This window comes from Anolis carolinensis, chromosome 3 (assembly GCF_035594765.1).
Source record: "Anolis carolinensis isolate JA03-04 chromosome 3, rAnoCar3.1.pri, whole genome shotgun sequence".
Classification (NCBI taxonomy): Eukaryota; Metazoa; Chordata; class Lepidosauria; order Squamata; family Dactyloidae; genus Anolis; species Anolis carolinensis.
In genome coordinates, this window is record NC_085843.1 from 32857467 (window position 1) to 33071530 (window position 214064).

General features: G+C 40.9%; 4 protein-coding genes across 7 annotated transcripts; 3 read left to right on the forward strand and 1 right to left on the reverse strand.

The window, feature by feature from the left end:
• The first annotated feature begins 40951 nt into the window (after positions 1-40951).
• Positions 40952-61597, forward strand: medag (mesenteric estrogen dependent adipogenesis). Its single transcript, XM_003219223.4, has 5 exons — positions 40952-41393; positions 55063-55172; positions 56608-56720; positions 57833-58118; positions 59252-61597. The coding sequence occupies exons 1-5, from the start codon at positions 41110-41112 to the stop codon at positions 59347-59349; spliced, it is 891 nt and encodes a 296-aa protein (XP_003219271.1). The 5' UTR covers positions 40952-41109; the 3' UTR covers positions 59350-61597.
• A 5136-nt stretch (positions 61598-66733) lies between these two features.
• Positions 66734-81642, forward strand: tex26 (testis expressed 26). Of its 3 annotated transcripts, none has more exons than XM_062974695.1 (7): positions 66734-66995; positions 70413-70497; positions 73090-73252; positions 75436-75592; positions 78115-78288; positions 79164-79325; positions 81439-81642. In XM_062974695.1, exons 1-7 carry the CDS (start codon positions 66869-66871, stop codon positions 81597-81599), a joined length of 1029 nt encoding a protein of 342 aa, XP_062830765.1. In that variant the 5' UTR covers positions 66734-66868; the 3' UTR covers positions 81600-81642. The 3 variants fall into 3 exon arrangements, with proteins under 3 accessions (XP_062830765.1, XP_062830766.1, XP_062830767.1); XM_062974696.1 differs by having other exon boundaries at positions 70416-70497; XM_062974697.1 differs by lacking the exons at positions 66734-66995; positions 70413-70497 and adding an exon at positions 70058-70175.
• Positions 81643-84607: 2965 nt separating this feature from the next.
• Positions 84608-167059, forward strand: LOC103278423 (WD repeat-containing protein on Y chromosome). Of its 2 annotated transcripts, XM_062974698.1 has the most exons (28): positions 84608-84778; positions 89936-90200; positions 114458-114511; positions 116573-116656; positions 117187-117252; positions 121508-121738; positions 122643-122722; positions 124596-124688; positions 126430-126475; positions 136023-136092; positions 138478-138721; positions 139948-140050; positions 140141-140292; positions 143049-143151; positions 144404-144510; positions 144633-144712; positions 144809-144863; positions 145289-145334; positions 146139-146198; positions 147524-147686; positions 149511-149600; positions 156346-156404; positions 158992-159133; positions 160587-160626; positions 161775-161863; positions 162876-163060; positions 165504-165604; positions 165680-167059. In XM_062974698.1, the coding sequence occupies exons 1-28, from the start codon at positions 84711-84713 to the stop codon at positions 165858-165860; spliced, it is 3057 nt and encodes a 1018-aa protein (XP_062830768.1). In that variant the 5' UTR covers positions 84608-84710; the 3' UTR covers positions 165861-167059. The 2 variants fall into 2 exon arrangements, with proteins under 2 accessions (XP_062830768.1, XP_062830769.1); XM_062974699.1 differs by lacking the exon at positions 116573-116656.
• Positions 167060-170164: 3105 nt separating this feature from the next.
• Positions 170165-196136, reverse strand: hsph1 (heat shock protein family H (Hsp110) member 1). The gene is made up of 18 exons (XM_003219164.4): positions 195913-196136; positions 189541-189598; positions 188677-188817; positions 186444-186566; positions 185585-185684; positions 184444-184577; positions 183598-183842; positions 181389-181617; positions 180316-180422; positions 178398-178531; positions 176791-176993; positions 173948-174076; positions 173586-173723; positions 172752-172877; positions 172039-172146; positions 171724-171843; positions 171239-171400; positions 170165-171021 (listed from the first exon to the last, which is right to left on the reverse strand). Exons 1-18 carry the CDS (start codon positions 196017-196019, stop codon positions 170824-170826), a joined length of 2562 nt encoding a protein of 853 aa, XP_003219212.3. The 5' UTR covers positions 196020-196136; the 3' UTR covers positions 170165-170823.
• Between the last annotated feature and the right edge of the window lie 17928 nt (positions 196137-214064).

Here is a 214064-nt window from a genome sequence, read left to right on the forward strand (position 1 = left end):
GGTTACAGCCTGTGCTGGATAGGGTCACACTCCCCCTGAAGGCGCAGGTGCGCAGTCTGGGGGTGATCCTGGACTCATCGTTGAGCCTGGAGCCCCAGGTCTCAGCGGTGGCTAGGGGAGCCTTCGCACAATTAAAACTTGTGCGCCAGCTGCGACCGTACCTTGGGAAGCCAGACTTGGCCACGGTGGTCCACGCCCTTGTTACATCCCGTTTAGACTACTGCAACGCACTCTACGTGGGGCTGCCTTTGAAGACTGTTCGGAAGCTTTAGTTAGTCCAACGGGAGGCTGCCAGGTTAATAACTGGAGCAGCGTACAGGGAGCGTACCACTCCTCTGCTACGTCAGCTCCACTGGCTGCCGATTAGCTACCGAGCACAATTCAAGGTGCTGGCTTTAGCCTATAAAGCTCTAAACGGTTCCGGCCCAGCTTATCTGTCCGAACGTGTCTCCCGCTATGACCCACCTCGAAGCTTAAGATCGTCGGATGAGGCCCTGCTCGCGGTCCCGTCAGCCTCACAGGTGCGGCTGGTGGGGACGAGAGACAGGGCCTTTTCAGTAGTGGCTCCCCGCCTATGGAACGCCCTCCCCATTGAAGTCAGGCAGGCTCCCTCCCTCCTATCCTTCCATGGGAAGGTTAAAACTTGGTTGTGGGGCCAGGCTTTCGAATAAGAATCAGCAGCATTAATTACTATTATGTATGCTGGAACTCAATTGACAGACCCAGTCCTTTTAAACTTGTACACACCTATATTTTATAAATGCATTTTATGAATGTTATATGTAAGTTAATTTTTTAACTGATTTATAGTGTATTGTACTGTTTTTATATGTCTGTTTTATTGTAAGCCGCCCTGAGTCCCCTGTTGGGTGAGAAGGGCGAGATATAAATATTGTAATAAATAAATAAATAAATAAATAAATAAATATGCTCTGTAATCTCCCTCCATTCATTACTATTTGGATTTCTTCCTGTTGTTGGTATTATTGTCAAAGTTTGTATTTTCTTTTCAAACTTGTTGCTTGGGTTCCATTTTCCAAAGGAAATCTTCTGTCCTCTAAAAGCATCTTTGATGCTCTTTGCTCTCTTAGATTTGATAGTATTCTTTCTGCTCTGTAAAATACCTTCTAGCTGAGCTTCCATTATTGTCGTTTTACACAAATATTCTGGAAATAAGTGTGCGTCTGAACAAATCTACTGTCTTTTGAGCAGGAGAATCAGGTGCATATTCAGGAGAATATTACTTAATCAGGAGAATATTACTTAATATTTCAGACTCAAGTATTTCTTTTACTTGAAGTAAAAAGTGCCATCTAGAGGGTATTATGTTACAGTCATTCATGGATAAGCTCTGATTGCTATGTGTATAGTTTGCGTGCAAGAGGCCATAGAGCACCAATTATACAGCAGCCTTGTTTACTTCAGTGAGACAGAACCTGATTAGATTGTTGGATATGCAGAGTTATATTTGCAAACTATTGAGGTTTCAAGCATGGAAAAATAAGATTTGAATTTGAATGTATTATTTACAGATCTGCCACACATTTATTTAAACAGTTTGCAAAATGAGTCTCAACTACACTATTTCAATACACACACGCATTTCCACTGCAAGATGTGTTTTTACATTTTGTCACAAGGCTGGAGATAAGACCCATCACTTAGTGAAGTTGCTGTTTTAGACCTTAACAGCCCAAATCCACCAGCCAACATTGCTACTAGGCGTAGCCTGAAGAATACTAGAATCTGTGAGCCAAAAAAGGAACTTTCCCAGTCTCCAATTAGATGAGGTGAGAACCCTTCAAATGTCCTTAACTATATTCCAATCACCTTTCACCATTGGCCAAGTTAGAATAGCTGATTTTTTTCGTGTCAGGAGCAACCTGAGTCGCTTCTGGTGTGAGAGAATTGGCCATCTGCAAGGACGTTGCCCAGGGGATGCCCAAATGTTTTTGATGTTTTGACCATCTTTGTGGGAGGCTTCTCTCATGTCCCTGCATGGAGCTGGAGCTGATAGAGGGAGCTCATCAGTGCTCTCCTCGGGTGGGATTCGAACCTGGCAGCCTTCAGGTCAGCAACCCAACTTTCAGGTTACAAGGCTTTAACCCATTACACCACCGGGGGCTCCAGAGAATAGCTGATTGGAACTGGAGTTCAACATCTGGAGTACTACAGGTTCCCTGTGTAGATCCTAAGCATTAGACTGAAGAGGTTTTCTAGGACAATCATATTCATAGAACTGGAAAATACTTTTTTTTCTCCAGAGTGTCCTATGCAACCAACGCAAAACCAGCACCTGTATATTTTTGTCATCTTTTTCTTAAAGATATGCAGTGAGTCATTAGTACATTTCCCAGATCTTAGAGCCTAGCCTCTGTTCTCAGGCTAATGGAGACAAACCTCAGGGAGAAGTGCGATCTTCAAAAATGTGCCTATACCCAGAGAGACACAGCATTACTCAGCCTTAAATTTGGTTGGTGTTTAATGACATCCCCAGGAGTTATAACATCAATTGGTCTATCTTCTGCAAACATCACATAGTGCTGTTGCAAGCGACAGGCCAGATGATGGAATAGTTCTAATGGTTAGCAATTGTCCTAGTACGGAGCCAGAAGTTAATGTGATGAGGTCCTAAGATTGTTAGGTTAGGACCTAACCTAACAATCTTGGGACCTCATCACATTAACTTCTGTCTCCGTACTAGGACAATTCCAGAATGGAGCCAGGACGAAGCCCACTGGAGCCCATCATATGACACAGCTACTTCCAGCAGAGCTCCATCCTGGAAGCATTGTAGGACAAAGCCCAGAGAACACAGGAGGCTTAGAATGGGACCAACGCGGGGGGAAGCCGGGTGGAGATGCTTTCCTTGTGTGATGGGGAAAGTGCCAATGCAGGGGATGTGGGGTATGGGATGACCGTTTTCCCCATTGCCTCATGGATTCAACATGCTGCCTGGTGAATACTGGTGCTGTTGCCCGCGTTTGAACCTCAATGTAATGAGGTCCATAGTCATGAGAATGGTCTTTGGTCCCTTGTTTGGAAGGTATTCTTTAGCTAAAATCTATGCAGGAACCCATTCTCCCCTCCTGTGTAGGAGATATCTATACCATTAAATCCCTACTTTGCTCACTCCTACTGCAGTAAAAGAAAAAAAAAGTTTTAAAAAGTCTCCAGGAGCATCCAAGTTTGAAAAACTGATATAATATAAAAACTGAAGAGTAGTTCCAGGCAATAGGTCAACATGCCTGTGAAAACCTCTGAATGTAGATGACAGATGAAGTATTTTGAAGGCCCCTTCCACACAGCTGAATAAAATCTCACATTTTCTGCTTTGAACTGGAATATATGGCAGTGTGGACTCAGATAAGCCAGTTCAAAGCAAATATTGTGGCATTATCTTCCTTGATATTGTGGGTTATATAGCTGTGTGGACAGGCCCTCAGAGTCAGCCGTTTGGGCTCATTTATGGCCAATTATTGTTAAACAACGCATGCTGGAGCTTTCTGACTTTCCTTGCATGCTTGCCATATCCTTGAAAATTAACGTATTGTAAGTTCTTGTCTATTGACAGAAAGAGTCCTTTATGTACATGTTACTGATTTGATTTTTAAAACCTTTCTCAGTGACTTGGTGGTGCTCTGCATGGAAAAGACAATCTATATTAATATAATCTGTACTTTAGCAAGAAAAGACTATAAGCTTTAACCTATTAGTGTATGGAAATGATACTTTTTTTTTTAATTGGAGCTCCTGGAATCTCCTGAGTCATTATGATCAATGATTGTGCTAGCTGGAGGATTTGGGGAGTTTAACCACTGGTGCAGTGAGTTAAACCACTGAGCTGCTAGAATCATAGAATCATAGAATAGTAGAGTTGGAAGAGACCTCATGGGCCATCCAGTCCAACCCCCTGCTAAGAAGCAGGAAATCGCATTCAAAGCACCCCCGACAGATGGCCATCCAGCCTCTGCTTAAAAGCCTCCAAAGAAGGAGCCTCCACCACGGCCCCGGGGAGAGAGTTCCACTGTCGAACAGCTCTCACAGTGAGGAAGTTCTTCCTGATGTTCAGGTGGAATCTCCTGTAGTTTGAAGCCATTGTTCCATGTCCTAGTCTGCAGGGCAGCAGAAAACAAGCTTGCTCCCTCCTCCCTATGACTTCCCTTCACGTATTTGTACATGGCTATCATGTCTCCTCTCAGCCTTCTCTTCTGCAGGCTAAACATGCCCAGCTCTTTAAGCCGCTCCCCATAGGGCTTGTTCTCCAGACCCTTAATCATTTTAGTCGCCCTCCTCTGGACGCTTTCCAGCTTGTCAACATCTCCCTTCAACTGTGGTGCCCAAAATTGGACACAGTATTCCAGGTGTGGTCTGACCAAGGCAGAATAGAGGGGGAGCATAACTTCCCTGGATCTAGACGCTATTCCCCTATTGATGCAGGCCAGAATCCCGTTGGCTTTTTTAGCAGCCACATCACATTGTTGGCTCATGTTTAACTTGTTGTCCACAAGGACTCCAAGGTCTTTTTCGCACACACTGCTGTCAAGCCAGGCGTCCCCCATTCTGTATCTTTGATTTCCATTTTTTCTGCCGAAGTGAAGTATCTTGCATTTGTCCCTGTTGAACTTCATTTTGTTAGTTTTGGCCCATCTCTCTAGTCTGTCAAGATCGTTTTGAATTCTGCTCCTGTCTTCTGGAGTGTTAGCTATCCCTCCCAGTTTGGTGTCGTCTGCAAACTTGATGATCGTGCCTTCTAACCCTTCGTCTAAGTCGTTAATAAAGATGTTGAACAGAACCGGGCCCAGGACGGAGCCCTGCGGCACTCCACTTGTCACTTCTTTCCATGATGAAGACGACGCATTGGTGAGCACCCTTTGGGTTCGTTCGCTTAGCCAATTACAGATCCACCTAACCGTAGTTTTGTCTAGCCCACATTTTACTAGTTTGTTTGCCAGAAGGTCGTGGGGGACTTTGTCGAAGGCCTTACTGAAATCCAGGTACGCTACATCCACAGCATTCCCTGTATCGACCCAACTTGTAACTCTATCGAAAAAAGAGATCAGATTAGTCTGGCATGACTTGTTTTTGGTAAATCCGTGTTGACTATTAGCAATGACCGCATTTGTTTCTAACTGTTCGCAGACCACTTCCTTAATGATCTTTTCCAGAATTTTGCCTGGTATTGATGTGAGGCTGACCGGACGGTAATTGTTTGGGTCGTTCTTTTTTCCCTTCTTGAAGATAGGGACCACATTCGCCCTCCTCCAATCTGCTGGGACTTCTCCCGTTCTCCAAGAACTCTCGAAGATAATTGCCAGTGGTTCTGAAATAACTTCCGCTAGTTCCTTCAGTATTCTTGGATGTAGCTGGTCTGGCCCTGGGGACTTGAATTCGTTTAGAGTGGCCAGATGTTCCTGGACAACTTGTTTCCCTATTTGGGGTTGGATTTCCCCCAATCCTTCGTCCATTCCATGTTGCTGAGGTTGAAGATGGCTTTCTTTTTGTGAGAAGACCGAGGCAAAGAAGGCATTAAGTAGTTCTGCCTTTTCCCTGTCCCCTGTCGCCATCACCCCATCTTCTCCTTGCAATGGCCCTATCGCCTCCTTTTTCTTCCTTTTTCTACCAACGTAAGCAAAAAAGCCTTTTTTGTTGTTTTTTATGTCCCTGGCAAGCTTGAGCTCATGTTGCGCTTTAGCCTTGCGAACCTGAACTTGCTGACCGAAAGGTCGGCAGTTAGAATCCAGGAAGTGGGGTGAGCTCCCACTGTTAGCCCCAGCTTCTGCCAACTTAACAGTTTGAAAACATGCAAATGTGAGTAGATCAATACGTACCGCTCTGGCGGGAAGGTAATGGCACTAGATGCAGTCATGCTGGCCGCATGTCTACGGACAATGCTGGCTCTTCGTCTTAGAAATGGAGATGAGCACCAACCCCCAGAGTTGGACATTTCTAGACTTAATGTCAAGGGAAAACCTCTACCTTTCACTAAAATAAAAGAAGTCTGCAACACAAATGCAGATTTTGTATCCCATCCTAAGCAAGTTGGGGTTTTTTTTTATTTTAAAAGGAGTTATGCATGCTGTTCAAAATAAAGTCTTTAAAACTATAGTAGGCAAAATGTGGCATTCCAGATGTTGGACTGCAACTCCCAACATCCCTATCCAAAATAGCCAACATGTTATCTTGAAGCTGGGATTTACTTATGACTAGTATTACTTATGGCACAGTGCCTTTAAGCGCTGAGCTGCTGAACTTGCGGACCAAAAGGTGCCAGGTTCAAATCCCGGGAGCGGAATGAGCGCCCGCTGTTAGCCCCAGCTCCTGCCAACCTAGCAGTTTGAAAACATGCAAATGTGAGTAGATCAATAGGTACAGCTCCGGCGGGAAGGTAACGGCGCTCCATGCAGTCATGATCTTGGAGGTGTCTATGGACAACGCCAGCTCTTCGTCTTAGAAATGGAGATGAGCACCAACCCCCAGAGTCAGTCACGACTGGACTTAACATCAGGGGAAAACCTTTACCTTTTCAGTACTACTTCAAATTGCCAGGCAGTACTATCCATAAGCACTTTCCAATCAAGGTGTTTCTGGGCAGTCTGTAATCATTTATCAACTGCCAACACCTTTTTGTTCTGTGTTATTAGCAAATTATGAAAGAGTGGTGGTAAAGTTGCGGAGTCTTTTTTATTTCTTTTTATTTTGTTGACTAACTTTCTATTTGCCTTTCTTGTTCTTATTTAATTGATCTGTGTGTATGTGTTTAGGTGGCAAAATCTCCACCTCTCCCAAGCTGCTCATTGTTGCTGTTGTTATTCTTAATACCTCGGGATTTGAAGGAAGGAAGAGAATATGAGTCACCATAGAAAAGTCTGGACTGAGGTGGGATTTTAGGAATTCTGAGATTTTCAGCCCAACATTTTCTCTCTCCCCCCCTCCCCCCCAATTTAAATAAAGTTCACCATTCAAGCAGGTATTTTTAAAAGCAGGTTTCCAGGAAGCCAGACAGCACGCCTTTGAATGAAAACTATTGCAGTTCAACAGGCATGCAGCTGACAGGGACACCCCCCACTTTCTTACACCCACAACACTTTTCTAATCACTGCCATAACCATGCAGTTTCCCCTACTATTGCTGAGTATAATGTCAAATATTACTGGATTGCCCATCAGTATGCAAGGGCATTTCTACTTCTTGAAGACAATGGTGTCCTCCTGTTTTGAGGATGAAGTTTGTTCTAGCTTTAAAAGAGACCACGCCTGATCATGTGGTTCCCAAACGAGGGAAATAGCAAACAACTGATTGCAGGGTGAATTTTGCTCTCCTTTTAAAGTTATTTCAGTCGGCCCTAGAGCAAGGACAAAGAATGTTTTCCCGGCTGTATGGCCATGTTCCAGAATATCTCTCCAGTGCAACTCTCTGGGCAATGTCTGATGTAAGCATACCATAGATTTTTTATTGAAGGACCTTAAAATGCATAGAGAGAACACCTTTCTAGCATTTCTATGTTCTCTAGTGATATGTGAAACTTCATGTAACTGTCCCACAGATGCAAGGGGCATACTATAACTAACAGTATACCATGTTTTCATATGTAGGTAAAGGTAAAGTTTTTCCCTTGACGTTAAATCTAATCATGGGGGTTGGTGCTTATCTCCATTTCTAAGCCGAAGAGCGGTATTGTCCGTAGACACCTCCAAGGTCATGTGGCTGACATAACTGCATGAAGTGCTGTTAACGTCCCGCCAAAGCAGTACCTATTGATCTACTCACATTTGCATGTATTTCGAACTGCTAGATTGGCAGAAGCTGGGGCTAACAGCAGGAGCTCACCCCGCTCCCAGGATTCGAACTGCCGACCTTTTGGTCAGCAAGTTCAGCGATTTAATCCACTGAGCCACCGGGGGCTCCCCATGTTTTCATAAACATCCCTAATCTCCTGCCTAATATCTTCTCTGATGACAGGGACAGTCCTGACAGATACAGCATTGCTAAACCTTAACAGACTCCATACTGAGCTCACTGAATGCTGGAGGCTGGATTGTATGTAAATTTGTCTGATCTAACAATACAATCTTCCTACTTCCCTGCAATTCCAAATTTCTATCTAAAAGTATCAAAATGTGGACAAATGTTACACAGACCAAATAGATAAACAGATCTTGTTTCAGCTGTTTTGGAGAATTGAGTCTTTTTCTTTTTCTTTGCCAAGTTAATTTCAACCAGAAGATGGCAGTATAATTACATATGGCACCACTTTCATGGCATTTCTCTCCTTGCGTCTCCCTTAACCTCCATTTAAAATGTAAAGCATATGGCTTTCAGCTTTGCTTTGTGTTATACACAAGGGAGACAAGGAGCTCAAAGAGCCAAAAAGCACTGGGATGGGAAGAAAACATGAACACACATCTTCAAACAAAATGCAAGTCAAATGTAAAATGCCAAATGGTTTCATGTGAATTACCGTTCTTGAAGCTCAATGTGGTATGGATTATTTTTCTGCAGAGTTGCCAAGTCTAAATGAACAAAAAAAATGTAAACGTTCTCTTTGAAGCACCTTCAAGCACTTTTCTCTAGAAGCTCCATTAGGCATTCAGGTCAAACAAGGAAGCATCAATGTATAGATTGTAATCCCCACAGGGGCATAAAAAGATGCTCTGAGTTTAAGAGTGAAATGTAAATTGCTCCTAGTTGTGAGAGCAATAGAAGATACATACACACATATACACACCAATGCTCATTTCTAACCCTGAGTTGACACATAATGCATTGTTGAAGACTTTCATGGTCTGAATCACTGGGCTGCTGTGAGTCTTTTGGGCTGTATGGCCATATTTTAAAAGCAGGTTTCTCTTCTGACATTTCACCCACATCTGTGGCAGGCATCCTCACAACCTCTGAGGATGCCTGCCATAAATGGATGTGGGTAAAGAAAACTGGAGGTAACAGTCCTGTGGATATGGGAGCTACATTGTATTGCATTTTGTTATGTTCTTACCCCCATAGTAAGCTAGGATGTTGAGGTTTTAGTTATTTTTTAAATTAGAAACACTTCTCTCCCCTATCCCATTCCATCCCAGAAGCATGAAAACATCATAGCATTTGCCTCATATTGAATGGGAGATACATGTTCCCCAACAATGACAAATAAGGGACAGGAACAAAGCTGTTGTTCATTTGGGCCAATACAAGGGGGCCAGGGCTGAGAGAAACTCATTGCTTCTGTTGCTAATTTCAGTGAGACGTACTCTCAGCCTTCCACTCCAGAGGTCTTCACCCCAATCCCTTTCCATGTCCAATGTTTGAGAACTGAAAAGGGCCAGGGAATATTAGCAGTCCATGCAATTATTATAAGAAAATCCAAAATCCTCCACTCTTTTTTTTCTCTAAAGTGAAAAGAGAGCTGTTCCTTGGGAGTTAGTCCCACTGATGTTAATATGGTGTAACGAGTAGGCACCAATAGGATTTTACTATGTGAAATAGACTTAGTGGAGAGGGGCATGTGAAAATGAGGCAGAGGTAAGACAGAGTTTAACATACAAATATTGTTTGTTGTTGTTTACCTTCAACTTGTTTCTGACCTATAGCAAACTTAAAGTGAACCTGTTCCATGGTTTTCTTCACAGGATTGGTTCAGAAGTCTGCCATTGCCTTCCTTTATTGCAGCACAATGCTAAATCCAAGATGTCTTTGATGATTGCAGGGGCAGGAAGAGAATACAGTCTCTTCAATGACCTACACACAAGCACAAGGTGTTCTTATGCTTAATTATGTCTCTATAGGTGAGGATTTTTCTTGCCTCTATGTTAAGTTTGGGGGCTCTACACAAAAGGGTGGACACTGTATGGGAGCAGATCTCAGCACTGCTACTTTCTGCTTTCACTGTAAGCAGCAAATGTGCATGGGTGAGCAACAACCACAACCCCTTACAGCACAAGCAGCCTGGCACAACATCTTCAGAAGCAGTGCCAAATCATCACAGTCAGGACAAAGGCAGAGAGAAAAAGATCAGAGCCATTAGAAAAGGAGGAGCATTCATAGGACAAGAACAAAACGTGATGGAAGCAACAGATCATATTTTCTTTCACTTACTCCAGACTAAAACTAGTAACTCTGGAAGAGATTGGGGTGGGGGAAGCATGAAGCCATGAGAGGGACAATTTCAGAACCAGCTGAGATCACCAAATGCCTTAAGGGGGAGCAAGGTGTATCTCACCACTTGGATAGAAGGTAATAAATCATTGTCTCATTATCCCTCCAGTTCCTTTATGCTGTGTTGCTGCATCTCACCAGTTAGCTGGTGGGTTAAATAAAGCCAAAACGTATCTTTCCTCCAAGTGGACAACCCTTTGGACAACATTTCTACAGCTGAGCCTGCAAGTTGTAGATGTCCTTCTCTTGCCTGTTCAATCAACAAAGTGCTGGGAAAAGCAAACATTTAAAATACAAAAATGTATGCCCTACAGCTGTGGTTCTCAACCTAAGGTCTCCAGATGTTTTTGGCCTCCAACTCCCAGAAATCCTAACAGCTGGTAAACTGGCTGGGATTTCTGGGAGTTGTAGGCCAAAAACATCTGGGGACCCCAGGTTGAGAACCACTGCCCTACAGCATTCCTAGAGATAATAGTTATACAGCAAATACAAAAAGAAGTCAGAATGGGTCGGCCAGCATTGGAATATGCCATTGCAAAACTTCTAAAATTAGTAATCCTTTCCCTAGACGTGACAGCATCTCTCTCCCTGAAGATGTTCTGTTACTACATGATTCACTGAGACCATTCATCATACACGACTCTTACCATCTTTAAAATGTAATTCCACACTCCAATGAGCGTGGGCAAATTTCTTCTGCACACTCCTGCTGCACCTTGTGATTGACTGGGATAATTTCATAATCTTTCAGAGATTTATTTATTTATTTATTTACATCACTTTTACCCCGCCTTTCTCTCCGAGGAGACTCAAAGCGGCTTACAGTAAATAGGCAAAAATTCAATGCCTAAAAACAATGTAAAAACAACACTTCATATAAAACAATCTACAAAACAACAGTTCATATAAAACAGGTACAATTACAAAATAAAATCACATTATATAAAATTTTAAGAATGTCCAAGATTAAAATCCATTCATCCAGAATCCTCAAGTCTTCGTACAGGTCATGTAAAGTCCATGTTCTTATTCATTAAAAGCTTGTGTGCACAGCCATGTCTTTAAGGCTTTCCTGAAGCCTAGGAGAGTTGGTATCTGCCGTATGTTGCTGGGGAGGGTGTTCCACAGCCGAGGAGCCACCACCGAGAAGGCCCTGTCCCTCGTTCCCACCAGCCTTACCTGCGAGGCTGGTGGGACCGAGAGCAGGGCCTCCCCCGATGATCTAAGAGTTCTAGAAGGCTCATAGGGGGAGATACGTTCGGACAGGTAAGATGGGCCAGAACCATTTAGGGCTTTGTAGGTCAAAACCAGCACTTTGAATTGGGCTCGGTAGCATATCGGCAGCCAGTGGAGCTGGCTCAGCATGGGAGTGGTACGCTCCCTGTAAGGCGCTCCTGTTATTAGTCTGGCCGCCTCCCGTTGTACTAGTTGGAGCTTCCGAGCCGTCTTCAAAGGCAGCCCCAGGTAGAGCGCGTTGCAGTAGTCCAAACGAGCTGTAACCAGAGCGTGGACCACCGTGGCCAAGTCAGACCTCCCAAGGAACGGGCGCAGCTGGCGCACAAGGCGGAGTTGTACGAAGGCTCTCCTGGCCACCGCCGAGACCTGGGGCTCCAGGCTCAGCGATGAGTCCAGGAGAACCCCCAGACTGCGAACCTGTGTCTTCAGGGGGAGTGCGACCCCATCCAACACAGGCTGTAACCCTATTCCCTGTTCAGCCCTGCGACTGACCAGGAGGACCTCTGTCTTGTCTGGATTAAGTTTCAATTTGTTCGCCCTCATCCAGTCCAACACAGCGGCCAGACACCGATTCAGGACCTGAACAGCCTCCTTAGTGACAGGTGGGAAAGAGTGACAGAGCTGGACATCATCTGCGTACAGATGACACCTCACCCCGAAACTCCGGATGATCTCTCCCAGTGGCTTCATGTATATGTTAAACAACATGGGGGACAGTATTGACCCCTGCGGGACCCCACAAGTCAATGGTTGTGGGGCCGAGCAGGTGTCCCCCAATGACACCATCTGGGAACGACCCTCCAGGAAGGACCGGAGCCACTGAAGAACAGTACCCCCGAGACCCATCCCGGCAAGGCGCCCCAGAAGGATACCGTGATCGACGGTATCGAAGGCCGCTGAGAGGTCCAGCAGAACCAGCAGGGACACACTCCCCCTGTCAAGTTCCCGGCGTAGATCATAGACTAAGGCGACCAAGGCTGTCTTGGTGCCATGCCCCGGCCTGAAGCCAGACTGTGCCGGATCCAGAAAATCAGTATCTACCAAGAATGCTTGGACTTGTGCAGCCACCACACGTTCCACGACCTTGCCCAAAAAGGGGAGATTGGAAATAATTCTCCAATTGAGTGGGGTCCAGTGATGGCTTCTTCAACAGCGGTTTGATCACAGCCAATTTAAGGCTCGCTGGAAATATGCCTTCCCGAAGGGAGGCATTCACCACCACCTTCACCCACTCGGCCAATCCCCCTCTGGCTTCTCTCACCAGCCAGGATGGGCAGAGGTCTAGGATGCATGTGGTCGCCCTCATCTCTCCAAGCACCTTGTCCACGTCCTCGGGCTGAACCAATTGAAACGAATCCATCAAAATAGGACAAGCAGGTGCACTTGTTACATCCTCGGAGACTGCCGTTAATATGGTGTCAAATCCAGAGCGGATCAAAGCGACTTTGTCCGCAAAGAACTGAGCAAATGCTTCACAGCGGGCTGCCGAGTTGTCAGGGATCCTGTCTTGAGGGACAGGATATAACAAACCTCTGACAACTCGGAACAGCTCCGCCGGACGGTTCTGTGCGGACGCAATATTAGCTGCAAAGAAAGAGTGCTTTGCAGCGTCTATTGCCGTGGCATAAGCCTTAAGATAAGAGCCCAGCCGTGTTCGGTTTGACTCGTTCAGTTTTGAACGCCACACGGGCTCTAGTCCCCTCTTCTTTCGCTTCATTGCTGCCAGCTCCTCAGTAAATCAAGGAGATGGTTTAACTCGGGTACTCGAGAGGGGACGTTCCGGAGCGATCGTGTCTACTGCCCTAGTCATCTCCCGATTCCAGAGAGCGACAAGGGCATCGACAGAATCACCAGCCGAGGGGGCGGGAAACTCCCCAAGAGCCATCAGGAAACCCTCCGGATCCATGAGCCTCCTGGGGCGGACCATTTTAATGAGTCCTCCACCCCTGCAGAGGTTAGAGGGCGCAGCAAGTCTAAACCTGATCAGGTGATGGTCGGTCCATGGCAACGGAGCGATGGTAAGCTCCTCCACACCTCCATTTTCCTCCCATCCCTGACAGAAAACCAAGTCAAGTGTGTGCCCAGCTCTGTGGGTGGGACCAGATACTCGTTGGGACAGCCCCATGGTTGCCATGGAGGCCATGAAGTCCTGAGCCATGCCTGAAAGGTTGGTCTCGGCATGGACATTGAAGTCCCCCAGAACAATGAGCTGTTGGGACTCCAATGCCAGGCCCGAGACCACCCCCGCTAGCTCAGGCAGCGAGACTGTAGTGCAGCGGGGTGGTCGGTACACTAGCAGAATCCCCAGTCTGTCCCGGTCACCTACCCTCAGGTGGACACATTCGAACAAGGTTGACTGTGGGATGGGGTACCTGGTCAGGGGGATGGACTCCTTATAGCTTACTGTGACACCACCTCCCCTCCCTCCAGATCTTGGTTGGTGCTGCACGGTGTAACCTGGTGGACAAAGCTGGGTGAGGTTAACACCCCCAGCCTCGTCCAGCCAGGTCTCCGTTATGCACGCCAGGTCTGCCTGTTCATCCAGGATAAGATCCTGGATGATAGCAGTTTTTCCATTGACAGACCTGGCGTTCAACAGCACCACCTTTAACCTGGAGAGACCGCCAGCCTGGGCACTCAAGTTTACCATATCAGGAGGCCGTTTTAAATCTGTAAGAACTCTTTTTCTTGCCCTAGGCCGAATTAATTTATGCCTCCCTTTCCCGTATCTCCCCCTCCCCTGAGTTACTTCTATGGGGACTCCTCGGCTGTTAGATGGCCACCCTCTCGCCACATGGTCCATCATTATGTTAATATCAGCTTTTAAATCAGGGCACGGATCTTGTATTTGCTGCGTCGTACCTCTCCCTCCTTTCAGGTTAATTAAAATTCTCTCCTTCCCCTTCTCCTTCACCTTGGGGGCAGCGCAGGTCTTATATGCCAGAAGGCTTTGTAACTTTCTCCCTTCTAGTCTCCCAAATGTTAAAGTACTATGTGCTAAGGTGGCGGGAGCTAAATTAAAATCATTGGGGTAACGGAGGCTCGACTGGAGGTTAAGAAGTATCAAGCTTACCGTTAAAACGATCGCAGCCTCTAGTACAGTGCCCGCATGCATCACTATAATCTGTACTTTGTACTATTTGTGTTGTTTTTAAGGTCACTTCTAGCACCAATTTCTCACCGAACCTTCCCGCCCCCTAAATGACCCCTCCCTGCTCCCCACTATTACCCTAATTGTGTACTAACCCAACAGCTGATGTTAATTATAATAGCAACTATACAGTTTATCTCTAAAGTGTATTAGTGCTTATTATTCCGAACAATAGATGCTGTAGTGTTCTTTACTCAATCCGGGAATAGTTCGTCGAGCCAGTTCGAATTAATAGGGGGTTTGTGATATAATATAAGAGGTAGCGCGTTAAAGTTCGGTTCCATAAAGTGCAACAGTCAGATCTTGTCTATTAAGTGCTTAGTAGAGATGGCTATGTTCTTGAGGTCTAGTGTTCTTAAGCTAGTGGGACGCTTTGGTCAAAGAGATGTGAGCATGGTCAATGTTTGAGGTTCAAAGGTTTGGATAAAAATCATGTCCACGTTTTCAAGGCTGCAGTTGTGGTCTTTCATCTGCACAGAATAATAGATTATGTAATTCGTCTACCACAGATCTGGAAAAGTTATTGATTTGAACTACAACTGCCAGAATCCTCATGCTGACTGGGGATGTTTTTGGAGTTTTTCCAAAGTGCAACAAAACGAGACGTGCCACAAAAATGGCAGTAGATATTCACCCTTTAATGAATGGAATCACACCTTTTTCTGTGGTATGATAAAGTATTACAGTAATTGCTTTATCATATCCAAGGAAGGCAAACACTTTGCCTTCCTTGGAACACTTTGCATTGAATTTTTAATAGAACTTCTTCAAACTTCCAGTTTACCTGTGCATTTTCATGTTTCTCAGTCAACCTGGTTTTGATTCTGATTCTGCCAACATTCAGTGGAATTTGGAATTGGAGTCACAGTGGCACAATAGGTTAAATCCTTGTGAACTGCTGACCTGAAGGTTGGGTTGCTGACCTGAAGATTGCCGGTCTGAACCCACGAGATGTGGTGAGCTTCCATATGTCAGCTCTAGCTTGCAGGGACATGAAAGAAGCTTCCCAATAACACATCTGGGCATACCCTGGGCAATATCTCCATAGACGGCCAATTCTCTCACACCAGAAGAGACTTGCAGTATGTTCTCAAGTCACTTCTGACATGATTTAAAAAATGGAATTTCTGGGAGGAGGCGGAGCCACAGACCCATGAGTGGACGCTGAAACCACAGCTCCCATGTGGGGAAAGGAAAAATAAAGAAATTTAACTATTAGAAATGGACTCGCAGTGAGTAAAGAATATTTTTGGATGTGGGATTTGTCAAGCTACCCATAAAAATCTTCAATGCCGAAAAAGAGCAGATAGGGAAGCCAGGATAAATTACTTTCGATTTTGACTCCGGACAGCGAGGCCTCCTTTAATGGCGATCAGATAAAGCTGAAATTAGCAAAGAGAAGAAAAAGATTTATGAAGCGAGGGGGCAGAAGCCGTCCCATTCAAAGAGAGAGGGGTGAGCAAAAGCAAATTAACTATTATTTACGGCCCCGTCCATCTGATAGAAGCCTGGAAAGGGTACAAGCCAAAGTTGCTGAGAATCAGGCTGACTCCCAAGAAACAAATAAAGACGAAATGGCGACAGCACAGAAAAGCTGGGAGGAAGGAGCCAGGAAAAGGAGAATGCCCAAGTACAAATGTAAACAATTAGATATTACAACAGATTAAGGGGCTCCAGGATCTGATTTTAAACAGCACCCAAGAAATTACATCTAAAATATCTGGGCTGGAAAATCAGATAAAAAATTTGCACTCAACATCACAGAAATTGGAAAAAAAACCCAAGATCTGGATTTGAAGATTACAGCTACTGAAGCACAGGTGGCAGTGAATTCAATAGAAATAAAGCAATGCCAGGAAAGCCTTCAAAGGATGATTTGAGGGTGATAAATTTAATGGACAGAGATAGGAAGATGAATATTCGAATTAGAAATTTTCCAGAGATAAACGGAGAAAACCCTGGGATATTAAAGAGAGAAATGATTAAATGGATAAAAGAAATCTCGCAAACAGACTGTGAGGAATCTTGGTTTGAGAGGATTCACAGGGTGGGATACAAGAAGAATACCCCTTTTCCTCGGGATATTTTGGTCAGATTTGGAAATTTCTACTATAAAGACAAGATTATGAAAGTATTAAGAGGACAGGTATCCCCATTAAAATACCAGGGGACACTAATACAGATTTTTCCAGACGTGTGTCCCGAAACCCTGGCATGGAGAAAATCTATTAAGAGAGTCACAACTATACTACAAAGTCAGAAGATTCCATACAGCTGGGGTTATCCGGTACACCTGAGGTTTCGCTGGAGAAGCAACAACTACAAAATTACATCTTTAGATCAAGGTCTAGCGTTACTTCAGGAATTAAACTTGACAACTGAGGCAACAGAACCAGTACCGATGGAGAAGGAAAAAGAAGAGGAAAGGGGGAAGAAAGATGCAGCAACAGGAGGAGGAGATTAATATGGACTAATATGGACTAAGACTGGACTAATATGGACTAAGACTGGATTAATATGGACTAAGACCGGACTAATATGGACTAAGACTGGACATATCGACTAAGACTGGACTAATATGGACTAAGACTGGATAAGACTAAGTGTCAAGGACAGAACGCCACAAGATTCAAAGTAACAGAGTTTATTAGATTACAGAACTGGATTAATATGAACTAAGATTGGATTAATATGGACTAAAATGGATTAATATGGATCAATAGAGACTAATATGGACTAAGACTGGATTAATATGGACTAAGACTAAGACTGGATTAATATGGACTAAGATTGGATTAATATGGACTAAAATGGATTAATATGGATCAATAGGGACTAATGTGGACTATGACTGGATTACGATAGGACAGTTACTGAATTATTATTGGACTATGACTGGACTAAGACTGGAAAGAAGGAAGGAAGGAAAAAGACTGCGACAAGGACTGATTAATTCTATGTTGGAGTAAATTCTAGTAGTTAAGGTATTATATAAATAATTACCCTGGGAGATATCAGAATGGGCACACTCGGTGGGAAGAAGGGTCCCCTCCCCCCACCCCACAAAGAGGTTTGGAATAAACCAGGTTCGAGACGAGGGGTCTCTGAACGTAGTGGGGGGGAAGAAATAGGGGGAATACACTTCACAAGGGAAAGGGGCGAAGGGAGGGAGAGGGGGGTTAAACAGGGGAGGACACGGACTAGAGACCAGCCAAGTAGGATGGAAAGTGGATTTGTAATCAAATGGAGGAATATGTAAGGGTTGTATCTCTGAATTGGAAAGGTTTAGGCTCAGTTTACAAAAGGAAGATCATTGTGGACATGATATATAAAGCTAAAGCACATTTTGCCTTTTTACAAGAAACACACCAAGCAAAATCAGGGGTAAATGAGCTTAAGATGCATGGATCTGTAACATATATAAAATCTTATGGAACATCTAAATCGAAGGGTGTGGCAATTATAATTCAAAATCAATGTGGTTTTAACATTAAGGAAACAAAGATAGACGAACTAGGAAGATACCTTATTATACAAGGGACAATGGGTGGTGAAGATTTTACTTTAGCCAATGTATACGCCCCAAACACCAATCAGGCAGAATTTTACGAAACAATATTTAAAGAGATAGAGGGAATACAAAAAGGATATTTGATTTTAGGAGGGGATTTTAATGGAATAATAGATGAGGAAATGGATAAATCTCATTTTACAATGAAAAGGAAAGGGAAAACACAAAAAAATACAATTTTAAGTAAAGTAATAAGGAATAAAAAGATGATTGATATTTGGAGAATGCTAAAGGGAAATGAGAAAAGATTTACATTTCATTCTATGGCTCATCAAAATTTCTCTAGGATAGATTATTTTTTTGTTTCACCAAACATATTAGCTAAGATAGTAGATGCTGGAATAGGAGTAATAAAATGTTCAGACCATGCATTAATAAGCTTGGATTTCCAAATAAAGAAGGATTACAAAACATATAAGAATTGGAAAGTAGGAAATGCAATATTAGAGAATAATAAGATGGTAGAGGAAATAGCTAAAGAACTAGGAGAAATTTGGGAAATTAATGATAACAACCAATGTTCTTACGCAATGGTGTGGGATACTATGAAAGCAGTAACAAGGGGCCTTTTTATAAAAGAAGCATGTAATTTGAAAAGAGAGCAAGAAGTAGAGAGAAAGAAATTAGAGTTAGAAATCCAGGAATTAGAAAAGAGATATGTAAAAGACAAAGATAAACAAAGTTATCTTAAAGCTTTGGCAAAAAGGAAGGAACTAGAAAAATATAATTTAGAAAAAGCACAGAGGGATTTAATATATACAAAAAGAGAATATTTTGAATATAGTAATCGGAATTCTAAAATGTTAGCTAGAGCAGCACAAAATAAGAGAAGTAAAAACTTAATTGGAACTATTAGAGATAAACGGGGCAGAGAAGCTATCTCAATGAAAGAAAAATGGCCGTTTTTCAAGAATTTTATCAAAAACTATATACAGCTGTTGATAATCCAAATAATAGGATAGAGGAGGTGATAGATAAATATTGGAAAATAGAACTACAAGAAATAGATAAAAAAAAAGCATGGAGCAATTAGTTTCAGAAAAGGAAATAGAAGAGGTTATAGATAAATTAAAAGGAGGGAAGACCCCAGGAATGGACGGGTTGGGACCGGAATATTATAAAAAATTTAAATTAATGTTGGTACCAAAATTAAAAGAATTATATAATAGGATAATGGCAGGAGAACAGATCCCACCGTCGTGGCAAGAATCAAGGATCATATTAATTCTAAAACCAAATAAAGATCCTACAGATCCTGGTTCATATAGACCTATCTCCCTTATAAATCAAGATGCTAAAATATTGACAGCAATAATGGCAAAGAGAATAAATAGCTTTATATGTAATTATATTCAAAAAGATCAATGTTGATTTATCCCTGGAAGAAATATGTCAAATTTAGTGGGAAGAGTACTAAATATAATTCATAAAATTAAGGGGAAAAAATCAAAGGCAGGGATATTGGCCCTAGATATATTCAAAGCATTTGACTGTGTCTCATGGACGACATTAAAAAAAATATCAGAAAAATTTGGATTAGGAGAGAGATTTAGAGGATTGATTGATAAATTATACTCAACTAATTATGCTGCAATTCAAGTAAACGATGGCCTAACAGAAAAAATAAGATTAACCCGAGGGACAAGACAGGGATGCCCCCTTTCACCTACCCTATTTGCAATAGTTATAGAAATATTAGCAAATATGATAAGAGAGGATACAAATATAAAGGGGATAGGGAGGGAAGGAAGATACAAAATATGTTTATTTGCAGATGATACGCCATTATCCCTTGAAAATCCAATAGAACAGTTAAAAAGAATAGAAACACACTTAACAGAGTTTGGGGAAGTCACAGGCCTTCAAGTTAATTGGAACAAATCAGAAATTTTATTATTTAATTACACTAAAGAAGAGGAAGAGAGAATAAGAGAAGGGGGTTTGTGTAGAATAAAAATAAAGAAGTCAATAAAATACTTAGGAATAAACATATCTAAAGAAATTGGCAATTTAGAAAGAGATAATATAATCAGATTAAGAAAAAATGTTAAAGACACTCTGGCTAAATTTACCAAGCTTAAATTATCTTGGTTTGGTAGAATTGCATTAATAAAAATGAAAATATTACCCAAAATAAATTTTTTGTTTAGAATGCTACCTATCAAAATTTCAACTGGTGAAATTACAAATTGGCAGAATATGATAAATACCTTTTGTAATGGGAATAAAAGGGCTAGAATCAATAAGGAAAAATGGTATAAAATACAAAAGAATGGAGGTCTGGGAATACCAAACTTAAAACTGTACTATTTGGCAAATCAATTAAGGTATATTATTGAAGAGATTATAGGACAAGAGGATTTAGAATGGTTAGAAGAAGAGAGTAAAGATATAGATATGAAATTAGAAAATATTTTCTTCATAGGGAAAACCAGGAATTCGGAGAAGAAATGGTATAATAAAATAGGGAACCCCTTTTTAAAAAATATATTAGAAATTTGGGCCAAGTATGAAGAAAAACTAATACCACCAATCTCCCCATTAACACCGGTGTTAATTACAAAAAATTTCCCAATGAATCTTAAAAGGGAGTTAGAAAGAACATTTAAAGAAAAAGGAATGATGAAATTAAAGGATTGGGAATCAAAAATGAAAAATCTAGGGGAAATAAGGAATCAACTATCAGGGAGTATTGGGTGGTATAAAGTTCTACAATTGGAAAGATGGGCAAGGGAAATAAGAAAGAAATATAAGGGAGATAGAGAACTTACAAAATTTGAGAAGATGATTAGTCAAAGGGGGGGAAGGGAAGGAAAAGAAAGAACCAAAGGTATAACAAGTGATATTTACAAATTGCTAATAGATAAAGAGCAGGAGCAGGATCACCTTAAAGAAATGTGGGAGTTAGATTGCAATAAGGAAATACACCCTCAAATTTGGAAAGAAATGTGGAATATGCGTATATTAAAAAACATGTCTATAAGAATAAAAGAGAATTATTATAAAGTGGTTTGGAGATGGTACCTCACACCAATTAGATTAAATCAAATTGATAAGAAATACTCTAAGCAGTGCTGGAGGGGCTGCCAGGAAAATGGTACATATATACATATGTGGTGGTCCTGTAAATATGTTCAAAAATTTTGGGAGAACGTTTTTAAAGAAATAAAGGGAATCACCAAAATAGAAATAATAGGAACGCCTGAAATAGCACTGTTGTCATTTATGGATAATATTCAAGTATCAAAAGAGTTAAAGGAACTAATCGCCAACTTGCTAACAGCAGCAAGATTGTTAATAGCCAAAAAATGGAAAGGTAGTGAGGAGTGTAAATTGGAAGAATGGTATAAGGAGGTTTGGGATATTGCGATAAATGATAAATTGACATGTAAGATTAAAATTAAAAGAGGGATATTAAAAAAGGATGATTTTGGGAAGATATGGGGAAAATTTATAGAGTTTGTATATGTAGAAGGTAAGGGGAAAAAACCTGTAAAAGAAACAATGGAATTTTGGAAATAAATATTGTAACTGGCTGGTCTGGGGTGAAGGGATAGCACTAGGTGAGGGGTAATAAAAGGTAAATAATATGAGTATGTAATATAGAGAGTGAAAATACTATATGAGCTTGATATATATAACTCTGTATTGCAAATTTGTTTAAGAATGTATAAGTTTCAAGTATAAATAAATTTAAAAAATGGAATTTCTTACTTAACGGACTGATTGTGAGCAACCAAGAATGTCCAAATAACTGTCTGGCTCAACTGACCACATTTTTTTTGAGGAACGTTGCCCATGAAATGATCTAAGTAGAGTACTCTGGAAATCCTGAAAGACAGTAAACGGGGAATAGCAGTCAAGATTTTCCTGGCAGAAAGTTTTCAGGTGAAAAGAGGATTAGTTTTGCATAAACCGGCTTTACTATACTTCACCCAGTTCTCTAAGTCAGATGGCAATAAAGCAACATTTTAAAGCATCGTGTTCTTACTCAAAACAGGTGTCCTGATTACTGTGAATGGGTCGTACATATTTCAGTATAAGCTGTCATGGACTACAGCCAATCTCTGTTGCATCTGAAGAAATGCATCTATGAGATCTAATGCTGACATAATTTGGGTAATTTTAAAAGTGGTGTTATTTGCCATCAGGTTGGCTTCAACTTATGGTGTCCCTTAGAATGAGAGGCTTCCAAGGCCCCCTGTTATTAATCTTGTGCCATAACACTCTTTGTTTTTTTCTTCCCGTCTTGTTACCATCATATTTAGGCTGAAATCCTACACATACTTGCTTACAAGTCTAACATTACTTTCCCGACCTTTGAGATATACTGTACAATTACCACATTTGGAGTATGAGTGCCTTTTTGTTCACAATTTGCTTTGCCTGCATGCATTTTTTTGAAAACACACATTGTAAAAGCAACAGATTTCTCCGACATTCTATTCTCATCCAAATCAAACAACAACTGTAGATTTGCCCTATATTTAACATGGTTTAGAATAGTTGGGAGAGCTTAACAATGTGGTTCCGAGTCTTCTAGGATCTCAAATTCTCAGCTTGTTCTCAGCTTGTTTGGTCAACTTTAGACTTGAGCCCAAAGTCAGAATAACACCATAATTAAGGGGAAAGCATAATGATCTTCATTGAAGAGACAAAAATTGGCCAATTGAGGCCCCTTCCACACAGCTGTATAAAATCCACATGGAACTGGATTATATGGCAGTGTGGACTCAGAAAACCCAGTTCAGATATTGTGGATTATCTGCCTTGATATTCTGAGCTATATGGCTGTATGAAAGGGCCCTCAATTTCCCTCAGAACAGAGTTGTCATTTCAGGATTGGATTGGAGCCTAAAGTTTCTATAGTCTGACATACAGGAACGTCCTCTGGTGTTGCAACTAAGTGCTTCACATTAAATACCTATTGCAACCATGCACAGATTGCCATTCAAATACATGTACAAATATACAGAGGGAGGGAGGACGAGAAATAACATATTTTTCTGTTTAGAAACTGATTTCTAAATTTTTTAGCTAAACAGACTGTTTCAGATAAAGGTCAAGTGAGAGGATTATTCCTTCTCATCTACTTATTCTTGTTGCACCTTAAAGTCATTTCTGACTCATGGTGACCCTAAAGGCAACTTTACTACTGGGGTTTCTTGGCAAGATTTGTTCAGGGAGAGGATTGTTCCTTCTTGCCTACTTAGGGATATGGGATAAGGCACATTTAATCTTGTGTACTTTCATCTACACAGAAGTCTTCCAAATTGTATCAGGCTATTATCTGAGTTGTAGATTTGCACACAGTCCTTTTCTCTTGCCTGGAGACAAAGCTGATTTAAAAATCTGTATTTTTGTCTCTCATCTGGAGATGACCCATAAAAACTGGTGATTTGGGGCCAGGCCCTGACATTTGGCAACCCTCACTCAGTGCCAGCAAGTGAGATTGAGTAGAAACAAATTGTTTGACAATGGCACAGGCTTTTTTGAAAGGTGGTGGCATTACTTTCATTAGAAGTTATTTAGCAAAGGTCGGGTAGTTAAATTATTTGAGATGTTCTTGCAGTTGATCTCCAACACTGGAAGTGAATTGCATTAAATAAGTAATTCTCAATCCTTGCTGTCAGGCTTACTTCAAAGGACCAGTCTGAACGCAGATCAAAGACAGCTGCTCTCAAACACAATCTTTATTGAAGAATACATGACTTTGGAAAAGTCGAGAATGACCTAATGTTTACATACATCTAATTTTATCACTTCTGGTGCAACGTAATATCACACGCAAATATCATCATCAAACCCCACCTTCTGGATCACATTTCCACCAAGGTTTCTATCCCCCCCACACTACAGCAATTATAATTGTTTATACTTTCACCCCTGAGTTCCCAGGCTCATTTTATCTTCTCCCGCCAGGTGCTCGCATGTTTATGTTATGAAGTCAGATTCAGGGCTTGGAAATTCAGCCCTGGGATCTGGCTGCATGACATGGCGCCCCCGTTTTCTTCGTCCTCCTCTTCGGTTCTTCTTTCACCATAGTCCTGAAACAAATCAAACAATAACTCTATGGGTCCATTTTGTCTAAAGTCCCCATATATTTTTTCAGCAAGCTGCGATGGAAGACTGGGTGTATTTTCCCTAAACTTTTTGGCAATGCCAATTGGAAAGTCACTTCATTGATAACACCCTGTATTCTGAATGGTCCAATATATTTGGGGCCCAGTTTTCTTGAAGGTAACCCCAATTTGATGTTTTGGGTACTTAACCACACTAGATCTCCTTTATCTAATTTATCGCCTTCCACCCTCTTTCTGTCTGCGAACGTTTTATACTTTTTGTGTGCTTCTTTTAACGAAGCAGTCACTTGATTCCAACATTCCATCATTTGCGTTTTCCATTTCCCTGCCTCTGTTCCTTCATTTTCTGTCCACCTCGGCAATTGGGGTAAAGGTTGTATTTCATACCCGTAAACTACTTCAAAGGGGGTTTTGTTTGTTGCTGAATGTATAGTTGAATTAAAGGCTAGTTCCGCAAACGCCAACCACCTAGACCAGTCATTTTGTCTCATGTTAGAGTACATTCGAAGGAACTGCCCAAGCGTTTGCTGAGTACGTTCTACCGCCCCGTTTGTCATGGGGTGAAAAGCAGAACTTAAACTCCTTTCTGCTCCTAGCATTTCCAAGAATTTTTCCCAAAATTTTGCTGTGAATTGTACTCCTCTGTCACTGACTACTCTACTTGGACATCCATGTAATTTGTAAATATGGTTTATGTACAATTCAGCTAGTTTCTCAGCCGATGGTAGCTTCGTCAGTGCTATAAAGTGGGCCTGTTTAGAAAACAGGTCTAATACTGTCCAAATATAACGATGTCCTTTGCTGACTGGCAGTTCTCCCACAAAGTCCATAGCTACACATTCCCAAGGCCTGGTAGGTTCCGCTACTGTCTGTAACAATCCCATAGGCTTCCCTCCTCCCGATTTATTCCTGGCACAATCATCACATTGGACAACATGATTCTTTATGTCCTTCCTCATTCCTGGCCACCAACAATGTTTTGCTATTGCCTTTGTTGTTTTGGTAATTCCTGTATGACCAGCGCTCTGGTTGTTGTGAAAACGATGCAGAATCTTAATCCTTAATATTGCTGGGATATACAGTTTCTTGTTTACAAACCAAAATCCCCCCTTCTGGTCCCCCTTTTCTGCGTTGGACGCGATCCATTGATCTCCTTTATAAGACTGTTTTAGTTCATTTCCCCAGTTATCTTTCCCGCCGAGTTCGACAAAAGCCGTGTCCTCCTTTTGGGTTTGTGCTCTTGTCCTGACCGCTAAGCCCCATTGTTTGTCAGAGAATATTGTCCCCTCCTTTGCTGTGGTTAGGCCTTCGTGTTGAGGCATGCGTGAAAGAGCATCTGCCAAGACATTCTGTTTCCCTTGAAAAAACTTTAATTGGAAATCGAATCTGCTGAAGTATTGCGCCCATCTGATTTGTTTGGGGGACAATTTTCTAGGAGACTTTAAATACTGGAGATTCTTATGGTCAGACCAAATTTCGAATGGGATTCCGCTTCCTTCGAGGAAGTGTCGCCAGCATTCTAAGGCTTTTAATATGGCTAATGCCTCTTTTTCCCATATTGGCCAACTTTTTTCAGTTTCGCTGAACTTCCGTGACAAATATCCACAGGGTTTTAAGTTCCCATTTTGATCCTTTTGCAATAGCACTGCCCCGTACGCACAGTCTGAGGCATCGCAATGGATTATGAAAGGGCTCCTGATATCAGGGTGTTTTAGGATGGGTCCTTCAGTGAAGCATTCTTTTAAGGTCTCGAATGCCTTTTGGCATTCTGGCGTCCAACTCAGTTTGGCGCCGGGAGCTTTCACTTTTGCTGTCTCCCCTTTCCCTTTTGTTTTTAAAAGTTCTGTAAGGGGTGCGGTTATTTGTGCAAAGCCTTTTATGAAGGGTCTGTAAAAATTTGCAAACCCCAGAAACGATTGTAATTGCCTCCTTGTTTGAGGCACTCCCCATTCTTTCACATCTGCTACTTTAGCTGGATCCATAGCTAACCCTTCTGGAGACATCCGATATCCCAGAAAGTCAATTTGAGTTTTATTAAATTCACATTTGGACAGTTTTGCGTACAGCTTTGCTTCTCTTAGTCTCTGCAAAACTTCCCGGACCAATTTTACGTGCTTTTCCTTATCTTCAGAAATGATCAAGATATCATCAAGGAATATGAACACCCCTCTGTACAATAACGGGTGTAGTATTTCATTTATAAGCTGCATAAAGCAGCCGCTTCCATTTTTTAACCCGAAAGGCAAAATTTCGTATTCAAAATGGCCGAATGCGCAGGAAAATGCGGTTTTCCAAGTATCCTCCGGTTTGATCCTTAATTTATGATACGCTTCAATTAAATCCAGTTTAGTAAATATGCTCCCTTTCTTCAATACGGTAATTAAATCCTTGACTAAGGGCATAGGGTATTTATTGTCCTTGGTAATTGCGTTTAAATTTCGATAATCAATGCACAATCTTAGGGAATTGTCTTTCTTTCTCCTAAATAACACTGGAGCCCCGAGAGGAGAATTAGATGGCTTAATGAAGCCTCGAGCCAGGTTTTTATCAATGTATTTTCTCAATTCCTCCTTCTCTTGCACAGACATGGGATACACTTTTGGTTTTGGTAAGTCTGCTCCTGGGGTTATTTCAATCCCTACTTCTATATTTCTTTTGGGAGGCAATTTACTGGCCTCTTTCTGATTGAAAACATCCGCAAAGTCTCTGTATTCAGGTGGCAATAGCTGTGGGTCTATTTCCCCTGCTTCGTCTTCCTCGTCCTCCTCTTCTGCAATTTTGCTTATCTCCCATTGCATCTGCTGTTCTTTAAATGCTAAGCTTTTTCCTCTCCAATCTACTTCAGGATTTGCTTGTTCGAGCCATGGTATCCCCAATATTACATGGTATGTGGCAATAGGGGCTATCACAAAGGATATTCTTCCTCCCCATTTGCCTATTTTGCATGGAACTCCCCGTAATTCCTTTGTAGATACTTCCCCAGCAGCGACTGATCCATCTAGCTGCGAAAATGCAATTGGGGAGTCAAGTGCCATCTGCTGGCATTTCAGCGCTCCTGCTAATTCTGGGGTTATAATGTTCCTAGAACACCCGCAGTCTACAAACGCCTTGCAGGTGGCCCGATTTTCTAGCCCCGAGAGGCAAATTGGTACTACTATCATGCGTTTGTCCCGACTCACCAATCTTTCCGAAGATTCTGGGGCCTGCACCTCCTCCTCCGCACGCCTCCCGGTTGCTGGCTTGGGCTTTGGGGCTTTTGGCGGCTCCCCCTTCCGGGCCCAGCATTCCGCTGCTCGGTGGCCCGTCTTCCCACATACAAAGCATCCCGGTTTAGGTTTGTTGTCGTCTCCTCTGGAGGGAATCCCAGGCCTCCCTCCGGGTCTTTCTTGCTTCCTCGTTTCTCCTCGACCTCTCGCCACCGGTCTTTGCTGGCCGCTGCTGCTCCTGAAGCGCTTTACTTGTGCCAGGGTAGATTCGACGCGCCCCGCTAGTTGAATCCATCCCTGTAGCGTCTCGGGGTCGTCTCTGTGCGCTGCCCAGCTGAAAATCTCGGGGCGTAGTCCCTCTTTAAATAGTTCCACTTTGGTTACTTCAGACCACTCCGGTACCCTTTCCGCGAGGTGGAGGAATTCCTCTGCGTACTCGGGCACCGTTTTGTCCCTCTGTTTTATTCCTTTCAGCTGGTCTCGAGCCCTCAATTGCTCTAGCCGGTCTCTGAACCGGTTCTCCAGTGCGGCGAGGAAGCGGGGCACTGACCTCAGGCATGGGTCGCGTCTGGCATGCAATTGCACATACCAGCTGGCTGCTCCTCGCTTTAGTGTGTTGCCGATGGCTCGAACCCTGCTTGCTTCGGAGGGAAATGTGTGTGCGTTGTCTTCCATGTATCCTCTAATGCTAATTAGAAAAAAGTTCAGTTCCTCTGATTCCCCTCCGTATTCCAGCTTGAGATCTTCCCTTCTAGGCATCCATTCTGCAGCCCTTTGATATTGTCTGGGCGGCATGGGGAAGGGTTGCATCAGGTTTCCTCGGGTGGATCCTTGGAACACGCCGCGCCCCACTCCGGTGGTCATTCTGCGCGGCTCCTGGAAGTCTGCCGCCGCTGTTGGCTCTTCCGCCCATCCGCATACTGGCCCAGCTGTAGCCCCCTCATCTCGCCTTTCCTCGTCGTACGGCACATCCTCCTCCTCTTCCTGGACCCCCCGCTCCTCTCCGCCTTCGTCTGCGAATCCACTGGACCCGATCCCTGGCCCCAGTGGCCTTTCCACCCCGACGCCCATTCGGGGGGTTGGGAGCTCTGTTGGAGACGGCGGCCTCAGGGTCCCCAGGGCTCGCTGACGCTCCACTTCTCGCGCCATGCTGTCCCGGAACTGCAGCTCCTGCCAGTATTCCTCATCTCCCTCGTCCCTTGCCGCCACGGGGCTCTGCGTTGACGCCCGCTGGCCCCTCTGGCTCCAATCTCCTTCTTTGCTTGGTTCTCTCTCGGCGCCATATCGGCTGGCCTCCTTCTGGAGATTCTCTTCCAATAATGGCACCAATCTCCCCACGGTTTCCGACAGCCTGGATAAATTAGTTTCCAGGATGGATAACCGCAGGGCCACGGTCTCCGGCATACTTCCTCCAGATCCCCAACTGGTTTCTGCAGCTGCAGAGACGCCTCTTCCGAGCCTGGGAATTCTCTGGGTCACGCCGTTCGGCTTGGGGTACCCCGTAGAGGAAGCTATGGCTTGCAGCGTCTCTTCTCTCTTCGGCTGGGCCCCTTGCAAAGGCCTCTCTGCCTCATTTGGGCTTTGATCTTCTTCCTCGCTCATTATCACTTCACTGCGAATTCCGCAGGAGGGTGAGAAATGGGATTCTCGACTTTAATGTCAGGCTTACTTCAAAGGACCAGTCTGAACGCAGATCAAAGACAGCTGCTCTCAAACACAATCTTTATTGAAGAATACATGACTTTGGAAAAGTCGAGAATGACCTAATGTTTACATACATCTAATTTTATCACTTCTGGTGCAACGTAATATCACACGCAAATATCATCATCAAACCCCACCTTCTGGATCACATTTCCACCAAGGTTTCTATCCCCCCCACACTACAGCAATTATAATTGTTTATACTTTCACCCCTGAGTTCCCAGGCTCATTTTATCTTCTCCCGCCAGGTGCTCGCATGTTTATGTTATGAAGTCAGATTCAGGGCTTGGAAATTCAGCCCTGGGATCTGGCTGCATGACACCTTGCTCTTCTAAATTCTCTCAGACATTTCAGCCAGCATGGCCAAAGGTCGTGAATATTGGGAGATGAAGTCCCTAACATCTGAAAGAACAGGAAGCAACCAGGCTTCGAAGCTACAAGGCCATTCAATGCTAATCAAAACCAGGCTTTGAAGCTACAAGGTCATTCAATGGGCCGGGCTGTGATGCAGGTGGTTAGTAGCCAGCTGCAATAAATCACTACTGACCATGAGATTATGAGTTTGAAGCCAGCCCGGGTCGGATTGAGTGCCCATCCATTAAAATAGCCCAGCTTGTTGTTGACCTAAGCAATCTGAAAGATAGTTGCATCTATCAAGTAGGAAATTTAGGTACCGCTTATGCGGGGAGGCTAATTTAACTAATTTACAACACCATAAAATCAACCAGCAGCATGCAGAAAGGAATGAGGAAATAATCCATCAAGGACTCGGTGTCACAGTGGATGATGAAACAGTAGCTCCCCCTGTGGCCAGAATCGAGCATATCCTCATGAAGCTGGAAGATGGAAAATGTTAAATTGCCTCTGTATGTTTGTCTCTGTCTGTATGTCTTATGGCATTGAATGTTTGCCATGTATATGTACATTGTGATCCGCCCTGAGTCCCCTTTGGGGTGAGAAGGGTGGAATATAGATACTGTAAATAAATAATAAATAATAATCAGGGTGGCCAATTGCAACATTCACACTTGCCTCAAACAGACAAGAGTTCTTTCTCCCGCACTGGACATTCCACAGATATATAAACCCCACTTGCCTAGTTTCCAACAGACGTCACAACCTCTGAGGATGCCTGCCATAGATGTGGGTGAAACGTCAGGAGAGAATGCTTCTGGAACATGGCCATACAGCCTGGAAAACTCACAGCAACCCATCTGAAAGAACATCGGGAAATACCAGCCTTTGAGGTCCCTTCCAACACTATTATGCTAGAAAGGTTTTATGACCATTGTTTTTAACTGGTGGCTTCACAAATGAAGGAAGTTTACAGGAACGTCAGTGTTCTAGCTGAACAATTTACACACATACATACACAACCATTTATGAGAAACTTTAAGTAAATCTGGATTTATCTGAGCATCTAAAGCTCTCATTCTGAGCATATTAGTCCTCAAATTACAGTATCTGTACTTCTGTATACCATTTGTTTATTCAATAATATTAATGTATACAGTATTTTATATTCAAGAATGCATATAAAGAAATAAAGCAACAACAAGACTAAAAGCAGCAGAATAAATAAATAAGATGTGCCAAATTGTAACTGTTATTTTTTAAAGTATCTCATCTAGATTCCTGCAGTGTTGCAAGCTCCGTTTATGAGTCACTCCAGAAGAAAATAAGCAAATCTCCATGGTGACTAATTCCTGTGGGACGCTGCAGGAGAGGGGGGTAGAGATGAGTAATAGCAGCATATTCTTCATGTCCAGCCACTTCTGACATCCTGTTTTGACAAAGCTGAATTTGAAGGGAATTCTTGGTCAATAGCTCCACTTTCCCCATCCTGTGGTTGAATATTCACTGTAAACAAACTGTCTTTCTGTACCAGAACACCATCGCCACTCCGCAACTGTCATAACCCACAAGGAAAGATCTGTACAATTTGCTTTTACTGAATCAAAGGTCATTAAATAGGTTAAACCAATAAAGGCTCCAGCAAGACCCACTCCCTGAAAAAAATTCCAGGGTGGAAAAATCTGTTTTTTTCCCTTTGAAACTTTCCTTGCAAAGAATTTCTACTGAAATAATTCTACAAACTAAAGCACTTGGGCATATGAATCAAGAAGATTTTACTGTGTCTAACTCTGTACTGGATTTTAGCCAAAGTGTTTATATAAGCAGATAACATTGCTTTAACGTCTGCTACAATTTACTAGCTTAATCTTTTCAGAGATCTTTCATTAACAGCAATAACTTTACAGTTGGGCAATGATCAAAATGCCATAGAACTGTGAAAAAACACATGTTCTTTTGGAACTTTAATCAGGAAGAGGAAATACCTTCTTCTCCTTCTCCTTCATCATCATCATCATCATCATCATCATCATCATCCAGAAATCAGTTCATATATTGTGACAATAAATCTGTGGTTAGCCCAGAATCCTAATAAGCAGTATGCTATCATAAAAGTAGCAATGGTTGCATTTTCTTTGAGGTTGCACAACTATAGTGTCCAGCACAGCAAGTTGCATACATACAGCCTACTGTCTCTTGTTTTTGACCTCAGTTCGTTGGGAACTATTCAGTCACTAAGGCAGTGGTTCTCAACCAGTGGATCGCAGGTGTTTTGGATTACAACTCCCAGAAATCGCAACCAGTTTACCAGCTGTTAGGATTTCTGGAAGTTGAAGGCCAAAACATCTGGGGACCCACAGTTTGAGAACCACTGCACTAACACCTTAGGGGGTCTCAGTAAAATTATCCTATATCAGTGGTTCCCAATCCTTTTTGACCAGGGCCCAATTGACAAGGGGCCACTTTGACCAGGAACCGCTCTCCAGCATTAGTACCAAAAGAGTTACAAATCAGTTTTTGGTCAACTTCAGATTCAGTTTGATCATTTGGATTGTTGATTCAGAAAACTGCATTGGATGGACCACATCAGCTCTAGTTTCTGATACAGAACATATGCTATCTAGCAGTTGTCATCTGCTCGCCCACAGAAAACCATATTTAATAATCTAGAAGTGATGTGATCTATCCAATGCAATTTTCTGAATCAGCATCCCAAACAACCCCAGGAACAAACCTCAAAACAAAGACACCAAGAATTTTTTGTTGTTTTTGGGCTGTGTTTTATTACACAGGTCAGCTCTACAGAAAGGAGCAGAAATAAAATAAAATAAAATAAAATAAAATAAAATAAAATAAAATAAAATAAAAAATAGAGGAAGGAGGTTTGCAGACTGGATTTTAATTATCGTGGCCCATGGGTTGGGAACCACTGTTCTAGATGCAGCTGTGACATCTAGCATAACTACTCAGCCAGCATGGTCAAAGGTCATAAACATTGGGAGATGAAGTTCCTAACATCTGGAGAAATACTGGACTAGATTAGTTTTAAGGCCACTTTCAATACTATACTATCATGCTAAATATATTTTTGATAGTTGTTTTTATTGGATCCTAGATTTGGAAGAGACCACAAGGGCTCTTTCCATGCAGGAAGACACAATCAAACCACTCCTGACAGATGGCCATCTAGCATCTGTTTAAAAGCTTCCAAGGAAGGAGCTTCCACCACACTCCAAGGCAAAGAGTTCCACTGCTGAACAGCTCTTACAGTCAAGAAGTTCTTCCTAATGTTCAGGTGGAATCTCCTTTCCTGCGATTTGAACCTATTGCTCCAAGTCCTAGTCTCCAGGGCACCAGAAAACAAGTCTACTCCCTCTTCCTTATGACACCCTTTCACATATTTATACATGGCGATCGTGTCTCCTCTCAACATTCTCTTCTGCAGGCTAAACAGACCCAACTCTTTCAGACACTCCTCATAATAACATCTGGAACACAGCTGAACAATACAAATACGATACTTTGCACATTTTGTGGAGTTTTTCATAGTTCAATAGTCTTACTGCCAATGTTAGGGTTATTTTATTTTCTTTTCTTTCTGGCTCTTTGTATTTAGACATCTAGGTCAGAATCTACAATCAGATATTTTCTCTTGCCAAAAAAGGCCTTTGCACTAAGAGGCCGGTTCTCTTGAACTACTGTGTAATACAGTTAGCCCTTCACAGCTGTGGTTTTAACTTTTACAAATTTGATTATTTACAGATTTGATTCTTATGTTCTCTGTAGGAACTCCTATGCCAGAAGCCGACCATAGAGCTAGGCTGGAGGAACTAGAGATTCCTAGAGAAATATTCTCTCATGCTTTTTTTGACTTTTGTGATAGTCCTGCCCCACCTAATCCCTGAGAATGTGGGGGCCCCAACTGTAGCCCAATTTGCTTTAATTAGTTGTGTTAAGCCAGTTTTCAACCCAATGTGGATAGACCTATTAAATCAATGGAACTTGTTAAAAGTATCACTTTCGTAGCTCACACTGATTTAATTTGATTTGATTTAACAAATGATCTTAGCCAAATGGTCTTTCTTTTCCAGGAATACAAGATATACTGGATCTCCCCCAGAAGGAGTAGAGAAAGGATACACTATTCCCGTAGCATCCAGGGATGCATCTACACTGTAGAATTAATGCAGTTTGACACTACTTTAATTGCCATGGCTCAATGCTATAGAATCGTGGAACTTCTAATTGGGTGAGGCATTGGCACTCTTTGGCAGGAAAGGCTAAAGACCTTGGAGAACCACAACTTCAGGATTCCACACAATGTTTGTTAGAGTGGTGTCAAACTATATTAATTCTACAGTACAGATGCACCCCAAAAACCTTACGTTTCTGCTATTAGAGAAAGAAGAAAGGAACTAAAAGTCCAAAGGATCTACCGCTCCCCTGGTCCTGGATGTGCAGCTCAAACTGGATATACATTTATTCCAGTCTTGGGCGGCCTGGTATACATTCCTTCCAGATGGGAGTTACTCAGAGGGCACTGTGCAGCTATTTTTCTTCTTAATGGGTTTTCCAAATTAAAAGAAAATACACAGTGGAAAAATAAGGGAGGCTTGTGAATGGCAGATGACGTCTGGAGCCCCTGTAAAACGGAGTGAATGAGGCTGGTGATTCAGGCCTCTTCTGGAACCACCCTCATTTCCTCCCCTTGGTTTTATTGGGAGATAATTTGTTTTTGCAAGAAGGAAAAGTGGCAGAGAAGCAGTAGAAGAGCAGAAACTGGCACGAGTCCACAAGAGCATTGGATGGTCTAGAATAGGCAAGGGCAAACTTTGGCCCTCCAGGTGCTTTGGGCTTCAACTCTCACAATTCCTAACAGCCGGTAGGCTGTTAGGAATTGTGGGAGTTGAAGTCCAAAACACCTGGAGGGTCTAAGTTTGCCCATGCCTGGTCTAGAAGGACTGGATGTGGAATTGTTATCTATATCTGGTTAACTGCGCAACAAAGAATTTTTAAAAAAATCTCCTTATGAACCATGGCTATCTTTTGCTGATACATTAGGTTACACTGTGACAAGCAAGATAGACCACACAATGATCCTTTGTTTGCCGTACACACATTGTCCTTGGCTGCCTTATCATTTAAACCCTTTCATTTCCTCGAACAGGGTTTCTCAAACTCTTTCCACTTGTGACCCCTTTCTGCCCAATAAATATTTATGTAACCCAGGTATATATATGTTTTTTTAAAGCCATAAAATCAAACATTTACTAATAATAAATGAGCATTCACAAGGCTTACTAAATAGGATGGTTTTCCTTTTTATGGAATAAGGTTGAAAACTTTTCTGCAGAGTCCACTGTAAACACTGCACATTGTTGCTAACAGATTTGTGTAAATAAGTGGCCTTCAGAAACTTTTTACTGTTGCCAAATGTTTCAATCGTGACCTCGACACTGAGCTAAGGAGACCCCATTTGGGGTCGGGATCCACAGCTTAAAAAGCAATGTTCTAGAAAATAAACCCTGTGCCTTGCAGCGTGACACCCGATGTGGAAAACAAAATCTACTGCTATGCAAATGGCGACCGAAATACTAAATTGTGGCATCACTAGAAGTGAAGATCACAAGGGTATTCTCCTTTATCATTTCACCTATAGAAGCTGGGCCAGCATTTGAATTTTAGGTTGCCAATAGTGATGGGAGAAGATGATCATCGGAAGGAGATAGGTATGTTACGTCACCTGGAACATCCTCCAAATTGGGGAACACCCATTGCTGTCTCCTTCGTGTGATTTATCATTTGACACCTAAAGGAACCATGTTTAAGGGCATTGCTGAACACCTGTCCAATGCTTGGGTGAAGTACAGATGCACAACTGCGTGCACAACTGGGATTTGTAATCCCCATTCTGTCCCCTCTTGTTTGTATCGAAAACAAATGGATACGCTAAGGATGATATATTTGCATCTCATTTGAAATTCTGGGCACCACAATTCAAGAAAGATATTGACAAGCTGGAATGTGTCCAGAGAAGGAAGACCCAAATGGTCAAAGGTCTGGAAGCCAAGCCCTACAAGCAGCAGCTGAGAGAGTTTGGCTAGGTTTAGCCTTGAGGAAAGAAGGCTGAGAGGGGATGTGAAGACAATGCTTTCAAATTTGAAAAGATGTCACATTGAGGAGGGGGCAAACTTAATTTCTGCCATTCTAGGTATTGGGACACGAAAGCAATGGATTCAAATTGCAAGAAAAGAGATCCCACCTAAACATTAGGAAGAACTTCCTGATGTAAGAGCTGTTTGAATATGCTGTCAAAGGGCCCTTCTGCACAGTCATATAACCCAGAATATCAAGGCAGATAATCCACAATGCCTGCTTTGAACTGGATTATCTGAGTCCACACTGCCATATAATGCAGTTCTATGTGGATTTTATACAGCTGTGTGGAGGGGGCCTAAGACTCCAATAGAGTCTCCTTCTCTGGAGGTTGTTAAGCAGAGGCTGGATGTCCATCTTTCAGGAGTGTTTTGATGGTGTGTTCCTGCATGGGGTTGGACTGGATGGCCCATGAGGTCTCTTCCAGTATGATTCTATGAGTATTTTGATTGTGTGTTCCTGCATGGCATGGGGTTGGACTGGATGGCCCTTGTACTTTCCTTCCAACTTTATGATTCTAACACCTGCGCAAATGATTAAATTAAGTAGTAGAGATAATAATAATAATAATAATAATAATACCGTTTCCCCGAAAATAAGACATCCCCGAAAAATAAGACCTAGTAGAAGTTTTGCTGAATTGCTAAATATAAGGCCTCCCCCGAAAGTAAGACCTAGAAAAGTTTTTGCTAGTTTTTGCCCAGCGCCTGCCAAACAGAACACCCGAGCATGCAGGACCAGTAAATGTACGTACCATAAAGTGTTGTACATGGAAATATTGGTAGTAATAAAAAAAATCTTGATAGGATTCACAGTTTGTCTGGTTATGCTGGTTTATGATGACAACTACCGTACAGTATATAATAAATGTTCATTTTTTTGTTCAACAATAAATGTGAATTCTTCTTCATGGAAAAATAAGACATCCCCTGAAAATAAGACCTAGCGCATCTTTGGGAGCAAAAATTAATATAAGACACTGTCTTATTTTCGGGGAAACACGGTAGTTTTCTTACCTGCCTCTTCTCATGGTTCGTGGTGGGTTACAACATAGCTAAAACACACAATCATTATATAAAATACACATATTAAAACGTATTTCTACAAAATACATATATTAAAATACACAGAACAAGATTAAAATATAGTGAGTTTAATACAGTAGAGTTTCACTTATCCAAGCCTCGCTTATCCAAGCTTCTGGATAATCCAAGCCATTTTTGTAGTCAATGTTTTCAATATATCGTGATATTTTGGTGCTAAATTTGTAAATACAGTAATTACAACATAACATTACTGCGTATTGAACTACTTTTTCTGTCAAATTTGTTGTATAACATGAAGTTTTGGTGCTTAGTTTGTAAAATCATAAGCTAATTTGATGTTTAATAGGCTTTCCCTTAATCCCTCCTTATTATCCAAGATATTCGCTTATCCAAGCTTCTGCCGGCCCATTTACCTTGGATAAGTGAGACTCTACTATATTCATGATTAAAACTGACTGGATAAATGGACCCTGCATGAAAATAATGCCTGTATTTTAGAGTTTCTCGGGTATGTTATGTATTCTGTCTTCAGAGTACGTTATCTCTAATGGAAGCTTTTAATTGTCTTCAGTGCATAACTCACAGCCTGCCTACACTCATTAGCACAACCCTGTGAATATTTCAGCTGAAATTGGAGAGTGGCCAAATAAATGAGAAAAGTTCTGCTGTAAAAGCATTCACAGCAATTAAAATCAGGGTTGGGGGCAAAGACATAAATGTCTGTATCTAGAACACTAAAAGGACTACTCTCGAATCTACATTAAAGAGAGGAATTCATTTATTGTTTCAAGCTGTTGCTAGTGAAGTCAAACCAAGGTCAAACTAAACTAAATGTTCTGTCTTCAGAAAATGTTGCAATAAAACTTCTATTAATTGCAAAAACAACTCTGCAACTTCAGATTTTTTTTCATGTGTGTTACAGATGTTTGCTCTGCATTCCTTGTGAAACTGTTGTTTCCATTTTTATCCCATTGTGTTCCCAAGGGCCTTTGGTTTTCTCTCCACCTTCTTCCAATAACCCTAAGAAGTAAAGTTAGACTTGGAAGTAGTGACTGGACAAAGTGTATTGATGATGTTTTAGAGTTAAATATGGATTGAAAGCAGAGTCTTCTTCAGCCGAGTCCAACATTATAATCATACTACAGAACACTTGTCTTTCATTGTGAAATATCCCAGAACACATTTGGGACAGGATGTTCCTGAACATTGTAATGCTGAAACAATATAATGAAATGGACTATTTATGAAAATATTCATCTCTCTAATATACTAGTGGTAGTGGGAAGCTCTGAACATGAAGCACTTGGAAGAAATCATTTTTTCCCAAAGGAGAAATGTTTTATCTAAAGGCACAGTGGCCCCAAAAAATCCCAATAGCACTATTTCAGTACAAACATTCAGTTGGTTCAGGGCTGCAATTTGAACCCTTCCAAATGGTTGAAAGACTTGAAAAAGACACACTTCTCCATCCACCACAATCTACACTTCTATATTATTCAGTTTGAACTTCATTGTAATGGTCAGTATAGACTTTGGGCCCTTCCAGACAAGTCCTATATCCCAGGATCGGATCCCAGGTTTTCTGCTTTAAACTGGATTATATGAGTTTCACTTCCAGATAATCTGGGATAAACAGAAAACCTGGGGCCATATCCTGAAATATAGGGCCTGTCTGGGAGGGCCCTCAGGCCCCTTCTACTCTGTCCTTATATCTCAGGATCTGATCTCAGATTATCTGCTTTGAACTGGATTATATGGCAGTGGAGACTCGTATAATCCAGTTAAAAGCAGATAACCAAGGATCAGATCCTGAGATATAAGGACTGTGTAGAAGAGGCCTCCTATAATGCAGATTGAACCACACTGAACTGGATTATATGGGGGCCCTTCCACGCTGCCATATAATCTAGATTATCAAAGCAAATAATCCACATTATCTGCTTTGAACTGGATTATATGAGTCCATACTGCCACACAACCCAGATCAAAGCAGATAATCTGGATTTTATATGGCAGTGTAGAAGGGGCCTGAGTCAATATTGCCATATAATCCAGATCAATGTAGTTAATCTGCATTCTGAAATCAGATTATATGGCAATGTAGATGGAGGCCAAAGGTTGCTCCAACCATTAATAGTTGTGTAGAAGAGAGAATTTAAACCAATATTGCTTGTCATGCAATCCGGTGATCAGAAATTACTAAAATTCTGTTTTACACAACCATTAAAGATAAAAGCTCCCTCCAGTTTCCACTCAGACCCCTTCTACACTGGCATAGAATCCAGATTATCAAATCAGATAATCCACATTATTTGCTTTGAACTGGATTATATGGCAGTATAGGCTCATATAATCCAGTTCAAATCAGATAACGTAAATTATCTGATTTGATAATCTGGATTATATGACAGCGTGGAAGGGGCTGGAGGCAACATGTTTATTTGCTCTTAGGGTGCGACTACACTGTAGAATTATTGCAGGTTTACACCACTATAACTTCCAGGGCTCAATGCTATTGTGTCTTGAGAATTGTAGTTTGATGAGTCCTCAGCACTCTTTGGCAGAGAAGGGTAAAAGTCTTATAAAACTTCAACTCACATGATTCCATAGCACTGGGAAGTTCAAGTGGTGTCAAAATACACCCCTGATATACTCACAGAAGGGGCCCCTGGTGGCACAGTGAGTTAAAGCGCTGAGCTGCTGAACTTGTAGACTGAAAGGTCCCACGTTAAAATCCCAGGAGCGGAATGAATGACCGCTGTTAGCCCCAGCTCCTGCCAACCTAGCAGTTCGAAAACATGCAAATGTGAGTACATCAATAGGTAACGCTCCGGCGGGAAGGTAACGGCGCTCCATGCAGTCATGCTGGCCACATGACCTTGGAGGTGTCTATGGACAACGCCGGCTCTTCGGCTTAGAAATGGAGATGGGCACCAACCCCCAGAGTCGGTCACAACTGGACTTAAAGTCAGGGGAAACCTTTACCTTTACCTATACTCACAGACTTTCATTGAGTGAGAGATGGCACCACTCAGCAAAAGCAGAGTCTGGCAGACCGTGCAAAAAGAATCTGCGAACCCCGCCTCCTCCAAGGCAAACTGAACCACCTAAACTGGGCTCTACAGGTCAATGGAGACTCCACCACGGACACCAGAAGAGCTGCAAGAACAAGACTCAAGAGAAAAGACAAAGATCCACCCACAGGAAAAGTATTCTTACCAGACATCAAGGGAACCACTGACTGCATAGGGAAGGTGATGAAGAAACAGAAGTTACAAACTATCTATTATCTATTATTTATTTATTTACTTCATTTCTATCCCACCCCAGAGGGGACTCAAGGTGGCTTACAACAAACCCAGTAAAAAAAATCCAACAAATGTTATATTCAGCAAAGGGAAAGAGGGATCCTCTCACCTTCTAGGTTAGGTTGGCTCCCTCTCTACCTTCCTTCAGGAAACAACTGAAGACTTGGATGTTTCGGCAGGCCTTTGGAGATACAGTCATTAATTAATCAGCCCCAGAGGGTTTTTAATAATCTATCCCATTTTTATTACAATTTTACCATTTATGTGTTTTAAATGCAATTTTTTTATCCTGTATTTTTGTTTTAAATGATATATTGTATTACTGTTTTATCTTTTTATAGTGTGATTTGTATTATGTTGCCTATGTTTTGTTCTATGTTGTTTGGGCCTCTGCCCCATGTAAGCCGCCCCGAGTCCCCACGGGGAGATGGTGGCGGGGTATAAATAATAATAATAATTATTATTATTATTATTATTATTATTATTATTATTATTATTATTATTATTCTGCAAGAGTCTACTGTATACCATGCAGCTGTGGACAAGTCTACATAGGGACCACCAAATGCAGCATTGCTCAAACACGAATCAAGGAACATGAAAGGCACTGCAGACTAACTCAACCAGAAAAGTCAGTCATAGCAGAGCACTTGATGAATCAACCTGGACTCAGCATATTATTTGAGTACACAAATGCTGGACCACTCTCACAACCACCATGTCAGACTATACAGAGAAGCCACTGAAATCCACAAGCATGCGGGCAATTTCAACAGAAAGGAGGAAACTATAAAAATGAACAAAATCCCACCATTCCTAACAGCCTCAGGTCCTTTCCTTTTCCCCCTCAGCCGCTTAAGCGGCTGAGGGGGAAAAGGAAAGGGCCTGAGGCTGTTAGGAATGTTGGGAGTTGAAGTCCAAAACACCTGGAGGGCCCAAGTTGGCCCAGGCCTGGTGTAGATGCACCAAAGGCAGAGGCGGACCTTTCCCGCTTTCCTCCTCCTCCTGAAGCCTTCCAGAGGCGGGGCTCCACTTTGGCCGCTTTTAGTCCCGACCGGAGCCTCCCGCAGCGCCTTCGGGGACCTGGCGTGGCTCCTTCTTCCTTCCTTCCTCCTCCTCCTCCTTTGTTCCTCGCACTCCTGGCCATGGCTGTTTGGAGCGGCTCCGACCCCAGCCCTGCCGGCTCGGTGCGGCCCAGCCTGGCCTCGGTCTCTTCGGGGGAGCTGCAGGGCTGCCTCCGGACCTGCAACTGCGAGCTGGCCCTGCTGCCCCTCCGGCAGCTCCTGGCCCTCCAGCCCCACTTTTTCCAGCTTCAGGGGGACAGCCTGGCGGTCTTGAACCCCGGGAACCGAGGCTTCACCGTCCTGAGCGATGGCTCCCTCCGTATCGATGGGAACCAGGAGTGCAGGCTCAGCGGCTACTTCAAGAGGTAAAGGGCTTTCTCTCCAAACAGTGTCCATTGTGGGCAAGCATACAGATACGGAGTTGTTAGTTATAGTCTATCAACAGGTGTAGGCTTGAGACATCCTGTGATGAGTAGGTTGCTGTAAGTTTTCCAGCCTGTATAGCCATGTTCCAGAAGCATTCTTTCCTGACGTTTCGCCTGCATCTATAGCAGGCATCCTCAGAGTTTGTGAGATCTGTTGGAAGCTCGTCAAGTGGGGATTATATATCTGTGGAATAATGTCCAGGGTGGGAGAAAGAACTCTTGCCTGTTTGAGGCATGTGTGAATGTTTCTATGTGTTGGCTTCGACGCGTTCTGAATTAAGGCCTGGTGGATGAATGGCATAAGCCCTTTGCATTGTTTTAAACTTTGTATATTGTATTTTATGACTGTTTTAACATTTTAGTTCATTGTATAACGGTGTAACGACATCAATTTATTATTTATTTATTTACAGCATTTATATTCCGCCCTTCTCACCCCGAAGGGGACTCAGGGCGGATCACATTGCACACATAAAGGCAAACATTCAATGCTATGACATAGAACAGAGAAAGAGACAAGACGCAGGCTGGCCTCGAACTCATGACCTCTTGGTCAGAGTGATTTGTTGATTTGTTGCAGCTGGCTTGCTTTCCAGCCTGCGCCACAGCCCGGTCCTACCCAATTGCCACTTGTAAGCTGCCCTGAGTCTCCTCGGGTGAGAAAGGCGGGATATAAATAATTGAAATAAATAAATAAATAAATAAATGTTTCCACTGGCCACCTTGATTAGCATTGAGTAGCCTTTCAGCTTCAAGGTCTGGCTGCTTACTGCCTGGGGAAATCCTGTGATGATTCTACCACCTGCTTCGCATGGGCAGACTTGTGCCAAACAGGGCAGGCATACTCAGCAGTTGAGTAAGACAAGGCCAGGGCTGATATTCTTATTAATTTTGGTTCTGCACCCAATGTGCACTACCAGTAAGTTTCCACAGGATGTTATTGCATGCATCTACTTTGTGCTTGGAGCCTCCAGTGGCTCAGTGTGTTAAAGCGCTGAGCTGCTGAACTTGCAGACCGAAAGGTCCCAGGTTCAAATCCAGGGAGCGGATTGAGCGCCCGCTGTTAGCTCCAGCTTCTGCCAACCTAGCAGTTCGAAAACATGCCAATGTGAGTAGATCAATAGTTACCTCTCCAGCGGGAAGGTAACGGCATTCCATGCAGTCATGCCGGCCACATGACCTTGGAGATGTCTATGGACAACGCCAGCTCTTTGGCTTAGAAATGGAAATGAGCACTAACCCCCAGAGTTGGACATGACTGGACTTAACATCAGGGGAAACCTTTACCTTTACTTACTTTGTGCTTGGTGTTCATAACTTCATATAGTGTTTCTTAAATGTTACTGTTCCATCTAAGGTGACACCTGAGATATTTAGGATGGAAACAGTGTTCAAGCTCATGGCCTTCCCAGGTAACACTTTCCTGTTGGCTTCACAGTTACATAGGTGGAAAGCATACACTTATGTCTTGACAGGGTTAATATAATAATAATAATAATAATAATAATAATAATAATAATAATAATAATAATAATAATAATGCCCAATGGCCAAACAATAAAGTGTCACCAGCCAGAGGCCTATAAATATCTGGGCATATTACAGCTGGACAACATCAAGCATGAACATGTGAAGATTGTGATCAGTAAAGAATACACACAAAGGGTCAGAAAAATTCTCAAAAGCAAGCTCAATGGAGGCAACACCATCAAGGCCATAAACACCTGGGCCATACCTGTCATAAGATATACTGCTGGCATTATAAATTGGACACAGGTGGAACTGGACAATTTGGACAGAAAAACAAGAAAACTCATGACCATTCATCATTCACTGCACCCTCGCAGTGATGTTGACCGGCTATATCTGCCTAGAAGATCAGGGGGCAGAGGACTCTTACAAGTAAAACAAGCAGTCAAAGAAGAAGAACATGCCCTGGCAGAATATGTCAAGCAAAGTGAAGAACCTGCTTTGATTGAAGTCAAAAATCAGAAACTCCTCAAAGCACAGCAGACAAAAAACCAGTACAAGAAAACCGCACTACAAACTAGAGCTGACAGCTGGCACAACAAAACACTGCATGGAAAGTTCCTTGACAAAATTGAAGGAAAAGCTGATAAAGAGAAGACCTGGCTCTGGCTCACGAATGGGACCCTGAAGAAGGAGACAGAAGGCCTGATCCTTGCAGCCCAGGAGCAAGCCATCAGAACAAATGCAATCAAGGCCAAGATCGAAAAATCAGCTGGTGACCCAAAGTGCAGACTGTGCAAGGAAACCGATGAAACCATTGATCATATCCTCAGCTGCTGTAAGAAAATTGCACAGACAGACTACAAACAGAGGCACAACTATGTGGCCCAAATGATTCATTGGAACCTATGCCTCAAGTATCACCTCCCTGCAGTTAAGAACTGGTGGGATCACAAACCTGCAAAGGTTGTGGAAAATGAACACGCAAAGATACTGTGGGACTTCCGAATCCAGACTGACAAAGTTCTGGAACACAACACACCAGACATCACAGTTGTGGAAAAGAACAAGGTTTGGATCATTGATGTTGCCATCCCAGGTGACAGTCGCATTGAAGAAAAACAACAGGAAAAACTCAGCCGCTATCAGGACCTCAAGATTGAACTTCAAAGACTCTGGCAGAAACCAGTGCAGGTGGTCCCGGTGGTGATGGGCACACTGGGTGCCGTGCCAAAAGATCTCAGCCGGCATTTGGAAACAATAGACATTGACAAAATTACGATCTGCCAACTGCAAAAGGCCACCTTACTGGGATCTGCACGCATCATCCGAAAATACATCACACAGTCCTAGACACTTGGGAAGTGTTCGACTTGTGATTTTGTGAAACGAAATCCAGCATATCTATCTTGTTTGCTGTGTCATACAACGTCATTGTGTCAATAATAATAATAATAATATAATAATAATAATAATAATAATAATAATAATAATAATAATAATAATAATAATATACTTAATTTTATTCTGCTGTATCTCCCCAAGGGGACACAGAGCGGATTACAGAAACATATATGGCAAACATTCAATGCCGTTACACAGTTGACAAAGAACAGTACATAAACAGAGGCAGGCTTCCCTCTTTTTTTTAGGCTTCAGATAATTACCTTTTTAGTAGCTGAAGAGATCTTTCAGCTAGTAGGCTGTTAGGAATTGTGGGAGTTGAAATCCAAAACACTTGGAGGGCCCAAGTTTGCCCATGTCTGCTATAGATCTTGTGAAACTACAACTCCTAGGGTTCTGTAGCATTAAACCATGCCAGTCAAAGCAGTGTCAAAATTGCATTCATTCTACAAGGTAGATACACCCTTGACTGTCATTTGGGAATTTTGCATATTCAGATCTTTCTATTTGAACCTGATGAATTTGTGCCTTCTATGAGCCTGGCAGATGCATCAGAGCCCCCAACACAATGTCTTTTTTAATGGGGTGCACCTATATTATGGAATTGATACAGTTTCACCCCACTTTAAATGCCATAGATCAATGCTATGGACTCCTAGAAGTTGGAGTTTTACAATGTTAACTTTAGGCTTATTTGCCAAAGAGTGCTGGTGCCTCTCCGAAAGATAAGGCCGAGGAATACATAGCACTTTGAGCATGGTAAATAAAGTGGTGCCAAACTGTGGTACAGTGTAGATACACCCTTAGGTGGAGATGGAGGTGGCCTTGGCAGAGAAATGATACAGATGTTCATTGGTAGCCTCAGATCTTGAAAAACATTACTTCCCCCCATCAAAACAAAAAACCCCTCTTAGAATCAGCCACTTGCATTGTGTGTTCAGACAGGTTGTGGAAAAACTTTTCTAAGTTACGGAACTCATTTGTCACTTGAACATCATCAGTCCTGATTTACTCCTGTACTGAAGATCCTAACGATGTGGTGTCTTGTGATGAAACTACAAAAAAAATCTCACATGTACCTTCAAGCCTTGATACATCAGACATAAACATTAATGAAGTACAGGCCACTTCATTGTGGTCAGCAAAATTGTAAGGTGTCACAATACCTTTTAGAGCAAGATTACATTTTTATTCCCAGTTACAGAAGAGCCTCCCAGCTAACACATCTGGGTGTTCCCTGCACAACATCTCTGTAGACAGCCCATTGTCGCACACCAGAAGCAACATGCAGAATAGTCTCAAGTCACTTCTTACATGATAAAAAAAATCTGAAAAAGTAATTAAACATTCAAGAAAGGGGAGAAGGCTTGAAGTCTGTGAGAATCGGTTTTATGAAAACCCATCATACACTATGTGAGGGCAGGTGCGAAATAGTGACTTAAGGAGCATCACCATTTTCCTCCTGCCAAAGTTTGGGAAAGTTTCCATCCAACTCCATGCTGAGTGAGGGATTCTGGAAACTGGAATCCCAAAAAGCAACTTTGTCTGTCTCTATGTGTACTGTTTTGCATGCATATAGATGGGGCAATACGCACTCTGAATTGCCAATCTACATTTCAATTAGTATAGCTTCTAATACAATTTTCATACTGTCCTGAAGAGCTCCACAAAAACCTGCTCATGAGCATTTAAATTATATTTATCTGTTAAGGCTGTCAAACTAAAGCTGAGAAATGCACAATTACCTCAAAAACAGATGTGGCAAAGAATTGCATTTCCCCTCTTGTACTAGCTCCAAGAGGGAAAATGCATGGGGATGTAAACAGCTTTATAATTCACCAGATTCTGGTCATTTGTAATCTAATCTCTTCTACTTTGGTCACTTCTGATCAGTGTGCTGAAACAACACTGATGCTGGGAAATTCCAGTTGTGGTTTATAAGGTCAAACTGATTCCAACAGTTATAAAGAATCTGCTTATGCTTGCTAAATAGTAACTTCCTTGTCACCAACAATGTATGTCTTGATGAGTAAATGTGTGTTGAAGGGAAGAACAAGGAATGGCAAATCTGGGCCATCTTATTGGTTGACTGCCTTTAAAAATGGACATCTGGACTTAATTAATCCTTGCTCCTATCTAGCAAGGATATTTGCATGTTCTGGAGTACTACCTCTGATAAAATTATCTGTTGGGAATGTACTGTACCATCAAATACCCGATGTTTAATGTGTTGCCAAAGGCTTTCATGGCCGGAAACATTGGGTTGCTGTGAGTTTTCTGGGCTGTATGGCCATGTTCCAGAAGCATTTTCTCCTGACATTTCACCTGCATCTATGGCAGGCATCCTCAGAGGTGTGAGGTATTTTGGAAGCTATGCAAGTGGGGTTTATATATCTGTGGGATGTTCAGGGTGGGAGAAAGAACTCTTGTCTGTTTGAGGCAGATTTTAATGTTTCAATTGGCCACCTTGATTAGCATTTCAAGGTCTAGTTGTTTACTGCCTGGGGGAATCCTTTGTTGGGAGGTGTTAACTGGCCCTGATTTGATTCATGTCTGAAATCCCTGTTTTCTGAAAATTGTTCTTTATTCACTGTCCTGATTTTGGAGTTTTTAAATACTGGTAGCCAGATTTTGTTCATTTTCATGGTTTCCTCCTTTCTGTTGAAATTGTCCACATGCTTGTGTATTTCAGTGGCTTCTCTGTGTAGTCTGATATGGTGGTTGTGAGAATGGTCCATCATTTCTGTGTTCTCAAATAATATGCTGAGTCCAGGTTGGTTCATCAAGTGCTCTGCTACAGCTGACTCCTCTGGTTGAGTTAGTCTGCAGTGCCTTTCATGTTCCTTGATTCGTGTTTGGGCAATGCTGCGTTTGGTGGTCCCTATGTAGACCTGTCCATAGCTGCATGATATACGGTGGACTCCTGTAGAGGTGAGAGGATCCTTCTTTTCCTTTTGCTGAATGTAGCATTTGTTGGCTTTTCTTAGTGAGTATGTAGATAGTTTGTAGGTTGTGTTTCTTCATCACCTTCCTTATGCAGTCAGTGGATTCCTTGATATATGGCAAGAACACTTTTCCTCTGGGTGGATCTTTGCCTTTACTCTCCTGGCTTGTTCTTGGCCTTGCAGCTCTTCTGATGTCTGTGGTGGAGTATCCATTGGCCTGTAGAGCCCAGTTTAGGTGGTTCCATTCACCTTGAAGGAGGTGAGGTTCGCAGATTCTTTGTGCACGGTCTGTCAGGGCTTTAATTGTGCTTATTTTTTTACTTGGGTGATGGAGTTTTTATGTAGGTATCAGTGTGTGTAGATTTTCTGTAAACTATGTGACCCAATTGTTGATTAGGTTTGTGGATGACTAGGACATCTAGAAATGGAAGTTTTCCTTCATTTTCTTTTTCCATGGTGAATTGGATGTTTGGGTGGATGCTGTTGAGGTGGTCCAGGAACTTGTTTAGTTTTCCTTCTCCAAATGGTGAAGGTGTCATCCACAAATCTGAATCATATGGTGGGCTTTTTTGGTGCTGATTCTAGGGCTTATTTTTCAAAGTGTTCCACGCAGAAATTTGCTATGACTGGGCTGAAAGGGCTCCCCATGGCTAGTCCATCTTTCTGTTCATAGAATTTATTGTTCCACTGGAAGCAGCTTATGGTGAGACAATGGTGAAACAGGACTGTGATGTCTTTTGGAAAATTCTGGTTGATTAGTGCAATGGTGTCTGCTATCGGGACCTTGGTAAATAGAGACACCACATTGAAGCTGATCAGTACGTCCTTGATGCTGAGCTTGAGATTGCTGATTTTTTCTATGTTTGTTTGGGCTTGGGGGCAAAGTCTGCTAAACCCAAGAAAGGCTCCTTGTTAAAGATTGACAGATTTATTTGTGGTTTGACTCAAGTGCAAAAGTTGGGAAACTATGAGGAAGAACAGTAGGCTTAAAAAGTTACCTTTTTGGGCTTGCCAAATGGACAGTGGGTTCTGGAGAAAAGACCAAAGCTCTAGAAATAAATCTTGAATAGCCTTGAAGTTGTGTGTTGTCTTTGCCTCGTAATTTTTGTAATGCTAACCCTGTGTCTGAAACTAGGGTAAATAAAATTAGAAGCACACAACATATGTAGAATAAATAATTGTTAAGTGAGACAATTCAAAAAACATAGGTGGGGAAAGCTTTGATTAAGGATGCAACTCCATTGTAAAATTAGTGTTTTTTGTTATTTTAACTGCCATAACACAATGCTGTGGAATCATGGGACTTGTAGTTTTACAAGTCCCATGATTCTGCCAAAGAGTGCTGGTGCCTACTTCCATGATACTATAGCATCGAGTCATGGCAGTCCAAGTGATGCCAAACTGCATTAATTCTGCAGTGTAGACACACCCTTGAATTCACGTGTCCATGCTAGCAGTAGAAACTGCCCCATATCTTCCTTTAATAAGTTCAAATAGAGATTTGAGCTACCTGTTCTGGAACGTCAGATTATAGGCATATATGTGTGTGTGCATTTATGTAGGAAATATGGTAAACTTGCATATTTGAGAAGAAGGGCACTTATAAAATAAAACATAGATTATAAATGCCTGCTTGGTTATTGGTGTTAATGATTTTTCAGTGCTGGAAATTTATACCATACTTCTTTCTCAGTGGCATTTTCAAAGGCAGGCAGCATTTAGGGTTTTTAGTGCCTTGCTTAAACAGCTGTGTGGTGTTTGTATGGGTTAACTTCATGTCTAGCGCATTACAAATTAATCACCTTCAATGGTAAATGGCATGACTCAGTGAGAGTGTTTATTTATGGTTCCTCCCATCCAACTTTCCCTGTGTCTGCTTGGCATCCCGCAGTGCCACCTTACTTATTCCATCTGCCATATCCGCTATGGGAGGAGAACAAATCCGACTTTTCTCCCTTGCTCCTGGCATGTATGCTAGACATCAGTGATTCTAGTTTTAAACTGTAATAGTAATACTAATGAGATCCTAAGTGCCCCATTCAGCTATTAGGCACAATATATTCTTCTAAATGCCGGAGGACACGCAAGATTAGAAGCTTATATATTGTGAAATTAGTCTTCCAGAAAAACAGCTTAGTCTTACAAATAACACGATATGTTTTGAGAAATCCTTGCACTAGGGTTTTGACTGATCTAATTATGTTAGCAAAATAATGTTAATTTTCAGCAGGCGTTGTTTTGACTCGGTTAGCATCTCATCACAGGCCTTTGTTCAAGATCATAATCCAACTAAAACAATAATAAGGTAGTGATTGTGAAACAAATTGAACATGACTCTTTGTAAACACTGTTTGGAGCTTTTATGCCAGGTCATTAAACAAAATAACTGCAGAACTCTGCCCTTGGCTGTTTGCTTATAATATTTTTCAGGAAGCTTCCAAATGACAAACACTATTTTCAACTGATGCTTTACATTTACAGTACATATAGGTCAGGACCAGGAAACATTACTTAAAGTGTTTGTTAGCACACCAGCAATTCTAAATCTGAATTGCTCCAGACGGACTATAGCCCCCATCATAGTCATATTGGTGAAGAAAGCTGGGCTACAATTTTTGGTTATCTGATGCAAATAAATTGATTTTTTTCTCTATGAAAGAATGTCATCTATTCAGTCTGACCTTTTTTGTTTGAACAGCAAATCCCTATGCAATGTGGTGTAATGACGCTTGTAATAACTAACTACACACCCCAAAGGAGATGTAAACATGCAGGCACTTGCACTGACCCACATCAACAGATCAGTTTTACCAGAAAGAGGGCTTTTCTAAAAGTAATAAGAGTTTTGATGACAATTAAGAATCAAAGCAACACAAAATACATTATACTGCATCCAGCATTTGTTGTTATTATGTGCCTTCAAGTCATTTCTGACTTAAGGCAAAGTTGTTACTGGATTTTCTTGGCAGAATTTGCTCAGAGAGGGGTATGCTCTGCCCTTACTTTGAGGCTGAGAAGTGTGACTTACCTAAGGTCAGCCAGTGGGTTTCAATCACTATATGATATTTGAGACTTGGTTTCCCAATGCCTTGGTATAACACTCAGAACTACTACACTACACCGGCACTCACAACCAACATGGTTCACAACATTATATTGCTCTACACTGTAGGTTTCATGCAGTTTGACACCTCTTTAATTGCTATGGCTCAATGCTATGGAATCCTGGGAGCTGTAGTTTGGTGAGGCACCAACATTCTTTGGCAGAGAAAGCTAAAGATCTTGTAAACTCCCATGACCCCACAGCATTGAGCCATGACCATTAAAGTCATGTCAAACTGCATTAATTCTGTAGTGTAGATACACCCTGAGAATTGGCTTGTAATGGCTGCTCAGGTACAAAACTGATAAAAGGAAACCTTCATTTCAAGCTGAGCTTGTTCTGTGATATGGATTGGCTACTATTCAGAAAACACAAGGTCAAAGATTCCCTCAACTGTACTGAAGTAATTGCTTAGTTCCTTGGATCCACAAGTCAGTAAGATTCGGGGATCACTTGCTTTGGGGTACACAACTGTCTGTCATGTAGTTACTTGAACTTCACTTCCCATCAGCCTCAGACATATTGACCCTCAGTGGTCAGGTCTCATTAGGATTGAAACCCTAACATGTCTGGAATGCACATGTTGCTTAAGCCACTGAATTTTTATCTCATGAGCCATTCAGATTCCTATTTTTTGGTTGTGTGATTTGAATCAGTTAAAATACAAAGACTTAAATGATATGTATGTTACCTCTTATCTGTAATCCAGTTTACGAGACTATGGGATAATAAAGTGTGCCTAAATTGCTATTTGGATGGAATTGAATGAATTTGCCCTAAACTGGCTTAAGTATTATGTTGAAATACCAAAGTAGTTGAACTTTAAACTCTAACTGAATTATTTTATTCATAGCCCTTTTGCATGATTCAAGCTTCTAAACGCACAGATTGGCCAATATATATAATACTAGCTGTGCCCGGCCACGCCTTGCTGTGGCGAAGTATGGTGGTATGGGAAATAAAGTATTGAGGAACTGGTGGTAGTTAAGGTCAAGGGTAAAGGTTTTCCCCAGACATTAAGTCCAGTCGTGTCTGACTCTGGAGGTTGGTGCTCATCTCCATTTCTAAGCCGAAGAGCCGGCGTTGTCCGTAGACTCCTCCAAAGTCATGTGGGATGACTACATGGAGCGGCGTTACCTTCCCGCCGGAGCAGTATCTATTGATGCACTCACATTTCCATGTTTTTGAACTTCTGGGTTGGCAGAAGCTGGGGCTAACAGTGGGGGCTCTCTCCGCTCCCCCAATTCAAACCTGTGGCCTTTTGGTCCAGAAGTTCAGCAGCTCAGCGCTTTAACACGCTGCGCCATCAGGGGATATTATTTCCTAAAGGTTGTGAATATACAATATTTCTGATTGGTTTTGTTTGTTTGTTGGAGGCAAGTATGAATGCTGCAATTAGGAAAAATGATTAGGATGTAATGGCCTTGCAGCTTTAAAGCCTGGCTGTTTCCTCCCTGAGTGAATTTTTTGTTGGGAGGTGTTAGCTGGCCCTGATTGTTTCCTGTCTGGAATTCCCTTGTTTTCAGAGTGGTGTTGTTTGTGATATTTTATGTGCTTCTACTGTCTGTGGCCCTGAGAAAACAGAGGATTTGCCAGACTTTGATGATGGGAATACTTTGTTGGGAGGTGTTAGCTGGCCCCGATTGTTTCCTGTGTGGAATTCCCCTGTTTATTTACTGTCCTGGTTTTAGAGATTATATTGTTCTGCATTATTCTATCCCAGTAATTATTTCATATTAAAGAAGAATCTCACTTATCCAACATTCGCTTATACAATGTTCTGGATTATCCAACGCAGTCTGCCTTTTCATAATCAATGTTTTTGTAGTCAGTGTTTTAAATTCATTGTGATATTTTAGTGGTAAATTTGTAAATACAGTACAGTAGAGTCTCACTTATCCAACATAAACGGGCCGGCAGAACATTGGATAAGCGAATATGTTGGATAATGAGGAATTAAGGATAACCCTATTAAACATCAAATTAAGTTATGATTTTACAAACTAAGCACCAAAACATCATGTTAGACAACAAATTTGTCAGAAAAAGTAGTTCAGTACACAGTAATGCTATATAGTAATTACTGTATTTATGAATTTAGCACCAAAATATCACGATATATTGAAAACATTGACTACAAAAATGCGTTGGATAATCCAGAACGTTGGATAAGTGAGACTCTACTGTAAATACTACATAGCATTACTGCACATGGAACTACTTTTTCTGTCAAATTTGTTGTATAATATGATGTTTTGGTGCTTAATTTGTATAACGATTACCTAATTTGATGTTTAATTGGCTTTTCCTGAATCCCTTCTTATTATCCAACATATTCACTTATCCTGCCGGCCTGTTTACGTTGGATAAGTGAGACTCTACTGTATATTTCTAATCTTATATTATCTGCTCAGAACTGGATTATATGAGGCTCCTTCTTCACAGCTGTATAAAATGCACACTGAAGTGGATTATATGGCAGCGTGGAGTCAAGATAATCCAGTGCAAAGCAGATAATATAAGATTATAAATGGGTTATATAGCTGTGTGGAAGGGCCTTGAGTCTACACTGCCATATAATCCAGTGCAAATTAGATAATCTGTGGAAGAAGTCTAAGTGAGGCCTAAATCTATCTGTCCTCTAACTGAAACCTGGCTGTCCCTTGGTTGTTAGGCAACCAAGTGGGCAGAGATTAGCCCTCTAAACTGGCAGCAATTGGATAAAAAAATTATTGCTCTCCCTCTAATTAGGACTTTATTTTTCTTTTCTTTTTGTTGTATCAACCTTGAGGCGTGGATGATGGGTTGTGTTGTCAAATTTTGAGGTTGGGGGGCCTGTACTTTTGTTGTTTTGTGAATTGCCGTGATGCCATCACTCTTTTATATATATAGATCTAAAGCTGATAAGCACAGACAGGGAGTCATTTTTGCATAATGGTTAGATGTTGGATGGACTGAACATTGCATTCCAATCAGTCAATGATTTTTATCCAATTTGGTGACTTTGGGACAGTTATTTTTTCATAGCCTAACCTATCTCAGAGTTACCGTAAAGGAAAAATTGGAAGAGCAGACCTACGTATGCTGCCTTGATCTACTTGAAGGAAAGCCATTTTGTTGTAAATGTAATAAAATATTAATATCAATGAATGGGTAACTCAACACTTAGTTCATCTACACTATAGAACAGGCATGGGCAAACTTCAGCTCTCCAGGTGTTTTGGACTTCACCTCCCACAATTCCTGGCCTCAGGCCAGGAATTGTGGGAGCTGAAGTCCAAAACACTTGGAGGGCTGAAGTTTGCCCATGCCTGCTATAGAAGTATTGCAATGTTGTATCACTTTGATGCTCATAGCTCATGCCATGGAATTGTGGTAGATGTAGTTTTACAAGGTCTTTAGCCTTGTAAAAATTCCAGGATTCCACAGAATTGAGCCATGGTAATGTGGTGTCAAATTGCGTTAATTGTGCAGTGTAGACGCAGAATTATCACCCTTAGTTAAAGGGCATTTTAGGTCTTCTCTGGTAAGAGCTATCAGTTGGAATCAGGCCAATGTGTTTTAGCCCTTTGGAAGATAAAAGATGCCTTATAGCCAGTAACTGGACTAAACTAGTTTGGTCTGAGTTATCATAATTAGTTTGGGTGCAAAAATGTGTAGGTATTTGGAACTTGGGAGGTTGTTTTTGGCTGTAAGTTTAATACTTGGAACTATGAGTGAAGCATGGTGCAGGATCAAATCTTAAGAAACCTGTAAGTCTTGTGCTTCTCCAACTGGCTTTTGCGTTGCCTGCTTTAACATCACTGGGTGAGTGCCAAAGTTCAAATTAAAATTTCTCTCCATAGAAGAGAAAGGTTAAAGCTATAATTTTAGGAAGGGAAAAGGTGACACATCTATAATCACATGTAGTAGTCATTCTGTTTATTGTGTTTTTCTTCATAACAAACTGCTGCACTGGAAAAGTAGCTTTAAAAACAGATGTGGCAATGCCTGTGTTTACTGTGTACTTCAGAAATAATATTTTTATTGGACTTTGAAGACCAAATGATCATCATTTTATATTCACTTTAAACAGTTTAGACATCTGCCAAATGAAATTAAGCTTATGAAAAACCTGAGATCAGTTAACATTCTTTTCATATTCCTTTTATGACAGCAGCAGTTCCCTTTGTCTTCTGCAGAGGGAATAGCAGAATACTTCAGTTTATGGGATCCTTTTTGGCTTAATACCATGAAGCAGGGAAGGGATAATTATCATCCTCCAGATGTTGAGCTAGAACCCTCAGCTTCCCATACCATTCACTAAGCTGACAACTATAGTCCAACATCTGGCAGATTGTATTACCCATTTGTGGTATTAGTCTTGTCATATGACAGATGTAGGATCTGATATTCTACTTAAAGTTTGGCCTGAATTTCCTATATTTGGGGAATTCAGTAATTCCTAAAATATAGGAAATTCAGGCCAAACTTAAATTTGCCGATTTCTTGTTTAGTTATTAGAATCCAAAAGTCACAACTTCTGCATTCAACATTGTTCTTTTCTGTCAGGTTGGAAACAATGTTGTCCTTTCCGTTTTTCTTTCAAAGCTCACTTTTAAACCCAATTCCAGGTTGAAACTGGATTTCTGATTTTTTGTTTTAATTACAATTAATGTCTAATGAGCAGTGTTCATCTCTTGGACAGGTATGTGGAACTTAACACCCATTACGACTATAAAAACTACAGAGAGGTTATATTGGGCCGGCCATTGGTATTATTTGTCAACGTGAAAACAAGATACAGTTCTTCAAAAGGTATGTATGAGTAAGCCTGTCCTTGAAATCTGTACATAGGATTGCTTACGTGGCAATAAAGATCTTTGTTATATTTCCTGGTTGATGGATACTGAAGGAGGCAGCAAACAAGCATCTAGTTCAGGCATAGTCAAACTTTGGCCCTCTGGGTGTTTTGGACGTCAACTCCTACAATCAGAATTGTGGGAGTTGAAGTCCAAAACACCCAGAGGGCTGAAGTTTTCCCATCCCTGATCTAGGTATTCTCCTATAGCTTAACCCACAGCAAAAAAAGATCTGGGGTCTCTCCAGGGGCCTTCCAGATGATGTCATTGCCTAGTTCAGGATTGAGGGACATATGAAGATGTGGCTCTTCAGGGTCTAATGAGAGGTATTTGCAGCCTCCAAGTACTTGGCCACCAATGCTATAGTGAGAACAGAAATAGGCATGGGTCCTCTAAATCAGTGGTCCCCAAACTAAGGTCTGCAGGCTAGATGCAGCCCTCTGAGGTCATTTACCTGCCAGCCCTAAATTTTAGGCTCAAGGTTGCCCTAAGTCTGAAATGACTTGAAGGTACACAGCAATCCTAATTAAGTTGACTATCTCGTCAGCGAAAAGTAGGCCCACACTTTTCATTGAAATACTGGCAAAATTGTTCTTCATTTGAAATATTGTTCTTTCATGGGATTATTTTTTTTTGCACTACAAGATACATTTATAACAATTCGTTCGTATTTTTAAAAAACTATAGTCTAACCTCCCAACAGTCTGGGGGACTGTAAACTGGCCCTCTGTTTTAAAAGTCTGAGGACACCTGCTCTAGTCTATAAGCATAGTTCTTCTGATAGGTCAATTCAACCTCTTGCATTTTTGTGGACAGTTTTGTTTTGGTCAGCTCTCATTATGCAGTACAGATGACTCTCTGTATACTTATTCTTGAAAGTATCCAGAGCTTGAAAGTACTCATGCCCCCCGAAATACAAGGGACACCATTTTACTACACCATTATACACAATGCGACTAGAACATCCATAAATTTTGATATTCACCAGGGGTCTTGGAACCAAATCCCAGTGTAGACTTAAGTGCCTATGGCACTGATACATCTTTCAAAATTATCAGTACTGACAGCACCAGTTATGGTTCTTATCCAGTGTTGTATGTGAAGGCTATTTCACATTTTCTGAAATTAATGAACAAGCCATGTATACCTGCGATATGTGAAAAAGATAAGACACCTGTGTTTTGACTCTATATGTGCTGGTGAGAATATTCTATGCAGAGAAATCCCAAACTTTAAGCAGTTGAATAATATCAGTCATAATTACATAATGCAAAGAACCCCATAGGAGATGAATTTATAGCACAACTACTGTATGCTTGAGAAAAACATCCGAAATGAGATGCCATTGTCCAAATCCATTGAAAAATAATGATGTTCAATCTTGTTATTAGAAAAGACCTACGCCTTGCTTGTGAATGTCCGGCATCCAAAGATGAGAAGACAGATTGAAAATGGAATGAACAACATCATATCATCTGTTATTGGAGAAAGCTATAAACTTCAGGTAGCTACTTAGATTCTTTGAAAATCCACTTTTTATTATTATTATGGCTCTGTGTTTTAATAGCTGAGCAGAGAGAAGAAATTAAAATGCTGCAATTAGAAAAAAATCATGAGTGGACTGGTAAAGCATATAGAACTGAAGATTTACAAACTAGTTAAAACCTGGAATCACTGACTGCTCAGAAACTACACTTCCCAGGAATCTCTAGGTCTTCTCCCAGCAGATGCTGACCATAGGAACACACTGGAGGACCTAGAGATCCTTAAAGGTCTCTAGGTCTTACTGCATAATTCTACGTTTAACTTCATCTGGAAGCTGACCATATAGCAGCACTGGAGGATCAAGATTCCCAGATATATTTTAATTAAATCCACAAAAGTCAACCCTGCAGATGTGGAGGGCCAGCTGTATTATGGAAACAAGTAACATTAGTAAGATAGTCATGTATGTGAAGGCAAATATGCTGATTCTGAATTGAATCCAGCATTGGTAGCATAAATAGTAAGGCAGAACAACATGTTGTTGCTTTGGGATGAAGATGAAACACTGCTGCAGAAATGACATGTAGCTAAACCTCTGGTTATTTATGGGTATTTCTGGGGGCAAATAATATTTTGTCACATTTTTGTAAGCATACCTGCAAATATAATGCATACAAGCGACTAATGTATTGGCCTCTCTCAGGATTACTTTAACGTTTTGTAACTTGCTAGACAAATTACAATTTTAGCTCACATATCACTGAGACTAATGTGAAAAGAGCAATGTATATTAAAACTAGTGGTTTCCTCCATGCCACACAGCAGAATATTTATTTTTATTTATTACAATATTTATATCCCGCCCTTCTCATCCAACAGGGGGCTCAGGGCAGCTTACAATAAAACGCATATATAAAAATTATACAGTGCAATATAAATCAGTTAAAAAATTATTAACTTACATCAGTATTCATAAAATACATTATAAATAGAATAGTAGCATTACAGGTGTTTTAAAACTATAGTTGAAATAGTCTTAGATACAAAACTATTTAATTAAATAGCTGGCAACACGGGAAATATTTCTTCTGGTACACAGTCTTAATGTATATGTATCTTATTTCTTTGTAGTTTGACTTCCGGGATGTTGTGAAGAAGTTTTTTCCTTCCGGAGCCCATCTTGTCAATGAAGAAAGCTTGAGCTTCTCTTATGAATTCAAATCTGATGCCTTGTTTGATTTCTTTTATTGGTTTGGAGTCAGCAAAAAGACTGTTTCAGTGAATGGGAAAGTTCTTAACTTGTCCAGTACTAATCCAGAGAAGAAAGACATTATAATGAAGTTTCTGGATAAAATGAGCGAACCAAACCTACGGTCAAACAGCTTTTCAGACAGAAAGTTCAGCATTATTTCCAGAAGTAAGTTATTAAGTATGACTTTATTTTCTGAAACTAGAATATTGTTCAGGCTCAGCAATTATGTTATACGTATTTTTTTTCTTTATGATCTTTTGTTTTCATAGAAGTGCTACCAAGTGGGATCCTGGGAAACTGTGAAAACATGTTATTTCAAAAGCAATTATTTTGCCAAGAGATAACGCTATTTCTTTTTTGTGCTTGTCTTGAATTTTGTGTATTTAAAAAGTGATTTAAACCTCCCCTTCATATTCAATCATTTACCCAAAGTTCAGTATTAGCCTTAATATTGTTAGTATTATAGCTGGCTATATGCTCCCCAGTCAATATTACTTATATTTTGTGTTTGCCATTTTTACCTCATCATATATCCTCTTGAACTCCTTAAGAGTAGCAGCTTTTCTTTTTCACGTGTTCAGGAAGCTACTTTGTCATCTCAAAATTTGGCCCTATTTTTCTGCCTCACCACTAAATCAACTCTGTTCATTTGAGTGTTTTTCGAAAACAGCTCTTCATATTCACAGCAGTTAAGGGCACAGGACCCTCAGTGAAGTGAAAAAACGCGAAAAACACCTCTTAAAGGGAATTCTATTACAGCACAACTCTGTGCTCAGCTTCCACCAGAAGCTGACTATACAGTAACTTTGGAGAACCTGGAGATTCCTATAGAGGTGTTCTCTCTAGAAATCTCTTGGTCCTCCAGCATTACTGGAGGAAGTTAACAATAAAGCAGGGCAAACTTTGGCCCTCCAGGTGTTTTGTACTTATAGGCTGTTAGGAATTGTGCGAGTTGAAATCCAAAGGCCAAAGTTTGCTCATGCCTGCAATGCAGTCACACCAGAGGACCTCGAGATTCCAAGAGAGCATTTTAAATCAAATCCGCAAAAGTCAAAAACACAAATGTGGAGGGATGACTGACTCTCTTGCATTTGCAGAAAAGCTGTTTGGAAAAACATTTTCAAGACTCCTATGTAACCATCAAATCGTATTTTTAATAAAAGCTGTGGTTTTTAGGAGTAAACAAATCATTATAGGATACATTTTATATTATTTTAGGCTTTTTAGTCAAAGATTACATGTCCAATTGTTTCTTTCCTAATATATATTGTAACATTGCTTTTTGTGCTGTCTTGCAGCTTCAGTGGATGACGTGTTTAATGGCAACCTGACACCGCAATCACCTTGGACAGAAACAGTTTGGACACTTTCAGGAGTTAAGAAATTAGAGGACTGACCACATGCTGTGATTGGATTTTCATAAATCAGAAGAGGATAGGTCAGAAAATGAGAAAATGTATCACAGAATGACCTTTACTGCAGAATGCAACTAATTTCTGAAAGAAAGAGTGTGTTCTGTATCCTTCCTCAAATTGCAGGATGTTCTGGTGTTCCAGTTGGTTTTTGTGATTAAGGAAAAGCATCTTCTCATTTCTGAAATGCCACCTGCAGAGTTGACTCTTTGCACAGCGCATTAGGAGTTGCTTGTTTGGAGCATAGATATTTCTTGGTATTGCTGTTAAACACTTAAGCATATAGCTAAACAGAAGAATTTAAAATCTAGATTAGTTATTTTAAATAACTACCACATGTTAAAAGATGAAGAGTACCATGACTAGCAAGCTGTTACATAACTGTTCTTGTCCTTATCACCTTTCAATTTCCAGCCTAAAGAGATTAAAAATGCTTCTAATGCTCAACAAGTAGATGAAGTAGTATTACAAACTGAAGTACAGGATTTTTAATGGCAAGTGGTGGCCTTGAAAAAGTAATATATGCACTACTTAACCTGAAGTGCATTTTTGTGTTATGCAGACAATACTCCATTTTTAGCTTTGCTTTGGCTTAGAAAGATTTTACTGTGTGCCTGTAGATAAAACTGAAACACTTGTCTACCATTCAGAAAGCTTTGAGAGTATAGTCTCTTCCTAGATCTCCCCAGACCATAATAATTCGTTCTTCCTGTAGGTCATCCTGCATCTTAAATTGTTCACTTGTTTATTCTGAAGCACTGTAAGATTAACTGAAAGCAGTTGGAAGAATTTAATGTTGCATTTTAATGAATTTTGTCTTGCATTCTGATGTCATTTAAGCCTTTGTATGTCACATCTTGAAAAATGTTTGCCCAGCACTTCAGTTTATATGAATGCTATATGAACATAGAGATAGTAAAAAGTGTTTAAAGCAACGATGTAATGGTAATACAAGTTACTTAAAAACATTAATAAACACTTAACAAACTGAGTTATAACAGCACACTGCATTATTGCAGAATTATAATGTGCATTGCCTGTGTTGTTGATGCAATGAAGTCATGGGATTATATCTCACAACTTCCATCCAGACCAGGACATGGTCTTTTTAGAGCTGATATTACAGCATACATTCTTCTCAATATATTCCCAAATTGCAGGAAATGGAACTCAATTCAACTGTTGTTCTGAGCTATTTGTTAAAGGCAGATGTGGTTTACAAGGTTCTTTCATATGGAATGCTTTTTCAGTCAAAATAGACATACGTTAATGGTACACAATGCTGTATAATGCAGAACAGAAAAATCCATACCATACATATATGGCAATTTCTTATTTTTACAATGATGTCAATGATGGTAAAACAGGATCTACTGTTTGGCAGTACAGCCATGAGGACAACACACTGTTGTATGGTTATTTAGGTGAGTGAATCCCTTTTTTTCAGTTGTAATATTTGGGACATTTTTACAATTGCCAACACATATGAATCTCCTGGAATTTAATTTTTCCCCCCATAAATAGCATGGGGCTAGAGTACTCTGATCATTTTCCTAAGTGTCCTTTTCCTAAGAGGGAATGTCTTATTTATTTCTTTGGATGAGGCATGCTTTGTGCACACTCTTCCTCTGAAAACAAAATGGGCAACCTGCATGAGGACTGGAAACTGGAAAAAATCTGTTCTCCTCAGACACTAAATGAATGTGTGAATATAACTCGGAGGACTAAAAATGTATACATCATAGGCATTCCATAGTAAAACAAGCTGTTTAAGATGTTGGGGAGATGTATTTGCATGTGGCAAACCTAATTGGGTATCATATATAATTTTCAATCTCTCTGTAGCAAATTGTTTATCTTTTCTGTGTGCTTTCATATTTGCACATCATTTTTTATATCATCAGTGTTCAATATGGAAATGCTGCCCTTAAATGTGGAATCATAAGAATTGGAAGAGACCACATGGGCCAACTAGTCCAACCCCCTGCCATGCCGGAAAAGCACAAAGTATTAAAACTGTGCTATATTGGACCTTTTTGGCAAAGCAGCACTTTGATGTTGCTTGGAGAAAGGAATTCTGCATAACTAGAATGAACAAGCCCTGTTAGATATTTACCTCCCAGGCTTTTGGCATGATCATACATGTTTTAAATACTAGTCAACCTCTTTTTATATATGATTCTGTTCAGTGCCTTTGTTTGTCATCACTGCACAATAAAGTGAGATTTTGAATAGATGTCTCAATTTTTCCATCCCAGAAATGTGTACATTCCACTTATAAGATAAGAAGGTTAATCTAATAACTGATTAAAGTCTTGGAAGAATAGATAATAAGGTTTGAGATGATACTTTGCATATTACAAAAGAACTTCCTGCAAATCAGAAGATTTTTTTTGATGAAAACAAAACTACTATTCCCAAATTACATTATTAAAATCTACATCTATGGTAACTTGTCAAGTCATGCATTTGGGGTAAATCCTGACCCATTTGTTTCCCGGCTTTCGGTGGGGACCCCAATCCGTTTTTAGGGAGCCTCACGAAATTGGGAGGGCAGATATATTTTTGCCCTCCGGATCTTAAAGATCAGCTTTCTTTTGGCCCATTATTTGGGGGGGGGGGCTTTCCACCCAGACCCCCCTTCCTAGTGCACACTTTAAGGAGACTTTTTAACCTGCTGTTCCTACTCTACAGGAGGCACTCGGCTGCAGGCCCTGATAGGCAGGGGCGTTTTTGCACACCACACACACACACTCCTTAGAAAAAAAGTGACCAAGGCCCTCTTCTTCTTGGCTCTTGGAGCTGCTGTCTGGCTGGGCGCCTTTATTTCCTTCTCATCCAAGGAAGGCGCCTCTAGCCCTCCTCTTCCTCCTTCATGCTTCTTACTCTAGAGGAGAGGGGCCTGGAGGCACCTTCCTTGCACAAGAGACAGAGAAGAAGGTGGCCAGCCAGTCAGCAGCAGCAGCAACAACAACCCAAGAAGGCAGCTCCTAGAGCCGAGGAGAAGGAGAGAGCCCTGGTCACCACACACTCTCCAAAGCATTTTAAGAAGGCTTCCCACTTCCAGATAAGGACGAGTGATGACCACTTGGAAGACGAGAGTAAAGAAGGGTTTACTTTTGGTTTGCTGGGGAATAAAAAAGATTAAACTGTGCTCACGAAAAGCAGGCAAGGAAACGGTACTCGCTCCTGCTTACTTTTGTGTCGAGCTTATTTTCGTTCTGGGAGAGGGGTTCCTGTTTTGTGCTCCCAAAAGGAACAAAAGAACGGGAGAAACAGGAACCACGCACACCTCTAGTAACTTGGCTATAAAATTCTTGTATGTATTTTTTTCCTAAAGTATTCACCCCATATTGAAAAAACTAAAGGTGGCACACAATAAAATAAAACGAAAAACATTCAAAACCTATTTTTCAGACTCTGTAATATATGTATATTAAAGATATAACACATTAAGGCATGTATATCATTGGTAAAATCATTAGATCTCAAAGGATATACTCAAAGACAGTGTTTTAACTTGACAGTGAGAGAAGTCTCCCAGCAGGATGGTAACACATCCGGGCGTCCCCTGGGCAACATCTCTGTAGATGGCTGATTCTCTCACACCCCAAAGCGACTTGCCTCAATTCATTTCTGACATGATAAAAAACTTGACATTGAATGAAGCCAGGTTTATACGAATCAAGAGAACATTCCACAACAAAAAATGCCCTTTCCCAATGCTCCCACAATGTATTGCCACCTAATGGTGGGACAAAAAGAAAAGCTCTTCGTATTCCTTCCCATTCTTGGGCAAGGATAAACAAGGGGTGCTTTTTCAAGTATCAATAGCTAAACTGTTTAGAGCATGTCATGTCCAGCACCTTACATTTAGGCTGGAAGTGTAGAAGAATTAGTGTAATTAATTTAAAACCAATGTTATATGGCAGACCAATCACTGGAAGGTCATATGATTCCCACATCTGCTTTAAGGAGGTGACTATGCAAGTTCATGCTGTGCTACTTAGATTCTCTCCAAAGATACTGAAAAAAATCAAGTGTACTGAGGCGTGTGTAGGATCTGCAAACAATCCTTATAGCTGTGGAAGAGAACACAAACAGTCTTTAGCACCATATTGTTCAGGTTAGCTATGAAGGGAAATGAAGGCTTGTGGTAGAACTGGTTGGCCACCAAACTTTTCTCCATAGCCAGTAAGTCTACATCACTCAAACTGAGGACAGATATGCCACACAATACATTATCTTACATTCAAGCAAGCCAAAGGAAAGCTTCCACCTTCAGCTGACTAGCATTTCTTCTGTTACCAAAAAAAAAAGAGATTAAAAGTGAATGAAAAACGATACAGGGGGATAAATAACAAGTTGCTGCCTTTGTTCTGTTGACAGGAAACCTAATATTGCATAAAATATAGACATTTTATGACTAATGATGAAAATGTTTTCTTTAGAACAAGGGAGTTCATACAACTATAGTTTTCAAGTTGCACTTTGGTGAAACGTAAGATACCGCCCAACTCTCCCAATTTAACAAGGACAGTTCCAATTACTTTTCTGTGGCCACATTTGTTCAGCTGCTTGTAAAATGCTCATTTCTCCCCCCTATCACATTCCTCTTTTGTCCTAAGTTTGCATCTATTGCTGCAGGGGGGACAGAATAGGAAGGAGCTGAATTTTATCCTTCCCAATAGGGAGAGATTGGGAGAGGGAGAGAGAGAAGGGGGGGGGGGAGAGAGCGGCAGGGAGAAACTCTATTTATATCCCGCTTTATCTCCCCATAGGGACTCTGGGCAAACTGCTGCTGCTTTTCCTAGTTTATGTGTTTTTCCTCATTAATAACTTCTGCCATTGTGACCACATCTTGATGTCACTTGGTCACAAGTGTCCTGAAATTTTGAGGAATATCTGCTTTTCAAAAAATATTTTCAGCAGGATTTCTGATTGTTGCATAATGCTTCACTGTTCAAATACCAAATGACCATGACATGAAATACTAAATTTAACTAGCAGACCCAGTTCTGTCTGCATGATGTGAAATATACAGCTTGCATCAATCAGTATTTGGCCAAAAAACAAAATACTAACCATGACAAGCCCTCTTAATGCTATCTCAAGACAAATGTGTTACTGATTAAATCCATTATGTAATTAAGTAGGGTGTACTTAAGATGGCAATCTGCCCTAAAAAACATGTTTTTACCACAGTGCAATGAAATAATGCAATAGTGACATGAATCATTTCATCAAAGAGATTACTCAGATATTACTCATGCTTTCTAACCAAATGCCCAGAAATATCCATCCCATGATTATATTCCATAACTCTAACTGGAACCATAACTCTAATGTTAACACCTCTGTGATTTGTATTTTATAACATATTTTTTATAACACACTTTCTAGAGAAGATAATGTTAAGATACTACAGAGTTGCTAGTCATGCAAGAATCTCAGGGACTGTAGCAACAAAAAAATTGTATTAGTGATTGAAGTGGGAATTTGTAGACAAGATGCCCATATTAGAAATATTTTTAATCACTCTCAAAATCAAGGTTCTCAAACACCAAATGAGCTTTCTACACTGTTAGGTTTATAACCTCCCACATTTCAGAGATGAAACCCAGGGCACATGTAACCAAGCAACATTGAAACAAGGACAAGACAGCAAAAATTATTAATTAGGAATAACAGACATACTTTATGAAGCTGTAGCAGTTGGTTTCTGCCCGAGTCTACAGGAAAATGCAAGATTCACCTCCTATTCCCCACCCATTACTGAATGAGTTCAAACTACTTTTACACTTCAAACTCAATTCGCAGCAATGAAAGCAATCTGATGAAGTCGAAGGTTATAACGCAGAACCTCAATTAGTGGCTGATATCAGATTTCCCCCAGTGGTGCAGTGGGTTAAACCAGGGATCCTCAAACGTTTATAGCAGGAGTCTGGTCCACAGTCCCTCAGAGTGTTTGGGGGGGGGGGGGGGGGCTATAGTTTGAAAAAAAATACGAACAAATTCCTATGCACACTGCGCATGTATTATTTGTAAAACAAAGAAAACCCAATGAAAGAACAATATAATATTTAAAAATAAGAACAATTTTAATCAACATAAACCTACCAGGATTTCAATGGGAAGTGTGGGCCTGCTTCTTACTGATGAGATAGTCAAGCTAATTACGACTGTTGTTGTTATTGTGTGCCTTCAAGTCATTTCAGACTTAAGGCGAGCCTAAGTCTAAAACTGAAGGTGGGGGCAGATAAATGACCTTGGAGGGCCACATCCAGCCCAAGGGTCTTAGTTTGGGGACTCCAACCCATGTGCCAGCAGGACTTGGCCGACAGGTTGGAGATTCAAATCCAGGGAGAGCAGGTGAGCTCCTTCTGTCAACTCCAGCTCCCCATGCGGGGACATGTGAGAAGCCTCCCATAAGGATTTTGGTAAAACATCAAACATTCAGACGTACCCTGGGCAATTTCCTTGCAGATGGCCAATTCTCTCACACCAGAAGCAACTTGCTGTTTCTCAAGTCGCTCCTGACACGAAAAAAATGGATAAGAAACCCCTTCCTGGGCACACAGAAGACTAGGTGACTTGGAAGGCGCTGAACAGACTGCGCTCTGGCACCACGAGATGCAAAGCCAAGCTTAGGAAATAGGGCCACAAAGTGGAGTCCACAACATGCGAGTGTGGAGAAGAGCAAACCACAGACCACCTGTTACAATGCAGTCTGAGCCCTGCCACATGCACAATGGAGGACCTTCTTATAGCAACACCAGAGGCCCTTCAAGTAGTCGGCTTCTGGTCAAAGGACATTTAGTATAAAGGTAAAGGTTTCCCCTGATGTTAAGTCCAGTCGTGACCAATTCTGGGGGTTGGTGCTCATCTCCATTTCTAAGCCGAAGAGCTGGCGTTGTCCATAGACACCTCCAAGGTCATGTGGCCAGCATGACTGCATGGAATGTCGTTACCTTCCCGCCGGAGCGGTACCTATTGATCTACTCACATTTGCATGTTTTCAAACTGCTAGGTTGGCAGGAGCTGGGGCTAACAGCGGGCGCTCATTCCGCTCCCGAGATTTGAACCTGGGACCTTTCGGTCTGCAAGTTCAGCAGCTCAGCGCTTTAACACACTGTGCCACCAGGGGTCTCGGCATTTAGCATAATGCCAAGTTTTTAACTTTGTAAATTTTCTATACATTATATCTGGAGTCTCAGTTCGCTTCTGACACGTTAAATAAATAAATTAACAAATGGCTTGCAGGCTAAGTTGGCCTTGTGCTACCTTGGCAACGCCATCTCTGGTTCCTCCCTCAGTCACAATACGAACAGGCCCGCAACCAGGGCAACCCAAAAGGCAGGTGAGGCCTGCGCGCAGGCGCAGTAGCGGCCCTCACTTCCCAGCAGCTCGGGTTGCTCCCTGAACTGGCAACACCCGAAAGCAGAGGGCCTGCAAGGAGGGAAGGAGGCCAAACGTGGGGAGCCATTAGGCTGGGAAGTCTTCATGGAGCCCCCCGAGAAAGAAGAGCGCCCGCTCCTGCCCCCCATCCACGGAGCAACGGCTGCGCCACCGCCTCCCGCCTCAGCTCCTCTCCGCAGACCCAAGTCCGCTCGAACAGCGCCCCCTGCTGGTGAGAATGGCTGTGGCGCGCACGCGCGGGAAGGAAGCACGCATGCGCCTTGGCGTTTTTTCCCTCCCTTGTTTAGCCAAAGGAGCAAGGAACAAACCATTCAAAAATGCGGGGGGTATGAATCATAGAGTAGTAGAGTTGGAAGAGACCACATGGGCCATCTAGTCCAAAAGCACAGGGTTTTCCAAACTTTGGTCCACCACATGTTTAACCTTTTTTTTGGCTAAGCTTCATGGGGGCTCCTGGGAGTTGAAGTCATTTAATGGAAGACCAAAGTCTGGGGAACCACTGATTTATTCTGTCTATACCAGGCGTGGGCCAACTTTGGCCCTCCAGGAGTTTAGACTTCAACCAGCTGTTAGGAATTGTGGGAGCTGGAGTCCAAAACACCTGGAGGGACGAAGTTTGCCCATGCCTGGGCTTGAGCCTTATCTGTCAGAGTGCGGGTGCTTCACCAAACTACAAATCCCAGGATCCCATAAGATTGAGCAAAGGGGGGGGGGGTTAAAATGGTGTTTAATTCTGCACTGTAGATGCACCCTGAGAAATATCTATAGCATATATGACTTCCATGTTGTCCTATCTCCATTTTCATACGAATATGCAAATAAAAGTGCTCTGATAAGAAAATTAAATCCCAAATCACTCTGCTTCCAATCATTCCAGACAAGGGATTCTCAACTTCTGTATCCTTTTCATGGTTCACCATAGCTATCTTTATTTGGTTATAATTTGCTAAGGCAAGGTATAAAAGAGGTGGCTGGTTTTGGAAGGAAATGCTGATTACACAAACCCAGAGCACTAGTGTGCATTAAGGGCTTCGTTTTGTGTGCTTTTGTGGGAGTTTGTTGTCTGGGTTGAAGCTAGGTTCGAACTGTGTTAAATGATAAGTGTAGATAGGGCCTTAAATCATAGAATAACCAAGAAGAGGAAGGATCTTGTGTCAGCCTAACCCTCTACCTGCCAAAACCCAAACCAGGGCTTCTATCCATGTTCAGAAAAGCTGCCAAAACCCAGATCTGGGATTCTACCCATATCCAGAAGAGCAATCCCAGTTAAAATGTTACCTGTGTGCCTGTTGCAGCAGTGATGGGAATGATACAGCCCTCCAGATCAGTGGTTCTCAACCTGTGGGCCCCCAGGTGTTTTGGCCTACAACTCCCAAAAATCCCAGTCAGTTTATCAGCTGTTAGGATTACTGGGAATTGAAGGCCAAAACATCTGGGGGCCCACAGGTTGAGAACCACTGCTCCAGTTGATTGAACTGTTAGCATTACTCACCACTGTAGGTGCTGGCTAGGGCTGGTAGGACTTGCAATTCAGCATGAAGTTGACAACCCCCTCCATGGTACAGGCTAGAAATAATTGCAAATGTCTTCGCACAAATTAGATACTAGGAATTACATTTTATCCACTTGTATGTTTTGTTTTTTAAACAAATATATTGCTAAAATAAATGCATATGTAAAATACTTAAAGGATTTTCTTTAAAACTAGCATACATACCTGACCTTGCCAGGGTGTTGGAGATGCCCCTGACATCACAGAGGGCCATTTCATATAGCAGCAGCCTGTCACACCCCAGGCCTGAAGCCACCTATAATCATAGCACCACACAAGAGTCCAGAGTAAAGACAAACGTCTTATTGCAAAACAACAAAAAAACAAACAAACAAAAAATATATAGTAAAAAGCAGGGATAAGGAAATAAGGTATAGAATCCAAAAAGTTGGCAATCAATTGTTTCTTGTAAATCCAAAAGCAAGATAGTAAAGATAGTCCCAAAATACAAAGCCAGCTTAAATTCATAAGCAAAACTTGAACAAGAATACAAACAAGAACATGAAGAACTTCCAGAATGCTTGAATCCCAAAATCAAGACTTGAAACAGAAATAGAGAACCTAGGCCTAGCTGTACTTGAAAGCCACATTGCCTGAACTGAAATCAGAGTGTTCGTTAGCTCCTAATAAACAGACATGAAAGTGTTACATCTGCCTGAAATTTCTGCTTCCCATGAAGCTGTGTTGATCTACGAAGCTGGCTATCTGCTCTAATCTGCAAACATGCCTCCTTGCTGAGGTCAGTATCACAAGGTGCTTTCGTGTGAGAGTTTCTCATCAATTTGTCTTCGCTAGACTCCTTATCAAGAAAGGAAGATTCCAACTCCTGTGCCTGGCTTTGAGGTTCAGAGGCAATTAGATTCTCAGGCCTTGAATCTGTGCCTGCATTTCTATCTGACATGGTTTCAGTTTCTTGGCCTGAATCTGAATGAATACCAGGAAAGCCCACAATCCAATCTGACTCTTAAGTCATCAGGGAACCCATCCAGCCCCTGGCTGTTGTGACTGCTGCTGAGCCTTTGTGGTATAAACAGACACACATACATACCTACATTGCTTTTTATATAAATAGATAGACGGATTCATTATATAAGCAGTTATGTAGTCAGTTATGCAGTTGTATTTCTTTTCTTCTCTTGGTACCATTCCATTATCCAGGCGGAGGCCACCAGGGGGTGCTAGAGAGAGGGATAGTCCATTTTATGGGGGGGAGGGGGGTTGAAGGAGGAAAACCATTTCCCCCATTTTTGCTGGTTATTTCCCCCTCCCCCTTCTCATATAAACCAGGGTAGTTTCCATGACAGCAACTTGGGTGGGAAGAATAACAGGAAAACAGGGAGAAATGGTTTTCCTCCTTCAACCCACCCTCCACCCCCATAAAGTGGACTATTCTCTTTCTCTAACGCCCTCTTTTGGCCTCCGCCTGGATAATGGAACAGTACCCTTCTGGTTCTTGCTTTGAATCATGGATAAGAATATCATTTGAAAATATTTCTAGAGAGTAACTATGTGAGTCCTCTGTATGAAACCAGCTGAGAGCCTTGTGGCATCTTACAGATGAACAAATGTATTGCGGTACCTTTTGAATTATGTTCATAGCTCACCTTTACACTTACATTAATTATTTGTAATTAGTTGTAATACCATGCCTAGAATTGCATTAATAAGGCCTTGCCACTTTGATTTTTAAAGGAAGTAAAATTCTTTGGGTTTTGTCTCTTTAACTAAACCAGAACAGATTCTGAATGTTGCTTTTATAAAAATTCTGTCAGTGCCAGTTGGCTGATCAGAGAAAGAAAAGAAAATGCAGGACAAGGAAATTCATGAACTGGCTAAAATGTAAGAATAGTTTCTATATTCATACCTGAGGACTAAGCTATATATGATGACGACCATGCAGCTAACAATATATACATGTATTATGACATTAGGCAAATGGTCCACAGTCCTGATCTGGATCTCATCAGACTTTCTTGGTGTCAAGATACTTGAGCAGTTTGGGACATGTAGGTTAATTGCAATTTTAAGACTAGGATGAGTTTAGCATTTATAGCACTTAACAAGTACTGTCTTTAGTAGGTAAAATAAACTGGGATCCTTATGAATCAACAATGAAACACGAGTTTGTCTTTAAACCAGCAACAGATGTGGATGGAGATTGGTAAGGTGACATTCATTTAACCAATTTCAAACTCTGTCATTTCATGGTTTTTGCTTTCAGATTCTTGTTGAATGTGCAGCTTACAAGCAGTATGCTCACCAACCCCAAATGCCTTATCAAGCACAACCAGTAAAAGCAATGGCAGCTTTTAAAAGGCTTTATTCCACTTAAAGGTCTGTTTAATGGAGAGCAATACTGTTTTCCATTGTTTTCTTATGCTTCCAAATCAGTCTCCTGTGAAATAGCCCTTTAAACAGCTGCTCTTTTATCAGAAGTGGGATTTAAAATATATTAAAATTCAGTTGTATCACAATGTATAGACCAGGGATGGGGAACATGTGGGTTTCCATATGTTTTTGGACTGCAACTTCCATCTTCGCTAGCCACCAAAGCAAGGGGCAAGAGGAGCCACAAGTTCCCTAATCTATGTATAGCACAAACTACATACAGTAGAGTCTCACTTATGCAAGCTAAACGGGCCGGCGGAAGCTTGGATAAGCGAATATCTTGGATAATAAGGAGGGATTAAGGAAAAGCCTATTAAACATCAAATTAGGTTATGATTTTACAAATTAAAGCACCAAAACTTTGTGTTATACAACACTCCTTAGGCATGAAGAAACCGAGGACCCTTCCACACAGTCATATAACCCAGAATATCAAGGCAGAAACCCCACAGTATCTTCTTTGAACTGGGTTATTTGAGTCGATACTGCCATATATTCCAGTTCAAAGCACATAATATGGGATTTTATTCAGCTGTGTGGAAGGGGTCCAAGTGATCCCTAACTCTACTAAGGCTCCTTCCACACAGCTGAATAAAATCTCACATAATCTTCTTTGAACTGGAATATATGGCAGTGTGGACTCAGATAACCCAGTTCAAAGAAGATATTGTGGGGTTTCTGCCTTGATATTCTGGGTTATAGGGCTGTGTGGAAGGGCCCTAAGCGCTCTTGATATGGACCAAGGGCAAATGCCTGTTTCCTGCCAAATTTCATCTTCGGCTGATACCTATTTCTTGGTTTGAAAATCCAACTGATTTCAACCTATTTTTCCAGTTGAAATTCGTATGATAGTTTGGATAGCCGTGTATTCCATTGTATATGTTACCAGGTGAGTGTACAGCGGAATCAGCAGAGTCCAGTTAACACCATGTGTAAAAGACTCAGACCAGGCAGAGGAATTAAAAGAACAAAAGGAAACTTTACTGCTGCTTGTTGAAGTCAAATAAACAGTTCAGCAATCGTACAATGTCCTTGTAGTTGCATAGGATCAATAACTAATCAATCAGCATTCAAAATATATCCAGCATAGCATATTTAAATCAGCTATTTGACTGTAGCTATTAGAGAGCCTGTCCTTTTCCTGTGCTCTCCCAGCAAGCTCATATCCCAACTGACGAATCCAACTGACAAATCCAGCCATCTGCCATCAAACCGATACATTGTTTTAGGCGTGGCTTTTCCTCTGCAAAGCTGAGCTCTTTTGCAGAGATTTCCTGCAAACATGTTTGTGCAAGGATTTCTTTACACACACACATAGCAATTTGGCGCAATAGTATAGAGGGTTGGTCTCTATTTGAAGTTGTCCTCCACTTAAAGGGTCACTCAGTCAAAAGCTAAAGAACCATCAAAAGCAGGAAGCTTGAAATTGCCAATCAGATTTCTCAAAAGAGGCACAGGGCATCCCAAAATGATTTCAGCCCTCTGATGGCTTTCTTAACTTCCTCTTGACTTAACTTTCCAAATAAATATTGAATAAAAAGCCCATTATATCCACACTCTTTCTATCAGTCTCTTCCTAATAGGCAGTGTGTGGCCTTTCAATGAAGTCTTTGTGTCGCTTCAATTTTGGGGGAACTTTACTGATGCAACAGTATACTTGATAAGTTGTGTATTGCCAGCTACTGGAACAAAAGTCTCTTTTTCCGACTCAAAGTTTCCAGAAGCAGAAATTTGTCTTTCAAATAGTTTGCAGTGCCCTCTTGCTCTCTGACATTTTGTAAAACCAGAAATGGGTTTGCAGCTCGCTCTTGTTTGTTTTGGGAGCAATTTTGGTAATGCATGTTTCCAGTAATGGTCTAAGAAACAGAACAATTGCCCCTCATTCTGCCAGAATTGCTCATTTGTTAGTTATAGCAGACTGAACAATTTGGGTAACAAATTCCCACCATATTTTTCCCTCCTACCATAATTTTCTTAAGTGTTTGCCCCAATTTATCCCCAAATGTACTCTAGGGCAGAATTTCTTAACCTTTGGTCCTCCGGGTGTTTTGGACTGAATTCCTAACAGTTGGGGCAATTAAGGCCCCTTCCACACTGCCATATAATCTAGTTCAAATAAGATAGTCTGGATTTTATATGGTAGTGTAGAAGGGGTCCTAGAAAACATTTGACAGCAGTTTTATTTACCCTTGGGAGGCCACACGCACTCCTGTGGATTGTAACTCACTTGTTCCTGGATTAGATTAATGAAAACATTGTCTTTGCATTAACTATACTTTAAAAATCAACATAAATTGAGAGGTATCTTCAGATTTAAATATCTTTAAAAGTAACATTAATTTTTAATCTATATTGCTCTTTGCAGTGCCAGAGCAGGGACAGGGCATGTGATTCCCTTTCAAGTGGATGAACCAACTGCAAGGAATATTTATACAGATGAATACTGCTGGAAGCCTTATTCCAAGGCAGAACCTATAAGGAGTGGCAGTGCGTCGGGAATAAGGAGAAACAACCCTCAGCCTGGCAACGTAATGAATGCAGTGTATTTTTATATTATATATTTTATTTTACAAGTGCTTCAGATTTAAATTTTATCTCGTATGTAATCACCTGTTACAGTTTAGTTCTCAAACTACTCCTCAAAGAAGATTCTAGGGGACATAAAAGTTAAAATGAATATTACAGATGTAACATCATGGTTTAAAAATATTTTCCATTTTAACTCACAATATACATATGAGACCCGATCTAGATTGGGTTTACTGTGCAAGATAAGGAAGATCTAAATTCCGTTCTCCGCTGATTTTTAATGTAGGCTACTCTGTATGGGAATGAAGATGTGAAAAAAATGCCTTGATATTACTAGAGTATTTTTTTCTGTTTTTTTTAAAAAGTTATTTGCAAGAGGCCCAATTAAAAAAACACTGAGAGGGGTAAGATTAAAACTTCACTTTCTCATATATGATGGGCCATATCTAGGTTGATGTCATGGACAGCTTGGCTGTTGAACTATACTTACGTAGGCAATCCCTCGTTGTCCGAGTATGATGGCCCTCCAAGTGTAGTGTCTTGGCGGTGGGTACGTAGGTGACTGTGGAGTCCTATTTCTGACCCACATGTTCTTCTATAGCAGTGGTTCTCAACCTGGGGGTCCCCAGATGTTTTTGGCCTACAACTCCCAGAAATCCCAGCCAGTTTACTAGCTGTTAAGATTACTGGGAATTGAAGGCCAAAATCATCTGGGGACCCCAGGCTGAGAACCACTATTCTACAGTGAGGGCATACGTTTCCAGGTGGAAGGTGGTCCCAGTCAGGCTTGGCTTGACACATCTTCCTGTTGGCACGTTTCTCCCTTTCACCCTCTATTTGTGCCTCTTCGAATTCCACTGCACTGCTGGTCACAGCTGACCTCCAGTTAGAGCTCTCAAGGTCCAGGGCTTCCTAGTTCTCAGTGTCCATGCCACAGTTTTTGAAGTTAGCTTTAAGTTGAACTAGAGCCCAGCCAGGAACAGCAACTTTCTCAGCCACACCCAGAAGTAACAACTACTACTGAGTCTGCTGGTCAAACCCAAGAGGCTTCTCTTGAGCTGACTGAGGAAGAATTAACTGTGCCTTCATTTGTGGAATGGAGGAGAGAAAAGGCTCAGCTGAAGGCATCAGCAAGAATTGCTGAGAAGAAAGCAGGCAATTGGGATCAGCTGTGAAAGCAGCATTTAAGGATTTGCAGTGTGTTAGCTGATTTCAACTTCTGTATCCATGCATGGACCTTGGAAACTTGTCTCTTATGTATCTTTGGAATTTGGACTGTGGCTCTTGACTTGTGAACACAACCTCATTGATTGGCATTCTGGTATTTGACGCTGGACTGGACACATGACTTGACCATGGATTGTAATACTCTTCTGTTAGTGTTTTGAGATTAAGGCTCATGACAGTTGACTCCTGCAGGCTTAGTTATTGTGTTCCTTCAAGTCATTTCTGACTTAAGATGACTGAAAGGTGGATCTGTCACATGAGTTTTCTTGGCAAGATTTGTTCAGAGGGATGCGCTTTTGCTTCTTCTGAGGCTCAGAGCGTGTAACTTGCCAAAGATCAGCAGTTTTTATGGCCTAGATGGGATTTGAACCCTAGTTTCCAGAATCATAATTTAACACTCAAATAACTATGGTGGCTCTCGCTGCATGCTTAGATGTGAGTAAGAATAGTAGTATCTTTCAGTCACACACTTCACTCCAGGTAAAGTAAACAAATGCTAAATCATAAGGAACTCAACTCTTATCTGGAGCTCTCTTGGGGCAAAGGGTTAAACCTCTCATCAGGCCATATGCCTATGTTATATTAAGAGGGAGGAGCAACTGTTCTCATAGATATACATAAAATTAGAGTAAAAACATTTCAGGTATGGAAATTACAATTTTTAAAGGAATCCTTTTAAATTTGAGATCCATAGATTTTGGTATCCACTGGGAGAGCCTGAAGTCCTGGAACCAAACCATAGCAAATGGGCCACGATATAATATACAAAGTGAGTGAAATGGAGAAATGCTTATGCTCATAGCCATCATTAAAACATTAGGAAAATCAACATCTTAAGCAAAAAAAAATATTAAAAGCATATTACAGTAGAAGATTATAATTTTTTTAACCAGTTGTTTTCACATTGAGCTTTCTTCCTGCTCCTTTCCAACCACTCGCTGTATTGTATTTTTAGCGGTTTCTGATATGGCAAATGCCTCGAGGGGAAATGCCATTGCCTACGGAAAGTTTTTCACCTTGGACAAAACCTATTAGCAAACAAGAGATTGAGGAAGTATTAAAAAGGCAATATAAAACATCTTATGCAAGAGATTATTTAGGGATACAACCAGGTAAGGCTTCTCATCTTGTTTTTGAAATACTGTAGTTAAGATGACATTGAGGTTACTTGTATAATACAGAATAGGAGAGGTAAGTATTCCTCGGGATTGTGACAGCCTTTTTTGCACATGGAAGAAACCATTTAATTTAAGTGCTACATGCCCTTTCCTACTCTCTCCTCTTACATATAAAATCATTATAAGCCATGTCTTAGATCTTTCATCTCATATATATATATATATATATATATATATATATATATATATATATATACACACACACACACACACACACACACACACACACATACATACATACATACACACACACACACACATACACACTTTTCAACAATAGATGAAATTGTTTACTTGAGTTGGTACTAAGCTACAGAATGTCACAATGTATTGCTGATAAGTAAAAGGAAAGCTGTTAATTTACTACTAATTTCTGGTGGATCACCAAAGGCTTCTGAAAATTTGGATGCTTTTGTTGCATTTTGGATCATTCTTGTAATAAATTCCCTATTCCAGTTAGCCCTACAGTTCCAGCCTCAAAGTAACCAATATATTGAACAAGTGAGCTGCGTTGATCAGTGAGTTTGATGTGTTAATGCGTGACTGAATTCCCTCCTCTATTTTTAAGTGAAAACATTCCAACAAGAGAGGTAGAAAATATAATCAGGAAAGAGTTACTACATAGCAAAATAAATATCTAGTCTTATGCTGGTTCCACACAAAATATATAACACCTCAGTTTCCAACAAAATAAAAATTCCTCCTGAACTCCCTCTGCATTTTCAGCTTCCAAAAAACTTCTTGAAATGTCCTCCATTTGCCTCTAGGCTTTATTACACGGACCTGTTATTTCTCTGCAGTGTGCTATCATTGATAAGCGGATACATGCCAGGATGAACACTTTCAATATCACACATCTCTCAAATCGCACACGTACACTGATTTGGTAGTTCATGGTGCCACAATCGTACTTCTGCATACCATTATAACATTGCCTTTCCACAATTCTGTTCTTCTGATTTTTTTGTGTGGAAAACAAAACAACACAAAAAGGTTAATATAACTGTAAGACATTAAATAAGAAAAAAAACAGCTTGAAATTAATGAGGGCGAGGGGGGAATAAGTTGGGAATCCCATTCTCAGACATCACGTTACTGCTATCATGCTGGGAAAGAAGCAGAATGGATCCATCACGCCAGGTGGGTAATGGGAATGTTTCAGGATTGGGACTAGTGATGGGTTTTGCTCATCCATAGTGAATGATGGAATAATCACATGAAGAGAGCAGACCAGTAGTGGGATCTGCATGCCATCCTATGAGAGGGATTATCACTAAAGGTGATGGTACAGGTCAATGCCAGTTATTCTTCAGCTGGCCCATCTAATTCTTACAGACAACATTTCATATTTATAATTGTTTCTCCATACACCGGCCTCACTTCTCATGCTGATACCAGTTTCAAGTGGTACATTTAAAATCAGAAGGATTTGAATCCTCCTTTGCAATGCCTTAACCTGGACCCAAATGCCCACTCAAACACACACAACTGCTTTTAATATAAAAAGGAGGCAAGGAGTCAAAGCATTGCAATTTTTGCTACTGCTTAGATTCAGATTTAGTTGTAACTGAAGCTGTCCTTATTCAGACCAATAAAGGTTCAGTAGTAGATTTGGCATGCACATCTATTAGCCAAATCTGAGAATACTTTCACTCACACATTCTCTCCCGCACTGATTTATACTCATTAGTTTTAAGTTCGATGTGGTCTAAAGAAAGCACCCAGCTTGTCATTTCAGCATTTCCTAGTTCGTTTTCTGAAACTGATCTCTATCTCATGGATTACATTTGACATAATCCTGCCAGTTCATTCACTGTTGGCTCATCTCATAAAGATACAATATGAAAGATATACAGTAGAGTCTCACTAATCCAAGCTAAACGGGCCGGCAGAAGCTTGGATAAGCGAATATCTTGGATTATAAGGACCGATCAAGGAAAAGCCTATTAAACATCAAATTAGGTTATGATTTTACAAATTAAGCACCAAAACTTCATGTTATACAACAAATTTGACAGAAAAAGTAGTTCAATACGCAGTAATGTTATGTTGTAATTACTGTATTTATGAATTTAGCACCAAAATATCACGATATATTGGAAACATTGACTACAAAAATGGCTTGGATTATCCAGAGGCTTGGATAAGCGAGGCTTGGATTAGTGAGACTCTACTGTAATACGATTCTTAAGTAATGTGCTCAAACTGCAGAAACTTGCACTATTTCCACACTCCCTTACAATTTATTGGTGAGAGGTCCACAGTAAGAATTGTAAAGAACTAACACTGAAGTTCTATGTATTGCCACTTAAAAGTAAATATCATTAAATTTCATGTAATTTATTCTCTGGTAAATGAGCATTGTAGTATAAAGAACTTGATACTATGGTATTTTATCTCCACATAATGCATTGGATTCTTCTATTTATTATGACATTTCCCTATAACTTTTCTAGGTGCCCCAAAAGATGATTTTATAGCTGCTCCAGATTGGAAAACCTTGGTCCCAAGGCCTCCAGATACTGAATTCAGGCGTAATTTCCAGCCACAACCCCATGATCCTGATTTAAAGAACTTTACTCGGAAATATGGTTGCAATGCAAAGCGCACCACTCCAGTAAAAGGCGCTGGTGAGAATATCTTGCTTCAAGACTTGGTCCCAGCTTTTGAAATTTGGTTCAGTGACCCCATTGTTGTGCAAACAATACATAATTAGTATTCTCAGGAGCACCACTGTTCACATGTTTGTTGGTCTCCTGTGTTAACATATTTGATTAGAAAATGTAAAGGGAGTTAGTTTTGATCAAGTGGGCAAAGTGTGAGAATTAGAATTAGCAGGATGGAATATGAATTTGATGCCATCTTCTGATATTAGTTATTCTATATATATTCTTCAGTTTGTTGTACTCAGGTCATCTCTCCAAGGGGTGAGATGTTCCAAGATTTTGAGAGTTGATTTTGAGAGTTGTATTGTCATAGGCTTTCACAGCCAGAATCACTGTAGTTTTTATGGTTTCCAGGCTGTTTGGCCATGTTCTAGAAGCATTTTCTCCTGATGTTTCACCTGCATCTGTGGCTGGCATCTTCAGAGGATTCTAGGCCACCGGAGGTCAGTCATCAGACATGCAGACCAAAAGGCTTATACAGTATGGCCCCCATAACTATGCAACTGGTATCTGTGGTTTCACTTATCTACATCCAAGAAAATATGTCCTCTCCAGGAATTTTCTAGTTCTTATGTAATTATAGGGTATGCTTCTGCTGAAAGTTACCAAAGAATCATGCTAGAAAACCTAAAAAAATTCCTAAGAATTTTCTAGGTGCTCCAGACTAACTCTGGTAACTTTCAGTGGATGTCATTTATTTCAGTAGGGTTTGCTATTGTTTAAAGTTTTCTCTTTTCACAGTTAATTCAGGAACATGTCTCTTGCAAATATGAAGGTCATATAGTATTTGTTTCAGTATTTTACATTTTCGCGTGTCTCTTACTGACTTGTTTCCACAGTTCCTTCAGTGTCATTTGCTCAGATCTGGAATTATGAACACAGTAAACAACTGTCCACCTACCAGAGAGACTTTGGACAAGATTATCTTGAAATGGTATCAGTGTTGAATTCTTTAGATCCTGAAGAAATTAGAGCCTATGTGAACAGATCTCCTTATCCAGGTAAAGCTTAAAGTATTCCATTGACTGGCCAAAGGCATTGGTGAAACTAAAAGTTGGTAGACTTCCTGCCTATCAGACCTTTTTAAATGTGAAGTAAGTGTTCTAATTTTTCCATGAGCAAAGTTTCCATTTGCTCAGCTGATGAAAGAGTAATTTTATGAGTGTGGAACGGGTGGCAATAGAAAACATGGACAATACACCAGCTTGTAAATGAGCTATAAATTAAGTGAGTATTGAGGGGCAACGTGAGTGAACAGGTGCTGCTTGACAAAAGAGTGAATGAATGGGCATCTGCCTATATATTTGTATATGTCTCTTCTCTTCCAGTCTCCCTTTCCAATCACTCCCTTTCATTCCTTCCTTCCCAGCCACAACCAGTTGGTACTCCTTGGATATGGGACACTCACAATCCACACTTGCTTCTTTTGGAGAGAGGAATCTCATCTCTCTACTTTTCTTTCACTAAAGATTTGTCTATTTCTATAAACCCTGTAGGTCATTTCCTTTTTGTGCCTGGATGTTACTGTTTTGATAAATAAGTGATGTCACTCTGGGAATTTAATTAGAATACAATATTGCATAATGTTTTAGTCAAATGATATCCTTGTTATTCCCATCTAGGTACCTGACTCGTTCCAGTTCTGGTTTGCAAGAGAACCATAGCAGTTTGTATTTTCAGTGGTTATGTATGGCATTACAAAGGTGTTCTTTTCATTCTCTCCACTTTTTAGTAGGAAATCCTAGGAGTTACAGATCATGTCTAGTACACTTTTTCTTTGTTTTGTGATAGTGGCCATTTTTACCCATGTGATTTTTGTGTGTGTCAGTAGTGACTTGAGAAACTGCAAGTTGCTTCTGGTGTGAGAGAATTGGCCGTCTGCAAGGACGTTGCCCAGGGGATGCCTGGATGTTTTGATGTTTTTACTATCCTTGTGGGAGGCTTCTCTCATGTCCCCACATGGAGCTGGAGCTGATAGAGGGAACTCATCCGCGCTCTCCCCAGGTGGGATTCGAACCTGGTAGCTTGCAGATCAGCAGCCCAACCTTCAAGTCACAAGGCTTTAACCCACTACTCCACCGGGGGCTCCCAGTGTTTTCTGTTAGTCATGGGAGTTCTGTGTGGGAAGTTTGGACAATTCTATCATTGCTGGAGTTCAGAATGCTCTTTGATTGTAGGTGAACTATAAATCTCAGCAACTACAATTACCAAATGACAAAATCAACCCACCCCCCCCCCACCAGTATTCAAATTTGGACATATTGGGTATTTGTGTCAAATTTGGTCCAGTGAATGAAAATACATCCTGCATAGCAGATATTTATATTACAATTCATAACATTAAGAGAATCACAGTTATGAAGTAGCAACAAAATAATTTTATGGTTGGGGGGTCACCACAATATGAGGAACTGTATTAAGGGGTTGCAGCATTAGGAAGGTTGAGAAACACTGTCTTAAAAAACACTCAAAGCACCTTTTGACTATTATTCTGGTTAAAAAAAAACCCAGAGTCTTGAATTTACATTACCTCCTACATTATATGGAAATCATGCAGCTGAATATTATTTTCGGTTCTACTCATCAGTAAACATTTGACAGCCTGATATAGTAGAACTCCTTTTTCTGGCTATATCCATCAATTCCTAATCCCATGGTTTGGGTGGCCCCTGGGCATGGTTTTCTTATTTCCCTTTCCTTAAAAACGTCATGCCTCCTTGCCTCTTTTTGGATGCTGCACATTCACTTGCTTTTCCTTCTGAGCTCAATACAATGATGATTTCCCATATCCAAGTAGACAAGTATAGAGAAAGGAGGCTAAACTCTTTCCTCCACTGCTCTACTTCTGATCAAAAGTGGTCTGGAATTGCTGTTTGCTGCATAAGGAGGGAAATTTTCTTTGTTGAGAATATCAGAAGAATGTCACCTATTGCTATATATTACGTTTTGAAATCACCCAGTGACCTGTGTTCTCTTTTTTAAAAGGCAAGGGTGCCTTGAGACCACATCTTTCACAATCAACTCATTCTCTGTTCAAATATGAAACAATTCTTAGATATTGTTTTGTCTGAATATTCAAGCTTAGTGAGATCCTTCTTTCCATTGTTTGTGCAGAAAAAGCAATTCTTCAGAACTTCCTTGACAAAGTCAACAAAACATTCCCAAGGCCTTCCTCCTCCTCCTCCTCAAAGAAGATGGAAGAAAATCCAGTCAAAGCATGTGATAATTGTCAGGAGAAAACCCAGCCATCCTCTGGGCAGCTAAACTACGGCTGAATGTCCTTCGGGTTTCTCTAACATTAAACCTTTTGAAGAGTTACATTCTGGGTTTTTTATTCTTTAAGATTTGGTTTGAAATTATAAAAGATTATAGCAGTTATTATCACCTCCTTGGTTATTATCACTAACCTTGGAAATATAGTCTGGATTCAGTAACAGTAGTTAAAATCACAGAAGAGATGGTGTGTTTCATCTATTACAAATCACCTCTCTTCACATAATTCCAGTTGTGCTGAGGATGGGAATATCCTGCACTGTTATCATGTTATAAAAGTGTTGCAACTTTAAATAAAACAGTAAAAAATATCATTTAGTTTGAAAGCAGAAAACATTCATTCTGTTTTTAATTTTGCGGTGTCATCCAAAATGAAATTAGGTTGCTGTGAGTTTTCTGGGCTGTATGGCCATGTTCCAGAAGCATCCTCTCCTGATTTTTCGCCCACATCTATGGCAGGCATTCTCTGAGGTTGTGAGGTCTGTTGGAAACTAGGCAATTGAGGTTTATATATTGATATATTGATATTGTTATTGTTATATATCAATATTAGTGTTGATATATAAACCTCACTAAATTATTTAGTTAATTGGTTAAAACTCTTTAACGCAAAATTCATACTTTCTTTAGTAATGCCGTAGTGTATCATTAAATATAATAATAATAATAATAATAATAACTACATCCCAAAATAAATAGATCTCTGTATTACAGATGTTTTCACTGTACGTTTTGAAGTTTCTCATACATATTGACTCAGGACTTAGCTGGAAAGGATTGTGTAATATTTAAGCAAAATGTTCAGAAGTAAGACTGGGCGATCTTGCTGAGTTGGCAATCCTGTGCATGGTAAATATGGACTGACATCTGAGTAAATATGCATAAGGTTATCCTTTTAGCAATCTAGCATCTACTTCATGTGAATATGACTCTGCAATATGAAAAATTACTATAAGATTTGGCATTAGAGGGCAATGACAATATAAATATCAACAGAAGAATCAAAATACATCTAAAGCAAAATAAATTCTTAGTATGACTGATTGCAAAGGCTGTAAGTGTGGGTAATACTGATTTATTTTCAGGAGCCGCAATGGATTAAACCATTCTCAACCTGTGGGTCCCCAGATGTTTTGACCTATAGAAATCCTAGCCAGTTTACTAGCTGTTAGGATTTCTGGGAGTTGAAGGCCAAAACATCTGGGGACCCAGAGGTTGAGAACCGCTGGGTTAAATCCTTTTGCCAGCTGAACTGCTGGCCTGAAGATCTGAAGGTCGGTGGTTGAATCCGTGAGACAGGGTGAGCTCCTGTCTGTCAGCCCCAGCTTCCATGTGGGGACACGATAAAAGCCTCCCACAGGATGGTAACACATCCGGGCATCCCCTCGGCAACGTCTCTGTAGACAGCCGATTCTCTCACACCTGCAGCGACTTGTAGTATATTCTCAATGTATTACTATTATTCTAAAGTCTTTATGTGTTGCTAAAATGTATAAATTTATATATAAGATAGAATTGATTAATAAAGGTTTACATAAAACAACAATCACCATCTGCTTTTTTTTCTGTTTGAAGACTCAATAGCCACAATACTTCCTTTCTAAGAAAAAGCTGGCCATCATACTGCAAACATAAATTGGCTAATGAAGAGCACCAAAGAATTTCAGAAGAATAGCAGAAAGTGAGGTGAAATCTTCTGAATGGGCACAGGCAGAAATAGGACAACTGACTTGTGATGGTTTTATATAATGGTTTTAATGTGCAGATAACTGATTTTAGTGTTTATGTATATTTATGGTTTATTTTATGTCCTGGCATTGAATGTTTGCCGTGTATATGTTGTACTCCGCCCTAAGTCCCCTTCAGGGTGATAAGGGCGCAATATAAATGTTTTAAATAAATAAAACACCACAGGGCTGTTAATTCTTCCCTATGCTTCCCAAAATTATACACACATACACACACATATATAGCTGGAGTTACATATAAAAATGTATCTGTTCCGACTTTCATACAAATTCAGCTTAAGAACAAAACTACAGATTTGTAACTTGGAGACTGCTTGCAAAGAAAAAATAGCCTCAAGGGCAAATTTAGAAGCTACAATGCTATTAAGTTCTCAAAAACCTCAAAGAAAACCATATTAAGAATTGCCAGAACACTTTGTCCTTCTAATTGACTAACCAGTGAAACACAGAGGAGATATATTTGGTTGTATACCTGACATTTGGCTGTATGGAGCATGGGCCGGACTGTAGCACAGCTGGTTAATCACCGGCAGCAATAGATTACTTCCGACCGGAACGTTAGCAGTTCGAAGCCCGAGTCGGATTGAGCATCTGACCATTAGCCTAGCTCAATGTCTGAGCTGTTCAAAAACAGCTGAGCTGTGAGTAGAGAAATTAGGCACCGCTTAAAGTGGGGAGGTATTTTACGACACCATAAAAATGCCAGCAATCAAAGAAAAAGGAGGGAATATTCTGCGATCAAAAAGGGCTTGTCATAGAGGATGAAGCGACAGCACCCCCCCCCCCCCTGTGGCCGGAATCGAGCATAACCTCCAGGCGCCAAAGTTGGAAAATGCCAAAATACCTCTATCTGCCTGTCCTGTATGTCTAAAACGGTATTGAATGTTTGCTGCGTATGTGTGCATTGTGATCAGCCCTGAGTCCCCTTCGAGGTGAGAAGGGAGGAATATAAATACTGTAAGTAAATAAATAAATAAATAAAATCTTCTAGGCATATGCTTCCTAATACCTAAGGCTGCTTGTGTCATTGAGATATATATGCAGCCCAAAATCCCTTGTTACTCTTAAATAGCAGCCTCGATTGCTTTCCCCAAAAAACCTTCCTCGCTTCTACAATGACATTGATCTTGTAGACACCTGGAGATGCTGCACCTGCTAGTTTGCTTTCTCTGTGTTTGCTCTGGGACTTGAGGGAGGTGCAAAGAATGCAATGATTGGAGCGACTGCACACTCCAAGCAGACCAACCTACCTAATATTTTTCTTTCCTTGGAGCCAAGTGGCCACAAGCTGCCACCGAAGGGACCAGGGAGTGCACAGCAGAACTGAGTAGCTAGAACTAGGGGGTCAAGGGTTTTTGTAGCATTATGCCGTTGAGGAGAAAAATACGACCAATTTCTGCTTCAGGGAAGTTAGAAACATCCACACTGAGCAGGTAAGCAGGGGAGAAATGGGACAAAAGCAGGGATTTCTCTCTTTTTGAAAACAAGCACAGATATATCGCTGGCTGTAAAATTAATAATGCAGGGAATGTAATTGCTGTGTGAAGCCAAGAGTGACTGCTGATCTTATTGTTTGAAAGCCATTTCCTGTTGTCAAGGAACCAGAGTGGCTATTTTTAATTCCAATGAATGGTTGTTTTCTATGCCGGGCAGTTCAGTTTCTTTGCCTAGCACTTTCCCACTACAGTCTTTTCAGCAAGTATACTTCATTTGTGTCCATTCTTTCTGTGAAAACCACATTTTTGTTTTGCTTTGTTTGCTCAACGTGCTTTGCTTGGTTGGGAACGTGGTGTGGATTATAATTAGCTTTATCCCCTGAGTATTGGCTGACAAGGGAGACAATCTTGAATTGGCTTCAGGGTGTGGGAAAGATAGGAAAAAGTTACAACTGTTTCAGGAAAAGTTAGGAGAAACTACTCAATCTGCTCCAGGTTTTACTCCAGATTTTAAAAGCGCTATCCAAGGTACTGAATCCTATCTTCGAAACAGGCATTTTGGATAGATCCTTTGAAACAGACATGTGCAAACTTGGGTCCTCAAACTTGGGAGTTTTGGAATTCAACTCCCTCAATTCCTAACAGCCTCAAGCCCTTTCCTTTCCCCTCTCAGTCGCTTAAGCGGGCTTGAAGCTGTTAGAAATTGTGGAGTTGAAGTCCGAAACACATGGAGGGCCAAAGTTTGCCCTTGCCTATTCTAGACCATCCAATGCTCTTGTGGACTCGTGCCAGTTTCCACTCTTCTACTGCACATGCCTGCTTTAAAGTTTGGACTGTGGATCCACTGTCCCAATGACACTGTCACTAATGCTGTATTGATCCAAATCACCACCTGACAAATTGCAGCCGTTCTTCCAAAAAAATTCCTTTCAACCTTGAAGTGTTTCTAAGGAAACTTAAGTGTTTTTCTAACATGTGTTGGGTTCTCACAGCAAAGGCAGCCTCATCACCCTTATTAAAATGAATTGAAAATTCCACACTATGATCAGGAAATCCTCTAAAGTTACCCATCATCTGAAAGGGTCTCCATGAAGAGGACTTCGTTGTCTCATTGTATGGAATTCAGTAATGGAGGAGCAAGGCTAGTGGATTATCTTGAATAGAGTTAATATCACCCTTGGCTTCCAACCCAGCAAATTAAGAGTTCAATGGGTTCTCTAACTCAGGATGCTCTCTTCTGTTAGAACAATTGAATTCCGGGATTATTTGCAAGAACGGCAAATTGTGGGATGTGCTCACATCTCCCTTTCAACAGACTTTATCACTCACCTTAAGCACTTTTCAGCAGTTTTCATCACCCAGGCTAAAGATTTTACAATTGCTTTACCATGTTTCACTGAGTTGCATTTTAAATCCCTTTTTTGGATTAAAAAAGGGGTGTGTGACTATTAGGTAAAGGTAAAGGTTTTCCCCTGACATTAAGCTTAGTCATGTCCTACTCTGAGTGTTGGTGCTCATCTCCATTTCTCTGAAGAGCCAGCGTTGTCCGTAGACACTTCCAAGGTCATGTGGCCGGCATGACTGCATGGAGCACTGGAGCAGTACCTATTGATCTACTCACATTTGCATGTTTTCAAACTGCTAGGCTGACAGAAGATGGGGCTAACAGCAGGAGCTCATCCTGCTCCCCGGATTTGAACCACCAACCTTTTGGTCAGGAAGTTCAGCAGTTCAGCAGTTTAACACTCTGCGTCACTGAGGGCTCCTATGTGTGACTATTATGCATTGAAAAATAATTTTAGCGATGGGACTTCACTTGACTAATAACAAAAAGAAACCCCATAGCTGGAAAGGGGTGGGCCTGTGGGCAAGTGAAACTTCTCTCGTCTGCACACTTGTTCCCTTTCCATGGTTGTATGGGAGCTCACAAAAGGACTTGTAAAACTACAACCACCCACGGCAGTTAAAGTGATGTCAAACTGCATTAACTGCAATGCAGACCTATCCTCAGTTTTCCTAGATTTCTTGTCAATGTTCTGCCCAAGACATACTCTGCCCAAAACTCTGTGGGAATTTATTTTGCCAGAAATGATTATTGCCATAGAAAACTGTATATTGGCTATGGATAATGGGAATTGTAATCCACATCGCTGGAGGATATTAGAGTGATGAACATTGATACATGAGTTTCTCTACTGTTCAGCATACCTAAATAATAATTTCCCCCATAGCAATATTACGGAGCATCATTTTACAGCACGAAGGCTTGAATTAGTCCAGAGTATTAACTGTAGCCCAGCAACATTTAGCTGTAAACACAAAATGAAAACAGCAACCAAAGCCTTTATGCATCATGTACTTACAAATCTGTTTTTGCTTTGTTCTGGCCTCCAGCCAGAAAACTGTCTTGTATTTCTAAGAAGAATACAGAAGATAATGAGTAAAACCATAGAGAGTATATGCTACTATAATTGAAGTAATCTTTAAGCCTGGATTATCAATGATTCATTACAATTGCTCCAAGCTTCCTCCTGGCTAGAGGTCCAGTAACAAAGAGGAAAGATGTAGTTTTCTTCTTTCCTACTCACTTCAGGATTCTCCCAATGCTTCTATTATAATTTTGTATGTTACTCGAATAATGCAGTAGAATTGCACCTGATCAGGGTATTAGCCTCATCAAAGCATTAGAGCAGTGGTTCTCAACCTGTGGGTCCCCAGTTGTTTTGGCCTACATCTCCCAGAAATCCCAGCCAGTTTACCAGCTGTTAGGATTTCTGAGAGTTGAAGGCCAAAACATCTGGGGACCCACAGATTGAGAACCATTGCATTAGAAGGATTTTCTTGACAGTAAGAGGGTCCAACACTGGAACCAATTGCCTAGAAAGCTAGTAAATCTTCTCTAAGATTCTAAAAGATTCTGGACAGCTACCTACTAAAGATGCTTTAGGGCCGGAGATCTACTCTATAATTCTATGGTTCCATGTCTCTAAAGGACTAATTATGGGTTCACACATTGAGATATTTTTTCTATTGCCTCTATTTTTTTTTGTAATGTCTATGTTTCTATTCATAAAGTAAGACATTTGTTGATCCGTGGTTTTAAGTAGTTTCCAACTTATGGCAACCTTAAAAGGAACCTATCAAAAGTTTTTTAGGGGATGAGAGCATTTGACTTTCCCAAGGTCACCTAATGGGTTTCCGTGACTGGAGAATAAAATATATACAGATAAGATTAAAGAGCGAGGAGATTTCCAATTTTTTTTTTGCTTTCAGTAGCTGTATACTTTATATTTTTTGGGATTTTCTGTTATGTTAGGGGAAACTATCCAAAGATACAGCGGAGCATCCAAAAAATACAAAACACAGGATACTTAAAGTTGAGCATTCTGCTCACAGCAAGCAGAGCGTGAAGTGCCATGTGGCTGTAAAGAATGTAGAGCTTAGGAAGAAAAGATGGAGTCCTGTCTTTAAAATTGCAAAAAAGTTTATTTACAAAATAATATCTACATTTTTTCATAATAAAGAACTGGGTCCTAGCTACTCTATAACTCCATCTCTTCTAGGGTTTCAAAGAGAGGGAAAAAACTCCAAAACACTACATCTCTCCTGATACACAAGCAGAGAAATCTCTCAAAACACACAGCATACACTCAGGTGTAAAAAGCTAAAGTTAGAAGTAAAGGCTTACAGTAGAATAGTATCTATTCTACACAACCAATCAGATTGAGAGTAGAAACAGAGAGAAGAAATAGATACATTCCAACTGTCATTCAGGAGACATGGGGAAAAGGATTTCTCTCAGCCTATTCTAAAGCTAAGTAACTACTCATTGAATTCCAACAATATGCTCATGTGTAAGTACAGACATTTTAGTCAAAAAAATCAACCCAAAAACATGGGTCGACTTATCTACTGGTCAATGCAAGTACTACTGTATTTTAGCTCCTAAAAATGGTATGCAATCCTATTTTAACTCCTAACAAAATGGTACACATTCCTATCACTGCAGAAAGGTAGCACCATTGGTGAGGAGTCTGAGGCAAAAACAGCAAAATTCTTTAACAAAGAAGAATTATAGTAAGACTTCCATATGTGCTATGATTAGGTGCACAGAATCCTGAAGAAAATGAAAAATCTGTTTTAGAAAAACTATTTTAATCAAGACAATACCTCTAGGCATCTTAGGTCCTCCAGCACAACTCTATGGTCAATGTTTACTAGAAGTTAGCCATAGAATTGGAGAACCTTGAGATTCCTAGAGAAAATATCTTGAGCAAACCTCTAAATAATCAAATCCACAAAAGGCAAACTTGCAAATATGGGGGACAAATGTTGTTCCTTGGAGTAGGAAAGGCAAGGAACTAGCCATTCAGCTACATTTATTATTTCACTGAAATATGTGAATGTTTCACTTTTTCTAAAGTACTGAAAATTATAATAAGCAGAGATACTGATGTGACTCTTCTTCATATCACAGTAAGAACTCTCAGTAGAGTCTAATAGAGAAAACGTCCACAGCAGAGCAATGTAGATCCCCTCCCAACACACTTTTTGTGATGCTCCCATGCAATTAGTTGAGGAGATGAGCACTCTTTAGCCTCTGTTTCTTTTTGGAGCCCCCAGTGGCGCAGCAGATTAAACTGTTGAGCTGCTGAACTTGCTGACTGAAAGGTCGGCAGTTTGAATCCAGGGAGTGTGATGAGCTCCCGCTGTTAGCCCCAACTTCTGCCAGTCTAGCAGTTCAAAAACATGTAAATGTGGGTAGACCAACAGGTCTGGCAGGAAGGTAACAGTGCTCCATGTAGTCATACTGGCCACATGATCTTGGAGGTGTCTACGGACAATGCTGGCTCTTCGGCTTAGAAATGGAGATAAGCACCAACCCCCAGAGTCGGACACGACTAGACTGAATGTCAGGGGAAAACCTTTATCTTTACCTCTTACTTTTTGGTTTGTAACACAGTGACTGAAAATTACACGGGCTACATTTCCGGGATGGCTTTATTGCTAAGTCTTGTCAATAACCTCTAACCCACTTGGTCAGTAAATTGGCATTGCTTCTCTTGATGCTGTTGCTCTCATCAGCAAGTAATAATTCATGAACAAGAGCAGTAATACCTTTATAGCTACCTTCTGGTCTTTCCGCTCTGATAGCCTTCTGAATGATCTGAGAGAGGCGGCAGCAACAACAGACCCTTTGTTTCGTCGGGCTCAGACTTCATTAGGAGCCCACAGGCTGCAAGCCACATCTCCAGTTTCAGAAGGTCAGAAGGAGGTTCCCCAGCTTCCAGAATGGCTGATGAAAGAGATGTTGAAAGGACAACAGAGGAGTCATTCCATCGGACTCATGGAAAACATATCGGAGAGTGGAAGTTTTCGTCATCGTGTTGATTCCTCCAGAAGTCAATGGAAAAGAAAGGTAGGGTGGGTTCTTGTGCTGGGTTCTGAGAGGCTTCAAAATATGAAACATGGTGAGAAACTGTGTGATAAAGCATGCTAGTATAATTTATAGAGACAGAGCTGGCCCTACCAATAGATGCAATGAGACAATTGCCTGAATTAACAGACAACATGGGAAGCAACTGAAAGACCTGAGCAGGGCTGTTGTGGATATGGTGACCTGGAGATCTTTCATTCATATTGTCACCATAAATGGAAGTCAAATTGAAGGCAGTTAATAACAACAGTGGGAGAAGGAGTACCATGAGGAAGATTCAACTGCAGGTGAACCAAACAATTTGCCCTGAACTTCATAAGGTGGCACATTCACATCAGCTATTGAAGAGACAGCTAATACTAAAGTAACACTGAAGTGACAGTCAGACAGCTTTTACACAGAGTCCAGAATGAGCATCAAATTGCCTTTTGATTTCAGGGAGAAAAATGCCTTGGAAACAACCTGGCATGAAGAATATCTGCTTGGAAGTTATTTTCTTTCCTAAACAATTAGATTAAAATAGATAGCCCTTGCTTTCAATATTCAAACATGGAATCATTTGATGTATTATAATTGCCATAGGGATGGTATCCAAAACAGTCTTGGGGCTATATGGATGGATGGATGGATGGATAGATAGATAGATAGATAGATAGATAGATAGATAGATAGATAGATAGATAGATAGTAGGCTTGATCGATCCATGAAAAATTTGATTCTAAACTCGTTTCAAAACTAGAGGGGGCAGTTTTTCGTTTTTGTTGCTAATAACGAATTTGGCCCCCAAAATTTTTCGAAATTAACGAAAATTCGTTATTTTCGAAATTAATTCGTTAATGGCGGACGCGCATGCGCGGTGGCCCAAAAACAGCCCGAAGGGGGGGGGACTTAGGGGGCTCTCCCGCCCTCATTTTTTGAGTGATCTTCTTCAAACTTGGTACAGTGGTAGAACACATTTAACACTGATAGCTCACCAAAATGTGGAACGTTTCCCTTATCCTCTGATTTTTGGCAAATTTTCATAGCTTTTATAATAAACCATTTTTTAATAATTGCAGAAATCTGTTCCTGGTTTGAAAGTCTTATTTCCTGTTAAATTGGGTTGTCTTTACTGTGAAAGTCATTGCTCTACTTTAGAAACTTTGTTTTTGTGGCTGAAACTTTGTTAAATTGGTGTAGTCCCTGCATATGTGTGTGTGTAAAGGTATCCCTTGACGTTAAGTTCAGTCATGTCTGACTCTGGGGGTTGTGCTCACCTCCATTTCTAAGCCCAAGAGCCAGTGTTGTCCATAGACACCTCCAAGGTCATGTGGTCGGCATGACTACATGGAGTGCCATTACCTTCCCGCCACAGCGGTACCTATTCATCTACTCACATTGGCATGTTTTCAAGCTGCTAGGTTGGCAGAAGCTGGAGCTAACAGCGGGCGCTCACTCTGCTCCCGGGATTTGAACCTGGGACCTTTCAGTCTGCAAGTTCAGCAGCTCAATGGTCTTTGCCTTGGCTGCCTTCCAGATCAGGCTTATAACCAGCCTATTATGGGCCACAAATTAAAGAAAATTCAATCCCATTTAAGCACAACATGAACAGTTTTGATGCCAAAACCATAAACTCTGTTTATTAAACTCTACGATCCAAACTTTAGAACAACTTGCAAACAATTGAAGGTTAGACCACAGTAATAATAACCAATTCTATTCCTTTCCAAAATTTAAACATAAAATAGTATCTTTCTTTCCAATAGCATATAAACTTTTCCTTTCTTTACAAAACAAAATTCTAGACAGTAGCCATTTAGAAGATATTTCTATATTTTCCCTGCAAAGGATAGGGCTGCATCCCTCTGGAGACACACATGATAACCCGGACATGATATAAGGCACTTATATACGTTAAATAAACATGATGTCATTGCATATATAAAAGAAGCATGATATTAGGCAATTATAGTTGCAAATAATATAATTAAACATGTAAAAATTATACATCCATACATAAAAGAAACATGTAAAGTAACTGCATATATAAAACACAATATAAAATATGATATAAGGCAATTACAGATGTCAAAGGAACGTGATATTACATATGTAAAAAACATGATTATATGTATAAAAAAGCATGATACAAGGTGTCAGGATCTAGGCTGCTGGGCACCAATAACCATACACTGAGGCCAGATTCTATCTAATATCTTTATTAAAGGAATATATAAAGTCAATAAAAACAAGTGTAGAATAAAGTTCAGAAGCAGACCTTTCAAATGAGGCCAAATATAGTCCAGCAGATTATTGTCCAATATGAAATATTAGAGTCCAAAGATTATAATCCAATAACCGCAACACACGCTTTGCCAAGCAAAGCGTTGGGAAAACAGAAAAAGTCTTGAATCCAATGAAGCTTGACACAAGGCTGAAAGTAACTTGGAACGTGGCTGGAGCTGTGGCTAAAGGCAAAGCAACTTGAAGCATGGAACAAGATCTGTGGTAAATCCGTGAGACGAGGACAAGGCTTGGAACTAGATTCAGGAGGCAAGGAACAGGATTCGAAGTCCACACACACATGACCTCTCTCCAGGAGCTGACGAATTGACTCCGCAAGGAATCCTTCGCGCAATTTCCCTATATTGGGTCTCGTTTCCCCAAACAACAATCACTTTCCCTAGAGAACAGGGAGCGAAGGAAACCAGCTTGCAGGTGCAAGACTCCCCGTATTTTCTCAGGGGAAATACTTCTAATCAGTGGCATATTTGGCAGCAAGGCGAGCACTACTTCTAAATTTTTCTCTCGATCCTCTATCAGTCGTGTAAGCCTGTTTTCTCCCATAAGGGGGAGAGTTCCCACCAAGGTCAGGTTTAATTGGTTCTTGGACTAGAACTTCAGGCAGCTGCCAAGGCTCTGACTCCGACCGGAAATCTGGGGAAAACTCCATATTTTCCTCCTCATCTGCCACAATACTGTCAGGAATAGGACTGCAGGGCCCATGAGTCATCACACTAGGCAACTGACACATCTAAAAGAAACACAATATAATTAACCTAGGTACAACAAATGTGAAAGAAGGCAACAATATACATAAAAAAACATTTCTGGACTCACAAATGTAGTCTAAGAGAATTGGGCTTCCATTCTCCAAACCTGAAACAAAGTGGGAGGAAATGTAAAGAGTGTTAATGATGCTCGAAATCAAATGTTGTTCTTTTACAAAGTCAAACTAAAACTAAGAATAAATGCTTCGGTCTTCTCCTGATCTTCTTATCTCCTCACCTTGCGTCCAGCCGAGTTACGTCCGCACTTGCGATACAGCGACCTCTTCCCTTGGCTCAGTGGGCAGTATTTTAAAGTATGGGCCTTTTCGCCCGTGGCACCGCAGAGCGGACAGGTGTATTTGCGCAAGATGGGGCACTCCACGGTGCCGTCCATCCCCTTCAGCCGGTGGGACGAATAGACCTGCTTGGATTCCCCGTTGTGTTTGCAGAAATTGCAAATCTCCTTGTTTTGGGAAGCCTGGCCATTGGCACTACCTTTGGAGCTCTTGCTGCTGGAACTGCTTCCATTAACCCATTGTGATGCTGTTTCAAAGTTGTCCTCGTTGAGGACTAGCTGCATGTCGTACTCCATTGTGTCCCAACTCTGAGATGGAAATGGGACCTTCTTGCGTTCCGCGATGATCTCCGTAAACACTTTCGCAAGGCTCAGATAGCCCTTCCATCTGTCAAACTCCCTGAACATGGAAGGGGCATAATGTGGCACGTGCATGGCTGATCTGGAGAGCATGGTGCCAATTCTACCCTGGTGTGGACACACACTGAATGCCACATATTGGAGGCGGAGTCTTTGTTTTATATATAAGGGGAGGGGTTCCAAACCTTTCACATTGGACCCTCCCATCTATTTTTACCCTCCTTTGCCCTAGATTTAACCCCCACATGTCTAGACAATCACAGCTTTTCAAGGAAGAGTTTGGTTTTTCCAATTTTTTAACTTCGGAGGTAATGCCACAGTTTCTCCCTTGAGGCAGTGGTTCTCGACTTGTGGGTCCCCAGATGTTTTGGCCTTCAACTCCCAGAAATCCTAACAGCTGGTAAAATGGCTGGGATTTCTGGGACTTGTAGGTAAAAACACCTGGAGATCCACAGGTTGAGAAACACTGCCTTAAGGGAACGTTAGCAGTTGTGGTTCTGTTTGTCCATCCAAGAATGAGTTGAATTTCTGCCTTGGATGAAATAGCAACATTGCACATCCAACGTTTGCCAAAGTCCTGAAGGACGGATCCAGTAATGATGAAGCCTGCAAGAGTGTTATATTGCTTTTGCATGGCAGAATAGCATTGGACTGGATGGTCTCTTCTACCTTTATGATTCTATGATGTTTGGCGCCATGACTCTATGATTCTATCATTTTAGGATTCTAGGACTTTTGGGATGATTCTGTTACTTGGTTCTTTGAGTCTATGACTTTAGGGACCATGTTTCTATTATTCAATGACTTATGTGACCATATTTCTATGACTTTTGTGACCATTCATGGGCCATCTGGCTAGTATTCCGGGACGGTAAATGATATATCGGTTACAGCATCAGATATTTCTGGATACAGTAGAGTCTCGCTTATCCAACATTAACGGGCCAGCAGAACGTTGGATAAGCAAATATGTTGGATGATAAGGAGACATTAAGGAAAAGCCTTTTGAACAGCAAATTAGGTTATTTTACAAATTAAGCCCCAAAAAATCTTGTTTAACAGCAAATTAGACAGAAAAGGTAGTTCAATACGCAGTAATATTACGTAGTAATTACGAATTTAGCAACAAAATATCACAATATATTGAAAACATTGACTACAAAAATAAGTTGGATAATCCAGAACATTGGATAAGCGAGTGTTGGATAAGTGAGACTCTACTGTATATTGTTTTTGCATGGCAGAATGGCGTTGGACTGGATGGTCTCTTCTAGCTTTATGATTATATGATGTTTGGTGCCATGTTTCTATGATTCTATCATTTTGTTGTCGAGCAATTTAGAACAGTATAGGATACCGCTAACTGTTTCTTTGAGTGGTGTTCTGTGGAAACACAACCCGCCCATCCTCCCCCGCTGATTTCATGAAAATAAAAGAAAAGAAAGAATAAGCCACATCCGGCAAGGCCCACACACTGAAATACTAGGCCGGCCATCGTTGGCCGGCAAGCTTCCCTGACTGGAAGAAATAGAGGCCGCCGCCCCAAAGAAGGGTTCTGTGCAAGATTGCACCAAGGGGTAAAGAACGACAGCCGCGAGAGAAGACAGAGGCGGTGCATCGTGGGAAACACGTCGACCACGTAGGCCGACAAGGCCCACACGTTGAAATACTAGGCGTGCCACCGTTGGCCGGCACGCTTCCCTGTGAGGAAGAAAGAGGGGCCGCCGCCCCAAAGGAGGCTTCTGTGCAAAATCGCATAAAGGGGTAAAGAACGACAGCCGGCGAGAGAAGAGAGAGGCGGTGCATCGTGGGAAACCCGACCACGTAGGCCGAGAGGCAGCAAAAAGAAAAGAAAAGAAAAGAAAAGAAAGAAAAAAGCCACAGGCAACAAGGCTGTCACGACCCAGGCTGCAGAGCACCAATAACCATACACAGAGGCCAGAATCTATCTAATATCTTTATTGTAGGATTATATAAAGTTAATAAAAACTAGTGTAGAAAATAGTCCAGAATTAGACCTTTCAGGAAAGGTCAGAATTAGTCCAAAAAAGCAATGTCCAATAAGAAATATTAAGGTCCAAAGTTGTAATCCAATAACCGAAACACTCACTTTGCCAAGCAAAGTGAGGGGAGATGACAAGGTCCTTTAGTCCATGAAACTTGAGCGAGGCTAGGAAATAACTTGATACTTGAAACAAGGCTTGAACGTGGAACAAGGTAACTAAGAACAAGAACAAGGTCCGTGGAATAACTTGATAAATCCGTGGAACAAGGCAAGGATTAATCCTGGGAAACAAGGCAAAGTCCGTAGATAAACAAAGGCTGGGAAGCAAGGCGAAGGCTGGATAGCAAGGCAAGGCTTGAGCAGGAGCGAGGCTTGAACCGGAGCGCGCTGTCCAGACACAACTCGCTCCGTAGGCTGACGAATTGACTCCGCGAAGTTACTACGCGGGTAAAACACCTAAATAGAGTCTAGCTTCCCGCCGAAGCAGTTCTCTGGGAATCAGAACCGAAAGCTAACTCTGAGACCAGATGTGAGACTCCCCAAAGATTCTCACGAGAAGCAGTCTTAATTGGCCACATTCTTAGCTGCAATCCTCGCACTCCTGCGCGAAGCTGAATCCAAACTTCTCTGTTGTTTACAAAACTCCCGGCGCAAGAATACGGGAGAAGTAGGCTCTGGGCTTGTTTGACATACTTCTGGGAGACAACTTTCTTGCAGGTGCAAGGTTCCCAGATCTGCCTGGGAAAGATCTGGCTGAGAGGAATCCAGTTCAGACTGGGAAGGTAAAAAACCCAAGTTTTCATCTTCATCAGGAATTACAATGTCCTGAGCAGGACTACAAGGCCCATGGGTCATCACACTATCCCCCTCCTCAAGGCCCCTCCCAAACTGGGGCCCTCTCCCCGAGGCGCGAGGTCGCGGTTTGGTGGGATAGGTCTGATGAAAGCGACGGGTTAGATCAGGGGCATGGACTGTGGAGGCGTCTTCCCAAGAGCGTTCCTCAGGGCCAAAACCCACCCAGTCAATGAGATATTGTAGGCGGCGGCGGTGAAAGCGAGAATCCAAAATGTCCTCAACCTCGAACTCCTCCTCCCCATTCATCAAAACAGGAGGGGGGGCCGGTTGGTCTGTATCAGGTCGCACACCATCCGCCGGAAGGAGCAGGGAACGGTGAAACACTGGGTGAATGCGCATTGAACGCGGAAGTTGGAGTTTGAAAGTCACGGGGTTTAATTGCGCCACCACTGGATAGGGACCAATGAAACGGGCATCTAACTTCCGGCAAGGGCGGTGGGAGGGCAGAAAGCGAGTGGACAGGAAAACCCGATCTCCTACCTTGATTTCAGGGCCCGGCTGGCGATGTTTGTCAGCGTGGCGTTTATAGTCCTCCTTGGCTTGGTCCAGTTGCTGGAGCAAAAGTTGTTGCACCGCTGTGAGTTCCTGCAGCCAATCCTCTGCTGCGGGAACCTCTGAAGTTTCAATGACAGGGGGAAAGAAACGTGGATGGAAGCCGTAGTTTGCAAAGAACGGCGTTTCTTTTGTAGAAGCTTGAACTCCATTGTTGTAGGCAAACTCAGACAGTGGTAACAGAGAAGCCCAATTGTCCTGTTGATAGTTTACATAACAGCGAAGATACTGCTCCAAAGTGGCATTGGTGCGCTCCGTTTGCCCATCTGTTTGGGGATGATGAGCTGAAGATAAGCGAGAGTTTATGCCCAATAGTTTTTGTAGTGCCTTCCAAAAACGAGAGGTGAATTGAGATCCACGGTCTGTGACTAAACTCTTGGGCAATCCATGTAGTCTGAAGACATGTTGAAGAAATAGATCCGCAGTTTCCTTGGCCGTGGGGAGGCCTTCGCAGGGAATGAAATGGGCTAACTTGGTGAATAGGTCCACCACCACTAAGATCGTGGTGAATCCACAGGAAGGTGGTAGGTCAGTGATGAAATCCGCGGAAATTATTTCCCATGGGCGAGATGGGGTAGGAAGGGGGTGTAAAAGCCCTGAGGGCTTCTCCCTTCGTATCTTGGAGCGCTGGCATACTGGGCAGGTGTTGACATATTTTTCCACATCCTTGCGGATCTTGGGCCACCAAAAATCCCTTAGGATCAAATGCATAGTTTTAAATAGTCCGAAGTGTCCTGCTGGTTTGCAGTCATGACACAGACGAAGCGCTTTTTCTCTGCCCGGTCCGGGTGGGATATAGACATGATTTCTATAGCAGAGCAGCCCATCTTTAAGCGAAAAGGGGAAATGCAGACCTTGGCGAAGTTGGTCCTGCGCCCAGGCATCTGCTTGCTGACTAGCCCTGATTTCTTGAGCACAGATGGGTCCTGGGGTAGGGGAAGTTGAACCAATGGGAATGGATTTGGTGTTCCCCACCGTGAGCGTGGCAAAGTTCTCAGGTTGTAGCAGTTGGGATTCAAAGGTCTCCTTGCGTCCTGCAGCGTATTCCGGTTTACGTGACAGGGCGTCTGCTTGCTTGGTTTGGGCTGGGGTCACATAATGGATCTGGAAGTTGAAACGTTCAAAGAATAAAGCCCAACGTTGCTGCCTCTGATTTAGTTTGCGGGCAGTTCTTAGATGTTCTAGATTACGATGATCAGTGTGGACTTCAATGGGAAATTTGGCCCCTTCTAGCCAATGTCTCCAAGTTTCAAAGGCTGCCTTTATGGCCAGTAGTTCTTTTTCCCAAATGGTGTAATTCCTCTCTGGTGTGGTTAGTTGACGAGAATAAAAGGCACAGGGGTGGAGGTGATCTCCCACCGGTTGTAAGAGTACAGCCCCAATTGCCACATCAGAGGCGTCCGCTTGCACTACAAAAGGGGTTCCAGGATTTGGGTGCTGTAGAATTGGCTGGGAGGTGAATAGTTTCTTTAGTTGCTGGAACCCTTTCTCTGCTTGATCAGTCCAGCGGAAAGGCTGCTTTCCACGGATGCAGCTAGTGATGGGGTCGGACCAGCGGGCAAAATCTGGAATGAACTTGCGGTAGTAGTTCGCGAACCCCAAGAAACGCTGCACCTCTTTCTTGTTAGTTGGCGCCCGCCATTCCAATACTGCTGAAACTTTGGCTGGGTCCATGGAAAGCCCTAGAGGCGAGATGCGGTAACCAAGGAAATCTACCTCTTGTAGATCAAAAGCGCATTTTTCCAGCTTGGCATAAAGTCCATGATCCCGCAATCGTTGTAACACCATTTTGACGTGGTTCTCATGTTCTGATTGTGATCTGGAAAACACCAAAAAATCGTCCAGGTAGATTATCAAGAACCTGTCTAGATAGTCCTGAAAAATGTCATTGACAAAATGCTGGAACGTTGCGGGGGCTCCGCATAAACCGAAATTCATAACTCGGGACTCAAATAATCCGAATTTGGTCTGGAAGGCGGTCTTCCACTCGTCCCCTTCCCTGATGCGAACTAAGTTGTAAGCCCCCCGAAGATCCAGCTTGGTGTAAACCTTGGCTCCTCGAAGCCGATCCAGTAGATCCGAGATTAAAGGCAGGGGATAGCTGTTCCGCTTGGTGATATTGTTCAATGCTCTGTAGTCCACCACCAAGCGTAGTTCCCCTGACTTCTTCTTCACAAACATCACTGGGGAGGCGGCTGGGGATTGAGAGGGTCTGATGAACCCCTTGCGAAGGTTTGTCTCTAGGAATTCCCTGAGAGCTTCTTGCTCTGGCTCAGTCAGGGAGTAGAGATGCCCTCGCGGGATCGGGGCCCCCTCCACCAAGTCAATGGCACAGTCATAAGGTCTATGTGGGGGTAATTTTTCGGCTTCTTTCTCATTGAATACATCCCAATACTCGGAGTACTTCTTTGGCAAGGTGATGATGGGCTCGGTGTCTGTGGCATGGCATACCTTGGCTACGAGGCAATGGTTTTGGCAGTACGGTGAAGCAAACTGCAGTTCTCTGTTGGACCAGGAGATGTTAGGGTCGTGGAGAGTCAGCCATGGAATTCCCAAAATCACAGGGAAATGGGGAACCTCGGTAACAAAGAAGGAAATCTCTTCCATATGTTCCCTTATCCACATCCTGGTGGGTTCCGACCACTGACTTACGGGGCCCGTCTTGAGGGGACGGCCGTCTATGGCTTGCACCACACGGGCATTCTTGAAATCATGATATTGTAATCCCAGAGAGTCGGCATACTCTCTATCGATGAAATTGTTGGTAGCTCCAGAGTCTATCATGGCGTGGATCATGACGGGTCCCCTTTTTGCTGACCATAATGTGACCACGAGAAGGAACAGGACCCCGGTTGGCGGCTCTTGGATGGATTTTTTGACCGGGTTGGCGAGCCCCTCTACACCCGGTCGTTGGCTTCCCCCGCCGGCTGTGTGCCAGTCGGCTCAGACGCCTTCGTCTCCGTGGAGGACGCCGCCGCAAGACGGGCGGCAGGCTTCCCTTTGGCTGGGCACTCTCTGGCGAAGTGGCCCCCGTTCCCGCAGTACCAGCAGAGGTTTAAGCGTTGACGACGGGCCTTCTCGGCGGCATCTAGTCTGGGACGCACATTGCCCAACTGCATCGGCACCTCCTCGCCTCCTCTGGGGTATGGGGTTGGCGGTGGGGGTCTCCACACCGGACGTGGCTGAACGCTGGCGGGAGCGGGGGGTTTTGCCCCGGCTCTACTGCCCTGGCCTCGAACCCACTGTTTCCTGTTGGCAATCATGACTTCAGCCCGTAAACATTGATCAATGAGTGCCTCGAGGGTCTGGGGAGGATCCACCTTGGAGATTTCTTCCAGCATTTCAATGTTGAGACCCTCCCGGAATTGTCCCCTGAGGGCTACATCGTTCCAGCCGGTGTTGTGGGCCAGCACTCGGAACTCGGCTATATACTGAGACATAGGTCTGTCTCCTTGGAAAAGGCGACGGAGTTTGTGACCGGCTGCCTCCAAATTGTCCTCGATTCCCCAAGTCTCCTTGAGGTGGTCCAAGAAGTGTTGCGCTGATCTTAGGTGTGGAGAGGCTTGGTCGAACAGTGCCGTCGCCCAGCTGGCCGCTGGCCCGTCTAGAAGACTGTAAACCCATGCCACTTTGATGTCTTCTTGGGGAAACTCGGCAGCACGGGCCTCCAGATAAGCTTGACATTGGCGACGGAAGACATGAACCTTAGAAGCTTCTCCAGTAAACTTGGTTGGCAACGCCATGGCCGGAAGACGAACTCCGCGTTCCTTCAAACCCCTTATTTCTCCATCCTGTGCATTGAGCTTATCACGGATTCGGTCCACCTCTTCCTTGTCGATGGTGTAGGTAATCGGCTGGCCGCTCGGCCCAGGTACGACTCCGGTAGACATTCTGGCCGAGGTTAATTGGTGCTTAGGGTGGCGGAGTCAAACTGTCACGACCCAGGCTGCAGAGCACCAATAACCATACACAGAGGCCAGAATCTATCTAATATCTTTATTGTAGGATTATATAAAGTTAATAAAAACTAGTGTAGAAAATAGTCCAGAATTAGACCTTTCAGGAAAGGTCAGAATTAGTCCAAAAAAGCAATGTCCAATAAGAAATATTAAGGTCCAAAGTTGTAATCCAATAACCGAAACACTCACTTTGCCAAGCAAAGTGAGGGGAGATGACAAGGTCCTTTAGTCCATGAAACTTGAGCGAGGCTAGGAAATAACTTGATACTTGAAACAAGGCTTGAACGTGGAACAAGGTAACTAAGAACAAGAACAAGGTCCGTGGAATAACTTGATAAATCCGTGGAACAAGGCAAGGATTAATCCTGGGAAACAAGGCAAAGTCCGTAGATAAACAAAGGCTGGGAAGCAAGGCGAAGGCTGGATAGCAAGGCAAGGCTTGAGCAGGAGCGAGGCTTGAACCGGAGCGCGCTGTCCAGACACAACTCGCTCCGTAGGCTGACGAATTGACTCCGCGAAGTTACTACGCGGGTAAAACACCTAAATAGAGTCTAGCTTCCCGCCGAAGCAGTTCTCTGGGAATCAGAACCGAAAGCTAACTCTGAGACCAGATGTGAGACTCCCCAAAGATTCTCACGAGAAGCAGTCTTAATTGGCCACATTCTTAGCTGCAATCCTCGCACTCCTGCGCGAAGCTGAATCCAAACTTCTCTGTTGTTTACAAAACTCCCGGCGCAAGAATACGGGAGAAGTAGGCTCTGGGCTTGTTTGACATACTTCTGGGAGACAACTTTCTTGCAGGTGCAAGGTTCCCAGATCTGCCTGGGAAAGATCTGGCTGAGAGGAATCCAGTTCAGACTGGGAAGGTAAAAAACCCAAGTTTTCATCTTCATCAGGAATTACAATGTCCTGAGCAGGACTACAAGGCCCATGGGTCATCACAAAGGCCCATACATTAAGCCGGGCCGGCCACTGTTTGCCGGCACGCATCCCTGAGAGAGAGAGAGAGAAAAAAAACCAGAGGACACCGCCCCAAAGGAGGCTTCTGTGCAAAATAGCATAAAGGGCTAAAGAACGACAGCCGGCGAGAGAAGAGAGAGGCGGTACATCGGGGAAACTCGGCCACGTAGGCCGAGAGGCAGCAAAGACCAAAGAAAAGACAGAAAAAGCCACCGCCAAAAAGGCCCACACTATAAAATACTAGGCCGGCCACCGTTGGCCGGCACGATTCCCAGACAGGAAGAAAGAGGGGACGCCGCCCCAAAGGAGGCTTCGGTGCATACTCGCATAAAGGGGTAAAGAACGACAGCTGAGAGAGAAGAGAGAGGCGGTGCATCGGGGGAAACTCGGCCACGTAGGCCGAGAGGCAGCAAAGACCAAAGAAAAGACAGAAAAAGCCACCGCCAAAAAGGCCCACACTATAAAATACTAGGCCGGCCACCGTTGGCCGGCACGATTCCCAGACAGGAAGAAAGAGGGGACGCCGCCCCAAAGGAGGCTTCGGTGCAAACTCGCATAAAGGGGTAAAGAACGACAGCCGAGAGAGAAGAGAGAGGCGGTGCATCGGGGGAAACTCGGCCACGTAGGCCGAGAGGCAGCAAAGACCAAAGAAAAGACAGAAAAAGCCACCGCCAAAAAGGCCCACACTATAAAATACTAGGCCGGCCACCGTTGGCCGGCACGATTCCCAGACAGGAAGAAAGAGGGGCCGCCGCCCCAAAGGAGGCTTCGGTGCAAACTCGCATAAAGGGGTAAAGAACGACAGCCGAGAGAGAAGAGAGAGGCGGTGCATCGGGGGAAACTCGGCCACGTAGGCCGAGAGGCAGCAAAAAGAAAAGGAAAGAAAAGAAAAGAAAGAAAAAAGCCACAGGCGACAAGGCCCATACATTAAGCCGGGCCGGCCACTGTTTGCCGGCACGCATCCCTGAGAGAGAGAGAGAGAAAAAAAACCAGAGGACACCGCCCCAAAGGAGGCTTCTGTGCAAAATAGCATAAAGGGCTAAAGAACGACAGCCGGCGAGAGAAGAGAGAGGCGGTACATCGGGGAAACTCGGCCACGTAGGCCGAGAGGCAGCAAAGACCAAAGAAAAGACAGAAAAAGCCACCGCCAAAAAGGCCCACACTATAAAATACTAGGCCGGCCACCGTTGGCCGGCACGATTCCCAGACAGGAAGAAAGAGGGGACGCCGCCCCAAAGGAGGCTTCGGTGCAAACTCGCATAAAGGGGTAAAGAACGACAGCCGAGAGAGAAGAGAGAGGCGGTGCATCGGGGGAAACTCGGCCACGTAGGCCGAGAGGCAGCAAAAAGAAAAGGAAAGAAAAGAAAAGAAAGAAAAAAGCCACAGGCGACAAGGCCCATACATTAAGCCGGGCCGGCCACTGTTTGCCGGCACGCATCCCTGAGAGAGAGAGAGAGAAAAAAAACCAGAGGACACCGCCCCAAAGGAGGCTTCTGTGCAAAATAGCATAAAGGGCTAAAGAACGACAGCCGGCGAGAGAAGAGAGAGGCGGTACATCGGGGAAACTCGGCCACGTAGGCCGAGAGGCAGCAAAGACCAAAGAAAAGACAGAAAAAGCCACCGCCAAAAAGGCCCACACTATAAAATACTAGGCCGGCCACCGTTGGCCGGCACGATTCCCAGACAGGAAGAAAGAGGGGACGCCGCCCCAAAGGAGGCTTCGGTGCAAACTCGCATAAAGGGGTAAAGAACGACAGCCGAGAGAGAAGAGAGAGGCGGTGCATCGGGGGAAACTCGGCCACGTAGGCCGAGAGGCAGCAAAGACCAAAGAAAAGACAGAAAAAGCCACCGCCAAAAAGGCCCACACTTTAAAATACTAGGCCGGCCACCGTTGGCCGGCACCCTTCCCAGAGAAAGAGAGAGAAGAACAAAAAAAAAGGAAATGTGGGCCCAAGCCCCTCAGACCCGGGGGGCCGGCCACCGTTGGCCGGCCCCACGCCCACACGCCGCAACCCACGGGGAAGGGCAGGCTTTCTTCACGTCTGCTTGCAAAATGTGGGCCCAAGCCCCTCAGACCCGGGGGGCCGGCCACCGTTGGCCGGCCCCACGCCCACACCGCTGAACCCACAGGGGGAAGGGCATGCTTTCTTCACGTCTGCTTGCAAAATGTGGGCCCAAGCCCCTCAGACCCGGGGGGCCGGCCACCGTTGGCCGGCCCCACGACCACACTGCTGAACCCAGAGGGGGAAGGGCATGCTTTCTTCACGTCTGCTTTCAAAATGTGGGCCCAAGCCCCTCAGACCCGGGGGGCCGGCCACCGTTGGCCGGCCCCACGCCCACACCGCTGAACCCAGAGGGGGAAGGGCATGCTTTCTTCACGTCTGCTTTCAAAATGTGGGCCCAAGCCCATCAGACCCGGGGGGCCGGCCACCGTTGGCCGGACCCACGCCCACACACCACAACCCATGACACAAAGATACACTCCATAACAGCAAACCGTCTAGCCTCTGGAAAAATCTAGCCATTTCTGTAGTCAATGATTCCATTATATTGTGATATTTTGCAGCTAAATTCATAAAGTAAGCAATAGCAACATATCATTTCAGCATATAGAACGACTTCTTATGTCTCCTTGGTTGTATAACATGCATTTATGGTGCTTTATTTGGAAAATAATAACCTGATATGATGTGTTATATGCTTTTCTTCAACAAGTCCAATCCAAGAAATTTGCTTATTTCAGCACTGGTTGGCCCGTTCGGCTTTGATCAGTGAGACTCTTCTGTGTTCATGTTGGGTCAATAAGACATAAGATATAACTGAAGTCACAGTCAGCATACAGCATTACCAGCTTAAAAAACAGTGGTGTAAAAACACGGCTCTAGTCCGAGGACTGAAGAGGAGGTAGTTTGACAGTTAAAAAACTATACAGTGCGAAATACTATTGGGCTGTCAAGCTATTCTTAAATAGGCTACAAACGACCACACAGACCTATAATGCTTTTTGGAGGAGGAAGGTTTAAAGGCTCTGATGTTAGGCACATGTTTCCATGCAGTTCCACTGCAGGTAAGACTAGTGTGTTCTTCAGGGGTTATTAAAGTTCTCCTGCAGATGACCTGGATAGAGGGAAATGACTTCAGTTGGTATACATAAAGTTTAAGTAAACTTGAGGAAGTACAATTATGAAAGATATAGTGTGTAATGTAGTAGAAAGTAATTCAAAGTAGAAACAAAGCAGAAATGTTGATTCCAAAGGAAACATGAAGCCATTATTAAGTAATTGTTTTTAATAGCAAAAGAGATTCTGAGTGGATTGATTCTCTACTTCTTACTCTGCGTAAGATTATCATCACATGCTCTCGACTACACCCGCACAAGGCAATGGTACAGTGAAAGAAGACAATTTTGAGAAGTGGTAAAGGCCAAGGTGTCCCACTTCTTTCAGTGATTCCGCGTGCGCGGCCAGAGGGCGAGGGGAACCAAAGGCGGCCGTTCTGCCGCCACATCGTTGAGTACACTTCCTTTTAAGGTGAATGGGACACTGTCCCACAGTCTGTGATCACTCCACCCTCGTTATTACCAACAGACCAGCAAGAAACATTTTCCACGAGACGGAACTTGCGCCCACTCCTTGAAAGCAGCCGCAAAGGCACACGCCCTGACGGGCAATCGGCAACGTCCGTGTGCGCGGACAGTGGGCAAGGGGAACCAAAGGCGGCCGTTCCGCAGCAACATCGTCAATCACAACCTCTCAGGGTGATGGGAGACTGTACCACTGTCTTTGATCGTTCCACCCTCTTCTATCGTTTTACCCAAAGGCCAGCAAAAGGCAGTTCCCACTCTGGGTAACCTGCGCCCACACATTGCAAGCAGCCGCAAAGGAACACGCCCTGAAGGGGGAAGGGCATATACAAAGACCCCACCCTGAGCCAGCCGGCCACAGTTGGCCGGCATGCATCCCGGAGAATTCGGCACGGCCCTCCCACAAAGTTTTTTGTTTTTGCGACTTAAGCCTCTACCCACAGCAACACTCCACCACCCCAGGGGAAGGCCGTGTACCTCTTCTATCGTCCTGCCAACAAGCCAGCAAAAGGCAGTTCCCACTCTGGGTAACCTGCGCCCACACATTGCAAGCAGCCGCAAAGGAACACGCCCTGAAGGGGGAAGGGCATATACCTCTAGAGTCTGGCGTCACGTAGTCCGAGAGGCAGCAAAAAGAAAAGAAAAGTAAGGGAAAAAAACAAAGGGCAGCAAAGACCCCACCCTGAGCCAGCCGGCCACAGTTGGCCGGCATGCATCCCGGAGAATTCGGCACGGCCCTCCCACAAAGTTTTTTGTTTTTGCGATTTAAGCCTCTACCCACAGCAACACTCCACCACCCCAGGGGAAGGCCGTGTACCTCTTCTATCGTCCTGCCAACAAGCCAGCAAAAGGCAGTTCCCACTCTGGGTAACCTGCGCCCACACATTGCAAGCAGCCGCAAAGGAACACGCCCTGAAGGGGGAAGGGCATATACAAAGACCCCACCCTGAGCCAGCCGGCCACAGTTGGCCGGCATGCATCCCGGAGAATTCGGCACGGCCCTCCCACAAAGTTTTTTGTTTTTGCGACTTAAGCCTCTACCCACAGCAACACTCCACCACCCCAGGGGAAGGCCGTGTACCTCTTCTATCGTCCTGCCAACAAGCCAGCAAAAGGCAGTTCCCACTCTGGGTAACCTGCGCCCACACATTGCAAGCAGCCGCAAAGGAACACGCCCTGAAGGGGGAAGGGCATATACCTCTAGAGTCTGGCATCACGTAGTCCGAGAGGCAGCAAAAAGAAAAGAAAAGTAAGGGAAAAAAACAAAGGGCAGCAAAGACCCCACCCTGAGCCAGCCGGCCACAGTTGGCCAGCATGCATCCCGGAGAATTCGGCACGGCCCTCCCACAAAGTTTTTTGTTTTTGCGACTTAAGCCTCAACCCACAGCAACACCCCACCACCCAAGGGGAAGGCCGTGTACCTCTTCTATCGTTTTCCCAACAAGCCAGCAAAAGGCAATTCCCACTCGGCGTAACCTGCGCCCAAACATCTAAAGCAGCCGCAAGGCACACGTCCTGAAGGGGGAACGGCACCCTCTGCGTGCCAGGTCAAAGGGGGAGGGGACCCAAAAGCGGCCGTTTAACGACCACAGCGTAGACCACGGCATATAAAGGAGAAGGGACACTAGACAACCATTTGGAGAAATGCTGGCAAAGGCGGAGGAGTACCACTGTCTTTGATGATTCCCCCCTCCGAGTTATAAAGGCACCCTCCGCGTAAGCGGGCAGAGGGCTAGGGGACCCAAAGGCGGCCGTCCCATGACCACTGCGGCAACCACACCCGCTCTAGACAATGGGACACTGAAAGATGACAAATTAGAGAGGTTCTGTCCCAAGTCGAGGTGTAGTAATTCCAGTGGATAAAGACATCCTCAAAGGTTCAGATGGACAGATAGTATACCTCTGTAAAGTGAGAGTCTGGCGTATTCCATTTCCTACACCTGAAATGATTATCTGAAGTATCCACATCAAATATAACAGTGCTCTTTCTGTACAGGAGCTGCGAGGATCTGTAGAAGACCAAACAGTCCTGGCTCGTGATGGTAATATTTCCCCCCCCCCCCAAATAAAAAGGGAATTGAATGAAATCCGAACAGAACACAAAGAGGAAGCATTATCTACCTTGGCTTTTATGGTCTAATTTTCCACAGAATATCCTTCAACCTCTACAGAGCCAGTATTACATGAGAGAAAACGTTTTGTAACTTCCGAATACAGAGATGGGCCAAAAGTATATTAAGTTCAACAGGGACAAATGAAAGATAGTACTTCTCTCCGCGATGGTTGTTCGGGAGTGGAACTGTCTCCCCCGGACTGTGTTGGAGGCCCCTTCTTTTGAAGCTTTTAAGCATAGGCTCGATGGCCATCTGTCGGGGATGCTTTGAATGATACTTCCTGCGTCTTTCTTGGGGGAGAACTCGATGGCCCATGAGTTCTATTCCAACTCTACTTTTCTATGATTCCATGATTACATGATTCGTGAAACGGCCCCTTGAGATGGATGAACCCAAAAACGTCAGTGGGGCAACGTTGAGTGATGAAAAAGAGGAGAAAGGAAGGGAAAAGAGAGAGGAAAGCATTGTAGGATAGAGGAGAGAGTTGTTGGACAGAGTCCAAAGGGGCCACCCCCCCGCCCGGACGCCCAAAAAATTGGCCAAAGTTACTCTGAAGCAGAGTTGGTTAAAGGAGGAGAACTGTTGCTCTAGGAGCAGTCGGTCTCAAAATCCAAATCTGGGAAATTCAACACAGGAAGGTTGGCCTTCAGGAAAACAAGTTTCTCAACTGTTTGAGGGTCCAGCAAGCTGCGGTGGGGCGTGACTACATCTCCCGCTATGCTGAAGACCCTTTCGCTCTGGACGCTGGTGGGAGGACAGCTGAGGAACTGGCGGGCTACGTGCGACAGATCCGGCCACATGTGTTCGCGTGAAGCCCAATAGGACAATGGATCACAAGAAATTATCTCAGGAGGCTCCTCAAAGTACCTGTTGACCGAGCATTCGGCCGAGTCTACCTTTTGAGCAGAAGCCAGCAAAGAGGATTCTTCAGAGCAGGCAAGTATGGCCACCGTCTCTGCAAAGAAAACGTTTCCTGTTCGCGGCTGGAGATCCGTATCCCTACGGCAACCCCCTACCGGCTCCGCGGGACTTTCCGTCTCGCCACTAGCGCTAGTGCTTGGGGTGACAGGCAGTTCTGGAAGAGGGGCCGCTGTGCCCGTTTCCTCCACCCTGGCAGCAAAGACCTCCCTCACAAGGTCAACAAGTTGGGCCTTCCACATGGTAAAGTCTTTTGGGCAGACGTTGTACTTTAGCCGTGGATCACACAAGGCCGCCAGCATATGGACCTTGCTGGAAAGAAGTGGCTCTAGCCGTTTCCGTACAGCAAAGGACAACCTCCTCACCACCTCCTGGACCGGCGGTGTCAGCGGTCCAGCCAGGGAGTCCATTGTTCGACCGGCCCCAAGCCTTTCTAGGTGCCTCCTTAGCCTCAAGACCATGGGCACTGCCTGGCTCAGAAGAGCTTTTGATTCTGAAAGTGTCTCAGTGGCATGTTTGAATGGCTTTAGTACGTCTACTAGCTGGGAGATGGTGTCCCACTCTTGCTTAGTTGGAACAAGCTTGCTAACAGGCGCAACCAAAGTGAGGGAGATGCCGTGTACCGCCTTCTGCTGCTCGACCATGCGTTCGAGCATTTTTAAGGTTGAATTCCACCGAGTCGAGACGTCCTGGAGCAGCTTGTGCTGCGGGAGGCCTTCAAGGCTCTGCCTGTCTCTCAGCTGCCGGGCTGCCTTGATGCTCCGGTGGAAGTAGCCCGCGATCTTTCTACAGCGCTCGATCAGCAGGGAGATGTTTGTGTTGCTGCCCGACTGCTCTTCCTGGCTCTTTAAACCTTCCTTGACGGTATTGTGAAGCAAGTGGGCCATGCAGGACACATTCTGAAACCCGGCACTTTCAACCGCTTTGATCATATTTTTCCCTGCGTCCGTCACCATAAAGCCCCTCCTCATTTCTTCCGGCCTACACTGCATCCATTCCCCCATCATGTTTTCCAGATAGTTGCAGATGGTCTCTGCCTTGTGATCACGATCAACTACCTCCAATGCGAGGAGTGCCCAACGATGGGATGTATCCATAGTGCCTTCCTTCTCCCACCAATGTGCCGTGAGAGAGAGGTAGGAGTGGCCTCCTCCCAAGCTTGACCAAATATCAGAGGTAAAATGGATGTGTCCTCCCATGGCGGTACGCAACATCTGGATAATGCGTTCCTTACAGCCCTCGTACAAGCCGGGGATTACTTTTCTGGAAAAGGTGTGACGGGAGGGGATTTTGTAGCGGGGGCACAGTCGTTTCATAAGGCGTACAAAGCCTTCTTGTTCTACCAGGCGGAAGGGATGGTGATCTAGGGCAATCATCTCTCCCACAGTTTGGGTTATCTGCTGGGGTGTGAGCAATGTTTCCCCCGTTTTCTTTCTGTGTAATGGAATGGCCCAATCCTCCAAGGTGGACTGTGTCCGCCTTCCACTATCTTCACCTGGTGAACTTTGCGTGCTAAGGCTGCCACTGGAAGGGCTTGCAGTTCCCCCTCCCAGCGAAATGGAGGGATGGTGTCGCTTCATGTGAGAGCTCAACCCCGAGGTCGCAAGATGTCTCGTGTCTCTGCCTCTGCTGATATTTGCCCCACAGTGTCTACAAACTGCCAAAGTAGAACTCTGAGAGTGGACATGGAAATGGTCCCAAATAAATGACCTTGGCCTCCCCACAGCCACTGTGGCGACGCCCTCAGAGATGGGAGTCGTGGGCACCCTTTCAGCAGCATGAGAAAGTCTACGTTTTGATGGTAGTACCTCCTCTACCTCCTCCTCACTGTCAGTAGCTGGGGGAGGGGTGGGGTTATCTATATCCTCACTATCCACCACCTGTAGTTCCAGGACGGCAACACCTGTATGTTCCAATGATCGTCCAGTTGTCTCAGCTCCATGCGACAGCCGGCTCCGGGTGGATGCCTGTGAACTGTCTGCATTAGAACAGCCTGGTTCTTCATCAAGTCCACCCACTCCCATAGTTCGGCGTTCCAGACGTATGGGACCCACCTTAACTTTTTTGGCCCCCCACAGTGTCCTGGCCGTGGCTTGACCACTACCAGGACTTGCTCCCCCAGACCCGCGTACAGCTGAGCGCTTCATGACAAGGGGAGTGTTTTCAGGTAACAGAAGGGATGATGGTAAGGTGTTGTGTTACTGGTGGGAAATATTTGTTGAATCTTGATTGGCAACGTGTTATATTCTGGCCAATTTACTGTTGCAAAAGCGTAGTCTATAACATTTAGTTAGTTTTATTTATTTACAAGGGGATACCTGTACTTTCCAGTTCTACAGGAAAGTATGGGATATGCAACTCTTTCCCAAAGTTGGCTTGGGAAAATCAGGAAGCGTCCCTGGCAGACACACACCCACGCAGCCCTGGAGGTGTTTGAGACTGGGAAAGGCAAGGCACAAAGGCAAGCTTTTATTTTCCCCAAAAGGAGTTGTATTTTGAACAGGATGGGATATGCAACTCTTTCCCAAAGCGTTCCTTGCAGACACACACACAAGGCAAGGCACAAAGGGAACCTTTTCTTTCCCCAAAAGGAGTTGTATTTTGAAGAGGATGGGATATGCAACTCTTTCCCAAAGCGTTCCTGGCAGACACACACACCAGGCAAGGCACAAAGGCAAGCTTTTATTTTCCCCGAAGGAGTTGTATTTTGAACAGGATGGGATATGCAACTCTTTCCCAAAGCGTTCCTGGCAGACACACACACAAGGCAAGGCACAAAGGGAACCTTTTCTTTCCCCGAAAGGAGTTGTATTTTGAACAGGATGGGATATGCAACTCTTTCCCAAAGCGTTCCTGGCAGACACACACACCAGGCAAGGCACAAAGGCAAGCTTTTATTTTCCCCGAAAGGAGTTGTATTTTGAACAGGATGGGATATGCAACTCTTTCCCAAAGCGTTCCTGGCAGACACACACACAAGGCAAGGCACAAAGGGAACCTTTTCTTTCCCCAAAAGGAGTTGTATTTTGAACAGGATGGGATATGCAACTCTTTCCCAAAGCGTTCCTGGCAGACACACACACCAGGCAAGGCACAAAGGCAAGCTTTTATTTTCCCGAAAGGAGTTGTATTTTGAACAGGATGGGATATGCAACTCTTTCCCAAAGCGTTCCTGGCAGACACACACACAAGGCAAGGCACAAAGGGAACCTTTTCTTTCCCCAAAAGGAGTTGTATTTTGAACAGGATGGGATATGCAACTCTTTCCCAAAGCGTTCCTGGCAGACACACACACAAGGCAAGGCACAAAGGGAACCTTTTCTTTCCCCAAAAGGAGTTGTATTTTGAACAGGATGGGATATGCAACTCTTTCCCAAAGCGTTCCTGGCAGACACACACACCAGGCAAGGCACAAAGGCAAGCTTTTATTTTCCCCGAAGGAGTTGTATTTTGAACAGGATGGGATATGCAACTCTTTCCCAAAGCGTTCCTGGCAGACACACTCACAAGGCAAGGCACAAAGGGAACCTTTTCTTTCCCCGAAAGGAGTTGTATTTTGAACAGGATGGGATATGCAACTCTTTCCCAAAGCGTTCCTGGCAGACACACACACCAGGCAAGGCACAAAGGCAAGCTTTTATTTTCCCCGAAAGGAGTTGTATTTTGAACAGGATGGGATATGCAACTCTTTCCCAAAGCGTTCCTGGCAGACACACACACAAGGCAAGGCACAAAGGGAACCTTTTCTTTCCCCAAAAGGAGTTGTATTTTGAACAGGATGGGATATGCAACTCTTTCCCAAAGCGTTCCTGGCAGACACACACACCAGGCAAGGCACAAAGGCAAGCTTTTCTTTCCCCGAAAGGAGTTGTATTTTGAACAGGATGGGATATGCAACTCTTTCCCAAAGCGTTCCTGGCAGACACACACACAAGGCAAGGCACAAAGGGAACCTTTTCTTTCCCCAAAAGGAGTTGTATTTTGAACAGGATGGGATATGCAACTCTTTCCCAAAGCGTTCCTGGCAGACACACACACACCCGTAGCCCAGGGGAAGGCAAGGCACAAAGGCAAGCTTTTATTTTCCCCGAAGGAGTTGTATTTTGAACAGGAAAAACACCCACAGGACAGCCCTTTGCAAGTTTGCAACAACAAAAGAAATAGAAAGACCTAAGACCCACACCACCAAACTCAGCCACAGACCACCCCACCTTTTCTCCTCTCCTGGTCTTCACACAGCCATGCTGTGACGCAGCAATGTTTCCTGCCTGCCTGCACCAATCTACCCTTCCACCCTCTCCAAAAGTCCCAGTGCGACTGAGCCACGAGGCGTGTGCACGCTGTTTTCATTAAGCACGTCCTACCAGCCCCTCCCCCTGGTTAAACGTGCTCTCTGATTGGCTACAAGGTGCAAACAACACACTAGATTGCCCCAGTGGACTTAAAAAAGTTTGGATGATTTGCCAAAGCATTTTTTAAAAACGAAAAAAAAGGCGCCATTACGGAAAACGGCCAATCGCGGTTCGAAACCGCGATATCCAGGCGTGTGGACAGCCAAGATTCAATATTGCTTCAAAAAATCCGAAAATAACGAATCAATAACGGTAAACGGGGAAAACGAATTATTTGAGCAAGCCTAATAGATAGATAGATAGATAGATAGATAGATAGATAGATAGATAGATAGATAGATAGATGATAGATAGATAAAAACAGGAGAATGAAGCAAGATTCCTTGTATACTAAGAAATCCTGGTACTCCAGATGTTCCTGGACTGCAGAGTCCAGCAGTCTTAACCAGCAGAACTAATGGCAAAGATTATTGGGATTGTTGAAGGCTTTCATGACCAGAATCACTGGGCTGCTGTGAGTTTTCCAGGCTGTGTGGCCATATTCCAGAAGTATTCTCTCCTGACATTTCGCCTGCATCTATGGTAGGCATCCTCAGAGGTTGTGAGGTCCTCAGAGGTTGTGAAGCAACTCAATACTGGGATTTCTGCTCCAAGAACTTCAGAAAGGCCATATAATTCCTGCCATTATCCCAAATATTTCCAGATAGGGATTGTAAAACATATCAGTTCAGTTTTTTCCAACATTCAAAATTCTTAAATCTCACTTTTTTTCTCTTCTACACATGAAACAATTGCAAATTTCAAAAACTCTTCATGAAATTTCATATCTCTTGCAAAAGATACATTCAATAGGTACCTGTATTCCCTGCAATGTTCTCTCCTGATCCTAGCAGATGTCTACATAACTCTTTTGATGTTTAATGTTAAGAAAGACACATATGGAATTCTAGTTTTGTCTGGATGAGGGAGTAATTATTCAAAATTAATATTCATTACTATTAATTTCTTCTATTTTTTTAATCCCTGCCTTCTAAGGGTGCACTTTCTCCCATTTTATGGCTGCTTTTAGCAGAATTGGCCAGATTTATGGGAGACAGACAGCTCCATCATGAAATCTATAGGAGGAGACCACTAAACAGATACAAACCGTGTTGAGAAATGTTGTCATCAGTGGAAGGTACTTTTCAGTCCTTAGATGTTTCAAAGTTTTAAAATGAGTCTGTTTTTAACAATTCAATTTTTTTTGTCTTGAAAAGATCGAGGAACAGGTAACTCTTGAACAGCTTCAGAAGATACACGCAGCTTTTCAGGTATTACCATCATAATGAAATCACCTATGTATCACTGTATGTAATTTCACCAAAAGGAAACATTTTGATTACAAAGAAACTTTTGATTTTATATCAGTTACACCAAGAATTATCTTCAACTTGTTGATTGTGCAGTTAGGTTTACACCTCAATTTTATTTTGTGTTTGAGGGAATCAAATACTAAAAGAGGATTTTTGTATTAATTTCATGGGTATGATTGAGAGATTGGTATCACCAAGACAGAAGTGTAATAATTGTTAAAGTTATTTAAGTTAGAATCAATAACTGCTTAAATATATTTAAATAGAAAGGAACCCATAACAGGAATTGGTGAACCCAAAAATCTGTATTCAGGCCGAGACCAACCCTGCCATGGTTGTTTACAATGAACCATAAAAGAGGATATGCATCACCAAAAAAGAAAGCAACAGCAGATACAGGGTTGTATGTGGTGACTTATATAGAAATGCAAATGTGTAATAAAAATATAATAAATCTGGGCAGTCTGTGTAGCTGTTCCGTCTTCCATCCTGTTGTTAACTGTGGATAAGGAACTTCAAAGTATACCTTCTTCTTTTTTTATGGTTCCTTTCTTTCAGTGTTCTCAGAACTAGTTTTAAGGTGGGGAATGGGGCTCAATTTTAATATGTAGTTTGTTATTAATCTTGCCTACTTGCAGGCAAGTATAATTCATTATAATTCAAGGATCCTTAAATACGGAGACTTATAAGTACAATGTCTATGCAGAAGTGCCTATCAGGTGTTCATAGTAGCCTATTCATGAGTAAGTTGTCATAAAATAGAATTGCAGGCAAACTTTATTATTCCTGGAAGAACTCAGTGACAAGTGCTGTGTTAATATTTCTTAGTGTGCATCTACATTGTAGAATTAATGCCGCTTGAAACCACTTTAAATGCCACGGGTAAATGATACAGAATCATGGAAGTTGTTGTTTTGCAGAGAAGGCTAAAGACCTTGTAAAACTACAACTGCCATCATTCCTTAGCATTGATTCATGGCAGTTAAAGTGGTGTCAAACTACATTAATTCTACAGTGCAAATGCATCTTTAGTGTTTGATGATTTAGTGCATAACTGATGGATAATGCTTGAGTCCATCAGTTCAATTACATAAGAATCTTGGTGGTACAATGTTGCCAGATATTTTCAGGAGAACTTCAACCTCCCTGTCCCCCATTCTGAGGTCTTTATGTCAAAATTGTATTGAATCGCTCTTCAAATAGAGAATATATTGTCAAACAGAGAGCTGTAACAGAGAGCACATGTCATCCTAGCTTCATATCCAACAACTTCCTTGACCTCTGTTGCATCTCTATCACCCAATATATTTATTTGTTGGTCTTACCCAAGTCCTCAAACTTTAGGACAATTATTGAATCCACACAGTTGTCTGAAGGTCCAATAGCATCCTAACGTAGGATCATACACAAGTCCCTAAACTGCTTGATGGATCTAGCTTCAAAGATATCTATTATACATGAATGGACTCTGATTATAACAAAGAAGAGGCATGTCTTTCAGTATCATTGGCTAAATGTAGTAGGATCTACTTCTGACACAGCATAGATTGTTGTGTTAGTTGAAATAGAGAAGCACCAAAGTTGTTGATTGACCGGAAAAAGTGGTCTAGTCTGTGACTGTGCCTTTAAATTTGAGCAAGAGAAGATGAAATCTGCATGTGATGCTTTTGATGAGATGGAGCTAAACATTGTCATTTGCGAAACATCCAACTGCTGTAACAACTGTAGGATAAAGCACCAAAATGGGAAACCTAAGAGTGAAATACGAGTTTCTGCCTTGTGATAGTGAAAGTAGTAGAACTCCTTGACCCAATATGCTAGCACTATCTGTACCCAATTTGAGCTGAAAATGCAATATCTGTACTTCATTCTTCAGTTCAGAATTTAAACTGTAGTTTTACATATACATCTTAGATCAATTCAGGGCAAAAGAACTGACAGACATAAATGGGATTTTACTTTGAAATACAGAGACCTGCCAAGTGCATGATTTTCCTCTATTGCTTTACCTGCTTCCAGGAATTAGAAATTAATCGATATAAATCTTTGGATCTGGAAAACTTCAAGCACATATTCAAGAAATGCATGGGATCACAGAATGTAGTAAGTAACCCACAATTTAAAAGTCATGATCAAATAGTTAATACCAGGGTTACAGGAGGGAGGGTTGGAGGAGATAGTATATGCCTACATTTGGTAATAATTAATTTCAATTAATTTGTTACCTTCAATCCATTAACATTTTCATCAATGATTTTTAAAAATAGCATTTAAAATTATTTTTGAGAGACATTATTTTGATAATTTATTATTAATCATTTCTAATAATTTTAAGCTTTTAAAAATGACAATTAAGAAGTTAATTGATTAATTAATTAATTTTGTAAATGTAAATTCTCACATGATTTTCTGTTATAATTTAATATTAAAGTATTAAATTTGGCTGTAATGTTTCCAGGTTGCAGGAGTAGTTCCTATTCCGCCTTTCTCCACCATATTTTTAGTTCACACATTCCCTGGACCAAACTCATCCATCCTCTCACAATGTTGGCCTTCAGAAAAGATACTCCATGAAATCTTTGGGAGAGGAGATAGGTAAAATGTTTACTCTCCATACCTTTTTATCTCTACAGAATGATGAACAATTAGAAGAACTTTTCATGAAAATTGACTATTCTGCAACTGGCAGAATTAAGTGGGTAAGTGGAAGACCAGACATAGAATCATAGAATCATAGAATAGTAGAGTTGGAAGAGACCTCATGGGCCATCTAGTCCAACCCCCCGCTAAGAAGCAGGAAATCGCATTCAAAGCACCCCCGACAGATGGCCATCCAGCCTCTGCTTAAAAGCTTCCAAAGGAGGAGCCTCCACCACAGTCTGGGGGAGAGAGTTCCACTGCCGAACAGCCCTCACAGTGAGGAAGTTCTTCCTGATGTTCAGGTGGAATCTCCTTTCCTGTAGATTGAAGCCATTGTTCCGTGTCCTAGTCTGCAGGGCAGCAGAAAATAAGCTTGCTCCCTCCTATTGTAATTGTAAAAGGATTAATTGCTTAAAATAAGATGCAAGTGCAGTTAGAGTTAGTAATCTTTTAATACCTATACAAATTGCTAGTTTTACTGATTTCCATACCCGTTCACTTTGTGCATCACTCTAATCTTCTTCCCCTCTCCTCCATAAACCATGTTGACCATGTAAAAGGAATTTGTAAGTAAAGCCACGTTATGTGTTTCACAAATAAGACTAAGCTCATTTTATTTTATTTATTTTTCTAATAGGAAGTGGGGATGCATGAGCCTGGTTGTTGTTCAGTTTCTGCCTTGCTATTTTGATTACACTATTAGAGTAGGTGGGAAGTATATCCCACATTTCCCAACATTTGCAAAGAAAGAGGATATAAAGAATGCTCTATAAGCCACTCTGCAATTTGGAATGAATAGAAGATGTCATATTAGAATTTTGGAGCTGAAAAGGGAGAGACTGAATCTTGTTCTTAAGCCCTAATGTGGTGCCCCCGCTGTGAGACACCTTTTCCCTCAGAAACCATGCAGGGACAAGAGAATCCACTAGGTAAAATTTACTAAGAAAAATATAAAAGATAAGAAAAAGCACGAACAAAAATAATCAAAAATCCGAAAGACAAATCCAGAAACTCCAAAATTGCTGAGTATAGGTGACAATCATTTTCATGAATCAAACCACAGAAATTCAAAAACTTGGAATTTCACTTTGAGTCAAAACGGTGAAACAAGGCAAACTCCATACACTTGATCAAAGTTATATCTAGAATTTGAGAACAAAAAAAAATAAAATAAAATAAACCAGACCAAAAACCATGAAGACATGAACAGGAATTAAAATCCAGAGACTTGAAGCTTAAACAAGCAAACATGAACAAGACCCAAAATCCAGAAACTTGAACACTTGAAGCAAGGTGTTGCACTTCAGCAGGGTTTCACCTTGCTCACAGCACCCACCAAGAAACCAAACGTGAAAGTCAAAGTAGTTTATTAAGAAAGCATATATAAAAAGGGCAAAACACCATGGAGTAAATAAGGGGTAAAATCCAAGAGTTAATATAGCAGGCAAAAGTCATTGGCAAAAAGCCAAGTCAAACTCTATATAGAGAATAATCCACAGGCAGCATAAATCCCCAAAGCAAGGTTTAAAACTGGAGTATGAAGGCAGGATACATCCAAAATATAAGGCTTAAAATATGAACATAAATCCCAAGGTAAATCCAGAAAACCAGGAGCAAAACATTAGCATGAATCCCAGACACGGCATCTTCTAGTTTTCACACGGCAATACAGAAACAGGTTTTTTCTCTAACACCACCTCTTTTTCCCCCTTCTTGGCTGTATCTGAATCAAGCATACTCCCTGGCTCTGAAAATGCATCTTCCAGTCTCACAGCCCCTCATCTTCATCAGGTTGAACCACGACACAAGGCCATTTAACTTAAGAGTTGTTCCCACTTGAAATGCAATATTGTTCTCACAAAGAGTAGTCCACTTGGTGTCCACTCAAAAGCCTCAATTCCCGCCCATGACATCACTCCTTGTACACCTGGTTCTTCCAGAGGTGGTCCACCAGCGAGGCCAATTAGGCGGTTGCCTGTGGCATACAGTTCCCGGGGGCGCCATCGAGGCGCCCCCGTGGCAGTGGTGGCGCTGGCGGCGGCAGCCCTTTGGAGAGCGCCACCCATCCGCACAGTCAATTGGAAGGCCTTTTCTGCTTTGCAGAGTGGGGATTTCCTTCCTGGCGAGAAGGGAGGCGATTCCCACTCTGCAAAGCAGACAAACGCCGCTTCTCTGCTCCGCAAAGTGGCAAACTCCTTCGTTCTCACCCCTTCCTCGAGGCCAGGTCTCCGGGCTGCCTGGCCATGTTCCAGAAGCATTCTCTCCTGACGTTTCACCCACATCTATGGCAGGCATCCTCAGAGGTTGTGAGGCCTGTTGGAAGCTTGGTAAGTGGGGTTTATATATCTGTGGAAAATCCAGGGTGGGAGAAAGAGCTCTTGTCTGTTTGAGGCTAGTGTGAATGTTGCAATTAGCCACCTTGATTAGCATTTAATGGCCTTGTAGAATCAAAGCCTGGCTGTTTCCTCCCTGGGGGCATCCTTGGTTGGGAGGTGTTAGCTGGCCCTGATTGTTTCCTGTCTGGATTTCCTCTGTTTTCAGAATGTTGTTCTTTATTTAGGCTTTTCCTTAATCCCTCCTTATTATCCAACATTTTCGCTTATCCAATGCTTTTATTTTTCAGTGATCGTTTTTTTTTGGGGTGGGGGGGATTCTCTTTGCCTATACTTGAAAATTACCTTGGGCCTGCCATGGGTTCTTCGCTGCTTATCTCAAAGCTGCTGGGAAAAGTGAGTCTGTCTCCCAGGGCCCTTCCAGACAGGCCCTATTATCACAAGATCTGATTCAAGGTTTTTTGCTTATCCCAGATTATCTGGCAGTGCAGACTCATATAATCCAATTTAAACAAAAAACCTGGGATCAGATCCTGGGATATAGGGCCTGTCTAGAAGGGCCCTCTTTCACACTCTCTCAGTGCAGCTGATGATGCTCTGACCTAGGGAAAAACTCACACTCTCCCACATTTCTCTCAGGAGCAAACTCTGGCAGATTCTCATGGGAACAGATTTCGCTTTCTCTAATATCCTGAGACCTACCAGGAGATTCACTAACACATCTCTCCATGTCACTTCCATTCTCCCAAATCCTCTCCTGAGACAGCACAAAACCCTTTTCTCATCCTCTGAAGCATCAGATTCTTCACAAATCACAACCCCTGATTACAGTAGAACTATTAGCTCCAGAGGGGGAGATAAAATCTTTGAAGCGAGACCACTTGTAAGTATATGATCTCTTAGTAGAAGTCTTTTGAGCTGCAAGGACTATACTACAGACGGCATCGGAGAAGTGAGCCGTGGCCTGATCCTCCATGCCGTTAATCAGAGAGACTTCATGTCCGGGTGTCTGATTAGGCCGTCCTGGACCGTGAGGAGGTCCGGGCTGCTTCTCAGATGAATGTAATCGTCCTGTGATGCCCCTAGGAGTGTCGCGAACCACAGTTGGTGGGGCCACCAGGGAGCGATCAGAATACAGTTGCCGTTGTCTGAAGCGATCTTGGCCACAACCCTGGCTAACACAATAAAACACAAATTATGAAAGAAAACAGTACAAAAATCTTCACGAGATAAATAATGTTGAAGAATGTAATTTCAATGAGACTAATAACCTTTTAATTTTTATTAACTTGCTTAAGTAATTTACAAACTGTTGATGTTGGAAACATCAGGGAATTCAGGTACTGATTGGAGAAAGAGAGGAAGAAATCAATATTGTTTCCCTTCAGCAACTCCTACTTGGTGAAGTGCATGAAAAACATTACAGGGAATAATTTATGAATCCATCCTCATCATCCTCATCATCACTTCTATCCCACTTTATCTCTCTTAAAAAGACCCAAAGTAGATAACAATAAAAGCAATACAATATTTAATTCAAAATGTAAAAAAGCATACAAATATTAAAATAGAATTAAACATTGCAACTTTTAAAAATAGACTATTAACACCAATTATGTATACAGTCTAAGTATGACACACACATACATTCAGGTGTTCATGCTTCTGAACAACTCTTACCAAAACAAACAATCCTGAGATAGGGTTGTAATAAGTCAGAAACAACTTGAAGGCACATAAACAGGCATGTATAATTAGTGTTTTGGTATATTTTTAGTTTGTGTTGGCTATAATATTTTGTAAGTCTAATACCCACAAGGGAGGGAAAGGAAATCTTCATAGTCTTCTTCATCATCATCATAAAAGAGATTTTCAATAAACTATTTCCCAATTAAATGGAGAAATAAGCTCCACTGAATGTAGTAAGACTCATTTCTGCACATGTCTTAGATTATTACTGTTTTTTCCCCTCCTGTACCAGCATGATTTCTGCACCTACATGCATCTGGAATATGCTGAACAGGACAGATTCTCCAGTCGTCTGAAAAGAGTTGACTTCTCACTTCCAGCGGAAATAAAGGAGATCCCACATGGAGAACCTGTCCTACACATTTGCTCACTGTCAGACAGCACACTCATAACAGCCAGAGAAGATGGAAATATTTCCTTCTGGTCACCAGAGCTCAAGCTAAAACGAAGCAAGATGGTTTTCGTACGTCATCTGTTTTTCCCGCGAGGGCTTTCAAAATTGTTTATTCTTTAGGGCTGCATCTACCTGGTAGAATGAATGCAGTTTGACACCACTTGATTTACTATGGCTCAATGCTATGGATTCCTGGGATTTGTAGTTTGGTGAGGCATCTACGCTCTTTGGCAGAGAATCATAGAGTTGGGAGAGACCTCGTGGGCCATCCAGTCCAACCCCCTGCCAAGCAGCAGGAAAATCGCATAGAAGGCTACAGACCTTCTATGATTCCATAACAATATGCCATAGCTATTGAACTGGCCTCAAACTGTATTAATTCTACAATGCAGATGTAGATTCTGTGTAAGCTGAGATTTCAAAAGATCTTCTTGCTTCCTTGATAATTAATATCTGTGGTTTAAATAGTCCCAGTTAGGGCAGATCCACTATGTCAATGGAGTAAATGAGTGTGTTTACTTACCAAACTTCCTTGAATGCAATGCTTTTACTTTAGTTGAGGTTTGACAATTGGATTTCGGTTTATGGTTTCACTCTTTGGGACAATGGTGAGAAACATGAAATCTTCTAAGCTCCTTGTTGCTAAAAATGTTTTAATGGCACCCAAATTCACTGTCATATGGCTGCATCTATATGCCATATAATGCATGTCTCTATCTAGCTGTAGAGACATTTTAGAAACCTCATATCCCAAATATTTTACCTTTCTGAGATTGTTATATTTGTGAAAATTGTTTCATATTAGTATAAAAATCTCTTCTTCATGCAAATCTCCCTTTCCTTATCTCTCTTTCCTTAATAGTTGGCCCTAAATTGTTTTTTAAGCTTTGTTTTGAAAAGCTGATCATATTAATTTTTCTATCATTTGTTATTATAGAATGGCAACCTATAATTTCCTTTTGTTATTTTTAAGGATAACACTCACAAAAGATCGAAATGGCTTATGGATTTCACTGTTATGATTCCGTACAATAAATTAATACTGGCAACTGGGTAAGTTTCTCACATACAATAACAAAAACAAAAACTTTTGTCAAGATTTCTTTTATCCACAACTTAACTGAGAAAAGTTCCAAGTTTGGAAACTTGGATGGAATTCGAGAGACAGGACGATGACAAAAATACATAACTATAACTTGCCACTTAATTAAGAAAGGCAGCCTATGACTAGAACTCCTTGAATTTAAGCAAATAAGCAGCTTTGGGCGGCCCTCATTTTTGATTTGAACCATAATATTAGAAAATAAATATTAAGGTCTTTAAGGAGGGATATTTTTATTAGGAAGATGGTTTGGGGGAAATTATCTTCCCACTCTAAATTGTTTTCATAATGAAATTGGTTTTCTCAAAGCTAATGTAAGAAATATGCTGGATCAGTTCAAAGATCTCTTTAACCCAGCATTTTGACATAAGCATGGTGCCTCTTATCTTGGCGTTCATATACAGCAGTGGTTCCCAACCTTTTTTTGATCAAGGACCACTTTGATCAGGGACCACTCTCCAATATTAATACCAAAAGTTTTACGAATCAATTTTTGGTGAACTTTAGATTCAGTTTAGTTATTTGGGGTGCTGATTCAGAAAATTGCATTAGATAGACCACATCAGCTCTAGTTTCTGATACAGAACATATGCCATCCAGCAGTTGCCATCTGCTTGCCCACAGAAAACCATATTTAATAATCAAGAGCTGATGTGGTCTGAATCAGCACCCCAAATAACCCCAGGGACAGTCCTAAAAATGAAGACACCAAGGCTCCCTTACTTCCAGGCGCCACATGGAACGACTCCGCTCGAGAAGCGAGGAGGAGGAGAAGCAGCAGTCAGGAGGCTTGTTGTAGTGCCTTTCGTGGGTAGTCAGCCTCTCCCCTCCCGACATCCCTGTTGCTTCAACACTATAAGAGGATTTCATGAGTCCAGTCACTCTCGTTGCAATGGTGTAGTAACAGTGAGGTCGTGGACCATATTTTAGTACTTGGGGACCACTGGTGGTCCACGGACCACAGGTTGGGAACCACTGGTATACAGCCATCAGTAAGCCATTCATCATCTTGTCCCCCATGATCTGACTAATCCACAACCCCACATAGTGCATCGACATTGTAAGAGAATAAATGCAGTTTGACACTGACTGCCATGGCTCAATGCTATTGAATTTTCAAAGTTATAGCTTTACAATATCTTTAGCTTTATTTGCCCAAAATTGCTGTTGCTTTATCAAACTATAATTCCCACAGTTCCATAGGATCGAGTGATTGCAGTTGAAGTGATGTTAAACTGCATTTATTTTACAGTTAGATACACCCAAAATGAAGCAAATTCTGTCGTTTGATCATATGTTACATAAAGCAGTAGTATAGTCTGTTTGTCCTGAATTCCTCACCAATCACTGTCATTGGATAACTTAAGGTTCTATTACAGGCATGGATAAACTTGGGCCCTCCAGGTGTTTTGGACTTCAACTCCCACAATTCCTAACAGCCTCATGCCCTTTCATTTCCCCCCTCAGCCGCATATGCCTGAGGCTGTTAGGAATTGTGGGAGTTGAAGTCCAAAACACCCGGAGGGCCCAAGTTTACCCATGCCTGTTCTATTATTTTGACAGAAAGAAAACGATTTCTTCTCTTCACCCCCCCCCCCCACAAAAATTGCTTGCACTTCTAGATGCATTCTTAATATATCATATTTTGCATTTTTTTACTTTTAAACATTCCAAATGTTGCAGCTCTTCCTAGTACAGAGATATAGTTGTCCATACAAATTTAACTCTTCAATAATTATTGCACTCAGATGTTCAAACTGTTATGGGAAACGTATACATGAAGCCCATGATGATCAAATATATCACATTTTAAATGTGTTTCAGGGATCGTGAACTTCAGCTGTATGAAAGCTCCAACTTTGAGCCCTACCTTCAGATCAGCAACTTGGAGGCAATACCTTTGAATGTGGATTACTGGTAAGCCATTCTAGTATTGCATCTTGAGTCAGTTATCAGTCAGTAAATTTTAAATTGCGATTTTCCCTGTTCAGATGCCTTAGCGTCAAGGTCCCAGGCCAGGGTCAATGCTTGCAGGCACTATGGACCTCATCAGATGGAGCAGGGGACAGGACAGGACGGGGAAAGTGGAGGAAACCATCTTAAACCATTCCCTCCCATCTTTCCCCATCTTCAGGGATGGCCAGTCATTCCACATGCTTACAACGCATTTCCCCGTCTTCTCTCCACTTTACCCCATTTTTCTCCATCAAGAGTTGATTGACACCCAACTTCTGATAGTGGTCTTCAGGCTCCATTTCTATGTGAGTGGGAAACAGAGCGCCATGGAGTCTCATTGGAAGTGCCCTTACATCACCTGATGGTCTTTGTGGGACTCCTGTGGGGCTCCATTTCCTACATTTATGGAAATAGAGCCTGAAGACCATCTGATGAGTTTCTATAATAGCATTGCTTCAGCAGTGAGCCAATACTGCTGGATATCCTGGTGACATAAAGTATGACTATGTGAATCATCTGTCATTTTCCCTTCATGTTTAAACCAGTTGGAAATAATATTTTGACAGGCTAACCTAATTAGTAACATATATATTCCAAGAAGTCATGATATAAATGTCAACATGGGGCATACAACTATTGTATGATGGGCTATAGAGTGATATACAATGTTTATAGGAAGTTATTTGCCCAAACATTAGGCTTGGAGGAAGCAATAAAACACTGTTGGTACTCAGGGTGGGTGAGCCTAAGGAAATTGAACCTTTTTGTGATAAATGGCCCTCAGAACAAAGAGTTGAGATGCATGGTCAATGAACCAATCAACAGTTTGGATCTTGTGTTGTCGAAGGCTTTCATGGCCAGAATCACAGGGTTGTTGTGTGTTTTCTGGGCTGTATGGCCATGTTCCAGAAGTATTCTCTCCTGACGTTTTGCCCAAATCTATGGCAGGCATCCTCAGAGGTTGTGAGGTATATACATCAGGAAAGAATACTTCTGGAACATGGCCATACAGCCCGGAAAACACACAACAACCCGGTTTGGACCTTATTTTCTTCCTGAATGGCAGTTTGCATGCAGGGCTTTTTATAAAGCTGGTGTTGGTGACATTGCTCATTTCATGTGTAAATTGTTTTCTACTGTTTGTTAACAAAGTACAATCTGCAAGACAATGAGACTTCTCTTTGAAAAGAATGGTTAGATTGCTTTGAAACCTGACAGTGTAAAACTTTTAGATTAGGGCTTTCCAAACATTTCATGTTAGTGGCACTGTTTTTAGACACACATCATTTGACGACACAGTAATTCAGTTTTATTACCAAACAGGAGGTTAAACAAACCTCTTATAAGTGATACAGACACATACATAAATAGTAACAATGAAATCTATGGGGACACAACATATCTAATGAAAGCCTTTCATTTATATTTTAATATATGATTTGTTAGATAATAACATACATTCCCAAAATATTTGTCATTACTCATTAGGTTTGTATGACACACCTATATTCTGCAGCTGACACAGTAACGTGCCATGACCTGCAGTTTGGAAAGCTCTGATTTAGCTATTTCCAAATTTCATTTAAATATGCGTACAGATTTTTGTTCATCAGAAAAGTTATTATATTACTTTAGAACAAAATAGTGACTTTAAGGAAAACATAATTTCTCTCCTCTTTCTCTCCTTTCATCTCTAATTCAGCTACACAGGTCATGATGAATGTCTAATCCTTTATGGAGATGACCAGGTATGTGCTTCAAAAATACAAAAAAATGTACTTATGAGAGCAAAACCATAACATCCAGTATCTGACAGAAGAAAACTGGGACACACATAGCTAGGGTGGTAAAAGATGCAAAATAAGGAAAAATGCACAAGCTGGGAGAGGCTGGGAAAGACAAAATTTCACCTCTTCTCTCCCCAGCTAACTGAGTGAAAAACTACAGTTGGCCCTCTACATTTGCATGTTTAACTTGTATAGATTTGATCATTCATGAATTTGATTAATATGTTCCCTATAAGTCAGTGGTTCTCAACCTGTGGGTCCCCAGGTGTTTTGGCCTACAACTCCCATAATTCCCAGCCAGTTTACCAGTTGTTAGGATTTTTGAGAGTTGAAGGCCAAAACATCTGGGGACCCACTAGTTGAGAACCACTGCTCTCGGTCCTGCAGCACAATTCTATGATCAACTTCCAGCAGGAGTAAAGAATAGAGTAATGCTGGCGTTCCAAGAGATTTGTAGATGTGAATTCTCTAGGAGTAAAAAAAAAATTAGCATTTTTATTCACAATTTTTCCACTTTCACAAGTGTTCTGTACCTCTACCGCACAAAACTGGAGGGCCTACTGTATGTATATACTTTGAACCTTGTTTGCAACAATGGAAGTAAACTGAAGAAAGGCTGGAAAAGTGAAAGAGAAGTTGGGACATATTAAAATCAGCTGAAAAGTGGCATGGCAAAGACTTTATCACCTGATCTAACTATGGGCAGCAGCGATTACAAGGAAACAAACCCAGAAGATGAAACATTTCTTTTTACTCCACAGCTACATTTGGAGCAAACAATATTATTAATTTCCTATTAATGGAGCAAGGGTTAAATTTTATTCAGAAAAGAATTCAGGAGAATCCTTGATGCAGAAGGAGCTGGTAACTGGGTTGTTTTTAGGTTTGCTTTCATAGGTGTATTTTAAACTGTATTTATATGCTTTAATTTGTTTTAAATTTAAATTATATACAAGGATTCCACCCCACCCCCCTTTTGCATTATATTTTGGGCCAGAAGGTGCAGTAAACTCCAATAGATATATTAAAAGTGAAATAATTTTAATTTGACTACGTTTGGTTCAATTTATAGATGTTAGGTTTAATCATTGATGTTAGGTTTAATTTCATGTGAGGTTTTAACATTATTTTTATATGTGGGGTTTTTCATATGTGGGTTTTTCTAGGATTTTATGCTGGTATTTGTTTGTTTATATAGAGGCATTGAATGTTTGCCATTTTATGTTGTAATCCGTCCTGAGTCCCCCTAGGGAGATAGTAGAATCTCACTTATCCAATATAAATGGGCCGGCAGAACGTTGGATAAGCGAATATGTTGGATAATAAGGAGGGATTAAGGAAAAGCCTATTAAACATCAAATTAGGTTATGATTTTACAAATTAAGCACCAAAACATCATGTTATCTCCCCTCGGGGAGAAGGGCGGGGTAGAAATATCGGAATAAATAAATAAATAAATAAATAAATTTGACAGAAAAAGTAGTTCAATATGCAGTAATGCTATGTAGTAATTATTGTATTTACGAATTTAGCACCAAAATATCACGATGTATTGAAAACATTGACTACAAAAATGCGTTGGATAATCCAGAATGTTGGATAAGCGAATGTTGGATAAGTGAGACTCTACTGTATTATTATTATTATTATTATTATTATTATTATTATTATTATTATTAAACTCAACATTGAAATAAATGGAAAGCCAATTTATTTGGTATAGAACCAGTGCCATTGGGTCTCCAAAACATGTGTCAGATAATAAAACAGCTCCTCCATTTTCTTCTTTGTCTGTCTCTCTTTGTTATTGCAGGGGTGCGTGAATATCTTACTCCTTTGTTCTGTAGGTGAGATCCTGAGGCAAGTAATTACATTTTAAAATTGAGGGTAAATATAAAAATTCAGTTAATGGGTTGCTGTGAGTTTTCTGGGCTGTATGGCCATGTTCCAGAAACATTCTCTCCTGACGTTTCACCCACATCTATGGCAGGCATCCTCAGGCAAGTAGTGTTTATATATTTGTGAAAAGTCCAGGTTGGGAGAAAGAACTCTTGTTTGTTTGAGTCAAGTGTGAATGTTGCAAATAGCCATCTTGATTAGCAAATAATGGCCTTGCAGATTCAAAGCCTGGCTGCTTCTTGCCTGAGGGAATCCTTTGTTGGGAGGTGTTAGCTGGCCATGATTGTTTCTTGTCTGGAATTCAGTTAATGCTTCTAGATTGTTTCTGGCAAGGACTTGAGGTATACTTTCAGATTTTAAATTTCATAAGTGCTGGTAATCATTACCAACCTAGAAGACAAACAAGGAGGAATTTGTAGAAAAATATTCTCCTTGTCATTGAGGTTTCATCATTGGGTGAGGTGGTGGTGGTTGTACAGACTAGACTAGGACCAGAAGATTTTTAATTAAGAAGACTAATATCTTCAATTCAGTTGTTTGCAGTACCACATAAGGCAGTTGCAGACAGTTCCTGACACATTTGTTTTGTTTTGAGCTTGCTGATGAGAACTACTGGATGCCCAGTGTTGTACTTTATTAGAATCAGAAAGAAAAATGGAAGCATAGTAATCAAAGTGTTGGTTGGGGATAACACAAAGTTGAGATCAGTTGGTGAACTCTGGCAATACTTCCTATTAGGTTTGTAGATTACCTGTTTCATCCTGACACGCAGTGACTAATAGTTTTCACAACTGTATCCCCATTGTGGAAGAAAATGAAGATTGTTGTCAAATTCCCTTAGTATTTGCACATGATGAAGTATTCTAGGGGATTGCATTGCTCAAAAATGCATGGACATTGCAAAGATAATGTTCTTTCCTGCACTGAAATACTCAAGTTTCCTGTGCAGTGTGCATATTTTCTATGCAAAATATTTAAGGAATTTTGCAGAAATATCACGTGATTTTCTGGACAAAATACATTCTCAGACTCCTTTTGAATAGAGGAAAACTGATCAAAAATAGCAGTGCAGTATTGTTCTTCATGGCTGAGTTTCTTAAGTAATAGGAAAGCCTTTTCCTGGCTAGGAAACAAAAAAGCAATTACTGGTAATATTCTTTCTATCCTTCCTATCAATCATGCCTCATAAATTTAAAGCCACATGTTATTACTTTGCTTTGCATGGAGGTTACTGTTGGCTTAATTTTTTTTAATGACATTACTAATTACTGTCAAATTTGCAATTAACGTATGAAAGTCCAAGTACACAAGGAGCCCCTTGGGTAGTGGTAACATCCTCAAATATAAATGAATACTGTATACCAAGGTTTCAAATTAAAAAGCAAAGATAATGAGTTGGGCACACATAGCCATATTAAAAATCTAATACAGTAGAGTCTCACTTATCCAACATAAACGGGCTGGAAGAATGTTGGAAAAGCGAATATGTTGGATAATAAGGAGGGATTAAGGAAAAGCCTATTAAACATTGAATTAGGTTATGATTTTACAAATTAAGCACCAAAACATCATGTTTAACAACAAATTTGACAGAAAAATTAGTTCAATACGCAGTAATGCTACGTAGTAATTACTGTATTTACAAATTTAGTACCAAAACATCACAATGTATTGAAAACATTGACTACAAAAACATTGACTACTAAAAGGCAGACTGCGTTGGATAATCCAGAACATTGGATAAGCGAATGTTGGATAAGTGAGACTCTACTGTAACTGATTAGTTTTCCAAAATCTATATATATAAAAGAGTGATGGAATTTGAGCACCGAGCAAAACAACAAAAGTAAAGGGCCCCCAACCTCGAAATTTGACAACACAACCCATCAGCCACGCCTTAAGGTTGAAACAACACAAATTCACTTCACGGAGCTCCACATGGAGAGAACCCACAACGCACCATCGGTAGCCATGCCCGGGAGGGAAACAGAAAGTATAATGGCCGCCAGCAACAGGGAAGGCAGGGAATGGGAAAAAGCTGTCCCCTGGGTCCTAGCGCCCGCCTATCATCCGAATTATTTCTCTTCATATACTCTCCTTTCTACAATATCCAACCCATTTTAACACTCAATATTTTAAATATATGCTATCAACCATGACAATCAACACAATCTGACTCCTAATATTTTAACAAGCTTAAAATCACAACACTAAATAAAAAACAACACTCTTTAAACACAGGAATGCCAGACACTAAACAATCACGGCCAGCTAACACCTCCCACCATCTGCCATGCAGGACACAATCCAAGCACTCCCAACAGATGGCCACCCAGCCTCTCAATAATAATAATAATAATAATAATAATAATAATAATAATAATAATAATAATAATAATAATAACAACAACATCATCATCATACAATCCTAACGTTTCTAATATACCGATGGTAACGTACTCTATACCCATTCAGAAAACCTACAACATCTCTTATACAACTCTAATATACCGATGATAACGTACTCTATACCCATTCACAACACCAACATCTCTTATACAACTCTAATATACCGATGATAACGTACTCTATACCCATTCACAACACCTACAACATCTCTTATACAACTCTAATATACCGATGATAACGTACTCTATACCCATTCACAACACCTACAACATCTCTTATACAACTCTAATATACCGATGATAACGTACTCTATACCCATTCACAACACCTACAACATCTCTTATACAACTCTAATATACCGATGATAACGTACTCTATACCCATTCACAACACCTACAACATCTCTTATACAACTCTAATATACCAATGATAACGTACTCTATACCCATTCACAACACCTACAACATCTCTTATACAACTCTAATATACCGATGATAACGTACTCTATACCCATTCACAACACCTACAACATCTCTTATACAACTCTAATATACCGATGATAACATACTCTATCCCCATTCAAAACACCAACATCTCTTATACAACTCTAATATACCGATGATAACGTACTCTATACCCATTCACAACACCTACAACATCTCTTATACAACTCTAATATACCGATGATAACGTACTCTATACCCATTCACAACACCTACAACATCTCTTATACAACTCTAATATACCGATGATAATGTACTCTATACCCATTCAAAACACCAACATCTCTTATACAACTCTAATATACCGATGATAACATACTCTATCCCCATTCAAAACACCAACATCTCTTATAAAACTCTAATATACCGATGATAATGTACTCTATACCCATTCACAACACCTACAACATCCCTTATACAACTCTAATATACCGATGATAACGTACTCTATACCCATTCACAACACCTACAACATCTCTTATACAACTCTAATATACCGATGATAACGTACTCTATACCCATTCACAACACCTACAACATCTCTTATACAACTCTAATATACCGATGATAACGTACTCTATACCCATTCACAACACCTACAACATCTCTTATACAACTCTAATATACCGATGATAACGTACTCTATACCCATTCACAACACCTACAACATCCCTTATACAACTCTAATATACCGATGATAACGTACTCTATACCCATTCACAACACCTACAACATCTCTTATACAACTCTAATATACCGATGATAACGTACTCTATACCCATTCAAAACACCAACATCTCTTATACAACTCTAATATACCGATGATAACGTACTCTATACCCATTCACAACACCTACAACATCTCTTATACAACTCTAATATACCGATGATAACGTACTCTATACCCATTCAAAACACCAACATCTCTTATACAACTCTAATATACCGATGATAACGTACTCTATACCCATTCACAACACCTACAACATCTCTTATACAACTCTAATATACCGATGATAACGTACTCTATACCCATTCACAACACCTACAACATCTCTTATACAACTCTAATATACCGATGATAACGTACTCTATCCCCATTCAAAACACCAACATCTCTTATACAATTCTAATATACCGATGATAACGTACTCTATACCCATTCACAACACCTACAACATCTCTTATACAACTCTAATATACCGATGATAACGTACTCTATACCCATTCACAACACCTACAACATCTCTTATACAACTCTAATATACCGATGATAACGTACTCTATCCCCATTCAAAACACCAACATCTCTTATACAATTCTAATATACCGATGATAACATACTCTATACCCATTCACAACACCTACAACATCTCTTATACAACTCTAATATACCGATGATAACGTACTCTATACCCATTCACAACACCTACAACATCTCTTATACAACTCTAATATACCGATGATAACGTACTCTATCCCCATTCAAAACACCAACATCTCTCATACAACTCTAATATACCGATGATAACGTACTCTATACCCATTCACAACACCTACAACATCTCTTAGACACCATTCATACTTACCTCCAACAGACAAAAACACCCAATAATCACAAATATTGTATATTCTCAACCTTTAGGAAATAATATCCCCTAATGACGCAGCGTCTTCAACCGCTAACTTACTCAACTTCTCCAATGAAACGTCGCACGTTTGAATTCGAAAAACGGAGTCAACCCCCACTATTACCCCACCTTCTCCCAACCCAACAGTTCCACAACATCCAAATATCACTACATCCAATATCATCCAAATAAACAACCAAATATCAGTACTCCTCTGACACAAAACTAACAGCGCTCCATACAGTCATACCACCCACATGACCTCCAAGGACTCTACAAACAATGCCACCTCTTCGACTTACAAATACACATGATCACCAACCCACACACTCACAAACGACTGGACTTAATATCAGGAAAAACCCTTTACCCTTTACCTTAACTACCTCCAATTCCTCAATACTTTATTTCCCATACCACCAGACTTTGCCACAGCAACGCGTGGCCGGGCACAGCTAGTATAATTATATAATTATCCTCCTTGTGCATGTTTCAGAACTTGGAAGAAGCTGCCCAAATGGGAAAACCTTCCTAACATTAGTCTCCAGAATGCTGCTCTTTCTCCAAATGTCACTTATGTCCGTTGGAAAGTTCATGGAGATTGGATTACTCAGGTAAAACCAAATGATACCATAGAAGGCAAGCTATTATAAGACACTGTAATATTCAGCTTCTCTGCATTAGATTCAAACATAGTACTTACAGTACCAAATAATCAGCATAGTACATAGGCTTCTAAGCTCAATATAGAGTTGCCTAGTTTTGAAGCATCCATTAGGGACAGGCAGTTGCCTGCTCAAGATTGGCTGTGAACACATGAAGCAGATCTCACATTTTGAAAGAGCAGAGCTTCTAGTGATACGTCCAGGTTCCTGTGAGAACTCAAATCTTGTTGAAAGCCCCAACCCCATGAATATCTTGCAATGGCTGTTGCCCATCGTGAGGTGAGGAGTTTTTACTGTTGACCAGGGCCGGCCCCACTCATGCGGCAGCTGACGCCGCCGCCTCGGGCGCAGGCCCGGGGGGGCGCCGTCAGGCTGGGCGGGAGGCGGGGCACCGCCCTGACGGTGCCCCGCCTCCCGCCCAGTGCGCCCTGGCCCGTCTGGCCTGCTAGAAAAGGCCAGACGGGCGAGCGGGAGTAGCGTGGGAGGCGGGGCCAGCTCTGACGCCGCTCCCCCCCCCCCGCCCAGCGTGCCTTGGCCCTGCCTCCCACGCAGCGTGGGAGGCGGGGCCAAGGCACGCTGGGCGGGGGGGGGGGAGCGGCGTCAGAGCTGGCCCCGCCTCCCACGCTACTCCCGCTCGCCCGTCTGGCCTTTTGTAGCAGGCCAGACTCAGCGGAGGTTTCTCCAGGCCGCGATTGCGGCCTGGAGGAACCTCCGCTGAGTCTGGCCTGCTACACAAGGCCAGACGGGCGAGCGGGGGTAACGTGGGAGGCGGGGCCAGCTCTGACGCCGCCCCCCCCGCCCAGCGTGCCCTGGCCCCGCCTCCCACGTTGCGTGGGAGGCAGGGCCAAGGCACGCTGGGCGGGGGGGGGGGAGCGGCGTCAGAGCTGGCCCCGCCTCCCACGTTACCCCCGCTCGCCCGTCTGGCCTTTTGTAGCAGGCCAGACTCAGCGGAGGTTCCTCCAGGCCGCAATCGCGGCCTGGAGAAACCTCCGCTGAGTCTGGCCTGCTACAAAAGGCCAGACGGGCGAGCGGGGGTAGCGTGGGAGGCGGGGCCAACTCTGGCCCCGCCCCCCCGCCCAGCGTGCCCTGGCCCCGCCTCCCACGCTGCGTGGGAGGCGGGGCCAGGGCACGGGGGGCGGGGCCAACTCTGGCCCCGCCCCCTCACTATTCGCCCTGGCCCCGCCTCCCACGCAGCGTGGGAGGCGGGGCCAGGGCACGCTGGGCGGGGCCAGGGCGCCGGTGGCGGGGGCGCTTTTCAGCACCCCCGCTTTACATCAAAAAATATCTCCGGCCGGCCCTGCTGTTGACAACTAGAGCAGAGGAAGAGCTAAGCTCTTAAACCAGTGGTTCTCAACCTGTGGGTCCCCAGGTGTGTTGGCCTTCAACTCCCAGCTGGTAAACTGGCTGGGATTTCTGGAAGTTCTGCAGCATTTGATATGTTATCTGGAGCCATTGTGTTTCATAGTCAATATGCAGGGTTTGGTTTGTTGTGAGCATAGGTGATGTCCCTTTACTAGATCAAGAAATAAGGTATTTGGTACACTTCGTATGACCCCATATAGACCCAGTATTTAAGCCTGCAAATACAGGACATCCCATATGAAACGAGACACCTGAGAATGCTAACTGAAGAAGTTCATGTTTTGCTTCACTCCCCATAAGGCCTTTCAGGTGCTGTAAACTTAGTTTTCCACTATATAAGATGAAGACATCTACATCTATACTGTAGAATTAATTATGTTTAAGTGGCCATGGTCCAATGCTCTCGAACCATGGAAGTTTTAGTTTTTACAGGTTTTTTTAAGTTTCTCTACCAAAGAGTACTGGTCCCTCACTAAATTATAACTCTCATGTTCCTCTATCATTGACCTATGGTGGTTTAACGTGGTCTCAGATTACATTGATTCTCCAGTGTAGATGCACCCTTACCTATTTGACATTATAGACTGATATTTCCATTCTGTATACAATTTGGATAGTCTTAGAATATCACAATAATCTCTGAAATTGGCTGTGTTCACACACAGTGATAAGCCACGTGTGTTTGGTTTATTCCTCTGGCTTGTGGAAAAAGAAATTAGCCAGTACATTGACTCTGTACAGGCACAATAAATAAATCATGGATCAAAGAATGTCTGATGCAAATAATTATGGCTTCTCATTGTATTTCCAAGAATATGTAGACTTCACTTGTGCTTTCAATATACACTGTTGATCCTGTGAAATATATATGGAATTGCCACTGTAGATATTTGGTGAGCTTTTTAGCCTCTAAAATAGCACAATAATTCAGATATACCTATAGCTATAGTTCAGATTGAAACAGTCTCAACATCATGCATTTCACATTAAGACTCTGTAGTATTTGGGGAAAAATATTATTATCACTCTCTCTTTTCAGCTGAATTACTATGATTCTTTGAAAGCAGTGATTTCTTCTTCAAGCCATGAACCCACAGCACTAGTAATAGGTAATTATATTACTACTTTGAAATTCAAGAGATTATTCACGTTTGTGTTATTTGCTGGCTTATATACATTTTTTCTTCCTGGGTTGTAGCCACATTTTAGCAGCTCAGTTGATCAGCTTAACATCTGTCAGAAAGGGTTTGAACTGGATAATCAAGCCCCTTTTTGCTGTTACCTCTTCAGGCAAAGCTTTCTGCATAGGAATGGAGATAATAACATTTTATGAGGCCATCAGAGGTAAAATAATGGGATTCTGTGTCAAAGAATGACTAATACAAGCAATATTTTGTTTGCAGGGCTGTTTTGTGCAAATTGTGTGCACTGCTTTATTACTGTTTCTAGGGGAAATTGAGTTTGCATTGAGATATACATTGCTATATATCTACATAATGATTTCAAAGGAAAAGATGGCCACCAAAATAGAAGACGAACTCCATGGCAATACAGCATGATGAAATTAAAGGTGTCTTTTATGTTGTATAATGCAATGATGGTATGTAATAAAGAGCACCAAAGACCAGTATTTTCTGTTGGTCATGGGAGTTTTGTGTGGAAAGTTTAGCCCAATTCCATTGTTGGTGGGTTCAGTCTTCAAATTTGGGCATATTGAGTATTTGTGTCAAGTTTGGTCCAGATCCAACATTGTTTGAGTCCACAGTGCTCTCTGGATGTAGGTGAACTACAACTCCAAAACTCAAGATAAATGCCCACCAAACCCTTCTGGTATTTCCTGTTGGTTATGGGAGTCCTGTGTGCCAAGTTTGGTTCAATTCCATCATTGGTGGAGTTCAGAATGCTCTTTGATTGTAGGTGAACTATAAATCCCAGGAACTACAACTCCCAAATTACAAAATCAATCCTCCCAACCCCACCAGTATTCAAATTTGGGCATATCAGTGGGTATTTGTGCCAAATTTGGTCCAGTGAATGTAAATACATCCTGCATATCAGATATTTATATTACGATTCACAGCAGTAGCAAAATGACAGTTATGAAGTAGCAAGGAAAATAATTTTATGGTTGGGGGTCACCACAACATGAGGAACTTTGTTAAGGCATTAGGAAGATTGAGAACCACTGCCTTAAAGGATCCAGCCATTCCATAGCTACCTAAAATATGGGTCTTTAGTATTATCTGCACAGGTACTTTTGCTTGTGTTTTCCTGGCCAATAGTGATTGCTTTAATGCCATAGGTATCTTCTTCTTTTTTTTTTTGGTCAGGGGCGACTTGACAATCTGCAAGTCGTTTCTGGTGTGAGAAAACTGGCTGTCTGCAAGGACGTTGCTCAGGGGACGCCCAGATGTTTTGATGTTTTACCATCCTGTGGGAAACTTCTCTCATGTCCCGGCATGAGGAGCTAGAGCTGACAGATGGGAGCTCATCCCACTCCCCGGATCTGAACTGCCGACCTTTCTGTCAGCAGTCCTGCTGGCACAAGGGTTTAATCCATTGTGCCACTGGGGGCTCCTTATTAAAATCAGTGTAACTCTTGATGCCTGAAACATGAAATCACATTATCCTTGGGTGCATCCGCACTGTAAAATTAATCCATTTTGACAGAACTTTAACTCCCTTAGCTTAATGCTATGGAATCCTGGGATTTGTAGTTTGGTGTAGTTTGGTTAACGACCTCATAAAACGGTGATTCCTGTGATTCCATAACATTGAGCTATGCAGTTAAAGTGGTGTCAAACTGCATTAATTCTACTGTGTACTGTAGATGCTCCCTTTGAGAAATCTATACAGATTTTCTGATATCCACCGCAGGAGATTGTATACTGAAGACAATATTTATGTTCGCTTTTGTCTCAGCGAAAAGTGTGAAAATGAATACACTGCAAAAATCTGTTTCCTTCCCATTAAAAAAGTGAAAACATGCTGTATTTGTGTTGTCAAAGGCTTTCATGGCTGGAATTGTTGGGTTGCTGTGACTTTTCTGGGCTGTATGCCAGTAAATAAATAAAGAACAACACTAACAAAGCAGGGGAATTCCAGACAACAAACATTCAGAGCCAGCTAACAGCTCCCAACAAAGGATTCCCCAGGTAGGAAGCAACCAGGCTTTGAAGCTGCAAGGCTATTCAATGCTAATCAAGATGGCCAATTTCAACATTCACACTTGCCTCAAACAGACAAGAGTTCTTTCTCCCACCCTGGACATTCCACAGATATAAGCCACACTTGCTTAATTTCACACGTACCTCATAACCTCTGAGAATACCTGTCATAGATGTGGGAAAACATCAGGAGAGAATGCTTCTGGAACATGGCCATACAGCCCAGAAAACTAAATTCCCAGCAACCCATACTGTAATTGCTTTTTTGTTGTTGTTATGGTAGTGTTGCAGTACCCTTGAGGCCTAAAAGTAATATATCTTTCACAGGCTGTGTTGTGGGTGCCACCAATGTGGAGGAACAGATGAAAGAAGTCAGAGAGCCCCAGAAAGATTCCAAAACCAGGAAAGTGCAGGCAATTCTAGGAGCCCCTTCCCATAGAGCTGAAGGAGGCCAGACTGTTTTTCGAATTCACAAAGGAGTGAAAACATTTGCATTCAGTAAAAAGAACAACCTCATAGTAACTGGTGGGATGGATCGAATTGTTCGGATGTGGAATCCATATATGCCAGGGTAAGCTGCTGTTACAACTAATCTTTGAACACTGTTGCAGATATTGGGTCTATCCATAAATATTTACAAAGTGACTTATTCATCCAGAACAAATTGTTGTTGTTTTAAGATGCTGAACAAATTCACCTTTAATCCATAGATAAATTAAGTCTCCCTTAAAATGAATTTGTATCTTCAGCATTTTTTTCTCATCTAAATCTAAATCCTAGAGCAGTCCTAAATTTAGATTTTAGACTAAAAATCCATGTTTTCTCTTTAAAAATAAGACAGAATTATGCCAATGAATGTGTGCTTGCTACATTGTGGTGCAATAAGGCGATATGGGGATTAAATGATCATCTGGATTCTTTGCACTAATTTCTAAGAATCCATGCTTTTGGCCAAAATGGTAGTCTTTTTAGTGTAGAAGCTGGTAGGAGCAGCTGGATTAACATCCTTTTCCCCTCTATTTTAATAATACTGTCAGTTCAGTGGTTCCCAACCTTTTTTTTGACTAGAGCCCAATTGACCAGGGACCACTTTGACCAGGGACCACTCTCCAATATTAGTACTAAAAGGGTTACGAATCAGTTTTTGGTGAACTTTAGATTCAGTTTGGTTATTTGGGATGTTGATTCAGAAAATTGCATTGGCTAGACCACATCAGCTCTAGTTTCTGAAACAGAACATATGGCATCCAGTATTCGCGTCTGTTCACTCACAGTAAACCATATTCAATAATCTAGAGCTGATGTGGTCTATCCAATTCAATGGTCAGCTCTACTGAAAGGAGTGGAAATAAAATTAATAAAATAAATTAATAAAGAGGAAGGAGGTTTGCAGACCAGATTTTTGTTCTTGCAGTCCACTTCTGGGCCATGGCTCACAGGATAAAAACCATTGTGTTAGTTGAAGACCTCTGTGTACAATGCCATTTCCTCATATACATAATCCTTATCAGCATCAAACATGGCTATAAATTTACTGGCATTAATGTTGTCTAAAGCCATATGGTGTCCTCTGCTTTATATTTTTTTTAAAAAAAACAGAGATGTGGAGACAAGAACCAGAAGAACCATATTGTGCTTCCTCAGCCTTGTCTCCCACTATTACAGTCTTCACTTGTACATGCTTTTAAAAAATGACGATATCAACATTTTAGTAAAGCCAGCGATGACTCATTTCTGTATTTGATTTCCTTACTTGTTTGAAGCTGCTCAGTGTTTACTCTTCTGATCAAATTCCAGAAGGCCAACTGGCATGCTCAGAAGCCACATGGCTCCCATTGTCTACGTCTGCGTCTCTGAAGAGGATAAAATATTTTCCGTGTCGACAGACAATACAGTTAAGGTCTGTCTGGCTTTTGCATGTGCCAACTGAGTTCTACTTGCCACATCTCCATTGCTTTCTGTTTAGTATGTTGTAATCCTTTACTTGCAGATATGGGACGTTGAAGACCAGACTTGCTTATTCACAGCATGTTCAAAAAACAACGGAATAAACGGAGAGATTACTGCTTGTCATTACATTCCAGGCACTAGGTCACTCTGTGTGGCTACAGATAAACTGGCTGTCCTCCATCTAAGATCACGGTAAAAAAAGCAAAAGGGCTACTCATGATCTGTATTCCAGAAAAACAGCTAACCTTAGAAATTGCAGATGGAAATATTAGGCTTATGAAAAAGGCATAATGAATATTTTCAGGCCCAGCTGCCTCCAAAAAAATGGAGGACTGGGGACTTTCTTGCATGGAGGAGGCAAACCAACACAGTATCAGGACCATCATGTTTGGCAACATCATGCGATACCCAGTGCTGGTCCGCCATCTCCCTTCAATGAAGCCACCAGAGGATATTGATGGGCAAAACCTGTCAGTGACCCCTGATCACACCATGATCCTGGGACAAAACCTGGGCAAAACCTGTCAGTGCAAAAATCTGTCATGGGCAAAACCTGTCATGGGCAAAACCTGTCAGTGCAAAAATCTGTCATGGGCAAAACCTGTCATGGGCAAAACCTGTCAGTGGCCCCTGATCACACCATGATCCTGGGACTTACCTTGTGCAGTGAGTCTGGGTGCATCACTCACTGTAAATTTTTTAAAAGCACTTGGCAATATAAAAATAAATTTAAAATAATTAAATAAAACAAGTAGGGGAAGCATCACTGCAGGAGGGGTGTACTATTCTGAAAGGCAGTTCAAGGTTGTTTCTACAAATAGCGAGCAGATATCAACAGAAATCTGCAAATAGATTTCTGAAAGGCAATTAAAGTACAAACCTACAAATAGATTTCTGAAAGGCAGTTCAAGGTTGTTTCTACAAATAGCGAGCAGATACCAACAGAAATCTGGTCTTTCCCTTTCCTTGAAAGTCCAAGCCAAAATATTACCAACAAATCAAAAGGAACAAGCGCATAAATGTAGTCAAACAATGTGAGGTCCAAACAAGAAGATAAATCAACCAATCCATTTGGACAATCCAAGAGAGTAATGATATTCAAATCAAGATCAAATGACAGAGAGCACATGAGCCAGAGATACAAAGCAGAGGGTTGCAAGTTGGTTTTCAGCAACAGAGGGTCTGAGTACAGCTGCTAGACTTATAGCCCAGCCTCAATCTCTCAGCTCTTCCTCAATTGCCAAGCATTTGTCATAAAGGCATCGAGACCCCTTTGTCTTTGATGTTCTGGCAGGGCTTATTTCTGTGCTTTCCTTTGAGGCTGCTGGGAGCTGCTACTCTCAGGTTCAGCCACTGTAACTTCTACCTGTTCTTCCTCTTCACTGTCTGACTCCAGAGAGCAGGGCATGACACGAGTGGAGTTACACTACTCACCTGAAAGTGGCTTCACACAACTGGGACATCGTAATCATGCAATGCCAACAACTATGTGAAACCACCCATCACTATGACAGAAAGTTGTCGCTATCCTGCGTTGCAGGACAGCACATGTTGGAAGTGTGTGGGTGATGTCCTATGAATATCAGGGTGTGGTTATTAACACTCTGTTCTGGAAATAAATACTGGTTCGTTGTATCAAAACAAAACCTTTGTATAAATATTGTGGCTGGATCCAGATTTTAGCCATGTTTTCAGCAGATTCTTTTTCACATGGCAGGTTTGTTGACATATTGAGAATGTACCAATACCAATACTGAACTTTACTAATCTGCCGTATATACTTGGAGTATAAGCCGAGTTTTTCAGCCCTTTTTTGGGACTGAAAAAGGCCCCCTTGGCTTATACTTGAGTGAGGGTCCTGGCCAGCTTATATTCAAGCTGGCTTATACTCGAGTGTATAGGTAATCAGAGTTGGACAGTCTTATCTTAAATTACAATTTTATGTAAATATTCAAAAACATTTAACCTACGGATGCCTCAATTAATGTACGAGGGCTATCCAGAAAGTAGGTTACGTTTTGGATTTTAAAAAGGACAAAGTATAGGAGAAATCATTTACCATATGCAGCTGAAAGACACATCCCAAAACTGCAATCTCATGTAATCCCCATTGAAATTTAGCCACGTTTCATATAGATAAATGAGTTTGAAAAGTACTGCTCCAGTAAATTCCCCGCTTGTGTCCTCAGCTCTTCCCCCTTCTCCCTTCCTGCAGCGTAGCCAAAACGCTGCGCTGCCAGCCACGCCCCCATTGTTGGAAACGGAGGAGAGAGGCGGCAAATTTACTGGGGCAGTACTTTTCAAACTCATTTATCTATATGAAACGTGGCTAAATTTCAATGGGGATTACATGAGATTGTAGTTTTGGGATGTGTCTTTCAGCTGCATATGGTAAATGATTTATCCTATACTTTGTCCTTTTTAAAATCCAAAACATAACCTACTTTCTGGATAGCCCTCGTAATTTTATTGGTATCCATTTTTATTTTTGAAATTTACCAGTAGCTGCTGCATTTCCCACTCTTGTCCTATAATTGAGTCAATAAGTTTTCCCAGTTTTTTGTGGTAAAATTAGGTGCCTTGTCTTATAATCCGGTCGGTTTATACTCAAGTATATACAGTAAATAGTAGTATTTTTAAAAATTTATTGCTTGTAAGTATCGTATTAATTGTTAACAATGCTAAATAGGTCATAATAGAGTTGACTGATGAAATACACGATAGAACTCTTTTATCTGTAATGATTGTGGAGAAGAGAGAATTTCAGCAGGTCATTACCAGCAAGCAATCTCTTATTCTATACAACTATATGAGGTACAAGTTCAGAAGCTCTACTTCTTTTCTTACCTAGTAACCACCATATGCAAAAAAAAGTTTATACTAAAATGCTGCGCTTATGCACGTTGATAGTGCAATAATTTCTATTCTTTTTCTTTTCTACAAGACAGATTGCCGCTTGACCCTTGTTTGGCCATTTCTCACAAGAAACCAGTATTGTGTTGTAAGTTCAACAAAGTGTTCCGGCATGTTGTGAGTGGTTCAGAGGATTCTGTAAGTGAAGCAATGGTGTATAGAGTGCTTCTTCTTATTTTCCATGTTTGTCTTTATATTACTACAACTAAAACAATTTTTTTAAGAAGGAAGGAAGGAAGGCATCCAGGCTTCAAGCATGAGATGAAAGGATGAAAAACTAGGATCAATTTTATAATGTGGTTTTATTATTTTTTAAAAGCATCTCTGTAACTTTAATACGAGGGCTATCCACAAAGTTAATTACATTTTGAAATTAAAAATTAACAACGTATAGGAATAAATATTTATTATATACATTTGAAAGCCACACTGCAATAGTACTTTTAAATATAGTCCCCATTCAATATTAGGCACGTTTCATAACTATTAGTGATTTTTGAAAGTTATTACCCTCAGCGCTTTCCCGCCGCCACCCTGAAGAGTGTGGAACCCGTGCTATTGCAATGAGGAAGCTCAGCCAGCTGAAGAATGAATGCAAAAAGAAGGGAGGAGCAAGCCAGAACCCCGCTCTCTCTTCTTTTGCAAGATCGCAAGAGAGAATCAAAAGTTTCTGGCATCCCTTTCCCTTCCCTTCCTGCCAGCTCTCTTGCCTCCCGAGAAGAAGCGGCCAGGATCGGCCAAGGCTTCTTGGCAGCTTCTCCTCCGGAGGCAATGCTGATCTCCTCCAGACTGCTTGGCCGATCCTGGCCGCTTCTTCTCGGGAGGCAAGAGAGCTGGCAGGAAGGGAAGGGAAAGGGATGCCAGAAACTTTTGATTCTCTCTTGCGATCTTGCAAAAGAAGAGAGAGAGCGGGGTCCTGGCTTGCTCCTCCCTTCTTTTTGCATTCATTCTTCAGCTGGCTGAGCTTCCTCATTGCAATAGCGCGGGTTCCACACTCTTCAGGGTGGCGGCGGGAAAGCGCTGAGGGTAATAACTTTCAAAAATCACTAATAGTTATGAAAAGTGCCTAATTTTGAATGGGGACTATATTTAAAAGTACTATTGCAGTGTGGCTTTCAAATGTATATAATAAATATTTATTCCTATACGTTGTTAATTTTTAATTCCAAAACGTAATTAACTTTGTGGATTGCCCTCGTAGTTGTATGGATAGGAAATACCATCGGGTGTTGGTTGTCATGCAAGCAATACCTGCTGAAATTTCCTTTTCTGCATAACCCTTTCCATATTCTGCCCTGGACCCTAGTGCACAATTAACCATAACTTTTGTTTCAGACATAGATTGTTAGATCCTGGACAAAGGTAATTTTATGTGCATCTGTTTTTGCAGGTGGTCAAGGTGTGGGATCTCGATAGTGGGAAGCTCTTGTTTGAATTTAGCAATGCACATGATAGTTCTGCAATCACTTGCCTCACCTTTGATCCAAGTGGAAGGAGGTATGTTTTTTTTTTTTAATATGCCTTTTGAAAGCTTTTATATATATGTTTGGGGTGGATGATTCCCCTCCCACACCCTTTCAGGAGGAATAGCTATGCATCGTTACTTAATTGCCTTCTAGACTGGTTACAGGTGGAAGAGATGGTTGTCTGAAAATATGGAATTACAACAATGGACAATGTTTGAAGAGTTTGAAAAGGGGTGAGAAAGCAACCTGTGAGCAAATTAATTTTCAAACTAATACAAAATTTCTACTTTTTATATCTTTTAATTATCCCACATTTCTCTTCCTTGCAGAAGGCAAATGCAATGAAATCTGTGATTGTGTCTATGTGGAGGTGAATAGAAACAAGTAAGTAACCCACCCCCATAAATATACCTTGCTATGAGTCCTATATGAATATTAGATCTGGCCAGCAGTAAGGACTTCCCCATTATAAGCATGTTTATGAAACTTTCCTGGCTAGTTCTATGCAGTGATTATTCTTCTGGTCCTCCTTTTCTTGCATTCTTGCTACCTCAAATGCTTTTTAATTTTAAGGTAGAGATGCTAGGGGGTTCACAGAATTATAGAACCCGAAGAGACCCCAGTGTCTTCTTGTATTTCCAAAAGATAGAAATGCAGAAATTAGTAGATAAATCTTTTAGTGACACGGAGCTGCTAGTCACTATGCAGAACTGATGCAGATAAAACTCATGCTTTCAGCAATATTAAAATCAGTTTTGCTCATAATACTGGTTAATGCCTCATCTAATATTTAATTATTGTTTTCCCAGCTATATCATAGCTGTTGGATGGGACCGAAGGATAAACCTGTTTTATGTAAGTAGCACGATTATGTAACTCAATTGCATGTAATAGAATGATTCTACTATTAATTAATTACAGATATTTAGTATTGCATCATACCACACATATTCCTGGTCGTGAAGTAAAATAGCTTCTCAACCGCTCCTAAGATTTGGTTTTGTATTTTGATTTTATGCTGTCAGTATTAAGCATGCCTGAATCTATTGGATTCTGACCAATAGATAATTGGGTGGTATAGTGATCTCAGCAAATTGATGGCCAACATGTACCAGGAAGAGCATAAATAAAAAGTGAGCTGGTTCAAACCAAAGGCCTATTTAGTCTATTGTTTGACTTTCATAATGACGTATAGAAAGCCCATAATCCTGCACCTCCCTTTGGAGTCCCTCAGTTACAACATCAGCATTTTGCACTTTGACTCCTTTGTGCTTCTAGCAAAAGAAAACTACATTTCAGAATACAAGAAAAGAACATTTTAAATCCACTTCTCCACACATCATACACTCAACATCATACTAATAATGCCCTTATTGTTAGCCAAGTAGTAGTGGATTAATGGGAATCATTCTATGCAGTGATTCTAAACAAAGTCAGAAAAACAAATCCATTAACTCCCAAGCCAATCATATATGCACCCACTGAACAATGGGACCAAATCCAACTGTCCGTCATCCGATATCTGCAAGTAAAGGATTGCAACATATTCAAATCTCAGTGTAAAACCCTTAACTACTATGTTGGACTGGGCCCATTTTATTTGTGGAAAGGTGATATGCCTATTTTACATCATATTATTTGGATATCTGTTTTTTGCAGGATTCCACAGATAGTCTCCAACACTTTCAGAAGCCTCAACCCCACTGGCAAGATGATCTAGTAAGACATCTTCTCAGCCTACATTAAATATAAACTGTTCTGAATACTTTGAAAATAGTTGTTGTTGGAAACTAAACATGGTGTTAAATATGTACCGTAGTTATTTTTTTAGAAAGACTCAGTCTCCCAAGATATACAAGAAAATGTGTAAACATTAGTTGGCATCTAAAGATAACTGCAAGACATACCCAAGTCGACTGTGCCTTACCGTAAAGTATAGCTGGGTGGTACCCTGTATATAATACTCATATTATACTATACTAATATTATAATATATTATATATACATATAATATTGATAATAATATTATGATGTAATACAATGTAATAACAATAATAATACACTATTATAATTGTATATTTATATTACATGCAATATTAGTAATAATATTGCAATATAGTTGTATAATACAATATAATAATATGTAATGCTTATGTAGTGCTTATATTGTGCTATACTAATAATATAATTTATTGTATGTATATATAGCTTGTAAGCCGCCCTGAGTCCCCTTCAGGGTGAGAAGGGCGGAATATAAATGTTGCAAATAAATAAATCAATAAATAAATACTGTTAGCCAAGAAACAAAGATCCATGCTTCATTTTGATACATAGAAAGAGTCTTCTGTTTTATGGGTCTTAAAAAATGTATATTAGATCCCATAGATATCCTTGAACAGTATGCCTGAAGCTAATCATATAGCTAGATACAGTATACATAAATGTGTGTCATTAACCTTCTCCCAGAAGGAAACTATAAAAATGTAATGTTTTCAAGTTTTCTGTTAGTGAACATTTATGCTTTATTGAACTTCAGAAAACATTCCTTTATGTATTTATGTCTTATACATTTACTTTCTCCAATAAGGGGATGAGTTTAGAAGCTTTGTACATTCTTAGTGGCAGAGACTGGACCACCAAAAGTGACCACTTTATCTACTATATAAATTTATTGTTTTTCTAATGTGGAATTTTTATTATAATGCGTATGTTATTGTCATTTTATACTTTTGATATTCATGAAGAAATTGTGGCATTGAATGTTTGCTGTTTGTATGTATGTTAACCACCCTGAGTCTCTCTGGGGAGAGAGGGCGGTCTAGGTATAAAGTTTTATTATTATATTATACTATGTTGTAGGTTTTGCCTTAGGGATGTGCATAGCAGCCATACTTCCAATTTAGGCCTTGTGGCCATAGTTCATTCTTGCAAGGTGTCTGTTTGCAAGACTTGAGCTACCCGTTGAGCTGTGGCCTTGCATAAAAACACAAGAAAGGTGTGATCTGCACACAGTGCTTCAAGAACCTTTTTCTCTTCTGATCCAGAATCGAGGACACAAGGAAGATATTCTGTGTATTGCACAGTGCCCACCCACCTTCCTTGCCACCTCCAGTTATGATGGTGAAATTATTGTTTGGAATATGATGTCAGGACGCATATGCCACAGATTCTGCACACCAGTTGCTACTGAGCCTGTTGACACCAAAAGTAAGTTTAATGAGAATGATTGATGAAGATGGCCCTGAGACTGGGATAAATTACAGTACTTGGAATGAATCATTGCAGATGGAATTGGGTAGAAATGGAAACCCTTGGGAAGGCCAGATAATGAAGTCCATCCCAATTTATTTTAGCATTCAAATAGGTAAAATACACTACAGCAGCATTTTTCATTCAAAGGCATCATGCCTTTAATATTGTGTTTGTTCTAAACTTCGTACCTATAAGTGGTCACCTGCCAATTTACAAATGGAAGGCATGCCACACAGGCTCTTATATCCCTACATTCAAATTATTTTTTCCAATTCATCCATTTCAGATCTTATGAATAGATTGTGTAAAGGCTTCTGAAAATAAGTATTGGTTTCTAGCCTAAATTTAGGATTAAAGACTTCAAAATAACACCTTTGCTTCACTGGTATGTTAGTTTTACTTGAACTGCTATAGCAGAAACAGTTCTTGAGAGTGGTTCTCAACCTGTGGGCTGTGGTCCAACAGTGGGCTGTGAGAATGAAAAGCCAGTCTGCAAACCTCCTTCCTCTTCATTTATTTATTTTATTTATTTTATTTCCGTTCCTTTCCACAGAGCTGACCATTACAACGGATAGACCACATCAGCTCTAGATTGTTAAATATAGTTTTCTGTGGGTGAGCAGATGGAAACTACTGGATGGCATATGTTCCGTATCAGAAACTAGAGCTGATGTGGTCTATCCAAGGCAATTTTCTGAATCAGCACCCCAAATAACCAAACCAAATCTAAAGTTGACCAAAAACTGATTCATAACCCTTTTGGTACTAATGTTGGAAAGTGATCCCCAGTCAAAGTGGTCCTTGGTCAAAAAAAGATTGGGAACCACTGGGCTACAGCAATGCTGTATAATAAAAACTTTATTTGTATTCCGCCCTATCTCCCCGAGGGGACTCATTCATAGACTCAAGCTATAAGTCATAACAAAATAATTTTAGCTTGGATGATATTAGGATAAGGGGCTTTATCACATAAAGCTGTTATCCCATTGCATTCACATGATCAAGGATAGCAGCAACTTACCAGGATGGTGACCCTCACTACCATACCTCTCCATTTGTCACACAATTGCAATGTTTCACTGATCCCATAATTGTACTTCCAGTTAGCAACATAACCCCACCCTTCTGGAGTCCCATTGCTCCATTTAAAAAATAATAATCGTAAAAACAATTTTGCAATTCCAACGTTTAGGTAAAAAAACTTTACATGATGAGTTAGCATGAAATAAAGTGAGGAAGGAAAAGCGAGAGAATAAAACAATCTCATCCCCTGATGTTGCTTCTGTGTTGGTTTGTTGGCACAGTGGATCTGGACTCATTAGACAAAATAAGTGACAGGATCAAGGACTACTGATAGGTTTTCCTGTCTATAGCAGGGAATAGGTTTGTCATGGGCAAGTGGTAGATCTGCAAAAGTGATGGTCTTGCTTCAATGCCGATTTGCCCCTTTTGTGTGATAAAGTCCAAATATATTAAATTGATGATAAACATATTTATATTAGACTTGCCTAATACCTCAATTGGTTTTAAAACTGGTACATAAGTCATATAGCAGTGCACTTTTTGTGTATTTTTAAAGAAACAATTAGTTTAGAGGCTGAAATCCATAGAAAACAGCAATTAAATTTAAGCATTGGTATTCACTTCAGTGCTTGCAGGAAGTTTAGAATTCCTCAACATTTAATGGACCTTTTTTCTTTTGCTGTATATCTCTTTGAAATTTAAGAACGCTTGCTTTCAAATGACTGAATAGTTTGTTCTTACCCTTCTCACCTGTAGATGGAAGTGTCACTCGAGTAATCTTTCTTAAGACCCGTGCTATGAAATTTGAATCGGCCTCTGCCTCTCTTGTTTCCAATGGGCCACAAGGTAGGATCAAAGAAACCTGCTGCAATGCTAGGCAACAATTGGCAGAACAGTCCTTTGAAAGGAAGAACAGAGCAAAGGAGCAAATGCACCACTGTGTTTAGACTTAAAAATGGCAGGAGACTGAGATCCTGAATGGATTCTTGTGACTTGTGTGGATTTCTGCTATGGTTTCTATACTCTCATGATATTCAGGCCCCCATCTACAAGCAAACAATCTGGGATCGTATACTAGATTATATGCAGTATAGATCCAGCATTAGAGGTGTGATGAATTACTCACTTGAACTGAATTGACCAGTTCTTTTGATTTATTCATAGGAATAAGTTGCAAGAGTAAATTGATTTCCTTCCAATCTCTATAAATTCCGATTTAGTCCTAGTCACCAACAAATGTTCTGTAAACATACTCTGATGATTTGGAGATCTGTAGTGTTCTGCCTCCATGCTTAACTTAAATGAACTGGAAGGACTTATAGCACGAAGGACAGATTGGAGACTGTAGTTGTGAAACAAAATATTTTATTAATAGACAAAATTGATCTCTTTTCCTCTTGTTGCCACTATGAAGTCTCTTGTGAGGAAAGAAATCTTTGAGTCTATGCAGTTCTGGATAGATATTGCCACAGAGTATAAAGTCTTGTTATGACTGGATTCTTTGTATCTTTGAGATGACTTCAATGCAGTGTTGTTGACATGGCTTTCTCTATTGCTGTAGTCTGTGGCTTTTTAATCTAATTTGAATACAGTTCCAACGTGATGTGAATTTCTGTGATCCTTTTACTTCCTACACTTCCTTCCAGTGCCTCACCAACTGACAAATTCTAACTGACAAAAATAACTGCCATTTCAGGCTGGCAGGGGCCAAGGCTAAGCTCCGCCCCTTTGGAACCTTAAAGAGACAGGGCAGCAGGTAATGTTTTGCCTCCTCGTGGCAGGACACTCCCCACCTAAAACTTATCAATAAGTTTTACCCCCTTATTAATAACAAATAACTAATACAAACTATCAACTAATCTAAAACAAACTATAACTGTTCTAACTCGTAGATTCATCATCCCTTGGACTTTCTCTGGTGTTTCATCCTTCAGTTCTCCTGCAGTCTCTAGATTGATCTAGACGAAATGTCGGGATGAAGAATGTGGTTGGCCTTTCAAAGTCCCACACTTCGATGTCCTTGTGATCCTCCTTCATGTGGACTAAATCCTCTTCGGTCAAAGCTTACCTTTAATTCTGGAACATGGAAGGCAAACCTGTTCTCTGCGATGATGCAACACCCGTTCAGGCTCCCCTGGACTGGTACAAGCTCTTGTCCCAACTCCAATACTTTCGCTCTCTGCTGGGCACTCCTCCGAAAGCTCCGATGATCCTGGCACTGCTGCTTCATTCCATTTAACTGTTGCTGCAGTTTGGTTACAACTGCTGCTATCTCCTTTAGCTTCTCCTCAGAATATGAAGGCTTTATTTGAAGATTAGCAACCTGCTGTTCTTTGACCAATAGCCTTTTATTAGATAACTGTTTCTGCTCTTTTAGCTGACCATGAGCTTCTTCAAGTTGATACTTTGTCTCCGGAAGTTTTTGAAGTTCTTGCTCATATACAGCAACTTCTCGGGGTTCTTTGGCAAGCTCAGCTCTTAATTGATTGGTGGTAGCCTGTGAGGTCATATATTCTGCTTGCAAATGATTACACATATCTGATCCATCAGGGTGGAAATTTGTATGACTCACTATCATTTGTGATAACGCAGGATCACTTCCAGTGTTCTTGTGGCCATCTATATTATGCTCACTGACCTTTTGAAGTTGTACTTGGCTATGATTTAGACAATTAAAACTCTCTTTTTGATCAGCCATCCATTCTTCTTTAGTAATCTTTGCTGGTGGGGCAAAAATGTCAACACCAACATTGGTGGGTGGTTGCATTATTGGAGGTATCATTACAGCATCTATAGCTTGCTGTACAGACACTTGAGCTTCTGGATGGTCAAAAGGTATATCTGATTCTACCCTCTGAGTTGAGGAATTGGTTTGAAGTGCAGTCTGCGATGTGGACATATCTTCAATTTCATCTTCTTTTATGACAGACTTTGAAGCACTAGGCTGCTCTGAACTTCTATTATCAGTATGATTGTTTTCTTCATATTCGATAATATATGACTTGCCTGCTGGTTCTGGGGCGCTAACACTGTTTGCATGTGAGAGGAAACCTACAAGAAGTTCCTTCTGTTGATTATTTTCTTTGGACAAAACTATTAGGTTGTCATGATCTGTAGTCCTAACTACTGAAGATTCTAAACTCTCGGTGTTTTGGAAACATATTTGGATGTGATTCGAACAATCTAACATCTGTGTAGGACGTCCATTTGGCATGAAGCCTGTGCAAAAGGTTCGAGCATGAGAAGGCAACCTTTTGCGGTTTAAACATACTGGACCTAGGATAGTCCAGCCTATCTCTAGTTCTTGAGCTATTGGTGCTCCTGGTCGACCTTTTATTTGCTTTTTAACTGAAAACAAGTCTGGACAGTCTATACCAATAAGCAAAAGAATCTTTGCGCCAGGGTCGAATCTTGGTAACTTATGTGCCATGGATCTTAGGTGTGCATGACTCATAGCTATTTCTCTCGTAGGAATTTGTCTTTCATCTTTAGGTATATTTTGACATTCTACGAACGCTGGTAACCTAAATTGTTTCATGCCATCAATAGTTTGGAGGACGAATCCAGATGCTACTCTCCCCACCATGACCTGATCTCCACCACAAGTAGTCATAACATATTCTACCTCTTTTGATTGAATTTGAAAGATGTTAAAGAATTCAGGTGTTGCTAGGGAGGTGTCACTTTGGGAATCTAAGGCAACATACATGCGTTTAACTTGATCTGGAGAGTTCTCAGGGTAGACATCTACCAAGCAAATAGGATGACGTGTTCGTTCTTTTCCTGCTTCTCCACACAAAGCTGTGCAAGTTGATGTTGCTATCTTAATCTCCTTAGGTTGTGGTGTTTCCACAAGAATACATTCTGACTTTTCAAAGTTCTTTCCTTTCTGATGAGGTGTTGTTTCGCGGTGTAGTGCAGAGCAGTGTTTTTCACTAAAGCATTCTTGACATTTCACCTTTCTCCTGCACTCCTTGGCTATGTGGTTTCTAAAAGTACCACATTTAAAACAAAGTCTTTGATCTCTGGCAAAGGTTAAACGCTCTTCATAAGGTTTGCTCCTGAATTCTTTGCAGTTATTCAGATCATGTGCTATTTGGTGTACTGGACATATTACTCCTGCTGATGTCTTTGTGTGATGTTCAACTGATTTGACCTTGGTTTCAGTTTTTCTAACTGTGACTTGTGGTTTGCTTTTGGTTTCTATGAAATGTTTCTTATCCTTTTTATTACTTCGATATAAAAGAGGAAACCCAGTTTGCAAATCATTCTTCTCTCTAGCTGATCTTAAGAGAAACTTCACGAGATGTGTAAATGGTGGGTATTTCCGTTGATGAGTTTCTTTATAAGAGAAAACTTCCCGGCCCCATACCTCCTTCAGTGAGAAAGGCAGTTTATCAATAATCTCTTGTTGTGTTAAATATTGATCTAAACATGCAAGCCCTGGTAAATCTGGATTTCCCTTAGCTGCTTCCAATTCTTCAAGCAAATCTGCATAATCCCATAATTTCTCATATTCCCCTTTTGTAAATGCAGGAAACGGTTTAAGCTTTTGCAGAAGCAACATTTCTATCTGTGCAGATGATCCATAACGTTCATTGAGACGGTCCCACACTCGATTTAAAGCTGCATGTGGGTTATTTATGTTTGCTGCATAAATTCTCTTCACCTGTACGGAAGAAGCAGGTCCCAACCAGGCGATCAATAAATTTAACTCTTCCTCTACAGGCAATTTTAGTTGCTTGAGAGCTGACTGAAATGTATTCTTCCACAACATATAATCCTCTGGCTTATCAGAGAATTTCTGAATGCCTCTGTCTGCTAAGTCCCTTCTTGGGTTTCTGTAGGAGGTGTAATTCAAAATATCAAGTGGGACTGAGGACTGTTGCAAAGTTGGTCCAGAGTTAGTTTGGATCTGGGGGTTTTCTGGAACCCAACTAGCTGCTTTGGGATTGAGACTGAATGCAGTTGTTGGTATTGTGTAGTTTGACTGCATTGAGTCCTGTGTATCTACTGGAAGGCTTTGCTCTAACTTGGTTTGAGATATGTCATGCAATGGAGCTGCTGCTTGACTTGTTACTTCTGTAGATGGCAAATAATGTACTTTGGGTGCAGAAACCTCTGTGATTTCTGGTTGTGACACAAAATAATTATTTGCTACAGCACTTTCTCTTGTTAGCACAGGAGGGGCTGCAATATTGATAATTTGCGTATTTAAATAAGAATCCACTTTTGTGACAGGATCTTCTGTTGTAACATCTGGAGGGGATGTATTTCCTAAGAGGCCTTGCTCTAGGACTGAGGCTTTTACTTGTAACACCTCGGCCTTTGCAACCTGTGCTAACGTTTCTAGAGTAGCTTCTGTTTTTACTTGACGGGCTTTATTTTCTGCCTGCTTGGCAGCAGCTAAGGCATCTAGTTCAGCATTTTCTGCAATAATTTGCTGTCTTTTCTTAAGAAACTCTATTTGTCTTACTGCGGCAGCTGCCTCGGCCCTAGCTTTTATGACCAGACTAAGGGATTGGCCAGAAGAACCACTATGAACAGAAGTCACTCTCGTTCTTTCTGTTCTATGGGATGTATGAGATGATCTTGATTTGCCTGCTAATGTACACACAGACCTGTTTGACTTTGTATCTGTGTCTTTACTAAACATGTGTTGCACTTGTTCTTCATCAACAGTTTCCATAAGGGAGGCAGGGTCTTCTTCTGCCTAACCTTCTGATATTTTGTTAGATAAATCATTCATGATAGTATCAAATTCTAGTTCCCTTCTCTCTCTCTCTGACAACATTTCTTCCTTATTTATTAAAGATTCTGAAGTTTTCATATGCTCAAGCAAAGAGATTATATTATCTGAATATGTTATCCATTCACAGTATTGATGTTGTAATCTTTCCTTACAATCTAATATTTCTTTCTGCTGCTGGCTTGCTTGACTCAGATCTAAAATTCTCTGCCATGACTTCTGATATTTAGGTTTCAAGGAATCTAGTTTATCTTGCCAGAAGGACAACATTTTTGAGGTAGGTTTAGATATCCTGCTCTTTTGTGAGGAAGAAGCAGACATCTTTAAGTCTTCTGAAGTTTGTGTCACTTTATATTAGACTGAATTGCTTTTGGACAGAAAGGACTGAATAGCCTATTCTCCGTTACTTTGGAATATAGGTCTTTTATTCTCCTGTTGCTGTCCGTTACTAATAGCCCCTTAAATAAAGTGATCACTAACTTTTAAGATTCTCAGTCCTTTTACTGAGACTTAAAACTTTTTAGACTTAAAAATAACTATTGTGGTCCTGAAAGCCACATTTTCCTCCGAAAGGGCTTCCCTCAGGTTCCTTCAAAATGGCGCTGCCCTCTATGACTGCACTCTCTCTACAGTCAAAATGGCTTCTTAACTCCTTCTTCTTCTGAGGTAGTTTTCACTTCTCCTCAGGAAGGTCAAAAGAAAGAAATCAACTGCTACTTGGGAAGCTTAAAGAAAAGAAATTCACTTTTACTGGGGAAGCTCAAAGGAAAATAAATTCACTTTTATTCAGGAAGCTTGAAGGAAAGAAATTCACTTTTACTTGGGAAGGTCAAAGGAAAGAAATTAACTGTTCCACAGAAATTCACTTTTACTGGGGAAGCTCAAAGGAAAGAAATTCACTGTTCTGCCTCCATGCTTAACTTAAATGAACTGGAAGGACTCATAGCACGAAGGACAGATTGGAGACTGTAGTTGTGAAACAAAATATTTTATTAATAGACAAAATTGATCTCTTTTCCTCTTGTTGCCACTATGAAGTCTCTTGTGAGGAAAGAAATCTTTGAGTCTATGCAGTTCTGGATAGATATTGCCACAGAGTATAAAGTCTTGTTATGACTGGATTCTTTGTATCTTTGAGATGACTTCAATGCAGTGTTGTTGACATGGCTTTCTCTATTGCTGTAGTCTGTGGCTTTTTAATCTAATTTGAATACAGTTCCAACGTGACGTGAATTCTGTGATCCTTTTACTTCCTACACTTCCTTCCAGTGCCTCACCAACTGACAAATTCTAACTGACAAAAATAACTGCCATTTCAGGCTGGCAGGGGCCAAGGCTAAGCTCTGCCCCTTTGGAACCTTAAAGAGACAGGGCAGCAGGTAATGTTTTGCCTCCTCGTGGCAGGACATGTAGCATCATTAGACCATTCTGTTCAGTTCATACCCTGCTGTTTGCCACATGATTGCTAAAGCATTGACTCATGTTGTCACTTTATTAGCACAGGGTTAGTATACTGTGAACTTTTAGTGTAATGTAAAACAGTTGATGAAGTGGGTTGGATTTTTTTTACAATCTAATCTTGTTTTTTTTACCTCATTACCTAGTTTTGGTAGCTTTATTACAATAGATAAAGATGTTTTCCCCCCTTACATGGGATGAAGTCACATTGTAATAGTTTTAGGATGCACTTTGAACTTTGCATGACACAGCCGATATGTTTAGCAATGCTGTAGCTGTGGGAATAGGCCTTCAAGTAAATGTTCCTATGAATGCTTACTACATAAATATTCCCTTGTTTGCTGCTACAACACATTTCTTTCTATGTCACCACATCTTTTTCAGGTTATCTTCATTTCTGGAGTTTGTTTGGTGGAGATCCACTTGTGGCAAGTTTTTCACCTGTACGTTGGACTGATAAAGCCTCTAAATTTCTTTATTTTGTAACGAAAATCTAGCTGAACTCATTTCTTAAGATATAACATGACTACAAAACACAAATCACATTTGAATACTGCATGACAATGTAAATACAAGAGTTCTCCTTTTTGTCATTTATCATCCAAACAGACAATGTGGTCTAATGGATATAGTTTAAATAGGAATTAGGAAATCAGTGTTCACTCTAGTGGCCCATAAAGTTAATCTTGTTAGGTCAAGGTAATAAGAGAGTAACTATACCACTGTCTTGCTATCTATGGTAGTTTTAGTTCATTCTACTTCCCATACACCAAAATGATTGCCATTTTTGGAGGTGGGGAAAGGTGTGTAGTAGGGGTATGCGCAAATCTGTTTTCATCCTGTATTAGTTTCAAATTTTGGGTGCCCCCCCCCCCCAATTCTGGTTTTAGGAAGATTTTGGGAGATTAGAATTTGTAATTTGGAACCCTGAGTTCTATTTCCATTTCAGGAAGATTCTTCCCAAAAACAGAAAGTGTGTGTGTGTGTGTGTGTGTGGTGGTGGTGGTGGTGGGGGGGGGGGGGCAAATTGGATTATGTGCCATTTTGCACACCCCTAGTGTTGCCAGATGTACAGTCTGGGTTTAGAAAAGGAAGAGGAATGAGAGACCAAATTGCCAGTATCCTCTGGATAATGGAGGAAACCAGGGAGTTTCAGAAAAACATCTATTTCTGCTTTATTGACTATTCTAAAGCCTTCGACTGTGTGGACCATAATAAACTGTGGCATGTTCTTGGTGGTATGGGGATACCAAGTCACCTTGTCTGTCTCCTGAGAAATCTGTATAAAGACCAAGTAGCCACAGTAACAACAGACTGGTTCAAGATTGGGAAAGGAGTACGGCAGGGCTGCATACTTTCACCCAACCTATTCAACTTGTACGCAGAACACATCATGCGACATGCGGGGCTTGACGAATCCAAGGCCGGAGTTAAAATTGATGGAAGAAACATTAAGAACCTTAGATATGCAGATGATACCACTCTGATGGCCAAAAGTGAGGAGGAGCTGAGGAGCCTTATCACCAAGGTGAAAGAAAAAAGTGCAAAAGCTAGGCTGCAGTTAAACTTCAAGAAAACCAAGATCATGGCAACCACACCTATTGATAACTGACAAATAGAAAACGTGGAGGCAGTGACAGACTTTGTATTTCTAGGCACGAAGATCACTGCAGATGCAGACTGTAGCCAGGAAGTCAGAAGACGTTTACTTCTTGGGAGGAGAGCAATTGCCAACCTTGACAAAATAGTGAAGAGCAGAGACATCACACTGGCAACGAAGGTCCACATAGTCAAAGCAATGGTATTCCCCATAGTAACCTATGGATGCGAGAGCTGGACCATAAGAAAGGCTGTTCAAAAGATAGATGCTTTTGAACTTTGGTGCTGAAGGAAAATGCTGAGAGTGCCTTGGACCGCAAGAACAGACCAGTCCATCCTCCAGGAAATAATGCCCGGCTGTTCACTGGAGGGAAAGATACTAGAGGCAAAGATGAAGTATTTTGGCCACATCATGAAGAGACAGGAAAGCTTGTAAAAAATCATGATGCTGGGGAAAATGGAAGGAAAAAGGAAGAGAGGCCGACCAAGGGCAAGATGGACGGACGGTATCCTTGGCATGAACTTGAAGGAACTGGGGGCGGCGACGGCCGACAGGGAGCTCTGGCGTGGACTGGTCCATGAGGTCACGAAGAGTTGGAGATAACTGAGTGAATTAAGAAATGTGTAGTTATAGCTTCCAGGAAAAAAAAAATCCGGTTGTCATGCAGACCTTTAAAATAGTGGCATCTATCAAAACATCATTGTTTCTCATTTGTTTATGTAAGCCACTTGTGTTAAAACCTTTAAGAAAAGTAGAATATAAAATGAAATATTTTAATTATAGATAAATGTGCATCTGGTTACTTTGAGGGTCCTTGAATAGGAAACAAGAAACAGAAAGCAAACAAAAGGGTGGGGCTGTCCCTAGTACAGCCTACCAGAAGTTAAGCCAGGAATGAAACTATATGGCTCCCTGGATGCTTTTGGACCATTGTCCTTTGCCATGCTGGCAGGAACTCAACAGCATCTGGAAGGGCACCCATATGAGAACTTCAGAGCATCTTCCCAAGTATGAAGGACAGGATTCTTCTGGCTAGTCTCTGGCAAGCCTTTAAGCAGAGCAAACCAAATTATAATAATAATAATAAAACTTTATTTATACCCCGCCACCATCTCCCCAATGGGGACTCGGGGCGGCTTACATGGGGCCACGCCCAAAACAATACAATGTAAACAGCATATAAAAGAACAGCACAACACAATACAATAAACAATACAGTAAATAATATCCATTACAAAATAAAACAAGGAGACAATAAAAACAAGGGCAGACCACATGAACATTAAGTTAAAACTCGGGGTGAGAAAGACATAAAAATAAAAACCACAGCGAACAGGGTCATAAGGGAGTGGGGCATTCTGGAGGATAGATATTACATGTTGTCTCAGTTATTAGCTCAACAATGTGATCTGTATCCATTTGTGTTCCAGACTAAAGAGAAAGCTTTGATCAGCAGCATTGCTGTGACTGCAGATAATTCATACCTGTATGCCGCCGATGAGGATGGATATGTGTATATTCATGACATTCAAGATTATGCTCTTGAGAATCCAAAGGAAACAGTACCAAAATGTATGTACCTGTCAGTTTTGTCTATTAAAACAGGATGAAACCTGGTTTTTAGAAGTATAATGTGGGGTAATTTTGATATCCCAAATTGTTTGGCCCAGGCATGGGCAAATTTGGGCCCTCCAAGTGTTTTGGACTTCAATTCAGACAATTCCTAACTACCGGCTGTTAGGAATTGTGGGAGTTGAAGTCCAAAACACCTCGAGGGCCCAAATTTGCCCATGCCTGGTTTAGCCTGTCTTTAGCCTGTGAAGGCGACTGTTTTTTCTAAGGCTTGTCATTCACAGGAACACATTCAAGAAGAATTTAATTAGGTAGTTGGAGCTTTGCCAAATGTTTTTAGGTCTGACCCAACACTTGCACTTCATCATCCTAGAAGGGCATCCTCGACTATTTTGGTATCAGAGGAAAGGCTGGGATGTCATTCATCCTTTGTTATTCAAGACTTGCACTCCACTATCTGCTAAGAGTGGAACTAGACATTAAGAGAAATCTGTGAAGCTGTTCTCCAGAGCTACCGTTTGACTCATCACTCAGACCTCGAATTTAAACCTTCCAATGAGCAATCACAAAGCAAAACATTTTAATGTAAGTTATGTAGGTGAGAAAGGCCAAATATATGACAAAGAGATATATTCCCCACTTAAGGGAGCATCTCTCTTAAAAAGAAGTTCTAAACATTTCTGTTTCATTTTTATCTTTGTAAAAAAAAATCTGATGAACATTGTCTAGTTTTACTGGTGAGGTTTACAAGGGATTCTGGGATCTAGAATATGATGTTATTTCGTTGATGCTCCTTAAAATGATATTGTTCCAAGAATATCATTGTGCAATCAGATAGGTCCTGGGCATACATCCAATTTAATAGTGTTTATTTACAAAGCCCTTTTCATTAAAGGACAGACCATCAAACATATATAAACAAAGACAATAAAATGTAACTGTGATATGTCTTAAATAAGTTGCTTTTTTCACATGCACAGGATATTCTTTGTATACATGATGCTATTTTTCTATAGAGATGAGACATTTAAGACTGTTGCTTTTAGGTATTAACTGCGTCTTATATTCACATAGAAGTTTAACACTTAAGACAATGTTTTTGCATATTGCTACAATAGTGGATAGATCAGTAAGGATTTCTGACTCTCAAATTTAACAGTAGTGTTGACAATGACATTTCCATTTTCTTCTTTCAAATTACATGGCTTAAAGGGATAAAATGTAATGTACCAAGGAATGACACAGAGCTTCATTCTGTCCTGGTCTTCAGTCCACAATTCTGGACTCTTAATTCTTTAGATATAGATACCTGATTTTTGGACCTGGCTCCAATTGGCTAAGGTTCTAGTAAAAAATGTAAATCCCACAAGCTTCAAGTTTTCTCATCCCTGAATGACTGTATGTTATAATATTATGTGTTCAAACAGAGATATTTTTCTTTATATTGTTCTAGATGTAAATCATTGGAGAGCTCATGTAAATCTGGTTCTCTCGTAAGTATAAGTTGAACATGTAGCAAAACAAGTTTGTGTTTATATACAAACGTATTTCATTTAAGAAAGCAGATGTATGCCTAGCACGTTTTCTGTAACTGAAAATTCGGTGCCAGAAGCAGAAATGTTATAGGGACACAAAAGAAGAGCAGTTAAATAAGTTCCAGCTAATTTTTATTGCAACACTAACAATGTGCACATATGAAATGGAACAGCCAAGCCAGGTAAGCCTTGTATTAATAGCAAAGCACATTTGAACTTTATGGAAATCACATAAGAGCATTTATCAAAATACATCAAGACATATTTTTCTCTTTCACTAGTCTCTACTTTTCATATGATTTCAACATTGGTGGCTAAACATACACATCTAAGATTTTAAATATCCTGGGGGAAACTCATGTGTGTGTGTGTGTGTGTGTGTGTGTGTGTGTATGAACATGGAAAGGAAGCTTTGTTATATTTTATACCAAAGACATGCTAGTATAATCTGGCACTCCTTCAAAATCCTCATCATACTGATGCTGCTAAAAAGCTTCCAGCTCCCCCCCCCCAAAGAGAATGAGGAGGAAAAAGAGGGCCAGGCATGTATTTAAAAAAATTAGAAAAGAAGAAGCTCTATATCAGAGGCCGGGCTGTGGTGCAGCTGGCTAGTAACCAGCTGCTATAAATCACTACTGACCGAGAGGTCATGAGTTCGAAGCCCAGGTCGGGTTAAGCCTCCGACCATTAATAGCCCCGGCTTGCTGTTGACCTATGCAGCCCCGAAAGACAGTTGCACCTGTCAATTAGGGAAATTTAGGGACGCTTTATGCGGGAGGCTAATTTACAACACCATAAAACTGCCAGCAAAACACGAGGAAAGGAATGCGGAAGTACAGCCACCACTGGACGGTGAAGCAACAGCTCCCCCTGTGGCCGGAATCGTGAAGCTGGAAAAATGTTAAAAATGCCTCTGAGTCTGTCTAATGTATGTTGTTTGTCTGTTGGCATTGAATGTTTGCCATATATGTGTTCAGTGTAATCCGCCCTGAGTCCCCTTCGGAGTGAGAAGGGCGGAATATAAATACTGTAAATAAATAAATAAATAGGTTAATTGAAATATGCCAGATTGTCTAATTGGTTCATTTTCTGGTTTAACAATGCAGATTAGAGGTTATAGACGAAGACAACATCTTGTTATCCAGTTCCATTGATCGTACTATTCGCCTGTGGAGCCTGAATGGAGAATACATTGGTAAATGATGCATTCATAAAACAAGGAGTTATGACAATGCACTTAACTCAAGGTTAATGGGAATAAGAAGCTGAGCGAAATATGTGCAATGCTGCGCTGCTGTCAGCCAGTGCATTTGCATGGCATTGGCGATAGGCTATGTGATGCTGATTTTTACTTCTTGGCCATGTGGTATCTTAAAGATTAACGAACGCATTGTTGTATACATTGTTTAATTAGATGTTTGAAATATATTGTTTTATAGTTATATATTAGAGTCCTGTGCATTGAATCCTGTCCTGATCCCCACTAATCATAGAATAATAGACTTCTGTAGATCACAGCAGCTGCTGCAATCAACAGAGGTCTGTTCTCCTGCTGCTCAGAAATCAACTGATTAATATTCCCATACCCTCCTATGAGCAAACTCCAGTGTGACAAACAGAACCTGTCACAATTTTCCATATTTCACTTGCAAAAGTCAGGAGTTAGCCAGCAGCCAGTTTCCTCCTGATTAACAGGACCAGCTGCTTCATAGTAAACGCCGGAGACTGGAAGACTTTCACAGTTCCTATGTAACTGTACAGAAAACCCCTCACTCAAGTGTAGAAGTAAAATATTGCAGTTGGGGACAGAAAATACCAGAAAATAGTCTTCGACTATAGAAATATTGTTTTGATAATTTAAAAAACTCAAGAACCACACCAATAAAGATTACAAAATTCCAGTACTTTTGCCCCACTGGAAGAAGATCCCTGAATCCGGATCCAACTAATTCTTTTATTTGCTTTGAAACAACAATGGAGTTACAGCTTATATTAGAAAAGGGAAATTGATGTACTCTAAATCATACAGAATTCTGTCTAAAATAATCACAACCTTGAATAGCTAGACTTTTCTTTCTTTTAAGAGCTGTCACACCAAACTGTTATCCTTCCCTATAATTTTTGAAAGAGCTACTTCCATAGAATACTGTTTTATTCTCCATTCCTCTTTCTTCCTCCACCTTCCCCTCCCTCCTTCCCTCCCATAGGAACCTTTGGCCAAGCAGAACCTTGGGAGATCTTTACACCAGCCTCCTGGAAGCATCCCAGAGTTCCTTATGAAATCCTGATAGATCCACAAAGTATGCCCACCCACCCCATGCTGGAAGATATGTCTTCTGACACACAGATCACAGACCCAGATAAAAAAACAAAGGATGTTTCTGCCCCCAAGGTCTGTATGTCAAATATAAATCTGCTAAAGTTGTGACTTGTTGCCTTTAAGGTGGATTGTGAACTACATTTGTTTGAGGAACCAATGACCTTCCAGATGTTATTGGATTTCCTTTATCCCTGGCCAGTGTGGCTAATGGTTAGAGATGACAGAAGCTACAGCAAAAGAGGAAAATACCCTTTAAAGAAAGCATTTGGGGTTGTACCAATTGCCACTAATGTCTGGAGACAACCAGGGCAACCACATTTAGAGTGCAAGATGATACCAGTTTCCCATTGAATTTAGACAGCAGGACAGTGGCAGTTGAGGGTTTCAGTGTTAAGCCAGTAACAGGGAGCATATTTGAACCCAAGACCCATCTAAGTGACCCACCTTTGCTCTAAATCAGTGGTTCTCAACCTGTGGGTTCCCAGGTGTTTTGGCATACAACTCCCAGCAATCTCAGCCAGTTCACCAGCTGTTAGGATTTCTGGGAGTTGAAGGCCAAAATATCTGAGGACCCACAAGTTGAGAACCACTACTATAGATGATTCTTGAAATTAATACATAGCCATGATCTTCTTCCCCATGTTCTGGTCATCTTTGGGTGGCCTTAGTCCACTTCCCCCACTTTTCACAGAAGACCATGTATGTTGACTTATATCAGAACTTTCTCAGAGGTGGCTTTGAGTTTTTGAAACAATGTCCCCAGTGAGGTGTGTTTTGTTCCTCACTTTCAGTCTTTAGAAATCAGTAGAAGAACATTTTGAGGTGCAGTGTAGGGAGCTTAGTATGTTGAGCTTGGAGAAGAAAAGGCTGAGATAGGACATGATAGCCATGTTTAGATATTTGAAAGGATGTCACATTGAGGATGAGGCAAGCTTGTTTTCTGCTCTAGATACTAAGACACGGTGCAATTGATTCAAATTGCAAGAAAAGAGAGTTCACCTAAATATTAGGAAAAAAAATATCCTGATGATAAGTTTAATAGTGGAATATGCTGTCTCAGAGGGGCTGGAATCTCCTTCTCTGGAAGTTTTTAAACAGAGGCTGAGTGACCACCATTCAGGAGTTATTTGATTGTGTGTTCCTGAATGACAGGGGGCTGGACAGGATGGCCCTTGGGGTCCCTTCCAAATCTACGCTTCCATGATTCTGTTTCAGAAGGTATTTATAATCCATGTCATTATCATGATCTGTTTATGACAGCCCAAGTGCTGTTCACAAAATGAAGATTATAATAATAGAATACATTAATATAATGAAATAGAGTAAAATAAATACAATTGAAGTAGCCATATATTTTTTAAAGAAAGGAAAATCAGCAGCAAAGGAAGGAAGAACAGAGGAAAATGTGAATACAGTAGAGTCTCACTTATCCAACATAAACGGGCCGGCAGAACGTTGGATAAGTGAATACGTTGGATAATAAGGAGAGATTAAGAAGAAGCCTATTAAACATCAAATTAGGTTATGATTTTACAAATGAAGCACCAAAACATCATGTTAGACAACAAATTTGGCAGAAAAAGTAGTTCAATACGCAGTAATGTTATGTTGTAATTACCGTATTTACGAATTTAGCACCAAAATATCACGATATATTGAAAACATTGACTACAAAAATGCGTTGGATAATCCAGAACGTTGGATAAGCAAGACTCTACTGTACATGTAGTCTGGAAGAATAAGAAGGTTTCATTTTGCATTGAAAAGTCTACAAAGCAGGTAGTAGGTGAACTTTCTTGTGGAGTGCATTCCATTACTGGAATGAAAGATCATGAAAATATCTCATTTATCTCATTCTGGCAAGCACTTGGAGAAGGGTCTTGGGAAACAATCTAAATCTACATGTAGATGTTATCATCCATGCTGGTTGGAGTTGATAAGAATGGAGGCCTATCATTTTCATGCACCTGTGCAGCATGTTTGATTCAAATATACAATTCCTGTTTGATTCAAATATATAATTCATGAAAGGAGTGGGAACCAATTTTGTTGAAAAGATGGCTTGAAATAAGATGATAAAAATGCAGCAAATGTCCATGCAAATAAACCTTAAAGATAGGATTAACTGTTTAATCATAGAATAATTGTGTGTTATAGTGGGTTGACTGCTGTATTATGGCTTTGGCAGACCAGAGTTCAAATCCATTGGACAAATCACACTCTCACCCTCAGAGGAAGACAATGGCATCCTTCTTTGAATAAATCTTGCCAAGAAAACCCATTGATAGGTTCATTTCAGGATGGCCATAATTCAAAAATGTCTTGTAGGCACTCAACAACAGCAAAATACAAAATGCATATGACCATTATCTGTTCATGTTTTTGCTTCAACATAGGGTTTGTTCAAAAAACAGTCTTTCAGTCTTCAATGGTGAAGTGATTTTGGCTGCCATTAGTACTCTAAATAGTGTGAGATACATGAATAATGCAGTTGCTGCCCTTCTGTTTCCATCAGGAAGCAAGGCATAATCTCAAGGCCTTCCAAGTAATGGTTTCTGATGAAGACATTAAAAAAGAAATCAACAAGCAGTTGAACACAAAAACGGCAAGCAGAAGGTGAGCAGAGGCCTGCATGAGCAAATGGCTTAATGCATTTTTAAAGAGTTTACGATTCCCATTTCCTTTTTCTAGGTTGACATACGAGCGATCCAAGCTTTTAAACAGGAAGATTCACCACGGCGGGCTGAGTACATATCACGCCATCAACTATTATGAAATTGAGAGTTTCACAGGTAACTGCAAAAAGCCCGATTTATCTGTTCTTGGCACAGACATTTTCAGCAGCAGTTCTCAAGGAGAAGCAGAACAGTAAGATAGTGAGAAAACCATTAGCCACATCTCAAGAAAAAAGAAAAGGAGGTCCGTTTGAAAGTCCTGGCATGTGCAGAATCAACGCCAAAATGATGTTGAATATCTAGAAATAAGATAGGGATCCACTTCTGAATGGAAAAGTGGTACTTTTGATGTTAAGTAATGCAGGGTCTACATGTGACCTCTTTGAAAAGTTGTCTTTTATGCAGTTCATCCCTTTTTGAGCTAGAAAATGAGTAGTCAGTGTGTCCGTATTGGTTTTGGGAGTTGAAAAGAAATCTGGGGTGAAGGGACTTACTTTTCTCACACCCCTTATAAAGCAGTAATGTTCTTATTTATTGTAAGTCAAACACCCTTCCAGAGCTACATGATCTTTACAGATTTGTATGTTTGAGCAGGAAATGAGATCAGCATAATTTAGGACTGAAGTGGAAAAACAGCATTTTGTTTGGAAATAATGAGTTGTAGTTTGGCATTTGGGCAGCTACAGGTTCTTGACTTCCTATTCAACTTGAATGGAAATACCTTTGCAACATGCTTCTTCGCATCTCCAAGGTTCTGCTCCAAAGATTCTTGACATCAGATGTCCTATGCCAATGGGAGGAAAGGGCATTTCCTCCTGTGTGTGTTGTTTCTGACTTATGATGACCCTATCCCAGGGTTTCCCTGACAAGATTTGTTCAGAGGCAGGGCCAGCCCTAAGTAATTTTAAAGTGTAAGCGAACAGAATTTTGGTGCCCCTCCCAAACCAATCACTGAAAAATAAAAGCGTTGGATAAGTGGAAATGTTGGATAATAAGGAGGGATTAAGGAAAAGCCTATTAAACATCAAATTAGGTTATGATTTTACAAATTAAGCACCAAAACATCATGTTATACAACAAATTTTACAGAAAAGGTAAGCTATTTATTGTGATTTGTATTGGTTGCTGATGTCAATTGATTATTTTTATGTTTTTACCTTTTTAATTATATTGTTTATTTGTTATATGTTTTTAATTATGTAGCTTTGTAATCCTTCTTTATGCTTTGCTTGATCCCCTTGTAAGCTGCCCTAAGTCCCTTCGGGGAGATGGTTGTTATTATTTTTACATTATTTTTAAGCAAGATAGTGTTCACCATGCTATTGTGGCATTTATATTGATTGTCCTATAAATGTGAAATAAAGAATATGGAAAATAAATAAAATGGAGCATTTAATTATTTGTAGAATTCTTTGTATGCATGCCGACACCATTACAAGCACTGTACAAAATTAACGTTGGCTTCAAGGTTTATTATTTACATTGGAAACAGTATTTTTCCTCCCTGACATGAAGAGCCTGCTTTACCAGTGCACTGTACCACTGTTTAGTTATGAGGATCAAGAGCCAGTGGGATGGGCAGTACTGGGATTTAGGAAGTCTTGTTCAGGGATTAACTGAACCATGAAATTGACTTGAATAGTTAGGGTCTGTCCTCACTGCAGCCCTGGGGCGGCTTACATGGGGCAGAGGCCCAGACAACATAAGGACAAAATAAAAGCAACATAATACAATCACAATATAAAACAGATAAAACAGTAATGCAATATATCAATTAAAACAACAATACAGGATAAAAATTACATTAAAAACACATGAAAGGTAAGGCCGTAATAAATACAGAATAGATTAAAAACCCTCTGGGGCTGATTAATTAATGATTATCTCCGAAGGCCTGCTGAAACATCCAAGTCTTCAGTTGTTTCCTGAAGGAAGATAGAGAGGGAGCCAACCTAATCTCCCTGGGGAGGGAGTTCCAGAGTCGGGGGGCCAAGTCTCTCGTCCCCACCAAACGCAGTTGTGAGGAGGGCAGAAGCGAGAGGAGGGCCTCCCCGGAAGATCTCAGCAACCGGGTGGGTTCATAGGGGACGACGCGGTCACGAAGATAGGCAGGTCCCAAACCGTTTAGAAGCAAGAAGATGTATCCCTTCTCCTTTGCATCCCTTTTACAACCATAAAGATTAGAATTTTTTTGCAGAGAAGACAGATAACATTGATGCTCAGGTGTCAGCGGTGGCCGGAAGGGCCTTTGCACAGCTAAAGCTAGTGCGCCAACTGCGACCGTACCTCGAGAAGTCTGACTTGGCCATGGTGGTCCACGCTCTGGTTACCTCAAGGATGGATTACTATAACGCACTCTACGTGGGGCTGCCCTTGAAGACGGTCTGGAAATTGCAGTTGGTACAACGGTCGGCAGCCAGGTTACTAACTGGAGCTGCTTATAGGGAGAGGTCAACCTCCCTGTTCAAGCAGATCCACTGGCTGCCGATTATATTCCGGGCCCAATTTAAGGTGCAGGTTATCTATATGTGTATAAAAGAGTGATGGCATCACGGCGACCCACAAAACAACAAAACTACAGGCCCCCCAACCTCGAAATTTGACAACACAACCCATCATCCACAGCTCTAGGTTGATACAACAAAAAGAAAAGAAAAATAAAGTCCTAATTAGAGAGGAATAATTGCTTTTATCCAATTGCTGCCAGTTAGAAGGCTAAGCTCCTCCAACTTGGTCTCCTAGCAACCCAATAAAAAATAATAAAAAACACTAAAAAATAATTAAAAACACTAAAAAATTAATACAATAAAATACTATAACAGAAAATAACTCAAAATAATACAAGAAAATAATAAAATATAATAAAAAGATAACTTACAATAAAATTAATAAAAAAATACAAATAACGTCAAATAAAAATTACACAATTTTTAACCAATACCACCACCACTTTGCCACAGCAATGCGTGGCCGGGCACAGCTAGTTACCTATAAAGCTCTAAACCAGGGGTCTCCAAACTAAGGCCCGGAGGCCGGATGCGGCCCTCCGGGGTCATTTACCTGGCCCCCGCCCTCAGTTTTATAATATAATATATTGTATATACATATAATATTGATAATAATATTATAATGTAATACAATATAACACTAATAATACCATATAATAATATTAATTATATATTCTATATTACATATAATATTGCTAATAATATTAAAGTATAGTGGTATAGTTCAATATAGTAATATATAATGCTAATATTGTGCTATGCTAATAATATAATATATTGTATGTACATATAATTTGTAAGCCACTCTGAGTCCCCTTTGGGGTGAGAAGGGTGTGATACAAATGTAGTAAATAAATGCAGTAAATAAATAAATAAATAATAAATACATTTTAGACTTAGGCTTGCCCAAAGTCTGAAATGTCTTGAAGGCACACAACAACAACAACAACAACAACAACAACAACAACAATCCTAATTAACTTGACTATCTCATTGGCCAGAAGCAGGAGCACACTTCCCATTGAAGTCCTGATAAATGTATGTTGGTTAAAATTGTTTTCATTTAAATATTGTATTTAAATATTGTATTGTTCTTTCGTTGTTGTTGTTGTTGTTTTTGCACTACAAATAAGACATGTGCAGTGTGCATCGGAATTTGTTCGTATTTTTTTTTCAAATGATAATCCGGCCCCTCAACAGTCTGAAGGATTGTGGACCGGCCCTCGGCTTAAAAAGTTTGAGGACCCCTGCTCTAAACGGTTCGGGACCTACCTATCTTCCTGGCCGCGTAGTCCCCTATGAACCCACCCAGTCGCTGAGATCTTCCGGGGAGGCCCTCCTCTCGCTTCCACCCTCCTCACAACTGCGTTTGGTGGGGACGAGAGAGAGGGCCTTCTCGGCCGTGAGCCCCCGACTCTGGAACTCCCTCCCCAGGGAGATTAGGTTGGCTCCCTCTCTATCTTCCTTCAGGAAACAACTGAAGACTTGGATGTTTCGGCAGGTCTTTGGAAATACAGTCATTAATTAATCAGCCCCAGAGGGTTTTTAATAATCTATCCCATTTTTATTACAATTTTACCATTTATGTAATGCAATTTTTTATCCTGTATTTTTGTTTTAATTGATATATTGTATTACTGTTTTATCCTTTTATAGTGTGATTTGTATTATGTTGCTTATGTTTTGTTCTATGTTGTTTGGGCCTCTGCCCCATGTAAGCCGCCCCGAGTCCCCACGGGGAGATGGTGGCGGGGTATAATTAAAGTATTATTATTATTATTATTATTATTATTATTATTATTATTTATAACATAAATCAAAGCCAACAATTCAAAAATTATATACTTTGGGCAAGTTAAATGTGTATATATTCCTAACAAAATCCTTTCCATAATTACCAATTCACAATAATTCATAACAGAATCCTTGCCATAATTGCCAGCTGAGTAAATGAGGAGTGTCATGTGCGTTAAAAATAATTAAGACCATACCCCTTTTTCAAACCATAACCATTTCAATGAACTTTATTAAAGCTCACCAAAGGCTTGACAGGAACATTTAACAGGATCAGTGTACTACCTTCATTTGGTTTTCCCTACATAGGAGTGTACTTCTTGAGCAAGCGACAAAATGTAAGCAATTCTGCATGCTGCTTCACACATTCTCATCTTTGCTTCTAGCAAACATCTTGAACAATGATACAAAGAACATTCTTTAGGTTTGGTTTTTATGTAGGCTTTTCACCCAATGCCTCCCATAAGGAATCAAACAAATAAACATACTAACATGAAGAAGAAAGAAAAACTACCTTGGCAGCATATACGAAAAGCTCTAGGAGCAAACCTTTTGAAGGAGCAGGACCTTTTGTAACAACCCAGTGGCATCCACAGCCCTAATTTGAAGCAAAAGGTTGAAACTGCTGCACAGAAGATTTTATCGAGTGTTCACAATTCCACAGGAATCTGAAAGTTACCAAGGCAATTTTCCTTTTAGAATTTATCATGATTCTCCACTTCTTTTCAGCACAGTCACTCCCCACATAATACAACAGAATTCTAAAATATAAATAGCGGCCTTAGACATCACTTCCCCCGCATCACACAAGAAAGCTGAAGTCTTTTCCGTGTGAAATTGCTCATTGAGATACAACAGGCTAGTTCAAGTCCATGTTGGCTGGGTTCTCATTCATGTGACATTCCCCATTCTGTTGTGGTGTTTCAACATTTTTGATGTCCTCTTCTGCATCTTCATTTTTATAACCAGAAGTAGTATCCATTGGTTCTTCTTGTTTAGGAGAGTCTACCTTTGGCTTTGGTTGGGTCACAATAGGTTCACACACACTGTATAACTCCTGAAAGAGGCACAACAAACCATACATTTATAAAACTGATGGCAGCTATTTCTCTAAGCTATGTTGTCCTATTTCCAAAAACCTAATAGAACACCCCCTTAGGGAAAACATCTTAGGACCACTTTATGTGCTAATTAGCCAATGCTGCACACATTTGAATTTCCCAGGCTCTAGTTTTCCAGCAGCAATCAAATCTGCACCACGAATAAACACTTACCCTCAGCTTTTCCTTGATTTCATTTGCACGGACAACAGGATCCTTATCCAGGCTCTGCTTTGCCTGTGCTTTTACCATGTTGTTTATCCATTCCATTGTGTCATGGACACACTTTTCTACTTTACTAATTTCAGATTCATCAATATGGATATACTTTTCATCCTGAAACATGGAACAATGCAGTACATTAATAACAATTACTGTAACATGAAGAACAAAAGTTAGGCAGGTGAGTATCTTTGTAGGAGGGCCCAAACATGCCACAGAAATAGCTTCCAAATGATCCAGACCTTTTCTAGAATGTGCTTTATAGACATTATTCTGTGTAGTTCCTTCTTGTGTAGAGCTGCACAAGTAGAACGCACAGAGAATAAGGTATATAAAGTTCAGAAGGTGCCTCTTTCAGTCAACATGCAATGTAATAAAAAAACTGAGATGGAGAACTGGAACAAGAAAAAAAGATTCAGTATTGTAAGATTACATACCTTGTTCCTGTATTCCTCTGTAATTTTAACATAATTCTGAGCCTTATGCGCTAGCTCCTCCAGCAGCTTTGGACGTTCTTCTGCTTCTTGATACCGCATCTCAATTGGAGTACCAAATTTCTAAAGAGAGTGGCATAATTCACTATAAATGTAGAGCACCATCTTGTAATACTATATAGGTCACATATACAAACACATCCCTACACATGGAAGTTTAGAAGTTAGCCCATTCAGCTGAAGTGTCTTGCTTTTAATAAATTTCTGTCGTACACAATAACGTTTTAAGCATAGTACACAGGACAAGAGTAAGCCTACCTTTAAATCAGCCAGTCTATCTATATAGACCTGTTTTGGTTGATCTTCCCCCTCCTCATACAGCCAGTCTTCAACCTCAGACAGCAGTTTGGAGAAATTACTACGATCCTAAGGTTAAATAACTTTATTAATATACAATATACCGCCACCACTCATCAAAGTTCATGAGCCAAAGTAATTAAATAATACTGCATTAAGAAAAAAGAAGTGACACTGTTTACGTAGAGACTTAAAACAAACCACCAGAATATTAAACCAAACTTGGTGTTCCTAGAGAGCAAGTGTATAGAATAAGCAAGTTTGAGGAAAGTTTTATAACAATATATTTAATGTTATTATATTAAAATGTGAGAGGAAATATGTGGATTTTTTTTAGTTAAAGCTGCCATTTTGAACACTGATAGTAATAATTTTAATGTTTCTTAATATACAAAAAAGTTACAGAACTGTGGAATTTATCCTATTCCTACTTGTAAAGAATTTGATTGATGAGGATATACATTTGGGGTTTGCTATGGAAAAAATTGGTAGCTCTCGCCAATCCATTTACTTTGTATTGTCTGGATATACACTAGTACAAAGAGTCAGACCTTAATTACAGAAGTAAAAAAACAATATTTGAAGCCACCGAGAAATGTTCACATTTGTAATAATTTCTGGAGGTTTTCTTAAGGAAGCAGGGCAGAAGAAGAATACTTGACACAAATAAATACCTGCTCACACACAAATTTCTCATAGGGTCCAGAAAGCTTATCTCTGAAATCATAAACATATTCTTCAACAGCATTCTTTGCGTCATTCCTTTCTTTCTCCAATTTGTCTTGCATTATCATTTTGCCCTATACCAAATTGAACAAGTATATTAGATTAAGCATATTTTTAAATGCTAAAAAATTATATTAAGAGCCCAAAACATAAGGCCTTTCAAATACCTTCCTCCAATATAGTTTAGTGAAAGACACTTTGCACCATAAAGCTCTCAATTAAAAAATTATAATTGATGTAACTAGCTTCATATATTGATTAAAATTAAGGCTGAAGCTAGGCAGGATTGTGTATCAGAAAGCAGACATTTATGGCAACAGTGCATATATCTGGACTGATTCACAAAAACATTTACACATTATTGCACCTCGATGCTAAAAGAGACTATCGTAAAACACCAGAACAACTTTTCTGTTTCCAACCCATCTTTTTGCCTCTTTGTCTTCTAGATTACATAATAGTTTATGATCATTGACAAGGATTGCAAGTCTGTTAATGCTGAAATCAACTAGAGTTGTGTTTGCAGAAAGCAGGACAGAGTGTTGCTGTTCAACATATGTTGTATCACATAATTTAATGCATATAAACAGAGCCTATAACTCCATGTAATAATCTGTGGCAGTTTTGTTGACATTTTGAATTAACAGAGAAGATCTTTCAAGCTACCAAAAAATGTAGCATGAGGAAATCCCAATGGCTATTACAATTCCGAAAGCCAAATAATTGTCTTAATTACAATCGGACCAATATTAGACACAGACGTCAAAGCTCACTTAACACACCTCTGTTTCAATGTACATATTGAGCAGGTCTCTTCCAAGTTGCCAGACCAAGTTAGCTTCAATAGGTAACTCTACATTCTTCACTTTCATCTTGGGTTTTTTAGCATCTGGAGGTTGGTCACCTTTCTTTTCATCTCCCTGGGATGGAGAGCAAAAAATAACATTACATCAGGGAGAAAATTCTTTTACAGAAGGCAATACTTCATTATTCTTTGGTACAGAGTCACCGCTTCACTGAACCTTAGCAACTTTTGAAAGATCCCCATAAGAGTCACTGTTACTGGTTTCACTGGATGACTTTTTATGCCCAGTAAAAAAAGTATGTTTCTCATCCAAAAGAATGCATGTAAAGGGTCACTCACTTTTGCAGCATCTGGGGTTTTGTTTTCTTCAGGGGCAGCCTCAGAAGGGGGAGACTGTGACGTTTGTTGGCCATCTGTTTGTACCTGGGGCTGATCTCCAGCCTCATTGTTGCCTTGCTGGATATTTTTCTGAAATGGGAGCCCAGGCACAAAAGATGTGAAGAGTACACACACATGTAGAAACCGTTTATGAGCTACAATATATTAAATGTTTGAAATTCATAAGGTATAGAAAGCTGCCTTCAAGCAGATAAAGCTTTGTCTCACATCAGCTCCTGAGCTGTGCATCTGGTATTAAGGTGGCTTATTTTTTATTTATTCGATGTATAGAAACATTTAGGATCAGACTATTTGACCACCTAGGTCAGGATTGGCACAGCAACTTTCCAGGGTTTCAGGCACATATCCCTTCATGAAACCTTGGATCCTTTAACTGGAGATGTCAGAGGTACTGACTCTAGGAACTTGCACCTGCAGAAAACATATATGCCCAACTGAACTAAAATCCCACCCATTACATTTTGTTCCTACTGGTGAGTAAGTTAATACACTGCTTCTTAAACTGTAGGTCCTGTCCCAAATGGGGTCCCCTTGGCTCAAAGTTGGGGTCCTGGAATAATTTTCTGAATGTCACCTAATGGCTGTTTTAGACATTTATATGAATCTATTCTGCAGTGGACTATGCAGAAAACGCTTCAGCTGTGCTTTATAAAAAGAAAAATCATCTGCTTAGCAAGCCTTGAAAATGCTGACTTGCTATTACTAAATGCTTGATTTTATACCTATTTTCTATAATTATTATTACAGTAGAGTCTCACTTATCCAACATAAACGGGTCGGCAGAACGTTGGATAAGCGAATATGTTGGATAATAATAAGGAGAGATTAAGGAAAAGCCTATTAAACATCAATTTAGGTTATGATTTTACAAATTAAGCACCAAAACATCATGTTATACAACAAATTTGACAGAAAAAGTAGTTCAATACGCAGTAATGCTATGTAGTAATTGCTGTATTTACAAATTTAGCACCAAAATATCATGATGTTTTGAAAACATTGACTACAAAAATGCGTTGGATAATCCAGAACGTTGGATAAGTGAGTGTTGGATAAGTGAGACTCTACTGTATTATTACTATTTTATTTTTTACCCACCTCTCCTCATGGCTCAAGGCAGGTTAAAGTAACACTAAAACACACAATCATCTAAAAATATTCTGTAAAATATACATATTAAAACATATTTCTACAAAATACATGTTAAAATACACATAATAAAGATCTAGCTATTGGTGCTCTTCTGGCAGGTCATTCCAAAGTCTCGGGGCAGCTGGTGAAAAGGTCATCTAAGTGACGGTCACTAGCTGGGTTCTGGCTGATTGAAGTAGCAGCCCCCCAGGGGACCTAAGCGTGCAAGGCAGATTGTATGAGAGAAGGCGATCCTTTAAGCCACCTGGACCTAAACTAAATACGGCTTTAAAGGTCAAAACCAACATTTTGTGCTTTGCCCGGAAACTAATTGGCAGCCCGTGGAGTGATTTTTAGATGTAATATGTTCACTCCTGGATTTTCCTGTAACCAATCTGACTGCCGTATTTTGAACAAGCTGGAGTTTCCAAACTTGGTATGAAGGTAGCCTAAGGTAAAGTGCATTGCAGAACTCCGATCTTCAGGTTACCAGTGCGTGCAATACCATCTTTAGGTCCATCAAATCTAGGAAGGGGGTGCAGCTGGCGGATCAGCCAAAGCTGACAGTAAGTACTCCTGACCGTCACATCTAACTGGACTGACATTTCGAGATGGGTATAGGAGCACTCCCAAGCTGTGAATGCTGTCTTTCAGGGGAGTGTAATCCCATCCAGAACTGGTTGGCACACCCCCACCCCAGATTAGGACCCTTGATGGCAAGCACCTCTGTTTCGTCTGGATTCAGTTTCAATTTGTTTTTCCTCATCCAGCCCATTACCTCCTCCAGGCACTCATTCAGAGACACACTATCCTTAGCTGAGGCTGTTTCGGAAGGCATGTCGAAATACAATTGGGTGTCATCAGCATACTCATCCCATCCCAATGGATGACCCCTCCCAGTAATTTCATATAAATGTTATATTGGAGACAAAATAGACCCTTGTGGGACACCACATAACAGCTCCTTTTATGAGGAGAAGCTATCCTCAACCACCACCATCTGAAACCTGCCTGAGAAGTACGACCGGAACCACCTCAACACAGTGCCTCTGATTCCCAGACCCTCTAGGACCTCCAAAAGGATACCATGGCCGATGGTACTGAAGGCAGTTGAGAGGTCTAGAAGCACCAACAGGGACACACTCCCCCTGTTGGTGTTGAGACGGAGATCATCCACTAAGGTGACCATAGCAGTCTCAACTCTGTATCCTGCTCTGAAGCCAGTTTGAAATGGGTCAACGAAGTGTGTATCATCCCAAACTTCCTGGATTTGAAGGACATTTTCCTTCTCAATCACCTTGCCCCAAAAAGGAAGGTTAGACACTAGTCTGTAATTAAAGTCCATGGGATTGAAGGAAAGCTTTATACACTCGGGATCACATAAAAATTATTAGGCCAAAAGAGATAACGAGCGGAAAAGTTTAAGAAGCCCTGAGCAAACAGATAGGAAGCAAAATGAGATTCTATACTTACCAGATGGTACCAACACATGCCATATTCTGACTTTTTAGAATTAAAGCAGTTAAGGCAGATATAACTCACTTATTTACATACACACAGAACACAATTCTCCCCCCCCTACCCTGAGTAACCAGTTAGGCTAGCCTTGTTAAAGGGTATTTTGAGCATTAAAGATGAGGAAACCAACTTACATCAATGGTCTCGGGACATTTTTGGTTTTGGAGATCTACTTCAGCTTCAACATCAAGATTTTCACTGTCTTCTGCTTTCACCTGCTCCACCTTTGATGCAGTGGAAACACTAAAAATGCCATGAGAATTGATGCGGACTCTTACTTTTATTTTATTTTTCTCTCCATTCGTCTGAGTGGCAATGTTCTGAACAACATATTTCCCTATAAAGATAGAATGATCACCAAGTTAAAAAAAAACCCTGAAATCTTTAATTATTCCCTGAATCAATGTTAGGAATCCCCATGAAAATGATAAAATATTATGTGTCAAAAGACTAAAAAGTGCAACAAACTGTTTGTGGCGGGTTTTTTTTTTTAATTGTGTCAGAAGCAAACATACTGCAAGTCGCTTCTGGTGTGAGAGAATTGGCCGTTTACAGAGACATTACCTACAGGGATGCCTGGATGTATTACCATTTCTCATGTCCCCACATGGAAAGTTAGAGCTGACACACACACGAGCTCATCCCATCTTGCGATTCGAACTGTCAACCTTTAGGTCAGCAATTCAGCTGGCACAAGGGTTTAACCCATTGTGCCACCGCGGCTCCTGTCTGTGGCAGTGATGTTTAAGTTTTAATTGTGGAGTTTGTTTCCAAAAAGGTACTAAAATCCAAAACAATTGAAAAATGAGTTATAGATGGCAGCGTATTGTTGGCTAGGAGTAGAATATGATGAACAGATCCAAATTATCAAAATGTATCAAATCATTTCAGTACAGGGCTTGGAAAATTGCATTTGATAGCAAAATAACACATATCCTCAGCATGTTTTTCTCAGTTCCTGTAAAATTTGTTCAGATAGATTTTGTACCTTTTGGAAACAAGTTCCATAATTCTGATTTGTTATTGCTGGCACTGAATTTTCATTTCTGTATATCCACACAAATGCCACACAACTATGTTTGAGGTATCCTTGGGGCACACACAGCATCACATCTTAAAATATTTTCTCCCACAATCATGTGAGTGATAGCAATGAAGCACCAGGTTTCCTCCTTAAGTGGCAAAGGTAGAAGAAATTTGGATAAATAAATATAAAGACACCCTCACATATCCCTACTATGATGTTAAGCAGCAAGCCATTGTTTTCAGATAAATTAGATGTGTCCATCTATGTCATTAAACTGAATGGGTGACCCTGAGTCTTTCAGCCTGACCTAGTTGGATGCTGTGAGGATCAAGCAGAGAAGATTTTATAGAATCATACACAGTTGGAAGAGACCCCATGGATCCAAACTTAGACATACTGAGAGAAGATCCATTATAATTACTGGCACTTAAGTTCATCCCAACTAACTATTTACACTAGTTAATTCATTTGAACGACTGTTATTAGACTGGATCTAACTAATGGTATGAGAAGACAAAATAACATAGTACTTCTTTAAAAACAACAGAAAAAAGCACCAAGATAAGTGACATCTCAGGTCAAAACATCAACCTGCCCTCCATTTGCATGCAAACTAGGGATATGTCTGCAATAAGCCAGCATTCCAATATCAGGAATATATTAACAATTTAAATTTTTTAGAAGGAAGTGTCTCCTCTTGCATGAACAACTTACCAATCTTGCTTTCAGGGTAGGGGACACTACTGGGATCGGAATAGAAAGCTTGGAGTTCAAAGGGGCCTTTTCTGTAAAATGTCAAAACCTTGGAGAAAGGTGCCGCATGATGCCTACTGAACACTTCATGAATCCTACAATCAGAAGAAAAGGTAAAAATGAATTTCAAATAAGCTTGTACTGAAGCAGTCTTAACTTCAGGCTGCAAATTAGTTTATTGCAAAAAACATGTACAGTATACCCTCCCCTTTCACAGGGGCTGGGGTACAGAGCCTCTGCAAAAATAAAAAAATTACAAATCAAAATACATTTTTTTAGAAAAGTGAAATAACGTTCTAGGATTCTAGGAATCTGTAGCTCCTCCCGCAAAACTCTATGACCAACTCCCACCAAAAGTCGCGTTGGAAGGCCTAGATTCCTAGAGAGATCCTATTAAATCTGCCAATAATCAAATCCACAAAAGTAAAACTTGCAAATATAGATGGCCGACTGTATTATGCATAAATTCAAATTGGATGATTGCCTCCAAAAGAGTGAATATTAACATCACCATCACAAGCAAATCTAAATCAGTTTTAAAAGCTACACGAATTGCATTCAATTTATTTATTTATTTACTATTATATTTCTATCCCTCACCCCAAGGGGGACTCAGAGCAGCTTACAGTTTGGCAAAATTCATTGCCACATTACACATAAGAAAAAAGCAATACATAACATAATTAACTAAAAAACACAAATTAAAACCATTAAAACATATGCTTATGCTTCCAAGGCAAAACGTTCATTTCATAGTTCTGTTATATACTGTGCTGTCTGTTTTACTTCTTTAACTTCTGAGCAGCTTTCTTTTTGACCATCTGCAATCTTTTCATAGCACTGAGTTGTGCTTCTTGAGAAGTAGGACCTTTCAAAGATGGGGACTGATTCCCAGATTCTGCACTGGATTTGCTCCCACTCCCACTGCTACTGCCTGCTGTTCCGCCGCTTCCGTTTCCGCTTGCAGCTTGGCTGCTGCCTGGTGCTGAACTGCTTGGACTCGGAAGCCCCACTTTGCTTACACTGTCACTACTTACTGAACAAGAAAGGCCTGTTTTCCCCAATGTCAGAGGTGGCAGAGGCTTCAACTGAACTGGGCTTGTACTACTACTAGGAGGTGGCAATTTTTAGACTAGCCCTGCTCTAGCTGTTGCCAACCGTGAAAAACCCATGGGCTTATGATTACTTGAGGCTTCCCAGGGGTATTCTGCATTGTGGATTCCAACTTGGCTGTGGATGGGCCTGCAGATGATGTTTTTGCTGCATTCTGTATTACTAGACCTAATGGGTCAAGGAGGAGAAAACAAAAGTGTGTGTTTGAAAAGCTGTAGCTGCACAAGAGTTAGATCAGCCCCTTCCTCTTGACCTTTAGAAAGAAATTAAAATGTGGCTGTGGGACGAAGCCTTCGGAAAGTAATTTCAGTGCAATAAATGGATATGGAATAAGTGCAATTATGACTGGAATTGCTCCTGGACTATGATTTTGGATTATGTGATTTTAATAATTGATTTTAATGTTCAGATATTTTTAACTTTATGGTTTTAATGTATATGTTTATTTTATTTCTATGTTTGTTTATGCGACATCAAATTGTTGCCTACTTGTAAGATGCAAACGGCTGTGAGCTTGTCATCTCTGCTAAGTAACAACCAATGAATTGGTATAAATGAAAACTGATTCCACACATTGACATCACATGTTTTACATTATTAGTTTATAGAGAAGACAAAAAAATTAAGAAAATGAAATGATAATGTATGACATTTATGGTCATCATTAATATAGTAATATTAGTCTAAAGATGGTTCCAGCCTGAGATGTTAGTGAATATCCTGGGTCAACTATGTAAAAATATACCAACTTCAAGTTATTGCATACCCATCAGCCTCTTCAGATTCTGTATTCCACATCAATGATACTGGGAATGGAACAGCATCTGTGATGGAGAACTCTCTGACTTTAAAAGCTGGAGACAGAATTGCACACTAAAGGACCAAAAACACAATACACAAGTGTTATTGTTGGTCTTTCAACAGTTCTGATCAAGCTAAGAGAAAGGAAGAGAATTGAATACTATATTGTATCATCCTAATGGACATAATTAATCACTCCCTATGAAGTTTGAAATCATAGGCTTACGTCAAGGAACCTCTGACCCTGCAGAAGTTGCTAAACCCGCCAAACTCCCATCAGCCTTAGCCAGCATAATCAAATATTAGGGTAAGTATAGTTTGACACTAGCAATAGCTGGAGAAACATATGTCCCCACACTATCACTATCATGGACAAAGAGATATCCTAATCAGTAGAAAATGTATTTTATTGGCAGAATCAAATTACTATTTAATCCTGAATACCTATTTACTTGGAAATAAGTTCCAATTATTGAAATTAAATGATTTATTACTTCCATGTTTAACCATTTGTACCTAATTTTACACTCAAAACTAGAATATGAATTAACACTCAGAGATGTAAGCATATTAGTTTGTATTGAAACAGAGACATCAGCAACATCTTAAAATTGAAAGTGACATATTATAGTGTCTATAAAATGTTTCCCTCCAAATCCACAAAGAAGAAAGTTAAGTAAAGGAAGAAACTATGATTTTGCCATATTGCAAAGGACTCACTCTATGTTTTATAAAGAGTATATAGAAGATAGCTTTTCTTCCGTTTGTCTTAGAGTACTGGATGGGTTTGAGCACCACCATTAACATCTCTCCACTCTGAATTCCACCTTTCAAATATGTTTCTTTATCCTCTTAAAGCTTAGTGCTGGCAATCATGAAACACATGTTTGTCTGGACAAAACAGTCACAACAGACCAATCTTTCATTGTTTCAACATGGCCTCCAAAACAATGTGTTTCCACAGACTGACTTACAAATAATCAAGAGCTGAGTCATCCAGTGACATCTTCTGAGAAAGAAGAGCTGCCATAATTTTACCTGCAATGCACAACCTCTTGCTACTGCTTCATCCGCATTCAGCGTTGTGCTGACATCTTTGCCAAAGAACTTCCCAATTCTCTCCTTAACAGCTGGAATACGTGTGGCTCCACCTACAACTTCAATGGCATACACATCATCCGCTTTGAGCTGGATCTGGTCCATCAAGGAACGAAGAGGAACCTCTATTCTTTGCAAAAGGTCAGAACATAGTTCTTCAAATTGAGATCTAGAATGAAAAATGACCAATAAAAGAGGTTTGAGTTTCCCTTACAGTTAAATAAGACCCAACCAACCCTGACTACTCACACAACATACTATATGTCTTCTATTCATGGAAGAAGGAAAAGTTGTGATACTGTTGATTTACTCCCTTCACTCATGGGAATCAAGGTGACATAAAAATTAAAACAAAATTACTTAGAAAAATAAGTAAAAATGTATAGAACGCTGAGTTTCTATATGTTGAGTTGCCCATGGAATTGCAGGGTTGTTGTATGTCTTTCGGGCTGTGTGGCCATGTTCCAGAAGCATTCTCTCCTGACGTTTCGTCCACATCTATGGCAGGCATCCTCAGAGGTTGTGAGGTATGGAGAAAACTAACTTAGTTTTCTCCATACCTCACAACCTCTGAGGATGCCTGCCATAGATGTGGGCGAAACGTCAGGAGAGAATGCTTCTGGAACATGGCCACACAGCCCGAAAGACATACAACAACCCTGTGATCCCGGCCATGAAAGCCTTCGACAACACATTGCCCATGGAATTGATATAAATTCATAAAAGGCAAACATTAGCAAGACTACACATTACTGAATCCCCTTGAAATATAGAAGTTTCACTTGTTAATAAAAAAAAAAAAAAACAAGGAGTTAGCCATCCTAGCTTCCAAAGCCTGGGAAGCACTTTGAAAGCCTGGGAACAGCCACTGAGAAGGGCCTGCAGATATATTTGTGGGAGCAATAGGCCTCAAAAAAGGCCTTCCCTGAAAATCTTACAGTCTGTCTACATTGTAGATAAATGCTGTTCAATACCACTTTAACTACCATGGCTCAATGCTATAGAATCACTGGAGTTGTACTTTGGTGAGAAACCAGCATTCTTTGGCAGAGAAGGCTAAAGACCTTGTGAACTGTGACTCCCATAATTCCATAGTATCGAGCCATGGTGGTTCAAGTGGAGTCAAACTGCATTAATTCCACAGTGTAGATACACCTTATATAACCTCATACACTACTTCAAATAGTTTTGACATGAGCCATATAGAGTTTTATGGGACAAAACCAGCACTTAAGACTTTTGCCCAGAAACAGACTATCAGCAATATGGCTGCAATTCTTTCTTCTTCTTCTTTTTTTTCACAAGTCCAAAATTTCATTACTTCTGTTGCCAGCTTGTACTTCTTTCCCTCATTAAAGATATAGTCAATATATTTTCCCTATATTTTCCAAAAATCTTGTTTGTTTCCATATTCCCTTTTTAATTTTAATATTGCAAGTCAAATTGTCATTAATAGCTATGTTCCAAATTTCTCTGTATCATTCTTCTAATTGAATTTCCTTTCTTTCCAGTTTTTGCTACTAACAATTTCGCTGCTGTTAGCAAATTAGAGACAGATTTTCAATTAATTCTAAAAACCCGAAGTAACTGCATGATGAAAGATGCACAGCCAAGCTAATTAAGTACTTCTTAACAAAGTACATAGTTAAACTATGGAATTTGCTAAGAAAAGATGTCATTATGACCACCAAAAACAGGTAGCTTTAAAAGCAATGTAATTGTTTATTGTACCAACCCTATGCCATGACATCAAATAATATACAACCTTTAAAAGTACAATAAGCACTTTCCAATATAAACATTAAGATTTATTCCATATACTGGCTCTTTAACATTACAGTAGCAGTGATGTGATAACAATAACAATGTCTGATTTGTATTATCCTAGATGTAGATACATCAATAGAGGATAAGGCTGTCAGTGTTAGTGACAACAATTACATATCTTCTAACTATCAGAGGCAGTACACCTCTTATTGATGACAATGGTCCTATTCTTTTTGGAAATTTCTCATAAGTATCTGGTAGGCCAAAGTGGGAAAAGAATGCTGGACTAAACTGGCTTCTGCATAGTTCTTCCTTGTTTCATGGAGACTCCAAAACCTACTTTCTTCCAATGCAATCTGTCTGTATCCAAGAAATATCTTACCTATTCATCTTTCCAGATACATCTGTATCATTCATGAAACATTCAATATTAAGTGGAATGTCTGTGCTGTTTGAACTCATTAGCTTTTTCAACTTCTCACACTCCTGATGTAAACGAAGAAGTGCTCTTATTTTAGATTTCGGGTCCAGTTTGTACTTGGCTTTTATTTCAACACAGAAATGGTCCACCAGCTTTGCATCAAAGTTTTTTCCTCCAAGAAGAGGATCAAAAGCTGTACCAAGCACCTAGTTTGAAGAAAAGAATGTCATTTTAGTTGTACTTCCCAAGATTATTGTTTATACTTTGAAGGATACAGTGGCAGCAATGATCTTACACTACATTTGAGTTGGATGAAACTCATTCCACAAATATATCCAGAATTTGAAGGGGGACAACAAGTTCTATGATTCACACTCAGAAATTCAACTTAATTGACCAATCTGCAGTCTGTACAATTTCCCAATCCTAGAATCAGCTTTATGACTTTAGAACCACAAGGTGCTTAAATCAGAAAATATAATTACAGTACAGTGTTCTGACAACATGGATTAAATTAAATTATTTTATATTTCAAACGGTCTCACTTAACATAAGATTTTTCAAAACTTTTAAATAGATGGTTTCCTTTTTTCAGTATATCCTGGCAATGCTATCTTTAGATACGCCATCCAAAGTTCAAAGATGGCTAAGAGCTACTTATTTTATGTTTTATGCAACAAGGCCTGATACAGAAGAATGTAAAAAAACCCTCTTTGTTCCAATTCCAGACTGCAGACATCTTTATTGATTTGCTTGAAAAGGATTTTATAAAGAACTAGGTCATAGTGGCTCTAAGGTTCTTCTCACCTTCAGTTTACCCTTGTTGAAAGCACAGGCTGATACTTGAAATGCCGAGTGGCCCATATCTACAAACACTACTATTCGTGGTTTCTCTTCTGGAGTTGGAAGGTCTTGCTTGTAAATCCCATAGTTCAGAGCCACTACAAAAGGGGGAAAAATTGCCAGCTTATGCTAAAGCTTCTTGTAATTACTGTAATTGAACAACATCAAGACTGCAGATGGAACTTCTAGATGGAGAGGTATGCCAAGAACTTTTCTACTGTGCTGTAGGCAATATGGGACTTACTTTATAGCAAGAACGGATGTGGCATCTATCAGGTTGGAATTACAACTCTCAATACCCCAAGTTCCTTTTCTTTCTTTAATTTATTTTTTAATTTAATAAACTTTATTTACATACTTTAAAACATTTAACATATAATTGCCTTGCTACATGGGTTTATTCCTAAATCTATATATGCCCTTTACTGCCAACATCATTCATATAACATGAAAATAATACAGCTCTGTCAGGTTCTATTACTTTTACTTATTCTTTCATCAATTACAAATAATGATTTGTAATTTACAGATAAAAAAACACTCAAATAAATACATATACATGTCTTAAAAGAGGTGTCTTCCCTTTCCACTGGAAATGTGAACTAGGAAGCCTTGCTACCAAGTGGGAGACCTAAAATCAAAAATGAATGGGGTGAGAGTCAAATGTGGAAGAAACACTCATTTTCTCTCAATTTCTGCCATCTCGCTTTGGCTGGATCTATACTGCCATATAAAATGCAGATTATATGAGTCAGTGTATAATCCAGTTCAACTTGTATAATCCAGTTCAAAGCAGATAATCTGGATTATATAACTGTGTAGATCCAGCCTTTGTCTCCATCTGCATACAGCACAGCTTCAGAGGGAAGGACAGAGTACTGTTGCAAGGGATAGTTTGCAGAAAGCTTTTGAAAGTAGGTTGCCTGCAAAATACTAAATGTGAACACAGTTGTGCTCTCTAGTGATTTAAGAGGTCTGATATCTTTGAGAAATCTGCATGCCTACAGCATACATTTATACCTTAAGCTTTTTATTACAGCCATGTTACAACTGAAAGGACACATATTTTATTATAGAATAGACGAAATAACTATCCCTTACTTACCTGCTGTCATATCATTCATTAGTCTAAGACAATTTAATCCAACAACCTGAGCAGCATCCAGCAGAGACCTCCTTTCAGCATCAGTGAAAAATGTTGGCACCTGAAGAAAGAAAGAGGAGAAACAGGAACATATTGACCTCCTCAGAGGCATCAGAAAGGCTGAGAAATCATTATAAGCTAATGACTGCATTAAAGAGAAAACAGGAGGCTTCAAATTGAATTCTGAGTAATTGACAGGTCTCGTAATATTTGCTTTTTAGGATTATAATAATCAGAATTCCCCAGCCATCAAGGTCAGTTAATACCATGCTTTTCCACAATTACAAATCTGTATGAAATATATTTCACATACAAATAAATTGACTAAGTCAACATCACAAACCACCCTTTGGTAGGAAGGGTAAAATTACAGTGATCACCTGATAAAGATGGGAGTTGAAACCATTTTTGCAAACTTTATATGGTTTAAATTAATATTTATGTAAAACACTTTATATTGATAAATATTTGTTAAAATGTCAATATTATCTGTTGAGTATCTTACTGCATTTTGCAGCACTATAAGGTTTATGCGCTTAACTTTTGTTGTTACTTTAAGCTATTTCACCTACATCTATATGTGACCTTTGTACACTCTTAACTGTTTTTTTTATTGTTCTCTCTCTTTGAAACTAATATTGGGGAATTATATGCCTTCTGCATTTGATTAGCTTCCATAGTGTTAAATATATTTAGTGCGTCCAGATGTTGTCATACAAAAAACCCAGCCGTATTCTAAGTTGGTTAAAACTTTGATCAACATAATATTCCAACACACAAGAGGAATCAAATGCTCCTAAGATTAAATGGAACTACTTACTGAAATAACACAATCTGTTACAGGTTTTTTGAGGTTATTTTCAGCAGTCTCCTTCAGTTTAGTCAGTAGCATAGCTGTTATCTGCTCGACACTGAAAAAATGCTCTTCGTCCATATAAGTTACCTGCAATATAATACAGGAGCAAAATATTAAAGCAACTGAAATGCATCCAGCATTACTTTTGCATGACAATTACCACTAGGCCTTCTCAGTTTTCTTTTTATTCTAAAATTAAAGTAATCTTATACACTAGAATCATTTAATTTTTGTAAGTTATCAAGTTTCTGAGATTGCAAGAGGTCCAAAGCAGATGGAATTTGTCGTCCCTTCAAACTATATAAACCATTGCAGTCAAAATAATAAAAATCAGAAGTCGAATTTTACAATCTTTTCCTTATTATAACAAGAGAGAGGAGCAAAGAAGGCTAAACTAGAAAAACTGCAAAGTTATTTCCTATCTGATAAACCACACACTATCTGAATACAGTAAAATAGTCAACTATTCTAGCATAATAGCTCTTAAACAGCACTTAAAGGCTTTAAAATGCTTGAAAGTGAGAAGCTTACTTAATAGTCTCAAATGTTTCCATTGAGAGGGAGCAACAGGTGTCACAAAGTTTACATTCATGTGCTATGTTCTTATGACTAAAATCAATTCCATCAGTTCCTTATGCATTCTATGGTGCTGTTTAATAGAAACTGATCTATTGGTATGTGTCGTTTGGGCAAACAGTAGCTCCTGATGAATTTTTAACTGGAAAAATAGCTTAGAGGAAACAATCAATCTTTCTTATCTTAGCACACATTTAGTCTGGCCTTCAAATTTGACTTTAAGTTTTTCCTTAGATGTCTATTTTTGAAGACATTTGATTTTATAAAGACTTGTCGAGTTGTGTAGAACTTATAGGTCAAAAAATGTAGCTGGTCACCTGTAGATGTGAGGCATATCTAACACTTTTCTGCATTAAACTAGTATTACTCTGACTGCAAGTTTAAAGCTCAGAATTTTCATTGAAAATAGAAAAATGTCACATACATAGGGAGACTCTGATTCCATCTGACTAATAGCACTTCTCCTGGGTTTCAGACTTCAGAAGTACAAGGCCTCCATTAATTACTGGGAATTAATTTCAAGAATAAGCACAAAGGAAGGAGCCAATGCGGTATTCCATTTTGTATACTGTTTTGAGCTAATACTTATGCACCAATTAAATCCAGGGCAGCAAAGCTAATGGATTATTTTACTTTGTCAGCGTCATGTTGGCTCCAGGCCTATACCTGCTAATGCCAGGGAATGATGCTGGGAGATCCTTAATTCCAAGCATATGAATTACCAGAGTTACAGTTTTACACCATACAGGGAGTCCTCAGGTTATAAACATCTGACTTACAAACGACTCATAGTGAGGAACAGGGGCTAGACAGCAGAAGTGAGAGAAATCTACCTCTAGAAAGGGAAATTCACACCCGAAAGAGTTATTATGGGGAAATAGTGTATCTACTGAAGCTTTGTCATCAATCCTTGTTTCCACAACATGCCAATTTTTTCAAAATCCAATGATCACAGGTCAAAAAAATGAGGTGAAATCTTCTGACCAGGGGCACAGACAGCAAAACAAACATCACGAGGGTGTTAACCCTTTACTGTGCTATACAGGCAAATAGCTATGTGGGCATGTATGTATATGTATATAATAGGTATACAATTCAAATATTTAATTATCACAAATCAGCATTTGCAAGGCTTGCTAAACAGGCTGGTTTTCCTTTTTACGAAGTAAAGCTGAAGCATCATTTGCAGAGTACACGAAACACTGCACAACAGATTTGTGTAAATGTTTAAACAGTCACCAAGTGAACTTCAGAAAACTTTTACTGTTGCCAAATTTGGGCTAAGGAGACCCCATTTAGGGTTGGGGCCCATAGTTATAAAGCAGTATCCCTTTTCCTTGATTTTCACCAATTGCTTCCCTCTGTTTGGACCTGTCCCAAACACTCTCCCTGCTAAGCCCTCATGAATAATGTGTGAAGCAGATGCAAAGAAAGCTGGGAAAACTCAGTTGGTGAACACAGTTCTATTCAATCTTATTTCACCATCTGTTTCACTTATATCTTGCATTTCTCCTGAACTGGGCTCAATCTTCTTCGGACCCAACTGCTATCCATCATTTTTTTCCCTTTCATTTATTTTCTGTAAACAATTTCTTGATATTTCCCCAGAGTACATATTTACCTTTATTCCAACATTTCCATTTTTCATTGGAACCACACAGTAGCTCACATGTTCTTTCTCCTTCTGGACAAAAGGGTCATTAAATGCACGTCCATGGAATCTCTTGAAATTAAATACTGTGTTGTTCGCATGTGTAATTAGCTGCAAGAGGATAGAAAAAAAATGGCTATGGTGATCTTTACTGATAAAAAATTACTAGCTATATAAAATATTGAATGCCACTAAGATAGACATGTAATAACCCAACTTATTTGCCATTACTACACATGACAAATTTTATAAGTAGGGGAAAAGGGGAAGAATTACATAATTACTGCTACATTCACTATCATGTATTCAAAACCAAATAAACATGATGTACTGATCAAAGTACTGTATTTTATTCTCCATATCCACACACAAAATAGCAGTTTTATGCTCAAACATCTAATAAGCAAAAGAGAGCTTCTGATATTATTATACAGGAAACAGAAGCTATTTCCTGTGGCCCTTATGAACCTAGAGAACTAAGGGTGTTCCTCTCAACGGAAAAACTATCCTGTGCCCTGTTTCTTGGTCAAGCTGGAAAATTATGGAATGTTGGAAACTACAAAAATAAAATAATTTATGAAGCATCACCAGTTGTAGCACTATAAAAAGCAACTATTAAAAAAACAACCAAGTAAACACTCCATTTAAGCAACTTCCAAACATCCATAGTCCATTCCACACAGAAAAGAACTGCTTAAAGGAGCTCAACTAGAATATAACTCTTTGTGCAGTGGTGCAAACCCATAAGACAGTGGGGTAAATTTTAAAATGCATAATGAATTCTCAGAATGTCTTCCTCACTAATGAAGGTCTTTCTCTTTTTAGATGACTTACTTGATTCTTAGCAGCTACTCCAATTGCTCTGTTTTTGGACCCAAATGACACCACTGACCTGAAAAGAGATTAATCCGACAATGATTAAAATATACTATTTCCATTACTAGGCTTACAAATATTTACAAATATAAAATGCATAAACCTCCAAGATGAAAAGTTACTACATTTGAAGCTCTTCTACCACATGATGGTTTTAAAGAGGCTTCTTGTAAATGCTTCAATAACTAAGTTCTAAAACTTCCCACTACTGTTTTATATCAGCATATGTAAAAATTCTGTGAGCCAGTGTGGGGTAGTGGTTTTGATTGTCAGCTACAACTCTAGAAACCGGAGTCCAGTTTCCTCCTGGGCCAAGGGAACCTACTAGGTGATCTTGAGCAAGATCACACATTCTCAGCCCAAGAAAAACCCATGATAGGTTTGCTTTAGGGCTGCCAGTTAAAAAACAAGTTTTAAGAAAACAACAGGTCACATACAATCTGTGTATGCGTGCTTTCAAGTTGTTTCTGATTCATGGGAACCCTAATACAGGATTTTCTGAGCAGAATTTGTTCAGAAGCGGCCTGCCCTTGCTTTTGTCTGAGTGTGTGTGACTTGCCCATGGTCGCCCAATAAGCTTCCATTGCCTAGTAGCAAAAAGTAGAAGTATTGGGTTACATTTATGGGATACATAATATGAAAAAGAGAAACATCTACAAATAATCAAAGACATCTAATACAAATTTATTTTTCCCCTTAACAAATATATTGCAATATTCTATCCAATCTTTCCCCTCCTATCCCCCACCCGTGATGAACTCCAACACTACTCACTGTGAGTCCCATATCTAATAATATCTACCCTGACATCTACTTTAATAAATTCCCCATGTGGCTATTATAAAGTCCTCATTTGTCTTCCTTTCCATGTATTCAAATGCCAGCCTCCATTTTTAACAAACTCTTCATTATTTCATCTCCAGATACCATTACATAACATGGCTATTTGAATACAGTTTAATAACTTTTCTCTCCTATCCTTTTTTGATAGTTCTTTTTCACCTTTCCATGATTTTGTCATTGTCAGTCTGACTGCAATAAAACTATATTGAAAAATTTCCTCATCTCCTTTACTAATTACTCCCTAAATAGACTTCTTCTGGACGGTCGAATCAAACCAGCAAAGCCTGGCAGCATGCATGCCTCTATCTCTAACGAAAACCTTCAGATGCAGCAACCAGCCTACTTCAAATTAAGAACTTTTAAAAAAAAACAGCAAAACTTTGACCAGAGCTTTCCAAACTGTTTATCGCAACACATTAGTGTGCCACCTGCAATATATAGGTGTGCCACATGAACATAATGAGAAATGACAAAAATTTTGGAAATGTATGTAATTATCTTACAAATCATATATATTTTAAAATGTAAATGAAAGGTTTTCATGAGGTATGTTGTGCCCCCATACATCTTATAAGGGGTTGATTTAACCTCCAATTTTCTAGTAAAACCAAATTACTGTGTCACAAAATGATGCATGTCTAAAAAATGTGTCATCAGCATGAAATGTTTGGAAAGTTCTGCCCTAGACCATGACCGCATCTTGTATACTATGGACTGGAATTATGAGCATGCTATTGGAAACTGTGAGGTGTCTTGTGAGTAGGCACTGGAATGTAGTCAGACTCCAAGAGATGCCACACACCTGTCTGAATTATTTTACATTAATAATTTTTCATATTTTAAATACAGTAGTTGCAATTTGTTTATTTCTCACATTATGATTATGTCTTTGCAAACAGACATGGATATTTGCTTGTCACTAACCATCCCTTTGGTTTAAATCATTTATGTATATTAGCCTTTTCCTTTGGTGATTTAGATTAATTAAATGCATCTGGTTTAATTGAATCCATCAATTAAAAGGTGGTGGACTAAATTTCTGCTTTACACTTCAACTTGTATGTATTGTAGCTATAATTTGTAGTCATAATATTGATAGCATTTTAAAAATGAAAATCTCTATGCAACTAAAAATCCACCATATGCCAAACATGTTTTAAAATCACGATTTAAAAACTTGTTTTATGTGACCACCCCGATTAAAGGAATACAAACTGGATTTCAAAAATTAATGTGAAAAAGCCTGCAAACCTGAACAAGCATCCAGTTTAGAGGTTACAAATTCAACCATTAAAAAACTAAAGGCAATACTGACAAAAAAAAAAAAGAATTTCGTGGAACCACACGAGACATGTTATGATCTAAATTTTTGTGGACTAGATTCTACTTTATCACTTGCCACTGAAATATCCCTGCGCAAGTAAAAATGCTTTATGTGTGGATAAGAGATAGGTGCCTCAAAGTGCAATTACACTTTAGAATTTATACAGTTTGACAACACTTTAAGTGCCATGGCTGAATGCTAGGGAACCTGGGAATGTCGTTTGTCTAGCACTGGCATTTGGCAAAGAAGGCTAAAGACCTTGCAGAACTACAACTCCCAGGATTCCATAGAGCCAACTTATGGCACTTAAAGTGGTGTTAAACTGCATTAATTCTACAGTCTATATGCCCAGTCTCCTACCACATTGTGTGCTCTATTGTTTGGAAATAGTGGTCTCGAATTAAACACAATGACCTACTGTTCCATCTAAACTAGATAAGACCAGTCCAGAAATGACATCTGTATGCACCCTCCTTCTCTATCTGAGTAGAGGAACCCATAGAAGCTTCCAGATGCTAGTATTGAGTTGGACATGGCTAATTGTGGCTCTTCAAGATCCAATAGGTTCCTCCTTCAAGCAATCATCCTCACTTATTTCCCTCTTCTAAGCATCAAGTAGATTACATGAACTCCGCAGGAGAAAAGCATATGGCAGGCCAATGAATTGTGAGATACCAGCACTGCAGCATCTCTTCGGCCCCTCCCTGTTTAATCAAGGGAAAAGGCGAATATAAAAATCCGTGTAATCCTGCCACACGTGGACACAACAAAGGAGTGCGGTGGAGCATTAGCTTCCCTGATGCCCCTTCACAGATGCCAGGAGGGAGAGGGAGACAGAATTGACAGATGGAACTGAAAACAGAGCGTAGTAACAACAGATGATACAATGCCAAGCTTTGGTGTGGGCAGAATGTGTCTCAAACAATGAACATCCATCATGCTCTGAGCAGATGTCAGATCTTTCTTTCTTTTTTAAAAAATAGAGCATCCTAGAGTTGTAAGCACACAGATCTGGGGAGTAAATCTAATGTCATTCAGAAGAAACCCTATCAGGTGGCACCACTGCAACCCTAAGGCTGCAGTCCCAAATGCATTTTCTCCAGACTAAACACTTCCGTCACTGAGGCTGGATCTATACTGCCCTATAATCCAGATTCAGAATGTGGATTAACTGCATTGAACTAGATTATTTCAATCTACACTGTCCTATAATCCAGATCAATGCACATTCTGAAACTTATAAGACAGTGTAGATCCAGCCTGAGATACACTTCTGAGAAAACATGACTAACCTTGGGGGGAAAGCCCCCACATTTCGACTGGTACAAGCTGGCAATGCATTAAGCCAGAGGACTGAACAGATCTTCTTTTCTAAGGCTGGGGAGAACTGAAGTTAGGAAGGCACCAAAACCAAACTTAAAAGCAGAGAATATTGTTATCCCTCCCCAACTTCCTTGTGAGCCTACTAGATCTGTGTGCTTGCAAGTCATTTTGACCCTATGATAACATAAGATTTCTCCAGACAGAGATTTGCCCTTTGCTTTTTTCTAAGGCTGAGAGAGTGTGACTTGACTTGTCCAGGATCATCCAGTGTGGTGGGAATTTAACACTGGTCCTCAAACTCAAAGGGTGCATCTATCTCAGGCATGGGCAAACTTCAGTCCACGCGTTTTGGGCTTCAACTCCCACAATTCCTAACAGCCTATCTGGACAGCCGAAGTTTGCCCATGTCTGATCTATCTTATACCATGGACGGCAGTTTGACACAGCTTGGATTGCCATGGCTCAATGCTATGGGATCCTTGGAGTTTTAGTTTGGTGAAGCTCCAGCACTCATTGGCAGAGAAGGCCAAGAATCTTTTAAAACTACAACTCCCAGGATGACATAGCATTGAGCCTTGGCAGCTCAAGTGGTGCTAAACTACATTCATACTACAGTGTAAAACAAACCTACAGTCCAACACCCAACCCCTCACTCCCCTCAGATTAGACACTCTAAATCAAGCATAGGCAAACTTCGGCCCTCCAAGTGTTTTGGACTCCAGCTCCCACAAGAATAACATTCAGAAGACAGGGGAATTCCAGACAAGAAACAATCAGGTCCAGTTAATAGATCCCAACAAAGGCTTCCCCCAGGAAGGAAGCAGCCAGGCTTTGAAGCTGCAAGGCTTTTCAATGCTAATCAAGCTGGTCAATAGCAACATTCACACCTGCCTTAAGCAGGTAAGAGTTCTTTCTCCCACCTGGGCATTCTACAGATATATAAACCCCACCTGCCTCGTTTCCAACATACCCCACAACTTCTGAGGATGCCTGCCATAGATGGGCAAAACTTCAGGAGAGAATGCTTCTGGAACATGGCCATATAGCCTGGGAAACTTACAGCAAGTGATTCCAGCCATGAAAGCCTTGAACAACACAAAAGTAATAATAATACAGTAGAGCAGGGGTCCTCAAACTTTTAAAGCAGAGGGCCGGTTCACAATCCTTCAGACTGTGGAGGGGCTGAATTATCATTTGGAGGAAAAAAGATGAACAAATTCCTATGCACATTGCACATGTCTTATTTGTAGTGCAAAACAACAACAACAACAACAATGAAAACAATTGTAACCAACCTAAACCTATCAGGATTTCAATGGGAAGTGTGGGCCTGCTTCTGGCCAATGAGATAGTCAAGTTAATTAGGATTGTTGTTGTTGTTGTGTGCCTTCAAGTAATTTCAGACTTTGGGCGAGCCAAAGTCTAAAATTATTTATTCATTTATTACCTTTATTTACTACATTTATATCCCGCCCTTCTCACCCCGAAGGGGACTCAGAGCAGCTGTATGTACATACAATATATTATATTATTAGCATAGCATAATATTAGCATTATATATTACTATATTGAACTATACCACTACATTGTAATATTATATGTAATATATAACATATAATTAATATTATATGGTATTATTATTAGTATTATATTGTAGAACATTATATTATTATCAATATTATATGTATATACAATATATTATATTATTTAAAATGATATAAAAATATTATATTATAAAACTGAAGGCGGGGGCCAGGTAAATGACCTTGGAGGGCCGCATCCGGCCCCCAGGCCTTAGTTTGGGGACCCCTGCAGTAGAGTCTCACTTATCCAACATAAACGGGCTGGCAGAACGTTGGATAACCGAATATGTTGGATAATAAGGAGAGATTAAGGAAAAGCCTATTACACATCAAATTAGGTTATGATTTTACAAATTAAGCACCAAAACATCATGTTTAACAACAAATTTGACAGAAAAAGTAGTTCAATAGGCAGTAATGCTATGTAGTAATTACTGTATTTACGAATTTAGCACCAAAATATCATGATGTATTGAAAACATTGATTACAAAAATGTGTTGGATAATCCAGTATGTTGGATAAGTGAGACTCTACTGTAGTAATATTCACTTATGCACAGCCTTCTCTCCTTTGATTGAGGCCCAAGCTCATATCCAAACAAATAGAATCAATGCGTTGGAAGAGGCCACAAAAGCCATCTGGTCCAACCCAGTTCTGCCATGCAGGAACACAGAATCAAAGCACTCCTGACAGATGGCCCTTCAGTCATGGCTATCATGTCCACTTTCATCCTTCTTTCCCCCAGGCTAAACATTCCCAGTTCCCTCATAGGGTTTGGCTTCCAGACCTTTGATTATTATATCTTCCTTCTCTGGACACCTTCCACCTTGTCAATATTGTGGGACACAGGAATATTCCAGGTGAGGTCTGACCAAAGCAGAAGAGAGTAGGGCTATGATTTCCCTCAGTCTCCACACTATTGAGGCAGCCTAGAATCGCATTAGCCTTTTGAGCTGCCGTATCACACTCCGGGCCCTTCCCCACAGCCATATAACCCAGAATATCAAGGCAGATAATCCACATTATCTGCTTTGAACTGGATTATCTCAGTCCACACTGCTATATAATCCAGTTCAAAGCAGATAATGTGGGATTTTATATAGCTGTGTGGAAGGGGCCTTAGAGCTTCCTCCCAGCTCACAAATGTACCTCATGGCTGTTTAAATACAGCCCCATCTCTAGTCCCAAGGCCTGCAAGGCCTGCAAAGCCCCGCCGCCCTTCCATCCACGCGCCCGAGCCCCTTCCAGCCACTTACGGGGTGCAGCGGTCGCTGAACTCGTTGGCCACCGTCTCGATGCCTCCGGCCCTGGCCACCGCGATGTAGCAGCTTTGGGAGCCCAGGTCAAAGCCCACCACCGCCATGGCCGCCCTGCGCGGGACCCGCCTCCCGCAGCCCCAAGGCTTAAATATGACAATAGACCGAAGTTTCCAGAAACTGCGACAGCCCGTCGCCGGCTCCACGTGCGGCTTCCGCTTCCGTCTTCTCGGGCATTCTGGAACGCTCCTGGCCAATGGGGAGGCCGAGTGTCCGATGACGTCATACGTTGCTGGGGCGACGGCGGACGCCGCGCTTCCCCAAGACTCCGAGCTTTGATTGACGCAGGACAGAGGCGGGACATTAGAGAGTTTGCGTGAGAGCATGCGCAGCTTGCCAGGCGAGGAAGAGAGAGAGCGAGAGGTAGAGAAAGAAAGGAAGTGGGGTCTTCCGCATATCTGTATCAGGGCCTTCCACACAAGCATATAACTCAGAATTTCAAGGCACGAGATCCCACAATATCTGCTTTGAACTGGGTTATCTGAGTCCACACTGCCATATATTCCAGTTCAAAGCAGTTCATGTGGGGTTTTATACAGCTGTGTGGAAGGGGCCGCAGAGAGGCCCTATATCCCAGAATCTGAGCTCAGGTTTTCTGCTTTGAACTGGAATATAAAATAGTGTGGACTCAGATAACCCAGGCCAGTAAAAAGATATTGTGGGATTTTCTGCCTTGATATTCTGGGTTATATGGCTGTAAGGAGCTCCAGATGGCACAGTGGGTTAAACCACTGAGCTGCTGAGCTTGCTGACCGAAAGGTCAGTGGTTCGAATCCAGGGAGTGGGGTGAGCTCCCGCTGTTAGTTCCAGCTTCTGCCAACCTAGTAGTTCAAAAACATGCAAATGTGAGTAAACCAATAGCAGTCATGCCAGCAACATGACCTTGGAGGTGTCTATGGACAATGCCAACTCTTTGGCTTAGAAATGGAGATGAGCACCAACCCCCAGAATTGGATACAACTAGACTTAATCTCAGGGGAAAGCCTTTACCTTTACTTATGGCTGTGTGGAAGGACCCTCAGATAACCCAGTTCAAAGCAGATATTGTGGGATTTTCGGCCTCAATATTCTGGGTTATGTGGCTGTGTGGAAGGGCCCTAGACAGGCCCTATATCCCAGGATCTGATCCAGGTTTTCTGCTTTGAACTGGATTACATGTGTCTCCACTTCCAGATAATCTGGAATAAACAGAAAACATGGGATCAGATCCTGGGATATAGGGCCTGGATATACAGTAGAGTCTCACTTATCCAAGCTAAATGGGCCGATAGAAGCTTGGATAAGCTAATATCTTGGATAATAAGGAGGATTAAGGAAAAGCCTATTAAACATCAAATTAGGTAATTATTTTACAAATTAAGCACAAAAACATCATGTTATACAACAAATTTGACAGAAAAAGTAGTTCAATACGCAGTAATGCTATGTAGTAATTACTGTATTTACGACTTTAGCATCAAAATATCACAATATATTGAAAACATTTACTACAAAAATGGCTTGGATAATCCAGAAGCTTGGATAACCGAGGCTTGGATAAGTGAGACTCTACTGTATAAGAGCTCCCAGAATATCAAGGCAGAAAATCCCACAATATCTGCTTTGAACAGGGTGATCTGAATCCACACTGACATGCTTCTTGTCAGGGGGTTGGACTGGATGGCCCATGAGGTCTTTTCCAACTCTTATTTATTTACAACATTTCTACTCCGCCCTTCTCACCCGAGGGGACTCTATGATTCTATATAGTCCAGTTCAGTGTGGATTTTGTACAACTGTGTAGAAGGGGGCTCAGAGGAATGTCATAAAGAGAAAAAAAAGACTGAAAGAAGGTTTTACATTAATACAACATTCTTCTATACACACCATTACTTCATGGGGGAGTATAAGGCCAAGGAACATCAGAGTAATTTAGGATTGCAAATGTTATTCATGATAAATAGCGCATAAGGTAAGAGAGACTGTGGGCCCTTCCACACAGCCATATAACCCAAAATATCAAAGCAGATAATTCCACAATATCTGCTTTGAACTGTGTTATCTGAGTCCACACTGTCATATAGTCTAGTTCAAAATAGATAATGTGGGATTTTATTTTTATTCAGCTGTGTGGAAGAAGCCTGAGTAACAAAAAAAACAACCCTTGAGTCTCCTGCTTAGAGAGAGATAAAGCAGGGAATTAATAAATATAATAATAATACCTGCTACTATGTATAGCAATTCTAAATAAAATGTACCAAGACCAAATTTGAATTGTTAGTCTCAATTTAATGTGGATGTATAGAATAGATGGGAAATACCTTAGCACTAATTTGACAAGTCCAGTTCCTTCTGTAAGTCTACTGTGGGTAGCATGTTTGAAATGAATAACAGAAAGAAAAACATGACAGAAAATTACTTCTGAAACTTGCCATCTCAATTTATTTATTTATTTTGTGTCAAAGGCATTGCATAAATATATAAGTATAAAATGGATATAATAAAGGGATCACAAGCAGTTAAATAATTTTAGACAGAAAACGGGCAACAGCAACCGCAATGTCCGTAGCTTCAAACAGTTCTTCCTTTGGGTTGCTGTGAGTTTTCTAGGCTGTATGACATGTTCCAGAAGCATTCTCTCCTGACATTTCAGCCACAGCTATGGCAGACATCCTCAGAGGTTGTGAGGTCTGTTGGAAACTAGGCAAGTGGGGTTTATATATCTGTGGAAAGTCCAGATTAGGAGAAAGTATTCTTGTCTGTTTGAGGCAAGTGTGAATGTTGCATATGGCCAGCTTGATTATGGTAGCATTTAATGGCCTTGCAGATGCAAAGCCTGGCTGCTTCTTGCCCAAGGGAATCTTTTGTTGGGATGTATTACTGGCCCTGATGGTTTCTTTTCTGGAGTCCCCCTGTTTTCTGAATGTTGTTCTTTATTTACTGCCCTAACTTCTTCCTCTGTGCATGAGGCAGGGCATTGTGGGCAAGCATACAGATGCTGAGTTTACGATTTGGATCTTAAATCTGTAACATTCACTGACTCTTGCCTTCTCAATAAGCATCTTTCTTCTGCATCCTTATTTCCTGTTTATAGCATGCTTGTTGTGTTAAACTGAAGATTAACCAATAGCACAGCAACAGAAAAAGTCCTTCCTAATCCTAATGAGAATACTAGGGGGAGCTCTAACCAAACAAAAAACAGTTTTGGTTTTTTTTTTACTTTTTAGAAGAAATGTAGCAGCCCTGGCATTTGTCCCTGTTTCCTGAGATTCTTAGGGAAAAAAACCCTAAATCAGCAATACTTCCTTGGAGCTAATCTGTAGAACCTCTGCTTGATCTTGCTTGAGATGCAGCGGTGAATGTTATTATAGCAGGTACAGAATGCCTTTCCTATGCCATTGAATAACTATTTCAGATATTTGGGATTATCTAGATTCTAGAATATGGGTTCACAATTTCTAGGTGACTGCCAAGGGATTTTGACAGCCAGAAACCTTAACTCCTGAATCCTTTTATTTGAAGTTTTTATAGAATTGCAGGTATACTCTAATCTTAAATACCTGCTTCTCCACTTATTGTTCAACATCCTGTGTCTTGTTCCTATAATCTCTGCTGGATGCAAGATGCTGTTCTGCCTTCATGCTAACTCAGGGTGCATCTACACTGATGGATTAATGCAGTTTGACACCACTTTTACTGTCATGGCTCAGTGCTATGGAATCGTGGGAGCTGTAGTTTTACAAGGTACCAAGCTTTCTTTGCCAGGAGCGCCTCCTTTGATTTCATAGCATTGAACCTGGACAAAGTACTATAGTGTCAAACTGCATTAATTCTACTCAACTTTTACCGTCCCTAGCATTCTGCTACAACTCCTAGTTCATTGCCTAATACTTCTCTATCCTTTCCATTGACACTACCGTAGTTGCTCTTCTTCCCCATCTTTGTCTACCAGGTAGTGGGAAATAATTGTTTTTATGCAATTAGGGTAATGTCGTTTATGGCAAACCGCTTGCCTTTACTCATGGTCACTTGAAGATGGCAGGAGTATACACTAGAGCAAGGTTTTCAAAAGAGATGGCATGTGATGACAGGAGACAATCCTGGCATACATGTACCTTTTTCTTGCTGCTAATATTCCCCAGTATCTGCTAATTTTGTCCTGGCCTTGTCCTCCAAAGTTCTGTTCTAATAGACATCCATCTCTGCTGTATTAGGAATAATGTTTTCTATGGAAAGTACTTAGGCTACACCCAAGCCTAAATTCTCAATTCAGAATCCTCACAACAGCTACATCTATACTGTCATTAAATTTATTTATTTATTTACAACATTTATACCCTGCACTTCTCACCCGAGGGGACTCAGGGCGGCTTACAAAAATTGGCAAAATTTAATGCCCAAAAATGCAATCATAAAAGCAAAACAATACATATAGATCCATTAAACTGCATTATATGAGTCTACACCAGGCATGGGCAAACTTCAGCCCTCCAGGTGTTTGGACTTCAACTCCCAGAACTCCTAGCAGCCAATAGGCTCTTAGGAATTGTGGGAGTTGAAGTCCAAAACTCTTGGAGGGCCGAAGTTTCCCATGCCCTGGTCTACACTGACCATACAACGCCAATTCAAACTGCATTATGAGGCAGGGTAGATCCAGTCAATGTCTTGATACCCACCTTGTTCTGCTTCCTATTCTACACCTTCCAACATTTTATAACTGAAAATCAGGAGGTGTGGGGACAAATAACATCAAAGTGTGGTCGAGATGGCAAAAGTTGTTAATAAGTATGCACACACAAGTTCAGAGAGGCTACGGCGGATTGTTTTTGCCTGAGCACACTTACCCCCCACCTCTCTTCTCCCTGCAGAATTGAGTGCAAGCTACTTTTGCACTTTGAACTCAATTTGTAGCAATTGAAGCAAGCTGAGATGAGTAAAGAGAAACTGTGATATTTTAATAACGGCTGAAAAAGGGAACAATGGAGGATTTCTTAGGGCGGCCCATGCCAAATTATTGAAATAATTTTGTTTGTACGTAGTAATATTGTTGCATTTCATTTCAGTGTTGTTTCTTTCTATCATGGATGTTATCTTTACAAATTCCTGAAAACGTGCATTGTTCTTCCTTGAAACTGAAGATAAGGCTTTTATAGGTTGCAGGTCCTTGCGTCCATGCATTCCTTTACAAGTTTTAAAATTGATATAAGTGTATATTCGGATAAAAAAGAGGCATAGCATAAGAACAGACTTATATCTTGTTCAGTTATAGAAAAGCTCCTCAATATTGTTTAAACTTTCCCACAAAACCAGCAGTACATGAAGCATAAACTACCACAATTAGTGGTAGTTTGTAGATAACTTGATTCTCTATACAGTTTTTAAATGCAATTCAGTAAAAAAAAAGTGTCCTAGACGAATTATGGTACAACTGCACTACTGTATATTTGTATGTGGTTTAGAGAGAACATTTGTGCGTTGATATAGACCATACTGTATTATTTTAAGGAGAGACATAACTGTAAATGTGCAGAAAACAGGCACCATGGAAGATTTGCATCTTATTACCCCCTTGCTAGTGATCACAGAGGTTTGTATAGGTATGTCTTCAAACACTATGGCAAATATCGGTGGCTGGGGAGTTTGTGGCAGCTTGGGAATGTCCCAAGCTGCCACAAACATAGCAATCATTCATAGAATATTATAAAATAGTACAGAGGCACAGTATAAGGTTGTCTTGTTCAGAGAAGTAGGTAAAACTGCAGCTCTCACTGAACTATTTACCTTTCATGTGATTCCAAGAGAAAAGATGCCCTGAGGACTAACAAGATCCACATACTTGTGATGATGAACTAGTGGGCTTTGCTGCAGCTCCCTGTGCAGAGATCTGAGTTATCTTACTGTAGCTTCTTCTGTTCATGTAACTGTTTAGGGTAACATATAAGCCTCAGTTTTACAGCCATTGCTTTGGCTCCTCTACATGTCTTCCTGGATTGATGATAGCCTTCAAGAGTATGGTCTATGTGGGTCAGGACCTACTGTGGTAGATAAAATATTCTGCTTTCTTTATTGTAAAACAATGCTGCATCCATTATTCACCAACAACTCTTTTTTTAAACCAATGGTTTTGTCTTGATTATATGTCAATCTGTTTTGATTTGCTGGTTGTCATTTGGCGTCTAGGTTAATACATGAGGCAAAAGCTACTGGACAGGCTGCGGAAACCCAACTTTTTACCTCTAGTCCCAGTAAATTGTTTGGCTTATTTTGAAGTTTTTGGTAAACCAGATCTAAATGTCACAGAGAATATGACAGGTGCTCTAACTGGCTGGCTGCCTCCTTTTCTTCTTCAATGGGTTCAAATTACAGGGAAAGAGATTCCACCTAAACATTAGGAAGGACTGACTGACAGTAAGAGCTGTTCGGCATTAGAATAGGCTGCCTCAGAGTGGGGTGGAGGTTTATAAGCAGAGGCTAGATGGTCATCTGTCCGGAGTGCATTGATTGAGTATTCCTGCCCTGTTCTGGATGTCCCTTGTGGCCTCTTTTAGCTGTGATTCTATGAATCCAAATTCTCACCCTTATTATCTGAGTAACTGTGGGATCCCAGAGGGATCCAAACAGTACTCACCAGTGATTCCTGTTCATCCTGAAGAGAAATGATTAATAGTACCATACCGTAGGGTTCTGTCCTGAGCCTAGTGTTGTTCAACTTCTTTTTGGAGGCAGGTAAAGGAGATCTTTTAGGACTGATTGCTTGGGAAGAACAGGCATTGTATAACGTGTTAGATTTTCCATTTGTTATTTTTTAATGGTTAATATATTTGACTAGCTTTTTATAGTTTAATAGTTTAATTACATTTTAAACTTTTGAATGCAGAGAATTTTAGCTGTTTGTTTCAATCTTTGTAAAGTGCCTTGAATCCCAGGCTGGGGGAGGGGGATGCATACATTTAACAACAACATTATAATTATAATCATAATCATAATGTAATAACAATTTATTCTTATTGGTATACTCTGCTTGTGATTATTGTTATAATAAAAAGTGGTCATTCCTTTAATATCATTAAAGTCCTAAAGGCTTTGAAGCTGTAATGCAGCAGTCCCAAACTCCACATATTCGTGAAAATAATATTCCTGCAATTTCATTGTTCTCTTTCTATATTTTTTAAACACTACTGCTTTTTTACAATTCTCATAAGGTATGCCAGGTTTGTGCTTCGCTGAAAGAACCTTGTATTAAAAAATAAAATACTAACTTCATCTCTTGTAGACAGAACTGGTTGCTCAAGTTGCTTGGAGAGATTGACTGACACAGAAAGCAGAGTAGCTGTATTTTATGTCCAGGTACTGTTGACTTCATGTGAAAATAAAGGAAAGATTTGTATTCAAAATTATTCTCAGCCATGGAAACCACATGATAGCCTTGGAGAAGTCACACTTCCTCAGCTTCAGTGGAAGGCAAAGACAAGCCCGCTCTGACAAATCTGGCCAAGAAAACCCTGTGATAGGTTTGTGTTAGGGTTGCCATAAATCAGAAACTACCAAGAAGGCACACAGCAACAGTAGTTTCTCTACAGTGTTTCCAATTCCTGCTTTAATACGAGGGTTGAATGAAAAGTAATGCCTCCACCTTCATTACTTGGGTTTGGATGGGAATATTTTAATAAATCAAACACAGAAATAATCCTTAGAATGTGCTCTTTAACAACCACTATTCACTTTCCCACATAATCACCAGACAATTTCCCCATTTCCCAGAAACAGCACACAGGAGGAGGCTCAGAGACGCGGAGAAATGCGCGTCTGCCCACCCTCCGCAGAGCCGCCTCAGGAAGCCCGGCAGACCAAGCGTCCCGCCTGAAAAGTTGTCCCGAAGGTACCTACTGTTTTGGCCCAAGTGCTGGGGACATTGGCCCGCGAAGCCCTCCTTCTCTCGTCCGCGGAGGGAAGCACTGGAGGGCCACATGCGCCGCGACTCGCCCCCACGGCGCAAGACACTCTGACCAGCTTCTCTCCTGGGGAAGCCGTTTCTGAGCGGTTTGCAGCCCAGAAAAGCGGGCACTCCTTCTCTGGGCTGCAGAGCTCCCAGAAACGTCTTCCTTTTTGCGGGGAAGCTGTTTCTGGGCAGTTTGCAGCCCAGAGAAGCGGGTGCCGCTTCTCTGGAATGCAAAGCTCCCAGAAACGGCTTCCTTTTCGCCGGGAAGCCATTTCTGGGCGGTTTGCAGACCAGAAAAGCGGGCGCCACTTCTCTGGTCTTCAAAGTGCGGAACGCCTTCCTGGCAGAACCAGGATTTGCCTGTGGCACCCCCAACAAGATGGCGCCACAGACAAATGCCTTGTTTGCCTGGCGGGTGAATCGCCCCTGGCTAAATCAATGGATCCTCAAGCAAATCAAGCCCGAACTCTCTGAAGAAGCCAGGGTGACTAAACTATGAGATTGCTGTACTTTGAACATAGCATGAAATGACAAGGCTCATTAGAAAACATGATAATGCTTGGTAAAGTGGAAGGCAGGAGGAAAAGAGGATAGATGCAGGTCTTGTAGATATGATATCTGATTTTAAGCTTTCCTCAGTCTCAGAGCTACAAGTGCTGTTGGGTTGCAATGCCCATTATACCCAGTGGATAATCAAAAGCGATGGGAACTATTGCTCAATAACATTCAGGGAACCAAATTGGCAAAAACTAAAGAGTTCACTATGTTAAAAAAGTATATACTGGTCCATCCATGAAGTCAGTGACCCTTTGAATGCAATCATAAAGCTGATGTGACCTTCAATGGGAATGAGTTTGACATTCTGCCCTAGTGGGTTAAAGCTCTAAAATGTGATGCATTTATATAATCCAAAATAGCAAATTGATGGGAAATATGAAAATGTGGCCTTTGTACTTCTCACTCAAAAGGTGGCACCAAGAGGCTCCTTTAGAATGCTATTACTTCTTGTAAAAGCCAGAAATCTCCTCTTAAGAATTGACAAAAGAAGTTCAATTAAGCACATTTGCCTAGTTTGCTTTCTGTGCCCTTGTGTTTTACTGCTAAGTTGTAAATTCAGCTAATTAGTTATACTTCTAATTGATTTCTAGTTGATGTGTGGAGAAAAGGTCAAAAGAGGGTGAAAAAAGGTGTGAATACTGAACAATTGGAAACAGTTCAGACAATCCATTCTTACGTGCAATTGTTTTGCCTGTCAATATGTACTTAAATTATTTCAGATTGTACTTGCATGTTCTCACCTGCATTTGATATGCATGGGAGCAAAGTGTGTTTAGTCATTAGGTTTGCTTAATTCAGAAATCTAATTGCTGAGGCACATATAATCCATTGTTGAAAGAATACTGCAGGGAAACTACATCCCCCTAAAACTACACACAGTTTTACATAAAATGTTTTTTAGACTGGAAGGGTGTATTGAATATTCCTAAATTTTATTTTAATTTGGTCACACTCAAATCTGATGCCAAAGTCATTGTAACTTTTCAAGTCATATAGTGTCTCTTCTTTTCTCCATTCTGGCATCCTGTAATAGAAAGCAGATACATTAATCATCTACATATGGAAATCTTTGAAATATTATTTGAAGCTGAATAATATTAGACAGGCTTTTACTGCTAGTGAATAAATATTTACAGTCATTGTCCTTCACACCAGCAGTGCTTTCAGAATTCAAAATAAAGCTGAGAAATGCAATATGGTGTTTCATTTATGCTGTAAAATCCACCGACACAACTCAATTGGAAGAACAGCTGTGCTGAGCCCGTAAATGTTGGAGATGCAGTGTCTCAAAATTCAGTGTAATTTTGATGAGGTGCAAAAAATACCTTTATATTTCATTCAAATTATTTCTTACATGCGTACTCAGTCTTCCTTCCTTCATGGATCTCAAAGCAGCATGCAGACAAATTGTGATCATGGAATTATTCTTACAGTGCTAATATATTCCTTTTCCCCCATGGGTGTTTGATTTTGAAATTACAAGTTGCACAATAATAACAGATATTCCCTGCGAGCCTACATATATTTACTCAGAAATATATTTCACTGATTGCATTAGTATTTTTTATGCTTTCAGATTCTACATCACTTAGAGAACACTGGTTATTGGGTACTTTAAAACTGAAAAATAAGTTTACACCCAGATAACAGAGTTCCTTGAGGTGCCTGAATCCAAAGAACTTCAAAGTAAGCTCAAACGAGATTTAAACATATTCCTTAAATCCCAGCTTTTTGCAAATGTTTTTGAAACCGACCAAGTCTGTGATGTGACAATTTCACAGTATATGTCCAAAACTAGTTTTGTGAATGCCCATCAGCATGCTGAACTACAGGAAAGTGTATGAGCTAAATGTCTATAATATTATTTGGGCTAGATTGTTAGAGAATTAGTGTTACAAATGAGAGGCTGAAGTTCACTGTTGTCCCCTCCCCCCTTTATTATTATTTTTTTACGAGGGTTCCTTCATAAGAATTACTAACGAGCTTTCATCACAGGGTAAATGTGCACCTACACTTGAATTAATGCAATTCGACACCACTTTAATTGCCATGGCTCAATGCTATGAAATCCTGGGATTTGTTGTTTGGCAAGGCACCATCACTCTTTTCCCTGCAAAACTACAACTCCCATGATTTCATAACGTTGAGCCATAGCAGTTAAAGTGGTATCAAACTGCTTTAATTCTACAGTGACTGTAGATGCCTTCTAACACTTCTGAACACAAGTCTATCTAGCTGGCTGGGAAGCTCCCAAGACCAATGGCCAAGGCTCTGTCAATACATTTAATTTTACAATTTAATTTTAAAAAGGATGCTTTAGAATGACATTATCCAGAGACTCAGCCAAATGCTCACCTTTCTCTTATCAGTTTCAACAAGAGAGTTAAGCATGCACTTAAATCTTTCCCTCTAAAATCAATGTGACTTAGAGCTTAGTCATAAACATTATCACTAAAGTCCCATTTAGGTAAATGATATCTGTTAGTGGGACTCCCTAGGTAGCCATAACATAATTTAACTCTGAATCACACCCAGCATGTTGTTCACAGCTTTAAAGATATACCTTAGTTAACAAAGCAGATATGTTCCTGGGCATTTTTTCCTCAGGTCAAGCTTTGTTCTACTGTTTATGGAGACTCATTTCTACAATCCAACACTAAAATACTATATTTCTGTGATCCTCATTCACCCCCTCACCCCACCTTTCCCCAATTTTATTGTGACCAACTCTGTCACAAGGTTTTCTTCCTCTGAGGCTGGGAAAGTGTGATTTGCACAAGGTCACCCAGTGGGTTCCTACAGACAAGTGGAGATTTAAATCCTGTCTCTAGAGTCCTAGTCAGATGCTTAAAGCACTATACCACACTGGCTTGTCTTTCTACTTCTTTGTTGCCCAAATAAACAAAACAGAACAAAACAAACCTTCCAGCTAGACATGAAATAAGGAAAGACTGGGCTCTTGTTAAAAAATAAAGGAGCTTGTTTGTTAGAAGTTTGGTTAACTGGGGTATGCCTGTATTCATTCTCACCAAAAAATTAATGGAAAAATATAAATTGTTATTCCATTAGAATATGTATTAGAACCACAAGTGCAGTACTTTATACATTTTTATCCATTTTTGCCTGTTGATGGATTTGCATTGACATTTTAACACATAGGTTTTCATTTTGTGAACTATTTCTTGATGGTTAATAGCATGCTATTTTCCAAGTGGCAGAAAAACCTAAGAAAGGAATGGTTTGAAAGCCTTTATAAAAGGAAGTGAGAAATGAATTCTGATCTGTTCCAGCAAGTACTTTAAACACATTTAAAATCTCTTTGATGGAAAATTGTTGCATATGTAGATCTGCCTTGATAAATATTTGTACATTAAAACTGAAGAGAAAGACATTACATGTGAATGGTAGCTTGCTTTTAAAAACCAAGTCTTTGAGCATTAGCCTGTTCATGTCTATTCTTGAATTCAGTGAGAAACATTCAAAAATAAGTCAGAATTGAATTGCACATTTTGCAGTGCCATTCTATACAATACATGTTTCTTTTCAATAGAATTACAAGCTTGGTAGATGCAGGGAATGCTGTGAATGTAGCATATCTTGATTTCAGTAAAGCCTTTGTCAAAGTCCCCCATGACCTCCTTACACACAGCCTAGTCAGACGTGGGCTAGGCAATGCTACTATTAGATGAATCTGTAATTAGTTAAGTGACTGAACTGAAGGATGCTCACCAATGGTTCTTCATCCTGGAAAGAAGTGACTAGTGCAAGGTTCAGTCCTGGGCCCAGTATTGTTCAATATCTTTATTAATGACTTATTAATGAAGGTTTAGAGGGCATGCTTATCAAGTTTGCAGATGACTCCAAATTAGGAGGGATAACTAATACTTTAGAAGGCAAGAGCAGAATTCAAAATGACCTCAACAGATTAGAGAGCTGGGCCAAAACCAACACAATGAATTTCAACAAGGGCAAATGTAAGATAGTACACTTAGGCAGAAAAAAATGAAATGCAAAGATACAAAATGGGTGATGCCTGGCTCAACAGTCATCCATGTGAGAAAGATTTTGGAGTCTTTGTGGACAAGTTGAACATGAGCCAAGTGTGATGCAGCAGCTAAAAAAGCCAATGAGATTTTGGGCTATAGTGTTTTGATCGAGGGAAGTCATGATTCCTTTGTATTCTGCTTTGGTTAAGCCTCATATGGAATACTGTGTCCAATTCTGGGCACCACCATTCAAAAGAAATACTGACAAGCTGGAAGGTGTCCAGAGGAGGGCAACTAAAATGGTCAAAGATCTGGAGACCATGCCCTATGAGAAGCGTCTTAAAGAACTGGGTATGTTTACTCCGCAGAAGAGAAGGTTGAGAGTAGATTTTTTTATCATGTCAGAAGCGACTTGGGAGCATACTGCAAGTCGTTTTGGTGTTAGAGAATTGGCTTTCTACAGAGACATTGCCCAGGGGATGCCCATATGTTTTATCATCCTGCTGGGAGGCTTCTCTTGTGTCTCCACAAGCTAGAACTGACAGATGGGAGCTCACCCTGTCTCGTGGATTTGAAGCAGGAACCTTCAGGTCAGTAACCCTACCTTCAGGTCAACAGTTCAGCCCACACAAGGGTTTAACCCATTGCGCCACTGCAGCTCCTTCTTGAAAACTTTTAAACACAGATGGCCATCTGTCAGGGATACTTTGATTGTGCTTTTCCTGCATAGCAGGGGGTTGGACTAGATGGCCCATGTGGTCTCTTCAAACTCTATAATTCTATGATTCATATATAACTCCTACCTTGTTTACTGGAACTTGCTCCCTGATAAACATATATGATAGCATAAACATCTACCAAATTAACATTAGGTTCATAATTCATTTTTGTATTACTTTAGAGAGCAACATCATTTTTCAAAAATACATTATCAAACAAGCTTTTGCTTTTAATTTTTGAGCTTTGATAGTATCTAGCACCCGTGATTTCTTTGCCATGACATATTAATTCATCTAAATTACTTTTGCTTTGCTTCCCCTGGAGCAAACTGGGTACCCTGAAGACTGTTATCACTATAGCATTTTCTATGAAATTTGGAGGTTTTGGAAAACATGTATAATGTACATGATCTGTGTTTGGTGGAAATCGCGGCTGGAGAGTCCACTGTACCTATAAAGATGAGCCATGCTGTTTCGGTCTGTGAATTTTTTAAAACTTAATTTTGCTTTCTTTTAAATAAAACATTACCCAGTCTTACTCAATGATAGAAAAATATAACTTTCTTCTTCTGGCTTTATTCTTCACCCTGCTTGAGACCCTTCTGTGAATGTTGCATGAATACAAGCAAGGCTGAATCCATTCTGCATAGAAATGCTTCGTCCTTTGCCAGAAATGCAGGCGGTCTTTGTTTTATCTCCCAAATGTTTTTGTTCATGTTCACACCTGAAACTACCATCAGAAAATAACTTTCCCCTTCACTACTTTTTAAAAAAAGATATACAAAGATGCTTCCTGCTGGTTTCATGGTAAGGCAAGCTGTGCTGAAAAATATACATTGCGTGATTTTTAAAAATTGAAGGTGATCTCAAAGTAAAGTCTTTCAGCTTGAATGTCCTTGGGAAGAGCCACCCATCATTGAGATGTGAACATTACATTACATGATTAGAGACTTTTCTGTCATTCACTGGAGACAATTGATTTAAACTAATTAGTAGTGATGCACAAATCCCCCTTGGCTCCATTTGGAAACGACTCAGAATTTACAGGCTACCATGGTGAGGACTAGGAAAGGTTTGTTTTATCTCACTGCTTTGAATACTGGTGGAGCTGCGTACAAGCCCACCGTTCTTTTATTACCTGGGAGCTCTAAAATGTGTTGGATGTCTTAGTGGATGAATATTCTACAATTGAAGAGCTGTGACTGAAAAGATCCTATCTTTTCATAGGGCCCATCTATATGGATAAAATGAGGTGAGCTAGAGGTGAATAGATTGTGACATCCAATTTGCCCTAACACAGGATTGTTCCATGTTTTTAAAAGTTGGGAAGTACTCCAGAGATTCCCCCAAATCTCCCTGGAGCCTACCCACATTTTGTGGCAGTGTAAACTATTGGGTCAGTCCTGGTTCAAAGCCAGGCACAACTATTCACTTGGCCACCACATTCTCCCTGGGCTTGGATGACCTAGTTACAGCACAAAAAAATCATAGAATCATAGAGTTGGAGAGATCACATGGGCCATCCAGTCCAATCCCCCGCCATGCAGGAAACATACAATCAAAACAACCTCAACAGATGGTCATCCAGCCTTTGTTTAAAAGCCTCCAAAAAAGTAGCCTCAACCATACTCTGAGGCAGTGAGTTCTATTGTTATGGTGAGGAAGTTCTTCCCAATATTCAAGTAGAATCTCCTTCTCTGTCATTCGATGCCAGTGCTTTGAGCCCTAGTCTCCAGGGCAACAGAAAATGAGCTTGTTGACTCCTCTTTATGGAGAGACATCTTTTCAGATATTTAAAATGGCTGTCATGTCTCCTCTCAACCTTCTCCTCTGCAGGCTAAACATACCCAGATCTTTAAGTCGCTCCTCATAGGGATTCATGGTCTCCAGACCTTTGATCTTTTTAGCCCCCCTCCTCTGGACATCTTCCAGCTTGCCAATATCTGTTTTAAACTTTGGTGCCCAGAACTGGACACTGTATTCCCAATGAGGTCTGGCCAAAGCAGAATAGAAGGGTACCATTATTTCCCTTACCATCCCGTTCATGTCCTTGCCTTAGCAGTGACCACCAGACATGTAATCACCGGTAGTTGTCGCATCTACTGGCCCTGCCTGGAGTTCCAGAGCAATCGGAGAAGGATGGGGGGAAGGGAGTGGTGATTCCTCCTTTCCCCTCTCTCATGTCACTCTGGTGCTCCGGCAAGTATCAATAGATGTGACGATGATGATGATGATGATGATGATGATGATGATGATTATTATTATTATTATTATTATATTTATACTTTACTTTATCTCTTCCAAAGAGGACTCAAAGCAGCTTAACATAAAAACATCAGCATAAACATTTAAAATATACAAGTATTTGGACATTAAGACAGGATTAAATATAAACATTTTAAAATATTGCCAGATAAAAAACATTCAAAACTTCAGCACCCCCTGAATTGATTGTAAACACCTTCATCTTTAAAAGACTGCCTGAATTAAAAAGGTTTAGCCTGCCACCAGAAGCATAGAAGGGAGGGGGCCATTCTGGCTTTCCTGGGTTGGGAGTTCCAAAGTCAAGGGGCAGCCACTGAGAAGAAAGACTCGCTCTCTTGTTCCCACCAACCAAGCTTGAGATGGAGGTGGGACCGAGAGAAGGGCCTCTCCTGAAGATCTCAGGGCCCAGGCAGGTTCATACAAGGGGATGTGGTGAGCCAAATACACAAGTGATGACCACCAGCAGTTTCAAGTGCAGTGGTCACTATAAAGCTGAGGACATTAAAGGAATGGTTAAGGGTGGCCATTCAGTGGCACTGATCTGGGTTTGGTGTTGCTGGGATGTATGGACAATTTTCAGACATCAGACTGGCTCAGTACCATACAGTGTAGATACCTGCCAGCTACCGTGTTTCCCCAAAAATAAGACAGTGTCTTATATTATTTTTTACTTAAATATGCGCTACGTCTTATTTTCAGGGGATGTCTTATTTTTCCATGAAGAAGAATTCACATTTATTGTTGAACAAAAAAAAAGAAGATTTATTCTATACTGTACAAACCAACATAACTAAACCAGACAAACTGACTCCTGTCAAGAATTTCTTGTTACTACCATTATTTCCATATACAACTGGTATGTACATTTACCAATCCTGCATGCTATGGTGTTTTGTTTGGTGGGCGCCGGGCATGCTTCCAAACAAAAGCTTTGCTAGGTCTTACTTTCGGGGGAGGCCTTATATTTAGCAATTCAGCAAAACCTCTACTAGGTCTTATTTTTTGGGGATGTCTTATTTTCGGGGAAACAGGGTATTGAGCTGGCTTGGTGACTGGCTTTGATGAGACCCCTGGCAGCAAACTGGAGTAGCCCATTCCAAATCAGTTTCGAGGTATGTAATCCATGTAGACAGGCCCATAGTCAATGAAAACACTACACAATGTCAGAAAGGATTCACATAACAAATTTGGTATTCAAATATATTGGGTGAATATAGAGGTGCCATGATAACCTGTATGGTATAATAGTTTGTAAGTGAGCCTCAGATTCTGGGAGATCAGGGTTCAAATTCCTGCTCAGCCATGGACGCCTAAGTCACATTCTTTCATTCTCAGAGGAGGGGAAAGGGAAAATCCCTTCTGAACAAATTCTGCCAACAAAATGTAATAGGCTTGCCGTAGAATTGAGAGCACCCACAGGGACATGGCAGTATTTCAGATATGGAGCTCTAGGCCATGTAGGGCTTTATAGATCAAATAAATAGGTATTTAACTGAGATGAACAAGTTGATATTAACTTTTGTGCTTTTGCCAATATGAAGAAGAGCTTTAATCATGGGACTTCATCATAATCAGAGGAGCTGAGTGTAAGGAGGGAATTAACTTTTGCAAATTTGCCTACAAAGTACTTGGTTTTGTGTTGAACACTGATTGTGCATATTCAGAGCTGAAGTACCCATTGTGGAAATGGCTCTTAAGACTGCAATTCAGGCATTATTACAAAATGGACATATTTATGTACTGAATCAGGTAATGATGAATTTTGGCAATTACTATCCTTGCTCTGTATCATCAGGGAGAATCTCACCCGAGAAATGTAACAGGATGCCAAAATATACTTAACTGATAATGCATACTAAATGAAGCTGGGCATGTACTTCCAAGAACTATGGAAGATGCTCATGTTGAAAAGTACTGTGGACAGGAGTTATGTGAAGTCTATTGTACTGTAAGGGCTAGAGCTAAAGATTTCATGGAGTTCATCAGAGGTCATGCCTTTTAACTACGTACAGCAGGCATCATTTATTTCTTGATTGAATACTTTTGCAGAATCAATGTAAGAGGCTGTAAAATATTTTTTGGGGCCAGAGCTAGTGTTTGGGATAAACAAGGCATAAAACTGGGGTCATATTATGGATTTGCTTAAGAGTGCAAGATTGAGAAGTGCAGGGATGGAATAAGGGTGATTTCCGTGTGTGTCTAAGGATGCTCCGATGGCTGCTTGTTTGGATACTTGCAGATAATGCTAATCCCCGATTTGTAGCTCAGCTGTTAATAGATCCTGAGAATGCACTTTTCCTTTGTACATTAAAAATCAGTAGGTATACTTTGGAGAGATTAATTTTAAAAAAGGAAAAAGTAAGACTCTGCAAGAGTGAAGTTAGTTACCCTACACTTGAAAGATACATCTTAATTCCTTTTGCTGTCATGCTTTATCCAATTTCTATCCATGGTGCATCCAATCTCTGACACACTGTATCCAACCATTGAACATTGATAGATGTGTCATGCAAAGGAGAAAATGTTTTTCCTTTTTTTGAATAGTTTATTTCAGCTTTTACAATATCTATCTATCTATCTATCTATCTATCTATCTATCTATCTATCTATCTATCTTGCTACTGTTATTTATTTATTTCATGTCAA

Bases quoted from the DNA above. Each gene is read 5' to 3' on its own strand.
- medag (XM_003219223.4), top strand. From the start codon at position 41,110: ATGGCTGTTTGGAGCGGCTCCGACCCCAGCCCTGCCGGCTCGGTGCGG. The intron at 56,721-57,832 runs GTAGCTACTTAG...ATTTCTTTGTAG, and splicing joins GAGAAAGCTATAAACTTCAG to TTTGACTTCCGGGATGTTGT. The intron at 58,119-59,251 runs GTAAGTTATTAA...GCTGTCTTGCAG, and splicing joins GTTCAGCATTATTTCCAGAA to CTTCAGTGGATGACGTGTTT.
- tex26 (XM_062974695.1), top strand. From the start codon at position 66,869: ATGGAGCCCCCCGAGAAAGAAGAGCGCCCGCTCCTGCCCCCCATCCAC. The intron at 70,498-73,089 runs GTAAGGTGACAT...TGCTCTTTGCAG, and splicing joins ACAGATGTGGATGGAGATTG to TGCCAGAGCAGGGACAGGGC. The intron at 73,253-75,435 runs GTAATGAATGCA...TTGTATTTTTAG, and splicing joins ACAACCCTCAGCCTGGCAAC to CGGTTTCTGATATGGCAAAT.
- LOC103278423 (XM_062974698.1), top strand. From the start codon at position 84,711: ATGCCGTTGAGGAGAAAAATACGACCAATTTCTGCTTCAGGGAAGTTA. The intron at 114,512-116,572 runs GTATTACCATCA...ACCTGCTTCCAG, and splicing joins AGATACACGCAGCTTTTCAG to GAATTAGAAATTAATCGATA. The intron at 140,051-140,140 runs GTCTGTCTGGCT...CTTTACTTGCAG, and splicing joins CGACAGACAATACAGTTAAG to ATATGGGACGTTGAAGACCA.
- hsph1 (XM_003219164.4), bottom strand. From the start codon at position 196,019: ATGGCGGTGGTGGGCTTTGACCTGGGCTCCCAAAGCTGCTACATCGCG. The intron at 180,423-181,388 runs GTAAAATTATGG...TTGGTCCTTTAG, and splicing joins CAAGAGGTTGTGCATTGCAG to TGTGCAATTCTGTCTCCAGC. The intron at 171,022-171,238 runs GTAAGTGTTTAT...TGCCTCTTTCAG, and splicing joins AAATCAAGGAAAAGCTGAGG to GAGTTATACAGTGTGTGTGA.